Consider the following 288358-nt stretch of genomic DNA (forward strand, 5'->3'; position numbering starts at 1 on the left):
TGCCAACTTAGTCCAGAATTATGCTTATATTCATCCAAGGACTAAAGAATGCGGATCTCCAGAAAGACTTACATATGAAGAGGAGCACGACGTTGAATGAGTTGACCAAAGAGGCTCTTTACCTTGTGGACAATTGTGCGGTCTACAAAGAGGAGGAGTTCAAGGACCTTGACGACAATTCATCTTCACAACAAAGTGGAAGCAAGTCTTCTAAGACAGCACCGAAAGGAGAAGTAGCTGTAAACCAAGAGCAGCTTGTAGATGAAGTGCTAAAAAAGATTAACTTGTACGCCAAACCTCAGGCTAAACAGCCCAAGTGGTGTGCTATTGAACAAAAATGGACAAACCATGGGACCGAGGAATGTTATTATAACAAGGGATATGTGAGAGAGAGACCTTACGCTCCCCAAGCTCTGGTAGCTTCTCCTCAAGCTCCACCGATGCCTAGGTATCAAGCAAGCAACCTACAAGGACCTGTAGGTGTAGAAAGACCACAACCGGTGTTGGGGCAACAACCACCCCTACCAAGATTACGACCAGTTGGTATAAGATACGCACCAACCGTAACCGAATCAGAGGATAAGGCTTTGGTACCTATGCATGCATATTATGAAGATCCCAATGGATATGCGGCAAACCCTGTCTATTATCCACCGGATGAACCCTCGACACGAGAACCATGGAGCATGATAGGAAGTACAGGACCACCAACAGCTGCACAAGCAGCAAGAGAAGGAAGATATAGCTTAGATGAACGAACATTGTTGTTCATAGCCACAACGGAGGCATGGGCGGACAAAGACATGCATACCAACAAATAGGAGCTCAAGGAGCACCTCAACAACCCAAGGGACCCTGCTACAAGTGTGGTGGACACCATTGGCTAAGAGACTGTCCTCATGATGAAATCATTAGAGTCAACGCATATTGCACCGAGTGTGGAGTTACTCATTTGATTCCCGATAACCCTAAAAACCTGATCAAAGGAGCAAAAACCACCTTGAACATGCTAGAAATAGTACCTTCTAGTGGAGGGTCGGAAAATGAAACAATCATACCTATTCAGGCGGTAACACGAGCCCAAGCTCAAAGAATGACGAACGAACCCATAGTTGAAGAGCCAAAAACCGATGCCCAAAGTTCAGAAACAAAAAATCAGAGAAGCACTTGGAAAGCTAGAAAGGCGCGTATGAAAGCCAAGAAAGAACGAGAGCAAACTGCTCTATCCGAGTAGTTAAAACATACAAAGGATAGATTAGAGCGGTTAGAGGATCTAGCTAGCTTAAGTTCACACACCACGGCAACCATAGCACCCAAGGAAATAGTAGAGCCCAAAAGTGCAGGACCAGGAGGATCTGTACTGGCAGACAAGGTAAATGAGCAGTTGGATGCACTTCTAAAAGCCTATGAAGCCAGACTCAAAAAGAACCAAACCCAAGAGCAAAGGTAGATGACTTATCCATATGCGGAAATAGAAAAAGAAAGGTTGGAAATGTGTAAAAAGATGATTAAAACAGTTCAATCATTGATGGAAGACCCACTGGGTAAACCTGCAAATTGGCATGAGGCGCCAGCTCCAACCCCTATCCAATCAACTTTAGAGGAACAAGTAGAAACAAAGGAAAGACTCACTAATACCTATGAGTCCAGAGGAGAGCCTATCATAGTGCCAAATACAACAGATGAGGCAAGTGACGGGTTCCAGCCTAAAACATTGACAGAAATGGGTAAGGATTGTAATGGTTTAGACGATCTGTGGAAGCAAATCCATGAGGCCAACGAGGCTAACAGGATGAGTAACCACATGAATAGTACGAGAAAAGTAAAGAATGTAATCTTACCTCCTATTGAAGAATTTGAGGCAAGGACACAAATGAACTTTGAGATACAGTCACAAGGGGGAGACCAAGGATCAATTAGTTCGGGGCACAACCAACCAGACTCGCTGAGAACTTTACCCTTTTACCTAAGAGAGTATGAAGCCAAGTCTGCAGTGAGAGCAATCCCATCTCAAAGACTTTCTTGATGGATTCACAAGGATTGATTGAGTTATTGTCCACCCCGATGGCATGCACAATCACATTAGCAGAATTCCTAAGGTTACGACCGAACATGTGGACCACAGTAGGTAAATGCCTAGAAAAATTTGGAGTGAAAGACACCACCTTGAGGCTACAGGAAGGGATCAGACAGTTGGACAGGCCTCAACTAAACACTAGGCCCGTACCATTACACAAGGTTGGAGAGTATTGCGAGGGAGAAGATGGAAACACCACGCTACCAGTAGAATTCCAAGGAGTAGTTTCCAAAGCTATTCTTGACAGTGGAGCGGGAGTTGCTATTGCCACCAAGGAAATCTGGAAAAGTGGGGAAAACCAGCTTTAAGAGCTACCAAAATGAAATTGCAATTGGCAGACGGGTTCATGGAAAAGCCTCTAGGACTCTTAGAAAAAGTGATTGTCACGTCTTGCAGGATCGAGTATGAGCATACATTTGCAATAGTCGATTTCGACAAAAAGAACAATTATGAGATCATCTTGGGACGACCATTCATGCGACAATTGAAATGGTCCAAGATTGGGGTTATGACCACATATACCTCGGACATGGCGAGACAACAACTAAAATACACCTGAAAGACCATAGTTACAAAGACGTGAACCAAACACTTGTGGAAGAGTTTGATTCAGCTACAGTAGCAGGATCGAAACTCCCAGCATGGTTAGGGCAACAAAAAGATCTATGGATGTGCAGAGCTTCACATTGTGGAAGCTTAAGAAGAGAGGAATGCGTCTTAGAAAGAGCGATAGAGGACAAGGAGTATATTCCGAACCTTTCCCTGAAGATGCCTTGGAACCTCTAGAATGGGAGCACAAACTAGCAACATTGGATGTCTGTACCATTACAGATAGTCCAACAACAAAATTTTGCGATAAGGACGGCTATGATGTGCTATCCTACTACATGGTAAGCGTTATACCAGGAGAAGATAAGACGATAGAACCACCAGGACAAGAAGAGTTTTATAACTCCTCTGAACATCTTGAAGTAAATGATGATGCAGATAATGAGTGTTCAGACACCTCAAGTGAGCGTGGAAGGGAAACCGAGAATATCAAGTTTTATGATTTTGCTAATCAGCACCCTAGACGCCAAGAACGCTATAGGAGGAAACGAGCAGGAAACAAAGCAAGAAAAAACCTGATGCCCAGGATAAAAGATAAAACTCACTATTTGATGCTTGTAAAAGCAGAGGATTGTGTAAAAGATCAAATATCAGGAAGATTCTCAAAAGATCGAAGGGAAAGAACGCGAGAGGAAATAAAACAGGAACGAAAAGCTAAAACAGAAACAAAATCACAAAAATCTCAAAATTCAAAAAAAGAAACAACAAAAGACCAAGAGTGGACCAAACTGGAGCGTAAACAGAAATACCAAGAACTGAAACGGTCTTTACGTGAGATATGGACTACGGAAGAAGATAGTGATGGTAAAGGGGAGTCAGAGAAAGGAAACATGAACGTACCATCACACTATCGGAAATTTACCATCCAAGACAGAAAATTCATCATGACACCACCAGTCACGGAAAGAACCAACCAAGAATCTTATGATGGGCCAGAAAATGCAAAAAGGATAGACCTCGCAAAACCATGTGAAAAGCCTCAGGCGGTCTATATAGAAAACAATTTAGAGCCTGAAGAAGAAGAACGGCTAACACAACTTCTAAAGAGGTATAAAGATGTGTTTGCATGGTCCTATAAAGACCTCAAAGGAGTTGATCCATCGATATGCCAACATACAATTCCTTTGAACTCGAATGCAAAACCTAGCAAACAACGTCCTTATACATATAATGACACATTTGCTAAACGAATCAAAGAGGAGATTGATAAACTGATGGAAGCTGAATTCATCTATGAAATCGAACATACAGATTGGGTGTCACCCATTGTGGTAGTTCCCAAAAATAACGGAAAACTACGAGTGTGTGTAAACCTCAAAAAGGTAAATGCAACCACCATAAGGGATAATTATCTCTTGCCAATCACAGAACATGTACTTAAGCGGGTGGCTGGAAAATGGGCTTATTCTTTTCTGGATGGGTTTTCAGGACCCAATCAACTGGCAATTGCAAGGGAGGATCAACACAAAACAGCGTTTGCCACAGAATGGGGAATTTATGCGTATCGAGTTATGCCATTTGGCTTAACTAATACCCCAGCTACTTTCCAAAGGTTAATGACGCACGCGTTCAAAGAATACCTGAGAATATTCTTAGAAATATACATGGATGATCTCTGTGTACACTCTCTTTTACGAGAGGAACATATTGATCATTTGCAAAAGGTATTTGAAAAATGCAAGACATATCGAATTTGTCTTAACCCGGAAAAGTTTATCTTTATGGTTAAGTAAGGCCGCATCTTAGGACACATTGTCTCAAGAAATGGCATAACCACTGACCTAGACAAAGTCAAAGTCATAGTAGACCTACTCAGGCCTACTAATGCGAAACAAGTGCAATCCTTCATGGGACACTGCGGATATTATCGAAGATTCATATACATGTATGCAGTCATTGCACAACCTCTGTATCGTTTGCTATATAATGTTTTGCGATGATGTTTGTGATTTATTATGATTTTTGGGGATTTTCGGGGTTGAATTTGCTATTTTCCTTTTAATTTTGCTAATTTTCGGCAGAAGAACTTCAAAAATAAAAAAAGCAGGTGAAAAACGATCGTAATGAAAAACAAAAAATATGGGGATGATCAGTGACTATAGGACAACCTATGGTACAGTGGGGGTGTAATTATGAGACTGGAGCGGCAAGCGTGTTTTGGCCAGGTTTTGACCGAAATGCCAAATTTCTGGTAAACGGAGCAAATGGAGTTCAAATCAAGAAATTTTTGAGCCTGGACCGCATCTCGCAAGAAGTTAGGAGCACATGTCAAATTTTATGAAAAGTGGTTCGGGGACCTCCATTATAAGAAATTTTCACCTCATTTTTAGCTCATTTTCACTATTGACCTTGTGGAGAGAGCTTCTGCCACTTAGAACGAACGGACCTTCCAGTAGCTTCTACGACGCGCACGACTACTCGACGGGCTTCAGATATGAGAGGTAGGCTCACCACCTTGAGCTTTTCGCGCATGTTTGTCGTTTTGTCGCGAAAACTAGCGTAGGGTTCACACACAAAGCGGGCGGTAAAGACCTACAAGTAGAGGCGGCGACCTAATGGCTAACCCAAAAGCAACGAGACTTCATTGGCAACTTACCCTAGCATAGGAGACCAGTCTTGGATGTCCAAAGGCAGTAGAAAACCATCGGGAAAAACCCTAATTCCTAGAATCCCGCAAGAGGCCACCAAATGGGAAATCGACGAAAAGGCGTCCAAATGCTACCAAAATTCATGGGTAGGAGCATCTCGACATGCTCGACAAGTCTATGTGACCCACATGACCAAAAAGTGATCCGAAGCGGCACTAAACTTCAGAAACGGCATCAGACACACAAAGCATCCAATTGCTCTCGCGGCCAAACCGCATGCCCGTTTGCCACCAAACTTCATGAGCGGCTTTCCTAGACCATCAACAACCAAGTCCTATGGTGGTAGACCACCACAAATCATTGAAGACATGTAAACGCAACCACGGGTGCTTCTAGAGCGACAAATTGCCAAATGAAGCTCCGGTGAAGCCAAAGTCGACAAAAACCATATGGCAAGGATTCCCAAGGGATCGAGAAGCTATGGAGAACAACATCAAGAAATTTCATCGCCAAAAAGCACTCCAAAAGTCAAAAAATGACTCGGAGGCTCTGAAGTCCACACAGGGAGTTGCTTTCTATCCATTTGACTTTTTTGTTGAAATTAGGCTTAAAAGGGACTCATGGGGACCAAAGGCAGGCACTAGTGGCACATTCCATTAAAAAATCATCATGAGACATCCTACGCGTAGGATGTCTCAAGGGCCATTCTGGGCACAGATCCCAACATTTTCATTACACACAATTTCTGAATGACCTTTATAGCCTATCCACCAAGTTTCATCACATTTGGACCAAAATTGACCTCATATGCATGAAAAACGCAAAGTTAGGGCATAGATGCAAAAATGGGCCATGGACCTACCAAATCTTGTCCAAATCACATGAAACTTACACAACACATCACCAACCAATCTGTGTGGTCAGAAGCAAAAATTGGTGAAGTAGACATCCTACGCATAGGATATCTATTTCACATTTTTGGCCTACATAGGATGTTTGTCCATTCCAGATCCAATCACCTCATCATCAAGAGCTCATATATCAATTTTGAAGCCATTCTAATCAATTTTGATCCCCAACACCTTCAAGATACACTTTTTGAGCCCAAAAACACTACACAGGCTCTTACAAGCATCAATCCTTGTCCAAATCCAAATCCAAGAGCATAGCCATGTTCCATAGGCCAAGGACTACACACAAAACAAATCTCATGCCATTTTGATGAAAAAGACATCCTACGCGTAGGATGTCTCCAGCATAATTTAGACCTTCTGTGCAAAGAGTGACATCATGGAAGCCAATACCCCGGTGCAATGAGCCCATATACCAATTTTCAACCCATTTGGACATCAATTGCTACCTGTTATGTACTTTCTACCCAATTTGTGACCTAAAGCCTGAATCAGCCCAAAAAATCCACTTTTTGATATCCAAATCCATATCCAAGCACATAGCCATGTTCCATAAGCCATACACTACCAGCATGTCAAGTATCAACTAATTCTGATGAAAAAGACATCCTACGCGTAGGATGTCTAAATGGAAATTTTTGGTCAGATTTGCACTGTGAGCACATGCACAGTTTCACAAGTTCCTTTTAAGCTTTATTTTCAATTTTCAAGTCATTTGGATAGTTAAAACTCAGTTTCTCAGCTAATATGGAAAAAACGCTAACTTCGGACTACTAAGTGCAACAGGATCTATGGTAGCCACGAAGTCACCGGCAAAGAAGAAAAGAATGACCATTAAGGATTACCTAGAAGAAGTGGAGCCCTTCGTCATTCCAGAAGGAACACTAAAGCCCACCAGCACATGGATCCAAGAAGATCTGTTAGAGTCCAACAACCTAAAGATCTACCAAGGAGTGTTCAAAGACACTGAAGGGAATGTGATCGAGCTACCAATGCTGCCACGAGAACTCAATGAGTTCGTAAGAAGCAAGATGGCCGGGTACTTGGAGAAGATTGATCTCCACAACTATTTTGAAGCAGTGCTGGCAAGGGTTGACATAAAGAGAGTCTGGGAGTTTGTAACAACAATCAAAGAAGATGGAGTGGCCAGAGTAACCGATCTGCAAGGCAAGCCAAAAACAGAAATAGTCATCACCGAGCAAGTTTTAGCAGATGCACTAGACCTCTCCAACAAGGGAGATAGTGTAACTAAAAGAAGGGATGAGGTCAAGGTGTACACTGAGAAGAAAGGTAACTACACCTTTGAAGATATTGCCAACCCAAGAGTGGCAATCATGAGTCAGTTGTACAACCAATACTTCCATATGTGTACGAAGCGGCCACAAAAGTACAGAATGCCGCCAGGTGCAATTGCCACGACATTCACTTGGGCAATGATGAAGAGCACCCCAAAGATGCTCAATTATGCAGCATATATACATGACAACCTAGTGAAGATGGGTAACAAGAAGCCAACGTATATTGTGCTAGGAGAACTAATCACTAAGGTGATTTATGCGGCATTGCACGCAAAAGGAAGATGGCCTGACCCCCCGTCACAGAACGACTGGCTGAGGCTCAAAGAAGACAAAGAAGACGAGCCACAAAGAGCATCAAGGGTTGCCACAAGATTGAAAACACGGCTAGAGCCTGTTCAAGAAGAGCAGCCATAGCAAAAGAAGGGAAAGAAAGAATTTGCCCAAGTGCCGACAAAAGAGACAAAGTCACAAAAAGCGGCTAGACTAGAGCAGCTGATGGAGAGCTTCAGAGCAGAAAGAGCCCTTAAAGGCGATTTGAGTGAACTCTGGAAGCCATCTCTAGAAGCAATGTCAGGATCATCCCGAAGGGTGCAAAGGGATAGATTCGAAGATTACATTAAAAAAATTTAGATTCTCGATGCCGCATCAGAAAATATCCCGCATGTACCTTTTACAGAAAAGGAAGTGGAGCAGGTACGACAGAAACTGCTAGACGAGCAAGAGAGCCAAGAGAGAGAAAGAAAAACAAAGGCAGATCGAGATCTAAAGAAAAAGCCTACATCTCTACCGGCCAACCCATAGCCCTCACCACCGCCCTCACCACCTCCTAGCAGCCCTCCGCAACAAGATAAAGAGGTTGAAGACAAACCAGAAGAACGAGAAGAGGCCAAGCAAGAGAAAAGCCAGGAGCCGGAACCAAAGGAAGAGGCTAAGCCTCGAAGTGGGCAACAAGATCCAAATGAATCATTAACACATTTTTGGACCTGCTAGAGGCAGGATACACGAAAGAAGAGGCTGCCATAGTTGCATTCGACTTGGCCATCAAAGGGCCTAAGGAACAAATGCAAAGCATCAGGTTAGTAGAACTAAAAGAAATGGCCACAGATACAGTGGATCTGCACCCGCCCTCCAACGATTGGGATGTGGTGATGACGAAGTTAACTCGGTTAAGAGCGCAGTCCATGGCCTCAGAAAGTGAGATGGTAGCTCTCAAGGACATTGAAGTGAAGATAAAGCTGGAAGTAGGCTCTTTACAAGGACAAAGTCAAAGGCAGAAAGAAAGAGAAGCGGAGCTACAGGCCAGTCTAGCAAGGGCATTGCAAAGATGCCAGGAAATGGAAAAGGAAAATCAGGCAGCAGCCCAAAGAATGCAAGGAGTTGAAGAGGAATGTCAGCAACTCAGGAAATCACTGATAGATGCCGAGAGGGAAAGGGATAACTTGACCCTATAGATGGCTGAGGAATCTAAAGAAGTTGAAGCCATGAGAAACGCCAAAGAAAAGGTGGAGATAGATCAAGAAGCGAGCCAGGATGAGGTCCTTGAGCTCAAGGACCAGCTCAAAGTGAAAGATCAAACCATCCACAGGCTGCGGGCATCTCCTGCTAGAGTCAGAGCTACTAGCTCCACTCACATCACTACGGAAAGTCAACTTTATGAAGAACAGATGCAAGAACTTCAGAAGGAGCTGACTCTAGAGAAAAAGCAAAGATTGATGATGGCAGAAGGGTCTATTGTTATGCAAACACTAATGGAAGAAGAACAAAAAGCCATGCAAGAGGAGTTAGAAACTATCAAAAGAAATCTCGAGGAGGCGGAGAAGATAAACGCCGAGTTGAAAGACCTCCTCGTGAATATGGGCGAAGAAGCTGAAACAGAAAAACAGAAACTCCTAAAGCAGATTGAGGAGCTGAGAGGACAGCAAGCCGGAGAGCAAGAGGGCACAGGGCCAACAAATGAAGGCATAGATTTAGAAAATATGGCAGATCCGGTGGACACACCTATGCAAGAGGAAATCCTAGAAGGATCCTCTCAAGAGCCACAAGATCTGACATAGGAGGAGGAAGAAAAGCTGCGTAAGGCAATAGAGGTGGAGACCAGCAAGACAACAAAGGAAACCTTGGAGTGGGAGCAGAGGGTTTTCAAATCCATGACTATCCAGAAGATCAACGCCAGCAACCTCAGGCGCGAATGGCTTCAACCCTCTCTCCCATATCCTTTGGTGAAATATGAAGCCGCCACCATTAATAAGAGGATTAGAGAAGAGCCTACAGTGCCACTCTACAACGCAGATATCTCCCAACCAGAAGGGGTCAGGCTAATAGTTGACTATCAGCCCAAATGGAGGAAGACTTTTCTCACAAAGTACCCACAATACCTAATCCACTCGGGGGGTTCACTATGTGTAAAACTACCATATCACGTGCGTTCAAGACATGTTTGTAAAACCCCTTATCTGTGAATTTTGTTAAAAATACAATGTACCCTTTTCTTTTAAAATCTGTAAGTTTTTTTCAAATTTAAAACAATAATGCCCTTCTGTATATATATTTCTGTAAGTTTCAAGAACTTTAAATACCTTTCTGTTGAACTCACGTGATAGGTTACATTTTTATTAGGTGACCTACCCGGGCTAATCCATTTGGTAGAGGCACCAAAAAACGTCAGAGACAACCTCAGCTTTTGTCCTCTACCAAGGATCAGGACGTGGAAGGCCCAGGAGATATTACAAAGGAGCCAACCCACTTGGCTGAATTATCCTAAGCTGTCGGGCTTGAAGGCAGGAGAATAAGTGTCCAATACATGGTGAAAACCCTAACGGGTGCCATCAAATTGTTCACTGGCTCACCTGACCTTACGTGCATCATGATGAAGAAAATCTACAAAACTCTTCTAGCAGTATTTGAGACATTCAAGCCAGGCCAGGTGACAGACAGTATCTTCTTCTTCCAAGATACTTACAGATGTGCCTATGATCTGTCTGGTCAGCCTTCCAAGGAGGTGATACATGCGTTGTATCAAAGGATAATATTTCTACCATCCTATCACCTCCAGGCCTTTGAAGAAGCGTTCTACACCGGCTTCTTCACAATAAACACTGATATTTTCGGCCCAACAATGATGAATCTACATGCAAGATACGAATCATTGATCAAGATGCGCAAAACCATTCGATGAAGAAGCAGATTAGCGGCCATGTCGGGAACGACATGAGCAAGGAGGGGGGGGAGTGTTAGAAGCTTGACACACCCCACGAAAACTAACTACTCGAAAGATTATCATTTTTTGTAATTATTCATTTATTGAGGAAACCCAATTTTTCACCTTGTAAATATTAGGGCTTACAGAAGTTTCCAGATTGTATCCCAGTTTTGATAGTTAGATTGAGTAGATGGTTGATTTTGGAACTTTAGGGTTTGAGAATTGTAAGGTATTTATACCACTTTTTGACCTTAATGAAAAAAACCTTTTGTCATTTTAAAAAAGAAGTTTTGAAGTCTGTGAGTGAGCGTACTGTGTACGAGAGAGATTGTGAGCTTCATCTTGACGCTACGTGTGCACCGGTGGTCAGAATCGAGTGCGGAGAAGTGCAGCATGTTGCCCCCGCTGAGAGCTACGCGCCGATACCTACATTGCGCACGTACGGTCTGGTTTTGCGAGCTCCTTCTACGAGCTTCATCTGGTGATTCGGTGAGCATACGTTGTCCGATTTTGCATTACAGCATATCCACGCGTTCACATTGAGTAGATCTACACATTAGGCACTTTAGATTTCGAAAACGAAGACCTGCCATTTTTGGACAGACATCCTACGTGATTTTGCACCAGGTGTTTTGGGTTGGGATTTTGGTTCATAGACCTTAGGGAGAACGACCTATTGGTGTTAGTAGGGTCTCCTACAAGTTCTATGGTGTTTCGAGATTGTTTGATGGGTGTTCGACTCTGGACAGCGTTGTAGAAAGTTTCCTCTTATGCACTCTTGAAGGCTGTGACTTAGACAATTGGTAGAGACCTCTGTAGGAATTAGTTAGGAGTCGGTCGAGTGTAGGTTGACACCTTATGCTTGCTTCCACGCGCCTGCGGGTCAAGCTTCGTCCTTAGCTGACATTATATGTTAGGTGAGTTCTCGCTGTGCTGACGTCCGTCGCGGCGTATCCGTCCAACATGGTTATAATAAAAAATTTCACCTTGACAAAAGTGTATAAGCTTCCCTAGGGCTTAGGGTTTCTATTCCTAGCGAGACCTAGAGTAGGCTTACATGTCGATGTTAGGGTACGTTTGTTCCCTCGGCAGAGCATTGAAGACTTTTCTTATAAGGGGGTAGTTGATGAGCATATTCTCATTCTAACTAAAATCTTAAACAAGTAAAGCCACAAAATATAGGTAATTACATGCAAGGTAGGGTTGCCTTCATCCTACGCACTTTGAGAAGTCTTTACACATTGTTAGAGTGCGTCGTTCTCCAAGGGAAGACTAGGAAGACGTCGGGCCTTTAACTATGAGAGATGTGAGAAAGAAGAAGAAACAAAGATAAAACAACAATTGAAACCGTCTTTAATGCTAAATCTATTGAGTTAATGAGATCAAATCAACCCAAAATAAACAAAACCATGGGTAAAGGTCTCGATGTGAGCTCTGACACCAATAAAAAAATAAAAAGCTACTACTTGGTTTCTAGATCATGAATCTGGTCCCTTCTTTATGTATGCTAAAGCCCTCATAGTGGCATACACTCGAGCCCTTTATGCTCAAAAATTGGTATTGTCCTCAAGCATTGGCATTCATCCTCTTGCACTCAAGCTCGCTCTTCCTTTCCCAAAAACACACCCAAATACTTCATCTCCAAGGGCAAGAGATCTAGAGAGAGATAGCAAATCCTTCTATTTCACCTTTCCTTCAAGAAAGAGAGAGTTGAGGTGAGAGAGATTCTCTAGACGATCAAGTCACCCCTCCTTCTTCATGTCTTTTGTCTTTTTCTCCTCCATCAAGAGAGAGAAACCCCTTTTGAAACTTTCCCCTAAACTCCATGAGAGACTCCTCCACGAATTTTTCTTCTTCCACTCCCCATTAGAATGATGTCCCTTGCCAACGAGCCATGCCTTGTTGAATCTCTTGGCTCTTCTTTTGAGGGAGAGATCACTTGAGAAAGCCACACTTGAGGGAGAGAGCACTTGAGAAAACCACCACTTTGCTTCCTATCCTCTCTCCCTTCCCTGTGTCAAACCTAGACGGTGAGAGAAGACCAATGATCTCAAGATTGCTTTCCAACTTTCAGAGGCAGTAGATAGGATGGTCTTGATGTTCATATCCAAGACTTTGAACAATATGTTGAACTCAAGTCCATTACCAAAACAAAGTAGGCATACTATTTTCCTCAAGACTCTAAAGGATGCAATCAAGTCAATGACCTAGTCCAAAGAGCCTTAAAACTAGACTTGTCAACATAGGTGGCATCCCTACAATTACACAAAGAGATAGCTCGTATTGTGGAACAACAGAGAAGATGAACAAAGAAAAATATTGAGGAGTAAATGACGGGTTCTTCAAGACACACCAATATTCCATAAAAGTTCACTAGCATGCCTAAATCCTAGATACATTTGTTCAGAGAGATGCCATTTCCAACAAGGGAGTAAGAAGGGCTCAAAGCCAATGGACACCAAGGAACCAACTGAGCCAAAGGGGAGGAATGCTCAATGCGACGTAGAATTCTCCCAAGGCTAACAACAACAACAATAAAGAAAAGGCAAAGGAAAAAGGCCACAAAGGTTTAAAAATCCTTTCATCTAAAGAGGTTGAACATTATCCCAAAGATAACAAATGTTTCAAGTGTGGAGAGCAAGGTCATGTCTCCCGTGCATGTCCGAAAAGAATTGAATGTAATGACCCTCCTACAACCACCATGGTGGAAGATCTAAAAGAGGAAGACCATTGCAAAGGAACACCACTCTCTTATGCTTGGGATGAAGTAAGAGAGCATGATGATTTCTTATTGTTTGATCTTGGCTCTACCCACAAATTTATTTCTGTTGATCTAGCTACCAAGCTAGAAATACATGACTTTGAGATGGGAGATGTGGTACAAGCAGATGGAGGTTTCAAAGGGCAAGAGGCCTCAGTCACTTGGTTGATCAGGAAGCTAAGGCTCCATGTGTAGAGTCATGTCAACAAAGAAGATTTCTTCATCTCTCCACTCAAGCATGAAGATGTTATCCTAGGGGCCATTGATTGCATGGTTGCCACCACTATGAAGTTTTATGAGAGAAAAGTCCTCTTTTTCTATCAAGCATGTTGCACGTGATGTAAATAGCACAGGCAATATTGTACCCCTTGTACAGACTCAAACTTTAGACAAAGTAATGAAAATCTCTCTTTCTTTTTACATGGTTTTTGTCAAGGAGTCTAAGAAAGATGCATGCATTCCTAATGAAGTAAAAAATGAAACTAAAGAGGAGTTAGGATACTCTAGTTTCCTAAATGAGTTTCAAGATGTGTTTACGGATGACATTCCCAGAGAGATACCTCCCAAAAGTGGACAAGATGATCATACCATAGAACTTCTACCTGGTAGTTCACCTTCTAATAAGCCTCCTTATCGAGTCTCACCATCTCAACAAGAGAAGATTATGAGGCAAGAAAATCAGCTTGTGGAAAAAGGGATGGCTAGGCCTAGTTCATCTTCATTTTTTTCACCCCTTTCTACTAGTAAAAAAGAGAGATGGTACTTATAGAATGTGTGTGGATTGTTGGGCGTTTAATTGGATAACCATAGAGAATAGATTTCCCATTCTCACGATAGAAGATCTATTTGATAATCTACAAGGGTCTACTTACTTTAGTAGAATAGATCTCAAAAGTGGATTTCACCTAATAAGGATAGTGCCTAAAGACATTCATAAGACGGCCTTTTGAACAAACTTTGGCCTATATAAATTCTTGGTACTCCCTTTTGGGCTTACCAATGCGCCAATGATGCAGAGAATTTTTAGACCTCATCAAAGCTTCACGGGAGTGTTCTTTGTTGGAATTAGGGTTGCAGAAAAACACACACAACTTGGAGAAGACGAATGAAGCTCAAGGCACACAACAGAGAGTATATTACTTAGTGTGCAATGAAAAGATAGATAGCCCTAGAGTGATGACCGTATATACAATGCACGGGGGGAAAAACCTCCTAAAGAGAGAAAAAATGCCCCGACGGTCCTAGTGTGATCACACACATCACTACCACATGTATATGGTAACAAATCCCCTCTGGAGTGATGCGGTGAACGAGATGGCACATGAGTAAAGGGAAGCGCCATGCCTTGAGGACATGATCAGTCCACAAAGGGGAGTAAGACCGAAGCTTTGTGAAAAGCTTCGAGCTTCTCACAAGACAATGCCTTTGTAAAAAGATCTGCAAGGTTGTCCTGTGTTGGCAATAAGCCAAGCTGATCTCTCCTGCTGAGAGCCTCTCCCTAACGTAGTGGTAATGCACCTCAATGTGTGTGCGAGCATGGAAAACTGGGTTCCTCGCAATTGCCAATGCGCTCTGACTGTCAATGTAGATAGTGTTGGCAGTGTCCTGTCCAACACCCAAATCAGCCATAAGGCGTTTGAGCCATATACCCTCAACCGTAGCTGTGAAGACTACCTTGTACTCGGCCTCACAACTAGAAGTGGCCACAGTAGGTTGCTTCTTGCTCAACCATGATATACATGAACTGCCAAGCATGAAACACAAACCACTTGTGGACACTCGCGTGTCAAAACAACCAGCCCAATCTGAGTCCGAAAAAGCATGTAATTCTGGCGACAATGATCCCCCCTTGGGATAAAACAAGCCAAGATGTAAAGTGCCACTAAGGTAGCAAAAAATCCTCTTGACAGCCTGCCAATTCTTAGACCCTTGGCTATGCATAAATTTGCTGACTTGTGAGACTGCAAATCGAATATCTGGCCTCGTGTTGCATACATAAATGAGGCATCCAACAGCAGTTTGGTAAAGAGTGACATCTGCAAGATCATCAACACATGAAGACTCAATTTCAAACCTGTTTCCATGGGAGTGGCAATAGGTTTGCAATCCTCAAGTCGAAACTTACATAGCAATGTTTCTATGTACCTTTTTTGACACAAGGCAATACCACCATCACACTGCTTAAATTGTATACCCAAGTAATGATGCAACAACCCCAAATCTTTCATCTTGAAAGTAGCATTCAAATCAGCCTTAAATTCAGCAATATGTCTCTCATTTGGTCCAGTGATCAGCAAATCATCTACATAAAGAACCACAATGAGAAGTACATCACCCTCACGCTTTACATACAATGTGCTTTTTGTTGGACTGTTATGAAAGCCTTATTTGACCAAATGAGTGTCAGCTTTCTCATACCAAGCACGAGGAGATTGCTTCAACCCATACAAAGCCTTCTTACATCTGCACACTTTGTCCTCTTGTCCTTTCTTGACAAAACCGCGAGGTTGCGTTATATAAACTTCCTCAAATATGTCACCATTCAAGAAAGCAGTAACAATGTCTAATTGATGTACATCCCAACCAAAATGAGCTGCCAATGCACATAGAAAACGCACCGTAGTCATACGACAAGTGGGAGAAAAAGTCTCTTCATAATCTATGCCTTTTTGCTATGCATAACCCTTTGCAACAAGTCGAGCCTTATGGCGATCGATCTCACCATCCGGCTTGCGTTTCAACTTGTAAACCCACTTCGTACCAATGGCCCTTTTTCTAGGAGGCAATCACATAAAGTCCATGTGTCATTCTTATAAGTGCATCATATGGCAACCATGTAATTTTTTGAATTCTGTGCTTCACCAAAAGACAGAGGTTCCTCAACATCATGTAAGCTAGACACAGCCAAAGAATAACAATCTGATGCATAAGATGCATGGAAAGAGCCTGAATGAGTAGGACTAGACAAAGGTGCATCCTATGTCAGCACCGAATGCCACTGAAACCGGATGCTAGGCCAGTACGACTGCAAAGATACCGGATGAACCCCAACTATGCAAAGAAGGTCAAGGAGGAGATTGATAATCTTCTCAAGGCTGGGTTCATTACAAAAGTGGCAAGCAATGATTGGCTATTTCCCATAGTCGTCGTCCCCAAGAAGAATGGAAAATTGAGAGTTTGTGTCGACTATAGGAAACTAAACGCCCAAACTATTAAGGATCCATTTCCCTTGCCTTTTACTGATATGTTGCTTGATGAGATCGCAGGATATGAAATGTATAGCTTCATGGATGGTTATAGCGGCTATAACCAGTTACAGATCGCTCTTGAAGATAGAGCTAAGACCACTTTCATCACAGAGTGGGAATCTTTCATGTATCTGGTGATGCCTTTTGGCCTGTGCAACGCACCAGCTACCTTTCAGCGGTGTATGATGGAGATGTTTAATGAATTCCTTCATCGGCTCCTCGCCATTTTCATGGATGACTTCACTATCTATTCAGATGAGGAACAACACCTTCTATTCCTAGAAATGGTTTTCAAACACTGTCAGGAGAAGAAGATTTGTTTGACTCCAGTCAAATCTGCTTTTCTAGTCTGGAAGGGATAGCTACTGGGACATGTGGTTTCCCGAAATGGAATAGAGATGGCCAACGACAAAATTCAGTGTGTTCAGCAAGCTAAAGCACCCAGAACTGCTTCAGAGTTGAGTTCTTTCTTGGGTTATGTGAATTTTTATAGAAGATTTGTACACAAGTTTGCTTCTCAAGCAGTATCACTATATGAGCTTACAAAGAAGACTAGTAAGTTCAACTGGACTGCTGAATGCGAGGAGAGCTTCCAGAATCTGAAAAACGCCATTACCAGTAAACCAGTCCTTAGGCAGCCAAACTGGGATATTATTTTCCACGTACATGTTGATGCTTCGGGATTGGCAATGGGGGCAATATTAGCTCAGCCAGACGGAAGAACTGATTATCCGGTTTATTTTGCTAGCCGTAGATTCAGTCAGGCTGAACAAGGCTATACAACTACTGAGAGAGAAGCCCTTGGCATGGTTTTCAGCGCTACAAAGTTCAGGCATTACCTGTTGGGAAAGTTATTATGTGGACCATCAAGCTCTTCTGTATCTGATCAATAAAGTCATTATTCAAGGCAGGCTGATAAGATGGATGATGTTCCTAATGGAATTTGAATTCAGAATTTTTCATAAGCCTGACCGAAACCATTGTGGAGCTGATTTTCTTTCAAGAAGTACGGAAGGATATTTAGAATCACCCTTGAGAGATGAACCAGTGGATGCTGATTTATTTCAGTTAGAGGCAGAAGACTCAGTGGATCCTGAATGGTATGATATTTATCAATTTCTTTCCCAAGGTGCCTTTCCAGAGGATTGGAAGCAGAATCAGAAGAAAGCTCTGAACATAAAAAGCCTGAAATTTACTATCATAGGAGGGTTACTTTATCGACTGGGTATTGATGGTATACTTCGACGATGTGTCCCTATGGAAGGAAGAATACAAGTAATTACATAAGCGCACAATGGTGAATCTGGTGGACACTTTTCCAACGAAGTAACCTACAAGAAGATTATGCAAGATGGTATGTGGTGGCAAACAATGATTGCTGATGTCAGAAGTTTTTGTAAAACTTGTGACATATGCCAAAAGATGGGTCGACCAACAACTGCAGATATGACTCCCTTGATGCCAGTGCAACCACTGGGACTATTCATGAAATGGGGACTAGATTTTATGGGACCTTTTAAGAAGGTAAATCCCATGAAGAACAAGTACATAGTAATGGCTACTTGTTATGTAACCAAGTGGGTTGAAGCTAAGGCTCTTCCTGACAACACAGCCAAGTCAACTGCAAGGTTTCTATTTGAGAATATTGTCTGCCGATATGGATGTCCAGTAGAGAACAAGGTACTAAAGAACTGGAACTTGCTGATCAAGAGATACCGGAATCAGACATTTTTGGACTTTTTCATGTGCAACCAGTTCCAATTTCAGAACCAGTACCAGAAGAACCAGATCAGGTTGACCTTAGAATCAGTACCAATATGGTCGAGCCAAACTGGAAATCATTCCAGTATCAGTGGGGACACACTTTCCAATTTTTAAGCGCCCAACGGTCAGATGGCACGCCAGTAGTAATTATTTCAAGGATGGGTCGCAGTCTTGTCCAATGCATGTCTGCCACGACAACAGAGACGCACACAAGTCTAGGAACGGCGAGTGGTGGAGCTTTTATGGTGCGAACACGTATAACAGTCAGGAGAGTTAGCATTTTTCCTCATAAATCCCCTGTGCGACGCTTTCCTCCTATTAACCATTCGCCATCGCCAAGCTCCGAGGTTTCTTCATTACAGCCGCAAACCTCGACCTCTGAAGAGACAGTTGACTGTCAGCTAGCCTTGCCAGCGACACCAGGAAACGGCTTTGAGACGACAAGTAAGTCGTCTTCTCCTTCGCATGTTTCATCGTCATCGTCTTCACAGTGTATGGGTAGAAGGAAACGCTCAGAGAAGATGCACAAGTCTCTTGAGGAAACCCAGGCCATAGTTGCTGCTGCAAAGGCCAGCCTTCCCATTATACCGTACAGTAAAATCCAATGTTATGTATTCACAGACCAAGCAATGACTCTGCTACAACTCTGGGATCTCTGAGTTGTGTTGCAAGCTACAGGAATTGCTTTTGATGCAGACATCATCAAGCAAGTTCTTGATTCTTTCGACGCTGAAGATGGCAGTGCCATGGTAAATGGTAGGAAGGTGTCAGTGACATTAGAAACCATAGCTTTTGCATTCAGAATGCCCAACGAGCACAAACCTTGTGTGGCAACTGCACAGCAGATAAGTATAGCTCTGAAGGAGGATGAAGCGGCTAAACGTAAGCACAAGGCAAGTGGTCAAGGAGTTCCAGTATAGCAGGACTGGAAGCTTCCACTGCTTAATTACAGGTTTATAGCCGAAGCAGTAAGCCTTAAAAACAACCCAACGTATGTATCCGAAAAATTGTTTGCTATGCTGTTAGCCAAGATATTGGATCCACAGGTTTCTATTAATCTTTGTCAAATTCTCTCGCACAATGTACTCCAGCAAACTGCCAAGCTAAAATCTCAAAATGTTTTCAAAGCTTGGTATGTTTGGCAATTCCTATATTGGGCTACTGCTGCAGATGTTAATGAGTAGGTAAAGAAGGCTTGGAGTGAGAAGCCAATTTCTGAGCCGAAGAACATTGAGCTGTCCTCAGACGACGAAGAAACGGACAGTCAAACTATTTCAACAGACCTGAAAAGGAAAGCAACTGTAGAACAAGCTGGCAGTTCAAAGAAGCCAAAGACTACACTGACAAAGAGCAGTGAGTTTTTGAAGCAGATAGAAAGCCAGGTCAGGACAGTGAATACTGAGAAAGCTGTAGTGAGCCAGACAGAGCAGCAATCTGCTTAGAAGACTGTGCCTAGCCAGTCCGTAGCACAAAGGGGCAAGAAGCTTCAGTCACTCCCTTAATCGGGAAATTGAGGCTTCATGTCCAAGGCTATGTGGACAAAGAGGACTTCTTTATCTCTCCTCTCAAGCATGAGGATGTAATCCTAGGGGCACCATGGTTTGACCGCCTGGCTGCCGATGTTAAATTTCCTGAAAGGAGAATCTCCTTTAAGTTCAGGGAAAAGGACATGTATATAGATGCTAAGGAGATGGGTAACACCATCCCCATTGTACATACACCAGCTTTCAACAAGTCAATAAAGAGCTCTATTTCCGTGTACATGATTTTTGTTAAAGATTCTCAAAATGAACCTAATGCTTTAACAAAAGAAAATAAAAGCAACCAAAAGGAATTAGAGTTATCTAATTTTCTCAAGGGGTTTCAAGATGTTTTTATTGACGACATCCCTTGTGAGCTACCTCCTAAACGAGGTAATGACGACCATGCAATTGAACTTCTTCCAGGAAGTTCACCGCCTAACAAACCTCCTTATAGAGTTTCTCAAGCTCAACAAGAGGAGATTATGCAGCAAGTGCATGAGTTAGTTGAGAAGGGCATGGTTAGGCCTAACTCATCTCCATTTTGCTCACCTGTGCTATTAGTGCAAAAGAAAGACGGCACATATCGTATGTGTGTCGACTATAGAGCACTAAATAGGATCACTATCAAGAATAGGTTTCCCGTTCCAAGGGTAGAAGACCTATTTGATAAGCTACAAGGATCGACCTACTTCAGTAGGATTGACCTAAAAAGTGGCTATCATCAAATAAGGATAGTTGATCAAGACATTGTAAAGACCGCATTTCGTACTACATTTGGTCTTTACGAATACATTGTCATGCCTTTTGGCTTGACCAATGCACCAGCCACATTCAACCGCTTGATGGAGAAGCTGTTCAGGCCTCATCGAACCTTCACTGGAGTGTTCTTTGATGATATTATCATCTACTCTAATTCATTGGAGGAACACAAGCAACACCTCCAGGTAATATTTCAAGTTTTAAGAGAGAATAAACTTTATGTTAATCGAAAGAAAAGTGAATTTTTCTTGCAAGAGATTCAATATTTAGGTCACATTATCTCTCAAGAGGGAATCCAAATGGATCCATCCAAGTTAGAGGTAATAAAAGGATGGCCTAAACCAAGGAATCTTCATGAACTAAGAAGCTTTATAGGTATGTGTGCATACTATAGACGCTTCATAGAAAAGTTCTCACGAATTGCAGGACCATTACATGACCTAACAAAGAAAAATATTAGGTATACGTGGTCTGCTAAGGAGAACAATGCTTTCGAAAAGCTTAAAGAAAAGCTTATCTCTCAACCTGTGCTTACACTACCGGATCTCTCAAAACATTTGAGGTCCAATGTGATGCTTGTGGTGATTGCCTTGGGGCTGTTCTGCTCCAAGAAGGGCACGCCATAGGCTATGAGAGTCGAAGGCTCGACCCTGTTGAGCAAGCTCTAGGCATATACGAAAAAGAACTCCTTGCAGTTCTACATGCCTTAGACTCATGGAAGCACTATTTATTGGGGACTCCTTTCATTCTGCGAACGGATCACCAAAGTCTTAAGTACTTCATGACGCAGACCAAGCTCTCCGACAAACAAATGAGGTGGGCAAATTTTCTTTCGCAATTTCATTTTCATATTGCTCACATTGCTGGCAAGCATAATCAAGTAGCCGATGCACTCTCAAGACGACCGAGAGTGAATGCGGTTTCCATAGCAACTCACAATGATCTATCTTCAATGATAGATGAGTATGCTATTGATCCCGATTTTAGAGATGTGATTTCAGCCCTTGCATTAGGGAAGAAAGAAGAACCATTTACTTTACAAGATGGTTATCTTCTCTATGGCAATAGACTATGCGTTACTAACTCACTACGTGAGAAAGTAATGTATGAATCTCATGCTCCCCCATATGCGGGGCATAGAGGGATTCAGTCTACCCTAAAGGGAATTGAAACATATTTCTATTGGCCTACCATGAAAGTGAACATACACGAGTATGTTTCCAAATGTGTGGTATGTCAAAAGACAAAATTTGATAGAGGGAAGCAACTTGGATTGCTTCAACCATTGCCAATCCCTAATTCACCTTGGGAGAGCATATCCATGGATTTTATCTTTGGATTGCCTAAGTCTATCCATGGGAATACGGGAATATGGACGATAGTAGACAGGTTCAGTAAACAAGCTCATTTTATACCTGTCAAAAAGACTATCAAAGCCCATCAAATGGCAACCCTCTTCATTTCACAAATTTTCAAGTACCATGGCTTGCCAATGTCCATAGTGTCGGATAGAGATCCTAGAATGACCAGTAATTTCTGGAAGGGTCTCTTTGAGAATTTAGGAACAAGGCTAAACTTCTCTTTGGCCTATCATCCATAAACTGATGGCCAAAGTGAAATAGCTAACCTAACCATTCTTGATCTACTAAAAGCCTATGTAACGGAAGTAGATCAAAGATCCCAATGGGAGAAGTACTTACCCTTAGTAGAGTATGCTTACAATAACATTGTACATACTTCCACAGGAAAAGCACCTTTCGAGGTAATTGAGGGAAGATCAAAAAGTCCCTTGCTACTTAAGGTACATGGGAAGATCTTCGCTGCAGATGAGTATAGCCGAGACCTACAAGAATCTTTCCAAAAGATTAAGGATGCTATCTCTATCTCACAGCAAAGGCAAAAGGCTGCTGCTGACAAGCACAGAAGAGCCCAAGCCTTTAAAGAAAACGATTGGGTCTTGTTAAAGTTTCCCAACGCTCGATTAAGGCACACGACGGGCAAGAATCCTACGGGCCACCAAAAGTACTATGCTAAACTAGCAAAAAGGTATTATGGTCCCTTCCAGATTCTTAGGCCAATCAATGAGATGGCCTATCAACTTAAGTTGCCCAATCATTGGCTCATACACAATGCTTTTCATGTGAGCCTATTAAAGCCTTACAAAGGAGAGCCACCTCAAGAACCAACTATTGAAGACCCACCGGAGATCGAGGACCACGAGGAGGTGCTGCAGCCCGAGTCCATTCTCCGACATGAAGACAAGGTATTAAGAGGCGGTAAGACTATCCGACGATATCTTATTAAGTTTAAGAATTATCCTTTTGAAGATGCTAGATGGATGCAAGGCATACAATTAAAGGATAACCTAAACCTTGTCAATGCTTACAATGCTTCCCAAGAGTAAGCAAATGTACAAAATGTTAAAAATGAACAAAATTTTTGTCCTATAAGACTCTCTTTTTCTTTATTTGTGCACAAAAATGAAGTAGTATGCATGCTTAGATCAAGTTTGCGAAGACAACGTCTCCCAAACACCAAGTAGAGCTTGTCACTCTATTATGGAAGACTGATAGGACTAATGTGCAGACATGCTTGCGGCAGCCTCAGGCTCTCAAGCGCCAAATGGACTAGTCATCCATTATGGAATGATGTCGTAGGGTAACATAGGGATCCTCTACCCGCTAAGAAAAGGACTCATGCATATGCTTTATCCTCTCTACACCATAGTCGAGGACGACTATGATTTCAAGAGAGAGGTAATGTCATAATAATCAATATCTAATTCTCCTAAATGATTTTCTCATATTAAACTGATCATTTAATGTGGGGAAGTGCCAAGGGAGAAAAAGCTAGAATATTGGTTAAGCTAGCAGACCGGCCACAGTAGGGATCCAAAGGAGGGAAAATAGGGATCCAAAGGGGGGGCCATCTGCAAAAGAGCCATGTGAAACAATGGGCCAAAAAGACCCTAAGGTTCAGCCCATTAAGACTTCCAAAATGCTAAGGTTCCAAAATTCAAAGGTTGTGTCCAAAGGTCAACCCTAGGAAAAATTGGATGCTTTGTGTGTGCTCTAAAAGTCTTTGCACATCCCTACATGGGAGGGGGCGAGCCCCAAAGCTAGGGGATGAGAGAGAAAGCCACACACACACACACAGGCTCCCTTTACACAAAGGGAATGAGGGACACATGTCAGCTCCCTAGGCCAGATGCCCACAAGGTGTGCCCAGTTCCTATTGGAAGACCCTTGAAGTGGACCAATGAGAATTAAGCTAGAGTAAATCTAGTTTAATTAATTTAAAAAACATTTAATAAAAGAAACCAATGAGAATTAAGTCTCCTAGAAGACTATTGGGCAGTCTCCCAAGGGGTCCAATGAGCATTCAGGAGCCCCATGGCTTGCCTGATTCCTATTGGCCAGGAGGCAAAGGGGTCCAATGAGAGTTTAGTTTAATTATTTAATTACCTAAAGCTCTCACAAAAGGGGAAAGGGGGACACATGTCAGAAGGCTATCACTTATGCTGCTTAATTCCTATTGGCTTGACCTGGGGAGGTCCAATGAGGCAAAAGCCAGACCTAATTAGCAGCTAGGGCTCGCCCAAGAGAGAGGGGGGGCTGATTTTTGCTTGGATTGACACACACACACTCTCACACTTGACCATGTGTGAAGGGAAAATACTCTATCTCCTCCCAAGCTTTAATGGAGAGCTCATCACCTACTCCAAGCTTGTGAGATAGAAGCCTACATCAACACTCTCTTGGCATGTGGATGCAAATCCAACCAAGAGCCAAGCTTCAATGCAAGCTCATCTTCTCTACCAAGCTAATTACTAAGCTAAGCTATGCTAATATGAGTGATTATGTGAGGAGATGTACATCTTTCTCGTAAGATACTTCTTTTTCTTCTCAATCTACTCTCACCCTGCTAGCTCTCACCATCTTCGAAGGTGTGTGAGGTCTTGGGTCTGAGAACGGGGATAATTCAAGTTGTGTTTGATTAAGTGTTTTGCTTGGTGTATGAAGCTTCCATCTTCATTGCACTAGCTAGTCTTGAAGGAACACAAAGAATTGTATTGTACAATGTCTCTCTTGATGGGAGAAACCATAATACAAAGCCTTTTGGAGGGGGGACCGGCTAATCCGGTCCTCAACTGTTGTCAATAGCTTAATTTCTCTCTCTTTTGAAAGTATTGTCGATGCTATCTAACTAGGTGTTATGCTTTTTGTTGCTCTCTCCACCCAAGCACTCTTGTAATTCTCATTAGGAATCTATTCTAATGAAATGCCCACTATGTTCATGCTAATTTCCTCTACACATAAGATTATAGGCCATTAAATGTTACAATGATCATCAAGAATCAACGAAATGAAGCACTCAGAGCTGCAGAGCGGGTTGAAACAATGCTCAGAATGAAGCGAGCGGAATTCAAAAACCTGTTAATGCGCCATACAGCTGTGAAGGCCTCTCTGACTGAAAGATACATCTATAACAGCTTGGCTGAAATTTTAAATCCATCAGGCAATGTTGTTTTCAATTTAGAGAATTTAAAGTCCTTGATGCAAAGTATGCAAAGTGATTTGCAGGACAAGGTGAGTGATTATAATACTGCTCTGATGAATCAAGCTATATTAGATTATATTGAGCAGCAGGCTTCTCCGGATGAGGAAGAAGAAGACCAGAAAGATGAAGCTGATCAGGAGGAGAATGATCAAGAAGCAGGGCATACAAACGATGATGACGATGCACCATGGGTGTTGCCTTTGCAATCCAAACCGTTTGGTTAGCTTCTGCAATGTCAAACCGCTTGGTTAGACTTTGCGTGAAAATTGCTTGACCTAGCAGCCAACGGTGATGAACACAGTCTACCGTGATCAAAAGTGTTTGGAATAACTAAGAAAGTTGAATTTGTCCACTACCCCTTGGTAGATTTCGGACTTCTTTCCTTGAAAGTACAATAGTGTTGAGCTCAAATCCTGACTTTCAACACCTATGGAGTGATTGTGTATTAATTAGGTCATACCCTTGAAAATACCACCCCTAGAGACATAATCAATGCTACAATTAAGCAACGAATGTTCTGCAGTTGGAATCTTATTCACAACTAATTCATGAGAGAATCTTTTTCTTCCATGAACAGAGGAGAAAGATGTGAAATACTCCCAAAGAAAATAGTCATTCTATATTTTCTTAGATGTCTACACAAGAGATTACGTGCATGGCGGCTCTCTTAATCTACTTATGTCGTGCCATGACTCAATCACTTGATAGCTAGGCCATGCCTACTTGATACCTACAAAAACCGTCATTTGGATTGACTACACATTGTGCATAGAGCTAATGATGTAAAGTGCTCACCATTGTATACATATACAACAATCGGAAGCCCATCTACCAGCCTCAATTCTTCTTGGACAGAGTAGCTAACGTTATCGGCGAAAGCGTAAACAATGATGAAGTGGACGTGATGTCATCTTATTTGCATGCCATGCATACATATCAAAAAACAATAGAATAATAAGCCCTAGGCTTCAATGACAGTCTCAACCTTGTGAGCTACTGCTATACGTGCCTTGCACGATTACATGGGCTTGGATACATCATAGTGCATCACTTCCAAACTTAAACTTCGAGCTTCTATCCACTTAGTACCAAATATGTATGTCATTATCCTTGATCTGAAGTCAATGGATAGTACCTTGGTACAAAATAGAAGCCGTGCTTTGCATGAAGGTTGGCAGAGCACTTTGTGTTGCACCATAGAGAAATCTTGTTCAAATGGAAGGTTACCCTACATGCCATCGTGGCTTGGGTCATACTGACCTCCAAGAGAAAATCAAATAGACATGGTGCCAATTTCCCGAAGTTCATATGCTGATAGCATATTCCAAACTTTGGAAAATTCTATGCAAGATGCCTTGAAGTGAAGCTTGCTTTGCATAAGTTCATAAAAAAGATGAGATAGAACATAGCATGAGTGCTCATAGCTAATAAGTGCTCTTGATGACACACATATGTCAAAGAAAAAAAAAAGAGTCAACCTTGTTGAACTTTTGTAAAGAAAATTGGCCTTGTCAAAGCGTACATCTTATTGAGAATCCTTAGATTGCCCAATCTTAAAATAGATAGCTCAAGAAGCTTAGCTATCAAATTTCATCTTACTATCAATATCTACTCGACCAAAGCAAGGTTTGCTTGTCAAGTTGGCATTATAGAAAATCTTGCAAAAGTGAATAAGTTGATTTTTTTTAAAGGTAACATACTTATCGATTTCTATAACCATTGTCCTTGGCATCGGAAGTTGGAATATCTGGTGGCATGACTGTGCTTTCAATAAGCTAGAATGCTTTCAAACAAATTGCACACTGAGCTTTCTTACTACTTTGTCATGCCATTCTTCCCCTCAAAAGCAAGAGTGCAAACAAGGAGAATCAACATTGGTGATTAAACAAGGTGAAGTCTCACGACAACTTGCTTACACAATTTAACGAGGTTAAGCATTAGAGTCAAGTATGCATATTTTTGTTTTTGTAAATGTGCTTTAGCTTTGTTGCTCCAATGTCTCTCAAATCGAGCATAAAGAAAAGCTAGCAAGAGCCATGTGAAGGTGTCGAATTTCCAATCGGTGTTCATATTTGGCTTTCAAAGACACTGTTCAGAGGCGGAAAATGTAATGGGCTTGGGCTCATTTAAGATTATATTGAGGCTGCCAAGAAGTATGAACCAAGGTATATGTTCATCAAGAATGCAATGGCCACCAAAGTTGAGAAATCACGTAAGGAGGGAGAAAAGAGTGCACAACGTCCGATTCTCAAAGATCCCTTCCAATTCACATGAGTATCCTCGCAGATTCTTTCTCATTTTATTTTTTAAAATGGGTAGAACCTCGCATGAAATTAAAATCGCTTCCTCGCGAATATCCCCTGCTGTTGTCCTCCGCCCTGCAGTGTGCACCCCGCGGTCCGCCCTGCCGTCCCCCTCTCAGGGTCGTCTCTCCTCCCTCAGCAGTATTAGTGGCTTGGGCACATTTTTACCAGCTACAAATGATCAAAAGTCTGAAAGTTTTCTAGCAGCCCTGCATGCTCTACAATTTCAAAAGCAGAGTCTGTGTTAGCACCTTTTTGCGAGTAGAGTTTAGTGAGCCAACAACAAAGGTGCACGTTCTTTCCTCTCTCTCGTTCTCTTTGTTTCTGTGGTGCATCATTAGACCCAAGCTAGCCCGCCTGTTCGATATTTAAACGCATTAACTTAATCGTGCACACACACACACAGAGAGAGAGAGAGAGAGAGAGAGAGAGAGAGAGAGAGAGAGAGAGAGAGCTTTTTAACGTCTATGGGAGGCTGAAGTCGGCCTATGAGACAAATAAAGTATACATGTGTGTATGTCCTTTGTTTATCGAAAAAGACAAAACAATTCAAACTGGTACATAACAAAAGAGAAGAACTTTTGGTGGATGATGGGATCTATGGAGGGTGGAGCTCTAGTACTAGGGATATGTGCATGTCCATATGCTCAGGGTAGTACAACCACGCAAATGCATCAATCTAGCTAGCTCCATCCTGTGCTAATGGGGGGATGTAAAATGTGGTACATGGGGGTCGGGAGCAAGGGTTGCCCTAATGAACGTAGTTGAGTGAGCCATCAGTTGGGCTCGTCTCCAAAGTTACACGGAACGGGCCCCGGAACATTTTTGGAACGAGGTGCCCCTGGGCCAGCAGCACAAGAACGGGGTCCTAGAACGGGGTTCCGAACGCTAAACCTAAAATATGCTTAAATTAAGCTGGATGTTAGTAAAGGGACACACACCCATTAGACCAAGTAGAATCCTATTTAGACATGCTTTTCAATCACGTTTAAGGCTTACATGAGGGAAGGATGCCAGATGGAGCTTAAGACACGAGAGTGAGCCTTGAGGGAGAGATGGAGCTTGAGCCTTGAGGCTTGAACTTCATTGAAGGCTTGGAGCCTTGAGGCCCGAGGGAGAGGAAGAGAGATTTTCAGGGAGAGGGAGAGGCTGAGGTTGAGAGTGATGGAGCTTGAGGCTTTTAGCATTGAGGCTTGAACTTTGAAGCCTTGAGGGAGAGGGACAGGGAGAGAGAGCCTTGAGGGAGAGGGTGAGGTTGAGAGCTTGAGAGAAAGGGTTTAAAGCCCTTCTTTATATAAAAGAGGACGGGAAGGATACCCCCCAAAAAAGTTTTCCCAAACAGCCATGTTTTCCAACTTGGCCGTTCCGGATGTTGTTGTTTTGCACTCTGCTTGCCATTCCGTGTCCTGTTCTGATTATTCCTGGGAAGGGAACGGCGTTTCGTTCGCGTTGCCATTCCGATGAGGTGCTCGACTTGGAAACGTGTTCCGGGAACAGGAGGGCCTTGTTCCGCCCGTTCCTTGTTACTTTGCTCGTCTCTCCTCAGTAGCTTGATGCTCTTGGGTCCGGATCTCCTTGATCTGTCCGTGGTGGAGTCATGGGGCTTGGCATCTGGTAAAATGTGGGCGTCGTGTGGTCCGACTCGTCTCAGTTTGTTGGAGAGTCACTTCCTTCAGTGGATCTGGGAGTGGAGGGGGTGTAGTTCTTTGGAAGAATCTGTAAGCTGTGACTGTCTCCCCCTCACCTGGGCCTCTGTGGGTGGCTGTAGAGGTGTATCCTTGTGCCTCTGTATCTCTAGCAAGTAGCGCCCCAGCTGTCTCTGATCTCGAGAGTGCATGATCTTGCAGAGGGTAGGCTGCCCCCTCTGAATAGTGACTCATATGTACCTTTGATGTCAGTGTAAGCTCTGCATGTGCAAACAAAATGCTCCTCACTCTCCATCTCCTCTTTGCATACTCGACATACTCTCTCCTCCCTGGGAATGTCTTGAGCTCGCCCCACCTCGATCTCTAGTCTGTGTGATGATACTCTGAGCTGTCCAATTGCCACCCGTGAGCTGTGCGGTATGTAGGTGGCCATATAGTGTGGTCGTTGTATGATCTTGTCCTCGTGTATGGTAAGAAAATGGTCTCTGTAGTGTGACATCTTTCGTTGAAGGGGAGATGTGATCCAAGTCTGTCTGATATAAAGCTGCCAGACGTCTTTTCGGATCACTATGTTTCTCTCACTATGTGAGAGATGAAGCTGAGGTGAGTTGGGGTCGTATTGGAAAGGTGGCAAGCTTTCAAGATCAAGACCATGTGCTTCGAACCATGCCTAACCTGTGTGTACCTACTACCATGCTTTGTCATACCCAGATTTTGCTATCTGTATTGCTGACTCAAATGCTCGTCGTGTGATTCTGTAAGCCGGGAGCTCTCTCACTCTCTGGATAAAGCAAACCGTCTGAAAGAGTGCATCCACTACCTTGGGGGAGGTAGCAAGCTGTGCCCTGATGATGTCCTATGGTACTGTGTGCTTGCCTCGAAAGAGGCGATAAATCATATAAATCTGTGGTCTCTATCTGCCAGACCGGGTGCTCACACTTTTGCTGCATACATCAGGGCTGCAGTGACTAGTGTATCAAATAGCCACCCCTTCGTACGGGGCTCCTGAAAGTGTGCCTGATGACATCTCCCCTCTAGCATAGCCAATGCTGCATATCCTCGGGTGAGTCTGTCCGTGGCCGCCTGTGCCATAGAGAAGGGTCCCTGTCTACTAGTGAATGTGACTCCCAGGTAGACGTAGGAGGTGACCACCTCTATTGATCCTCCTGCTGCTGTAAATGTGGTTACTCGTCGAACTGATATGGAGGTGTGGAAGATCATGACCTTGGTCTTCCCAAGGTTCACTGTCAGTCCCCTGTCTGTACAAAACTCATCCAGGGCGTGCAAATGGTTCTGTAGGCCCTCTGGTGACTCTGAAATCAATACAAGGTCATTAGCATACAACATAATGTGAATTGGAGTATCTGCTAGGTTAGCTCCTGCTTGTCCTGCTCGTAGGTTGTAGTCAAAGATCTCGTCAATGTAGAATGCAAAGAGGATCGAGGAGAGGGGGCATCCTTGCTTAACACCAATGGTGCTAGCAATAGTCTTTGACAGGCCACGTAAACAACAAACTCTCCCAATCACGCTCTCATAGAGATCATAAATGGCCCATATAACCTATGATGGTATCTGCAGACTTTGGAGTCGTCAAAAGAGCCTCTCCCGTGGGACCGTGTCAGATGCATTTGCGGAAATCCACAAAGCAGCAGTAAAACTTCTTCTTCCGGACCTTTGCACCATCAATGAGGGAGCACAAAACAAAGATGTGGTCGATGGTGGAGAAGGTTCGCCTTAACCCTGCCAGCCAGGAGCCTGTAGGCCCTCAATCTCCCCGTATGAACTAAGCTCAGCCTCAAGTACTGTTCCATATAGTTTGGCCATTGTATGGCCAATCATTATATTCTTGTAATTCCCTGGATCCAAGATGTCTCCAGATTTGTGGGTCGGCACACTAGTGTGCCTGGTCCACTCTTTTGGGAAGCCCTCCCCTATAGCCCGATATGTGCAATCAATGGGGCTATGGTGGCGGTTGCGTAAATGAGGTGCTCACTCTGTAATCCTGTGTGATCTGATGACCGGCGGTGCTGTAGGCGGTGAATGTGTGAAGAACACGCTTATTGTGTGTTTATTCATACTTAAATATAGATGAAAACTGAACTCTGAACAAAACTTGAGAACAAGAGACTCAGAGACTGAATGTGTTTTATTGATTGAAATGTGTTATAAGGGCGTTCTTATATAGAATTTGAAGAGACACGACCATAGGTCAAACGACATGACCATAGGCCAATAGTCGTGTCCCTCTGCTGTAGAGTCGTGACTATTCGGCGTAGAGGTGCAGCCATTCACCGAAGAGGCACATCCTTTTGAGAACAGGGGTCTCTGATCTGGTACGTCTTCGTATCTGCAAGAGAACCAATCGAGAAAGGTAATACAATCATGAAGAACAAGTCACAATCGTGACATTCCCTCCCATTTAAAATAAGACCCTATGTATTAAATTATAGACATTCATTTATCAAAGAACTCTTGTAGAAGCCGAGGGTATTGTTGCATTTCTTCATCTGTTTGCCATGTAGAATCTGATTCATCAAGATCCATCCACTTGACTAGGAATTCCGTAGTAATCTTCCGTCTTGTCTCTTTCTGACAAACATCAAGAATAAGTTCTGGAACTAGAATCAGGTGTTCTTCCTCTATTTCTGGAACATAGGATGAGACATCTGGAATAACTGAATTTCCTAGAATATATTTCTTAAGCCAAGAAATATGAAATGTTGGATGAATCTTTCCCCATGCTGGTGGAAGTTCAAGTGTCACGTGACACATCCAACTTTATGTGTCCGTGGACAAGCTACTTCATGACAAGGGTTCCGTCAGCCCAATCAATCTAGATTAGCAAGTGTTCAAGCACTTTTGTGAGTCTGTTCGCAGACCGTGCATGCCCAGGCACTTAGTGTAGATGCATATCCTCTGGTTGCACACAGCATGATCATAAGCATTCCCATCAGAATCCATCAGAATCCTTCAGGGGAATTTTCCAGTGCATTTAACCTATTTTCCCTATTTTTGACAATTTTCACTTATTATTTTAAGTGATTTTTGTTGGGAACTGAGTAGGGCAAATTGGGTAAGATAATATATAAGCAAACTTAGGCTAGCACTAATTGGCAGGAGAGCAAGGAGAACACAAGCCAAAGGCAGCAGGTTCCCCCTCTCTCTCTCAAGCAAGACTTCCCCCCTTGGTAGCGTTTTTCCTCCAAGCAAGCGACCACCCCTCTGCTGGCGTTTTTCAGCAATAGCATCATCGCCAAGACCTCCCATACTGTGGCGTTTTTCAAGCATGCCATTATCGCCAGAGGTCCAACACCTTAGCGTTTTTCAGAATTGGCCTCATCGCCCCCTTTTCTTGGCGTTTTCAGTAGCACCATAGCATCAGCAAATTCAGCGATTAAGCATCAGAAATTCAGCGTTTAAAGACCAGCCAAATCAGCATTTTTGGAGGACTTCAAAGGCCCGCAAATCTGCGTTTTTTAGGGCAGCCAAAGGCATGGAAAATCTGCAGCAAACCAGCGTTTTACTGGCTCTCGCACTTGCATTTTTGCAGCAGCAGATTTCAGCCCATTGGCATTTTTGGACAGCAGAGCAAGTGCATCAGTTTTCAGCCACCGAGTTGGTCTCGTCATCCACTCGTCGACATCGACATAGCCTAGACTTGCATCAATTCTCATTCATCCACTTTGTACCAATTTGTGCAATCAATAGTAGACCACTCTCGCCGACGAGAGTGGGGCCTTCGGAGGAGGGTTTTACAACATCTCTGGTGTCGTATTCTCTTCTCTATCTATCTCTCAGTCTCATACAGTTTCACGCATAGTGTCCATTCACTTTGTTTGTGTTCATTGCACTCTCTCATTAAGAACGAAAGGCTCTCCCTTCCATAAGTAAAAGGAACCTTGAGCACAGTTCGGAGTACTCATCTTGAGCAAAGTTCATCATTCATTCCGCTGCACCTTACATTGGTATCAGAGCTTGGCAGTGTTCTGTATCACTCAAGGAAAGAACCACAAGAACCACATAATAATTTTTGCTTGTTGCGGTCGCACGAACCCAAGTTCGCTTGGGCGTGTCGATTCCTAATCGTGTTTTTGAAGAGTGAGAGGAATCCCAGGAAAGAAGGGCTTGTCCAGCCTCCCCTTGTGCCTCTTTTCACTCATTAAGAGAAGACCGTGCACTTAGCGGCCGGCCAATCGACGTGAGGTGGGAAAAAGCAACCTTGGTGTGAGCGCAAGGCCGCCAAGGGGTGCGCCCGCGGAAAAGAGCAGAACTCGAGTGAAGAGAAGATCCTTCTCTAACACAGATTGCAAGCAAAAGAAGAACCTCAAGACTCTCAAGAAAGACCCTCAAGACCCACAAGAACCCAAGTTCCTCGTGAACTTAAGAACCCACAACTTCAGTGCATGGTCATCACCCGAAGCGGAATGGATACCGGGCATGAGAGTGATGGGCAAGAAAGTAGTGGAGAAGAATTTTAGCAATAGGGAGGTTTTCCTGACCCTCCCCCTTCGTCATCTACGCCAGGAATTGCACCAAACCCCATGGAGGCTTTTGTTAAGTCGATGATGGACATGATGGCAAAGCAAGAGGCGCTCGCATTGCCGCGGAGCGTGACCTCCAAGACAAACAGGATCGCAATCGCTTGGCGGCCGAGGAATGGAAAGAAAAAAAAGCGGCAAGAAAGGCCGACTTGGAGCAAACTCGCTTGGCGGCCGAAGAAAGAAAGGCTACTTTGGAGTTAGAGGGTGAGGCCTAGAGAGAACAACGCATGAACGACTTGGTACTGCATGTCCTCACCTCGAAACCCGAACGGGCCGAAGATGTTGGTGGTTCATCAAGTGGCGTAAGCCGAGATTCAGACTCTAACAACCCCGTCATTGAGAAGTTGACGTTCAGTAAGTATGATGGTAAGATGTACGCTAGTGTTATTCATTCTTGGTTGCATCAATTTAATGCTTATTTTGCGACAACTAAGAAGACAGGAAATAGCAAGGCTTTGACGGCAGCTATGTACCTTGCCGGTGATGCCATCAATTGGTACCACGCATGGCAAGAGGCACAGCTAGCCGCGCACCTAGAGGAAGCCGACGGAGACGCGCCCCTTTCCTTCAATTGGGCCGACTTCCAAGACAAGCTCAAGGTGCGGTTTATGCCTCCTCAGTACCTAGCATGATTGAAAGAAGATTGATGCAATCTCAAGCAACATGGTATGCCGGTCATGTCTTTTTCTAACCGTGTTTTGCAGCTCGGCACTCAATTACGCAAATCGGATGATGAGCGCAAAGAGGCTTTTCTTTTTGGGTTAGACGAATATATCAAGTTTGATGTAGGAGTCTTTGACCCCGCGGATCTCAACAAGGCGGTAGCGATTGCTCTCTCCCAAGAGATGAAGCACAACAAGGGAAAGCCTAAGGAGAACAGGACTTCTCAAGGAACCTCTCAGAATTCTCAGAACATGCAGAATGGTAAGAACGGTAAGAATAGAAACTCTTCTAGTCCATCTTCCTCTAATGCTTCGGAAAAGAACTCTCCAAATGAATCTAAGGGTAAAGCTAAAGCACCTGCAAAACCTAAGCTAACCCCGGATGAAAAAGCTGCACAAGGAATTATAGGAGGATACATCACGGCTGAAGAACAAGTGATTTATGCTAAGGAAGGTAGATGTTATCAATGTCACGTCAAGGGTCACATTAAGAAGGCTTGTCCTAAGACAGCCCCACCTAAAGAACCAAAGACACCCACAGCAACCACAAGCACTTTAATGAACCAAGCTGAATCTTCTCATGTCTCTGACACACACATTGATGAGTCTCTCATGAAGTGTTATGGTCATGTAAAGGGTCAGCGTTTTGTCATATTGTTTGATCCAGGCAGTATGCATGATGTGATTAGTGCCTCTCTTGTTGAAAGAGCCCACCTAGAGGTTAGTCAGAAATCTCCTCTCGAGGTTTCTGGCTTCGCTCCTGGTATGGACTCTCTCATCACGAAAGAGTGCCTTGATGTGATGTTTACAGTTCAACAAGCTGCTTTCCGTAGGAAATTTCTTGTGTCTCCTCTTTCAGGATGTGATATGCTTTTGGGCATAAGATGGTTTCGTGAGCATAACCCTCTCATTGATTGGGAGGCTAACACTCACATTAAATGCCAAAATTGACTCCCCCCTCATCATTCGTGCTGAGGAGGGCTTGCATTCTTTGCCTCTCATCTCTCATGTGCAGGTATGGGCATCCCTTCTACCGATAAATACGTGGGCAGGGCCTCACTTCTCAGAGCACCTGGACGCAGAGTCTGAGAGTGAGCACCCACCCACTCTTTTGTACTTTGAACACAGATTATAACAAAAAGAAATACCGGAAGGGGCGTCAGTCTTTGGGGCCAATATCTCTAGGCACTGAACTACGCCGGGCCGTGTCGACTAAATTGTGAAATTGTGATTGTTTTGAAGTGAATCTCTGCCGTGTCGTGGTAGAATCTTGAGTTGGGGTGTCCAAGTTTGTTACAATTTCTTTCGCCCGACTTTGAAAGGACATTTAGAAGGAATGGGACTGGCTCGCCAAGAAGGAACATGAACAAGTCATTGCTTATGTGACAAGTATCTGTCGGTTCTTCTGAAAGTTCCGCCTTTCATGAAGATTTCCGACGAGGAAAAGATGCAAAAATTTGAAGCAGGCCTTCAACTCCGCTTCAAAAGAGCATGAAGGTGTATCCTTAGGATACCCTTCAACGCAGGATGGAGCTGGCAAACATTGGCGAGGATCTACATTCTACTGGTACCCCCAAATGGATGGAACACAACATGTACTGTGCAAGGCAAAGAGCGGTATATAATGACCGTGGCGACCAAGGTAACAAGCATCCCCCTGAGAACCTAGATTAGCCTATGAAGCCAGAGGGTACTGGCAAATGGCTCAAGTATCTCATGCCAAACCGAGTACAAACCTTCAAAGAGCAAGGAAGGTGTTTCTACTGTGGTGAGAAAGGACACATGAAGACAGATTGCCCTGTTCGGCAGCAACAACAGGATCCTCGAAGAAGCTTCACCGAGCTCGAATTCTATTCCCGATATCAAGGGAATACGGAAACGAAAAAAGGGAAGCGTCAACTTCAGAAGGGATGGGGATCTGTAAATAACTAGTAGGTATTGATCCTCTATGATCGGGGATCGACGAACGACTTTATCTCATTGGACATTGAAGAACGCTTTGGCCTCACACTGGCTCAATTTGGAACTCCGGTCACTTCCGGATCGGCATTCGAGGGGTTGACTACCAATGAAACTTCCATGCAAGGACAACTCAATCTTCGGATTGGCGAGTACAAGGACCACAAGTCATTTTTGATGGACCCATCGAGGGATGTGATATCAATTTGGGTACGCCATGGCACTACCATATTCAACGGGTCCCAATTTTTGTGGAAAAGACCCTCGCTTTTGAGCATGAGGGCAAGAACATTAAATTTTTTGTTGATGCTGGGGATTGGCTATTCTCTATTGTAAGCCATATCTCCATTAAAAAGGAAACATAGAAGTGCATTTCTGCTAACTTGATTTTTGCACAGAAAAAAGGATAAAGCTCTCTAGTTTGAAAATTACGGACATTTTTCCGGATAGGCTACCTCCGGAATGTTCGGAAGATCATCGCATTGATCTCTAAGGGTAGCTCACCCCCAAACCCACCCCCTTACAGGGTAAGTCTTGCTCAGCAAGAGGAAATTTTGAAGCAAGTTAACGAGCTTTTGGAAAATGGTCTAGTACGACCAAGTACTTCGCCCTACTGCTCTCTAGTTTTACTGGTGCAAAAGAAAGATGGCATGTTCCGAATGTGCATAGACTACCGATCTCTAAACAAGATCACTATCAAGAATCGCTTTTTATTCCTCGGATTGATGATATTCTTGACAAGTTACATGGTGTTAGCATCTTTAGTTGCATTGACTTAAAGAGCGGGTATCATCAGATACGCTTAGCCCTTGAGGATGTCCATAAGATTGCCTTTTGCACTACCTTGGGACTTCATGAATTTTTGGTAATGCCTTTCAGATTGACCAATGCTGTTGCCACATTCAATTGAATGATGGATCTAACTTTCAGCCCACACCAAGTGTTTATAGGAGTTTTCTTTGATGTCAAACTTTGTCACGTACACATCTAACCCTATGTGCATGTGGACAAGCTGTTCATACTTCTAGGGTTTAGGAAGCCTAGGAAGTGTTCTGGCACCCTTGTGAGCGTGTACGCAGGTTGTGCATGTTCAGGCACCTAGAGTAGATGCATACCCTCTGATTGCTCAACCCAAGCATGAGCATGTTCCACCGCGTGACCCAGTTTTATAGTTGCATATGAACCACCTCTTATAAGACACTTATTTATTAAGTGACCTTTCAGTTAATTATCGGAATTGTGCGGGCTGATTATAGCACTGCTCGACCCATTTTTGGAAGCTATATAAGCAGACCCAGGGCGCCAGTTGAAGAAAAAAGAGAGGTAGAAGGCACAAGGAAGTTCAACGTTTTGCAGACCTTAGGATCTTCAGCTTTTTTCTCAAGGAGAACGAGTGTTTTCAGCAAGGAGAACCAACGTTTTGAGTTTTAAGCCCTTCGCCTCGCGAGAACCCACAACATCTGATGCAGATCCTCGCCGTCTCGACCCTAGCACCTAGATCAGCCTAGCGTTTTCAGTCTTCAGCACAACCAGCCAGTGTTTTGCAGATTCAGCCCAGATCAGCCAATGTTTTCTGTTTTTAGCCATTGATAGGTAGCGTTTTTGCATTATCAGCCCTTGCAGGCCTCGGCGGTAGCAGATCAGCCCTTGCCTCGCAGCAGTAGTAGATCCACAACATTCGGATCTTAGCATTTTCAGATTTCAGCCTTGACATCGTCATCGTTGTCGACGTCGTCATCGTTATAGTTGTCGTCGACATCGTCGTCGTTAAGTACCACAACATCTAGAAGCATTGTACCAGACTTTGTGCAAAAGCAAATACCTCTCTAGCAATAGGGAGGGGGGGCCCTTGGACTCTGGAGGGGCTTTCGGACCCCATCTAGTGTCATCTCTTCTCTCTCTATCTCTCTAGCACTCTCTTGCCCTCTCACTCAAAGTTTGCATTCCACTCTTGTGTTTTGGTCATTGCACATTCTCTTGTAAGTCAAGGAAGGCTCTCCCTTTCCGTTAGTAAAAGGAACCTTGAGCACCCATTGATTACTCATCTTGAGCCATACACCATCATTCACTTCCGCTGCACGTTACATACTTGTCTTTTCGAAGACCGAGGAGGAACATCGGAAGCACTTAGACATAGTGTTTCTGTAAGGTGCAGCGGAATTGAATGTTGAAATTTGCTCAAGATGAGTGCTCCGAAATGTGCTCAAGGGTTCCTTTTACTTAGGGAAGGGAGAGCCTTCTGTCCGTCAATGAGAGAGTGCAAGTGATCACAAACAAAGTGAATAGACAGTGTGCATCAAGGTGCTGAGATTGAGAGATAGAGAGAGAAGAGAATACGACACCGGAAAGTTGTCAAACCCTCCTCCAAGGGCCCCACTCTCGATGGCGAGAGTGGTCTACTATTGATTGCACAATCTGGTACAAGATGCTGCTGACGGTGTGGACGACGATGACGAATCTAATGCTGAAAACTGAATGCTTGAACTGGTTCTTATCGGGCTGTTCTTTCTTGCTTGGAATCGCTCGATTTGCTGCCCTTTTATCTGCTGAATTTGCTGGTCTTTCTAGCCAAAAACGCTAGAGTCTATGGCTGGAAAGTGCTGGTGTCTGCAGGCCTTTGAAACACTGAATTTGGCTGTAGCAAAACGCTGAATCTGGCTGTAGCAAAACTCTGAATCTGCTGGTTGGAATCGTTGATGCTTTAGGCTGAAAAACACCAGGCTGAAGGGGCTGAAAACACTGGCTTTGGGGCTGAATTCGCTGATTCTGCTATCCTACAAAAACGCTAGAACAGGGGCTGAATTAGCGCTGTCCAAGGCTGGTCTGATGGTCTTCAATAACGCTGGAGATGCATGCTGAAAAAAATGCTAGTCTTTGTTGCTGCAAAACGCCATGTCCTTGTGTTGGTCTTGCTTGAGAATTGGCCTGTTGAACAATGCTCCTGCTGCCTCTTCTGCCAGAAAGTGCTAGCTCTGGCTTCCTTATATATTTCATTAGCAAAATTGCCCTACCTAGTTTCCAACAAAAGTCACTTAATATATAAGTGAAAAATGTCAAAAAAAAAAGGGAAAATAGGTTTAATGCACTGGAAAATTCCCCTGATGGATTCTGATGGTAATGTTGATGATCATGCTGTGTGCAACCAGAGGATATGCATCTAATTTAAGTGTCTGGACATGCACGGTCTGCGAACAGACTCACAAATGCCAGATCACTTCCTATTCTAGACTGACTTGATTGAATTGAACCCTTGTCATGCTGTAGCTTGTCCACGGACACATAGGGTTGGATGTGTCACGTGACAGTTTCAAGAATTGCACGTAAATGCAAAGAAAAGTGACTTTTTTCTCTCGGAGATACACTATCTCGGCCATATAGTCTCTCACAACCAAGTGAGAGAATAATGGAGATACACTACCAACGAATGCAAAGAAAAGTGAGTTTTTTCTCACGGAGATACACTATCTCGGCCATTTGGTCTCTCACAACCAAGTGAGTATGGATACAAGACTGCCAACTCCCACTACGGTACATGATGTACCTAGCTTTTTGGGATTGTGTTTCTATTATCGGAGGTTTATCTGAGGCTTTTCTCATGTAGCAGGACTACTTCATGACCTAACAAGGAAGAAGATTCCCTTTCGATGGGGATCGAGACAACAAGGAGCATTTGGTAGGCTCAAGTATTTATTAAGCCCCATGGCCCTATTTTGATAGTGCTAGACTTAAGGAAACCATCCTTCACTTCAGGAACCAAGAAGCCCATGTAGTGGCTTATGAAAGTAGAGGGCTTAAGGATGTAGAATTGCATGCCTCAAATCTTCAAAAAAGAACTTTTGGTTGTGTTTCACGCCTTGTCTATGTGGAAGCATTATTTTCTAGGAGCAGATTTTGTGATCAAAACGATCATCACTCCTAGATCCTTCATACAGCTGGGAGTAAGAACGTGGTTGCGGACGCATTGTCTAGATGGCCAAGGTGAAGGCAATCACTTATGTATATAATCAAGAATTGGAATCACTTCCGGATTTGTATCCGAACGACCCAAGACTTCTCCTCCATTTGGAGCAAGCTACAGAACGGAGAGAACGAATATCTCTATCCATTCAGGATTGTTACCTCTACCACCACCAAGCAATTTGCGTGGCGGTGCCATTGAGGAAGAAAATCATGGATGAAGCACATGCTTTACCTTATGCGGGTCACCGGGGTATTCTCCCTACGACTTTAGCATTGAAGAGATATTTCTTTTGGCCAAGCCTTAAAGCAGACATCGAGCTGTATGTCAAGGAATGTTTGGTTTGCCTAAAAGTCAAGTACGATCGACGTAAGACGCGTGGGTTACTCCACCCTTTGCCTGTGCCTCATCAACCTTGGGAGAGTATTGCTATGGATTTTATTATAGATCTCCCAAAGACTCGGACTGGAAATGATGCGATCTGGACTCTTGTGGATAGATTTAGCAAGCAAGCTCACTTTATTATAGTCAGGAAAACAATCAAAGCAGACCATATGGTTCGTTTTTCTAGTGAATACAGGGGGGGTAATACATGGGAGGGTAGGTGTTACAAGTCATGGCATCTCTCTGCACTTGCCTAGTCGGTCCTGGTATCTCCTGGGGATAGGTAGTAGGGAGTGAGGGCTATTTTGTGCCTCGCCCAGCTGGAGTGAGGTACTTTTCATGTCAAGATTTTCCCGTCATGTTTAGCTTTCGGGTTTTGGCTCATTCCATGGCCATATAGTCTCCTACAGGCTGGGAGTAGATTTCCCTAGCCATGCCCTATTTTTCCTCGGGCACTAGTACCCTTTGCAGCTCAGTTTCCCATTTCCTCTGATATTTCCCCTACTTATTAGGTCGTGGGATGCTTATGTTGGGTCAGACAGCTAGCTGGGGTACCTATATAGGTGCAGGGGTGTTGTACCTCTCAGATTCATCCACAGCAGGGTCCTACAGGGGGGGACCCTTATGGGGTAGCCTGAGGCGCATACTGAAACTGAACCCGCATCTTTATTTTGAGTCTGATATTTTTTTCTTTATGTAAACTTTGCAGGCATATGGCAGTGATTGAGAATGGCACTTTGAAGGGATTAGTCCCCGAGAAAGCATTATTTGCGGTGAACTATCCTGGATATCCTGCATCTATACCCAGAGCTGTGGAAACATTAGGAGGGAAGGAAGCAATATCTAAGGTAAGTTTGAATTTAAAAACACTTTTCTCTTGGCTTTTGCATTGCTTTCCTTAATACTATTGCATGATGTGTAATAAAGCTGTCTCCATATTTCTGGTGGCTTGCTTGTGGAAGATTCGCATCACAGGCACATTGCCAGTGTGTGTGCGTTTTTATCATGTTTCTATTTGGCACTTGTTGTGAATGCATGAACATTGAGGTGATAAGAAATTGACCAGATTGAGAGTTCTCAAGAGGGTGTTTTTGCTTGTATGTGAGATCTGCAGAAAAAGTCTTAACATCTCAGGAACAATTTGCATTTGTTTACTTCTGCATGGGTCTCCTAGTGTGCTTTTGCTTGTATCTGAGATGTGCAGAAAAAGTCTTAAGGTCTGAGGTGTGGGTCTGCTGGTTGTGGTCTTTTATGAGAAAGAAGACTCCTTGATATAGTGTTACAACTTACAACATAACCACAATCTTCAAATATTTCTCCCCTTGTTGCTTTATGTTGCTCATGCTCACCATTTAGCAGGCCCGATCATCAGAAACGAACTACATTGAACTGAGATTTCGACCAGAAGACCCCTATGCACATCCGGTTTTTGGAGAGTTGCATGGATTCTCAGGGCTGCTTCTGGAGCTCTCAGTTGCACAAGACAAGGACAAAGGAGATCAAATAGTGAGAGGAGAAATAACTGCAAAAGTTGACCAGTCATATGAATTTGGTGGTTAGTAGTGAGTTTACATGGCTTGTTTTAAAGTGCACACATTTGAAAGTGACTTATGAAAAGCTGAACCGTCTCATACCTTCTTATAGGTCTGCTGTATGTAACAGGTCTAGCAGATTATCAGTATATTTCACCTGTTCATGTCAAACTTGAAAAAGGGAGAAAACGCAGGCGATTGCAGGACCTTCGAAGCGGTAATTTTATTGCCTTTTTCCCTTTAACTTTCCTTTGTGAAGAGGCAGGTACATTGTTACGCTGCAGCATCTCTATTTTTTTTCAAGAGGCATATTGTGAAGGCCAGAAATTGTAGCAGAAAAGTTGTCATCAAGTATGTGTAGGCATTTTGCCCGCAATTAAACAACCTTTAGCAGTGGAGCCCTTGCACTCAGAAGCTGTGTTCTTGTAAGTTAAGGCACGCCCACTATATAAAAGTAGCTGCTGACAAAATTTGGCATAGAGACTGGATGGAGTCAGATGGGGTGGCAGGTGAGGTAGTGCATGCTTGATTGTGTCAGCCATACATGACAGGTCTTTTGTACATGTCGTATTAGCATGCAAGCAGATTTCACATAGTGCTGATTTCATTCGATTTGTGACCATTGTTATTGTGGAAATCCTTTCTATCTTTGGTAATGTTGTATCAGTTACCTTCTGGTTGTTACTGCATATTGATCATTATGTTATGCGCTTGTATTTTCATATCCTATGGATTTATCTTCGAAGTCAGAAACATCACTTTCTGAGGAATGGAGGCAGAAATTAATATGAACTAACATGCCTGTATTTACTCCATGCTTACACCTTCAAAGTAACGATTTTTCGATGTAGGACTCAGGTTTTTGGATTTGTGATAAAGGTCTTGCTTCACTTGTTAGTTTCAAACTTCAACTCTGAAAACATTACACACCTTTCTTAATCTGATAGATCAAGGAGGAACAGCAGACACTGAAGGCGAGGAGATGATGGTGCTCCCACCACCTTTGTTTTCTGTGAAGGATGTGCCTGAAGAACTTGTGTAAGTTGTGGAAGTGATTGTTAAGCTGTATTGAGCTGCATTCTCTTTCCTAAGATGCAGTTAATCATGTTGACAATACCTCAATGTATTCCGCACTCACTTTTTCATTTCAATCGATTCACTCGGTTCCCAATTAGCATAATTGAATAGTTTTTGTGTGGAGTATTGCTCACGGAGGCAAGGTGGCAAGCTCGCATATGTGAGTAGCGCTTACGACGGGGAGGGAAAATGGCTAGTAAAGGGGGGAAACATGCATGGGAGATTCCAGGAATGCCCATTTTCATGCACAAGATGTACTTTCACAACCCTTTCATGAAGATTATTTTATCGTTGTCTTTAACAAACCCATCGATAGGTCAAAGATGATGGGCAGCCAAGATCTTACAAAACAAATTTTCTTGGTTTAGGATGGGAAAGACATCACATTTATCGCGTGTTTTTGGTTATTTTGCGATGATTACCATGCTGGCGTACAATGAATGGTAAACATAAAGTCCTGGAAGTATGTGGCATGCTTGTGGTAGGAGTTGGTTTCATTTTGATTCTAGGAATGTGTTGCTCCCAGTAGAGCTTACTTTTAGCACGTATTGTCCAGATTGATTTTGAGTCTAAAAACGCGTTGCTCTTTGAAAAGCTTACTATTAGCACATATTTTTATTTCTGCAGTTTGCAGCCATCAGAACTGACACGTGCATCTCAAAGGAAGGCATTGCTTTGTCAACAACCATGGGAGGTATATCATGATTCTGTTTTCAAGCTACATGCATTTTTGTTTTTTCAAACTCTTTTAGAACTGTGGTCATAGTTCAGGAGAGTCATAGAGGGTAAGTACTTTCATGCCTGTTTTTATTCTTGGGGAATGTTATGGCTACATCTTAGAGGGGGAGGTCTAGTCTGTCGAGTGCAGATTGTCATCGACACATGGCCAATCTGGCCGGTCAACTCAATTGCATGGGTGACCACACAAGAGCTAAATGCATTCCCTAAGAGGTCGTGAGGGGGACTGTCATCGGATGTTATGAAATGCTTTGTCTCAGTTGGTGCTAGTCTATGCCTTCGAACTATGACCCGAGCTATGGAGTGCCAGATATTGGCTATGGTGTGGCCGGTTTTATCTGACTCTTGGTCCTAGAGGGTCCTAGTAGCTAGGAGATTGATCCTATTTGTCTTATGGTATTAAAGCCAATTTGTACTTCTCGCACCGATCTTCATCTTCCTTTTTAGACGGATTCACCATTATTGGGTACGCATGGCTCTCTCATTACAGACATTGCTCACGGCAACACTTAAGGTGTACCTTCTTTTATGGGAGTGGTAGAAACTCCTACTGCTCTTTACCTCATGAAGGTCAATCTCTATGTTGCATTCCCAAATTGGAGCATGCGGATATGTCTGTGAGTTTCCTTTCCAATCCTCCAAGTTCAGGAAAAAACTCTCTTGAGAATAGCTCAACCTTTTACATAGTTACTTTGTATCTTGTCCCGTGTTGTCAAGAAGAACGCAGTATGACTAGGAAAGTGTCGGGCCTCTGACTGTGAGGGTTCGCAGGAAGATCAAGCGAATCGTAAATGATTCGAAGCAAAAGACACACTTAAAATGAACAAAACTCCAGCCATGAAAGCTTCGCTCTAGAAAAAATCGAAGATCAACTCAAAACTCTTGTGTGTGGTGATTTCATGTAGCCTCAACCCCAATTACACAGATACAATGCCTGTTTGCCCTGTGATAAACCCTATCTTCCTCCAAATCTTCGTCGACACCATTTCATGGAAGCTTGGGCCCTTCCATAGACAAGCCCACACGCCTTCTTAAAGAGAGAAAACCCTAATTGGAACCCTCACACTCCAATATAAGGTAGGAAAAACACGGGACTGCACTAGCACATCATAGGAGAACCCTTTGTAACCCTTCTGAAAGAGGTTTAAAGTGCTGATATTCCTCTTCAACCAAGCTCCCCCCTTGCTAAGAGTCATGGCACCATGACTGATGTGGCTTTTGGAGCCATATTTTATCCAAAATGGGTATTTTTTGGCCATCCTATGGACTTTTTTGGCTATATTGTAGCCCACAAATGATCCATTTTGGCCGTAAAAATCCCTAACGAGCTGGGGAAAATCCCTTAAATTGCAGAAAATTCCTTTGAGCTGAATTTACATGCTGAACCTCATTTTCGACTTGTCTTGACCTTTAATCACATCATTGATGGCTAAAGATTGCCAGCTTCTATTTTTGGATGGTGCTGGTCCGCATTGAACTTTCTAGGCGAAACGAGTGTGCCACCACGATACACTTTTTTCTTCTCACGAAAAAGACTAGCCAGTGGGCTACAAACTGCCCTGACAAGAGGGGGCTACATCAGCATGAGGGAAGACTCTCCCAATGAAAAATGAGATATGTACAATGACGGCTAAAAAGGATATGGGAGGAGGAAACAACCACACAAGTGGCCCGTAGTGCCGTCTAGGAGCCTTATGGACCATGGTGTAGAAAGGCCTTGGACGCCAGAGTCGTAGGAATGCCTCACGGCGCTCCTGCATACGGTCGGAGCTGCCTTGAAGCCTCTTGAACTGTCCTCGAAGAGCATGGATGAGCTCCAGCCAGATATATCGTACAGTCTCCACCGGTGGAATGGGGCAGGCCTCGAAGATGCGGAAGCAATGGGCTCTCCAAATGCACCAAAGAGTCATGCTGCAGATAAGCTCCCAACAAAGCTTTCTATAAGTGCTCCACTCCTGAGGCATAAGCTCTGTGGCAGGTTGTAGTGTAGGCCGGCCCTCTTGTATCACATTCATCCAGTTTACTGAAGATAGCTCAAAATGAAGTGCTGGGCCCGTGAGGGTGGGCCAGGCAGCAACACCCCAAGTATACTGCTTTGCTAACGCGACCGGGCTGGTATCAGCCATAAAATCCGAAGCCAAACTTGCTGCACCATGGGGTTGTCCCATAGACAGTGCCTCTGTGACTCAAGTGGTGGTCACAAGCGGCACAACCCGCTGGATGGCCACTATAGACCAACCAACTCCCAAGTGCAGTAGCTTGGGCTCTAGCCATTGGAATGTCGTGACTGCTCGGCTGTCTGCTGTCCCACAAGCGCTCCTAGAAGTCTGTCAGGAACTCAGCTGTGAGACCCTCCTTTTGCTCGTGACCCGTTGTAGCAGGTGTCACAAACTGGTGAAGTGGCATGCCCGGTGGACACACGCACACTGGCTGGACAGGCCTGGAAAACGTGGTAGCAAGCTGACGTGGCAGATTTCGGAAATTCACGCTAAAGTGCTGACGTGGCAGTACTGTATGAAAGTCCTGCTTTTTTGTGCTGAGCTGCTGACGTGGCAGTGCGTACGGAAAAGCAGCTGGCTGAATTTGCGTGGGCTGGATTTGGCAGCTTTTGAGCTAATTGCTTTATTTTAATAAGCTTTTAAAGTGAATGCTTTTGGGGCTCTGCTTTTTGGGCATCCCTTGTAACCTATAAATTAGTGGGCAGGGCCTCACTTCTCAGAGCATCTGGATGCAGAGTCTGAGAGTGAGAACCCTCCCACTTTGTACTTTGAACACAGATTAATACAAAAAGAAATATCGAAAGGGGCGCCAGTCTTTGGGGCCAATATCTCTAGGCACAGAACTCCGCCCGGCCGTGTCGAATCAATTGTGAATTGTGAACCGTTTTGAAGTGAATCTCTGCTGTGTCGCAGTAGAATTTTGACTTGGAGTGTTCAAGTTTGTTACAGTGTATCAGAGCTCAGAAAGATTCTTCTGCTAACGGAGGATCCGATCCTTTTTGCAGCGCACACAACTTTTGAGAAAGAATCGTTGTGTCCCAACTCTGGACTTATTAGCCACTCCCACCCTTCATACATCGCGCATCGGGCGCGCTACCGTCCTCATCGCTCTGTTTGACAGGGCATAAAGCCATAAAGAATCCCAGATTACACATGGGTTCTTGTGGAGAATCTGACAGAGATGACACCTCTCAATGGGAAGGCAAAGAAAAGTTGAAGATCCAGCGCGGGAACTGAAGAAAAATGAAGATTTGAGGCAAATTTTTTTTCGGACAAGTTTGCCAGAAAGGAGCACAAACGTCAACTGTAGATTGGCATATGTGTGAACAGATTGATTCAATACTCCAGGGACTCAAGGATTGGCAAAACACCTGAAGAATTACTTGATTGATAAGATTTCCTCGAGATGGTGTGTGGCCATTGCTTCTCCTCTTAGGTAGGGAGGAAAGTCGAAAAGACAGACGAGTGCAGAAAAGCGGAGCCTGTATTCGCAGAAAGACATGGACAAGCACTCTTAAAAAGAAGCACGTCTATAGAGCCAACCAATATGACTTCCTCGAAGACAAAAACAAGAAAGTAAAAGAATTAAAAGAAGGTGGACAGTTGATTTGAATCCTTTTGTGGGTTCCGAGATGCTCGAACATGGTGGTCCACTCTTTTGCTGAGAAAGGAAGCTCCGGTTAAATGGTTGAACTTCAGAAGGCTTTTTATTTCTTCTTGGCTGACTCGAGAGTACGGACGAGACATACGAAGTTCGAACCGCTTGGAATCATCTTCGGATGACCAAGGGAGATTCTTTGGACACTGATTGCGAGAGATTTTGGAGCTCTTTTCTACCAGCTTCTTCATTTACGAATGTCTCGTTTAAAGAACAGATTGAGCGGTTTTGCTGCGGACTTCCTACAGAGATCCGAGACTACTGCTTGGAACAGAAATTCAAGAATTGATGAGTCATGTGAAACGGGGTTTTGCGATATATTATGGCAATTCGACTTACCCCACAGATGAGATCTTGACTCAGAGAACCCAAGAGACTTATAAAAATGAAAGTAGAAAGAGAAAGAGTTCCCAGGACAAAGAAAAGAAAGATACACGTCCCCGACAGACTCTTAGAGAAAGGGCTATCTATCTCAAAGAAGGGAAGTATTTTGGTTGCAGGGAAAATGAACACATCTCCGCAAAGTGCCCCAAAAAGGCACAACAGGAACATATTTGAAGACAAGCCAGAGAGTTCTAGAGCAGCAGAGGAACGTGGCAGAAAAGGCAGATGAAAGCAGAACTGGTACCACATTGCGTGGGCCCCGAACCGAATCAAATGAACGAAAGTACAAAACTTTTCCGCACTTAGGGAAAAGTGAAAGATCAGGAAGCCCTCATTTTCTTTGATGGAGGAGCCAAGGCCAACTTCTTTTCACTTGAATTGGCGGCTCGATTTGGAATTATGCCCGACAGGTTGAGGCCATAGGCAGAGGTAGTTCTAGCGGCACCCGGACGGGATGTTGCCATTACATCGATCTTGGCAAACTTTGTTTGCAATGTAAGGGGTGTTTAGGGCACGAGGACTTCTACGTAATTCCCTTGGAAGGATGTGACGCCCTGCTCGAAATCCCTTGGTACCACAAGAACACCGCTGTGGTTGACTATCGGGCTGAGAAAGCGACTTTAACAAATGAAGGGCACAGAGATTGTACTTGATAAATTTCAGCTTCTTTACTCGATTTTCTGGAGAGCTGAATAATGATTGAAGGTCGAATATGTTTTGACCTCGAAAAGAACGCCAAGATTTTCTCTTCACATGTTGATTGTTTCACTGAGGGCTTGCCAGGTGAGTTGCCACCAGATCGTTCGGAGGATCATACTATTGATATGATACTTGGAAGCACACCATTGAACCGGCCACCTTACCGTGTGAGCCGAGGCCAGAATGAAGCGATTATGAACCAAGTGAAAGACCTCTTGGAAAAAGGGTCTTATCGAGCCGAGTACTTCACCTTACTGCTCTCCGGTATTGTTGGTTTTGAAGAAAGATGGATCTTGAAGAATGTGCATTGATTACAGAGCTCTCAACAAAATCACCATCAAGAACAGATTTCCGATTCCTAGGATCGATGATATTCTAGAACGACTACAGGGATCCTCTTGTTTCAGCAAGATCGATTTGAAGAGCGGATATCATCAGATCCTAATCGCTTCGGGAGATGTCTACAAGATAGCTTTTTGGACGACCTTCGATTTATTTGAATTATTGGTGATGCCTTTTGGCCTTACCAATGCTCCAGCGACCTTCAATCGAATGATGGATAGGATCTTCAGATAGTACAGATCTTTTGTTAGTACTTTCTTTGATGACATTATTGTCTTCTCCAAGGATGAGGCAGAACATAGAGAACATCTGCGACAGGTCTTTCAGGCATTGCGAGATCACAAGTTGGTGATTAATGCAAAGAAGAGTGAATTTTTCCTATGAGACATACACTTTTTGGGACACATCGTCTCAGCAGCAGCAGCAGGAGTGCAGATGGACCCGGTCAAGATTGAAACTATACGTGATTGGCCCAATTTGAAGAATGTCCATGAAGTTAGAAGCTTCTTGGGCTTATGTTCTTACAATCGGCTGTTCATTAGAAAGTTTGCAGAGGTTGCTTCCCCTATGCATATTTTGACACAAAAGGGAGTTACTTTCTTGTGAGGACCCACAGAGGTGACTGCCTTTCAGACATTGAAAGAGAAATTGACTACAGGACCAGTTTTGACTTTGCCAGATTTGCAGAAGTCATTCAAAGTATATTGTGATGCTTGTGATCGTAGTCTGGGTCTTAATGCAAGAAGGCTTTGTCATTGCCTATGAGAGCCAATTGTTTTTAAGGTCGGAAATGATAGCACAGATTTATCAGAAAGAGCTTTTGGAGGTTATCCATGCTCTTACTCAGTGGCCACATTACCTACTCGGAGCCGATTTTACGGTCTTCACAGATCACCAGAGTTTACGCTACTTCTTGTCACAGAAGCAACTATTGGAAAAACAGATGCGGTGGGCGAACGTCTTGTCACAGTTTCACTTCCAGATTGTCCGTGTGTAGGGACAGAAGAACTTGGTGGCAAATGCTTTGTCTCGGAAGCCGTTAGTCTTGGCTTTTTCTGCGATACATCATAGAAGCTTCGAGGATATGGTCGATTAGTACGCCTCAGATCCAGATTTTGCAGATGTATTCACTCGAATACAGAATGGGGAGGTAGTAGCCGGATATTCCATTCGGGATGGCTACTTGATGAAGAAAACAATGGTGTGCGTTACACTGCCGTTGAGGGAAAAGGTTCTAACTGAATGCCACTGTCAACCATTTACGGGTCACCGCAGCATTGATACCACCTTGAAAGGTGTGGAGTGATACTTCTCTTGGCCGAGACTCAAGGAGGACGTGGACGATTTTGTACGCAGATGCTTGGTATGCCAGAAGGTCAAGTTTAATAGGCATAAAGCACAGGGATTGTTACAGCCTTTATCCATTTCCACACGCCCCTGGGAAAGTATTGCAATGGATTTCATTTTTGATCTCCCGAAGACACGGAGTGGGCGCGATGGTATCTGGACTGTTATTGACAGATTTAGCAAGCAAGCTCATTTTATTACTGAAGAAAGCAGTCAAGCCAGATCACTTAGCGAGACTGTTCATTGCCCATATTCAGATTACATGGCATGCTCGAGACAATTTTCTCCGACAGAGATCTCCAATTTACGGAAGGCTATTTGGGAGAACATTGGCATGCAGTTGCAGTTCTCGTCAACTTTCCACCCGCAGACAAATGGGCAATCTGAGATTGCAAATTCAGTCGTACTGGATTTATTGAAGTCATACATTTCGGATCAGAAGACTCAATGGGAAAAGTATTTGCCCTTGGTGGAATTTGCCTACAATAATACGATTCAGTCTTCGAGGTGGAATTTGCCTATAATAATACGATTCACTATTCGACGGGGAAGGCGCCATTTGAGATTATGGAAGGTGCTACGAAGGTTCCACCCTTCCTAAGCACGAAAGATAAGATTTTTGAAGCCGACCAGTACACGAGCGACTTGGACATTGCTTTTGTCAAGGTCCGGGAGGCTTTAGAGAAATCTCAAGAAAGACACAAAAAGGCAGCAGCTCGAGATCGTCGCGATTTGAAATTAAAGGAGAACGATTGGGTGCTCTTACGTTTTGAGAGGGCACGCCTGCGAAAGGAAAAGGGAAAGGAGCAGCTTTTTCCGAAGCTTAGCATGAGATACTATGGACCTTTCCAGATAACCGAAAAGATAAATGATGTCTCCTTTAGACTGAAGCTGCCCGATACTAGGAGAATTCACAATGCTTTTCATGTGTCTCTCTTGAAGCCTTTTAAAGGCGATGTGCCTGCTGATAGGGAGCCAGATGAGCAACCCAGAGTGGAGGAAAGCAAGGAGGTACTCGTTCCAAAACAGATGTTGGCACATAAAGAAAGAAAGATAAAAGGTAAAGTGATAAGACGGTTCTTGGTTAAATTCAAGAACTATCCCGCATTGGATGCGAAGTGGATGGAGGAGGAGGACCTGGAAGATACTCCTCAGATTGTGAACCTTTACCTTGAAGCATTCGGTTTAGCATAGTCTACTTTGATAGAACCCCGATTTCAGCTTGGGCGGAATTTGGTGTAGCGGGCTTGCACAAGAGGGGAGTCACTCCGCTCGTCCGTTAACAAATTAGCCCCGATTTTTGATAATAGAGTCACTGATGTCCCTATTGGGTTTCACGGATATTGTGGGCTGACAATATTCTGCTGTAATGACTAAGATTTGGAATTCTCGATAATATGATACTGATTTGTGCTTGACTTGTTTAAGTGCAGGAACTATTAGACAAAATGACTTTAGCATTTCGGTCTGATAAATCTCTAGAGACATGATTGCAATAAGGATTAGTGAATCGGGCATCTGTGAGGTCCTGACTGGATCTAGATGCGATTGCTAAATACGTTGCCAATTAATCATGGTCTGAGATTTGGAATGATTTTGAATGTGATTTGTCATGTGATGTCGCGTGATGTGACTGCTGATTGGTAAATGTGCTAGATGTGTTGTTCCTAGTGCGTCGGTACTAACAGTTAGTGTCTTCTAAGACAGTTTATGGCCTTTGTCTGTTTTGCATGCGTAATCGAGGGCAATTACAATGCTTTCAAGAGGGGGGTATGTCACAAATTGGTGACGTGGCATGCTCGGACACACTCACACTGGCTGGACAGGCCCAGAAAACGCGGCGGCAGGCTGACGTGGCAGATTTTCAAAATTCACGTTGAAAGTGCGAATGTGGTAGTACTGTAAGGAAATCCCGCTTTTTGCGCTGAGTTGTTGACGTGGCAGTGCGTACGGAAAAGCAGCTGGCTGAATTTGCGTGGGCTGAATTGGGCAGCTTTTGAGCTAGTTGCTTTATCTTAGTAAGCTTTTAAAGTGAATGCTTTTGGGGCTCTGCTTTTTGGGCATCCCTTGTAACCTATAAATTAGTGGGTAAGGCCTCACTTCTCAAAGCATCTGGACGCAGAGTCTGAGAGTGAGAACCCTCCCACTCTCTCGTACTTTGAACAAAGATTAATACAAAAAGAAATACCGAAAGGGGCGCGAGTCTTTGGGGCCAATATCTCTAGGCACGGAACTCCGTCGGACCGTGTCGAATCAATTGTGAATTGTGAACTGTTTTGAAGTGAATCTCTACTGTGTCGCGGTAGAATCTTGACTTGGAGTGTCCAAGTTTGTTATAGCAGGAGGGGCCTCTCTCCGAGCAGCCAATATGTGACGCCCCAGTCGTGCTGTGTACTGGAAGAAAGGGATCCCTGGGTGATCGGCTGAAGCAAAAGGATTCCGCCAAAACCACTCCCCATGGTTCGAGTCAGTTATGACAAAGGGCGACTCTCCCAAGCCCAGAGCCTCCAATGTCAAGTCTCAAGATGTGATGGGTCAAGATCATGCACATAGGTCCTCCCTCTGATGCACACAACTCGAATCTGCTGGAAACAACACTTTGCAACCTCTGGTGCCTCAATAGTAACTTTGTGGAGGCGACCCTCTTGCTGAACTTCAAAGAACCCGCAAAGGCCTGAGTTGGAGCAAGCCCTAACTTTGATGAGGACCTCAAGGTGTGAAGGTCCCCATCTAGTTGGCAGCCGCTGGCTCGAGAGGCGTGTGCCACTATGCTTGTAGAGCCTCGGCGATGTCCTGACACATGCTCCGTACCCCTCTCATGCCGTGTAGCTGGATGCTCTAAATCTCCTCAGGAAGTGCTGTAAACTCCAACCACTCTCCCCGAGGGCGGGCGTCTATGTCTCATGTTTGATGCTCTCAAGTGGTGGTTGAATTCTCAGACTCAGAGCCTTGCCAAGAATTTTATAGGCTGAGTTGAGAATGATGATGGGCCACCATTGCCAAATCTCATCTCATCTTGGGAGCCCCCCTCCTTGAGGATGAGGGAGATCAAACCCTCCCTCATGCTATCAGGTATCTCTTTAGTGTGCAAAATGTGATGGTATGCACTTGCCACATACACATTTAACCTATGTGCATGTGGACAAGCTAACTCCTATTTTTAGGGTTTAGGATAGCCTAGGAAGTGGTCTGGCACCCTTGTGAGCCTGTACGCAGGACATGCATGTCTAGGCACTTTAAATTAGTTGCACACCCTTTGATTGCACATGAGCACAACCAGGTGTAGGCATTGGGGAGTGTTCCCATACTATTGCATTAGTACCGAGCCTAGGTATATATTTGCATGTGAATCACCTCTTATATTAATGACATTTAGAAATCGTGAGATTTTGGATTGGCATTGCCTGACCCAGCTTTAATCCCTTATATAAGTGATCCCAGGCGTCACTTCTCAAGCATAAGTCGGTACTGTCAATATCAGCACCCAGTACATGGAGTACCATCCATGGCATTTTTGCATCCGCGTTTTCAGCCATGACCAGCAGACCGTCATCGTTTTCAGCCATCAGTAGCAGATTCCCATCGCCATCAGTTAAGCCCTAGTGTTTTCTAAAAGTTGCAGATTTCAGCCATAGTCCTAGCGTTTTCAGATTCAGCCCTCAAATCAGCCAGCGTTTTTCAGTTTTCAGCCCATCTCCGACATCAGCGACATCAGATCAGTCCCATAGCCTCGTCGCAATTGCAGATCCCATTCAACATCCCTAGAGTTTTACATTTTCAGCTCTTAGCCTTGCAGATCCAAGCATCTACAACAAGATCCCATTAGCATCTCCACATCTTGGACCATTGTATCGACATTTGTGCAATCTAAAGAAAATGCCTCTCGAGTGATAGAACTTGGAGGGGGTTTTGGAACCCATCTCTCTCTCTCTCTCGCTCTCTCTCTCTCTCTCTCTCTCTCTCTCTCTCTCACAGAACCTTCACTCACAATATCATTCTCTCTTCTCTCTCTAGTCTTTGCACATCTCTCATTAAGTAAAAGGAACTCTCTCATTCAGTAAAAGGAACTTTGAGTACGCACTGAGAACTCATCCTAAGCATTCACCATCAATCACTTCCGCTGCACATTACAACACTACATAGGTCCAGTCCAAGCACCTCCCTGTACTCCAAGAAAAAGATGGGAGTCAAACCAGGGCAACTACCACAAGGGAGTGCTTTGATAGACTCCTAAAGCTCCTCTGGCAGGAGAGGGCTCTCAAGCATCTGCTGCATCTCCTCAGTGACGAGGCAAGGCATCTGTGCCCACACTTGCTCTCTGCATGCATCCTTGCGCTCTGACTGCGGCTTGCAACTCACGGTAAAAGTTAGTAACTATTGCCTGTATGTCCTCAGGCTGTGTGGGAACCGACCCATCCAGTCTCCTCAACTGGTGAGCACTGGTATGCGCTTGGCGGGGACCCACCATCTCAAAAAACTCTCGAGTAACTTTGTCGCCTACTTTGGTCCGCTGAGATGCTTGACGGTGGTAGGCAAACTCATGGCGCCGCTCCTCAATGGTGATTAGCTCCAGTCGAGCCTGCTGCATGTGGTTCTCCAGCAAGGGACTACCTCGGTGTCGCTTCTGCATCCTCTGCCCCGATGTAGCCGCTTCTCCTCCTCTTGGACCGTAGCTGATCGCGCTGTCAACTCTTGGAGGAGAAAGAAGCGACTAAGCTCCTTGAGGCCATTGGACACTCTAGCAGCAACGTCCCCCTGTGTGTCTAGACTCTTGGTCCAAAGCGCAACAACATGATCTCTAAGCTCTGTATCTAGCAAAATCCTCTCATGGATGTGTAACATAACACTGCCACTCCTTTGTTGTCGGACAAAGTAAGGATCATTGGTGCGTGATCAAAAAAAGTAGTCACTGCCAAAATGCATATTGGTGACATAAGTGGTCACTAGCATAGAATCGATCTATCCTGGATAGATTCTCTAGTTTGCAGTCAGACCGAGCAAATGAGAGGCTGTTTGAGGGCCGTGCAAAGCTAGCATGCTGCCATACATCCGAGATCCTCAAAGCCATACATAGCCGTTCCCAAGCAGCCAACTCAGCCCCATGTACAGTAGTAGCATGGCTGCCCCCAATCCTGTCCAAAGGGTTCTCAAGCATGTTGAAATTCCCCCCAATGTACCATTTCTTTGCATGAGGTAAGGACTCCACCAGATGTGACCAAAACTAAGCCTGTGCACTTGCATGGTTGGGCGCATAAATGTTTAGAAAACCCACAAGGCAGCCATGGACCTGCGTAGTGACCCACTGAGCCTTGCCTGGCACATTGATGCCTTTGCCCACAATGGCCTGTTGCCATGAATCCGCAATAGCCATACATACACCTCCCTAAATGTAACCAAGGCCAAAGCAGCTGACCAAAAGGCCTCATAGCAACCACAAATGATCTATCCACATCACTTGATATGGCTCTCACACAAATGATGCTCTAGGAGCATAAGCTATCGATTGCTCCACCCACAAGTCATCTCTAGAGCTCCTGTCTAAGTCGACCCCTCTGTCGTAGAATTTTGGGTCTGCCTAGCCCCTACATATTCCATGAAACAATCCTCATGGGGTTAGTGAGAGAAAGCCGATGCTGCCATACCAACCAATCTCGCAATCTTCGAAGCAGGCTTGGATGGAGAGTAATCCGTATTTGAGCGACCTCAAGATAGGTGTGTATGGAGTGTCCGTCTGACCCACACCCAAGCGGGGTGTGCGAGCTACATCCTCTGTCCAAGAGTCCTCATGAACATATACACAGCAGAGTGCATTGTGAGTGTTTGCAAAGAAGTATACCACAATGTATCTACATCCTGCTGCATCTGGTGGTGTCACAGGGAACTTGACCAACGATCACAAAGTCTGTATCAAGTTTGTCAGAAACAGAACATGTATCCTGAAGCAAGCCACTTGAGGTAAGGAGTCGTCGCCGAGAAACTGTGTAAAGTCGTAGTCGAAGAAGTCCAAGCGGCGGCGGATTTCAAAACTGGTTAGCCCTCTCAACCGCACATGCTCCAGTCAATATGCGCACACAGCTAGAATACTTGAGATAAGCAAGCACATAGTACTCACATGTGACACATGGTAATCAATTTCTATCCACAATTAAACCTTAATTAATTTTGCATACACATCTATGATCGAAATCGCACATTCTCATGCATAGAAATAACTCATCAATATCTTCTCAAGGGATCAATTCAACAAGTCCTTGACCCCCTCTTCAATCATAGTGGAGGTGGGTGTGTATTTGAGAATGAGACTGGAATTATAGTGGATGTGTTCACTGTTTGGCTGTAGTTCTTGTGGCTCTTTGGATGGTACAATCCTTTGTGGTGGTCATGTATGTGATTTGATAGTTGTTGCATTAAGTTGTCATTAAAGTGCACTTTATAGCATAATAAACAGAATGGGAAACTTAATGTAATCTAGTCCCTAGTAAATACGTGGTGAATGTGAAGTAAGCAAAGGGGTAGGAACCAGCAGGGAAATATTTAATACGATTGTCGTCCAAATTGCAATACATCTACAATGGAACATATGTGGCAATTCAGTAAAACATAGAGCTACATAACACTCGAGCTGATGCTTGCAAAGAACTTTTCAAATAAACTTGCATCAAGTTCGAATAATCACAGAACTCGCTGTTGCTGCCGCTCACGCTCGCATTCCCCATCCGCCATCGCTAACCCCCCCACCCCCCCACCCCCCCGCCCAGCAGCTCGCGCTGCCCCCACCCCCCCTGCCCTTCGCCCTTGCTGCCCCCCCCTACCCTCGCGCTCTCGCCCTGACCCGCTTCCGCACTGCCTGATCCCGCTACCCGCTCTGTCTACCTGACCCGCCCTGCTTGCTTGCCCATCCCCACATAGTCTGCCTGACCCGCTCCCGCACAGCCTGCCCGCCCGTGCAGCCAGCCCGTCCTCCCCCCCCCCCCCCCCCCCCCCCCCCTCTTTTTAGCATCTTCTTTGGCGCTCTCTTTCACTTCGTCCTCGCTCGTCTTCACAACAACAGACACTAATGGAGGACTCTACTGCAGCCCCCTCGCCCGATCCCGCAGAACCCACCATCCGACTTACTCTTTCACCAACAGAGCAAGCGAGTTTAGAGGCAGAGGTGGTGCGCCTCCAGGCCACCTTTGTTATTTGCAAGATTCTCGGTGAAGTGCGCGATCTGCTTCAGGCCGCCTTCTCACAGAGGTGGGCAAGATTCTCTGATGTTCAGCTTCTCGGACGTGGCTACTACTAGATAGAGTTTGAGACTCCCGAGATGGCGTCCAAGGTCATTGCGATGAGCCCCCTGGCCATCCGTGATGTTCAAGCACATTTTTGACAGTGGCGCCACGGTTTCGACCCAGCTTCGGACGTTCTTGTCGAGGAGGCAGACTTGCCCATTTCAGTCTGCTTCCCCGGCCTAAGGAGGGAGTACCTTCCGCTCCTTTCCAGGATAGGCTCAGCGATTGGGACTGTCCTGGAGACACTATGCACGGCAGCCTCTGTAGCTGCCAAGGCGGCCGGCATCCCCACAGTACGTGTACTTGTTCGGGACACCCACACCCTCCCGAAGGTCATCCTGCTGCCTCGGGTGAGTGGTTGTTGGTTTAGACAGAGCGTGGAGTATTCGGGCCTCCCGAATCAGTGTTTCATTTGTCGACAGATGGGCCATCTTGCGAAGGTCTGTCCACGAAGGAGACCCCGACCTACACCACAGGCCCAGCCCGAGCCTCTGAAGGCTTGCTTGCAGCAGTAGGCAGGGTCACAGAGTACGCAGACAGAGCCACCTTGGAGCCTGGGGCTCAAGCAGAGGAGGGCTGGCAGCAGGTTCGTGGTCGACGTCTGCAGGGTTCTTGCGACCCCCTCTTCTGGTGCAGACGTCTCCCTTTGTAGCAGTTCCTTGTGGTCTGACGAGCTTCGACATTCGTCGTCGCCGTTGGGATTTCTTTGCCTACGACTTTACACGGTTTCTCGGCGATCCCCTCACCAGACCTTGAGGCAGCCTGCTTCAGAGTTCATGTACTGTTCCTTGCAGCTAGGGGGATAGATGCCTTGGACTTAGTGGTTGGCTTTCTTTCTCCCTATGCGGCCAGGCTGAGTGGACTATAGTCTTAGTGTTGGAGTGGCTACAGACACAGGCCCTAGAGTTCTCTCATCACATGGGAAACCTAGGGGTTACAGACTTGCTTCAGACTCTTTGGCCATTGGCCAAGTTTTTTGTGACACCTCCAGACACAGCAGGATGTAGACACATTGTGGTTCACTTTTTTGCTGACACGCAGAGCCCGCCATGCTATGTACACATACATGAGGACTCCTAGACAGAGGAGGTTGCTTTACGCACGGCTCGTTCTACTTGGGCTTGGGCTAGACACTCTTTGCAGGCACGCCTATCTCGAGGACGCTCGGATGAGGATTACTCCCCATCCAAGCCAGCCTCGAAGATAGCACAGTTAGCTGTTGCGGCAACATCAATTCTCTCTTGCTCTCTATGAGGATCGTCTCATGGAACGTACAGGGATTAGGTGGGCCCCGGTTTCAGCGTCAGAGGGGCCGATTGCGTCAGGAGCTTCAGCGATGCCTTGTGAGAGGAGAGATTGACCTACTTATGCTTTAGGAGCATCATCTGTGTGAGAGCCGCATTAGACGTTGTGGTTAGCTTTTGCGTGGACGATATGAGACTTTTTGGTCAGCTGCATTTGGACCTGGAGGCATCTAGGGCGGGGTATGTATGACTATTGCGGATTCTTTGCAGCAGGCCATTGTGGGCAGAGGGATTATTGTGCCAGGCAGGGCTTAGTGGAACACTATGCAGGTTCAGGGTTGTCTCGTGTGCTTCCTGAACATTTATGCGCCCAATGTGGCGAGTGCACGTGCAGAGTTTTGGTCTCAGATTGTTGAGTCTCTGCCGCAGGCAGAGCAATGGTGCATAGGGGGTGACTTCAACATGCTGGAGGAACCCTCTAACAGGATTGGTGCACTGGCGGCTCAAAAGAAGATCCTAGACGCCCTACCGCGCACAGCAAGAGTTAGAGATGTGCAAGCATATGCTCAATTGGGCGCCTTCTTTTATGGATGTTCTGGTGAAGACCATGGCACATGCACACATCAAAGGAATTATACACTGTGACTTGCACCCATGGAACATCATAACTGACTTCACTAAGGAGGGTGTGCGACGTGTGGGTGTCATTGATTGGGGTTGGCACTACGAGTGGTAGCCATACTACTGTGCATGGAGTTGAGCTGGCAGCTTGGGAGCGGTTTTGTATGACTACAGGGGTTTCAGATGTGTGGTAGCATTCCAGCTTTGTGAGGCCCCCAGACAGCCTGGCTTTCTCTCGTTCGGACCGCAGAGTGGGAGGCGTGAATCTATCTCGGATAGATCGCTTCTACACTAGTGACCACTTCTGTGACTTGGATAGTTGGCATTCTGGCAGGGACTTCCTTTTCGGATCATGCACCAGTGATCGTTACAGTGACTGATAGGCAGAGGAGGGGGAGCACGATGCTTCGCATCCCAGAGAGGGTCTTGCTAGACTCGGCGCTTAGAGAGCGACAGAGAGCTTAGACATGCAGGATTCTCCTGCTGATTGAGTGGCCTCAGGACTTGCTCAGCTTAGTCGACTCTTTCTTCAGGAGTCTTCGCCTCGCCTGGCTGCAGTGAGAGAGGAGGAACAGTGTCTCCGACGGGGCGTTTCTTCCTTGCAGAGGATGCAGGAGCAGCATCGAGATAGTCCTTGGTTGGAGGAGCAGTTACAGCAGGCTCGTCAGGAGCTCGTCAGCACAGAGGAGAGGCGCCATGAGTTTGCTTTCCATCAACAGGCATCTTAGTGGACCCAGGTGGGTGATAGAGTGTTAGGCGCATTCTTTGAGTTAGTGGGACCTCGGCATACGCACGCTAAGGTTAGCCAGTTGAGGAGGCTCGATGGGTCAGTTGCTTCAGAGCCAGAGGACATGCGTGCAGTTGTTACTGACTTCTCCTGTGATTTACTGTCTGCAGAGCCTCAGGATGCATGCAGAGAGCAGGTGTGGGCACATATGCCTTGTCTTGTGACTGAGGAGATGCGCCAGAGGCTTGAGCTTCCTCTTCAGCTAGAGGAGCTACACATGGCTCTTAGAGCACTCCCTCGTGGTAGCTGTCCAGGTGAGGATGGCTTGACTCCCAGCTTTTTCTAGAGAGCATTATACATGGGACACAGACAGGTTTTGTCAAGGAGCGTAGTACCCTTGACAACATCTTTACTTTATGGGAGGCTTCTGTCTCGCGCGACTCCGTGGTGAGGATCCGGTGATTCTTCTTCTCGATTTTGAGGAGGCCTACGACAGAGTTGACTGGGACTTTTTCGAGGACACTTTACGTAGGATGGGCTTCTCAGATGCTTGGATTGAAGGGTGTTAGCTTTGTACAGACGGGCACACAGTCAGGTACTTTGTCAGGAGGTAGAGGTGATTGTTTCATGCTCACACGTTCGGTTAGACAGGGCTGCCCTCTTGCCCCCTTCCTCTTTCTGTTCTATGCTGAGTGGATGAGCAAGTGTTTGGTTTCACAGCAGGTTGGTTTACGTGGCTTAGCGCTCCCTATTCGGGGAGATGAGCTACTGGACGCTGAGTTTGCAGACGACTCAGCTTTGTACTTGGATGGCCAGGAGGCCAACCTTCACAGGTGTGAGCAGGCTCTTGAGACTTTTTGTTGTGCATCAGGCTCACTGATCGATTGGAGAAAGACAATGGCTTTCTCGGTTGGTAGTGCTCCTACGCTTGATTGGATGCCAGGTGAGGGTTTCAGGTAGATTCCCCTAGGGACTGCAGGTTGGCACTTGGGCTGTCAGGTTGGTTTGGACTTGTCTCCCGAGCAGCAGATTGCTCCCCTTCTCCTGTCTATCAGGAGGAAGTTGTTACATTGGAGCTCTGTACGACTCTCTGGCAGGCAGAGTTGTAGTGGCCACCCAGGTGTTGTTGGCTACTATGTGGTACATCACTTCTTGTTGGATCTTTTCGAGTTCTTGTATCAGCCAGGTAGAGAGGCTGATCAAGAAGTTCCTTTGGTCAAGGTGCGACACTCAGATAGCCTGGGCCAAAGTGGCATGGCAGGTCATCACTCTTCCTTGTTCTCAGCGCGGATTGGGGATCATAGACCCAACACAACAGAGCAGAGCCCTTCTTGGGAAGTTTATCGTCAGAGTACTTCTTCCATGTGAGGAGCCCTGGAAGGGGTTCTTGCTTCAGCGGCTTGTGCTAGGGTGCCTCAGGCTGGAGGCCCTTGGCGACCTCGACTTGATGGATTTTCACAGAGATGCGCAGAGTTGGCTTGAGTAGGAGACCAGAGGACCACTTCGCTGTGAGTTTGCTCCGATCTTGGGAGCAACTGCGGAGAGGCCTGGAGCAGCGTCAGCCTACTTGCACAAAGGAGCGCCTGAGACAGCCCCTTGTTTGGAACCCCATGGTTAGCACTTAGAGAGGCCACTTGGTTGGTAGTCGGCCTCATGTTTCCTGGGGTCCCATGGCAGAGGGTCCAACACGCTCTTTAGGTGACTGGCTACAGTTTTCAATCTTGTCAGAGGAGCTTTAGGGCATTTAGCTACAGGGCATGAGAGGGGTGCAGAGCATGTGTCAGGACATCTCAGAGACAGTAGCAGCTGAGTGGCTCACACCTCTGGAGTGAGCAGCGCCCAGATGGATGGGAGCCTTCACGCTTGCTCAGAGACCATACCCTCCTTGTTTTTCGAGCTACAGGGTGAGGGAGGCTTACACAGAGTTGCAGTAGAGGCCCCACAGGTGGCAGAGTGCTGTTTTCAGAGGATCCGAGTGGTGGGCATCTGTGGAGGACTTGTGTCATAGATCCCGACCCAGCTGCTCTTGAGACTGGCCATTGGAGACTGTGGGCTTGGGAGAGCTGTCCACTGGCACGAGTACAGTGGGATCTTGGAGAGTGGCTTTGGAGGGACCCTTTCTCCTCAGCAGACCATCCAGGTGTCCCTTTCTTTCAGTACACTGTTCGACTGGGACGTCACATACTGGCAGCACAGAGAGAGGCTCGTTCTACTGTTGCAGCACCTCATTGGCAGGAGGAGGGTCTCACAGCTGAGTTCTTGGCAGCTTTTTTGGGAGAGGTTGTGGGACTCCAGACAGCCGAGGCGAGTCACTTTGTTCCAGTGGCTGGTTGCACACCGAGCTACAGCAGTTGGAAGTTGGCTTGTACATAGTGGTCTCTCGGCCGCATGTGCAGCTTGTGACCATCTTGTGGAGAGTCAGCGTCACTGTCTTTGGGATTGTACTTTGGCACATCAGGTGTGGCTTCGTGTTCTTCGACTGATGCCAGCTCTTTCCACAGCTCGGCAGTACACTTGGGGAGCAGCTGCTTCGTCTTCTCTCACAAGCCCGGCACTTCAGTTTGAGCTATCCTCCACCAGCAGGATGATAGTGATGCAGGGGGGTCGACCTACACTCTAGCCTGCTACAGAGATTACTCCACAGGAGTGGTGCAGTGAGAGAGGAGTGTTGGGAGCTCATCAGCGGCCTGACACTCTAGTTCATCTGGCGGGCCCGCTGCTTCCGCATCTTCGAGGCTCGCCCTGTACCACCAGCAGAGATTGTTCGGGATCTTTGGTTAGAGCTGATCCATACTCTCAGAGGACAGTTCGAGAGACTCCAGGGCAGTTCTGACCGCATGCGGGAGCGCAGAGAGGCTTTCCTTCGACTCTGGCGTCCTGGACCTTTCTTCACCATGGTCCAGGGTGTGCTCAGATGGCACTACCGTCCACCTGTGTGGCTTTTCCCTCCCCCCATCTCTTGATTTAGCCTCATTGTACATATGCTGTTTTTTCATTGGGAGAGTCTCCCCATCAGGATTGTTGTAGCCCTCTCTTGCAGAGGTGGTTGTAGCCCTATGGGCAGTTTCATTAACTAATAGAAGGATCTTTTTCTCGGAAAAAAAAAAGTTCGAATAATCAAGAGAAAAACCCCCAATGTCCATGCCCATCTTTGGTGGCCTGAATCATTTCTAACTTGAAAAGGCCAATAATCAAGAGAAAAACCCCCAATGCCTATGCCCATCTTTTGGTGGCCCGAATCATTTCTGACTTAAGAAGGCCAAAAGAAAACCAAAATTTGGAAGTTTCTTGTTAAAAAGGGATGGAGACACATGTTGTCGCTTCTATAAATACCTTCTCGCAGGAAATGTGGTTTTTCATTTCCGGTCCCCAGCATTCACACCATGCTAGCTCCTTTTCAGCATTCGTACATTCTCTCAGTGATATCTGGTATACGGAAACTTTCTAGTTGCTCAAACAGAATGAAGCACAGGGGCATTTGTATTGCTCAAGAATCGTACGAGGCGTGGGGACTCATGTGAAGGGGTTTGTGCCTTCACTTTTGTTTCTGATTATTATTATATTGGCTGAGTTGAAGACGTTTCTCTTATCGATTCATTTTATTTCAAATGATAGTCTGCTGCAGAAGTTGATACACTATGTGTTAATTTCTTCTTGCAGATGGACATTGATCCTTGCTTTTGTTTGGACTTCAAGATAAAAGATATCCAGAAAATTTGAGAAAGTCTCTTGTACTTGATTCATTTTTACATATTGATATGCTGATTGCAATCTTCAACTGTGAGAATCCTTAAAATGGACCACAGATACCTCCTAAGGTGAATTGGGAAGAGAATTTGGATAACAACTCCCCTGACTGGCCGATTCAATCAGCCCTTGCAAACTTGTTTGAAGAGAGGCCAATATGGGCAAAGCCTACTATTAATGAGCGGCTAATTGAGCAGGGTTTTTGTATCACTGATTTGCACTTAAGAAGGTATCCATTTTGTGTCTCTTACTTAACATACTGCCCTTTCCCTCATGGGAGAAGGGGGTCTTTCCGAGGTTAAACTGCTAATATGCTGGTGGTCTTACTTCTACAAGCACAAATTAACATATGTTTTGTTTCAGATTTTTATTCAGGTTATCGTACTACTTTGCCTACGGGCCCTTTCGAATGCTTTGGATAAAGAAAGGCTATGATCCTAGAAAGGATCCGGACTCTCGAAAGTAAGAGAGAGAGAGAGAGAGAGAGAGAGAGAGGGGAGAAATGAAATGTTATATTAACGTCTTCAAAAGGCCAGAATGACCTATGAGACCAAACTGATACAAAAGTGGTGAATCTGTTGGGTACCTTAGTACTAAAGTACTAAGTATGAAAAGTGTGAAAGTAAATGTGAAAAAACTAAATACAAAGTATTAAATAAACTTCTTAGGAGCATTCTGGGTGTCTGGCTAGAATGCTTCTAATCCTTTGTTGTAGTCTCCTTCGGTGAAGTGTGCTTCTGCATCTTGGTTGTGGTCATCTTGATTTCCTAAGCTCAATCGCTCTGTCAATTAGGGTGCCTTTGGTATGAATGTGGGTACTCCTTTGTGTTGGCTGTTGGCCTCTTGCTTCCCCTTCCACTCCTGCTTCTCTTGATCCGAAGAAGTCTGTGATCTGCCTCTGAGGCCGTAGTGCTCTTTGTCTTCTCATTAGATTATCCCTGTGCCGATGTAGTTCCAGTAGGTACAAGCCTAAGCATCTTTGATCTTGGTATTGCATGATTCTATCTAGAGGTCCAAAGCCTTCTTTAAAGAGGCAATGAAAACGCCCACGTATCTCATAGTATACTGTACAGTGGCATATATAGTGTAATTCTGTCTCCGGCTCCATTCGGCATAACTTGCAAATTCTGCTCTCAGGTGAGATTCCCCTAAATCTGCCAAATTCAATTTCCAATTGGTGTGAGGATGTACAAATCTGACCAATAGCACATCTCAAACCATGAGACAGGTGGGTATCCATGTAACTCAGGCGAATCACAAAACCATCTTTAGATAGTTGTAGGAAGTTTTCTTTTGTAGTCGGCCATCTTCGTGCCCAATTCTTGTGTAGGACCCATGTCCTCTTAGTATCCAACTGTATAAGATCCTGTCGAATGATTTTATTAATCTCCGTTCATGTAATTGCCAGTGATGGAGCCTCAAGAGAGTATTGGAAGGGGGGTAATCTTTCCATACTAAACCCGTGTCTCTGAAACCACGAGAACAGTTGCGCATACCAGCATGATGTATCCCCTTTCATTGCCAATTGTCGAGAGGATTCGAGGGCTAGTCTAGTATATCGGCCATTATTTGTATCCCACAAACCATGTATAAAGGACACTGATATGGTAAGAGCTTCAATTTCTATTGGAGTTTCCACTAGTTCCGCTCGGGTAATCGCGTGTGGTACGGAGGCCTTTGCTCTAATCATTTGGGAAATCATAGATACCAAAGGTCTCTCCATTGACTTCCAATTATCCTGATCCATAGATGGTCCCCAAATCTGGACCCCATAAAGCATAGCCGAAGCCACCACAGTATCAAAGAGCCAAAGTTTTGTTCGTGGTTCCTGAAACTGCACTTGTGAACACATCCTCTCCAGGGCTGCAGAGGCTCTGGATAATCTAGCATCTGCTGCTTTCTTAAGAGTAAACTTCGGTCCTGCAAGTACCACCCCAAGGTATGTGTATGCATCTGTGTACTCTATTGTATCCTGGCCATATGCAAATGTAGGTGCTGATCTCCTAACCCATTGCGGTGTGGTGTTAAACACCATAACTTTGGTTTTACCCAAGTTTACCGACAGTCCACTGTCCTCCGCGAATTTATGTAATGCATCTAGCTGCCTCTGCATTCATCTGGTGATTCTGCTATCAATACAATATCATCTGCATACAACAACAAAGGGATCCATGACCCTGCAAGTTGAGCACCTCTGTCACCTTCTCTATCAATGTAATCTGATACCTCATCTATGTACATACCAAATAAGTAGGGGACAGTGGGCATCCCTGCTTTACTCCAACGGTGGAGTGAACAATGTCGGAATCCCCTTCTAGAGTACGTACATAACCAGTTACTGACCCGTATAAGGCCATGATCCCCCAAACAATCTTTTTGGGGACCCCTAACTCTTGCATCCTGCGCATCAATCTGGCCCTTGGTACTGTATCAAAAGCTTTCCGAAAATCCACAAAGCAACAATACATCCTTCTCCCGTTTGCTTTTCCTTCCTCAATAATGGCTCTGAGCGTAAGAATATGATCTAAAGTGGAATAACCCCTTGTGAATCCAGCTTGTCCTGTTGCCCTTATGCCCTCATTCTCTGCCCATCTACTCAATTTTTTTGTTCAAGAATGGATGCGTACAGTCGGGTCAAAGTGTGACCTACCATAATGGTACGATAGTTCCCGGGTATCATAGGATCCCCTGACTTGAAAATAGGTACGATAGTAGATAATTTCCAAGATTCAAGTAATCCTTCACACATGACCCGATTAAACAGACGAGCAAGGACTTCTGAAAGTAGATCCCTGGCATGGATCAGATGTTCTGCTACTAAACCATCATGATCATATGCTCTTCTTGTCTTCATCTTATCAATGGATTTTTCCACCATTTCCGTAGTAAAGAAAGTACTAGTAGCAGGGCATGGCTCTAGCGGATCTGGTAATGGAGGCTGTCCAGATACCATATATAATGATGTTACATATTAACCCCAGATCTCATGAGAAGTAATCGTCGGAGGCGGTGAGTGCTCGTGAAATAGGCGCCAGGCCTCATGTGAGCCCTGACTCAAGAAGAGCTGATATAAATCCTTCTCCAGTTTGGCTAAAAATGCCCTTTTCTTGCGACGTACTATACGCCGAAGAGCAATCCGAGACTGCTTATATGTGATGATCCCAAGTGTAAGCTCTTTCTGGACCTGGTTCTCGTCTCTCTGCATTCCTCGTCATACCAACTGTTTTGAGGCATGTTCCCAGATCCTCTCTTCTGATCAGGTTGAGTATGTGGGTATGCCTCTTGTGCTGCTCCATGTAGTATCTCTGTTAATTGAGAAGTAATCTCCTCTACAGTATATACTGGCTCGGCTGTCCACATCCTATTATAGATCTCTTCCACATAGACTGAATCAGTTTCTGGCGTGAAAGTATATCTTGTGTGTGTCTTCTTCCTTTGTACTTGAGAGGCATTGTATTGGAAGGAGATTGATAAGGTCAATAGAGCATGATCCACTGCAATCCCAACCGGTCTGGGTCCCACCTTAAATTCCTTGATACTAGAAATAAAGCTTGGTGAAGTCATGACATAATCCACTGTACTGACCCCATGCCTGTGCGGGAAGCATGTGAATCCCCCAGATAACAGGAAATTCTCTAGACCATTAAGTATGGCCAAACCATGTATAGTTGCCATCTCCATGAGATGTCTCCCATATTCAGTGTGTTCTTTATCCTGCGAGTTTCTAGTAAGCCCCCTCTGTGATAAATCCACTTCTCTGAGCATTTTCTCAGAAGTATCATAGAATACTGCTTGAGAGTTGGCCGTTCTGGCATTAAAGTCTCCTAAGAGAACGATGTCTCCATCTCTAGAGAACTCCCATATATCATTATTCAATATGGAGAAAGGGGATTGTCCTTTAGGTGAGGAGTAGACTGAGGTACTCGGAGGGAAGTAGCATATGGCGATATATAGAAATCTACTTGTCTCGGCTCTCATTCTCACCCACATATACCTTGCTTGCTCATCTTTCCTGATAATCTGTAGTAGTGGTTTCAGCTCCTCCTTAAATAAGACTGCTACTCCTCCTGAACCACGGCTACCTTGTAGAGATCTCTTGTCTGGTCGACCAACTGTTTCCCATAAATAACCCTTCACATGTGGCATACGTTGTCCTGGTATCTGGTGTGTCTCTGAGTAGAAAACTATGTCTCTGTCCCTAAAGCTGTCTTCAAAGGCACCTCATCTAGCCTATATGATCCATTACAATTCCACGCCGCTATCCGGAGCGTCGCCCCATAGGTCTTGCACCGTCATGCTGAGCGCTTTTCCAGAACCACTACTTTCCCTCCTCTATAAAAGGCGATTTTCCCCTTTTCTCTTGCTGCCCTGATCTCTGGCATCAACTCTTGCATGTGTGTCACTTGTGCCAATGTAAGGTCATCTCCCAGGAAAATACCGGTTTTCTTAAGAGTTGGCCTCTTTTTTAGAAATTCTTTCCTTATTTCTATATTCGGGAATCGGAGAATAAGTGCCCTATCCTTTACATTTCCCCTCTCATCGATTCCTTTCTTGCCCACTCTCCATGCACTTGTGTGAGTAGGCTCTGTGATGCCCATGCGTTGTAGCAGTTCCTTCACTTCTTCATCTACATTCTCTTTGTCTTTGACTCCTCAGAGAGAGAGAGAGAGAGAGAGAGAGAGAGAGAGAGAGAGAGAGAGAGAGAGAGAGAGAGAGAGAGACCTATGAGACCAAAAAGTCACAATTGGTGAATCTGATACCATGTCTGAGTACAAAAATTACAAAGTTACAAAGAGCTAACACTAAAACACTAAGGAGAAAGGAAATGGGGGGGGGGGGGGGGGGGGGGGGGGTTCAGATGAAATCTCTCATCGGTCGCTGTCGGATCTCATCGACCTCCTCCATGGTCAGTACTCTGGTTGGGCGTCTTGCATGTCGAGCTAGAGTGATCTGTATCTTCTGTTGCAGCCTTCGTCGGTAGTGGGAGACCCCCCGAGGTCGTGGGCGTTTGGATCTGGCAAGCTCAGTGGCTCGGTCAAGCAGCGTACCTCTAGTATGAGTAGGCTCTGAGATCTGCTGTAATGACTGCTCCGTTGGCTCTCCTCTGGCTGGTGTAAAGAAATTTGTGATTCGTCTCTGAAACTGTCTTTCCCTTGATGTCCTCAGCAAGCTCTCCCTAAGTCTGCGTAGCTCTCGCAGGAATAATCCGAGACATCTCTGATCCTTGTGTCTCATGACTCTAGAAAAAGGTCCGGAACCTTCTCTCAACAGGAAGTGGAAGCGGCCGTGTATCTCATAGTATGCCGGGCAATGACATGTGTAGTGCAACTCTGTCTCTGGCTCTAAGTTACATAGGTGACATATCCTGGCCCTTGCTGACACCCCTTGAAATCGGCCAGTCTCGATCTAGAGCTGATGTGAGGATGTGCGTATCTGTCCGATAGCGCATCTTATCCCATGAGATAAGTGTGTATCCATGTATGTAGGCCTAGTCACAAAGCCGTCCTCCGTGAGTTGGAGAAGATGCTCTCTGTAGAAGGCCATCTTCGTGCCCAACTCCTGTGTCGGCTGTATCCATGTACTCTTGGTATCTAGCTGAATCAGATCCTGACGTCTGAGTCTGGTGATCTCTGTACGTGTGAGAGACAGGGAGGGTGCATCCAGGGAGTATTGAAGCGGAGGTAATCTATCCATGTTGAGACCATGCGTCTGAAACCATGCTGTCTTTTGTCCATACCAACATGCTATATCGCCTTGTAGAGCTAGTTGTCGAGATGACTCCAGGGCAAGCCGAGTGTTTCTGTCCCTGGGGAGATCCCATAGACCGTGCATAAAGGATACTGATCTAGTCAATGCCTCCACCACGAGAGGGGGGGGTGGGGGGGGGGGGGGCTCGGATAATCTCATGTGGTACTGAGGCCTTAGCCCGAATCATCCGAGCGATCATTGAGACCAGAGGCCTCTCCATACATCATCCATCTGTCTTGCCAGATCTCCCATGGTGGTCTACTGAGGGTCCTCATACCTAAACTCCATAGAGCATAGCTGGAGTCACTAGAGCGTCAAAAAGCCAGAGCTTTGTTCCCGGTTCCTGAAACTGAACCTGCGAACGCATCCTCTCTAGTCCTCCCAAAGCTGCATATGCTCTCGTCAGTCTAGTCTCTGATGCTCTCCTTAGTGAAAACACTGGTCCACCGAAGACTACCCCAAGATAAGTATATGCATCTGTGTACTCCACAGTCTCCTGGCCATACATCAATGTGGGCGCCGACCTCCTGACCCACTGCAGTGTGGTGTTGAACACCATAACCTTGATTTTCCCCAGATTGACAGACAATCCACTGTCACGAGCAAATGTATGCAGAGCATCCAAATGATGCTGCATCCCCTCTGAAGAGTCAAAAATCAACACAATATTATCAGCATATAGAAACAGCGGAATCCATGTCCTTGCTAGCTGAGCCCTCCAGTCTCCTTGACGCTCTACATATTTCGAAACTCATCCACATACATCCCAAAAAGAGTCGGGGATAGGGGGCATCCCTGCTTTACTCCAATAGTGGAGTGGACCATGTCAGACATTCCCTCAGTGGTGCGTACCCGTGCCATCACTTTCCTGTATAGAGCCAGAATACCCCATATCAGCTCTGTAGGCACACCCATGTCCTATAGTCTGCATATAAGTCTGGCTCTCTGCAGTGTGTCAAAAGCTTTGCGGAAATCCACAAAGCTACAATAGATCCTCTTGCCATGGTGTCTACCGTCCTCAATAATAGCTTTGAGTGTTAGAATCTGGTCAAGAGTGGAGAAACCTCTCCTGAAACCTGCTTGCCCTGGTGCTCTTATGCCCTCTCGCTCTGCCCATCTACTCAGCTCCTGCTCGAGAACGGGTGCATACAACCTAGCTAATGTGTGACCAACCATGATGGTGCGATAATTCGCGGGAATCATGGGATCTCTTGACTTGAAAATAGGCACAATCGTAGACACACTCCAAGTCTTCGGGAAGCCTTCATACATGGCTCGATTAAACATCATAGCAAGGAGCTCTGCAAGCATATCTCTTGCATGGATGAAGTGCTCTGCTACTAGACCATCATGATCATGTGCTCTCCTTGTCTTCATCTTGTCAATGGCTTTCCTTACCCTCTCGGCAGTAAAGAAAGAACATGTCTCCGGGCATGTCTCTAGTGGGTCCGGCAGAGGTGGTTGCCCTGATGCTGTGTTGAGAGATGTGGCATATTCCCCCCATGTCTCAATGGAGGTGACCGCTGGTGCTGGTGAACGCTCGTGGAATAGCCTCCATGCTTCGCCTGAGTCCTGACTTATAAATAACTGATACAAATCCCGCTCTAGCTAAGATAGATAAACACTTTTCTTTCGTCGCACTAGGCGGCGAAAGATAATCCGTGACTGCCTATGTGTGCTAATACCCATGAGCACTTCCCTTTGTAATTTGATCCTCGTCTCTCTACACTCCTCATCATACCAACTGTTCCGGGGCATGCTCCCAGATCGTCTCCGTGTGGGGCTGGCTATCGGGGTATGCCTCTGATGCTGCATCATGGAGCGTCTCTGTCAGTATCTGAGTGAGTTCATCTAGTGGTCGTCCCGGCTCCTGGGTGCATAGCTGCCTGTACATCTCATCCATATACACAAAATCCGTCTCCCTCATGAAGGTATACCGAGTGTGTGTGGGGACCTCTCCTAATGGAGCTACGCTGAACTGAAAGGTCAGGGTGAAAGACAAGATAGCATGGTCAACTGCTACTCCAACTGGCCTAGTACCCACCATGAAATCCTGAAAGAATGGAATGAGACCTGGCTGGGCCATAACATAATCCATTGTGTTGGCAGCATGTGGGTGTGGAAAGCAAGTAAAACCTCCAGCTGTGGAAAATCAGTGTATTCAGTGTATTCCTCATCTTGTGATAATCTGGATAGACCCATCTCTATGACGTCCAGCTCCCTAAGCATCTTTTCGGAAGGAAGAGAGAGAGAGAGAGAGAGAGAGAGAGAGAGAGAGAGAGAGAGAGAGAGAGAGAGAGAGAATGTAAATGAATATGTAATATTAACGTCTTCAAAAGGCCAAAAAGACCTATGAGACCAAAAGGTTACATGTGGTGAATCTAATACTAGGTCTGGGTACAAAAAGTACAAAGAACTGAAAAGAAAATAGTGGGTAGGGGTGGGGTGAAAGCTGATACAAAGGGAATACAAAGGGTGAGCTGATACAATGGAGCTCTCTGACAGTCGAGGCATCATACACATATACATCAATATCTAGGACGCTCCTATGTCTCGCCATTATGGTATGGATGGATCCTCTGTTGCAATCTGCGTCGATATCGAGAGGGCCCTCTCATCCGTGGGCAATGGGACCGCCCCAACTCTATTGCCCGATCAAGCAGTATGCCTCTGGTGTTGTTATGTTGTGGGGGCTGCTTGAACTCCTTTGTCTGTGACTGAAAGAAATCTGTAATCTCTTCCGCTGTAACTCGATCTCTCTCATTGTGCCCCTCTTCAAGAGGGCCTCTCTGTGTTTGCGAATCTCCAGTAAGTATAATTCGAGGCATCTCTTATCCTGGTATCTCATGACTCTAGAAAGTGGCCCAAAACCCTCTCTGAATAGATAGTGAAAGCGGCCTCGTATCTCATAGTATACTGGGAAGTGATAAATGTAATGTAGCTCTATCTTTGGCTCTATTTGGCACACCTAACAAATCCTGGACTCAGCGGATACTCCTCTAAATCTGCCTGTCTCGATCTCTAGCTGATGTGAGGATGTGCGTATTTGACCAATAGCACATCGTATCTCGTGGGATAGATGAGTATTCATGTATCCTGGTCTGATCATAAAACTATCCTCCGTGAGTTGGAGAAGATGCTCTTTATAGGAAGTCATCTTTGTACCTAGCTCATGTGTAGGTTGTATCCATGTCCTCTTCGTATCCAACTGAATCAAGTCCTGTCTAATGAGCCTGGTAATCTCTGCCCTAGTGAGGGGGATGGAGGGTGCATCCAGAGAGTACTGAAATGGGGGTAGCCGGTCCATACTAAAGCCATGTAACTGAAACCAAGATGCCATCTCTGGAGTCTGCATACCAACATGATCTATCTCCCTGCAATGCCAGCTATCGCAAAGACTCTAGTGCTAATCGAGCATATTTGTCTCTAGGGAGAGCCCAAGTGCTATGCATAAATGAAACCGATCGAGTGAGTACCTCCACTACCGGTACTGAGGCCTTGGCCCTAATCATCTGAAAAATCATAGACACCAAGGGCTTCTCCATACATCTCCATCCATCAGTAGTGCCATCTTTGCTATGATGATCAACTGAGGGGCCCCATATCTCCACTCCGTACAGCATGGCCGAAGTGACCAAAGTGTCAAAGAGCCAAAGCTTTGTCCGAGGTTCCTGGAATTGAACCTGTGAACATATCCTCTCAAGTCTTCCCAATGCTGCATAGGCTCTGGTCAATTGCGTATCTGTTGCACGCCTCAGGGAAAATACTGGACTATTGAAAAGCGCCCCAAGATAAGTGTATGTATCTTCATACTCCAGTCTCGACCATATGTAAAAGTGGGGGCGGACCTCCTTACCCACTGTGCCGTGGTGTTAAACACCATTACCTTGGTCTTACCGAGGTTCACAGACAATCCACTATCCCGTGCAAATACATGTAGTGCATTCAAATGACGCTGCATCCCTTTTGGAGAATTGGAGATCAACACAATATCATCAGCATATAATAGCAATGGAATCCATGTCCCTGCAAGCTGAGCACCTCTATCACCCTCTGTATGTACATAATCTGAAAACTCATCTACATATATCCCAAAGAGAGTCGAAGATAGGGGACTATCTTGCTTCACCCCAATGGTGGAGTGAACCGTGTTGAACATGCCCTGAGTAGTGTGTACCTGTCCTACCATTGTCTTGTATAAAGCTAAGATCCCCCATATAAGCTCTGTGGGCACCCCCATGTCTTGAAATCTGCATATGAGTGTGGCTCGTGGCAATGTATCAAAGGCTTTGCGAAAATCCACAAAACTACAATATATCCTCCTGCCATGGTGTCTACCCTCCTCAATAATGGCTCTAAGTGTCAAAATCTGGTCAAGAGTGGAGAAACCTCTCCTGAACTCTGCTGCCCGTATGCCCTCTCTCTCTGCGTATCCACTTAACTCATGCTCAAGAATTGATGCATATAGCCTAGCCAGAGTGTTACCAACCATGATGGTTCGATAGTTCCTGGGAAGCATAGGATCTCCCGACTTGAAGATAGGCACAATAGGGGACATACTCCAAGTCTCAGGGAAACCCTCATACACGGCTCTATTAAACATCATAGCAAGAGGCTCTGCAAGCATATCTCTAGCATGGATAAAGTGCTCTGCTACCAGACCATCATGATCCTGTGCTCTTCCTGTCTTCATCTTGTCAATGGATTTCCTTATCCTCTCAGCAGTAAGGAAAGTACATGTTTTCGGGGCATGCCTCTGGAGGGTCAGGCAAAGATGGCTGCCCCGATGCTGTATAGAGAGATGTAGCATATTCCCCCATGTCTCTGTGGAAGTGATGACTGGCGGTGGAGAGTGCTCATTGAAAAGCCTTCCTGCCTCGTCCCGACTCATAAACAACTGATACAGATCACACTCTAATTGAGATAGGTAAGCCCTCTTCTTTTGTTGCACTAGGCGGCGGAAGATAATACGCAACTGTCTATGTGTAGTAGTACCCATGAGCACCTTCTCTATTATCTGATCCTCGTCTCTCTACACTCCTCATCATACCAACTGTTCTGAGGCATGCTCCCAGATCGTCTGCGTGTAGGATGGCTGTGGGGATATGTGTAATGTCTCCGACCCCAATCTAAAAGAACACCATTGTACCATGAAACAATCATAATGGAAAAAGTTACTATTTTTAGCAGTTTTCCAAAATCTGTCGATGCCATGATGTTTAGAATGTCATGAAGCTTCCAAAAGTGAATTGAAATAATTTTTGTGGAAATTTTTCAAAAATAGTAAGTTTTTGGTCACCCGACCCGTCAGTTTTGACCGTCTCGAAAAACTGCACCCGTACCCCAAATTTGAAAAAAATACATTCTCGGACGTCGGGGGCTGCTAAATATGGCAGGTACCCAGGTTAATACACCTTAGTTAGAGCTTAGTATAGCAAGTTCCGGCATTAAATTCTGATTCGTATTGCCTGTCTTAGGTTAAAATTAAATTTTCCTAAAGTTGTGCGGGGAGGCACCGGGACTCGGGGGCTGTGTGGGAACTGGCTCCAGGCCACTGCAGACTGACTTTGGCAGTAAGAGGGCCTCACACACTCACAGGGCTCGTGGGCTACTTTCCATGCAAGAGAGAGAGAGACTAAGTGAGCTCTTGAGCAGGTTGGGACACTTGGTAAGTATGCAACTAGAGCTGCCATGCATGAAGTGAGTACTCCTCCAGATGCATATAGCAGGCAAATTCGAATTTTTCAGCTTGTGAGCCTATATAAGGGCATGCTCACACACACACAAGCACACATATATGCTCACACACACACTAAGTACACACACACACACTCCTACACACACACACACATACACCTTGAGGAGGTGCTGCCGGCAGACAGTCTTTGGAAGAGGAGCTAGGAGGGAAGGTGCTGCCCGTTTCTCGTCTCAAGGAGGCTCTTGCATCAGAATTTCGAGAGGAATTCAGCCGTAACCTCGGTAATTTTCGATTTAATTCATGCTTGTTGTAATTCCCTCTCTAATATCCTCTGAATTCCGCATCTAGTATGCATAATTATAGTCAAAATACTCATTAGATACTCTCTAATTCTCCGTATCCATGATCTATTGCATAAATCTTAATCTAATTAGTAATCATGCAAGCAATTAGTCACTCTTAATCATAGTTTAATGCGTGTTTAAGGAATCATCCACTAGTCACCGTTGTGATTAAAAATCAAGTCAGCTTTGAGGTGGGAATGGTCCATTGCATTCTATTACTCCATAATGTGTAAATAATTAAATTAGAATCAATTGCTCATGGATTATGATTTAATTAGGGGAAATTAATCCATCATTAATCATTAGGAAGGGAGAAATCCTCTCATCTATCCATACAGTAAATCTGCAATTCTCTATTTGCATTAAGAAGTGATTAAGCACGTCTATTTCATCTCTAGTAGAACTGATTAAGTAAAAATATGAATTTCATAATTATCTAGGTCAAGTAATTAACCTTAGGGCCTATTCCCATAGAACAAGTATGGTGCTATCGGGATTCTCTATGTGTAACAGGGAATGGCCGTTTTCAGGTCTCCGTTTCCCGTTCCCATTCCAAGGTCCCGTTCCGAATCCCCGTTCCGTGTTTCAAACGTGAGTACTCGTAATAGGAAATGGCATTTTGTTCCGCGTTCCCGTTCCGTGTTTCCGTTCCTGGTAACTATGCTTGAAGTAAGTCTAACGTCTCGTACAAGGGGATTTGCTTATTGAAACTAATCCGTCATTATGGTTGTATGTTACTCTCGAATGTTAGCTCTCTTTTTCCAAGTTGTCAATTAAGTACTGAGTATAAAATGGCCCCGGTAAAGAGAACTCGTTTCGGTGGTTCCCACGACCGCGAGGCGGGGACAAGCAACACTAATGGAAAGGGAAAAGCTCCTATGGTCGACCAAGTACCGGCTATCTCACAGAGCAATGACGAGGAAATTGTGGAGGTAGGTCAAGTTTTAATTCAAGTTGTTAAAGCAACATTGCATTCGATAAGGTAGGATGAAAAACACATTTCCCAACATGTTGGAAATCAACGGAAACCACGGCATTTAAATTAATTGTATTTTATATTCAAGTAGGAAAGAATGCTTTCGGAATATACTGTCTGAAGTAGGAAAGATTGGTTGCTAGGGAAAATTTAGCTCAGCTAGTTCATTTTCAATACCAACGTTGATCTAGTCCGAACCCCCTCTTGATCACAGGGGGCAGTTCGCGAAGTTATTCGTAGGAGCTAGAGTTCCTGGTTAAGGGCTCTTGAATCCACGACTGCTAGTTAAGCGGTGGATATTCACGACTGCTGGTTAAGCGGTGGAAGTCCACGACTGCTGGTTAAGCGATGGACAACCTAGTTGTATGGGCAACTAGGCGACAACGGGTGGAGTAAACACTCGGTGGGGGATTTCGTGCTTCCAGAGCATTGGAACTTTAAATGAATGAGTTTTTGAGTGAATTTTTACTAGAATTACTGTCTTGGTGCCGCTTTGCAATACTGGTTGAAGGGCTGTATTAAAGAACTTGTGAATCGGAAAAAAAAAAACAACAAAGAACTTATATGTTGAACAATCATCGTGGTTGTAATTAGGTAACAAAGGAAGTTTGAGTATGGGGTGGAAAGTGGGGGCTTGGCTCGGGTTGCCAATGCCTATGAGAAGGGTGGTCCCGATTGGTCGGGAACTCTCCGTACCCATAGTATTATAAATTGACGCTAGTATTACTCATTGCCCAAGAGCGGCGAAGTCTCAAGTGTACGTGCCTCTGAAAGCTATGGAAAAAAGGCACTCGAGACTTCTCTCCTCTTGGAAGGTGGGTTTTAGGACCGATAATTGATTAGATACGCTTCCACTGCGAGGTGGAACTAGATCTTGATGCTAGTAGGCTCGAACTCGATTCACTTGGTGATGAGAGATCGTCCGCTAGTTGAACCCAAAACCACGTTGTTTGTTTCCGGCTATAGATCTAGTGGCCATCAGGTTTACCATCAGATCCGTCGTCTCAGTCGTTTGAGACGACGGGGTGGGGACCTCACAATATGCCTCTGATTTTGCATCATGTAGTGTCTCTGTCAGAATCTGGGTGAGCTCATCTAGTGGTCGTCCTGGCTCCTAAGTGGCATAACTGCTTGTATATCTCATCAATGTACACGTCATCCGTCTCCCTTGTGAAGGTATACCGAGTATGTGTGGAGGCCTCTCCCAATGGAGCTGTGTTGAACTGGAACGATAGAGTGAAAGACGATAGCATGATCGATTGCTACCCCAACCGGCCTAGTTCACACCACGAAATCTTGAAAGAAAGGAACGAGTCTTGGCGGAGCCATAACATAATCCACTGTACTAGCGCCATGCCGATGTGGAAAGCATGTAAAACCACCAGCTGCAGGGAATCTTTATAGGCCATTCAAAATGGTCAACCCATGTGCAGTCCCCATATCAATCAAGTATCTGCCATACTCAGTGTGCTCCGCATCATGTGATAATCTAGACAGGCCCATTTCTGTAATATCAAGCTCCCGCATCAACTCCTCTGAGGTATCATAGAATACTGTCTTGTGATGGGCAGTCCTAGCATTGAAATCCCCGAAGATAATAATGTCGTCGTCTTTGGAAAACTCCCATATATCATCATCTAAAATAGAGAAGGGGGACTGCCCTCTGGTGACACATATACTCACGTTCTAGGAGGAAAATAGCAAATAGCGATGTAGAGATATCTGCCTGTCTTTGCCTTCAGTCTCACCCACATGTACCTAGCATGCTCATCCCTCCGAGCTATATGTATCAGAGACTGTAGCTCCTCCCTGAATAAGACTGCCACTCCTCCTGAACCTCGTCCTCTGCGCTCTGATCGAGTCTCCCGTCTGCAAGTTGTCTCCCATATGTATCCGCTCACATGGGGCATGGACTGCCCCGAGGCTTGATGTGTCTCATAGTAGAAAATGATGTCTCTCCCTGTGAAACTATCCTCAAAGGCCCCTACATCAAGGCGCAAAGATCCATTACAATTCCATGTAACCACTTTGAGTGTGGTCCCACAGGTCTCGTGCCGTCATGCGGGGCGCTTCTCCAGAATAACCACTCGTCCATCCCAGTAGAAGGCTACTTTCCCCTTCTCTTGAGCTGTCATTATCTCGGGCTTAACTTCTTTCATATGAGCAAGCTGTGTGAGTGTGAGGTCATCTCCAAGGAATATGCCCGTTTTCTTTAGTGTAGGACGCTTCTTCAAGAAGTCCTTCTTTGCCTCCATGGATGGGAAGCGCATGATTAGAGCTTTTTCTTTTGAAGTCTCCCCATTTCCTTGTGTCTTCTTCCCTATATATATATATATATATATATATATATATATATATATATATATATAGAGAGAGAGAGAGAGAGAGAGAGAGAGAGAGAGAGAGAGAGAGAGAGAGAGAGAGAGAGAGAGAGAGAGAAATGAAATGAATTGTAATATTAATGTCTTCAAAAGACCAAAATGAACTATGAGACCAAAAGGTTAATTGTGGTGAATCTAATACCAGGTCTGGGTACAAAAAGTACAAAGAACTGAAAAGAAAATAGTGGGTAGGGGTGGGGTAAAACTTGATACAAAGGGTGAGCTGATACAATGGAGCTCTCTGATAGTAGAGGCATCAGATACATATACATCAGTCTCCAAAAGGCTGTAGAGGTTCAATATCCTCCAAGGTAAGCACTCTGTCGGGACAGCTCCTATGTCACGCCATTATGGTATGGATTTTCTGTCGCAGTTTGCGTCGATGTCAAGAGGGCCTCCTCATCCGTGGGCTATTGGACCGCCCCAACTCTATCTCCCGATCAAGCAGTATGCCTCTGGTGCCTCTGGTGCTGCTATGCTGTGGGGGCTGCTCGAACTCCTTTGTGTGTGACTGAAAGAAATCTGTAATTTGCCGTTGTCGCTGGATCTCTCTCATTGTGCTGCTCTTCAAGAGGTCCTCTCTATGTTTGCGAATCCCCAGTAAGTATAATCCGAGACATCTCTGATCCTGGTATCTCATGAATCTAGAAAGTGGTCCAAAACCCTCTCTGAATAGACAGTGAAATCGGCCTCGTATCTCATAGTATTTTGGGCAGTGACATATGTTATGTAGCTCTTATCATAGTTACAGGGGACGGACCCTAGGGACAGGGGATGCCCATTTCCGGGACGGGGATGGGGACGGGTGGGGACGGACGGAAAAAGGGCTGCTAGGTGGGAATGTAGGCAAAACGTCCAGGGGACGGCAGGGGATGGGAGGGGACTTTTTTGAAAATTTGAAAACTTGATCATTTCTAGAGGCTAGTTTCTCTCCAATAGCCATATGTTTGAACTTTGAAGCACCCTAATGGCTATAAAAGCCACCCTTTGGGTCCTCATTTCTTGATCTTTCATTAGCACATTTGCGTCTATATGACTCATGTTCTTTGGTCTATTTAGTGTAAATTTGTGGTCAAAGTGATGCTCTATGTGTGTGGCATGTGTATAGGTCAAAAAATGCCAAAAAAACTCTTTCTTTTTTTGCCATTCCGACCTCCATCCCCGTTTCTGACTTTTGCCGTCCTGTCCCTGTCCCCGCCCCCGTTCCTGACCCCGACCCGCCGTCCCATGTAAGTATGAGCTCTATCTCGGGCTCTATCTGGCACACCTGACAAATCCTAGACTTAGTGGGTACTCCTCAAAATTTTCCTCTCTAGCTGATGTGAGGATGTACGTATCAAACCAATAGCACATCGTATCTCGTGAGATAGATGAGTATCCATGTAGCTTGGTCTGATCACAAAATCATCCTCCGTAAGCTGGAGAAGATGCTCTCTATAGAAAGCCATCTTCATACCCAACTCATGCGTAGGCTGTATCCATGTCCTCTTCGTATCCAACTGAATCAAGTCCTGTTTGATGAGCGTGGTAATCTCTGCCCAGTGAGGGAGATGGAGGGTGCATCGAGAGTAATGAAATGGGGGTAGCCGATCCATACTAAAGCCATGTAACTGAAACCAAGATGCCATCTCTGCATACCAACATGATCTATCTCCCTGCAATGCCAGCTGTCGCAAAGACTCTAGTGCTAATCGAGCATATCTGTCTCTAGGGAGAGCCCATGTGCTATGCATAAATGAAACTGATCGAGTGAGTGCCTCCACTACCAATGGAGGGGAAGCGAGCTCCGCCCTAAGAATGTCATGTGGTACTGAGGCCTTGGCCCTAATCATCCAAGAAATCATAGACACCAAGGGTCTCTCCATACATCTCCATCCATGAGTACTGCCAGCTTTGCTATGATATCTCCACTCCGTATAGCATGGCCGAAGTGACCAAAGTGTCGGAGAGCCAAAGTTTTGTATGAGGTTCCTGGAACTGAACCTGCGAACATATATCCTCTCAAGTCTCCCCAATGCTGCATAGGCTTTGGTCAATCTCGTATCTACTGCATGCCTCATAGAAAATACTGGACCATTGAAAACCGCCCCAAGATAAGTATATGCATCTGCATACTCCATAGTCTCTCGACCATACCACTTCGCCGTAGTGTTAAACACCATTACCTCGGTCTTACTAAGGTTCACAGACCATCCACTGTCTTGTTTAAAACACATGCAATGCATCCAAATGACGTTGCATCCCGTCTAGAGAATCTGAGATCAACACAATATCATCAACATATAATAGCAACGGAATCCATGTCCCTGCAAGCTGAGCACCTCTATCACCCTCTGTCTGTACATAATCTGAAAACTCATCTACATATATCCCAAAGAGAGTCGGAGATAGGGGACAACCCTGCTTCACCCCAATGGTGGAGTGAACCATGTCGGACATGCCCTGAGTAGTGCGTCCCCGCCCTTCCTCTGTCTTGTATAAGGCTAAGATCCCCCAAATCAGCTCTGTGGGCACCCCCATGTCCTACAATCTGCGTATGAGTCTGGCTCGTGGCACTATATCAAAGGCTTTGCAGAAATCCACAAAGCTACAATAAATCCTTTTGCCATGGTGTCCACCCTCCCCAATAATGGCTCTTGAGTGTCAAAATATGGTCAAGAGTGGAGAGATGAAGTGAAATCAGATTACACATGGGTTTTCGCGGAGAATCTGACAAAGCTTACATCTCTCGGTAAGCAGGCGAAGAAAAGTTGAAATCCTGCACAGGAACCAAAGAAAAGAATGAAGATTTGGACAAATTCTTGGCGGAAAACATTGTCAGAGCGGAGTACAAACGTCAATTGCAGGTTGATACATGTGAAAAGATTGATCAAGTACTCCAAAGACCCGAGATTTGGGAAATACTTGAAGAATTACCCGATTGATGAGATTTACTAGAGATGGCCTACTGAAAGAATAGACGAGTGCTAGAAAAAAAAAACTTGAACCTGTACTCCTAGCAAGAGCTTGACAGAACTCTTGAAAAGAATATGAACCTGAGGACCACCAGAAGATAAACCAGAGAGTTACAGAGCAGCAGCCGAGTGCGGAAGAAAAGGAAAGACGAAAGTAAGACTGGTACCAGATTTTGTGGGGACCGCCAACCCTGACCAGATGAACGAAAGTATTGAACTTTGCAAAGCATGGGGCAAAGTGCCAGACCAAGAAGCCCTTATCTTCTTTCATGGAGAAGCCAAGGCCAACTTCATTTCAACCGAATTGGCGGCTTGACTTGGAATTACGCCCGAGGAAATGGGGCCATCGGCTGAGGCCGTTCTAGAGGCACCCGGACGGGATGTGGCCATTACACCTGTCGGCAAACTACGCTTGCATTGTCAGGGGTATTTAGTGCACGAGGACTTTTACATCATGCCTTTGGAAGGGTGTGACGTCCTCGGAGGAATCACTTGGTTCCCCAAGAACAGTGCCGTGGTCGATCTTGAAGAATGAGAAGGTCAAAGAGATTGTACTTGATGTAAAATTGAAAGGCGAGTCGATCCCACTCGATGAAATCCAATCTTTTTGTTTATTCAATTTCCTTGAAAGAACTCAATGATGATTGAAGGTCGAATATGTTAGACCTCGAAAAAAGAACGACAAGATTTTTTGCAAGCTCAAGCTGACTGTTTCTCTGAGGTCTTACCAGGCAATTTGCCTCCTTCACGTCCTGAAGATCACACGATTGATTTGATTCCCGGTAGTACATCACCGAACTGGCCACCTTACAGAGTTATCTAAGCCCAAATGAAGAATTAATGAACCAAAACAGATTCCCCATTCTGAGGATAGACTTTAGGGTTCTACTTGTTCTAGCTGAATTGATATGAAGAGTGGTTATCATTAGATCTGAATTGCTCCTGGAGACGTCTAGAAGACAACTTTTAGGATGACTTTTGTTTTGTATGAATACTTGGTGATGCCATTTGGCCTTACAAATGCTCCAGCGACATTCAACGGTATGATGGATAGGATTTTCAGAGAGTACCAAGCATAAATTGATTATAAATGCGAAAACAGCGACTTTTTCTTGTTTGAGATAAATTTCTTGGGACACATCATCTCAACAGAAGGGTTAAAGATGGGCCTGGCCAAAGCTGAGACTATTTGTGATTTGCCTGATTTGAAGAATGTTCATGAAGCTTGAAGCTTTTTGGACTTGTACTCATATTATCGGCAATTCATCCAAAAATTTGCACAGATAGCTTCCCCTTTGCATGTACTGACTCAACAAGAGGTTCCTTTTACTTGGGGCCCGACAGAGATTGCAACCTTTCAGACTCTCAAGGAAAAGTTGACTACGGGACCAGTGTTGGCCTTGCCCGACTTGCAAAAGGCATTCAAAGTTTATTGTGATGCTTGTGGTTGTAGCCGGGGAGCAGTCTCGATACAAGAAGGCCATGTCATAGCCTACGAGAGTAGGATGTTTTCATGTCTTGAATGGGTTGCACAAATTTATGAGAAAGAGCGTTTGGCAATTATCCATGCTCTTACGTAGTGGGGACACGATCTACTCGGAGTTGACTTTATCGTCTTTATAGACCGTCAAAGTTTACGCTACTTCTTGTCACAGAAGCAACTTTCGGAAAAGTAGACGCGGTGGGCTACATCTTGTCATAGTTCCATTTCTAGATAGTCCATGTTGAGGGACATAAGAACTTAGTGGTAGATGCATTGTCTCGAAAGCCCTTGCTTCTGGCTATTTCCGCATACATGATCGAAGCTCCGAGGATATGGTAGATCAGTATGCCACAGATCCTGACTTTGCAGACATCTTTCACCGGATACAGAGTGGAGAGACAGTTGCAGGCTATTCCATACGGGATGGCTATTTGATACAGAAAATGATGTTGTGTTACACAACCTTTGAGGGAAAAGGTCTTGACAGAGTGCCATTGTCCACTTTTTTTGGGCCACCGCGGCATAGCTACCTACCTTGAAGGGTGTTGAGTGTTACTTTTGCTAGCCGAGGCTTAAAAAAGGATGTGGACGAGTTTGTTCGCACTTGTTTAGTATGCCAAAAGGTCAAGTTTGACAGGCATAAGGCACCAGGTTTTCTACAGCCTTGACCATACCCTCCCGTCCTTGGGAAAGCATTGCCATGGATTTTATTTTTGATCTTCGCGAGACTCAAAGTGGGCATGATGGCATTTGGACAGTCATCAGATTCAGTAAACAAGCCTCCTTTATTCCTGTAAAGAAGACAATTAAGCCCGATCATTTGGTGAAACTTTTTCTCGCATAGATTTTCCGATTACATGGCATGCCTAAGTCCATTGCTTCGGATGGAGATCCTTAGTTTACTCGTTTGTTTTGGAGGGCAATCTAGGAAACATTGGCACAGAGTTGTAGTTCTTGTCCTCGTTCCACCCGCAAACAGATGGGCAATTTGAGATAGCCAATTCACTGGTTTTGTATTTGTTGAAGTCTTATATTTCAGAGAGGATAATGTAGAAAGAGGATCTCCAGATCAGGACAAACGTCCTTCCAAGAGCAAGGACCAGGAAAGAGATCTCTCTGCTTAAGGAAAGCAAGGATGTTTCTATCTCTTCTCCATCATACTCTCCTAACTATACTACTACATCTACTTCTCATACAATATCTAAATCTTCTCCAAAGAAGAAAACTCCTACTACTTCCCTACGTAATACTAAAGAAAAGCCCAAGTTCAAGAAGGATAATTGCAGGCATCACTGTAAGATGCAGGTTTTCAAATCCGGTGACAAGGATGTAAAGTTTGACAACTACACTGGATAGAGAGATATCTCTAAGGCATTGTCTTTCATCAAGCAATTTGAAGTTGCTTTTGCCAATAGGAACTTCACCAAAAAATCCAAGTTGCGTCATGTTGAGATGCATCTCAAGGAGACAAGCAATTGGTGGTTAGCCAAGATTCTAGAAGGTACACAAGCTAGAACTTAGACTCAATTCAAAGCTGAATTATATGAGCAATTTCTTCCGCCGAACTTCGAGAAGGACAATCGAAAGGAACGGGGAAAGGAATGGGACTGGCTCGCCTAGAAGGAACATGAGAAAGTCATAGCTTACGCTGACAAGTATCGGTCGATTCTTCTGAAAGTTACGCCTTTCATGAAGATTTTCGACGAGGAAAAGATGTGAAAGTTCGAAGCATGCCTTCAACCTCCGCTTCGGAAGAGCATGAAGGTGTACCCACACGACACCCTTCAACGGATGATGGAGTCGGCAATCATTGCCAAGGATCTACATTCCACTGGTACCCCCAGACGGATGGAACACAACACGTATCATGCAAGGCAAAGAGCAGTTTATGATGACCATGGTGACCAAGTCAAAAAGCATCCCCCAGACGACCCGGATCAGCCTAAGGAGCCAGAGGGTACCAACAAACGGCTCTAGTATCTCACGCAGAATCAAGTACAAACCTTCAAAGAGAAAGGGAGGTGCTTCTACTGTGGTGACAAAGGACACATGAAGACTGACTGTCTGGTTCAGTAGCAACGACAAGAACAAGCATCTTCAAAGAAGGAATCATTGAAGAAGGAACCCGCTCCATCGAGCTTGAATACCATTCTTGATGTGCAAGGGAATACAGAAACTGAAAAAGGGAAGCGTCAACTCCTTAAAGGCTGGGGATCCGTGAATAACCAGCGGGTGTTCATCCTTCACGACCCTGGATCGACAGACAACTTCATCTCAGTGGAAACTGTTGAACGCTTGGGCCTCACACCGGCTCAGCTTGGAGCTTTGGTCACTTCTGGATCGACATTCGAGGACAAGGACCGCGAATGCTTTTTGATGGCACCCGTCGAGGGATGTGATATCATCTTGGGTATGCCATGGCACTACCATATGCAACCGGTCCCATATTATGTAGAAAAGACCCTCGCTTTTGAGCATGAGGGCAAGAACATTAAGATTTTTGTTGATGTAGGGGATTGGCTATTCCCTATTGTAAGCCATATCTCCATTAAAAAGGAAATATAGAAGTGCATTTTTGCTTACTTGATTCTCGCACAGAAAAAAGATAAAAGTAACAAGGGCTCGCTCTCTAGTTGAAAATTAAACGTTTTCAATTTATTGAAAGATATAAGGGCTGTTTCACGAACATTCTTGTAGATAGCCTACCTCCAGAACGTGCGGAAGATCATCGCATTGATCTCTAAGGGTACGCAAGGGAAGGAATTGACCATCGAGTCTGAAGAATTAGAATGGAGGGGTCACTCCGGTTCTTGTGCTTGTAAAAAGATTCTCCCTAATAAAGATTCTGTTTGGGGTGGGGGGGGTGGGGGGTAAAAGCCATCTTCCAGTCCCAGATACTGTGTTGATCTTCTCCTTCATTGCTCTTTGACTAGAAAGATTTTTTACTTTCAGTTTGTTGATTATTCGTGTGCGCTCCCGTTTGTGACATTCTAGTTTGTCTCTTGGAGTAGAGATGTTTTATCTCTAGGATTGTTGATGTATAGTAGTTTGTCTTGTGGAGTCGTCTCTTGGATTTGGGAGATTACCTTATTTTCTCTTGGATTGGAGCAAGTAAGTTATTTTGTCACTTGTCATAGCTCAAACCCCAAGGTGAGGGTTGTTGGGTTTCGTGGACTTTGGCCTATGATTCATGCTTCTTCGTGTGTACCTTTTCTAGTCTACTAGGATGCCTATGTGCCATAGAGCATGTGACATATGATGTGATAGCATATGCTCACTTTCCACTTAGGGTGATGATGTATATAGTGAGGTTTCACCCCACGATGTACCCATGATGTTACCCTCTATGAATGTCTATATGTAATCTCTTGTTTTTAAGGCATAATCAAGAGCTCATTTAGAGTCTACCTTGTGCATCTCTCTCTCTCTCTCTCTCTCTCTCACACACACACACACACACACACACACACACACACACACACACACACACACACACACACACACGCGCGCGCGCACACACACATAAAAATAATATAAGTATCTTTGTGATTAATTTTCAAGTGGGAAACCTCAAGGTGAGGAAAACCCATAGAAAAGATCGTATACAAAAGAAAGAACACTGAAGTGTTCGGTTGTGAAAGAGGGCTAAAAGCATTCATAGGAAAGCTGATGTATTTGTGGGGATATCACCAACTTCTTGGAGAAACGTAAAGATTGCCTAAGGGAAGCTTGAAGAAGGGAAAAGGATATGCGTCAGAGCAGTGGAACATACAACCATTATGTTGGCGCCACAGGGTCCAATAAGCCCAATATCTGACCCACATAAAGAAGACCGCAAATCGCTGTAAGGAAGGTGGGAGAATGCCAAAAGCCCAAAACCATTTGTGGAAGACCATAGAGGGGAAATGGAACCGCATACAAGCTGATATGCAACGAAGAAAAACTCTAGTAATGCAGCAATCCCAAAGTAGGTGACTAACAATCTCTTCCGAAGTAGAGCAGCGGACCCAACAAGAAGAGCGAAATGAGAAAAGTGCCCACAGGGAGAACTCCAAGCAAGCATTGCCAAAGAAACAATGGCTTCTTCAAAGGCAGGTGGCTCTTCCAGAGGGCCGAGAGAGGCTTCCTCCACGAGATATCAAACTTATGCATGGACCATAGGGCATTACAATGGTCAACAAGCCAAGGCCGCGGTAAAAGAAGAACATAAACTTGACTGGGAGAAATGGCCTCAAAAGGCGTGTGCCGGAAATTCCAATCAAACATGCAGCTACCATCGGCCAAAGTCGGAATGGGTAAAGAGTCAACTAGCATGTGCTGAAGCTCTCTCCAGAGCTGACGGTAATGCATGCCCAATCCAAAATGGCAAGGGGCAGGGGAAACTGGAAAGTGTGGCCCACCTCATTAACCACATCATCAACTACGCAAAGGCCACTACAAGAGAGAAAGTATGCCTGAAGAGGTGAATGGTCAACCAAAGTAAGAGAGAATGCCTGACTGCAATGAAGACTCTCCAAACGAAGCGAATTCCTTCTGGTTGCTGTCGACGGTGCCATGATAAATGAACTGTAACATCTTTCCGAGCAGAAATCAATTTGGAAGTAAAAGGACGTCGAGGGATATGCCCTTCCATCTCTGGCCCCCCCCCCCCCCCCCCCCCCCCCCCCCCCCCCCAAAAAAAAAAAAAAAAAACACACACACACACACACACACACACACACACGATGAATGCTATACTCACTAATCCACCCTAACCCTACAGCAAGGCCCTTGCTCAATCAATATGGGTCACGTGGAGTAGCTCTGTTGTGCTTCTCTTGTGATCCATAGTGAAGATAATTATGTTGAATTTTAGACTACCAGCTGTTTCCTACAGGCAAATTTGATTTTAGATACAATTTTATTTGAAATTGACTTTAATTTTGAAATTCATGTATTAGTCACAGAGAAAGTGATAGGACAATGCTAGAAAGAAGCTTTTCCGTCGTTGTTCTTACATGATGTAATAACACGTAATTTTCTAGTATATGTTTTTATATTCATCATGTTATTGGCAGGTTTCAGATGATAGATTTCCGTGTACCAAAGACCGTGAGGAAAGCTGCACAAGCTTACTTGATAGAGAAGGGGGAAGAAGCGTATGCATTTTTCCAGCTGATTTGTTTTATTTGCAAGATTTGTTCAGCTTGAAACGAACCTCTTTTGTGTATATGGGTGCGTGCGTGTAGATGTGTGCGCGCTCGTGCAAGTGGCATGCCCACACAATTATTGTTGGTACAGAATTCTATGGCCCCTGCAATTTAAGAGTTTTGCGACGCACACTGCAATATCAACCATGAGGGCTATGTCTTAAATCCCCTAATCTGGGAAATATGGGTGCGTGCGTGTAGATGTGTGCACGCTCGTGCAAGTGGCATGCCCACACAATTATTGTTGGTACAGAATTCTATGGCCCCTGCAATTTAAGAGTTTTGCGACGCACACTGCAATATCAACCATGAGGGCTATGTCTTAAATCCCCTAATCTGGGAAATATATGGGTGGAATCTCAAACGGGAAAGAAAACAAAACCCCAGAAGTTTTATTTTGTAACCTCAGGAAATTGTTAAGCTATTTTTCTTTTTTCCGAGAAAAAGATCCTTCTATTAGTTAATGAAAACTGCCCATAGGGCTACATCCACCTCTGCAAGAGAGGGCTACAACAAACATGATGGGGAGACTCTCCCAATGAAAAAACAGCATATATACAATGGGGCTAAATCAAGAGATGGGAGGAGGGAAGAGCCACACAGGTGGACAGTAGTGCCATCTGAGCACCCCCTGGACCATGGTGTAGAAAGGCCCAGGGCTCCAGATACAACCGGCCTAAACAACGTAGAGGGCGGTACTATTTCAATTACATGTTAACTTTACACCAAGCACTGAGAAGGGAAGAGAACACAGTTGCGTCCAGCGACTAGAATTTCACTGCGCACACGAGACCGACACCCTGTAGGCCCCAAAGACTGGCTCCCCTTTCGGTATTTCTTTATTCAAATTAAAGTAGACGATCCTACCACTTCGCATAAGCTTTCACAAAGCTGTCCAAACCTGGCGAGGGCTGAAAACGCAGGTTTTCGACCTGATTTTGGCAGCATAACGGCGCAAAAACCCTTGTAGGTCAAAAACACATGTCTAGGAGGGATTCCCTCGCTATCTGAAGCTTTCTGGCGAGCTGTCACAGAATTTCAGCAGGCTGTAATTCCCTGTTTTTCACTGCCGGGTGCCCAAAAGCCTGTACACGCATCGCAAGGCTCTCACGAGACTCCCCCGATGTTCCCTTGTAGTTTAGGTGCGAAACCCTAAACCTGCAGAAAAACACAGCAGGCTGTAATTCCCTGTTTCGGATCGTTTTTAGCGGAGCGAACACGCCTACGCGTGTCCCAAGGGCTCCCGCACGCACTGGGACAGTTCCACAGTGAATTGGACGAGTTTTCACGCGAGAAAACTCTCCAAACTCGCAATCTTTCGTGATAGAACTGTGCGTATGGGGGATTAGCAATTAGCTAATCCTGTTCCTGTTCAGAAGGCTCTTGCCTTGGCAAACGCGCATAAACCCCCAGAACTGTACATGTTCAACTGAGTAGCCCATCTAGTGGGGCATAACATACTGTACGTAGGGGAGAAAGAGAGCAGTATGTAGCGTGCGGGGCATCACTCCCGTCACCATATTGTGCATAGAGGGCAAGGTAAGCATTCCATAGCTTCTGTACCTGCTACAATCCACCTGAGGCTGAAAATGGCGCCCCCTTTGTTGATATGCAGCTCGTTTTTGCCTCCCAGAGTGGCAGAATCGCTCACAGGCTGACACGTCGCCCAGTTTCCGAGTTTGGGCTTTCCCTGCTAAAAATATCTCAACTGGTGCGTCAGTTGACTTGGCAGCAGAGCAATAAAATGTTCCCCTTGTCATTCCATAGCTAATGACGTGAACACATTTTCTGGTCAAAAATAGCAGTTTCCTAAATTTTAGGAGATGCTTCCATGGCGTCTCTATCGGTCTCCTGACCATCATTGAAGACTACCATTTGACCACCATCTACAATATGGGTTAATTTACTGGCCCCTTTCAACTTATAAAGTTGCAGTGACTTGACGAGTGGCCTAGATTCCAGTTTGGCACACACGAGCTTCCATACTCATCAGAATTCAGTGCTAACTGGCCCGGGCAGTCCCTGTCCGACCGACCTAGATCCCCGATGTGAGAAACCCATTTGGCTGCAGCCGTTTCACACTGGCCATGCAATGTCCACTTGCACCTTTTCAAGGGTTTTGGGACAAACAAGTAAAAATAAAATAAATATATCTAATACTTATTTACGGAAGGCAACATGAAAAATACACCTCCTGGTGACACACCCCACCCTTGAAATACTGCAAGCGACCTCGCTTGCATGCCAATAATACATGCAGATATCTCCTGATATCGCATATATTCTATGATGGGAATCCAAGATATACATGCTTCCGGAAATGTAGCGTTGGACGATTAAAGTTTAAACAATCCCACCAACCTGGCTACGACACATATATCAAGCATAGAAGTCTTCTAGTGTACTCTTGAGCACAAACTTCTCTAGCTAAATTCTGTATGGAAAGAGTAGATACAATTGCTTAACTACTCTCTTGAGCATCATGAACCATGCTCTTGCCTTGCTCCAAAAAGGTTGCATCAAGTCACTGTGGGTTCCATTTGAAAGGCTTCAAGACACAATTGCAATAGCTGAGGTGAATCAAGCAATTCAGACTCTTCCATCCATTTGGCATCTAATGATGGATAGTTCTTGAACTTCACCAAATAGCGTCTTGCAACTTTTCCTCTAACCTTTCTTTCTTTATGTGACAATATTTGTTCAGGAACAAGGATTTCATCCAATTCTTCCACTTCGGGTTGTTCCTCATCAAGCATATTCTCTGGCACATCACCAACAAAGGGCCTTAGAAGGCTGACATGAAAAGCATTATGTATTTTCCAGCCTTCTGGTAGCTTTAACCTGTAAGCTACATCGCTGATCTTTTCTGAAATCTGAAAAGGACCATAATATCGCATACTGAGCTTAGGAAACAAGCGTTCCTTGCCTTTCCTTTTCCTTAACCTGGCCTTTTCAAAGCGCAAAAGTACCCAATCACCAAGTGAAAATACAAGTTCACGACGGTGACGATCAGGAGCTTTCTTTTGCTTAGCCTGATTCTTCTCAAGAGCAATCTTTATCTTCCTGTATGTTTCATCCATATCTTGCACATACTTGTCTGTCTCAAATATCTTGTCCTTAGTCTGCAAAATGGGCGGGACTTTCTTTCCTCCTTCCACTATCTCAAATGGTGCCTTACCTGTTGACGTATGCACAATGTTATTGTAAGCATATTCAACCAATGGGAGATGGTGTTCCCAAGTTGCCTTGTGCTCTGAGACATAACATTTGAGTAGGTCCAAGACAATAGAATTTGCCTCTTCTGAGTGTCCATCAGTTTGCGGATGAAACGAAGAAGAGAACTTGAGCGTAGTGCCCATGTTCTCAAACAATGCCTTCCAGAAAAGACTCGTCATACGTGGATCCCTGTCACTGACAATTGACTGAGGCATCCCATGATATTTAAAGATATTGCTCATGAATATCTTGACCATGTGTTCTGGCTTTATCTTCTTCCTAACATGAATGAAATGGGCCTGCTTACTGAACCTACAAATGATAGTCCAAATCCCATCATTTCTTGTTTGCGTCCTTGGAAGATCAAAGATAAAGTCCATTGCTATACTTTCCCATGGCCTATCAGGGATTGGCAATGGCTGCAGCAATCCCGGTTGCTTTTGTCTGTCAAATTTGACTTTTTGGCATACTAAGCATGATCTTACAAATGTGTCAACATCTTGACGCAAAGCTGGCCAATAGAAGAATGCCTCAACCCCTTTCACTGTCGCATCAATTCCACGATGCCCAGCATAAGGTGGAGCATGACTTTCCATCAAAATCTTTGGCCGTAACTGTTTAGTAACGCATAACTTTCCATGCATCATGAGAAAGTATTCTTAAGCATATAGTGCTCATGATGTTGCCCATCAACAAGCTGGTCATAGATCCTTGCAAAATCTGAATCTTCAGCATATTGTGTCTTCATTTCGTCTAGTTCACAATGGTACGGAATTGACACTGCTGAAATTTGGGGCTTTCGTGACAACGCATCAGCCACCACGTTCTTTTTCCCTTGCACATGCACAATCTGAAAATGGAACATTGACAAGATGTTTGCCTATCGCATGTGCTTCTCAAACAACTTCGTCTGTGTAAGAAAATATCGCAAGGTTTGATGATCCGTTTGGACAACAAAATCAGCCCCTAGCAAATAGTGTTTCCAACTAGTGAGAGCATGAATTACTGCAAGCAATTCTTTCTCATAGACTTGCAAGTTCCTTTCAGTCTTCAAAAGAATTCTGCTCTCATATGCGACTACTCGGCCATTCTGCATTAGAACTGCACCAAGACTATGGCCACACGCATCACATTGAACCACAAAAGGTTTAGAAAGATCTGGCAAAATAATTACCGGATCTGAAGTCAGCTTCTCTTTCAAGTGTTTGAACGCTAAAATTTCCCTGGTTGTCCACTTGAAAGTAACTCCTTTTCCTTGCAGTGCATGGAGTGGAGAAGCAATCTCAGCAAAATTTCAGGTGAACCTCCTGTAATAGGAACATAAGCCTAGAAAGCTTCGAATGTCATGTACGGACTTCAAGTCTGGCCATGACCTAATTGCTTCCACTTTAGCAGGATCCATGCGTACCCCATCCTTTGAAACAATGTGCCCAAGGAAGTGAATCTCTTGCAAAAAGAATTCACTTTTCTTCGCATTAATGAGTAGCCTATTCTTGCGTAGCTCATTGAAAACTGCGGTCAAGTGATCCCTATGCTCCTCTTCAGACTTTGAGTAGACAATCATGTCATCAAAGAAGGTACCCACGTTGTTGGGGCTTGACCCTGGTTCAACAATGCGGTCCACCATTGGAGCGCATTCCCTTTCAAGAAAGTGGCAGCCTTGCGTATCTTTGAAGATTCCGTGAAGTTGCCTCCAGCATAAGCTGCATCGAACTGTTGTATGAAGGTCAAAGCCTTCAATTGGCCCTCAGTTCCTCTGAAAGTTTCAAACTTCACTCCCTGTCCACCTTCCTTGTAATCCTTAGGCTGACTCAAAGGAGCCACATTATCATAAACAAGTGCCTGTAGCAGTGGTGCTCCATGAGTGTTCATTCCAGCACTCGCATCAACTGTTTTCCTTGTCATATCTGCATTTTGTACGTATGGCTGCGAAAAACCAGCCATACCAAATTGTGTTCCTGGCACTCGAAACTGGCCATAGGCACCCTGAAAACCTGGTTGGACACCCATGTTCGAGTACATAGGGTTACCCATGCCTGTTTGCATTGTCCCGAACACATTCCCTGGCATATAACCTGTGGAAGGTCCAGCCATAGCTTGAAACACTGAACCACCTCCAAAATAACCAGGATAAGTGTTAGGTAATGGAAGGGTCTTACGCATAGCCTGTTCATTGCTCCCTTGACCATTCACAAACGGTTCCTGTCCAGCTAAAGCAAGTTGCTTTGGATCATTGGACACCGCTAGTTGCTCAACCACATGGGCTTTCCCTCGAGCATCATGAGTCCTCTGCGCATTGGAAATCTTCTTTTCCTGCGACGGCTCAGTCATGCCCTGTGTAGGAGGCTGAAAACCGAGTGTCGGAGCCTGTAAGAATTCCTGCATCCTTGGGTTGTTAGCCAACTGCTGAAACATGTCCATGCAACAACGTAGTTGAGTTCTAAGCAACCTGTCCTCTTCTTGAAGAGTTGAAGGAATTTTCTCTGTGCCATGTGAGGAAGATCCCTCTTCAGGTACTTGGTCTCTCTTCTCTGCCATATCGACAAGCTCTGTGTTGCCTTCACCCACAACAATCCACGCTGCACTTTTTGAAGAAAAAGTGACTATCCCGTCGATGGAACCATATAACTGGCCCGTACAACGTAGAGGGCGGCACTATTTCAATTACCTGTTAACTTTACACAGAGCACTGAGAAGGGAAGAGAACACAGTTGCGTCCAGCGACTAGAATGTCACTGCGCACACGAGACCGACACCCTGTAGGCCCCAACGACTGGCGCCCCTTTCGGTATTTCTTTATTCAAATTAAAGTAGACGATCCGACCACTTCGCACAAGCTTTCACAAAGCTGTCCAAACCTGGCGAGGGCTGAAAACACAGGTTTTCGACCTGATTTTGGCAGCATAACGGCGCAAAAACCCCTGTAGGTCAAAAACACCTGTCTAGGACGGATTCCCTCGCTATCTGGAAGCTTTCTGGCGAGCTGTCACAGAATTTCAGCAGGCTGTAATTCCCTGTTTTTCACTGCTGGGTGCCCAAAAGCCTGTACACGCATCCCAAGGCTCTCACGAGACTCCCCCGACGTTCCCTTGCAGTTTAGGTGCGAAACCCTAAACCTGCAGAAAAACACAGCAGGCTGTAATTCCCTGTTTCGGATCGTTTTTAGTGGAGCGAACACGCCTACGCGTGTCCCAAGGGCTCCCGCACGCAATGGGACAGTTCCCCTGTGAATTGGACGAGTTTTCACGCGAGAAAACTCTCCAAACTCGCAATCTTTCGTGATGGAACTGTGCGTACCTGTGGGGGATTAGCAATTAGCTAATCCGGTTCCTGTTTAGAAGGCTCTTGCCTTGGCAAACGCGCATAAACCCCCAGAACTGTGCGTACCTGTGGGGGATTAGCAATTAGCTAATCTGGTTCCTGTTTAGAAGGCTCTTGCCTTGGCAAACGCGCATAAAACCCCAGAACTGTACATGTTCAACTGAGTAGCCCATCTAGTGGGGCATAACATACTGTACGTAGGGGAGAAAGAGAGCAGTATGTAGCGTGCGGGGCATCACTCCCATCACCATACTGTGCATAGAGGGCAAGGTAAGCATTCCATAGCTTCTGTAACGGCTACAATCCACCTGAGGTTGAAAATGGCACCCCCTTTGTTGATATGCAGCTCGTTTTTGCCTCCCAGAGTGGCAGAATCGCTCACAGGCTGACACGTCGCCCAGTTTCCGAGTTTGGGCTTTCCCTGCTAAAAATATCTCAGCTGGTGCGTCAGTTGACTTGGCAGCAGAGCAATAAAATGTTCCCCTTGTCATTCCAGAGCTAATGACGTGAACACATTTTCTGGTCAAAAATAACAGTTCCCTAAATTTTAGGAGATGCTTCCATGGCGTCCCTATCGGTCTCCTGACTATCATTGAAGACTACCATTTGACCACCATCTTCAATGTGGGTTAATTTACTAGCCCCTTTCAACTTATAAAGTTGCAGTGACTTGACGAGTGGCCCAGATTCTAGTTTGGCGCACACGAGCTTCCATACTCATCAGAATTCAGTGCTAACTGGCCCGGGCAGTCCCTGTCCGACCGACCTAGATCCCCGATGTGAGAAACCCATTTGGCTGCAGCCGTTTCACACTGGCCATGCAATGTCCACTTGCACCTTTTCAAGGGTTTTGGGACAAACAAGTAAAAATAAAATAAATATATCTAATACTTATTTACGGAAGGCAACAGGAAAAATACACCTCCTGGTGACACCAAAGTCGAAGGAAAGCCTCGCGGCGCTCCCGCATGCGGTCAGAGCTGCCCTGCAGTCCGTCAAGCTGTCCTCTGAGAGTATGGATCAGCTCTAGCCAAAAGTCACGAACTGTCTCTGCTGGTGGCACAGGGCGAGCCTCAAAGATGCGGAAACAACGGGCCCGCCAGATGAACTAGAGAGCTAGGTCGCTGATGAGCTCCGAACACTCCTCTCTCTCACTGCACCACTCCTGTGGAGTAAGGTCTGCAGCAGGCTGGAGTGTAGGTCGTGCCCCCTGTATCACTATCATCCTGCTGGTGGAAGATAGCTCAAACTGAAGTGCCAGGCCTGTGAGGGTGGACGAAGCCGCTACCCCCAAGTGTACTGTCGAGCCGTGGAGAGGGCAGGCATCAGCCGAAGAACTCGTAGCCACACCTGCTGGGCCGAGGGGCAGTCCCAAAGACAGTGTCGCTGACTCTCCACCAACTGGTCACAGGCTGTACATGCGGCCGAGAGACCACTATGCACAAGCCAGCTCCCTACTGCCGTGGCTCTGTGTGCAACCAACCATCGGAACAGAGTGACGCGCCTCGGCTGTCTGGAGTCCCATAGCCTCTGCCAAAAAGCTGCCAAGAACCCAACTGTGAGGCCCTCCTCCTGCCAATGACGTGCTGCAGCAGGGCGGGCCTCTCTCTATGCTGCAAGTATATGACGTCCAAGCCGAACAGTGTACTGAAAGAAAGGGACTCCTGGGCGGTCTGCAGAAGAGAAGGGGTCCCTCCAAAGCCACTCACCAGGATCCCACTGTACTCGTGCTAGTGGACAGCACTCCCAAGCCCATAGCCTCCAGTGTCCTGTTTGAAGAGATGCTGGGTCAGGGTCTATGACGCAAGTCCTCCCACAGATGCCCACAACTCGGATCCTCTGGAAACAACACTTTGCTACCTGCGGGGCCTCTACTGCAACTCGCTGTAATCGTCCCCCACCCTGAAGCTCGAAGAACAAGGCTGGGACAGTCTCTGAGCAAGCCCTGATTGAAATGAGAACCTCCAGTCGTGTGAAGGCTCCCATCCACCTGGGTGCTACTGGCTCGAGAGGCGTGAGCCACTCAGCTGGAACTGACTCTGAGATGTCCTGACACATGCTCTGAACCCCTCTCATGCCCTGTAGCTGGACAGCCTGCACCTCCTCTGACAAACCTGTGAACTCTAGCCAGTCACCCTGAGAGGGCGCTAGACCTGGTGCCATGGGACCCCAAGAAACATGAGGCCTACTCCTAACCAAGTGGCCTCTCTGAGTGCTAACCATGGGGTTCCAGACCAGGGGCTGCCGTAGGCGCTCCTCCGTGCACGTCGGCTGTCTCTGCTCTAGGCCACGCCGTAATAGCTCCCAAGAACGCAGCAAACTCACAGCGAATCGGTCCGCCAGTCTCCTGCTCAAACCAACTCGGCGGAACTCTGTAAAGATCCATCTGGTCGAAGGTTGCCAAGGGCCTCCTAACTGAGCCACCCTGGCACGAAGCCTCTGCAGCAAGAACTCCTTCCAGGGCTCCTCGCCTGGAAGAAGTCCTCTGACGACGAACTTCCCAAGAAGGGCTCTGCTCTGCTGTGCTGGATCAATGATCCCAAGCCCTCCCTGCGAACAAGGAAGTGTGATGACCGACCAAGCCACCTTGGCTCGGGCAATCTGAGTGTCGCGACCTGACCAAAGGAAGTTCCTGATCAGCCTCTCTACCTGGCTGATACAAGAACTGGAGAAGATCCAGCAAGAAGTGATGTACCACATAGTCGCCAACAACACCTGGTTGGCAACTACTACTCTACCAGCCAGCGAAAGTCGTGCTGAGCTCCAATGTAACAGCTTTCTCCTGATGGACAGGAGAAGAGGAGCAATCTGTTGCTCGGGAGACAAGTCCAAACCAACCTGACAACCCAAGTATCGAACTGCAGTCCCTGGAGGAATCCACCTGAAACCCTCTCCTGGCATCCAATCTGGCACAGGAGCACTACCAACCGAGAAAGCCACTGTCTTTCTCCAGTTGATCAGTGCGCCCGATGCATAGCAGAAGGTCTCCAAAGCCTGCCCACATCTGTGTAAATTGGCCTCCTGGCCCTCTAAGTACAAGGCTGAGTCGTTTGCAAACTCAGCGTCCAGAAGCTCATCTCCCCGTATAGGGAGTGCTAAGCCCCTCAAACCAACCTGTTGTGACACCAAAAATCTGCTCATCGCCTCCGCATAGAACAGAAAGAGAAAGGGGGCAAGAGGACAACCCTGTCTGACCGATCATGTGAGCATGAAGCGCTCACCTCCACCTCCTGCCAAAAGCACTTGACTATGAGCCTGTCTGTATAAAGCTGACACCCCTCTGATCCAAGCATCTGAGAAGCCCATCCTGCGAAGCGTGCCCTCTAGAAAGTCCCAGTCAACTCTGTCGTATGCCTTCTCAAAATCGAGAAGAAGAATCACAAGGTCCTCCCCACGGAGACGTGCCAGGGCAGAAGCCTCCCAGAAAGTGAAGATGTTGTCAAGGATACTGCGTTCCTTGACAAAACCTGTCTGAGTCCCATGTATAAGGCTCTCCAAAAGCGGGTGAATCCTCAAACTCAGAGCCTTGGCAAGAATTTTGTAGGCTGAGTTGAGGATGGTGATGGGGCGCCACTGTCAAATCTCATGCAAGGAGCCACCCTCCTTCGGAATGAGGTAAATCAGGCCCTCACTCATGCTATCCGGCATCACTCCTGTGTGCAGAATGTACTGAAAGGCACTACAAAGATCTGGGCCAAGCAGGTCCCAATACTCCAAGAAGAAGCTGGGAGTCAGCCCATCCTCACCTGGACAGCTACCACGAGGGAGGGCCCTAAGAGCCGTGTGTAGCTCCTCAAGCTGAAGAGGTATCTCTAGCCTCTGGCGCATCTCCTCAGTCACAAGACAAGGCATCTGCGCCCAAACGTGCTCCCTGCATGCATCCTGTCTCTCTGACTGGGGCTCAGCCGACAGTAGCTCACGGTAAAAGTCAGTAGCAAATGCACGCATATCCTCAGGCTCACAAACAACTGACCCATCGGGTCTCCTCAGCTGATTGACCTTGGCATGCGAGTGTCGAGGTCCCACTGTCTCAAAAAAAGCACCTGTCACTCTGTCACCCCCCTGAGTCCATTGAGATGCCTGTCGGTGAAAGGCAAACTCATGGCGCCTCTCCTCTGTGCAAGCAAGGTCCTGTCGAGCCTGCTGTAACTGCTCCTCCAACCATGGACTGTCTGGATGCTGCTCCTGCATCCTCTGTAGTGAAGCAATGCCTCGTCTGAGACGCTGCTGCTCCTCTCTCGCTGCAGCCCGTCGAGCCAAAGAGTCCTGGAGAAAAAAGTGGCTAAGCTGAGCTAGGCCTAAGGCCACTCTGTCTGCAGGTAGAGCCTGGCTGTCCATGCCCTCTGTCCAGAGAGCCTCTACCCTCTCTCTGAGTGCTGAGTCCAACAAGACCCGCTCTGGGATGCGAAGCATCGTGCTCCCACTCCTCTGCCTGTCTGCCACTGTGAGGATCACTGGTGCATGGTCCGAGAAGGATGTCCCTGCCAGGATGCCCACTGATCCCCCCAAGTCACTGAAGTGGTCACTAGTGTAGAAGCGATCGATGTATCCGCGATAGATTCACTCCTCCCACTCTGCGGTCCGATCTAGAGAAGGCAAGACTCTCTGGAGGCCTCACAAAGCTAGAATGCTGCCATGTATCCGAGACCCTCAAAGTCATACACAACCTCTCCCAAGCTGCTAACTCGACTCCATGTACAGTAGCATGGCTGCCTCCGATCCTGTCAGAGGGGTCCTCCAACATGTTGAAGTCCCCTCCTACACACCAATGGTCAACCTGTGGCAAAGACTCAACAATCTGTGACCAAAACTCTGCACGAGCACTCGCCACATTGGGCGCATAGATGTTCAGGAAGCCCACAAGGCCACCCTGAACCTGCAAAGTAATCCACTGAGCCCTGCCTGGCACAATAATCCCTCTGCCCACAATGGCCTGCTGCAAGGAGTCCGCAATAGTCATACATACCCCACCCTGGATGCCTCCAGGTCCAAAAGCAGCTGACCAAAAGGTATCATAACGTCCCCGCAAAATCTGACCACATCGCCGAATGCGGCTCTCAGACAAATGGTGCTCCTGAAGCATAAGGAGATCAATCTCTCCTCCCACAAGGCAACGCTGAAGCTCCTGACGCAATCGGCCCCGCTGTTGCTGAAACTGGGGCCCACCTAATCCCTGCACGTTCCACGAGACGATCCTCATGGGGAGCGAGAGAGAACAGATGTTGCCGCAGCAGCAAGACGGGCTATCTTCGAGGCTGGCTTGGATGGGGAGTAATCCGCATCCGAGCGTCCTCTAGATAGGCGAGCCTGTAGTGAGTGCCTGGCCCAAGCCCAAGCAGAGCGAGCCGTGCGCAAAGCAACCTCCTCTGTCCAGGAGTCCTCATGATGTATACATAGCAAGGTAAACACTGCGTATTAGCAAAAAAGTACACCACAATGTGCCTACATCCTGCTGAGTTTGGGGGTGTCACCGCAAACTTGGCCAGTGGCCACAAAGTCTGCAGCAAATCTGTAACTCCAAGTTCTCCCATGTGGTGAGAAAACTCGAGAACTTGTGTATGCAACCATCCCACCACTGAGTCTAGGGACCACTCTGTCTCGGTCCGACCACAGAGGGGAAAGGAGAAACCAACCGCTAAGTCCAAGGCCTCTGTCCCCCTAGCGGCGAGGAACAGAGCGTGGACCCTAAAGCAGGCTACCTCGTGGTCTGCTGCGGAATCGCCGAGAAAGCGAGTGAATCCGTAATCGAAGAAATCCCAGCGGCGCCGGAGGTCAATGCTCGTCAGATCACGAGGGATAGCTGCAAGGGAAGATGTCTAAATCTGAAGAGGGGGCCGCAAGAAGGGTTGACCCTCTCTCGCTAGGCGACTCGTGGCAAAGGCACTACCAAGAGATCTCCTAGCCGCCGGCGAGGGACCAGTCTCCTGAGTCAACTGTGGTACTGAAGCAAGAGGAGCGGGGGAAGGAGCTGGGGGGGGGGGGGAGAAGAGAAGCGGGGTGGGGCGACAAAGACAGGGGGGTGAGGTGGGGAGTGGGCGGGAGCAGAGGACGGGGGAGGGGATGAGGAGGAAGAGGGGAAATCTGAAGGTGGGGTGGCTGGCGAGGGTGAAGCGGAAGTGGAGGCTGGCGTAGGGGGCTCCTCCTGCTCAAGAGGACCAAAGCGGTTCCCCGTGGGAACCCACTGCTGCTGAGTAGGCACCTGAGGGCCACTCTGAGTGCCAGACTGCTGCTGTGGCCCCTGGCGTCGACGGCCACGGGCCTGCTGCCATCCCTCCTCCGTTGGAGCCCCAGGCTCGGAGGGTGGCTTAGAATCTGTGCGCTGTGCCGCTGGCTGTGGCTGCGGCCCAGCCTTGGCAGGCTGGGGCTGAGGCTGAGGTGCAGGTCGTGGCCTCCTCCGTGGACAGGCCTTCGCTAAATGGCCCATCTGTCTGCAAATGAAGCACTGGTTCGGGAGACCCGAGTACTCCACACTCTGTCTAAACCAACCCCCACTCACCCGAGGCAGAAGGATGACCTTCGGGAGCGTGTGGGTATCTCTGACCAAAACTCGAACTGAAGGTATGCCAGCCGCCTTGGCAGCTACTGATGCTGCCGTATGAGGTGTCTCCAGGACAGTCCCGATGGCGGAGCCAATCCTGGAGAGAAGTGGAAGGTACTCCCTCCGTAAACCCGGAAAGCAGACTGAGATGGGGATGTCTGCCTCCTCTACTAGCACATCCGAAGACGGGTCAAAACCATGTCGCCACTGTCGAAAGTGGGCGCGTGATGCTCGGATGGCCAGTGGACTCATAGCTATGACCTTGGAGGCCATCTCGAAAGTCTCGAACTCGATCTGGTAGTACCCCCGTCCGAGGATCTGGACATCCAAAATCTTGCCCACCTCTGCGAGAAGGCGGGCCTGGAGAAGGTCTCGCAGCTCTCCTCTGCTAGGACGGGTGCCGAGAACCTTGCAGATGACAGAAGTCGCCTGCAAGCGCTCTACCTCTGCGGCAAGGCTCGCTTGCTCTGTCGGCGAAAGAGCAAGTCGAATGGTGGGCTCAGCGGGGTCGGGCGAGGGGGCTTCAGGCGAGTCCCTCTGTGGCGGAGTTGGAGCCTCCATCTGTGTCTACTGCTGAGTCGAAGAAGCGGATGGTGAAGAAGAACTGCAACCGAGTACGCCGAACACTAGTCCGAAGAAAAAGCGATGCAGAGCCAGGTGCAGAAAACGTTCGGGGGCAATGCGGATAGGAGGGGGGGATGGAGGGAAGGATACAGTGGCGAGCGAAGGAACAAAAGGTTGCCGGGGGGGGGGGAGAAAACAGCCAGGGAATGGGGGGGCAGCGGGCGGGTTAAAGGGCAGCTAGGGGCGAGAGCGGCGGGCAGCTGGGGGCAGCGGTGGCGGGCTGGGCTGGGCGAGGGAGACAGTGCGAGGGCAAGAGGGGGGGGCAGGGGAGGCAGCGCGAGGGTGAGGGGGGGCAGCGCGGGGGGGGCTGGAGGCAGCGCGAGGGCAAGAGAGAGAGGGGGGGTAAGGGGCAACGATGGCGCAGGGGGGGGGGGGGGGGGGGGGGAGCGTGCAGCAGCAGCGAGCGTTCGTTCCTAACCACACTGAAATTGTTAAGCTATTAGTTGTTGGGGATGGGCTAATTGGCAGAGGTAGCCCAAGGCAATATATTAAAGGCTTTGTTACCCATGGTTTAGATTGATACATGCACAAGGTAGTTGATGAGGTATCTATTGCAGAGTTTGATCTGAGCTCTGCAGTGGAGACAGCCAGATGAGGTGAAGTGGGACAAAGTAAATTTTGTTTACACTTCCAATGCTCTGAGAGATGAGGGATAATCAGCTTAGATGTGAGCATACTCCTGAGCGGTGGCTCGTTGTAACATTTTTACATAGTCTCGTTGATTTATGGTACTAGTTCTGTGCTTTCTGAATGGAATAAAGTATTTTCTTGCTCCATGACACTTGTGGTTTTTTCTAAGACATAGATCTGGATTTCCTCCAGCTTGTCCTCTACTTTGGACACAAGGATTACAGGTTTTCAGGATACAGGTACAGGGCTTTTACAAGCACTTTTGGCAGTAGTTTCATTGTAGGATGTTATGCATCGACAATGCGTTTTTTTTTGTGAGGACTTAAAAGTGCCATTGAGCTCTTTTGAGCGCGAGATTCCTGTAACAAACTGTTGACATGTCAAAGCCTAAAGAATGGAGCCAACTTATAGATGACGTGGTTGCCCGAGAGCAAAAACCCTAATTTTTGCCAGAAACCCTAACTGCGGAAACCCTAACCCTAAAACCTGCAAACCCTAATTCTGGAAACCCTAACCCTAAAACCTGCAAACCCTAATTCTAGAAACCCTAAGAAGAACAAGTAACAGAAGAAGTCCTACCAACTTATGGGAACCCCGTTTGATGGGGTCCCAAGTGACAAAGGCATTAAAAACAAAGCAGAACACGCTCAAAAGACTTTGCACATCAAAATATGATGATGTGGCACCTGTACGGACGTTCCGGAATTCGCGGCGGATTTTTAGGGAAATCCCGAAATTTTAGGAACGTGATTTTTTGGGGTCAGCTTTTCATATTTGATGCTTTTAGGCTTTGGGCCTTTAAATATGAGCCTTGGGGGCCCTCTTTGGCACTCTTTAGCGCACAGATTGCAGAGCAGGTGCTCCCTGACTGTTGTACTTTGCGAATCAGCAGTAAAATAAAGAAATACCGAAAGGGGCGCCAAGGTTTGGGGCCAATACTCTTTGGGGTGGAATTCTGCCACTCCGTGTCGCGTGTCGTCTCTCTCTCTCTCTCTCTCTCTCAGGTCAGTTGTTATTGAAGTGCTAAAAGTCTGTTCAGTCTGTTTTTTTCTATTGTCACCTGGTGCCCGCCTTGTGACAGTGGTATCAGAGCATCAGGCGTGTGCTTTTTTGAAAGCATACCGGTCCTACAAAAGAGCAGACAAAGCTATTGGAATTATTATTTGAGGTATCTTCGCCCTCCAACCCGGACTTATTAGCCCGGGCTTATTAGCCACTCCCACCCTTACTTCATTGCGCATCGGGCACGCTCCCGTGTTCAGCGCTCATGTCTTATAGGGCATAAGCCAATTAAGATCACTTGCAAGAGAAGGATCCAAATTTGTTTCAAGTCACTGTCTTTCTCAGAAGCAGTGCCATGCAGATGTTGATGTCTACAACTACCAAGCAGCATACTCCAAGTACTTGGCAAGGTTTCAAGAAAAAAATAATAATAATTTTTGCCTAAGGTTATATGGTTTTTGACATCTTCCTTCGGAGTGCAACTTCTGGCAGAGTGGGTATCCTGAAATGCTTGCCATGGAAACCCTAGCAGATTATAACTTGAAATTTCTCGACATCTCTCAATAGATGTCTCTTCATGAGCAGCTGACCTTGGAGGTCCAGTGCGATTGCTATCTTGGGACTACCATCGCCGTCAAAGAAATACTGTTTGTCCAAGAGCTGATGGACCATGCTGTGCTCGGCTACAACTTCATGGAAGGAACCTAACCCTAATTTTTTGTGCAGGTTTGAGGATGGAAAGTCAGTCGACTTTTCGAGCTCTATTGATGTCGAGATTGCTTTTTAAGTTTGAGTTCTGTTTGATCTTGTTTGGCGATCCTGTTTGGAATTTGTTTGAAATGGATGGTATCTGTTTTGAACTTGTTTTGGTGCCGATTTGAATTGTTTGACTCTGGTTTGATACTGGTTTTAATGATTGGTGATTTTACTCCCGGGTGGAGAAGTGAGAAATACTGTTTTGGTATTGTTTGAACCTCGGAACGACGCAGGCTGATGCCTGGGGAGCGTTCCGTTGTATGTTTGAAAACCTCGGAACGACGCAGGCCAATGCCTGTGGAGCGTTTCGTTGTATGCTAGAAAACCTCTAAACGACGCAAGCCGATGCCTGGGGAGCGTTTGGTTATATGCTTGTAAAATAATTGTTGTTATGACTCTCGGCCCGGACCTGGATGGTTATGCGGGAGGAGTATTAAGAAGTCTGAGCAGTGGTTACTCTCAGCACCTCCAAACGACGCAGGCTGCGGTCTGGGGGGCGTTTGGTTGTAAAAGGCCTCTATATCTCCTGGCCCGGACCTTTTTAGGTTATGCGGGAGGAGTGATGAGGGAGTCGTTGAATATCTCCCGGCCCGGACCTTGTTAGGTTATGCGGGAGGAGTGTTCATCGGCAGCTTTATGTTTCTATGTCTTGTAACATGCATATGTAAGCATTTGTGTTGCATTGTGATGTGCCAACCATTGAATATTCCTAATCGGATGAGATTGCCTGGGTATGTAATTTTAGTGCATCAAGACACCTGTGGAAGATCAGTACGGTCTGGGTGTGATGGCTAATATACTACGCCGGAATATCAAGAGTTCCGATTTGGACGAAAGGAGAAGCTAACTCCTTGATCAAAACAACCGAAAGGAGAAGCTAACTCCTTGATCAAAAGAGCAGAAGGGAGAAGCTAACTCCTTAATAAAAAGAGCAAAGTGATTGTCCCTCGAAATGTTCCTCGAAACGATCCTCGTTATTTTTTGAGCTAACTTGAGTTGTTTTGCACATATGCTGTAATCGCAGCCGATTACTCTCTTTCAAGAAGGGGAGATGTAACAAACTGCTGACGTGTCAAAGCCTAAAGAATGGAGCCAACTTACAGATGACGTGGTTGCTCGAGAGCAGAAACCCTAACTATTGAAACCCTAATTTTGGAAACTCTAACCCTAAAACCTGCAAACCCTAATTCCGGAAACCCTAAACCAAAACTTGCAAACCCTAATTCTAGAAACCCTAAGAAGAACAAGTAACAGAAGAAGTCCTACCAACTTATGGGAACCCCGTCCGATGGGGCCCCAAGTGACAAAGGCATTAAAAACAAAGCAGAACACGCTCAAAAGACATTGCACATCAAAATATGATGATGTGGCACTTGTATACGGACGTTCAGAATTCGTGGCGGATTTTTAGGGAAATCAGGAAATTTTAGGAAAGTGATTTTTTGGGGTCAGCTTTTCATATTTGATGCTTTTAGGCTTTGGGCCTTTAAATATGAGCCTTGGGGGCCCTCTCTGGCACTTTTTAGCGCACAGATTGCACAGCAGGTGCTCCCCGGCTGTTGTACTTTGCGATCAGCAGTAAAATAAAGAAATACCGAAAGGGGAGCCAATACTCTCTGGGGTGGAATTTCGCCACTCCGTGTCGCGTGTCGTCTCTCTCTCTCTCTCTCTCTCTCTCTCTCAGTTCAGCTGTTATTGAAGTGCTAAAAGTCTGTTCAGTCTGTTCTTTTCTATTGGCACATGGTGCCCGCCTTGTGACAATTCCCACAAGAATGTAGTTTTTAGCTTGTATCAGCTTTTGGTGCATGGTTGTGCGCGGTTTTACTCATGTACGTTGAGTTGCAGACACTAACTAGTGTACGTCGTGTAGAGCCATTTTTTTGGGAGGCCTGGCTGTTTCTGAAACTCGTCTCTGAAACTCTGTTTTTGAAACTGGGCTATAGTTGTGTCTACTTACCCTTTTTGAGGGTTGTTGGTGAGGTTTTCTTTGAGTTGGGATATTCTCGAATGTTGAGATGCCTTTGGTGATATAGGTTGCTAGAGTTTTCCTATTTAGGTATCCTCGCCATAGGCTATATATATAGAGAGAGAGGTGCATTTGGCATCAAGTTGCGGTCTTTGAGTCAGTTTCTGGATTAGTTTATGCACACTCTACCTTCTTGTCAGTTTTATGCGTATTTTGGGTTGAATTTTTCCTCTCCGACAGAGTTGATGTTGCCGGAATTTCCCCACGAGTCTATCTATTCGTTTTTTTTGCACTTTGAGCACTATTTTGGTTTGAGATTTTGCTCCTATTACAAAGGAGGTATGACTAAAATTTTGTCAAGTTTCTCGTCGAAGTTTGTTCAGCTCTTTGTGTCATGATCTCATCGGTGGGGTAAGTCAGACTGCCAAAGTGGATGGCAAAAGCCCGTTTCGCATAAGTCATCAACTTCTGAATAGAAGTTGACTTCTGTTCCAAGCAGTGATCTCGGATCTCTGTAGGTAGACCCAAGGTAAACCGCTCAATCTGTTCCTTGAACAAGATCTTCTTAAATGAAGAGGCGGGTAGAAAAGAGCTCCAGAATCTCTCGCGATAAGCGTCCACTGTATCTTTCTTGGTCATCCGAAGATGGTTCCAAGCAGTTCAGATATCCCGTTCATACTCTCAAGTCAACCAAGAAGAAATAAAAAGCCTATTAAATTTCAGCCATTTAACTGGCACAGTCTTGCTTAATAGAAACGTGGACCACCAAGTTCGAGCATTCCCCTTAAAGTAAGAGGCAGCTCTCCGAATCTTAGAGTGCTCTGAGTAACGTTCTCCCGCGAAAGCGATATCAAATTGCTGTACAAAAGACAAAGCCTTAGAAGCATCTCTACATCCCAAAAGCGTCCGTCAAATTTAATTTACTGTCGACCTTCCTTAAACTCTCGGACTTTCTTGCTTTTGTCTTCCAGAAAGTCATACTGGTTGGCTGGGTAAAAATTCTTCTTCTTTGCATAAAAGTTGCTGTCGTCAGAGTCTGAACTGTCTGTAGACGAGTCCTCTGTAGAACTGTCACTCAATGGGCGAGCTTTAGACTTCTTTGCCTTTTTCTTGCCCTTTCCGAAGGGTTGTTTCTTGCTTCGCTTTTTGCCTTTTCGGTCTTCTTCGCTCGAGTCAGATGAGCTAGAAGAACTGTCAGAAGAAGAAGAAGAAGAAGAAGAAGAAGAAGAAGAAGAAGAAGAACTGGGTACTTCTTCAAATTGAACACGCTTCTTCTGTTTCTTTGCCTTTTCCAATGTCGACTGACGACCCAAATAGCCCGGGAAGTGAGTGCCTTTCTTTTGCTTTTTGCTGTGCTTTTGAGCTTTATTCTTCGCGTCAAAAAGTTGAGCAATTCGTGCATCAACCACCTCTTATTATTCCTTCTCTGTATATTTCTTGTGAGCAGAAGGTTTCTTGAGAGCGGGTTTTGGAGGTGGTGTTGTGGTTTTCTGCCACTGCTCGTGCACCTTCTGGAAAGAAGTCTGGCGCATATATTTTGCAAATTTTGGATCCTTCGCAAAATTGAGCATCATCTTTGTTGCATCGCCGATCAATTGACGACGCTCCATCTCTCGACGCTCTACCTGAGTAGGCTGAGGCGGGCCATACTCCTTGCCGGAATCTTCGTTGTGACCCCTTCCCGCATCTTCGGATGCAGAGGGAGTGGACTGATCCTTGCGTGAAGCCATAGGTGCCGCGAAAAAAAAAATGGGATCGGATTTCTCGTAGAAGAGAAATCAGCCGCGCTCTAATACCATTGTAACAGACTTGGACACTCCAAGTGAAGAATCTACTGCGACAGCATCGAATAACCACTTCAAAACAGTTCACAGTTCACAATTTATTCCACACTTGCCCGGCGGAGTTCCGTGCCTAGAGATATTGGCCCCAAAGACTGGCGCCCCTTTCGGTATTTCTTTTTGTATTAATCTGAGTTCAAAGTACAAGAGTGTGGGCAAGCGCTCACACTCAGACTCTGCGCCTAGATGCTATGAGTTGTGAGTGGCCCTGCGAGCTTATTTAAAGGTACAAGGGATGCTAAAAGCAAAGCCCCAAAAGCTGGAAACTAAAAGCCCAAAAGCGTTGTAAAAATAAAGCAAGAGTTTCGCTTTCTCTCTCTTTGCTGAATTAAAATAAAGCAAAGAGGCTTCAAAATAAAGTGCTCCCTTTCTCTCTCTTTTCAACTTGCGTTGAATAAAGCAAAAGCCAAACGTTGAACGTGAGCAGCCCTGCGTAGAGAAAAATAAAGCAAACGCTGCTTTCCTGCTGCCGCAAAACGTAGAGATCCGTACAGCAGGCCACATGTTAGCTTGTCCTACGATTTTCGTTGCAGCCAGCAGGCAGCCGCCACGTCATCATTTCCCGCGCATGTGTCCAGTGGGCAGCCACGCCAAACTGTGGGCACACCAAGGGCAGCCATGTCATCAGATTGTGACAGACTTCCCAAAGAGATCCGAGACTATTGTCTTGAGCAGAAGTCCAGGTCCATACAACAATTGATGGGACATGCTATGCGGGGATTTTCTATGCATTCGGGTAACTTGACTTACCCACCAGACAAGTCAAAACAGAAGCAGACGATAGAGAGATACACGATCTCAACTAACAGAAGAACAAGAGAAATAAGACTTTTTGTAATTTAAGTATGAAACTAATGTTTTATGGAAGATCCCGCTATTTGTGAACAGATAACAGGATTGAGATTGAGATGATTTTGGAGCAATGACAGCTTCCGATGAGCCTGATAACGAAAAGAATCATGAATTTTGAATCATGAATGATACAATGAAACTATCGTGAGCGCATCAAGAGTTCCTGCGGGATGAGATGGCCACACAGTTAGAACTGAATGATTGAAACACTTTGTTCAATATGAACTCAGTGTGTGATTGATGGATTGGGATCCCCGGAAATGATTACTTGCACACGACAGTGCTTGAGTGTCGATGGAATGATTGACGAAATGACTACAACATTTCGGTCTCGAGAAATCTATGGACATGATCGCAATATGGGATTAGTTAATTCGACATAAGTGAGATTCGGAATGGATCTAGATGCGATTACTAACTACGTTGCTAGGAATCATGGTCCTAGATTAGAACAAAATCTATGGGCATGATCGCAATATAGGATTAGTAAATCTGACATCAGTGAGGTCCGGTGCGGATCTAGATGCGATTGCTAAATACGTTGCCAAGAATCACGGTCCTAGACTCTATGTGATATGATCTGAATGTGATGTGATGTGACTCTCGTCTTTGTACAAGTGTTGGATTTGTGTCGTCTAGTGCATTGGTACTTAGAGTCAGTGTCTACTGAATTGGTTTATGTCTATTTTGCAGGCGTAATCGAGGGCGATTACAATTCTTTCAAGAGGGGGGTATGCCACAAAGTGATGACGTGGACAAACAGTACAGATCTCTTGGATTTGCGCTGACCACGGACGTGGATAGACATTACGGATTTCTTGGATATGTGCTGATTGATGACGTGGCAGCCTGTATGGATTTTCGCAAATTACGATAACTATTTTTTCTTGCAGATTTTGGAACTAGTTACTTTTGGGATTATTTTGCTTTTGAGTTAGAGGCTTTGGGGGCTCTGCTTTTGGGGCATCCCTTGTAAGAATAAATAAGCCGAAGGGGCCTCACTCTTCGGAGTATCTGGACGTAGAGTTTGAGAGCAGAGGACCCCTCGAGTGTTGTACTTGCTCAAGGATTAATATAAAAATAAATACCGAAAGAGACTCCAGCTTTTGGGGTCAATACCTCTGGGCACGGAACTACGCCAGGCCGTGTCGACTCAAATTATTAAAGTGTGATAAAGTTGTGCAGTGTTTTAAGTGATTCTCTCGTGTGTCGTGCAAGATTTCCGACTTAGGGTCCCCAAGTCGTGTGACAGGAGCAAATGTCTCATCTAAATCTAGGCCTTGGGCAACCTAAAAGTCACTTTGAACATTAATAGATGTGTGTTCACACACATTTTTCATTTTTAAGTGGACATAAAGGACTTAAATTAAAGCTATTTGACCAATTTGAGAATTTTGACAAGTGGCAAATCTAAACAGACTTACTTATTTGAGAATTTGCTAGTTTGAGCTTCTAGGACATTTTTCGGGGCTAAAAACTCTGTTTTTGCAGCATTTTCTGCACTTTGAAGCTTTCCATAGCCATATCTACTTTGGGAGAGCTTCTTTTCATCATCCTACACCACTTATCTACATATACAGAGCTGTTTTTCATCAAAACAGTCCATTATATTGCTGAATTCTCTGTTTTCAGCACTTTTCTTGCAATGTCATCCATCTCTCTTTGATGGAGATCATGTGGAAGCTCTCTCCTCAACCTATGTCGACAATGGAAGAGTTTCATCGCAAAGAATCACACCGGAATTGAAGATTGCAGCCATTCAACGACTTCCATCGCCTCGCGAAGGTTTTGTTCAATCTACACCGGTGTAGGCATTCTCTTGTCCTAGTGCTTGCAAAGATTGTGGCTTCTTGTTTGGAAGACGCTGCAAGCAAATGGAGGAGAGCATGGGTACTTGAGAGAGTAGATAGAAGGAACAAGTGGCTTGGAGAAACCACAATTACATTCACTTGTTTGTAATGCTGAATTTTTCACTTGCATCGGTATGGAAGTCTGGGATTGTATTGCCCATGATACTATGTACAATTTTCCCATAAGTAAAGAGAAGTTTTGGTGAGGGACTGGCCATTCCGGCTCATTGTGTGCCTTTGGTTCATTTTTGCTTTGTCTTTGAAGTATATAAGTGTTTGTTCTCTTAGTGTCTAACTTGGTAACAACATAGCCTTTTGCCACAAGTCTAGCCCTACATTGATCAACACTACCATCAAGCTTATGCTTGAACTTAAAACCCCACTTAGTACCAATTGCTTTTCTGTCAAGGGGCAAGTCACAGAAAACCATGTACCATTTTTCATAATAGCATCATACTTTCCAAGTGTATGACAAGTGGGAACAAAAGTCTCACTAAAATCAATGCCCTTTTCCCGAGCATAACCTTTTGCCACAAGTCTAGCCGCCTTATAACGTTCAACACTATTATCAGGCTTATTTCTTAACTTAAAACCCCACTTAATACCAGTTGTCTTTTTGTCAAGAGTCACACAAAAAACCATGTACCATTTCTCATAATAGCATCATACTCGGATTGCATTGTAGCTAACGACTTTTTTGAATTTTGTGCTTCATCAAATGACAAAGGTTCTTCCTCATCATACAAAATAGATACGACTGAAAGAGGCATGCTAATAAGCTGAAGGAGTTGATTAGACAAAGGTGCACCCAATTTATTGTCATGTAAGGTCTACACTAGCCATTTTCGCATATTTGGCCAGTGGTTTTGAGACTGCTTATGTTCTTCTGTGCTGGGTCTAAAGGCCCTTTTGGGCACCTCTCATACATATTTTTTATTCTTTTACACTTTGGGTGTGAACCACCCGGGTCCACCCCTAGGGTCACTTAAGTGACCCTCATAACATGTACCCAATATAATAAAACGTGGGAGGCATTTAAGTGTGTGCCTCAGAAAACACACGAACGTTCTCTCTCCCCCTGCTTTGTGTACAACTCTCTCTCTCTTTGCTCATAAGCCTTGTGGGTTCATCGCTAGCCCCTCCTCTACCTTCAAACTGGTATCAGAGCCTTGGTTGCCAACTCCCGCACGCAACCCCTCGCGAGGAATCAACATTTTCTCTCTCCTGCGCAGTTTTCTCTCTCCATAAACAGCAGTGCAGGTATTTTCTCTCTCCTCCTTGGAGTCGAGGACGTTGATACCTCAGCCTGTAGGTGCTTATACGCTGAAAACAGGTCATTTTGGGCTGTTTTTCTTCAAAAACAGGTGTTTTCCTGTTAATTACAACAACCACAGGTGTTATAGGTACATTTGGGACACTTTGTGCAACACCAATTCACCCATAGAATTGGTGGGTTTTGCCCTATTTGCTGAAATTTAAATTGTCGCTCTAAACTTGGGGTTTTGCACTTTTGTGCAACATTATTCAAGTTTAGTCCTTACAGGTGCAATTATAGGAGAAATTTCGGAGATTTAAGTCGGAAAATTTGGGGATTTTGCTGATTTTTCAGAAATGTCAGCAAATTGCGCAGTAAACTTTTGGGGCTTTTGCAAATGTGATGCAATTCTGGACAATTTGTAGCATGTATTGCAGTTTGTGGTCCAATTGAGCAGAGTTTGAGACCTCTCTCATGTAGGAGGTTTATGTGATAATAAACACATGTATTTACTTGCAGGTGCTTCCCATTGAGTATATGTATTGCTGAAAATACATTTTGCACCAGCTTTTACCTCAATTGCAGGTTTGAGGTTGTTGCAGATGCACTTTGGTTTTACTACTGAAGTGGGAGCATTTATGCACGGGATGTATGCTTCATGTGTGTGCTGAAATTTCAGTTTTTATTACTAACATTTACTTCTTTCCCTGCTGTACACTTGGGATAAAGTGTTTGTAACGCATTGTTACGTTTCCTTGCACTTCTACAGTGTTTTCTGAGCCTGGAAGAGGCTAAAATTGCAACTTGCAGCCTGCTGTCATAAAATTACAGCAGTGAATTTTTGGTGTATTTTTGGCTTCCAATGCATCTACCAGTAGCAGTGAATCAAAGTCTTTGATGGAAATCAAAAGATTTGATGGCACAGGCTTTGATTTGTGGAAGGAAAGAATGCAAGGCATTCTATTCCTTAAAGATTGTGAAGATGCATTGCTCACGGAAAAACCTAAAAACTTGTCAGACGTAGATTGGGCAAAGCTAAACGAAAAGGCTATTGCTTATATCAAAATGGTTGTGTCAGATGATGTGCTTACTGACATTAAGCGTCTTGACACTGTACATGCTATCTGGGAGAAGTTAACTAGTTCGTATGAGAATAAAACTCCTGTGAATCAAGTTCATCTCATGCGGAAACTTGTAAACATGAAATTAGATGAGGCAAAGCCTGCATCTGAGCATTTTGAATGCGTTTACATGTGTTTTTAGTCAGCTTCAGGATTCAGGGCTGCCCATTTGATGACAAGTTGAAAGCTATTTTTCTTTTGATGACTTTGCCTGACAGTTGGGAAGCGCTTGTTGTGTCGTTGTCAAACAATGCTGCTTTAACCTATGATGGTGTAAGAGGCTCCATTCTCAATGAGGAGATTAGGAGGAAAGCCATTGGTGAAGGCAGTGGCACAACTTATCATGTAAGGGGCAGGTCAGAGAAAAGGAATAATATGGCCAATAGGGACAAGAGCAAGAGTAAGAGCAAAGGAAATCTCAAGACATAACTTGCTATCAATGTGGACGCAAAGGGCATAAAAAGCCCGATTGCAAATTTTACAAGCAAGAGCTTGAGAGGAAGAAGCAACAGCAGGGTAAGAAGAAGAAGGATGCAAAAGATGCTAAAGGTGATGATGACACCTCTTCTTCTTCTAAGGATTTAGGCAAGGCCAATGTGGCCTCCAGTGTGGTCATAGAGGAAATTGTTGATGTGGAAGAAACACTTGTCGTAGCTTCGAGTGCTGTTGTTGATGTTGTGGCTATGACAAGTGATATGTACATCACAAAGCCATATCTTATTGACGCTTTGCTTTCAGCACATGATGGGTTGTCCTAGTCTTGGATAGTAGACATCATTTCATGTAACTCCGTCTTTGGAGTCTTTTGCCACATACACTGCAGGTAGCCCGGGTAAAGTTTACGTGGGTAATAACTATGCATGTGACATTGAGGGGGTTGACACCATTCACTTGGCTTTGGAAAATGGCCAAGAACTTGTTTTGCATGATGTTAGGTATGTGACTGGCATTAAGAAGAGTTTGCTATCAGTTGGGCAGCTGGATGTAAAGGGCTACTTCACTACTTTTGGTGGTGGTTTTTGGAAAATACAAAAAGGTTCTATGCTGATTGTGAAGGGCAGTAAAAGGGGAACTTTATACTATTTGCATTGCAAGGCCTTACTTGGCAAGTTTGTTGCTATGGCTGAAGTTCATTGTCCAATGGAACTTTGGCATAAGAGACTTGGCCATATGAGTGAGAAAGGACTACAGGTTCTCTCCTCTCTTGGGAGACTTGATGTAAAAGGTCTTGGCCTTGAATTTTGTAAAGATTGTATCTATGGTAAACAAATGAAGTTTTCTTATTCATCTGGTGTCTCTAAAAAGTTGAATGCTCTTGATTTAGTACACTTAGATGTTTGCACTATGCCTGTGTGTTCACGTGGGGGTCCACGTTATTTTGTATCTTTCATTGATAATTTCAGTAGAAAGACTTGGGTGTATGTACTTAAAAACAAGAGTGATGTTCTTGATGCTTTTAAAAGATTTCATGCTTTTGTGACGACAGAGAAGGGTCTTAAGTTAAAGGCCATAAGAACAGATAATGGGGGAGAGTATGTATCACTTGAGTTTAATGTTTTTTGTGAGATGTATGGTATTAAAAGGGAATTAACAGCCCCTTATAATCCATCATCTAATGGCGTGGCTGAGAGGTATAATCGCACAATTTGTGAGAGGATACGATGCATGTTGTCCACAGTTAATCTTCCACAAGAATTTTGGGGAGAGGCTTTGAAAACTGCAGTTCATGTATGCAACCGTTCTCCAAATCGTGCTTTGGACAATGGCATCCCTGAAGAGTTTTGGTATGGCAAACCTGCTTCATATGACCATTTGCATGTTTCTGGCTGTGAGGCATTTGTGCATGTACCTGTAGATGAGAGGACTAAGCTAGACATGAAATCCATCAGAGGCATCTTCATGGGCTATGGAGATGAGGGTGAGATGGGTTACAGGGCATGGCTACCTGATTACAGGAAAGTAGTACGCAGCGAGATGTAGTATTTAATGAGGCTAAATTGTTACAAAATGCTACACATGTAGACCATGACAAAAAGAGAGTCAAATTTCATAATGACCAGTTAGCCATAAAGCCATCTTTGGCTGAAAATATGGTGCCTATTGATGCTGAAAATGAGCAGCAACCATTCGTGCAATAGCCAGAAGAGAATGGACAGCAAATAGATGCACAAAATGGGGTAGAGCACAATGACTAGTAGGCTGAAAATGATGTACAATAGGGTATGAATGCTGAAACTCAGCTGCTAAACAATAACGGAATTGTTCCTGAGGATGTAGATCCTTTGCTTGCTAATGTAGATCATTGGGTGAGGAGGTCTACGCGTCAGAGACGTCAACCAGAGAGGTTTCAGCCATCTTTGGTATCTTGTTGACTGATGAGGGAGAGCCTCTTACATACAAAGAGGCCCAGTTTTGTGAAGACAAAAGTAAGTGGGAGCTTGCTATGAAATCTGAGATGCAATCACTGTATGCAAATAATGCATGGGAGCTTGTGCACTTGCCCATAGGTAGGAAAGCTATTCCTAATAAGTGGGTTTACAAGATCAAATGTGTTGATGACAAACCCAAATACAAAGCGCATTTAGTTGCTAAGGGTTATGCACAGAAGGAAGGCATAGGCTTCCAGGAGATCTTTTCACCTGTAGTGAAGATGTCTACTCTGTGTGTTTTTTGCTCTATGTGCTATCTTAGATTTGGAGCTGGATCAAATGGATCTGATCATTGCTTTCTTACATGGTGACTTGGATGAGGAGTTGTATATGCTGCAGCCTGAAGGCTTTGTCATTCCAGGGAAAGAGCATTTGGTATGCAAACTAAAACGCAGCATGCATGGGTTGAAACAAGCCCCTAGACAGTGGTACAAGAAGCTTGATACTTTTATGCTTAATCATGGTTTCAAACGCAATCAAGCGGATCACTGTCTTTACACTAAAATGGCTCCTGATGGTAGTCTTATTGTGCTAGTCCTATATGTGGATGACATGTTGATTGCTAGCAAGCATAAGGAGACTTTGAATGCTTTGAAAAAGGAGTTGAATTCAACTTTCTCGATGAAAGATTTGGGTGCAACTGAACATATTTTGGGTATGCCTGTTACGAGGGATAGAAAGAAGCGTCTTTTATTCCTTTCTCAAGATAAGTATATCAAGAAAGTGCTTGAGAGATTTAATATGGTTGATGCTAAGCCTCTTGGTGTGCCTTTACCACCGCACACAAAGCTTAGCAAGTTTGATTGTCCAAAAGATGATGTAGCTGCCCATGCTATGAAAAGCATTCCTTATGCTTCAGCTTGTGGTTCATTGATGTATGCCATGGTTGCTACACGCCCAGACATTGCTTATGCAGTGGGAGTTGTTAGCAGGTTTATGTCTAATCCTGGCAAACCACATTGGGAGGCAGTGAAGAGCATTTTCAGGTACTTAAAAGGTACACAGGACACATGTATATGTTATGGCAAGGGTACACTATCATTGCGGGGATTTTGTGATTCGGACATGGGAGGTGATCTTGACACTAGAAAGTCTACCAGTGGATATGTATTCACACTTGCTGGAGGTGCTATTTCATGGTGCTCAAGGTTATAGAAGATTGTGGCACTGAGCACTACAAAGGCTGAATATATTTCAGCCACAGAGGCTTCTAAGGAAGCTATTTGGCTTGGCAGGTTGGTCAGAGACTTTGGTCTTCCTTCATATGTTCCAGTGCTTGGTTGTGATAGTCAGAGTGCTGTATGCCTGGCTAAGAATGCCATGTTCCATGCTCGTACCAAACACATTGATGTGCGGTACCATTTTATACGACAAGTATTAGATGATGGCCTCGTCACATTGACAAAGGTCAAAACACAGGATAACCCTGCAGATGTTCTCACTAAGTGTCTTGCTAAGACACAACATCAACATTGCTTACACTAGTGGGAGTTGCCTAAAGGTACCACATCGGGCCTTTAAGTGGGAGGTTGGGTCTAAAGGCCCTTTTGGGCACCTCTCATACATATTTTTTATTCTTTTACACTTTGGGTGTGAACCACCCGGGTCCACCCCTAGGGACCCTCATAACATATACCCAATATAATAAAACGTGGGGGGCTTTAAGTGTGTGCCTCAGAAAAACACACGAACGTTCTCTCTCTCCCTGCTCTGTGTACAACTCTCTCTCTCTCTCTCTCTCTCTCTCTCTCTCTCTCTCTCTCTCTCTCTGTGCTCGTAAGCCTTGTGGGTTCATCGCTAGCCCCTCCTCTACCTTCATTCTGCGTGTGTAGAGTATGTTTCCTCATCCTCAAAGTGAACAGCACGTTGTCGGTGTTTCTTTCGAGAAACACGCGCTTCACCTCCAGACCCCTTTTCTAGTGGGCCAGAGAAAAAGTAGTTGGATTTATTTCCCTTGCGTGAATGCACCAAACTCTTCATGTGTGTGCTCACTTGGCGCTCTATCTCCCTCTGAATGTCTGCGGTGAGACACAGGGTTCGCCTTTTGCTTTGATCTTCATCACTGACTTTAACATAGGGTTCACCATAATTTTCCACTTCTCATAAACTTCTATTGTTGGCCGATCTTGTATATGTTTTTCATAAAGAGGATCTTTGGTAAAACCAAGAAGTCGATCATTGAATACTTGGACCTCCATCTAGTGCTTAAAATCTCTGAAATCCGGGTCTAATCCTGAAATTGGGTCCACCATTGGACCATTTTCTTTGGTTGGTTCCGTTGGCAACTCACTGGCTTTCCTTTATCTTGATTTCTTCATCATAATGGACTTCCTCTTCTTTGGCTTCTCTATCAAATGCCTTTGAATCTCACTCAGAATCTCTCTCTTCCCATTCCGTGTTGTTGTGTCGGAATCCATGGTGTGTATTGCAAAAAGTGCAAATCGGATCCTCCGTTGAAGAAGAAACGGTTGAGCTTTGATACGAGTGTAATTGACAAGTCAATGGCAAGAGAGTGAATCCACATCAAACACACGAGTGAAACTTGAAAATTGTTAATACTTGAACCTTAAAGAGAGACAATTCAGCCACCCCTTACGGTACTTCTTTTAATATTGATAAAGTCATAAAGCACAACTACGAGGGAGTCACTTAGCAGTTGTGCAACCATGTAGTGATCAGTTTAGAGTGGCCCTCTAGGCTCACTTATAAAGACACTTGTCCCAAAAGAAAAAGCTATGAAAAATTGGCACCCAAAAGTCCAGTAGCTAGAAACATGGCTCCCAAACAGTGGATGCTTTCAAAACTTTGGCCGAAAACGTCATTGTTGTTAGTCATGGCTGGTGATTGTACCTAATGCAAAAGTTGCATGTGTAGAGAAAAAACCACACAAAATCAACGTGTGATGTGTAGTGCAACCCAGAGAAGGCTACAAATTGTTGTTTTGTAGAAATTTGCACTCTCAAAAAAACTGCACAAAAGGACGAAATTGCTTGCGTAGTACTGCGAGTAGTGGAAATGGAGGTAGAAATGAGCCTGAATCAAAATTCAGATGACGTCTTGCTCTATGAACTCTTGTGAAGGGTATGTCGCCTTGCACACGCTCACCAAAAATCAACTCAATCTGAAAAAGTGAGCAACGAGGGTATTGGCAACGCTACTCAGGACACTAAAGCCCCCTCTACTACCATTTGTTGGAATTAAGGGTATAGGAATTCACGGAAAGATGGAGAAGATGAAGGAGAAGCTAAATAGCACACCACACAGGAAGTAGTATTACTAAGTGTGCTAATGCAAAGATAGGAATTCACAGAAAGATGGAGAAGATGAAGGAGAAGCTAAAGAGCACACCACACATGAAGTAGTATTACTTAGTGTGCTAATGCAAAGTTAAGACATGCTGTATAATGATGGGCGTATATGCAAACCAGGGGGAAAAAACTTCTATTGAGGGAACAAGGAGCCCGGTAGTCCTTAAGTGTGGTCACACAAATCACTGCCATAATACGGTAGGACTGGAACCTATCACTACCTTGTAAGAGAGTGAGACTATAGGATGTTTAAAAACCATGGCTGGAGGCTTGGAAGTGAAGGGTACTGTACAAAGGCTGTGGTGAATGCGGTTGGTGGCAGGCTGTTACGAAATTTCATGCGAGAGTAGTCGAGGCACAAAGTGCACCCGTGTACTCAGAACTGATGATCCTGGTTGCCCTGGTGTCCTAGGGTGAGGTAGGCTATCACAAGGTCTCAAATGTGCGTGCTTCTTTTGGTTTTCTGTAACTCTGAAAGTTAGTTTTTCCCTGCTTAATACATTGATAATGCCAGTTTCATATTACCCAATCCGCACTTCGCTCCTTGAGTATGAGCATCCAATCGCTGATATTCTCATCAATTATTTGACTCTTGCTACTGTCATCAGGAGGGGGGGCGGGTGGGATGGGAGCAATTATGGACCTTTGGATAAAGCTCGTGGATAAGTGCCACATGGAAAATTAATGATTGCAAAACTTTTTTCTTCCTTTTTTTTGTAAGAGGGGCATTAGCTAAGCATCGCCTTATGTAATGTAGGCGACTGTGAGAGATATAGTTCACATTTGTTTCCCTATTTCTATAAAGAGGCACATTTGAGTAGTGGGTCACACACTTTCTTCCTTTTTCTTGTATATGGAGCAACCAGAGGGATATGAGGGTGTGAGGGATTCCGGTAGCTAAGAAAAGCAAGCACCTAGAGCTTTGCATAGGTTCTTAGCATTGAGAAGCTCAGCATAAACTGCAATGCTTGAAAATTAATATCAGAATATACAGCATTGTTGAGTGTTATTAGTTGAAAGGGAAGGTTTCATATTGCTGGTTACTAAGGGAGATACAGTTTACCTTTCCCGCAGTCAATGCTTGCTCTCTACACATTGTATCTCTTGGTTGAGGATTTTCTTTGTAAGAAAAATCCACAACCGTCTCTTTAGCTTCTATTTTCATATAAGCAGTCCTCAAGTAATCTGTGTATTAAGTGTTTTCTTTTCTGCTTGTAGTGCATGCATTACGTGGGGTGACATCTGCTCTTTCAAGGAGGCGCCAGTTAAGAAATTTTCAGTCTTACAATTTTATGACCTTCAGGATGAATACATTCAGGAACAGATCAAAAGACCGCCAGAGCAGACTTATTGCAATGTGAGTAAAAGGAAAATTTCTCCTCTAAGCTCCCAACTGGCAATTCATGTCTTTTTAATTGTTCAACTTTGGCATGCGGCCAATTAAACTGATAAATGAGCTTAGTTTCTAAACTCTGTAAAATATGTATGAAGTGTGGGATTAGACAAGTTGACTTCTTTTCTTATTTTATGTAAATTTGAAAAGATTATATCCTTGAACTTCTATTTTGATAAAGGCATAAAATGGTTCATAGACTTCTATTTTTATAAAGGCACAAAATTTATGAAAGTGGATGTGCATTAACTTTCAAGTACTTAAAACATGCTGATGTAGCTACTGCTAGTGGAAGAGCTCAACCTGAAAAAGAGAGTGTGGGGCCTGGCACGCGCGGCGGGGGGGGGGGGGGGGGGGGGGACTGCCAAAGAATGCTCACAAGTGGGAGAGGGTCACAATTTCTATATTGTTAGAATATCTTTGCCTCAAAAGATGCTGCTTAGAAGGCATCTTGCTCCACCAGATTGTTATAAAACATTTTCTGTTTTATATTCTTACACTATGGGGTTGAAGCAAACTTGCTTCTGCATGATTGGCTGCGATCCATAAATCTCGACTTCCATGATCGCTCCACCTTTGGTTGTTGGAGCTCGCGAAACATTGTCCTCAGCTACATACCATAATAAGGCATTGTGAAACATTGTGCCCACCACCTGCTACACACGGTTGACCAAGTCTTTAAAGATACTTCACAACACAGAAGCTAGACTAGATCTTGAAATTTTATAGGATAGCTAATGGAGGCCATATTCACAAGGCACAAAAGTCATTTTGAAGACAAATGCCAGCAAAAGAAGCTGTAAGTTAGTAATCTGGTAGAGGAAAATTTGTGAGTGTTTTGTCCCAAATGCTCTCGTTTTCTCTCCTTGCTCAATCTCTTCCGGAATCTTGTTTAATGTAAAACTAGAAACAAATTGTCAAGCTAAAAAATGGCCTAAAATGAACATGTAGCGTGCATGTGATCTTTAACCTATTTGATCTTTAACCTATTTTAGAATAAGAACTTCATCCAAGAATCTCTGTATAGTTAGGGATTCCAATTTGCATGGATTTGTGCTCTTGAGGCATCTCATGGTAGGCATACTTCTGGGAAATGGATTGAATCGCAACTCTTGAAAAGCATAAGATTGTACTCTTTCAGAGTACATCCAGACAGCAGACTGAGGCTGTCTGATTACCTCTAATGTATGTTCTTTTTTTTTTTTCCCGAGAAAAAGATCCTTCTATTAGTTACTGAAACTGCCCATAGGGCTACAACCACCTCTTCAAGAGAGGGCTACAACAACCATGGTGGGGAGACTCTCCCAATGAAAAAACCAGCATATGTACAATGGGCTAAATCAAGAAATGGAGGGAGGGAAAAGCCACACAGGTGGTCGGTAGTGCCATCGGAGTACGCCCTGGACCATGGTGTAGAAAGGCCCAGGACGCTAGAGTCGAAGGAAAGCCTCTCTGCGCTCCCCCATGCGGTCGGAGCTGCCCTGTAGTCTCTCGAGCTGTCCTCTGAGAGTGTGGATCAGCTCTAGCCAAAAATCGCGAACAATCTCTGCTGGTGGCAGAGGGCGAGCCTCAAAGATGGGCCCGCCAGATGAACCAGAGTGTTAGGCCACTGATGAGCTCCTAACACTCCTCTCTCTCACTGCACCACTCCTGTGGAGTAAGCTCTGTGGCAGGCTGGAGTGTAGGTCGCCCCCCCTGCATCACTATCATCCTGCTGGTGGAAGATAGCTCAAACTGAAGTGTCGGGCCCGTGACCAAGCCGCTGCTCCCCAAGTGTACTGTCAAGCCGTGGAGAGAGCAGGCATCAGTTGAAGAACTCGAAGCCACACCTATTGTGCCGAAGGAGAGTCCCAAAGACAGTGACGCTGACTCTCCACAAGATGGTCACAAGTTGCACACGCGGCTGAGAGACCACTATGCACTAGCCAGCTCCCAATTGCTGTAGCTCTGTGTGCGACCAGCCACTGAAACAAGGTGACTTGCCTCGGCTGTCTGGGGTCCCACAACCTCTCCCAGAAGGTTGCCAAGAACTCAGCTGTGAGACCCTCCTCTTGCCAATGAGGTGCTGCAGCGGGGCGGGCCTCTCTCTGTGCTGCTAGTATATGATGTCCCAGTCGAAGAGTGTACTGAAAGAACGGGACACCTGGGTGGTCTTCATAAGAGAAAGGGTCCCTCCAAAGCCACTCACCAGGATCCCACTGTACTTGTGTCAGTGGACAGCCAGCTGAGTGGCTCACGCCTCTCGAGCCAGTAGTACCCAGGTGGATGGGAGCCTTCACACGACTGGACGTTCTCATCTCAGTCAGGGCCTGCTCAGAGACTGTTCCATCCCTTTTCTTCAAGCTTCAGGGTGGGGGACACTTACAACGAGTTGCAGTAGAGGCCCCGCAGGTGGCAGAGTGCTGTTTTCAGAGGATCCGAGTAGTGGGCATGTGTGGGAGGACTTGTGTCATCAATCGTGACCCAGCAACTCTTGAGATTGGACATTGGAGGCTGTGGGCTTGGGAGATGTCCTGGCACATGCTTTGCACCCCTCTCATGCCCTGTAGCTGGAAACCCTGCACCTCCTCTGACAAGCTTGAGAACTCTAACCAGTCACCTAAAGAGCACGCTGGACCCGCTACCATGGGACCCTAGGAAACATGAGGCCGACTACCAACCAAGTGGCCTCTCTGAGTGCTAACCATGGGGTTCCAGACAAGGGGCTGTCGTAGGCGCTCCTCCGTGCAAGTCGGCTGTCGTTGCTCCAGGCCTCGCCGCAAGAGCTCCCCAGATCGAAGCAAACTCACAGCGAAGCGGTTCTCTAGTCTCCTGCTCAAACCAACTCTGCGCACCTCTGTGAAGATCCATCTGGTCGAAAGTCGCCAGGGGCCTCCAGCCTGAGGCACCCTAGCACGAAGCCGCTGTAGCAAGAACTCCTTCCAGGGCTCCTCACTTGGAAGAAGTCCTCTGACTATGAACTTCCCAAGAAGGGCTCTGCTCTGCTGTGCTGGGTCAATGATCCCAAGCCCTCCCTGTGAACAAGGAAGAGTGATGACCTGCCAAGCCACTTTGGCTCGGGCTATTTGAGTGTCACGTCTTGACCAAAGGAAGTTCTTGATCAGCCTCTCTACCTGGCTGATACAAGAACTCGAGAAGATCCAACAAGAAGTGATGTACCACATAGTCGCCAACAACACCTGGTTGGCCACTACTACTTTGCCAGCCAAAGAAAGTTGTGCTGAGCTTCAATGTAACAACTTCCTCCTGATAGACAGGAGAAGGGGAGCAATCTGCTGCTCGGGAGACAAGTTCAAACCAACCTGACAGCCCAAGTCTTGAACTGCAGTCCCTGGGGGAATCCACCTAAAACCCTCCCCTGGCATCCAATCGGGCATAGGAGCACTACCAATCGAGAAAGCCAGTGTCTTTCTCCAGTTGATCAGTGCACCCGATGCACAACAGATTGTCTCCAGAGCCTGATCACACCTGTCAAGGTTGGCCTCCTGGCCATCTAAGTACAAGGCTGAGTCGTTGGCAAACTCAGCGTCCAGTAGCTCATCTCCCCGAATAGGGAGTGCTGAGCCCCGTAGACCAACCTGCTGCGACACCAAAAACTTGCTCATCACCTCCGCATAGAACAGAAAGAGGAAGGGGGCAAGAGGACAGCCTTGTCTGACCAAACGTGTGAACATGAAGCGATCACCTCTACCTCTTGACAAAAGTACCTGACTGTGAGCCTGTCTGTGCAAAGCTGACACCCCTTTGATCCAAGCATCTGAGAAGCCCATCCTGCTTAGAGTGCCCTCTAGAAAGTCCCAGTCAACTCTGTCGTATGCCTTCTCAAAATCGAGAAGAAGAATCACTAGGTCCTCACCACGGAGCCGTGCTAGGACAGAAGCCTCTCAAAAAGTAAAGATGTTGTCAAGGATACTGCGTTCCTTGACAAAACCTGTCTGAGTCCCATGTATAAGGCTCTCTAGAAGTGGCTGAATCCTCAAACTCAGAGCCTTGGCAAGAATTTTGTAGGCTGAGTTGAGGATGGTGATGGGGCGCCACTGTCGAATCTCATCCAAGGAGCCACCCTCCTTGGGAATGAGGTAGATCAAGCCCTCACTCATGCTGTCAGGCATCACTCCTGTGTGCAAAATGTACTGGAAAGCACTACAGAGATCTGGGCCAAGTAGGTCCAAGTACTCCAAGAAAAAACTGGGAGTCAACCCATCCTCACCTGAACAGCTACCACAGGGGGGAGGGCCCTAAGAGCCGTGTGCAGCTCCTTAAGCTGAAGTGGCAGCTCAAGCCTCTGAAGCATCTCCTCAGTCACAAGACAAAGCATCTGTGCCCAAACCTACTCCCTGCATGCATCCTGACGCTCTGACTGGGGCTCTACAGACAGTAACTCACGGTAAAAGTCAGTAGCAACTGCACGCATATTCTCGGGCTCAGACCCTTGGGCCTCCACAACTAACTGAACTTGGCATGCGAATGCCGATGTCCCACTGCCTCAGAGAAAGCACCAGTCACTCTGTCGCTCACCTGTGTCCACTGAGATGCCCGTTGGTGGAAAGCAAACTCATGTCGCCTCTCCTCTGTGCTAACAAGCTCTTGGCGAGCCTGCTGTAGTTGCTCCTCCAACCAGGGACTGTTTGGATGTTGCTCCTGCATCCTCTCTAACGAAGCAATGCCCCATCTGAGACGCTACTCCTCCTCTCTCGCTGCAGCCCCCGACGAGCCAAAGACTCCTGGAGAAAGAAACGACTACTCTAAGCTAGTCCTGAGGCCACTCTCTCAGCAGGAGAATCCTGCCTGTCCAAGCTCTCTGTCCAGAGAGCCACTACTCGCTCTCTAAGTGTAGAGTCCAGCAAGACCCTCTCTGGGATGCAAAGCATCGTGCTCCCTCTCCTCTGCCTGTCTGCCACTGTGAGGATCACTAGTGCATGGTCCGAGAAGGAAGTCCCTGCCAGAATGCCAACTGTCCCTCCCAAGTCACTGAAATGGTCACTAGTGTAGAAGCGATCTATCTGCGATAGATTCACTCCTCCCACTCTGCGGTCCGAACGAGAGAAGGCAAGGCTGTCTGGGGGCCTCACAAAACTAGAGTGTTGCCAAACATCCGAGAGCCTCAGAGTCATACAAAACCTCTCCCAAGCTGCCAGCTCAACTCCATGCACAGTAGCATGGCTACCACCAATCCTGTCAGAAGGGTCCTCCAACATGTTGAAGTCCCCCCCTATGCACCAGTGTTCTGCCTGCGGCAGAGACTCAACTATCTGTGACCAAAACTCTGCTCGAGCACTCGCCACATTGGGCGCATAGATGTTCAGGAAGCCCAGAAGGCAACCATGAACCTGCATAGTAATCCACTGAGCCCTGCCTGGCACAATAAATTATAATCCCTCTGCCCACAATGGCCTGCTGCAAAGAGTCCGCAATAGTGTCACGGGGACGTGGCAACTGTTAACTTTAGTTGTTGCTTTCTTTCCAAGAGGTTTTGTTTTATTTTTGAGACCCTCTTCTTGAAGTAGCAAACGGTCGGACATTGCATGGCCAATGTGAACGGTAGTTTCACCCGCAGATGGGTAGTGGTCGGCACTTGAATTCGTATGGTAAGAGGATGTCTAGGCTCAGAGCAAGATCATATAGGTCCCCCCGTCGTACTTAGCAAGTTGGTGGATACTAGGAAGTGAACTCAATAAAGGCCTAAAGTCAAGGTGCGAATGCCAACAGAAAGTATCCGACAGTTGGGCCACATTGCACTTTTGGATGCGGTCCCAATGAGGATAGATGGTCAGATGACCACAGGGAGCCCAACGGAATCATTTCCTAAAATTTAGGGAACTGCTATTTTGGGCCATTAAATGTGTTTGTGTCATTACCTCTGGTATGACTAGGGGAACATTTTACAACTCTGCCGCGAAGTCAACTGGGCGACCAGTTGGGAGATTTTTAAGTGGCGAACCCGAAACGGGAAAATGCTTGTAAATGCGCCAAGTGGCGCATTTTTGTGCACTTGCTTCACAAAGGAAAAGTTAGTGCTGAAATTTAAGCTGGGAGGAGGCTCTTTTTGCAAACTGTCACAGGTTAAGAGCTATGGAGTGCTTCCTTTCCCCCTTATGTACAGTATGGTGCCAGGAGTGATGCCTTGCACGCTACGCACTGCCCTCTCTCTCTACCCTACGAGCAGTATGTTATGCCAATGCCCCACGAGTGGGCTTTTCATTTGACCAATGTACAGTTATGTGGGTTCATGCGTGATTGCCGAGGCAAGAGCCTCTTGCACAGGAACTGGATTAGCTAGCGGCTAATCCCCGCCGCTATAGGTGAATTCGGAGAGGTTTCACGTTAGAAATCTCGTCCGATTCAAAGGGCAAGTAGCCCTATAGGTGCGGGAGCTCGAGATCTTGCTACATATGCGACCGGCACGCGAAACGGAGCCCAAAACAGGGAATTACAGCCTGCTGTGTATTTTTGCAGGTTTAGGGTTTCGGCCCTAAACGGACCCTAATACCCCCAGGAGGTTCGGGGACGCGAGGGGACCGCTATATAGGTGAACTGGCGCATTTTCGGGGCAGAAAACAGAGAATTCAGCGTGCTGCAGATTCTCGCCAGGTTTTGTAGTGTCTGTATGCGTCGGGAAAGTCACCTTTCGCGTGGGGATACTGACTGTGAAGCGTCCTAGTACAGTTATGTTGCCGAAATCGGGCCAGAACAGGTGTTTCTTAGCCTAGATTGTGCGGGGCAGCTTATAGGAGATCACAGATTTTATTCCCTCTATTAAAGAATAAAGAAATACCGAAAGGGGCGCCAATTTTGGGGCCTACAAGTTGTCGGCGTCTGCTCAGGGCATTCTAGCTTTCGAGCCGTGTGTGTATCCAAGTGTTAGTTCCCGTCGCAGTTTCCTTTGCAAAGTGCTCTTCTGTGTGTGTGTCTAAAGTAAAGAAGTTCGGGTGAAAGCCAACGCCTACCGCCCCACAGGCCGGTTTCAAGGTTCCTTCGCCGGGATATCAATCACTTTTTCCTCAGAGAGTGAGCCTCGGTAGTTTGGGTAAAGACACAGAGTACAAGAACGCGGGATTACACTATGGTCGACAAAGGGAAGGGCATTATGGAAGAGGGTTCCTCTTCAAAGGACAGACAGGAGATCCCTATGGTTTTCGAGATTGGTGAGAGCTCACGGCCACGTCAGTCTGTACCTCGTGTCAATGTGAATGTCTCTCCAGTAGTACAGGGCTTTATGACTTGGCAACTTGAGGATGATGCGTTCAAGACTCAGTTAGGAACCGCGGTGAATGTCTTTTCGCAGTTGGTGCAGAATCGAAGGTTTATGGAGTTCTTGCAAGCGCCACCAGTGCAACAGCAAAATAGACAACCTACGCTGCGTACGGAGCTTGTTGATGCTCAAGCCCAGGTACTTCATGCGGCTCAGGAGGAAAGGGAACACTCGCATGTTGCGGAGTCAGGGGCTCCAAAACAGGTTCCTCCCGTGCTTGAACAGGTGGCTAGAACGCCTATTCCACAGGTTATGCCAATTCAACCCGCCACCTATCATAGCCAGCATGCTGTCTTGAATCGACAGGGAACTGGATACCAGGCTATGCACTCAGTTTTTCCACCACCCACGGTACATCCTGGGTATTTCGGGGGTGGATCAGTGTTCCAAAGTATGGCTGGTTATGCGCCTGGAAGTTAGCCGTACATGCCAGGAACAGTGTTTGGGGTTATGCAAGGCATCATGCCAAACCCCATGTATGGTAGTATCGGCATGCAGCAAGGTTTTCAGTGCAACCAGGGCCAGTTTGGGGTGCCACAGGGTCATTTTGGCATGGCTGGTTTTTCTGGACAACAGCGAGATATTGCACCTCTGACGCAAAATGTGAATGGCCAAGATGTGCCGATCATGCCTACTACAATGCCCATGTTGCAGACCATTCCATATGACAACTTGGGGGTACTAGAGAAGCCGAAGGCTTACAAAGAAGGTGGTGCAGCTGTAAAGTTCAGTACCTTCAATGGTTTCGAGGATAAGACGAAGGCTCTTACCTTTTTCCAGCAGTTTGATACAACTTATGCGGGAGGGAATTTTACAGAGGCCTTGAAGGTCAGGAAAGCTGCCACTTTCTTAAAGGACAATGCGCTTACATGGTGGACGGCATTGTTAATGCAAGGACAGGCACTGCCACTTGGGTTCTACTTCAAGCAAATGTTTGCATCTGCTTGGCTGTCAAATGAATTTGAAGCCGACGTCATGACAGATTGGCACCAGCTTACTTCAGCTTCGTGCAAGAGCTTGCTGGAGTACATTAGGAGGTTTTGTAAAGCGTTACTCTCAGTGACCTCCTACAGATTTGTGCCATTGACATAGCAGATAGAGAAGTACTATTGTGGGTTGCTCAAAGGGCTTCGCGATTACTGTACAAAGAACAGAGTGGCTACCCTCACTCAGCTTATGGAAGTTGCGAACACTGGTCTTGCCTTGTTGAAGGAGAGGACAGTGGATTTCCGAGCAGCGACAAAGGAGGGCAGCAAAAGAAAAATTCAGCGAAGAAGCCCTTTGTGAAAACGGCTCCTGATGTGTCACAGGGGTCAGAAAAGGCCACCAAAGACAAGGATTTAGTCGGGACTTATGGAGCGCAGGCAAAGGAACAGAAAAGGAAGCCTTTTGTGCGCAAGTCGCTCGAGGAAAAGGTCCTAATGGCTTAGAACAAATGCTTTATATGCAAGCAGCCTGGTCACTTTTCTATCAATTGTCCACAAAGGAAAAGACCAGCTGACTCAGAGGATAAAGAAGACCAGAAAGGCAAGAAGCCTAAACCCACGACAGGTTTAGTGCCAGACATGGTGGGTGACAGGCCCAGCACAGATGCCAGTGAGTTATGCAGGGCATGGGGTAAAGTTAGGGATCACACGGCACTCATCTTCTTTGATCCAGGTGCCAAAGCCAACTTTATCTCACCAGAGTTAGCTATGAAGCTGGGCATTAGAGCTGAAGAGATGGGGTACACAGCAGAGGCAGGGTTGGCATGTCCTGGCCACTCAGAGTGTGTTACTCCCATCATTGAAAAACTGTGTCTGCATATTCAGTCGTATGTGGACACAGAAGAGTTTTACATCATGCCGCTGGAAGGTTGTGACGCCTTGTTGGGGATCTCGTGGATGTTCTGAGTGCATGGAGTCTTGGATGCCTGCAACAAAAAGATCACTGTACAACATAGGGACAAAACTCACATCTTGGATGTAAAGCTTAAAGGAGACTCAGTCCCTATTGTATCTGCTTTTGCTATCACTTCTGTAATAAAGAATCATCTTTCTGTGTACTTGATTTTTGCATGTGATGTCTCAGATAGTGATCAGTCAAATTTATCTGTGTTAGATAAAGAAAGGTCAGCATTTTTGCAAAAGTTTAGTGACTGTTTTTCTGATTCATTACCGTCGCAATTGCCGCCAGAGAGACCTGAGGACCATTGGATAGATTTGGTGCTAGGGTGTAGCCCACCAAATAGACCTCCCTACTATGGGCTAGGTTGAGGAGTTATTAGAGAAGGGGTTGATTCAGCCTAGTTCTTCACCCTTTTGCTCCCCAGTGCTCCTAGTGCAGAAGAAGGATGGCTCATGTGTATTGATTACCGTGCGTTGAATAAGAATACCATCGAGAATAGGTTTCCTATTACTAGAATTGATGATATTCTCGATCGTTTAGAGGGTGCTACAATTTTCAGCAAGATAGACCTTAAGAGTGGGTACCATCAGATTCGTATAAGGCCAGAGGATGTGCACAAGACTGTGTTTAGAACGACATTTGGTTTTTATGAGTTTCGAGTGATGCCGTTTGGGCTAACAAATGCTCTTGCCACGTTCAACAGAATGATGGACCGGATTTTTCGCTCGCATCAACAGTTTGTTGGGACGTTCTACGATGACATGATAGTGTATTCGAAGAATGAAGAGGAGCATAGGCGTCACTTGACCATTGTGTTCGAAGAGCTGCGCAGTCACAGGTTACTTGTCAATCCTCAGAAAAGTGAATTCTTCCTCGAAGAGGTCCACTTTCTTGGCCACATAGTCTCAAAGGATGGTGTTAGAATGGATCCCGCAAAGGTCGAAGCTATCAAGACATGGCCAGACTTGAAGACTCTGCACGATGTCCGAAGCTTCTTGGGATTGTGTTCCTACTATAGAAGGTTTGTCACAAAGTGATGACATGGCGGGCAGCAGAAACCCTAATTTTCGGAAATCGCGGAGGCTGGATTTTTATTATTATTATTATAATGACGAGCGACGCGAATCTTGCTTTTTCTCTACGCCATGAGGAAGAGAGAGAACTTTCTTTTAAAAAAAACAAAAAAAGAGACTCTAAGAGAGAGAGAGAGAGAGAGAGAGAGAGAGAGAGAGAGAGAGAGAGAGAGAGAGAGAGAGAGAGAGAGAGAGAGAGAGAGAGAGAACTGATGCTTTTTATTTTTAAAAGCTTTTACAGTGGTATCAGAGCACGACCGATTTCTCTTCTAAGGGAAATCCGATCCCCGAATTTTTTTTTTCCGCGGCACCTATGGCTTCAGGCAATGATCAGTCGACTCCCTCTGTATCTGGAGATGTGGGCTGGGATCACAACGAAGATTCAGACAGAGTATGGCCCGCCTCGGCCTACTCAGGCGGAGCAAAGAGAGATGGAGCGTCGTCAATTGATTGGCGATGCAACAAAGATGATGCTCAATTTTGCCAAGGACCCGAAGATGGCAAAAATATATGAACCAGACCTCTTTGGAAGAAGTACAGATGGAGTGGCAAAGAACTACAACACCACTCCCGAAACCCGCTCGCAAGAAACATTCTGCCTCCAAGAAATATACGGAGAAGGAACTGGAGAACGTGGTTGATGCACGGATTGCTCAGCTTTTCAATGTGCAAAAGAAAGGCAAAAAGCACGGCAAAAAGCAGAAGAAAGGCACTGACTTCCCGGGATATTTGGGTCGTCGGTCGACATTCGACAAGGCAAAGAAATTGAAGAAGCGCGTCAAGTTTGAAGACCTACCCAGTTCTTCTTCTTCTTCTGACAATTCTTCTAGCTCTTTAGACTCGAGCGAAGAAGACAGGAAAAGCAAAAAAAAGCGAAGCAAGAAACAACGCTGCGGAAAGGGCAAGAAAAAGGCAAGGAAGTCTAAGTCTCGCCCAGTGAGTGACACTTCTACAGAGGACTCGTCTACGGATAATTCAGACTCTGACAACGGAAACTTTTATGCGAACAAGAAGAATTCTTACAAAGCCAAGCAGTATGACTTTTTCGAAGATAAAAGCAAGAAAGTCTGAGAGTTTAAGGAAGGTGGCCACTCGATCAAGTTTGATACTTTTTCAGGATACTTAGATTGTTCGAAGGCTTTGTCTTTTATACAACAATTTGACATCGCTTTCGCGGGAGGACGCGATTCAGAGCACTCCAAGATTCGGAGAGCTACCTCTGACTTTAAGGGGAATGCTCGTATACTTGGTGGTCCGCTCTTCTTTTAAACAAGACTGTGCCAGTTAAATGGCTGAAATTTAAGAAGCTTTTTATTTCTTCTTGGTTAACGCAAGAATATGAATGAGATATACGAGCTGCTTGGAACCATCTTCGGATGACCAAGAAAGACACAATCAATGCTTATTGTGAAAGATTCTGGAGCTCTTTTCTACCTGCCTCTTCATTCAAGAAGATCTCGTTCAGAGAACAGATTGAGCGGTTTACCTTGGCTCTACCTACAGAGATCCGAGATCACTGCTTGGAACAGAAGTCAGCTTCTATTAAGGAGTTGATGAGTCATGCGAATCGGGGATTTGCCATTCACTCTGGCAGTCTGACCTACCCCACAAATGAGGCCATGACACAACGAGCTGAACAGACTTCTGGGAATGAAAGTAGAAAGAAAAGGAGCAACCCAGAGAAAAAGGATGCACGACCCAAGCTTACTCCTGAGGAGAGAGCTCGCTTCATCAGAGAGGGGAAGTGCTTTGGATGCGGGGAACATGGACATATCTCCGCGAAGTGCCCTAAAAAGGCACAGAAAGAACAGAATGATAAAGACGACGACAGGCCTGAGAGTTCGAGAGCAGCTGAGGAAGGTGGTTGAAAAGGAAGATAGAAAAGCAGAACTGGTACCACATGGCGTGGGACTTGCACCGAATCAAATGAATGGAAGTACAAACTTTGCCGCTTTTTTTTTGGGGCAAAGTGAAGGATCAAGAAGCTCTTTTGAAGGAGCCAAGGCCAACTTTTTTTCACTTGGAATTGGCGGCTCGATTTGGAATTACGCCCGACAAACTGACGCCACAGGCGGAGGTAGTTCGACTGGCACCCGGATGGGATGTTGCCATTACAGCGAGCATCGACAAACTTTGTTTGCAATGACAGGGGTGTTCAGGGCACGCGAGTGACATTCTACTCAGGATCCCTTGGTACCACAAGAACTACGCCGTGATTGACTACCGGGCCGAGAAAGCGACTTTGATAAATGAAGGGCTTAGAGATTGTACTTGATGAACTTCAGTGTCTTACTCGTTCTTTTGGGAGAGAACTGAACGATGGATAAAGGTTGAATATGTTTTGACCTGATCAAAAGAACGCCAAGATTTTTCTCCACACTCATGCCGATTGCTTTTCAGAGGGCCTGAAGATCATACCGTTGATCTGATACCTGGAAGCACGTCATCGAATCGGCCACCTTACCGTGTGAGCCGAGTACAGAATGAAAAGATTATGAACCCAGTGAAAGACCTCTTGGAAAAGGGTCTTGTCGAGCCTAGTACTTCACCGTATTGCCCTCCAGTGTTGTTGGTTTTGAAGAAAGACAGATCTTGGAGAATGTGCATCGATTATAGCACTCTCAACGAAATCACCATCAAGAACATATTTCCGATTCCTAGGATCGATGATATACTCGACAGGTTACAAGGATCCTCGTGCTTTAGCAGGATTGACTTGAAGAGTGGATATCATTAGATCAAGATTGCGCCGAGAGACGTCTACAAGACAGCTTTTTGGACGACTTTTGGGTTATTTGAGTTTTTGGTGATGCCTTTTGGCTTAACCAATGCTCCTGCGACATTTAACCGGATGATGGATAGGATTTTTCGAGAGTACAGGCTATTTGTTGGCACTTTCTTTGACGACATCATTGTTTTCTCCAAGAATGAGGCAAAACACAGAGATCATCTGCTTCAAGTCTTTCAGGCATTACGAGATCACACGTTAGTGATTAATGGAAAGAAAAGTGAATTTTTCCTACTAGAGATACACTTTTTGGGACGCATTGTGTTAGCAGCAGGAGTGCAAATGGACCCGGCCAAGATAGAGACTATCCGTGATTGGCCCGACTTGAGGAATGTCCATGAAGTTAGAAGCTTCTTGGGACTGTGTTTGTACTATAGGCGGTTCATACGAAAGTTTGCAGAGGTTGCTTCCCCTTTGCATACCTTGACACAGAAAGGAGTACCTTTTTCGTGGGGACCCACAGAGGTGACTGCCTTTCGGACATTGAAAGAGAAATTGACTACGGGACCTATTTTGACTTTGCCGGACTTGTAGAAGTCATTTGAAGTATATTGTGATGCTTGTGGTCGTAGTCTGGGTACGGTCTTGATGCAAGAAGGCCATGTCATAGCTTACGAGAGCCGTTTGTTCTCTAGGCCGGAGATGACAGCACAGATTTATGAGAAAGAGCTTTTGGCGGTTATCCATGCTCTTACTCAGTGGCGGCATTACCTACTCGGAGCGGATTTTACTGTCTTTACAGACCATCTGAGTTTGCGCTACTTGTCAGAGAAGCAGCTTTCGGAAAAGCAGATGCGGTGGGCGAACATGTTGTCACAGTTCCACTTCGAGATTGTCCATGTGAGGGACAGAAGAATGTGGTGGCAGATGCTTTGTCTCGGAAACCGTTGGTTCTGGCTATTTCCGCGATACATCATAGGAGCTTCGAGGATATGGTCGATTAGTATGCCACAGATACAGATTTTGCAGATATTTTCACACGGATACGGGATGGGGAGACAATAGCTGGATACTCCCTTTGGGAAGGCTACTTGATGAAAAAGACTATGTTGTGCGTTACACAATCGTTGAGGGAAAAGGTTATGACTGAATGCCACTGTCCACCTTTTACGCGTCACCGCGGCATTGCTACCACCATGAAGGGGATAGAGAGATACTTCTTTTGGCCCAGACTCAAAAAGGATGTGGAAGAGTTTGTGCGCAGTATGCCAGAAGGTCAAGTTTGACAGGCATAAGGCACAGGAATTGTTACAACCTTTACCCATACCCACCCGCCCTTGGGAAAATATTGAAATGGATTTCATTTTTGATCTCCCGAGAACACAGAATGATCACGATGATTTTCCGATTACATGGCGACGATTGTCTCCGACAGAGACCCCAGATTTATGAGTTTGTTTTGGAAGGCAATTTGGGAGAACATTGGCACGTAGTTGCAGTTCTCGTCATCGTTCCACTTGCAGACTGACGGGCAATTTGAGATTGCCAATTCAATGATTTTAGATTTATTGAAGTCTTGTATCTCGGATTAGAAGACTCAATGGGAAAAAGAACTTACCTTTGGTGGAATTTGCCTACAATAACACGATACACTCTTCGACGGGGAAGACGCCATGTGAGATTGTTGAAAGTGCTGCGAAGGTTCCATCCTTCCTAAGCACGAAAGATTAGATATTTGAAGCGGATGAATATTCGCGAGATTTGGATACGGCTTTTGCCAAGGTTCGCGAGACTTTGCAGGAGTCTCAAGAACGATAGAAAAAGGTAGCGGATCGCCATCGTCGCGACTTGAAATTGAAGGAGGATGATTGGGTGCTCTTACTTTTGAGAAGGCACGCCTAAGAAAGAAAAAGGGAAAGGAGAGGCTTTTTCCAAAGCTTAGTATGCGATACTACGGACCTTTCCAGATCACTGACAAGATAAATGATGTCTCCTTCCGATTGAAACTGCCAGATACTTGGAGGATTCACAACGCATTGTATGTGAGTCTCTTGAAACCTGTTAAGGGTGATGTGCCTGATGATGGGGAGCCTGATGAGCAATCCTAAGTGGAAGAAAACGAGGAGATCCTTGTTCATGAACAGATTTTGGCACATAACGATACGAAGAAAGGTAAAGTCCGAAGGCGGTTCTTGGTTAAGTTCAAGAACTTTTTTGCATTTGATGCGAAGTGGATGGAGGAGGAGGACCTAGCAGATACTCCTCGGATTGTGAAACTTTACCTCGATGTTCTAGTTTAGCATAGTCTACTCAACGGAACCCAGAATTCAGCTTGGCCGGAGATCTGGTGCAGTGGGATGCACAAGAGGGGAGTCACTCCGCTCCCTTGTCAACAGATGCCGCGATTTTGATACTAAAGTCACTGATGTCTCTTTGAGCTTCAGGGATACTGAGAGTTGACAGTATTCTGTTGGATGACTTTATGAAATGGAATTCCTGATAATGATATTGATTTGTTCTTGACTTCTTGTGAGTACAGGAACTGATAGCCGAAATGACTGCAGCATTTTGGTCTGATTGATCTCGAATAGACATGGTTGCAATAGGGGTTAGTCAATCGGACATCGATGAGGTCCCGATTGGACCTAGATGTGATTGCTAGCTACATTGCCGATAAATCATGGTCTAAGATCCGAATGAATGTTGAATGTCATGTGATGTCTGGTGATGTCTTGTGATGTGACTGTCGATTTTGTACATGTGCTAGATGTGTGTTCCTAGTACGTAGGTACTAACAGTCAGTGTCTGCTAAGATGGTTTATAGCTTTTGTCGGTTTTGCAGGTGTAATCGTGGTCGATTACAATGCTTTCAGGAGGGGGGTATGTCACAAAGTGATGACGTGGCGGACAACAAAAACCCTAATTTCTGCCAGAAACCCTAATTTCCCGAAATTGCAAAGGCTTGATTTAAAAAAAAATTAAAATGACGAGCGACGCGAATCTTGCTTTTTCTCTACTCCATGAGAAAGAGAGAGAACTTGCTTTAAAAAAAAAAAAAAAGAGACTCTCTAAGAGCGAGAGAGAGAGAACTGATGCTTTTTATTTTTAAAAGCTTTTGGGGCTCTGCTTTTGGGCATCCCTTGTAACCTTTAAATTAGTGGGGTGAGGGCCTCACTTCTCAGAGCATCTGGACGCAGAGTTTGAGAGTGAAACCCTAGCCACTCTCTTGTACTTTGATCTGATTAATATAAAAAGAAATACCGAAAGGGGCGCCAGTCTTTGGGGCCAATATCTCTAGGCACGGAACTCCGTCGGGCCAGTGTACATCTATTGTGATCTGTGACTTGTTTTGAGGTGGTTATTTGGTGCTGTCGCGGTTGATTCTTGACTTGGAGTGTCCAAGTTTGTTACAAGGTTTATCAGAAATTTTGCAGAGATAGCATCGCCTCTTCACGCTTTGCAAAAGAAAGAGGTCACTTTGAGATGGACCCAAAAAGAGATTTCAGCTTTTAGTCTCTTCAAGGAAAAGTTGACTTCAGATCCAGTTATAGTTTTGCCAGATCTCAGGAAGTCATTTGTGGTCCAGTGTGATGCGTGTGGGAGAGTATCGGAGCAGTGCTAATGCAAGATGGACGGGTAGTAGCTTATGAAAGCCGAATTTTGCAAGGGCCAAAGAGGACTATGCAAGTCTATGAGAAAGAGCACTACCTCTTAGGTGCTGATTTTGCTGTCCAAACAGATCATCAGACCTTGCGATACTTCTTGACACAGTCAAAGTTATCCGAAAAGCATATGCGATGGGCAAACATTCTTTCCATGTTCCACTTCCAGATTATGCATGTGGAAGGCAAGAAGAATGTTGTGGCTGATGCGTTATCAAGAAAGCCACAAATTTCAGCTGTGTCAATTCCTTATCATCATGAGCTAGATGACATGAAGGAACAGTATACTGCTGATCAAGATTTTGCAAGGATCTTTGAACAGTTACAAGAGGGGCAACATCACGAGCACTACCTCCTCAGAGATGGTTTTATGATGATGCATGGCAGACTTTGTGTCACTAGGCCATTGCGACATAAGGTCATGGAAGAGAGTCATGTCCCACCGTATGCAGGTCATCGTGGCATTGATGCAACAGTTAAAGCGGTAGAGACATTCTTCTATTGGCCTACCTTGAGGAGAGATATGGATGCCTTTGTGCAAGCATGCATAGTTTGCCAAAAGGTCAAGTTTGACAGGAAAAAGGCACCAGGGTTGTTACAACCACTGCCGATTCCGGATAAGCCATGGGAAAGCATTGCTATGGACTTTATCTTTGATCTTCCAAGAACGCCAACAGGGAATGATGGTATATGGACCATTATCTGCAGGTTTAGCAAGCAGGCCCATTTTATCCCTGTCAGGAAGAAGATAAAATCTGATCAAATGGTACGGTTGTTCATGTACAATGTGTTTAAGTACCATGGTATGCCACAATCGATTATCAGTGATCGTGATCCTCACATGACCAGCTTGTTCTGGAGAGGATTGTTTGAGAACATGGGCACTACGCTCAAGTTCTTGTCTTCGTTTCATACACAAATTGATGGACAATCGGAAGAGGCTAATTCTACTGTCTTAGATCTGTTGAAATGCTATGTGTCAGATAATAAGGGCAAGTGGGAACAGTATTTGCCTATGCTTGAGTATGCGTACAATAATATGGTGCATTCGTCTATGGCAAAGCACCTTTTGAGATTGTTGAAGGCGGCAAAAAGGTTCCTCCTATATTGCATACAAAGGACAAGATCTTTGAGGCAGATCGATATGTTGAGAACATGGATGAGATGTATAAGAAAATTAAAGTTGCCTTGGAGAAGACTCAGGCAAAGCAGAAAAAGGCTGCTGATTGTCACCGTCGTGAGTTGCTATTATCACCTGGTGATTGGGTTCTGTTAAGGTTCGAAAAGGCAAGGTTAAAGAAGATGAAGAGCAAGGAATGACTGTTTCCTAAGCTCAGCATGCGTGACTATGGGCCTTTTCAAGTGCTTGACAAGATCAACGATGTGGCTTACAGGCTGAAATTGCCAGATGCGTGGAAGATTCATAATGCGTTTCACGTGAGTCTTCTAAGATCCTTCGTGGGTGATGTGCAAGAAGATATGCCAGATGAGGATGAGCCAGTAGTTGAGGAACTTGATGAGATCCTGGTACCTGAGCAAGTTTTGGCACATAAGGACAGAAAAGTTAAAGGACAAGTTGCAAGACGCTATTTGGTGAAGTTCAAGAACTATCCGCCTATGGATGCAAAGTGGATGGAAGAGCATGAGCTGTCCGAGTTACCAAATGTATTGCAGCTTTACCTTGAAGCCTTTGGGTTACAACCTACCTATGCCCCAACCCAACGTGTGCAAAGGAGGGGTAATGATAGAGCTAGTACATCAAATGTACATATGAATTCAGTGTAATAGATGGAAATGACAAAAGTATGAAGGTCTCATTAAGTCATTTGTATCTATGTGTTATGACCTTTCTTGCGGATACATGCGATGATAAAAGAGTGTTGATAGCACAAGATCATTAGTGGCGTGTATTTATGGTATGCAATCGAGGACATTTGCCTGGCACAATAATCCCTCTGCCTACAATGGCCTGCTGCAAAGAGTCCGCAATAGTGTCACGGGCACGTGGCAACTGTTAACTATGTCACGAGGACGTGGCAATTGTTAACTTTAGTTGTTGCTTTCTTTCCAAGGGGTTTTGTTTTATTTTTGAGACCCTCTTCTTGAAGTAGCAAACGGTCGGACATTGCATGGCCAATGTGAACGGTAGTTTCACCCGCAGATGGGTAGTGGTCGGCACTTGAATTCGTATGGTAAGAGGATGTCTAGGCTCAGAGCAAGATCATATAGGTCCCCCCGTCGCACTTAGCAAGTTGGTGGATACTAGGAAGTGAACTCAATAAAGGCCTAAAGTCAAGGTGTGACTGCCAACAGAAAGTATCCGACAGTTGGGCCACATTGCACTTTTGGATGCGGTCCCAATGAGGATAGATGGTCAGATGACCACAGGGAGCCCAACGGAATCATTTCCTAAAATTTAGGGAACTGCTATTTTGGGCCATTAAATGTGTTCGCATCATTACCTCTGGTATGACTAGGGGAACATTTTACAACTCTGCCGCGAAGTCAACTGGGCGACCAGTTGGGAGATTTTTAAGTGGCGAACCCGAAACGGGAAAATGCTTGTAAATGCGCCAAGTGGCGCATTTCTGTGCACTTGCTACAAAGGAAAAGTTGGTGCTGAAATTTAAGCTCGAAGGAGGCTCTTTTTGCAAACTGTCACAGGTTAAGAGCTATGGAGTGCTTCCTTTCCCCCTTATGTACAGTACGGTGCCAGAAGTGATGCCTTGCATGCTACGCACTGCCCTCTCTCTCTACCCTACGAGCAGTATGTTATGCCCCACCAGTGGGCTTTTCATTTGACCAATGTACAGTTATGTGGGTTCATGCGCGATTGCCGAGGCAAGAGCCTCATGGACAAGAACTGGATTAGCTAGCGGCTAATCCCCCGTAGGTACAGGTGAATTCGGAGAGGTTTCACGTTAGAAATCTCGTCCGATTCAAAGGGCAAGTAGCCCTTCATGTGCGGGAGCTCGAGGTCTTGCTATAGATGTGACCGGCACGCGGAACGGAGCCCAAAACAGGGAATTACAGCCTGCTGTGTATTTTTGCAGGTTTAGGGTTTCAGCCCTAAACGGACCCTAATTACCCCAGGAGGTTCAGGGACGCGAGGGGACCGCTGTACAGGTGAACTGGCGCATTTTCGGGGCAGAAAACAGAGAATTCAGAGTGCTGCAGATTCTCGCCAGGTTTTGCAGAGTGTCCGTATGCGTCGGGAAAGTCACCTTTCGCGTGGGGATATTGACTGTGAAGTGTCCTAGTACAGTTATGCTGCCGTAGCCTAGATTGTGCGGGGCAGCTTATAGGAGATCACAGGTTTTATTCCCTTTGTTAAAGAATAAAGAAGTATCGAAAGGGGCGCCAATTTTCGGGCCTACAGGTTGTCGGCGTCTGCTCGGGACGTTCTAGCTTCCGAGCCGTGTGTGTATTCAAGTGTTAATTCCCGTCGTAGGTTTCCTTTGCAAAGTGCTCTGTGTGTGTGTCTAAAGTAAAGAATTTCGGGTGAAAGCCAATGGCTACCGCCCCACGGGCCGGTTTCTCATAGTCATACATACCCCACCTGGATGCCTCCGGGTCCAAAAGCAGTTGACCAAAAAGTATCATATCGTCCACGCAAGAGCTGACCACAACGTCTAATGCGGCTCTCACACAGATGGTGCTCCTGAAGCATAAGGAGATCAATCTCTCCTCCCACAAGGCAGCGCTGAAGCTCCTGACACAGTCGGCCCCGCTGACGCTGAAACTGAGGCCCACCAAGTCCCTACACGTTCCATGAGACGATCCTCATGGGGAGCAAGAGAGAACAGATGCTGCCGCAGCAACTAAACGGGCTATCTTGGAGGCTGGCTTGGATGGGGAGTAATCCGCATCCGAGCGTCTTCTAGATAGGCGTGACTGTAACGAGTGCTTGGCCCAAGCCCAAGCAGAGCGAGCCGTACGTAAAGCAACCTTCTTTGTTCAGGAGTCCTCATGAATGTGTACATAGCATGGCAAGCAGTGTGTATGAGCAAAGAAGTAAACCACAATGTGTCTACATCCTGCTGTATCTGGAGGTGTCACCGCAAACTTGGCCAATGGCCACAAAGTCTGAAGCATGTCTGTAACTCCTAGTTCTCCCATGTGGTGAGAGAACTCTAGGGCCTGTGTGTGCAACCATCCCAACACTGAGTCGAGAGTCCACTCAGTCTGGTCCCTGCCGCAAAGGGGAAAGGAGAAGCCAACTGTGAGTCCAAGGCCTCTGTCCCCCTAGCTGCAAGGAACAGAACATGGACCCTGAAGCAGGTTGCCTCATGGTCTGCTGAGAGGTCGCCGAGAAAATGAGTAAAGTCGTAGTCGAAGAAGTTCCATCGGCGCCGGATGTGGATGCTCGTCAGACCACGAGGGATAGCTGCAAGGGGAGATGTCTGTACCTGTAGAGGGGGTCGCAAGAAAGGCTGTCCCTCTCTCGCCAAGCGACTCGTGGCAAAGGCGCTGCCAAGAGATCTCCTAGCAGCTAGAGAAGGCCCTACCCCCTGGGTCGACTGTGGAACTGAAGCGGGAGGGAGGGGAGTAGGAGCAAGGGGCAGAGGTGGAGAAGAGGGGCGGGGGGAAGCGGAAGAGGTAGAGGGGTGGGGGAAAGAGGTGGCAGGAGCAGGAGGTGGGGGGGGGAGGATGATGAGGAGGGGGGGAACTCTGGGGGGAGAGGCTGTCCAGGGTGAAGCTGGGGTGGGGGTTGGAATAGGGACCTCATCCTGCTCAAGAGGACCGAACCGGTTCCCCGTGGGAACCCACTGCTGCTGGGTAGGCGCCTGAGGACCACTCTGAGTGCCAGGCTGTCGCTGTGGCCCCTGCTGTCGTCGACCACGGACCTGTTGCCATCCCTCCTCCGCTGGAGCCCCAGGCTTAGAGGGTGGCTCTGCATGTGTGCACTATGTCTCTGTTTGTGGCTGTTGGCCAGCCCTTGCAGGCTCGGGCTGAGTCTGTGGTGTAGGTCGAGGCCTCCTCCGTGGACAGGCCTTCGCAAGATGGCCCATTTGTCGACAAATGAAGCTCTGGTTCGGGAGGCCAGAATACTTCACACTCTATCTAAACCAACCCCCACTCACCCGAGGTAGAAGAATGACCTTCGGGAGCATGTGAGTGTCCCTAACCAAAACGCGAACTGGGGGAATGCTAGCCGCCTTGGCAGCTACTGAGGCTGCCGTGCGAGGTGTCTCCAGGACAGTCCCAATGGCTGAGCCTATCCTGGACAAAAGTGGTAAGTACTCCCTCCGCAAACCCGGAAAGCAGACGGAGATGGGGATGTCTGCCTCCTCTACCAGAACATCCGAAGTAGGGTCGAAACCATGTCTCCACTGTCGAAAGTGGGCTCGTGCTGCTCGGATGGTCAATGGACTCATGGCGATGACCTTGGACGCCATCTCGGAGGTCTCAAACTCGATCTGATAGTAACCTCGTCCGAGTATCTGTACGTCCAAGATCTTGCCCACCTCTGCGAGAAGCCGGGCCTGGAGAAGGTCACGCAGCTCTCTCTGCTAGGTCGGGTCTCAAGAATCTTGCAGATGACAGAAGTCGCCTGCAAGCGCTCTACCATTGTGGCTAGGCTCGCTTGCTCTGTTGATGAACGAGCAAGTCGAATGGTGGGCTCAGCGGGGTCGGGCGAGGGGGCTTCGGACGAGTCCCTCTGTGGCGGAGCTGGAGCCTCCATCTGTGTCTACTGCTGTGGCAAAGAAGCGGACGGAGAAAAAACTCTGCAACTGAGCGTGCCGAGCACTGTCCCAGAACAATGCTACCAGAGCCAATTGCAGGGAAACTTCGGGAAAGAGGAAGGCGGGGGGGGGGGGATAAGGCGGGCAGGGGGGCAGCAGCTCAAGAGGTAGCGGGCGGGGGGGGGGGGGGGGGGGAGAGGGCAGCGGGCGGGGGGGGTGGGGTGGGGTGGGGTGTTAGCAATAGCGAGCACGCTCTCACACACACACTTTAGTCACCCCTCTACTATACTTATTATGAACTTCCTCCCAAAGACTCTGCAATTACTTTTCAAGTTGGCAAAACCTAACCAGGATTGTGTGAAAGGCCCATAGCTTTGTTTTAACTATGACAATGTGAGGACTTATATTGTAATACATTCAAAATTCTTTGTGTATTTTTAATCGAGTCTTATTATGGTATGTAGGAGCATGCAGGCTGGTTCAACCGATCTACAATTGTGAGGATTCGACACTGCATCAGGGTGCGGTATCTCGGTTTGATACCTGGAGATGTTGCACGAGAACTTGAACAGATAGAGTCTAAAAAATTAGAGGCTCTTAAACGTTTTGATATAATCAGGCATAATCATCCTCAAACGGCATTGCTGAATGGTATGGCTTGTTTGTTTCCCATTTGGCTTTAGATGCTTTGCAAATATATGAACAATGTAGGTACCATTGAAATTATGATGACTGGTTTGAATTGCTACACCCAAATCTCCTGGTCTTGGTTACATTGTGACTGTGATAGCGATCTTAGATGTAGATTATTTTGAGTCCATCATTGGAACCGTGTGTGACTCACCGGAAGTAGTGCTTTCCTGTCTTTGATGGGCTCTGAGACACAGGGCTACATTGATGACATGAAAGACATTATTACCCACTGTGGATGATTAACACTCTGCACCTACCCCTTCCTAAAGCAAAAACGACTTAGTTACCCCTTCCTAAAGCAAAAGAAATAGAGCATGCATAGGGCACGAGATTTAGAGCAAATGCCTACTTTTCCATCAGTTGTTAATGTAGCAAACCTCATTGCACTATGAATTTGTGATTATTTTCTTTGGCATGAAGAAGACAAGGGCGCTGCATTGATTTTATCTCATGTAGGAGTTATTGAAGGAATTCTTGTGATTTTGCATGAAAAGTGCCTCATGCCATTAGATGCCCACAATCCTAGGGGGTAGTCTTCAGGTGTGCCCAATGACAGAAGGTAGGGTTTACGTAGTAACTAGCCACACAGATTGCCATTAGAGAAGTTACCTTGCTCCAACCCACACGGTTTGGGCCTGTACTTGCTCGAACATGGGAGGATTAATACCATTATCTTTCAGCATTTCTGTCACTAGTTGACGTAACTGAGTAGTATATTTTTATGCCTTAGTGGTCATTTTGGCTCCATTTAGATGCTGGTTTCAAAGAGACAAATATGTGAACGAGGCGTGGACGTAATTGAGTAGTGTAATTTCATGCATTAGTTGTCATTTTGGCTCCATTTAGATGCTGATTTTAAAGAGACCAAGAGATTGAATAATATATATGGAGTATACACTGCAAAACAGCATCCTTATTTTACATTTGTTAACTTCTCGCATCAAGTTAGCCTTAAAATACATGTCGGGATGGATATGAGTGACTTGGTTGTATGTTTTCCTTTTGAGCCAGACACTGCGCTGGTTGATGGTATTGTCCATCAAGGAGGAACTTCTTGTATAGAAAACTTTGATGAAGATGAAGAAGAGGAGGAAGAGGAAGAGGAAGAGGAAGAAGAAGAAGAGGAAGAGGACTATCAACCTCTTGAAGTATGCCTCAACTCTACTGTTCATGCCGGTCATTTTTTGAAGTGCAGCATTTCTTGATACCTCTTTTTTTTCTAAATTTCAGGAGTTGAATTTTGCAAATAGCTCACGAGTTGACAATTGTATCCTTTATGTCAAATTGCGTACAACCTGCTGAAGTTGTGGTCTATAAAAATTCACAATGTTAACATTGATTGCCAAAGCACTAAAAGCACTGGTATGGAAGCCTTAATTGTACTATAGATGGTGACTCTTTTGACAGCCTCCCAAAAAGCTATCTGCAAGAACTTTTGGAGAAGTTCCCAGTGACAACGAGCGACAATGCTGAAGTTGCTGGCCCTGTGGACCTCAGTGACGAGGAAGAGGAGTATGCTATTTACGGACAAGATGATGATGATGATGATGAATGATCTACTTGTCTTCTCCAATTGCACAGCTCAGCTTGGCATATGTACGCCCTGAGATTCTTTGGCAACCATCTCCTTTCGTACAAACAGAGTCTTAGGAGATCTGTGGTGAAGCGTTTTCAATGGCTTGCCTCTGATAGGGACCAGCTCCCAGTTCTATATAGTTGATAAAGTGTGCTGCAAAGTGCAGGCAGATTTTGATGGCAACTTTATTGCAAAAGAATGCAGATATTGCAATAAAATACATGCTATTGGTAGTATGCAATATGTTCTGTTTACCAAGTGCGTGTCTGTGTGTGGGGGGGCCACCATCATATCTTCAGATGGATATGTAACGGATAGCTATCAATGGAGGGGCTATGTTCCCATTAGACTGTCAGAGTGAAGAATTGCATGATTCCCATTAGAATTGAGATACTCACTGGACAAGTCTCATATAGACCAAGTCTATGGGAGTTATGTCTTAGCTTAAGATAGCTTCAAGATACATATATGCATTGATCGCCCAGATTCATATAAACACTTAGCCCTTGTTAGAGATAGTACTTGTTGCTATGCATAGTGTCAGAATGGTTGAAGTTGCAAGGATTAGCATGGATAGAGTGCTTGCATTTTGATGTGTGACCCATATCGACAGAGAGGAGATTGCACGTATTGAGGCAACCAAAAGAGGAGTGGGGGATGAAGATAGCCTTTTTTTCAAAGATCATCTTCTACAAAACATGGATGTTTGTGATAATGTAAAACTAGACGTGTGGATCTTTCCAGTGGCAAATTTAAGAGTGAGCATAGAGGGAGAGATTAAAAAAAAAGGAGTTAAGGATAGAGAGATTGTATTCAGAGCGGCCTAAAACAGTAAGCAATGGATGTGCTATATATGTCAATTGGTGTTGGGACTGAAGTGGTCGTGCCCTAACTATTTGAATGTCTTTTCTATTCTGAGATTGAAGGATGCTTCCACCTCCTCTTCAGAGAGGGCTTTGAATCATTCTCCAGAGTCATGGACTATCAAGATCAGAATTATGTAGGCTTGTATTTGTTAACATGATGGCTCAGGGAGACATGCCTACAAAATAAGGTGCTTTTACGGGAGAGCACACGAGCAAGACAATAGACTTCTTTGCCACTTATATATTTTGTCATTTTGCTTGTGTATACGAAGGACTAAGGTTATGCTGTTGACATTGATGGAGACACCTGGAGCTCTAGAGGATGCCAATAGAGTAAAGATGTCAAGTATGAAACATGCTCCACTAGAGAAACATATCCATTCCAATGCTTGGAATCTTGCTTTTGTGAGTGTACCATTATTGAGGCCTTGATTAACTCTAATCATTAAGATGCCAAAGTCAATATAAGTTTTAAAACTTATTGTTGTTGGTATGATTTAAGTCATGTTTTCATGAGAAATATGACAATTTTTACATTGCAAAGATGATTAGATTTGCAAAAGCCCCCAAAAAGATGAATATGGCAAGCATTACATACAGTGCACTCGAGGGGAAGTCAAAGATGCGAAGCATGCTTGTCAACGACTGCAATCATTGGTTGATTTGTGGCCTCTACCTAATTTTGAGATGTCGGAATCATGTGAAGCTTTTGCGTGTATTCAACGTAATGACAAGCGAAAGCTTGCTAAATGGTAGACACGTGTCCGTCAACAAGCTTTCATGGATAAAGGTTGTGCTTCAAAGCAATTCTTTAAGCGTTTGCATCATTCAAGACTCTCACAGGCAATCAAGCGGGCTATGCTTCCTCAAGTGTTTGAACTTTTTCAAAGCAAGAACTTGCGGATTGCATGGTTTTGCATTATCGATAGGTGTTTGTTGCTCCTTCTCATGCATCTTCAGTTGCTTGCCATGCACGTCAATTGATGCTTTTCTTTGTTACTCAGATTATATTCCTGTAAGATGCATGTGGCCTTGAGGACCCCTTCATTGCTTCATAATTGCATAGTGTGTTGTTTGCTTTGGGTTGTTGGTAGTCTCCCGATTGGGATGGGCTTATTGTGGAATTTTTCCTCTCCTTCTAGGAGGCTCTTGAGCATCCACTGCTTTTCATGATTAATGCGGCATGGGAGAAACAGGATTTGCCACTATCTTGGAAAGAAGGTTTACTTAAATTGTTGCCTAAGAAAGCGCTTGCTTTGTGAGCGATTCTCTCATTGGCGTTCGATTTTACTTTGATGTCGGTGGTTTATAAGATATAGGCTGAGATGTTGGTGCACCGCATTAATAACTACCTTTTGGCAGGACTCCATTAGGCTCAATATGGTTTCATTCCACGTCGCCAGATTATGGATAATCTAGCTAAAGTTATGATTGGCATGGAGTATGCTAAGTACAATTAACTAGATGTGCTGGTTATGCAAGTTAACATTGAAAAGGCCTTTGACACTGTACAGTGGGACTTCATTGTTGCCACGATGAGGTGCCTAGGGTTTGGTCCTAAATTTGTCAATGTGGCTTATTTTTTGTATGCATATAGTACGTCTTCAGGGATCTTGGAAGGTGAATTAACTAAATCTTGGCCTCTTGGTTGCTTAGTCAGGCAGGGTTGCCCCCTTAGTGCTCTGTTGTATGCTATTGCCACTCATCCGTTGTTGACTTATCTTGATCCCTGACCTCTATTGAGCGTCTTCATGGTCTGCGGTTACCTTCGGGTCGTACATTCATTGGCCAGGCTTACACTGATGATTTGTTGTTTATGCTCTGTAATCAACAGGCAGATGTCAAAGTGATTATGGAAGCCTTGGAACTTTTTGGCCTTGCGGCTGGGCTTAGAGCCAACTTTTGTAAATCGAAGCTGCTGCCTCTCCGTTCTTGTGATTGACATAGCTTGTTGTGGCCAAGTGAGATTGTATCTTCAAATGTGATCACTAGGCATTTGGGTTATCTAATTGGATGGAATGTTACTCTCAGCAAGTGAATTGGGTTATGCAACGTTTGCATGTCAAATTGTATAACTAGAAGCTATCCACTTGGCCCTTGCATGTTCGTCTGCGAATTGTTCAGAGTATCATGTTGGTATATGTTCGGTTCTTTTTGGCACTGATGCATTGGCCTCATCGATGTCTTGATTCTCTTATGTCGGACATTATGTCCCATTTGTGGCAGACTCATGCTCTGAAAAAAGGCTTACATTTGATGTCAATGGAGAAGCTTTGCACTCTTAAACGTCTTGGTGGACTTAATATCTTGGATTTGCGCAAGCAGTTCTTGCGAGGAAAGCTATGTTGTTGCCCACTCTTATGCAACAAATTCAGCCTTGGACTCTGATATTTGCATTCCTCGGTCAGCATGTTACTTCTGCTTTTGGCCATTGGCAACCATCTATCTGGGAGGTGGTTTTTGGCAAGATGGAAGGGCACATTCCTGGTTGTCCTCTTGCTTCCACTTTAGTATTTGCCTGGAAAGAGGTTCTGATGCATTTATCGTGGAATCCTTAACAGAAAGGTGGCTTGATTCGTTTGGAAAGTCACCATTGGAGCCTGGCATTCTCTCTTACTTTGGTCAACCGCTCCCCTCGTCAGGCTTACTTTCTCTCTGGTGGTGGCATTCGTGTGGTTGAGGATGTGGTTGATGAGGTTGGATATACTTTTGAGTTTCCCTTTGCTGTTCGCCGTTTTGGATTGGGCATGCATTACCATCAGTTTTGGAGAGAGCTTCAAAGCATGCAGCTCGACTTTTTGCATGTTTCAGGTGGTCGATGAGGTTGGATATACTTTTGAGTTTCCCTTTGTCGTTCGCCGTTTTGGATTGGGCATGCATTACCATCAGTTTTGGAGAGACCTTCAAAGCATGCAGCTCGACTTTTTGCATGTTTCATCTTTGCCTGATGGTGATCACATGTCTGATTGGGCCCTTCGGGAAACGCCTTTTTGAGATATTTCTGCAGGTCAAAATTATGCTCTTCTACCACAAACATGGCTTGATGGTCATTGTAATGCCCTTTGGCGCATGCACAAATCTGAACTCTGGTGGAGGAGGCTCCTCTCTGCCTTGTGGAAAAGCCATTTGCCTTTGAAAGAGCGCCTGTTTCTTTGGCGCTGCTTGCTTGGAGTGCTTCCCGTTGGCACTTTTCTTCGGGCGCGTCATATTCGTCCTTCTTCTTGCGTTCGTTGCTCGACTGCAGAAGAGGATATTTGTCACTTGTGGGATTGCTGTGTTACTAGAGACTTCCTTCACCGTGTATCGGCCTGTATGCGGCTTTGTTTTCTTGGGGTTGTCTTTCAAAAAAGGTTCTGGGTATTTGGCATTTTCTCACCGACACTGCAACGTTTTGTGGTCTTCTTTATGTGGGTCAGATACTGGGCTTATTGGACCTTGTGGAGTCAGTGTAATGCTTACATGTTCCATCGTACTCATGTAGACCCATTCCCACTCTTCAAGATTTCTCTTAGGCAATCGTTATGATTTGCTTTGGAAGTTGGTGATATTACCATAGAGATGCATCAGCTTTCATATGAATGTTTTTAGCTACTCTCTACAGCTGAGTAGTTTCGTGCTCTTCCCCTTGACCCTTTCAGTGGGTTTTCCTCGCTTTGAGGTTTCCCGCTAGTAAATTAATCAAATCGATTTACAAAAAAAAAGTGTGTGTGTGTTGTATTGAATATAATACACAAGATCACCATGTCCAAAAGACATCTGCCATGGTGTGCAAACCAATCTAATGGCATGGTGTAGTGCAATATGATGCCATCCAAGTGAACACTGAAACACAAAAAAAAAAGGATGCCATCCAAGTGAACACTGAAACACAAAAAAAAAGAGTATGGTCTTAATCCCTTAAATGATGTGAGGCATGGGGATCACTTAACCACCATCTATGAACCCTACCTTCATAGCTAGCTAAAGAGTAGTACCAATGCATGGAGGGCAATAGTTGTTGATGCAAAATTCACGGGGAGAGAGAGAGAGAGAGAGAGAGAGAGAGAGAGAGAGAGAGAGAGAGAGAGAAGCATAGCCTTTGGGATCAAAGAGACCAAGCTACCTTCGGGAGGGGAAAGGGGGGTGGGTTGTTAATGCCCCTCCCTTATTCCCATACATTACAACTGGTGGGCTTAGCAATGGACAAGTCCCACCTTGGCTTCCCTATTTCAATCAAGGAGAGTGAATTAAAAGGTAAAGAACCATTCCCACTAGAAGAAGCAATTCCTCCCGGGTTCAATTCCCGAAGAAGCAATTCCTCTCGTGCAGTGCAATATGATGCAATCCAAGTGAACACTGAAACACACAAAAAAAAGGATGCCATCCAAGTGAACACTGAAACACAAAAAAAAAGAGTATGGTCTTAATCCCTTAAATGATGTGAGGCATGGGGATCACTTAACCACCATCTATGAACCCTACCTTCATAGCTAGCTAAAGAGTAGTACCAATGCATGGAGGGCACTAGTTGTTGATGCAAAATTCACGGGGGGGGGGGGGGGGGGGGGGGGGGAGAGAGAGAGAGAGAGAGAGAGAGAGAGAGAGAGAGAGAGAGAGAGAGAGAGAGAGAAGCATAGCCTTTGGGATCAAAGAGACCAAGCTACCTTCGGGAGGGGAAAGGGGGGTGGGTAGTTAAAGCCCCTCCCTTATTCCCATACATTACAACTGGTGGGCTTAGCAATGGACAAGTCCCACCTTGGCTTCCCTATTTCAATCAAGGAGAGTGAATTAAAAGGTAAAGAACCATTCCCACTAGAAGAAGCAATTCCTCCCGGATTCAATTCCCACTAGGCAAAAAAAGTCTCAAATCATTCTAACCGCAATGATCCAACACGGGAAAGTATTTCCTAGGATAAGAGGGAGATGCAAATTTTTTTAAAGAGTATCTTTAATTCAAGTTGAATTCAAGTCAAGATTTGAGGGGAAAAACTCTCAAAGAAGCTTCTATCTAGGCAATGCAACCTTTGTAGCAAAGGTTAGGAAAAAAGTTAGGTCCAAGGTCGTGTAAGATGAAGTAAGAATTAGTTTCTAGTATATCGATAATGTGTGTGCATGCCCATCCTTACCGAGACACACTCAATGTTTTGGAACAAGTTCATACTCATAAAGTTGATGATAAAATTTTAATTGAACCTAAGACCAAGCCAATTGTTATGTTTAATAGTAGACATGATGGTTTGGCGTAGGTGATGTCTTTCAAAAGCAAAGTGATTTGTTGATTAAATAATTAATTTTCTTCATAAGTTGAAAAAATATTAGAAGAGGACCAGACAATTAGGTAAAGCGTGCCGAAACGTGGTATAAATAGCAACTTTAGCATGATGATTTTTTTTTTTGTACAAAATCTGGAAGAATAATGCTTAATTTATCCCTTTTTAGATAAATGTGAGGTGGAAATCCCCCAAAAAAAAGGATTAAGTAAAGTGATAGAAAAATTGAGAAATTAAATATAAGTTTTGATTCCAACTCTTATCTACTTAGGTTCTTCTCAGATACCAATATAAGGAGAGCAGGAAAATCCCATCAAAATCCCTTGACATTGTCTGAAACAAAGCACGAAATTGGAGAAAGAAATTTTTTGAAACCCAAGAGATAATGCCCCAAAGTTTTGTTTCACTAAAATGCTTTGGGGCGATTCTTGATTTGAGTTTTAAGTCTATCTTGGTTTTCTTACTAGTGCGATCTTAAGAGTATTTTTTGGCTTTTAAAAAAAATCAAATCCATTTTAATAATTTTAAGTAGGATATGAATGAGCTCAAATTTCTTAGCAAAAAGTATGTTTTTATAGCATTGAGTGATACCTGTCGTGAAAATATGAAAAGTTTGTTTTGAGAAATTAAGAGTAACTTTGGTAAAGTTTTAATGAGCCAAAAGAGGTTAAATTCAATCTGCAAAAAGCCTTTATAGATTTCTTTTTTTTTTTTTGCAAAAATAAGCTTAGATTATGACAGAATGAGATTAAGATAGGTCGTGACATCCTTTGTAATATTTGTGCAGATGCCATTAGAAGCATTAAAAAATCCATCTAAATGTGTCTATGGATTTTGTAAGTGGGAAAGAGAACAAGAAATTTTGAGGTATCAAGAGAATACCCAATATTGCTACAATAATTTTCAATGGTAGAGAAAATTAATGTAGAAGATAGTGTGTGACGTGGAAGGTGTGCAATTTTATTAAGAGCATTTTTTCACACATTTGAACAAGTCCAATAGGAATACACTGAACAAATTAGTTAGATAGCCAAGTAAAGTTGAAAGGGCAAGATGAGGATTTCTAAGATGAATCGGAATATGGTTCAATCCTTTAACAATCATTCTTCTTGCCTTCAAAATTTCCACAAATTTCTAGCCACAAGTGCATATATTTTCTTTGAGGCCTTCAAACAATCTACAAAACTTAATATATTTGTCACAAATGCATTCATGAATGAGATCTTTTCTAAGATAATCAGTATTATTAACCAATTTTTTGATAGGATTATGATAGTATCATCCTAGCATCATACTGTTAAGATGTTCAGAGTGGCCAAAGAGTATCAAAACATCACAGAAGATAGATTTAGGGAAAAACCAATCCAAAAGATCATTTTGATATAGAAAATGTACAAAACCATTCCCTTGTTTTGTGCTTCTTCAAATATCATTTTTCTTATACAAGGTCCCAAAAGCACCTGTAGCTAAACCAAAGTATATGTTAAGTAGAGTTGAATAAGAGCACTCCTCCCTTGTCCTCTTGTAAAACTTCTAGTTTTTATTCTATTTTTGCTAGAAGAGGAATCCACAATCAAGAAAGATGTAAAGGAATTATTGGGTGAGGTAATTGAAATCGATCTTTTTAGAGAAGGTGTAGGATCCTCATCAATACATGATCTGAATAGGTTGGTAGCCAAATTGACTCATATATGGCTTGCATAAATGGTTAAAAACAAATGTCAAACTCATCATATTTTAATTCTCTAAGGATGTTCAACATCAGGCTTCTAAAGTTATTGAAAGCTACTACGCAATCACCAAAGGCTGAGCTTGGTCACCAAACCAAAAGAAAAAGATAAGAATCGGTTGGTTTATTTGAGAATATACTCTCCAAGTGATTAAGAATGTACCAAACAACATGGTAAACCAAATGATACTAAATTCACAAGTTGTCTTTAGGTTTAGAAATTTGCAAGTACACTTTAGATATGTCTAAACACATCTTAGACAGATTCTGTGTAATCGTCTAACACACTCCATGATACCCTTGGTCCAAATGTACAAACCAGCATTGCAAGCACATTTGGAGGGATCCACAAAGTTTAGATTGGTTTTGGTGAGTTCTCCTTTGTGGAGAAAGTACACACTCTTAAAAACCTCAAGCATGCATTCTTCAACAATAGATGAGCTCATCAGAAATTTCTCTCTCGTATGCAACAACAAGCCACGTGTGTGAATACTATAACCCTACAAATAATCAACATGGTCATCAACGACGTGGTTTGAAGTTCAGTTGGCCTTATTACATGTTTGAAGCACGGGTTGGGCCATTTTTGCTTTGGCAACAAGTTTGTGGCAAGAAACTCAACTTAAATTGGCACACTTGACACTTGAAAGCATTTGGATGTTTGTGGGTGTAGCTCTTCTTGGACATGTAGCATGTCAACAAGACTCCAGTTTTGACGATGCGTATTAAAGACTCTATGCTATTCACATCATTTACTAGCAAGCATCTTCTTCGGTGTAGCACCACAAAAAATTAGACAAGCATCTAGAACTCACAAGTAAGGAGGAGAGCAGCTTCTTTGGTGAAAACACCCAAGGTTTACTGGAAATAGAAGCTAAAAAATCTTCATTTGGTAAGATCTAAAGTTGAAGGTCCACTCCAAAAGACTCAATCTCAATTTACCTAATAGAGAGGAAGGAAAGACCTTGGACACCTTTGGGACAATTTCTACTGGAGTTGTCTTACTAAGAGTACAAAGATTGTTTTGAAACTCTTTCAAAATTTTAAGGCAATTGTATCTTTGCAAAACATTCCACCGGGGGGACAATTGGACCGGAAGGGGTAGGGACAAAAGATGGATTTACTTCACATAATTCCTTTAAAATAGCTTGCAAGCTCTTCTCTTGAAGGGGATAACTTAAGAAGTTCTTGATATTTTGTTTGGTCAACACAAGAAGTTGGCTAATTATGTCAGAATTCATTTTGCAACCTTTGTAGGGCTTGTTGTCAAGAGTTGTAATGATTTTGAATCAATCATTGAAAGAGATCATATGCAAAATAGAAGACTTCTCTTCTTGAGCTAAAGAAGATCCATAGGTTAGTTAAGAAGCCTCCAAGTTGCTAATACATCTGAGAACAAGAGAGCTAACAATAGATAGGGGTTTAGAAGATAACTCCAAGCCTCAAGAGAGGGCCAAAGCCTATCATATATCCAATAATGTAACTAGAAGTCTATCATGGAAGACCTTTTAGAAGTACTATTTACTAGAAAAAAAGACATCTAATCTAGACAAGAAATATAACAAGAGGCAGTAGAATTGATAGCTTATATTTTTTGAAACTAGTCAAGTCAAGGGATAATAATGACTATGAAAAAGAACCCCAGCAAAGATCTTTGTCCAGTCCACCTAATGAACAACCTAAAAAGGAATTATCGATAGTGGGCCTGCCAAGAGACCTAAGACAAAACATAATCCAGAGCTAGTGTCGTAGACTACCCAATTGTTTACGAAAATTGTGTGTTTAGATTGTGTTATTGTTATATGAAATATAAAACCTAAAACACTATGTTTAAAATACATTCATCAAGAGAAAAATTGAGTCTATGGATGAATCAAGTCTTCATCTTCAAAGTCAAATTGAGCTAAACTAAACCTCTTTAAGCGAGGATAGAATTCTCATCTGCATCCATATAAACCAAAAACACACATTCTATTAGCCTTGGATACATTTTATAGGTATCTATGCTGTAAAAATATCACATTAGCTACTGTCTTAAAAAGTTTTGGTAGTAAAGCTAGAGTTTTTTTTCTGTTTACAAATTAACAAACTATGGAGTCTTTACGAGGCAATGACTACCTCAAAAGATCCTAGTATAATGTTCTAACAATCGTACTTTTATTTTAGACTTATGGTAAAAAAGAATTTAAAAATTCTTCGTTTCCATCAAAAGGCCATCAGCCCTTTTGATGGGCATGGCAATCAATGTCGTTTTTTTGGGAAGGATTACCAAATAGTTTTTTGTTTTTTCTTACCAAAAGCAATTTGTTGGTTTTACTTATCACTTTTTGAACCGAAATAAAAGTGTCTGACCATTTTCAAAAAGTATTCATCGCTTCTTTGAAGCTTTATCACATCAGTAAGTGATGAACATCATAAAGGTTCATAATCTGAAATTTGAAAAAGACACTTCTTTTTTATATCGAGCATGGATCAAATTTTCAACACATTCCCAATATTTAAACATTACATTAAGCCTCAAGATTTAGCCTTATTACATGCTCCAAACTAGAGAGAGCTATCATCCTAAGAAATCTTTTATTAAAAAAAAAATATTTTTTACATTGCTTCAGAAAGTACAAACTAAGTGAACCAACTTGCTCCAAACTCTCATAGTAGTATTCATAACATAGGGAAGTTTTAAAATTCTTTGTAATATTAATCGGGTGAAAGCATGTGCTGGTGGTACCACCTTTTGCACCTTTTGGTGGTTTCTTCTATAAAGGGTGCGGACTTGTAAAATTTCTGTAAAGACACTCAAAATTTGTCGAAGGATATAGTTTTAGATTCTACTTTCAAAAATCTATCCATTGATATATAACAAGGACTTAGATTTTAAACTTGAAACATGAAAACGGGGTTGTAGTGTGCTATTAAAGGACTGTCCAAGACACTACTTTTTAGTACCACCAATATATGCCTCGACCCAATCATCAAGGAGGGGAGAGTTGCAGTTGTTCAACAGTCACTTATGAGCCCCATCATTTTATATGACAAGTAAATGAGTGGTGGTAGATGCAATCCACAAGTATGTATTAGGGTAGGTTAGATGTAAAAGAAACCCATAAGATAAATATGTGTATACCAGGTCGTTCAAGAAATCTCCATTGTATTCATGATGGAAAATGTTTAGTGTCTTGATCACATTCAATTAGAGACATGTAAATCAAATCACAAAAATCAAGAAGAGGAATTATGTAGATAAAAATCAAGGCTAACTTAAGTTTACAGACATATTGCCTATAGGTCACACATACGATATATTAAGATTGATAAGTAAAGTCAATGCAGTGGGAATGTTTAGAATAGGGAAACATCTTTAAGTTTTAGACCATAATATGGAATATTAACAAGGATCAGAACCCATAAACTCTCAGATAATGGTATTGCTAAGGGTACAAGGCCAAAAATACTTAAAGAAAATAGTATGAAGTTCTCGAGTAGTTCCCTGTCACGGCAACAATAATACCAACACTAAGGCTTGACTGAAAAAAAAACTTTCCTTTAGAAAACCAACATATATATTTTCTCAAAAAGACTGGGTTTAGTTTACACTGCATGTACATTCCATAAAGTTTTGGTGTAGATATTAGCAATAAAATCGAGGTCTATATCGTACAAGAAAACTAAGTCCCAGGACAAAGTCCTGACACATAAAGAGTATGATGAAGGTATTTCGATACATGCGATGACTTGGTAGGAAGAAGAGTGGAGGATGCCATAGCTTACTTTTTGGAGTAAAAAAATATACATTAACAAAATAAGAATTACCAAAACTAATGGGCCTCTCTTTTTAAACCAATAAATTAGTATTAAAAAGAGAAAAAGAACATCGTTATGCCCTCAGGCTCCTATCAAAGGATTACTAAAAATAAAACCATCAATGCTTAACAACAGTAGTGTAAAGTTCATACCACATTTGTAAAAGAAATGCCAAATAAGGAGCACTCTTTAAAAAAAAAAACTCCATTAATCATTGTTTACAAAATCCGTATGTTCCAAACAAAAGCAAGATAATCTCAAACCAAGGTAGAACCAGATCCTCTTTTTAACACACCAACAAATGCGAGAGCAAAACCAATTGTCAAACCAAGAATACAAGAACAGAACCAGTATTGAAAAAACCAAATATCAATTAGCCATAAACATGGGAGATAGAAGCATTCTGAAAAATATACCTCCTAGACTAAGATTTGCAAGGTACCAAACTGTCAAAATTTCCCTCAAGTGCAAGTGAAACCACCACCAACACTGTCTCTTTTTAAGTGCATAAAACTGAAACAATAACTCAGAAGAAAAACTCCAAGAGTAAGTGAAGAAGATTCCCTCACCTTTATATAGATAGACAAGGAAGGAGGTTGAAAATTGCATCCACCAACTCTCCATGCCAAGCCCAACATGTCCCATTACAGATGCAAGATCTCAATTCCAATGCAATTTAGTCACAACCTAAGTGTGCAGACCAACCTCATGGCATGCTTCCATACCAATTTGAAGCCATCCAAGTGAGCAATAAAACACAAAAAAGAGTATGGTCATAATATCTTAAAGGATGTGAGGCAGGCGAGTCGCTCACCCTATCTGTGAAGCCTACCTCCATGGTCAGTGAGAGAGTAGTACCAATGCAACTCCCAAGATTAGGAAGGGACAAGTCCCCAATCGGGGAGAGTTAGTTAAAAGGTAAAGACATGGTTCCCACTAGAGGAGGCAATTCCTCCAGGGTTCAATTCCCACTAGGCACAAAAATTTCCATCTTATTAAAACCACATTGGTCCAACAAGGGAAAGTATTTCCTAGGACAAGATGGAGATGCAAAGTTTGTCAAAGAGCGTCAAGATAATTTTTATTCAAGTTGGATTCCCAGTAGGCTTAATTCAAGTCAAGATTTGAGGAAAGAAATCTCGAAGGAGCTCCCATCCAGACAATGCAACTGTTTTAGCAAAGCAATGTTAGGAAAAAAGTTAGGGTCAAGGTCCTGTACAATGAAGTAACATTTAGCTTCTAGTATATTGACAATGTGTGTGTGTGTGTGTGTGTGTGTGTGTGTGTGTGTGTGTGTGTGAGAGAGAGAGAGAGAGAGAGAGAGAGAGAGAGAGAGATTACTACCACCTTGTCTTCTTGCATCCTCTAATGTGGAAGATTGTTGTGACTGATCCATCGAGCACATGCTCCTCCTCCTGTCTTGTTGCCTCTTTCTCTCCCTTTCAAATTTTAGTCTCAAATTCTAAGACCCTAAATCCCAATGAGCCATATGTGGTTGCACTTGTTTGGGCCATGGTGAAAACGTATGTGGTCCAAATTGGGTGGCCCATGTATGCATGCCTCTACATGGCCTATGTAGTATTTCAAGATGGACTAAATTGCCACCATGGGTGCTATATCCAACAAATCCTTCCCCACCTTGGCTAGGTGTGCAGATGGCCCAACCATGACAACATGGAAACTTGTAAAATTCCGTGTATGACAACATGGCCTCCACTTGGTCTTGCCTTTGTGGTATCACCACTACGACAACACCCTTGAGATGCTACATTGTTAACTCGATGAGGCCTACTCAATTATTGCCACATTATGCCTCTTCTACCAAGGTACTTGATGAGTACATGAAATCGTGTATATTTCGACCCATCAAGTTGTTACGTTTTATCACAAGGAGGCTTGTTGAGAGAAGGAGATGGTCAAATCCTTCCCCCAAATATCGAAGGGGTTACTTCCTCTTAGCATTCATCCATTTGAGCCATTTCTTTCTAGAATAATGTACTTTTATTAGAATTGGTACACACATTAGTTGATTTTCTATTTCTTGTATTATTGTATGAATAAGTTAGATGATGTGAAATAAATTGTAACTCTATGTGCCTAGAGGAAAAATTGCACTATGGCTTTAGTCTCTGGTCTAGGACTTTAGGGAAATCCCTACAGTGATGCCAACTAAATGTATTCATTTGCCAAAATGGCTAGGACTTGGAGACATGTACTCATAGGAAAATGTGAGGTTGAATGAAGTTTTGATATTGACTTTCTTATTTTGATATGAAGGGTTTTCAACTTTTGAAGGATGAACACATTGGCGGGGACAGCCTCATCATATCATGGAGTACAGGCCTGGCCTTTACTTTATCATGTTTTGTCATTGAAGTCCTCCATTTAGCATGTACCATATTATGTCTAGATTTAGCATATATCGCTTAAGAAGATGGCACTAATGCGTAAATGCTTCTAGTTCAAAATTTTAAGTTAGCTAAAGTGTATTTTTTGTCCATGTTAGTCCATCTTGTGTCTGTTGTTTTTTTTTTTTTTTGGTTTGGGCGGGGGGGGGGGGGGGGGTAGGTGGGTGTGTTTAACTACAATAAATAAGTGTCTATCACGTGGGTTCAATAGTAGGAATTATTTAATTCTATACTTTTTCACATTTTCACGTACAAAAGGGTGTTGAAAAAATGATCTTGATAAAAAAATTACAGATGGAATAAGAAAAGGGTCCTTTTTATTAGTGACAAATAAGTGTCTATCACGTGGGTTCAACAATAAGGATTATTTAATTCTATATTTTCTCACATTTTCACGTACAAAAAGGTGTTGAAAAAATGATCTTGATAAAAAAATTACAGATGCAATAAGAAAAGGGTCCGTTTTATTAGTGACAAATTGACAACTGAGGGGTTACATAAATAGTCTTCCAATGCACATGATGTCTAGGTAATACATATAGTTGAATCCCCCCCTCCCCCCCACTAGCCCATTAGCAACAATCAACACAATTCTTTTACAAGAAATGAGAATCTTTTTTTATTTTTTGCCATACTTGCCAATGTGAGTGGTAGAAAGTAAATTAAATCCCAAAAGAATCACACCATAAGCCCTGCTCACAAACCGAGCAAGGGCATTATAGAAGCATATGGCAATAAGACACTGCTAACAAGGGAGTCACCTTGACACATAGATTTGATTGAATTGGGAGCCACCCAACCATAAGGACAGTAGAGCCGAGCGGAGTAAAGAAGACGACATGCAAGCAGGCATTGTCCACCATGCAGACACTGAGCTTTGTCAAAAAAGAGATCCATTCCACCACTTTAACCACCCAAGGCGGCCCAAAGTCAGTAAGCCATGTGGGAACACAACACTGACATGGAGAAACAACCTCCCTGCCATGTATGCAAGGCGTCCGACCATGACCCCACAACATCACTTCCCGACATTCAACACCAACCAAGCAGCTCGAACATAACTCCTACAAGAGTCGGCCACAATACCAAGAAGCCCTTCTTCAACTTTTACCAAGAAATGAGAATCTTAGTGTATGTCTTCTAGGGGCATAGGTAGGGGAAGTGAATGTACTATGTTGCAAGTGATGGGCTTAGTGGCATCACTATCAAAGTATTACATGACATTTTTCAATGTAGACATACATGCAAGATGTTATAGGCATACGTGCAAAACCTCTTGTTTTGAGGTTTAGTTGCAAATCTTTTATGTTGCTCTACCTTGGTGTTTTTGAATATTTGAGATCTAATATGATGCAAGTATGTACCCATAATGGAGCTGTTTTGATTAGAGTACTCTTCTTACATCAAAACAAATACTAACAATAGGGCATTAGAATTTCCCTTCATCACCACTCTAATTGTAGATTTAAAACTCCCAATGAGCATCACCACTCTAATTGTAGTTTTAAAAATCCCAATGAGCATCACCATTGTAATTGTAGTTTTGAAAATCCCAATGAGCATTTAGAATACAATTAAGGAAAGTTTGCACAAGGAGATTGTCAAACATAAAGATAGATTTTAAGCCTATCAAACTCATTCCTAGTTGTCACAATTCAAAAAAGGCTTAGGTAAGTCCCACAAGGGACTACCCTTTTGCTGAAACACACTTCAACTCTTTGGTCTAAGGCGTGCGAACCAAATTCAAGCACCCCCAAAAAAGGCTTTACGTGAAAAGCCTGCAATAAACGATTTTGCAGAAAAGGGAAAATAATAATGGTCAATATTTTTGCACGAGGAAAAACCATCCCTACATAGGTGTAGCATTGGCAACCATGGACATGGAAGCCACAATAAACCCAAAAATGAAAAACTCTCTCTCAAAGCCTATCCAAAGTTTATACAAACACCTATGAAATGGAATCATTATGGGACGAAATTAAGTTATTTTTGTTAGCAACAGGCTTGAAGAAACCAAAGTCTACTCTAACATCATATGTTAAATTTAGGGTGCAAAAGCATACACAACTTGTTGAGAAGCACACAAGCACACTATGTTATGTGTTAGTAACTAACAAACAAAGTCAATGACTTTTTGTAAGATCATTTAGATGTCATGAGCAAAATACACAACACCATGTTTTGAAGAAAAGTTCTTGTCAAAGTTGCAAGGTACGCCTAAACCGCTTTCGAAAATGTGAGTGTTCTCAAGATGAGATTGAGGATTTGGAAACATCCAAGAATGAGCATGGCATGGAAAGGTGGACATTAGATTTTGCCTGTCTTTGTAAAATTTGGTGAAGTTGATGCCTTTAAGTGTGTTCTATGATTAGAGGTTGGTCTTGTCATGGCAAAAGGCAATGTTTTTCGGCAAAGAAATAGGAAGAGCTCTCTCTCTCTCTCTCTCTCTCTCTCTCTCTCTCTCTCATCAAAAGGCAGTGTCTTAGTGTGAAGGGGGCATTTAAGCATATTTAAATATGAAAGTCCCATGTCTAATAGCAGACCTCATCACTTCCATGCATGAGACTCAGCTCTTTAAAGAAACAATTTATAGAATGCTACCATCAATGTGCACACACAATTTGCAGATTTTTGTGCCACCAAATCACAATCTATCTGTGCAGAATATACATACAAGAGTTGTCACATGTAAATTACATACATACAAGGGCTCCCATCACCCTGCATAGCCACACCGAGCTTGAGTGGGTAAGCTAAGAGGCATTTGCAACTGAACGAATACATCCTCCAACAGCCAGTCCACATCATCATAAGCACACTGAACATCTTCCCCTTCCTTTGTTAGCTCTGTAGAATCAATGTGCCTCACTCCCCATGACGGCGTTCCATTCTCATACTGAAGATGTGTTATGCGTTCAAGGTACGTGCCATCAAGCGAGGAAACAAAGATATCACCATACCCCTGATATTGGAAAGGTAAGCCTATGGGTTCAGAGGAGAATCCTGCATAGTCTGTGGTAAAGAGCAAATACTTGGAGTCTGGACTGAAGGACGCGTGATTTGCGCGTCCGTCCACATGAACGTCACTAAACACTTTGCGAAGGCCTGTACCATTAGGATGGATTAAATACAATGAAAAATTTCCGCTCCCAGGGTTTTCTCTATCAGAAGAGAAGACAATCCATTCCCCATCTGGAGACCAGCTACACATTGTGTCTGTCCATTTCCCTTGTGTCAAGTGCCACAAACCCCCTTCTTCACCTTGCACCGCATCCATAATATACAGATTCTTTGACCCAGAGCGGCTTGACCTGAAGACCAGATATTTCCCATCTGGAGATGGCGATGGAAAAGCATTGTTCCTTGTGCCCTGCTTTGTCAACACCTTGGACGTAAGTGACACATTTTCACCATTGACAAGCTTATGTGCATTATACATGGCAACAATATGCACAGACGCTCTGGAATGGAATATGGGGCCAGAGCTTGTATAAATCACACCTTCCCTTACTCTATCCCATACTGTCCCAAAAGAGGAGTTGGGATACACCTCCGTACTCCCCGACCCATCCGAGCGCATAGCACGAACCCCGGTCTCACCTGCCTTACTGATGTAAGCAATATAGGACCCATCTGGTGAAAATGAAGGAAACTCGCCACCTGTTCGCAGAATCGAGAGGCCAGAAGAAGGTGAAATTAATGAATCCAGGTGCGGAACTCTTAAAGATCCGCCAATCTCTTGAATGGAGCCTGACAAACCAGTCGCATCTTCTTGTATGCGAGGGTCTACCTCATTTAGACTACCTCTGCACTTATGATATCCAAGCAGGGCGGAGTCATGTGATACAAAGGGGTTGTAATGATGGGTTGTAGGGGCAGTTTGATTCGTGACCTGAAAGAAACTATTTGTCTGCAAATCAAATATTTCTACATGCCTGTAGGATGACTCTGGCCTGCGAGTGGCTATGGCAACCCAATTTGCTGCTGCAGAGGCAGCTGGCGTGAAGCAATGAACCCCTGGAGGAGTAACTCTCTTTACAGTAACCACATCATTTGCTTGAGTGTATCGGCCAAATAGCACGTCCCAAGCGACAACGCCCTTGTAAATGCTCCACCATCCATCCTCAGCCTTCCTATGAAAGAAAAAAGTCGAATCATCTGCCCATGATGGCCAACCTCCACCACTCACTAATAAAGTTCGACTTGATCCATCACTAGCATTGAAAATGTACAAATCTGTATACAATTCATGAGCATCTCCTTCCCAACTTCTTTTACCATACGAAGAAGCTACGAGCATCCATTCACCAGAGGGTGATACCGATGGGCTAAAGTCAACAACTCCTCCTGGAGTAAGACGCATCGTAGATCCATTGATAAGACTCGTGGAATAGGTTGCAGCCCAGCTCTGCCTCAGCTCTTGCGATTGTTCCTGTGAAGAGACATAGAAAACGCGGTCTTGAGCTATGGATGGTCTATCTTGGAAAAACACTGGTTGATGCACAACAAAATCCTCATCACCACCACCATCGGTACCACAATCACCAGCATTAGCACAAGTCTTTTGATTCGGGTTAGCCAATTGTAGTGCCGCAGTATGAATCTCATGTCTGCTGATAGAAGGATTCTTTTGACTGCTCCTATCCGTTGCATTTACCACACCATCGAACCTTCCAACTCCTACTTCTTCTTTAGAGCTGTACAAGTTGAAATAAACTTGAGGCCGACCTTCCTGTTGCTCTGAGACATAGGCAAGAATTTTGCCTGCAAGGGGATCTCCATAGCTAGAAGATCCACGCTCCTGTTGGCGGGGTGCACCCTTGAAGATCAGGTCCTGATCTAAGTCTCTTGCAAAAAAACCATTGTAATTAACATTCTGGCCCTCTCCATAGGTGAGCCTTGTTTCTGAAAAGTTTGAATTAGCGAAGCTTGAAGGAACTTGTACACAGTAGATGTCGAAGGCAAAGCGCAAGCGCCGGTAGGTTGAGAAGATGATGGTGCCCTCCAGGCTTGGCTTCGCTGAAGCACAAGCACAAAAGAGGAGCGCCCAACAGAGTAAAGTCGCAACCCACCTTGAGGAACCGCCTGCCATAGCTTCTATCGCACCTTTGATCGATATCTTCTATATGTTATTATGCCTCAGTATCACCACCATCGGCCGTTCTGGGCAGAGCCCACCATCACCAGCTTTGCTTCTCTGCTGTTTCCTTTGGCGAAGAGTAAGCTGCTAGGGCAATTAGCAATTCACCTGGATGCACAGAAACATAACCATGGCCCTTACACACTTGCCCTGTGCCCATTCGTCGCAATCACCACGTGCGAATGACGCCATCCGGAGGAAAAGATAGTTTGGCTTTATCCAAACTTCAAAAGCTTTTGAGTCGGAGGTTCAAGGGGGATCAAGGGCTCAGGTGAAATCGCCCGTCGATTTTTTTAAAGGGCTTTGAATCAAATTAGGGCCCCTTTGGTTTTTCTTTGCAGGGACTTTAAGCGCGCCGCCAAAACAGCCTGCTGCAACGCGCAAACCAGCCGTCTTGAGGTCGATTCTTCGGCCTGTGCAGCTTGCCCTATGTCATTTCCGTCGCGCTGAGGCTGTGCACACGAAAAGCCATTGCAGCGAGCAGGTATCTGAGTTTGCACACAGGGCCTCTGGTTTTTTTGCGCAGCTACTAAGATTACTGCGCTTAGTACAGGGTTTAGAGTTTCTAGTCGTCATTGCAATGCACTCAGCAAAGAAGTGGGTTTAGGATTATGCCCTTGCCACAGAAAAAGTTCACTGTGGCCGTTGTGATTGTGATAGTGGTGAGTAGAAATTACTTTCTGGAAGCAGAATCTACTTGCACCACTTGTGAATGTGATGGGTTTTTTGTTTAACACTTTGATTTGGTTTATGTAGAAGATACATTGTCGGTTTTCTGAGCTTCTTGACCACCTTAGTCGATAGAGAGTAGAGTGAAGTTATTTGACAAGATTATGGCGAGTAATGAGGTATGTACACAAGCGATTATGCTCATAAATTGTTGCACATTGTCATTGTGACTTGCAATGGAAATGTGGATTTGTTGGTCGGCATCCACACTTCATAAGTACGGTGTGCAATTCAATGTTTTTTTCCCTGTTTAATTGTCAGAAAATGTCTCCATTTATTGAAGTTGTGGGGAAAAATGGAAAAGTTGTTCGTGAGTGTCATGCATCACAAGTATATATTGACCAAAAGGTGTCATACGAAAGGCGATGTCTTCTCATTAGACATCTAAAGAATGTGCGCAAAACCACAAATGTTCACCTTCAGAGCACCGGACAGGGTGACCTAAAACTAGTGAACGACCACCACAACAAGTGTCTCCTAGATTTAAACGCCAATGCATAACAAGGTTTGGGGATGTTGCATATAAAGTTAGGGTGGCATGAAGAAAGTCTCACAAAGACCCACAAGTGCGGGCAACCAAAGCGTGGGAATTTGATGCAAAAGAAAAATCGCAAAGAAAGTGGGAAGAGGCATGGATTAAAGCACAGAAAGTCTGCATGGGAAGCAAACATGCCGAGTAGGGTAGCAAAGATAGAGAAAAAAATTAAGTGCGGATACAAACCTCACGCTTATGGGGTTCCACATGATGCTGACATCCCTCGAGAGGAAAATGAGAATGCCGACGAAGAAGACATTTAAGATTGCGAGGACGAGTCTTTCATTGTAAGTTTTCTACACACTCTTGTTCTCTTTATGATGGCAATTTTTTATATTAACTCCAAATTATAATTTGATTGTTATTGTAACCTGTTTCATCGACCTCTAGCTTTACGCATGTTGAGACCATTTCTTTTTGTTGAGCCATGATCGCCTTGTATGTGAAAGCCACGACTTGAACATGGATCAATTTTAGATAGGTTTGTTACTAACATAGATTTACTCTTACATGTGTAAATCTTTCAAGTGTGATTAACAAAGTAAACAATATAAATGTGTGCATTTTTTTGTAAATGTGGTAAGGGAGTTACTTTTTCCTTGCGGTCGTCTCGAGTTGGGCTTGAGTTAGGGTTAGATGCCCATGTTATTGACAATGTTTTAGATCTTGAGGTTTCAACAAAGACGATCAATCTTTTTGCATTGTGAGGAGAAAAAATTTATGCTTGAGTAACTTAATTTTTTTTTTACTTTATTCACTTGTTAAACTTGTCATAAAAGCTAATATCTAACCAACCCAAATGATTTTCTCATATTAAATTGGTCATTTAATGTGGGATAATAAACGGGAACAAGGGTTAGAATATAGACACGTGCTTACGGATCTATCTCAACACGGGGCCAATGTAAAGGGGTCCAAATGAGAGATGATATGTCAAAGAGAAAGGCTAGCTAATGGAGCTTAAAATACCTTAGGGTTAGCTTCATTAAAGACCTCCAATGGTTAGTGTTAAAAGTCCTTTGACCTTAGCCAAGCTAGGACTGAGCTTGAGGTGGGAACCCGATCTAAGCTTGAGGTGCTTGTCGTGCTTGCTGACTAAGGTGCTTGAGGTGCTTGTCATGCTTGATGAGGAAGGTGATTGAGAAGCTTCCCATGCATGGGGGGTAAGGTGCTTGAGTAAAAAAGAGACCCTACAAAGGCCCCAAAGTTAGGGGAATCTTTGACTTAACCTCCCACTCAACCAAAGGGCACCCCCTTTTCTCAAGGTGTATATGGACACATGTTAAACTCTCCCTATGCTTAGTCACATGGTGTGTTTGAATCCTATTGGCTGGGCTAAAGAGGGGTCCAATGAGCTTCTAGTTCCATTCAACAAATATCTAGATATTTTCAGGCTCTCTCTCTCAAAGGGGTAAGGAGGACACTTGTCCAAAGACTACCCATGTGCTTGAAATGCATGGGGCATGTGATTGGCTAGGGGGAGAGGGGTCCAATGAGCTTCATGCTTGAGCAAAAAGGGGGGCTCGCCCAAAGCAAGCAAGGGGTATTCTTGGGGGGGTATACACCTCTCACACACTCATTTTTTTCCAAGCATTCTCACTTAGTGAAAGTAGATGAACTCCATCTCCTTCTCCAAGCTTGTTGAGAAGTGATAGCCTACACCAACACTCTTGGCTATGGAATGCAAATCCAACCAAGAGCCATGCTTAAATTCTTAAGCTTTGTTGAGCCCACTATGTGGGATATGGTGCACACCTCGGGAGATTTCATTTTAATAATGGAGTCTTTTTAGACTTGCCTACGGCTTTACCATTATTGAGCCATAAGAAGCAACTCTGCTATGTTAGACCCACACCACTACTCTCTATAGTTAACCAATTCGAGCCGTGGGTGTAGATGCTTAAGTACTAAGTTTCAAAGGCTGAGAGGAGTACCAACTAAGGTTTTGAATTGCCAAAGAATACACTAAGTAAACACACAAATTTTGTTAACATGGCTGACAATAACCAAGAGAGTAGAATGAAAAATCATTACTTTGCTTTTGTACATGAAGGTGCTAATAATGATGCCCCCATGTTTGTTAATTATCTTGTTACTAGGTTGCAACAAGCTATGGGTAACCCCACTTTGCAAGCCAAAGTTACTCACCAACTTCATGATTATGGGATTTTCTTTCCTCCCCAAGAGGAGAGAGAGCTTAGGAGGCCTCTTGATGAGACCCTCAAAAGAAGACACCCTCCCATACGAGAGGAGGAATCCAAAGAACAAGAAAGTAATGAATCCCTAAGTTCCTCTGGAGATGTGGCTCCACGAAGACGGCAACTCCTCCCAAGAGAAAACGTTCAACCCATAGTCCTTCTCCTTGTCACTCTGAAAGGGAAGAGAGGAAACATAGAAAGAAAAGGGCAAGAAAGAGGTCACCCTCTTCTACTTTTTCTTCACCTTCCTCATATTCCGATGAAAGCTATGGCTATTCTCCTAGAGAATACAAGAGGGGAGGACATCGTAAATCTTACCCTGCATGGCGAAGGTCACAAAAGCTCAAGAAGTTCAAAGAGGGAGGAAAGAGTACCTCTTTTCTCACCTATGATGGCACCTTTGGTGCTACCGACAAAGTATTTGCCTTCATCCAAAAATTTGATGTGACCTCTGAAGACGAGGGCTTCATGGAGTCCTCCAAGCTACACCATGTAGCTATGCACTTCCAAAAATCGGCTCGTCAATGGTGGGCTAGCTTCATGGCAATGGTGAAGCCTCAAAGACATGGAAAACTCTATGAATTTCCATCATGAAGCAATTCCTTTGCAAATGATGCAAAGGACAAAGTTCTTATCAAATGGCAGAGTTTGAAGCTTTTCTCTCATGAGTCTATCCACAAATATGTGGACAAATTTTGGGATTTACATCTCAAGGCTACTGTCTTTCAAATGATAGACTTCACCAAGAAAAAGAAACAATTCTATGTGGGATTACTTGAAGAGATGGCCGAGTATGTCAACTATCAATGGCTTGGTCTATCACCGAAGTAAACCACCACACCATGGTTGCTTCACGCATCAATTTTCAACAAGGGGCTAGACGTAATGTCAAGCCCATGGAAAATAAAGACAAAAGTGATGCCAAGGGAAAAACCAATGCCTAAAATTCTTACCAAGGCCATTCCAACAACAACAACAACAATCGGTCCAAGGAGAAGGGAGTTTACAAAGGGAAAAACAAACTCTCACCTGAAGAGTTTGAATCTTTTCACAAGGACCACAAATGTTTTAAGTTGGGGAGAAAGGACATGGCTATCATTCTTGCCCCAAGAGAAATGCTCGCAATGAGACTCCTAGAGCTTCCACCATCGAAGCTCCAAAAGAAGATGCTCATTGCAAAGGTTCACCTCTCTCCTATGCTTGAGGAAAGGTAAGGGAGCATGTTGCCTTCATCTTGTTTGACCCTAGCTCTACTCACAATTTCATATCAACAGAGTTGGCCACCAAGTTGGATATTCAAGCCTCCGTTACTTCCTTAATTGGGAAATTGAGGCTACATGCCCAAAGCTACATCAATAAAGAAGAGTTTTTCATCTCTCCTTTCCAACATGAGGATGCTATCCTAGGGGCACCATGGTTCAACCGCATGGCTTCCAACATGAATTTCCCTGAAAGGAGAATCTTCTTCACCTACAGGGAATAGAGCATGTATATAGATTCTAGTGAGTTTGGTCGTACTATACCACTTGTAAATCCTCATGCTTTTGACAAATCAATGAAAAGCTCAGTTTTTGCGTACAAGATTATATCCATCTCACAACAAAAGCAAAAAGGGCTGCTACTAATAAGCACAGAAGAGCCTTAGCCTTTAAGAAAAATGATTGAGTCTTGCTAAAGTTTCTCAAAGCTCATCTAAGGCATACTACGGGCAAGAATCCTACGAGCCACCAAGAGTATTATGCTAAACTAGCAAAAAGATACTATGGTCCTTTCTTTTAAGATTCTTAAGACAATCAATGAGATGGCTTATTAGTTAAAGTTGTCCGACCATTGGCTCATTTACAATGCTAACCATGTGAGCCTACTCAAGCCTTACAAAGGAGAGCCACCAAAAGAACCAATAATGGAGGACCCGCCAGAGATCAAAGATTAAGAAGAGGTGTTGCAACCCAAATTGATTCTTCGAGAAGAGATGTTGCAGACAACGTACTAAGGAACAGTAACGTAATCCAATGATATCTTGTTAAGTTTAAGAATTATTCTTTAAAAGAATCTAGATGGATGCAAGGAACCTAGCTTAAGGATAATATGAACTTTGTCAATGCTTAGATGCTACACTAGAGTAAGAAAATGAAAATACATTTTAAATGAACAATGTTTTTGTCTTATAAGACTCATTCTCTTTCTTTTATTGTGCACAAAATTTAAGAAGTATGCATGCTTAGGATCATGTTTGTGGTGACGACGTCTCGCAAACACCAAGTAGAATTTTTCACTCTACTTTGGAATTATGATATGGACTAAAGAGCAGACATACTTGCTGCAGCTAAGTCTCCCGAGCACATAATGGATTAGTCATCCATTTTGGAATGATGTCGCAGGGTAAAAAGGGATCCTCTACACACTAAGAAACATGGATTAATGACTAGGCTTTATCTTCTCTACCTTATAGTCGAGGACGACTATGATTTCAAGAGAGAGGTAATGTCATAAAATATAATATCTAGCTTTACCAAATAATTTTCTCATATTAAATTGATCATTTAATATGGGAAGATAAAAGGGGAACAAGAGCGTTAGCTGAAGACGAGCGACCACACTCAACTGAAGACTGACGAAATGATAAAAGAAGGAAATCCTATGTAGTCATTCCCTGATTAAAAAAACCGTTGTAAATACTTGGGGCTTGCAGAAGTTTCCAATTTTGTATATTATTTTTTCCATTAGACTAAGTAGGATTTCACTTTGGAACATGAGGTTTGTATTTGGAAGGTATATATATCAAATTCTAACCTTGATGAAAAAACCCCTTTTGTTCATTCAATGAAGTGTCTGTGAGAAGCGTATGTGTATGAGAGAGAGTGAGAGCTTATCTTGACGCTACGCGCACACTAGTGGTCGGAATCGAGTACAGAGAAGTGCAGCGTGTTGCCCCCGGAGAGAGCTATGCGCCAATACCCACATTGCGCATGTACGGCCTGGCGTCGTAAGGTTGACCCGCGAGCTATTTCTAGGGATTCGGTAAGCAAACGGTGTCTGTTTTCGCATTTCAGCATATCCACGCGTTCGTATTGTAGAGCTACACATTAGGCACCTTAGTTTTCAGAAACATCGACCTGCAAAAACCTGTCAGACATCCTACGTGATTCTGCACTAGGTGTTTATGGGTAGGGTTTTGGGTCACGGACCTTAGGGAGAGTGGCCTATTGGTGTTAATAGGATATCCCTCAAGTTTTGTAGCATTTCGAGAACGCCTAATGGGTATTTGGCTCATGGAAGCATTGTAGGAAATCTCCTCCTGTGCACAATAGTAGGCTGTAACTTAGACATTGGGTAGAGACCTCTGTACGAGTAGTCAATAGTCGGTCGAGTGTAGGTTGACACCCTATGATTTCTTCCACGAGCCTGCGGGTCGAGCTTCGTCCTTAGCTGACAATTCTTGTTAAGTGAGTTCTCCCTGTGTTGACGTCCGTCGTGGAGTATCCGCCAACATTGGCACCGTTGTCGGGGACGAAAACCCTAGGTAGGTGACCGAGACTAGTCCTTGAGGATAGGGATTCTCTGGCTTGCCAGAGTCTTATTTTACATTTAGATAGGATCAAAGGGTGGTGGACTCTCTAGGTCTTAGGAGGAGTCTAGGGAGCATATGGCTGGCCTGGATCGTCCGTCTTAGGCAGTGTTAGATAGGAGTTAGGTTGTGGTGTGGAGAGTAGGAGTTGGAGTGGTAGATGTAGTGAGAAGATAGCTTGAGAGTCCGTGAGAGGCCAGGAAGAAACCGAGGCACCAAAATCACCATCTCATATGATGAGTAGGAGTAGGGTAAGTAGGATATCATGATTTATGATCTGGAGCACTTCATGCATGTTATAGTTGCTGTTAGGCTCATCGAATAAATATAAAAGATGGTAAATTGTGTTTAGAAGCTGAATTGAAGTCCAAAAGTTTCTGTGATTATTGCTGAGAGGTCTACAGAGCATAGGGAAGTCCACTGGCAAAAAGAAAATAAAATTCTAAGACAGTAGACATCCTACGCATAGGATGTCTACAGGGTGATCTGGTAGGAATTTTGGGAATCTGAGTTGACTAGAGTGTTTAGAAGGTAGGTTTTACCCTATTTTCACATGGAAAGTGGAAGATTGACCATATCTTGACAGATTGTGGCCAAAAGACAGGAATTGCTAGACATCGTACCCAAATTGTGCCAAGGCATAATTTTGAGACCAAAACCATAGGATGTCTTCATGTGCATGATCTACATGATTTATTGAGTGCATGTGAAAGGTTTCATCTCAATTGGGTGAGAAAATTGGGGTTTAAATAGACTTTAGCATTTTTGACGGAAAAAAAGCTAGAATAGCTAAGTTTGGGGTCTTTTGACATTCAAACACAAATCTAAACACACCAGGGTGATCAACACATCAAGGAAAAGTTGTGGGCCAAGTTGGGTTAAATTTTGATTCAAAAGACATCCTACACGTAGGATGTCTAATGCATGATAAAAAGGCCGAAATTATATTTGAGACATAACAGGCTCTCATATAGCCTTAGACAAACCTCCTAGTCAAGTTTGGTCCAATTTGGAGTTGATTTGACAGGTGAATTCATCAAAACAGACATTAGGCTTCTGGAACAGATTTCTGATCAGTTGACTAGCTTATAGGTGTCCAAACCAAAAAGTGAGAATAGTTGTGAGCTCAGCACATCAAGAGAAAGCTACAGTGCAAATTTTATCTGAAACAGAGCAACTAGACATCCTACACGTAGCATGTCTACAGGATCATTTTTAGGATAATATTATACTGTGGACATACAAAGAGGTTCTAGTTGACTTAAGGGTTCCAGAACTTCTTTCAGAAGTGAAATTGGACTTTGGTTTGACCTATTTACGGAACAAAGACGAGAATTAAGATGTTACCTCTAGACTGACAAACACGTAGGTGGTGTACAGTTCAAGATTAGTGGACCTAATCAAGAACATCAGAAGTGCATAGAGTACAGTAGTGGTTGGGATTAACACTCTAGTTATACCAATCACTACTAAGACCACCTCTAGCGGTTAAATTCTTTGATTCGATTGCTAAAATTAAACGCTTGTGTACATATATATTCAGCAGCAAAGCAAGAAGTTGTGCAGAAACTGATCCGTTGCCAGGTGAGTGGTTGGATTTATGATAAATTGCATTGCTAAGTTTGATGAATTTAAGATCAGGAAGACACATTCCAAGAGACCAAAAAGTGGCATGTGATCAGGATAGCTTAGTATCCACTGAGGAGAGTGTAACTCAAGCAATGCTAGATCCATTAGCCCTAATCATTGAGGAAGGCAGTGATATTGACACTTCATCAGACAAGTCCTTCTTCATGATGGCTAGTCAACAGCCAAGAGGCTTCTCCGGTGAAGGACCAACGCTAGGAGGAAGTACCTCCCAAAACCCTTTGAACAAGGCCAAGTTCACTATAATCTTCTTAGAAGGAACAAACTCTCGGGGAGCCCTAGTTTATTCTGACTATAGGGGACACAGGTGTATTTGTATAGAGGAACGGCCTTCTCAGAGACTGGAGATAATTCAAGTCTATGATGATGGAGATAGACTCTGAGATGAAAGGGGGAACCACTATTTGACAGTTAGGAACCCTGAGGATTACAACAGGTATGGAGATAATGTGGAAAAAGGAAATGGTCTCAGAAACTCAAGAGCCGCCTCCTAAAATTGATCGACCTGGAGCTCATTTTATGTATGAAAAAAACAACCAGAGTCTCTACCTATAATGAGAATGTGGGAATCTACAAGCATGAGAGCGAGGGAGTAGTCTCTTATTTTTGATGCAAAGAACCCTACCCAAATGAATTAAGCGATGACAAGGTTCTTTACTTGTTCTCTTATGAAATTGCTATTGGGAAGGATATCATTTTTGTTGACAGGTACGAGAGAGAATACAAACGAATTTTGCCAGAGGAGGTAGATAAGACAACAGTTCCAAAAACATCAACATATGCCCCTGAAGAAGTACCAAGGTCCACCTATACCCCTAGAAAGTCTACAAATCCATTTTCAGAAGAGTATGATGCAACATCACATTCCAACCGACAGCAGACTTTCAACTATCAGAACAAGCAGGCAACCCAACCATCATTGCAGGCATGGCTTCAAAAAAATGCAACATCCGAACAAGACCTAAACAGAGGTGGTTATCCAGCCGCACGAGGGCTAAGAGATTTACAAGAACCACCACTCCATTCACATTACCAAGGAGAGAGTAAGCCAAAAACTCAAGAGTCGATAGAGCCCGGAAGAAAACCCATAGAATGAGAACAAAGAGAACGAGTTCGGAGAGATGAACACCTCTTGCAAGAACCGTCAGAAATTATGGCTTAGGAGCACCTCTGGGAGAGGAACCCTCCCACTACCGAAGGTCAGAAGAGGCATATTGAGGAGGATGAGGAGAACCAATGATGAGATTTGTAGACCATCGTAGAATTAGACCTTCTCAGGTGCAAAAATGGGTAAACAAGATATACTCAGAAAAGATAGATCCTAGGGATCATGTAGAAGCCTTCCTGCGTGTAATTAGAGCTGAAGAAGTTTTGGGTTTTCCTACTCAATTTGCAGGGTTTGGACTTACCCTAGAAGAGGATGCAACCACTTGGTTTGATTCTGTGGAGTGTAGAGATTTTGAGTCTATGGAGGAGGTTTTTGACGATTTTATTAAGGAATTCTCACAAAGGGGGGTAGCTCATGATACAGTCTCACAAATCCATAAATTCAAACAGAAGGAAGAGGAATCTGTGCGAAAGGCAACCCTACAACTAAAGAGATATGTGAAGTTTTGCCCCGTGGAAGAACTACCAACCCAGTTCAGACTTATGCTTATATTTATTCAAGGACTGAGAAACGCAGATCTCCAGAAGGACTTACATATGAAGAGGAGCACAACATTGAATAAGTTAACTAAGGAAGCTCTTTACCTTGTAGACAATTGTGCGGTCTACAAGGAGGGTGAATTCAAGGATCTTGATGACGATTCATCCTCACAACAAAGTGGAAGCAAGTCCACTAAGTCAGCACAGAAAGGAGAAGTAGCTGTAAGCCAGGAGCAGCTGGTGAAATAAGTGCTAAAAAGAAATTAATATATATGCCAAGCCTCAGGCTAAGCAGCCAAAGTGGTGTGCAATTGAACAAAAATGGACAAACCATGTGATGGAGGAATGTTATTATAACAAGGGATATGTGAGAGAGCGACCTTGTGCTCCCCAAGCTCAAGTAGCATCTCCTCAAATCCCACCAATGCATAGGTATCAAGCAGGTAACCTACCAGGACCTGTAGGAGTTGAAAGACCACAACCAGTATTGGGGCAATTTGCCTACGGTGGTCCACATGTTTGGTCGTAACCTCAGGAGCTCGGCTAACGTGATTGTGCATGCCACAGGGGTGGACAGTAACTCAATCAACCCTTGTAAATCCATTACTCTGTTGGGAGAAAGTCTTTGTTGTGGGATTGCTCTCACTTTAGACTTAGCTTCATAATCCCCTAGGTAAGAGGGTAGAGTTTTTAGCGAGTCGGGTTGGCTGTGCCCCGAGCTAATTGACCCCTGGTCCCCCCCTTGTGAATGCATATCAAAGTTCATTTGTGATCTTGCCTCAAATTCTTCAATGGGAGGTAAGATCTCATTTTTCTCCTTCTCAGCAAGATTTAGTTGGTAGTTTACCCCATTAGCTTCATTTGCTTCTCGGATTTTCTTCCACAGGTCATCTAGACTGTCACACTCTTTACCCCATCCCCGCCGATGTTTTGGGTTGGAAACCATCAAATGTCCCATCTGTTGTATTTGACACTATGATAGGTTCCCGCTTAGACTCTGACGCAGTCATAAGTCCCTCCTTTGTGTCTACTTGTTTCTCTAGAGTTGGTGTGATAGGGGTTGGAGTTGGCACCTCGTGCCAACTTGCAGGTTTACTAGGTGGGTTTTCTATCAAGGATTGGGATGTTTCAATCATCTTCCGACACATTTTCAACCTCTATTTTTCTAGTTCCGCATATGGATAAGTCATCTATCTTTGCTCTTGGTTTTGGTTGTTTTTTAGTCTGGCTTCGTATGCTTTTAAAAGTACGTCAAGCTGCTCATTTACTTTTTCTACCAGTACTGATCCTCCCGATCCTGCACTTTTGGGTTCCACTATTTCCTTGGGCCCTATGGTTGCAGCAGTGTGTGAACTTAAACTAGTTAGATCCTCTAATCACTCCAATCTATCCTTTGTGTGTTTTAACTCCTCGGATAGAACCATTTGCTCTCGTTCCTTCCTGGCTTTCATACGAGCCTTTCTAGCTTTCCAAGTGCTTCATTGATTTTTCATTTTTGCACTAGGGGCATCGGTCTTTGGCTCTTCAATTATGGGTTTGTTTGTCCTTCTTTGAACTTGTGCCCGTGTGACTACCTGAATAGGTATTACTGTTTCATTTTCTGACCCCCCACTGGATGGCACTGCTTCTAGCATGTTTAAAGTAGTTTTTTCTCCTTTGCTCGGGTTCTTAGGGCAATCAGGAATCGAGTGAGTAATTCCACACTCGGTGCAATACGCATTGACTCTAATGATTTCATTGTGAGGACAGTCCCTTAGCCAATGATCTCTGCCACACTTGTAGTAGGGTCCCTTAGACTGTTGAGGTGCTCCTTGATCTCCTCTCTGTTGGTAAGCATGCCTCAGCCCGCCCATGCCTCCCTTGGCTATGAACAACAGTGTTCATTCATCCAAGCTGTATCTTCCTTCTCCTGCAGCCTGGGTAGATGTTGGTGGTCCCGTACTTCCAATCATGCTCCAAGGTTCTTGCATCTTAGGTTCTTCAGGTGGATAATAGACAGGATTTGTTGCATATCCATTAGGATCTTTGCGCTAGAAAAATTTAGAGTAAACGACCCTACCTCGAGGATTCAAGAAGGGATCAGAGAATTGGACAAGCCTCGACTAAACACTAGGCCTGTACCTTTAAACAAGGTTGGAGAATATTGTGAGGGAGAAGATGGAAATACCACACTACCAGTAGAATTCCACGGAGTAGTATCCAAGGCTATTGTCGACAGTGGAGCGGGAGTCGCTATCGCCACCAAAGAAATCTGGAAAAAATGGGGAAAACCGGCTTTGAGAGCAACCAGAATGAAATTACAGCTGACAGATGGGTTCATGGAAAAGCCTCTAGGACTTTTAGAAAAAGTAATTGTCACCTCTTGCGGAATCGAGTATGAGCATACATTTGCAATAGTTGATTTCGGCAAAAAGAACAATTACGAGATCATCTTGAGAAGACCGTTCATGAGACAATTAAAGATGGTACAGGATTGGGTTTATGACCACATATACCTCAGGCGTGGGGAGACTACAACCAAAATATACTTTAAAGACCATAGTTACAAAGATTTGAACTAGACACCAGTGGAAGAGTTTGATTCGGCTACGTTGGCAGGGTCCGAACTCCCAGCATGGTTAGGGCAGAAAAAAGATCTATGGATGTGTGGAGCTTCACATTGTGGGAGCTTGAAAAGAGAGGAATGCATCTTAGAAAGAGCTATTGAAGACAATGATTATATTCCGAAACCTTTTCCCGAAGATGCATTAGAACCTATGGAATGGGAACACATACTAGCAACGTTGGACGTCTGTGCCATTACAAATAGCCCAACGACAAATTTTTGTGATAAGGACGGCTACGATGTGCTACCCTATTACATGGTAAACCTTGTACCAGTAAGAGATGAGAATGTAGACTCACCAGAACAAGAAGAGTTTTATGACTCCTCTGAGCATCTGGAATTAAGTAACGACGCAGATAACGAGTGTTCAGACAACTCAAGCGAGAGTAGGGAAACAACCGCAGATATCAAGTTTTATGATTTTGTAAATCAACACCCTAGATGCCAGGAATGCTATAGAAAAAAATGAGCAAAAAACAAGATTAGAGAAAACCCGATGCCCAGGATAAAAGACAAAACACACTATCTAATGCTAGTCAAGGCAGAGGATTGTGTAAAAGACAAAATATTAGGGAGCTCAACAATCAAAACGTGGAAAGACAAAAGATCCAGAGTGGACCAAAATGGAGCGTAAAAAGAAATACCAAGAACTTAAACGGACGTTACGAGAGGTATGGACTACTGAGGTAGAAAGTGAAGGTAAGGAGGATTCAGAAAAAGAAAACATGGATGTACCGTCCCACTATCAAAAATTCACATAATGACACCACCAATAAGGGAAAGAATAAACCAGGAATCTTACGGTGGGCCGAAAAATGCAAAACGAATTGACCTCGCTTCGCCAAGCGAAGAGCCTCAGCCTGTCTATATAGCAATTGATTTAGGGCCTGAAGAAGAAGAAATGCTGACATAGCTTCTCAAGAAGTATAAAGATGTGTTTGCATGGTCTTACAAAGACCTCAAGGGAGTTGATCCATCGATATGCCAACATACAATTCTGTTAAAATCAGATGCCAAACCGAGCAAACAACGTCCTTACACATATAATGACACATTCGCTAAACGAATCAAAGAAGAGATTGACAAGCTGAAGGATGCTGAATTCATCTATGAAATCGAGCATACATATTGGGTGTCACCCATTGTGGTTGTCCCCAAAAAGAACGAAAAGTTGCGTGTGTGTGTGAACCTCAAAAAGGTAAACGCAGCAACAATAAGGAATAATTATCCCTTGCCAATCACAGAACATGTACTTGAGAGGGTAGCGGAAAAACATGCCTATTCATTTTTGGATGGGTTTTTGGGGTACAACCAATTGGAAATTGCAATAGAGGATCAACACAAAACCGCATTTGCTACAGAATGGGGAATATATGCGTATAGAGTTATGCCTTTTGGCCTAACCAATTCGACAACCACCTTCCAAAGGTTAATGACTCATGCATTCAAAGAATACCTAAGAATATTCTTAGAAATATCTGTGGATGATCTCTGTGTCCACTCTCTTATTCGGAAAGAACACATTGACCATTTACAAAAGGTATTTGAGAAGTGCAGAACATATCGAATGTGTCTCAACCCGGAAAAGTGCAGAACATATCGAATCTGTTTCAACCCGGAAAAGTCTGTTTTTATGGTAAGACAAGGCGCATCTTAGGACATATTGTCTCAAGAAATGGCATAACCACTGACCTAGATAAAATTAGAGTCATAGCAGACTTGCCCAGGCCTACTAATGCCAAACAAGTTCAATCTTTTATGGGACATTGCGGATATTATCGAAGATTCATATAATGTATGTGGTCATTGTACAACCACTATATCGCTTATTAGTCAGTTGAGACTGGACTGAGGAGTGTGAAACTTCATTCAAAACTCTTAAAGAAAACCTTGTATCAGCACCTGTACTTAAAGCACCAGATTGGGAAAAGATATTCCATGTTCACATTGATGCCTCTTCATACGCAATTCGGAGTATTCTGGCTCAACCTGGAGACGGAACAATGGATTTTCTAGTTTGTTAAGCGAGCTGACAGCTAAATAATGCAGAAAATAACGATACCACCACTGAAAGAGAGGGATTAGGAATGATATATGCTGTAAAGAAAATTCGGCATTATCTCCTTGCAAACAAATTTGTGTTCTTCACAGATCACCAAGCTCTTCTGTATCTAGTAAATAAACCATGCAATACTGGGAGAATTGTACGCTGGTTTATTATATTGCTAGAGTTTGACTTCACAGTGGTAGTAAATAAAGGTAAAACACATCTACGAGCGGATCATCTTTCAAGGCTACTATACAGGGAAGCTCCTGAAGGAGTCGATGATGACATACCTGATGCTTATCTTTTCAATATTGAAATGATACCCAAATGGTCACATAAAATTGTTAGCATTCTTTCCTTTGGAGGTAGATTTGATAAAAAGGAAGAGGGATCCAAACAACAAACATTTTGACAAACAAAAAACTTTCAATTAATTGCGGGACGACTATACCATCTAGGCTCGGACAAAATTCTACGATTATGTATAAATCCAAAGGAAATCGAGTGTTATCTTGAGGAAGCACACATCCAAGACTGTGCATTTCATTGTTCAACAATGAAAACATACCAAAGATTGAAACACTTAGGAGTATATTGGCCAACTATGTATGCTGACACACATACTTATGTTAAAAAATGTATTATATGTAGTGCCAAACAACTGGTGGATCACGCGACATTGCTTCAGGTAACCATTGCACCTGCATGGAGTCAATATATCATTGATTTCTTAACAACAAGGACATTTCCTGAAAACATAACAAAAGCACGACAAAGGCCTATAGAGTTGGAGGCTCGAGACTTTAATTTAATTAAAATCAACTCTACAAGCGAGGAAAGGACAATCAACTTAGAATCTGTGCATGTGAAAGTAAATACCTGCTGATTCTAGAACACGTACATGGAGGAATAAGTGGAGGCCATTTTTCAAGTGATAAGACGATAAAAATTGTCTTAACCGCAGGGATATGGTGGCCTACATTGCACATGGATGCTGAGGAATTTGTAAAGCATTGTGACGCATGTTAGCGCACTAAAGTGCCGATTAAAAGAGATGAGATTTCACTACGGCCAATGATGGGAGCATGGGCATTTGCGAAATGGGGAATTGATTTTGTGGGTCTATTTCACCCCCTGTGTATCGCACCCATACCCAATATATCATCGTGGCTACGGACTATCTCACAAAATGGGCTGAAGCCAAAGCGACATAAAAAGCAGATGCAAGGACCACTGCACAATTTTTGTATGAGAATGTCTTTGTAAGATACGGATTACCAATAGAAATTGTCAGTGATCGAGGAACACATTTCTTAATGAAGTCATTGAATACCTGCTAGAGGAATTCATGGTCATACATAAAAAATCTGCTCCATATCATCCACAAGCAAATGGACAAGCTGATGCCACAAATAAAACCCTATGCACTGTTTTGACTAAAATTGTATCAGAATCAAGGGCAGACTGGGATCAACAATTACACTCAACACTATGGGCATACAAGGTAGCTTATAAAACATCGATTGGAACAACACCGTACAACATGGTGTTTGATCTAAATGCTATATTACCCATATAGTTTTTGATTCCAACTCTACGAGTGGCGAAACACTTAGAATGGACACACCATGAACTCTCTTCAAGAATAGATGATCTTGAAAAGCTAGATGAGCTTTGACTGAGAGCTGTAGCTTCAATCTATGCTTAGAAGAGAAGACAAAAGGAGTTTTTTGACAAGCATGTGCACACAAAAGATTTTAGAGCAGGTGATTATGTACTTGTTTACACTTGAAGCAACATGCCAAAAAACTTAAAAAGCGAGGGATGGGACCCTTTGTGATTAGTGACTTATCACAAAGCGGAGCCGTCAAACTTGCGACATTCGAAGGTGAAGAAACGCCAAATTGGATTAGTGGGTGTCGGTTAAAAGAGTATCATTTACCACTAACACAGGATATGCTTCAACAAATCCATCATGAAAAACAACGGACAAAGGAGAAACATAGGGTAAGAGAAGAAGCACAAGCAGAAGCAAAAGAACGCATTGAAAAAAGAACGCTTCTACGACAACAACAACAAATTGGATCACCGTTGTGAATAAATGCTATTCGATTAACAAATTTTAATGAAGACACAGTGGATCCAATAATTGCAGTCAAAGTGGGTAGCAACCAAGTTGACTCGATGGCATTGCTTGATTCAGGAGCTCAAGCAAATCTGATTTCTTGCAAATTATATAAACATCTCAAGCTTGAAGAACAACTCCATCCTACTCAACAAGCACTGGAAAGCAGTACATCACATTCATTAAGCATGCTGGGATGGACGATATTGCATGTACAAATACATCAATATGTTTATCCCCACAAGTTTTATGTGGTTGAGGATGCGAGCACACTACATCCAATGTTGTTGGGACAACCATGGCAGAACGAGTATAATGTGCAGATAGATTGGAGTTTGAATACGGTCAAAGTTCAACAAGCACAACAACACCAGGTGGTAGCATTTGCTCAGACAACCCAGAAGAACGAGATAATGGTGCCACAATCACTTGACAAAGAGAAAAAAAGATGGGTGCCACTTAACCAGCAAAAGATACCTATGAAGGATAACCAGGAAACCGCCCACCGTATTCAATCAAAAAATGAGACACCATAGGCGACAATGAATAGATCAAGGTCAGCAATACGCAAACAACAGGTATGGGTGCGGAAGGATGGAAGTGAACGAGCCTACAAACCACAATGCAATAGCAGACGACCTCTGAAAAACAATGTTAAACAAACACTGAACATGGTCATAAAACAGATATGGATACCTAAAAACATGCTCAATCACCAAACTATATGAGACACGCATTTGGATCCCCAAAGTGACGCTACAGGAACTCCCTTCAGTACAAGCAACACCAGCAGCCAGACAATCACTAAATTCGACATCAAAAAACCGATCTATGTGGGTGCCGATCAAAAGAACAACAATAACAACCAAAAAAGAGGCCATAAACCTACAAACACCTCCAAATCAAATCTACAAATGGCAATCAAAAGAGAAAAAGATTATGGCCACATCGGACACGACACTCCCATCCACGGAGACCACAACGGTTATATCTACAGTAGCGGCAAACCAAGCCACTTTTGCAAAGAAGACGATCAAACAACGAGTGGCAGAATTACAACTTTTAATTGCAAAGAAAATATGCCAACCAAATCAGGAACAAACAGAAAACCTCGACGTCGAATGCCAATAAGCATCTTGCTTATTCCCTCCTCTCGTACCGCATTAATTTCACCATGCATTGACTGAGTATGCATCAGGTAGGGCCACATTACAAGGCCGCGCATTAGCACGATTTTAATCCATGCACTGCAATACCCCGAGGCGATACCTTGTCATCCGGAAGGACTCTGATTAGGAGAGGGGGAGTCATTCTCAATGTGAACCCGATGACCGTAAAAGCAGTAAAAACGGCATGTTTTGAGTATTTTTGAGGGGTTAACGTTTGATTGTGAAATTTTTTGGACTAGCTAAGTACATATGTCCTTATACAGCATTAATCTACAGATATATGAGGCCAAACTCCAAATTGAGACCTATAGGTGTGTGTATATATGTAAAAATAGCCATTTTTTGGCAAAATATTAGTAAAACGAAGAAATCCGGCCATAAAAATTACATGTGAGTGTACATAGTGTGTCGGGGTGAGGTTTTTGATTTATTTTGATTTTAGGGGTTTTTCCGGGTTGACTTTGCTATTTTTCTTTTAATTTTACTAATTATTGGCATAAAAACTTCAAAAATACAAAAAGTAGATGAAATGCGAATGTAATGAAAAACAAAAAAGATGGGGATGATCAGTGACTATAAGAGAGCCCAGGATACAGTGTGGGTGCACTTATGAGAATGAAGCGGGAGGCGTGTTGTGGCCATATTTTGACCGAATCGTCAAAATTCTCAGAAACTGGGCAAACGGAGTCCAAATGGGGAACTTTTTGAGTCTAAACTGCGTTTTGCAAAAAGTTAGGAGCACATGTCAAATTTCATGAAAAATGGTTTGGGGATCCCCATTATAAGATTTTTTCACTCCACTTAGAGCTCATTTATACTATTTCACTTGTGAGAGAGAGCTCTAGCCACCTAGAGGGCACAAGACTTCCAGCACAGCTGATACGCCGTGCACACGCACCCGACGGCCACCAGATATGAGAGGTAGGCTCAACACCTTATGCTCTTCGTGTATATTTGATGTTTTGTCGCCAAGACTAGAATAGAACTCCAACAGGGTTTGCAGGGTAGAGGCCTGTGAGCATAGGTAGCCACCTAACGGCTAACCCAATACCAACAAGACTTCATAGGGGGTTTACCCTAGCCTAGGAGACCAATCTTGGATGCCCAAAAGAGGCAAGAAAGCAACAGAGAAAACCCTGGCACCTCAAGCCCCGCAAGAGGCCACAAAGAGGAAAATCCGGTAAAAGTGACCCAAATGATACCAGAACTCATGGGTAGGAGCTTCTCGATGAGCTCTACAAGGCTACATCGGCCACATGGACATAAGGCGACCCAAAGCAGGCCTAAGCTTCAGAAACAACATCGGAAACGCAAAGCGTCACTTGGCTCTCACAGCCAAGCGAGACATCCATTTGCTGCCAAACTTCACGAGCGGCTTACCAAGGCCTTCAACAACCAAGTCCTATGGTGGTAGACCACTACAAATCATCAGGGGCATGCAAACACAATCATGGGCGCTTCCAGAGTGACAAATCGCCAAACGAAGCTCAGGTGAAGCCAAAGCCAACAAGAACCACATGGCAAGGTTCCCCAAGGGTTCATGAAGCTATGTTGATCATCATAAAAAATATTCATCGCGAAAAAGTGCTCCAAGAGTCAGAAATCGCCTATGAGGCTCTGAAAGCCAAGAAGGGAGTTTCTAACTAACCATTTGATTCTTTAATTGAAATAAGGCACCAAGGGGAGTTAGGGAGGTCATATAAAAATAGTAGTAGGACTTGCTCCAAAAAAATGCACAGGAAACATCCTAGGCGTAGGATGTCTCAAGGCCACTTTTGGGCACCCAGCTCATCATTCAGCCATACACATAGCCTCTACATGTCATTTACATCTTATCCCTCAAGTTTCACTCCATTTGGACCAAGTTTGACCTCTTATGCATTAAAAAACGCAAAGTCAGAGCATAGAGGCAAGAAATGGTCCTAGACCTATCAGAAATGATCCAAATCAAGTGAAACTTGAACCACACACTCTTCATAACATGTCAAAGCTAACTGTGAGGTCACATCTTCAAAATCATGAAAAAGACATCCTACGCGTAGTATGTCTCCAAGCTTGAAATGACCTCTAGGGAGATTTTTTGATCTTCATACATCTTTATCACATTCATTCAAGCCTACCCACCAAATTTCAAGCCAAACAGATCACTTTCTGGCCTCATAGCTCCACAGATGGACTTTTCAGACTCTGAAGCACCAAAAATGGTATTCCTACCCTCAAAACTTATCCAAATTCAAATCTAAGACCATGGTGATGGTCCACAGGCTATGCCCTATCACATTGAGAAGTTTCATGCAATTCTCAGCAAAAACACATCCTACGCTTAGTATGTCTCCAGGGTCATATTGACCTACTGAGCAAAGTTTGACATCATGAATGTGATCAACATGCTACAAGAAGCCTACATATTAAGTTTCAAGTCATTTGGATAACATTTGCTCATCATTACAGGACATCCTACTCATTTGTACACCAAAAGCCTAAAATAGTCCAAAATTGCACTTTTGGTGTCTAAATCAAAATCCAAGCACATAGCTGTGATGTACAAGTCATAAGCTATCATCATGTCAAGTTTCATGTCATTCTCATGAAAAAGACATCCTACGCGTAGGATGTCTTTAGGCTTATTTTGCAGCACAAATCCTACTGTTTTCTCTTGCAGGGCATCCTTAGTCCCTCTTGAGCTCATGTTTCAATTTTCAAGTCAATTGGATAGTTAAAACTCAATTTATCAGCTAATATGTCAAAACACGCTAACTTTGGGCTACTGAGTGCAACAGGATCCATGGCAGTCGCTAAGTCGCCAGCAAAGAAGAAAAGAATGACCAACAAGGATTACCTGGATGAGGTGGAGCCATTTATAATACCAACAGGAACCATAAATCCCACTACCACTTGGTTACAAAGCAACTTACTTGAAGCAAACAACCTCAGAATATACCTAGGCATGTTCAAAGACCCAGAGGGCAATGCCATAGAGCTGCCAATGATACCACAAGAACTCAATGAGTTCACGAGAAGGCCAGAGATAGTGTCTATCTTGGAAAAGTTATACTTACACAATTATTTTGAGGCTTTGCCAGCAGGAAGTGACATTCAGAGAGTCTGGGAATTCGTCACAACAATAAAGGAAAATGGGATAGCCAAGGTGACAAATCTGCAAGGAAAGAACATAATGATTGTGATCACGCTAGAGGTAGTTGCAAGTGCCTTGAACCTCTCTAATGCAGGAGACAGTGTCAACAAGAGGCGAGAAGAGGTGAAGGTATACAAGGAAACCAAGAAGAACTACACCTTTGAGGATATTGCGGATTCAATGGTGGCAACCATGTGTCAACTATACAACCAATATTTCCATATCTTCACCAAGAGGCCTCAAAAGCACATTGTGCCACCTGCAGCAATTGGAACAAGATTCACATGGGCAATGAAGACAAGCAACCCAGGAGAGATAGATTATGCGGCATACCTGCAGTACCACATTGTGAGGATGGGAACCAAGAATCCCACATATATTGCAGCAGGGGAGATGCTCACCAAGGTAATATATGAAGCTCTAAATTCTAAAGGCCAGTGGCCTCTTCCTCCATCATAGAATGAGTGGTTGAAGCTGACATAAGACAAGGCAGAGGAGCAACCTACAGCTCCCAAGGTGACCACCAGATTGAAAAGAAGGTTAAAGACAATAGAAGAAGAGCCACCTCATCCAAAGAAAGGAAAGAAAGCTACCATTCAGATGCTAGAAAAAGAGACAAAATCCCAGAAGGCCGCTCGGCTAGAGAGGCTGATGGAGAGTTTCAGAGCCAAAAGAATGCTTAAAGGAGATCTAAGAGAATTATGGAAGCCCTCACTTGAGGCCATGTTGGGATCTTCTTGAAGAACTAATAGGGATCGCTTCGAAGATTATATAAAGAATTTCGAGATCCTAGATGCGACGGTCGAGAATATTCCAATTATACCTTTTACAGAAGAAGAAGTTGATGATGTGAGGTGGCAGCTGTTAGAAGAGCATGAAAGTGTAGAGCGAGAGAGGAAAACAAAGGCTGATCGGGACTTCAAAAAGAAGCAATCAACCCCACCATCAAACCGTGAGTCGAGTCCTCCACCATCACCACCTCCTCATAGTCCTCCTCAACCTCTACAGACTGAGGAGTTGATTAAATCTGAGAAGGCGCAAGATTCCAAGAAAGAAGAGGACAAAGAGAAAGAGCAGAAGGAAGAGTTTGAACCAAAGCCTGAGAAGCAAGATCCGGAAGCAAAAAACTATAGAATATTACTGGATCTACTAGCTGCTGGATACACCCGAGAAGAGGCAGCTCATACAACTTTTCAACTGTCAACCCCTAAACCAGAAGAATACACTATGAGCCCTCATTTGGTGCAGCTAAAGGAGATTGCAATAGATACAATGGATTTGCAACCACAAGCCAAAGATTGGGAAGAAGTGATGCAGAGAATGTAAGGATTAAGAGCCAGATCAGTGGCCAAAGAGATTGAGTATGAAGGGCAGAAGTTGAGTGAAGTAAAGGTGAAAGCTGAAGTGGAAACACTTCAGAAGCAAAGTCAAGAGAAAATGTACAGCCAAGCACAGCCGCAAGCTGAACTAGAAGCAGCATTGAAGGAATGTCAAGAGTTAGAAAGTCAAAATCGAAAAACCACTCAGAAGCTAATGAACTCTGAAGAAGAGTACCAAAAAATCAGCAATGCTCTGACTGAAGCTAAAAAGGAAAGAGATGGGCTCACCCTACAGCTGGCGGAAGAGTCAAAAGAGATTGAGAGCTTGAGGGAGGCCAAAGACAAAGCTAAAATATCACATGAGGCTAGCCAAGATGAGGTGATCGAACTAAAGGATCAAATCAAAGCGAAAGATCAAACAATTCACAGGTTGAGAACGTCTCCGGGCAGAGCTGCAGCTGCAGCTGCAACTAGTACTATCCAAGATAAAGATGTGTTTGAAGAATAAATGATAGAACTTCAAAAAGAGCTGACGCTTGAAAAGAGGCAGAGAGTAATGCTAGCAGAGGGATCAATGGTGGTACAAGGCAGGTTAGAAGATGATAACAAATCATTGAAAGTGGAATTGGATAGGCTTCAGAAAAGACTAGAAGATGACACAAAGACGCTGCAGACAGAGAATGATGAGGTAAGGCAGAAGCTAGAGAAAGCTGATAGAGTCAATGCAGAACTTAATTACCTATTATTAGCTGTGACAGAACAAGCTCAGTTAGCAAAATACGACTTACAGAAGCATCTGGACAAGCTTAAGATCCAACCAAGTGAAGAACCTCAACAAAGTCATGGGCCGACTGCTATGGAAGGAATTGATATAGAGAATGTGTCAGATCTGATGGACACAACAATACAAGAGGACATTCCTGTGGGACCCTTACAAGAGCCCCGGGATCTGACACAAGAAGAAGAAGACAATCTACGGAAAGCAATAGAAGCAACCATAAAAGACACCGCCAAAGAAGCAATGCTGTGGGAGCAGAGGGTATTGAAGTCAATGACCATTCAGAGATTAGATGCAAATGTCGTTCGACATGAATGGCTACAACCCTCTCTCCCCTATCCTCTTCTAAAATACGAGGCTGCTACACTCAACAAGAGGATTAGAGGAGCCTATAGTGCCGCTGTACCATGAAGACATCACCAAACCAGAAGGTGTTAAGCTCATTGTGGACCCTCAACCAAAATGGAGGAAGGCATGGATCACTAAATACCCACAATATTTAGTACATTTGGTAGAGGTGCCTAAAATGATCAGAGATGACCTTAGCTTTTTCCCTCTACCAAGGATGCGAACATGGAAGGAACATGAACTGTTGAAGAGAAGCCACCCCACGTGGCTCAACTACCCGAAGCTGCCAGGCTTGAAGGCAGGCGAGAGAATGAGTGAGCAATACATGGTGAAAACCCTAACGGGTGCCATTAAATTGTTCACTGGCTCACCTGACCTCTCTTGCATTATGCTTAGAAAGATATGTAAAACACTTCTGGAAGTCTTTGAGGTCTTCAAACTTAGACAAGCAACAGACATCATATTCTTCTTCTAGGACACTTATAGATGTACTTATGACTTGTCTGCTCAACCTTCACATGAGGTGATACATGCCCTCTACCAAAGAATAATGTTCCTGCCCTCATACCATCTCCAAGCCTTTGAAGAAGCCTTCTACATTGGCTTCTTCACCCCATCGACACAGATATATTTGGCCCAACATTAGTGGGCCAGCATGCACGGTATGAGTCCGTTTCGAAGATGCGCGATATCCTCCACTGAAGCAGCGGTTCTACTGTCATGTCGGGGATGACATGAACTAGGAGGGGGGGAGTGTTAGCTGAAGATGGGCGGCCACACTCAACTGAAGATTGATGAAATGATAAAAGAAGGAAATCCTATGTAGTCATTCCCTGATTAAGAAAACCGTTGTAAATACTTGGGGCTTGCTAAAGTTTCCAATTTTGTATATTATTTTTGCCATTAGACTAAGTAGGATTTCACTTTGTAACATGAGGTTTTGTATTTGGAAGGTATATATACCAAATTCTAACCTTAAGAGAAAACCCCTTTTGTTCATTCTATGAAGTGTATGTGAGAAGCGTATTCTGTGTACGAGAGAGAGTGAGAGTGTATCTTGATGCTACGTGCACACTGGTGGTCGGAATCAAGTACGGAGAAGTGCAGCGTGTTGCCCCCGGAGAGAGCTACGCGTCAATACCCACACTGCACGTGTATGACCCAACATCGCGAGATTGAACCGCGAGCTATTTCTAGAGATTCGGTAAGCAAACTGTGTCTGTTTTTGCATTTCAGCATATCCACGCGTTCGTATTAAGTAGAGCTACACATTAGGCACCTTAGTTTTTAGAATCGTTGACCTGTAAACACCTGTCAGACATCCTATGTGATTCTGCACTGGGTGTTTATGGGTAGGGTTTTGGATCACGGACCTTAGGGAGAGTGGCCTATTGGTGTTAATAGGATATCCCTCAAGTTTTGTAGCGTTTCGAGAACGTCTAATGGGTATTTGGCTCATGGAAGCGTTGTAGGAAATCTCCTCCTGTGCACAATAGTACGCTGTAACTTAGACATTGGGTAGAGACCTTTGTAGGAAGTAGTCAATAGTTGGTCAAGTGTAGGTTGACACCCTATGCTTGCTTCCACGCGCCTGTGGATCGAGCTTCGTCCTTAGCTGACCATTCTTGTTAGGTGAGTTCTCGTTGTGTTGACGTCCGTCACGACGTATCTGCCAACAAAAAGTTAGGATATACATATGTGCTTCTAGACCTATCTCAATAGGGGACCAAAAGGAGAAATGATTGCATCTCAATAGGGGTCCAAAAGGAAACGGTTTACCAAAGAGTAATGTGCAATAAGTGCTTTTAGATTTACCTTAGCAAGGGACCAAGAGGAGAGATGGTTACATCTCAATAGGGGTCCAAAAGGAGGTAGTCTATCAAAGAGCAAGGTGCATATAATGGAGATTAAAAGACCTTAGGGTTAACTTCATTAAAGACCTCCAAAAGTTAGTGTTCAAAAGTCTTTTGACCTTAGGCAAGCTACGAATGACCTTGAGGTGGGAATCCTACCCAAGCATGAGGTACTTGTTGGCTTGCTAACTAAAGTGCTTAAAGTGTTTGTGGGAACCTTGCCCAAGCTTGAGGTGATTCTCATGCTTAAATGACTAAGGTTCTTGAAGTGTTTAATTCAAAGATAAACTCTTAAGAGGCATAAACGACTTCCATGCTTAATTGACTAGGTGCTTGACGTGTTCATCAATTCAAACCAAATGACTTAAGAATCATAAAAGACACATGTCAAAATCCTCCACATGTGGCCCTCATGATGTGCTTCAATCCTATTGGATAGGAATTAAAGAGGTCCAATGAGAATTTAGATGTATAAAAATAAATAATTAAGTTATTTATCTCAAAGAGGAAAAAGAGGATACATGTCCAAATGATATAATCAAATAATACGCGAGAGAGAGAGAGAGAGAGAGAGAGAGAGAGAGAGAGAGAGAGAGAGAGAGAGAGAGAGGTGGACCAAGCTTGAGAGGGGGTATACTCTCCCACACACACACGCACACACACTCACAATGTGGAGTGCAAAGTGCAAGAGCTCCATCTCCTTCTCCAAGCTTGTTGAGAAGTTGAGAGCCTACATTAACAATCTTGGCTATAAAATGCAAATTCAACCAAGAGCCATGCTTCATTGCTTAAGCTTGCCATCTTTTGCATCTTTATTACTATGCTATTATGCTATGCTAAGCAAGAAGAGTGATGATAAGTGAGGAACTATTTCTTTCTCCTATGAATGATTCATCTTCCTCTTCCCTACCCTCAGTCCCCGCTAGCTCTCTACACCTTCGAAGGTTTTTGAGGCCTTGGGACTGAGGCTTGGGATAGTTAATGCTTCTTGAAAAGTTTATGTTATTCTCGTGATGCATGAAGCTTTCCATCTTCATAGCATCAACAAGGTCACAAGGAACACAAAGATTGTATTGTAGCAAGTCTCTCTTGATGGGAGAATCTATAATACAAACGCTGCTTGGAGGGGGGACCGGCTCCAAGAAAATCCGATCCTCAACTATTGTCTTGTTCTCTTTTTGGAGCAGTTTCGAGAGGTGATTACGCCATAAGAAGCTGGTGCAAGGCTGAAGGCGGTATGCCAGGATATAAGTAAGGATTTCTCCATTTTCATTGAACAGTTTGAAGCCTGTTGGAAGCAATTACAGGTTGCTACTGGGGTGAAAAGAAATAAATATTTAAAGCTGTCAAAGCTGCTAGAGTGCTTGCATCCAAGGATTAGGGAAAAGGTTGAAGACGGTGAAGATACCTATAAATACATGGTCTATCTGGAAAAGATGAAGAGTAGAAAGGCAAAGCGGAAGCTAGAGCTGGGCGTGTGGAAGCCTGCATATTATGTGCCTTTTGTGGAGGTAGCAGAGTGTTCTTTGGTCAGACCAAAGGTGGTTCCAGTTGTTCGGAGTGCAGAGACTGTTGAGGTAAGGCCTATGGTTGGTTATGTTCCTTGGAAATTTCCGGTTTGTGATGTGCATGTGCCGAGGGTGGACGAGCTTGTCAACGAGGAGAAGCTCCATGTTGAAGTGAACCAAGAGGCAAAAGCAATAGCAAAGGTTGAGGTTCCAGTGCGGATTAACGAGGTAAAGCCTTCTTGTGGAAAGTTTGCATGAAAAGGTAGCAAAAATGCAATCGGGTTGTAGATACCGAGGGTTCAGAAGCTGATGGAGAAAGTGAGCAAAGTCTTGACGATGGGCAAGCTTTTGTGGAGCAGTAGGCAGATAAAGATGCAGATACGGAGTCGGTACATCATGCCGGTGATGATGAAGATACAAGCTAGAATTGTTGGGAGACAGCGACAAGGATAGAGCGGATGACTCCACATCCTATGGCAAGGAGACGGAGTCTGACGAACCTGAGCTGGTGAAGGGAAAGCTGCCTTATTATATGTTTGATGATATGGTAGTAGCCCATGTTCAAGGAGAGCAAGGAACAGAGCAAGACGATGTGTATGATGAAGACCAAGTGGAGCGGTCTAGGCCTACAACTGATGGTATGTAGGTAAAGGTGATGTGTGGTGCCATGCTAATGGCCATGCTGATGAAAGTGGCGATCGAATGTGCCATGGTGGTGCAACAGGTGAAAATTTTTGCAAGGAGGGATAGAGAAACCATGCCTAAGGAGGAAGATGAGGAGGATGAAAAAGAGAACAAGTTTCTCTCTCCCTTGGGGGAGCATGATGCAGTGGAAGAAGAGGTGCTTGAAGAGCAGGCAATTGAAGCTGAAGAGCAGATGGTGCTGATTGACCTTGAAGAGCCGGTTGACAAGGAAGGGCTCGATGATGCTCGAATTGAGTGTGTGGCCAAAGAGGAGGTTGTGTTGCCAAAGACAGTTGAGATTCCGATGCAGTAGACATTGGTGGAGAAAGGATATTACCAGGCAGTGGCTTTGCTTCCATTGAAGGTATGTAGTTATGGTTGATGAATATGATGGTAGATATAGCTACCTTGTGGATGATTCAACAGATGCAACGGTCTATGGTTGAGGCCTCCACTTTATTTGGTTGGGAGAGAGGGTCAAACATGTGTTGGAGCTCTTTGTCAGGTACATGTTCTTTTGAAGATATGCTTGGTGCTGCTTGGTATGGAGTAGGCATTTTTCACAGGGATGCTTGGAGTGTTGAAGCCAGGTTATGGGCGGCTTATGTGCTTGATGGTCTATGTGCTGGGGTACGACACTATCGTGCGCAGTTACAGATGGGTGGAATATACCAAAGTTAGGTGTTTGATCTAGGTGGAAGCTATGTGATGCAGGGGGTGGGGCAACGCACTTGAAGGTTTGGCAGTAGGATGCAATAAGACTATGTATATATGGTTTTTGTTTTCTCGTAGTGTGTGCAAGGTTTTACAGTTAGAAGGTGAATAAAGCTCTTTTTTGGTTGAGCATAAATGCTCAACTAGGGGGTGGGCAATGATGGTGCAGCCAAAGTGTGTCGACCATAGAAGATGGCATGGGCAGATATGTGCAAGCTAGTAGAAGTATGGCAAAGGGCTAGAGCAGCTATAAAGATCATGGGCAGACAGGTAGCAGTGGATATGTATGGCTGATGCGGTTTATAGGCCAAGAAAGGTTCCAAAAAGGGATAATTTGGTCAGTAGGTGAAGGAGGTGCAAGGTGCCGTATTTGGGTCCAAGAATGTAGAGCTTGAAGTGATGAAGGAGAATGTCCAGACGGCTCATCACACCGAGCTACGGAGCCCAAGATATTGAGGTTTGAAGGTGCGATGTATTGTAGATTCTTGCAGGACAGGGCAGTTGAGGATAGGTGGCCCAAGTGGATGTCAATGTATAGGTGCATAGTGCTCAGTCTATGGAGCCTACCTGTCTTTTCAGATTGCTGATCAGAGCTACCGATTGGAGTTTTTGGCCATTTGAAATTTTGTTGGGGGCTAGGTTGGTGCCCACCTGACCGCATGGGGAGTCGTGGCATCTGGTGTTTTTTGGATCGCGATAGAGTTTGAGGATGTGCTATGCGATGTGTGGAGCTAGCAGGAGTTGACTGCTCATCAAACGGAGCCCGGAGCAGGAAGTTACAACAGTCGTAAAGTTGGGTGCATTTGTTGGGCCATATATGATTTTCTCGGTTTGTGTGGCCTCGGTTCGGGGACTCAAAGAATCTTGAAGTGCGGCTAGAGCTGGGGGTTTTCAAGTCAACGTAATGAAAGTTTGGCCGGGCATTACAGTTTGGCAATCTGACATTGGAGCAGGACGTGGGAGCCAGGGAAAGAAGGATAAAAAAAAAAGGTTTTTATATATTCTTGGGACAAAAAATTTGTACTTCAGGGGGCACATGACCCGTAACTGCCACGTGGAAATTATCTCATATGCATTGGATGGGGGCGGACTCACGGGGTATTTAATCGAGAAGGTGAACCCATTGTAAGCATCAACAAGGGAATGAGAGCTCCCTTTGGTGTGCAGCGATGGCATCCCGTATAGGGCGCTGTTTGTGGTGGTGCGCGCCCGAGTGGTGAAACGGTGCGGTGGTTTTGGCCGGCGGCTCTGAGCGAGCGCTGGTGGTGCGAGTTGAAATGGGCGATGGTGGCGCTCTCGAACAGTGACGATGTGGTAGTCCTTAAGGGACTAGTCCTGCAGGCCAAGGCCGCCCACTTTTTTAAAGGCACCCCCCTCGCCCCCCCCCCCCCCCCCCCCCCCCCCCCCCACACACACACACAATCGATGTCGCTAGTGCTTGGGTAGGGAGGGGTCCCGTGGCAACAAGGAGGAATACACACACACACACACACACACACACACACACACACACATATATATATATATATATATATATATATAGAGAGAGAGAGAGAGAGAGAGAGAGAGAGAGAGAGAGAGAGAGAGAGAGAGAGAGAGAGAGAGAGAGAGAGAGGCAACCCAAGTGGCTTATTCCGCCAAAAGGGTCAGTGAGCCAGAGAGGGAGAGAGAGTTCGAGAGGGCCCAAGGCCAGTATCAAATGAGAGAGTGAAAGAAGGTGTTCGAAGGCCCAAGAAGGCAAGTGCAAGGGATGAGCGGGCGGACAAAGGGCCAAGAGGTGTGCAACATGCAATTGTTTCCAAAAAAATGGAGTATGCCAAGTGCTAGCAATGCAAAGATAGTTCTAAATGAATCTCAAAGAGGACTGAATGAGCTAGAGAGCTCACCTTTTTTCTTTTTTTGGGTCTCCTAGACACCCCTATAAAAGGATGTACACATTAATTTTTTTAGGATTTTTCCTTAGGTTTTTTTTGGGGAGAGCCATTGGGGGTTTTTGCCAAGGTTCGTGCCGGCAAGGTGTTGGTTGTACAAGTTGTTGTATATGCGAGAAGGCTATTATTGCTGTCTCTGGGTGTCATTCCCCCTTCCCCCTTCTCTTCTCTGCTTGTGTGTACGTGTTTCCAGGTGTGTGTCGACGTGTGTGCCTCCCAGAAGTTGGCCGTGCACCGAGAGATAGAGAGAGGTTGTGTGCATGTGGAAGGCTATGAATTGAGCAGAGTGGAGTGATCGGGTCTGTTTGGTGTATTGCAAGGTGTGTGTACGTATGGTCGTGTGCAAGCGGTGGTTGGCTTGCGGATAGTGGTGAGTTTTGAAGGTGAACTCTAGTGGATTGGGGCACTCTGTATACCCTAGGCTATAGTGAAGCATTGTGTTGTGTGCTGGGTGTGTCCCCCTTTCCCCCTCTCCACCATCTTCATGGAGCCACATCTTTATAGGAACTTAGGGATTCACTTCTTTCTTGTTATTTTGATTCCTCCTCTCTTATTGGAGAGAGTCTTCTTTTGGCAGTCTCATCAAGAGGCCTCCTAAACTCTCTCCTCTTGGAGAGGAAGGGAAATCCCATAAGCACAAAGTTGTTGGGTAACTTCAGCTTGCAAAGTAAGCACACCCCCCATAGATTGATGCAACCTAGTAACAAAATAATTGATAAACATGGGGGTAGCATCACTAGCACCTTCATGTCCAAAATCAAAGTTATCAATGTTCATTCTACTCTCTTTGTTATTGTCAACCATGCTAATTATACTTATGTGTTTACTTAGTAGTGTATCCTTTGGCGATTCAAAACCTTAGTTGCTACTCCTCTTAGCCTTTGATAATAAACACTTAAATATCTACACCCACGACTCGAATTGGTTAATTATAAAGAGTAGTGAAGTGGGTCTATCATAGCAGAATTGCCGATGGATAGCTCCTTTTAGACTTCTTATGGCTCAATAATGGTAAAGTCATAGGCAAGTCTAAAAAGACCCCATTATTGAGACCAAAGCTCCGGAAGTGTACACCATATCCCACATAGTGGGCTGAACAAAACCGATAATAGATCCCAGTCCCACTTACCCTAATATAACTAACAAAATCAACCATTAATAGGCTACTTAAGGACCTCTCTTCGTAAGCAAGAAAAGAAAAACCAAATGCTATGATACCAATGTAATGGAAATGGCATATGAACTTTGAGAATAGCGGAATTAAGAGAATTAGAGTGAGCTTTTTTGTGAGATTACTTTGAGAACATAGAGGGTGAACCTAATTGATGGTAGCAGCATGAACATAGTACTTAATTAACTTGGCATGAACAATACTTTTGCAAGAGAGAGATTATTATAGAACATGACAATAGTTGAGGACCGGATTTAGTTGGATCCGGTCCCCCCTCCAAAAGGTGTTTGTATTATAGATTCTCCCATCAAGAGAGACTTGGTACAATAAAATCTTTGTGTTCCTTGTGACCTTGGTGATGCTATGAAGATGGAAAGCTTCATGCATCACAAGCATAACATAAACTTTGCAAAAAGCATTAACTATCCCAAGCCTTAGCCCCAAGGCCTCAAACACCTTCAAAGATGGAGAGAGCTAGCAGGGATTGAGGGTAGGGAGGAGGAAGAAGAATCATTCATAGGAGAAAGAAATAGTTCTTCACTTATCATCACTCTTCTTGCTTAGCATAGCATAATAGCATAGTAATGAAGATGAAGAAGATGGCAAGCTTAAGCTTTGAAGCATCACTCTTGGTTGGATTTGCATTCCATAGCCAAGAGATTTGGTGTAGGCTCTCAACTTTTCAACAAGCTTGGAGAAGGAGATGGAGCTCTTGCACTTTGCACTCCTCACCATGAGAGAGAGAGTGTGTGTGGAAGAGTATACCCCCTCTCAAGCGTGGTCCCCACCTCTCTCTCTCTGTCTCTCTCTCTCTCCTATTATTTAATTATATCATTTGGACACGTGTCCTCTTTTTCCTCTTTGAGAGAAAGAACTTAATTATTTATTTTTATGCATCTAAATTCTCATTGGACCCCTTTAAAGCCTATCCAATAGGATTCAAGCACATCATGAGGGCCACATGTGGAGGATTTTGACATGTGTCTTTTATGCTTCTTAAGTCATTTGGTTTGAATTGAACACTTCAAGCACCTAGTCAATTAAGCATGGAAGCCGTTTATCTTTGAACTGAACACTTCAAGAACCTTAGTCATTTAAGCATGAGAATCACCTCAAGCTTGGGCAATGTTCCCACAAACACTTTAAGTACTTTAGTTAGCAAGCCGACAAGCACCTCATGCTTGGGTAGGATTTTTTGGGGTGGTAAAGCCCAATGCGCTTGAGTGTTGGGAGGCCGGAGACTACCAGGAAGTAACACTGACCATTCATTCTACATAAAAGAATAAGGACTCATAACCCTAACACTATTGTGTTTAGAGTCTATCCAAAACCTGTGTCTCATCTCTTCTCCTCTCTTCTCTATTGCTACACACACACACACACACACACACACACACACACACACACACACACACACACACACACACACACACACACACACACACTTGCACGCGCACTTCAATTGGTATCAGATCTCAGGGATTAGGAGCACCATCGGAGCTCAACGGCGGGGAGGCAGGTGGACAAGCAGCAAAAACTGCATCACGTTTTTGCAAATATGTTTTGGCCTAGCAAAACGTCTTCATTCAAGCTGATTTCCTCCTTTCCTGATTGTTTTTTGGTCCTTTTCAACTTTACAGAAGAAAGTTTTCTCAAAATCTTCACCAATTTTGAGAGACATCACTTAGATTGCCTGTAGGTCGTGAAGTCGAAGCTGTAGATTTTTATAGATCTGTTTTGACCTGTAAAATAGCTTATTTCAGGTTCATTCCCATGATGCCCAACCATTTTTGCATGGTCTACAACTTTGCAGAAGAAAGTTTCTGCAAATTTTGCACAGTTTGAGTAGTTCAGACAGCAGGGTGGTCTACCCTCGTCTATATGTAACATGGGGTCCAACTCAAGGGATCAAGGGTGGGAGTGAAAAGTTGGATCAAGATTCAATGAGGACCGTGGATTTTTGCAGCGCCGTGCAATTGTAATCTCTGCACAAAAAGTAATCTCGGCACAGCCATCACTTTCGGCGGCGGGGCCCGGCGCCTTTTATTTGTGCATTGAAGTGAAGCTTAAAGTACATTCTTCCATTTATGATTCTTGCAAGTATGCTCAGCATTCACTCAACCTACTTTAAAGAGTTTAACTCTCGACTCACATCAAAGTAATGCAGAGACCCACACTGTATGTAATCTCGGCACACTGTGTGTAATCTCGACACAGGGCAGAAAAACTGGCCTCTCTCTTTCCCTCTCCTTTGCGAGCGCGTACACACACACACACACACACACACACACACACACACACACACACACAGAGTAACATTCACGCTCACGGACGGAAAGAAGTGTGCTCTCTCATCCAATCACCCTCAATTACAACCAAGTGATGGATTGGGATCAAGCAAACATGGAAGGTGATCATATGCTTGAAGAGTTGTTTGATGAGGATTCAAGTGATGCGAGTAGTGAAAGTATTGATGGCGACTTCGAGGTACTCCATGAAGAAGGTGATGCTCTTGGAGAAAGCCGGCCTCTTGAAGATCAAATGGTTAAGGTATTTCCGGATCCAAATCTCTATGTGTCCACAACATATTTTTCCTTTCACAGAGAGGCATATAATTACATGATAAGAGTGCTTTAAAGTGACCTCTCCACAACATTGGAGACTCTTAAAACCTATGACTCTAGAGACATGTTGGATTTGAAGAAGTGGCGCAAGATGAAGGATGAGCTTCATGTTGGGCTTGATGAGGATAGAAGGCTTTGTTTATATTTGGGAGATTCGAAGCCGATGAGAGTTCCGTGTGTTGAAGATTGGGAGGATATTGTAAAAGTTGCCCATATTGTTGAAGGATCAAAACACCAAGGGTTTAATAAAACCCTAATTTCCATCAAGTCCAAATGGTGCATTGAAGTTAGGAAGCATGGTATATCTACCATATACATTAAAGAGTACATAAGTGCTTGTGGGTGTAGCAATGCAACTAACGCTTCAACTTCAAGATCATGGCGTCAAAGAATGTACCTGAATAAAGAGCCTTCAAATGTGATCACTACAAACATGTCCGATGTAGAGGGGCGCCTAAAGACCATCATGATCGAGCACAAGACAAGGCTAGTGATGGTCCGTTCTTCCAAAAAATCGGGCACATTAAAAACTGTGATTGATTATATATGTCATCGAGGTGGTGCGCCTCGACGAAGGGGAGATAAAAAGAGAACAAGGACATCAAAGAAATGTGGTTGTCCGTTCAAAATACAAGTGATAACTACCAATGGGAGTAATGATGTTCATATTTATCTAAACACTAGTCACAGTGGTCATGTTCCAGGTTCAAGAAGTGATATATATCACTTGCCCGTCCATCCATCCGTAATTGAGTGTTGCATGGAAGATCTCTTTGATGTTGGAAATGCTCGATATGTTGCTTCTATGTCTTTGTCAAAAGAAAGATTTCACATGAAGCGAGCCTCCCTTCTTGATTGTACTATCTAAAGGTTCTTTATGATACCGCATGAAATCAATATCTTGTCTTATCAAATGCGTTATCGAGGTAGCACTTTGACTTGCCTCTTTAGTAAATTGCTTTATACAGAGGATACCCTCTAAGTGATCAAGTTGATACAGGTCGCGTATCAGATGATGACTGGGTTTCTATGTATACGGAGGCTATGAAATTACGCGAAACCAACAAGGTAATGTTTTGTCATAAGTCATATAGAGTAATTCAAATTTATTTTCTTCTTACATTCAAATTATGCAGGTGGTTTATTGCCAACCATACAATCCGTCGGCAGTTAATGACAAAGATAAGCCTTTTATCTTGATCATCCAAGATGACTGGATGCTGTAAATGGCCAAGCGATTCTCTACAAATAACTCATGGGCTATTGACAACACATTTAAAACAAACATATATGGTTTACCATTATATGCTGCAGTGTTGCCAAACCAACAAGGTGTTGGCCTACCAATTTGGTTCATGCTGTGTACGACAGATCCTGGCTGTCATCATGACGTCATTGCTTTAAAGTTGACAATTGCTGTAGTCTTTGAGAGGATGGGCCACATTCGTCCGTCAGCTATTGTGATTGATAAGTCACAACAAGAACTAGAGGCTATATCGAAGGTCGTGGATGAAGACCCGCATAGTTGGAGTGTTGACGCCAATGGAAAAAAGTATCAGGTTGCATGCCGTGTTCTACTATGTTGGTTCCATACCAAGAAAGCATGGGTGGAGAATCTCTTACCTCAGGTATTATACTGCTAAGTTACTTAATTGTAACTATTTGATCTATATAAAAAAATTGATGTACAACATAAGCACGTTTGTTTTGAAATGTAGGTTCCAAAGGAGTTAAGGGACGATGTTTATAATGATTTGTCAAACTTAATGCATTGTGTGACAGAATCAGATTTTGAAGGCAGATTTCAAGAGCTTTTGGTGAGGTATTCACCGTACCCAAATATAGTTCGTTATGTTACTAATGGATGGTGTGGGCGGGATTGCATGTGGAAAACCCGATGGCCAAGGTTTGGACGAATGTTTAGACATGGAAATGTTGACACCACAAACTTGGTGGAGCGCTTATGGCAATATATTAAATATACTCTTTTGGATGCTCGGATTAATTGATCTATCTTGGAGCTCTTGCATGCGCTTGTGGGTGACTCAAAGTCTAGAAGTCGCATCGGTGGTACCCTCTTGAGGTTCTTTCAACAAAAACAAGAAATAGTTAATTTGTTCTCTTTTCTGTTTATTGCAAAGCATACGTTGAAGGTTTGGATTCATGTCTAATTCATGCTTTGCATGGTAGCTGACTCTGGGCGATATGGCGTTCGGGGGGGGGGGGACAAAGATGCAGACAACAAAAATTCTTGAAGGGGAGAGAATCTTGCAAAGGTTTCAAACCACACCATCTACCTTTCAGGTTATAAATGAAGGGTCACTTCTCTTCAAGATTCAAAGTGCCACAACTGAGAGTATATGGTATTATGTCAGCTTGCAAAGCAATTATTGTGATTGTCCGGATTGGGACAGTCAATGTAAGCATCTTAATGGTGTTCGAATGATAGTACTGACTCACTTTCCTCGTTTGAAAGAATTTCTACATGGTGCACATGAAGACGCATCCAACATCTACAAAGATGCCATGCATCGTGATTTTGAAGCACATGATAGTGACAATAATGTACAAGAGAGGGAAGATGATGTGGTGGATCTCATCAACCACCTCAAGGATGCATTGTCAACTATACGAAAAGAGGTGTATTCTAAGGATCCCAAAGAGATTGAAGTCATCAGGAAACAATTGCAAAACATGAAAGGGACACTCTCAACATTTGTGATCCCTACAAAGATTGATCTCCCTGCCAGAGGAAGTATTAAACAAATACAAGCCCACGTTACAGCAACTCGGCTCGGTCATGGCGTACCACTAGTTCGCACATGTGAAGAACAACAAAGCATAGACCTTGATGGAACGAGCCAACCTTCCAAACCATTGCATCAAACAGGCCAACTCAGATGCAAGCACCAAAGGGGGAGATCGCGTGTCCATTTTGATAAGCGGCCCCGTATTTGGTGTCCACATTGTTGCACCAAAACCTTGCTAGTGGATTCTCAAATCACACCCACGTGTCACACGTGTCATGCTCTCCTCCCAGTAAAGCCTATACACATCAAGGAAAATGTCATTCAATCTCTAGTGGGTCAAGTGATTCGCATCTGTAATGAAGCTGGGAGTTTTGGGGGGGTGATCTCTTCTTACCAATCTGGTGGTGCAGAAGATGTTGAGTATTGCTTTACACTTACCCGAGAAAATGGAGAACAACTACTAGGCATCAAAGCTTCCATCGTCAGATGCTATTGTTGTATTCCTCTAGTCGAAGCCATGTAATGACGTATTTATGACAATTATATTTCAAGCTTTTTTTTAATACAAATGGGAAATTTTGACGAGTTTTATTCAATTTTGATTTAAACCAAGCATTATTCGTGTGTTGAGATTACGTTAATGGTACACAAATCTAAAGCTCTAACTCTCTGCCATAAAAGTAATCTCTGCACAATGTGTCGAGATTACTTTTTCTCCAGAGAAATAGAAATTAACAACTCTCTGGAGAAAAAGTAATCTCGACACATTGTGCAGAGATTACTTTTTTACAGGGAGTGGCTAACAGTTCAAAATTTCTAGCTCTCTGGAAAAAAAGTAATCTCGACACATTGTGCTGAGATTACTTTTTTTCTAGAGAGTTAGGGATTCTAACTCTCTGGAAAAAAAGTAATCTCGACATGTTGTGCTGAGATTACTTTTTTTCCAGCGAGTTAGGGATTCTAGCTCTCTGGAAAAAAAGTAATCTCGACTCGTTGTGTTGAGATTACTTTTTTTCTAGAGAGTTTAGAAACTAAGAGCTCCCTACCACAAAAGTGATCTCTACACATTGTGTCGAGATTACTTTGTTTCAAGAGGGTTGTTAATTTCAACTTGTTGAGATTACTTTTTAACTTTTGAACATAGTAATGAGTTGTTACATCAGTTTTTTGCTTTGCTTTGTTAAAAATCTCTTTGCATTTTTAAGCGTTTCCCTAGCCAAGACCTTTCTCCAAATAGTGTGCTTATACTTGCAACTAGAAATCATATCCCATTATGAAAGTGTGGGTAAACCAATTCTTGAAATGTATGTTAATTCTAGTGTGCTCTGAAAGCATAAGTCGACATGTATGTTAATTCTAGTGTGCTTTGAAAGCATAAGAATCCATCTTGAAGGATGGCATCATGCAAAGGCTGAAATGGATATTCCCTCTGTAAATTCGACTTAAAGAGACTTGTTGTGTGTAAATAACCTCCGCCTAAGGATGAGGCGGCTGGATCTCATCTTCCATAGAAGATACAATGTTGACTTTTCAATGGGTCATTTTTGCTGTAGTTGTTTAATGGTCTGGTTTGCAATGAAACGCTACCACCTTTATGTAAAGTGAAACGCTACCACTTTATGAAAATTTTAGTGGAACAGTAGCATCAACACTCCTTTGTGTTGAAATTTTTGTCAATTAGGCAGTGCTTTTGGGTTTTAATTGCAGGCCATGAGCCCTCTTGTTTTCAGTGCAGGCCTTCATATATTTTCTTGAACAGTAAGGCCTCATGAATCGTAATACCTCTCCCCCTCTTTTATTGCCTTTTGATTTATGAAAGATACAGAGGCCGTGCTTCTTTTGTAAATGAATCGTTTCAGCCCCACAGTGGATGCACCCTGTAATGCAACTCGACATTCTGATGCAGATCAGGGTATGCATAGAGGAGGGGGCGTGTTATTTCCTCAAGATGTGCATGTAGAGGGTCAGCTGTCCTGCGTTCAGTGTGAGGCGGCTGTGATCTCGGAGTGCACTTTTCAGAGGACCAGAGTGCTTGCCTCACATGGACATTGGCTGCTTGATCCAAACCGAGTGGAGGATATCAATGAGGAGTCAACTCTGGTGTTTCTATGGGCTTTTGAAGCTTTGCCCTTAGCTCGGCTGCAGTGGGACCATGGCGAGTGTTTCTGGCAAGACCGTTCCTACCCACCTCAGGACAGTTTTGGCTTAGGGCAGTGACAAAAAACATCATGTCACATCATTACGACAAAAAATACCTGCAACTGTTAACGATTGCTGTCAGGCACGTCTTATTCTCAAGCCAAGTTCATGAGCACCTATCTACACAGCCCTGTACTCTAAACTTTCTGCATGTAGGCATAAGCCGAAGCATCGTCATCATCCAGATGCAAGGCATTTTTAAAGGCTTGTTTCTCAGAACTGTCACAACATGTATTGCTGCTAAGACAACATGGGCTATAATCACCGGACAAATCGAAAGCAAAAGAGAGACAGACAAATTCTGGAATAATAAACAAGCATGTATTCCTCATAAAGACCATGTATTCAGCAGGACAGTTTATCTAAACCCACGACCATATTAGATTGCTCGGATGAGCTGCTTGCTACTTCTGCATCTGAATGTTGAGTGTTGTCCACATACCCTCATTCAACATTGGTTTCAAGTACGCATGCTTCACCCTCAAATTTTGGTCTCTCTGTATCCTTGAGTGGCAGCACACCTACAGCAACTTCATCACCAGCATGTAAAGATGCTGACACTGATACACTTTCTTCCAAAATACCAAAGCAGGGCACATTGTCATTCCACCCTAAAATAGGTTGCTAAAGCCAACAACTCAATCACCTTCATTTAAACACTTGAGAAACAATGAAACAATGGGATTTCATACTCCATCTGTGGAGGACCAAAAGGCAGAAATTTACAAACCAAAACCAGATAAAATTATTTTGAACGTAATTTGTACATCAAGGACGGATTGGTAGGCTTCGACATGCAAAGCCTCACTACTCATAATCCAGCCAAGTACTATCAAAGCTTTCTTGTGTGTGTGTGGGCACCTCTTTGTGTGTATCCAGATTACATGTGCTGTGCATATGCTCCTCCATTCACCCCCCATTCTGGTGTACCTGATGGTGTACAGCTTTGCATAAAAATATCAGGAGACTGGATTCTATAAAAAAGTGTCCCATAAGCCTGAGTAGATTAATCAAGTCCAGACATGACAATATCCCATGTAAGTAAGATTCTCAGCATTGCAGCCTGCCGCAAATTACAACACACAAAAAAAAGACAAATTCGCTACACACACACAGGTTTTTATCTCCTTATTCTCTAGCACCATACATGTGCTTCCCTGATGCATAATGCCCGTACAAAGTGGAACAAAATGAAGATATAGACAAGATTTGTTAACATAATCATCGATACAAAGTAGGCCATGATGACTTCCAAAGTTTGCCATCGATAGAAAGTGGACCAAAATGTAAATATAGACAATATCTGTTAACATAATCATCGATACACGGTAGGCCATGACGACTTCCAAAGTTTGCCATTAATACAAAAAAAGGTGAACACAACATCGACCTAAACCATGGCCTATCCAAGTGTGACCTCACCCAAAGCCTTGTTCAACCAAGCATTGAGTTTCTGTCTCGTGAACACGACCTCTTCATGCGCAAACCAATTCTTTTTTAACTGAAAAGAACACAAAGCATTAGAAAGCAAAAAAGTAGTGAGAGTTCACACTATAATGAGTGCTTCAATTAAGACAAGCGATTACCAAATTTCCTTGAGGCTTTTGATCTTTAAGAGTGGTCTTTATCAATAACCTCATTGCTGTCATCACATAATAACCACAGTCGGTAGAATTTGGCTGCTGAGGACACTAAAGCCAACAAACATGTGTATAAGTCAACAACAAAAAATTCACTACACAATGCAATAGTACACAACCCTAAATTGTGTCCTAAACCTGTGCAGTGAGGAGTTCGCAAGCTTCCCGCAGATCTTCAAGTTCTTCTCTAACTTGAAGGTTTGAACAATGCTTACTAAAATGCTTTAGTACCCTTCAAACACAAGCAATCGATTAATTAAATTATGCAAACAATGTGACCATTATGTTTAAAGAAAAAACAATGCATACCTAGACACGTGTGGTAAGAGTCTCTCCATGCAGACAATCGAAAGAGAGTCAAAGAGAAGTATAGCTGAACGTCGTTGAGAAAGAGTGGGTATGTGTATGAGATGGGCATTGTAAAATGCCACAAGAACCCAATGTGATCTATGTAAAGAACACACATTCAGACTTGAAGCTTTGACAGTTTTGATACTACTAAAATACATAAAAGTAAAACATCCATACCCATCCAAAACGGGGAAGAAGGTAAACATGTGAGCTCCTAAATCAGGTGTCCCAAAGAAATTGCTAAACGTATGATCTCCTATAGCACGCTCAGAGACAAATGGGAACCATAAGCTGTCTACCCACCACACACCTGAGAGAACATCAGGCGGCAATATGCTTTCCATCCACCTATGAAGGATGAGATACACCAGTGAACAAAGCAAAAAATCTATAATGTTACTTAGGCATAAAGTTTATTTCCTTACAATGCAAAAAGGTTGATCGTTTTTGTTGAAGCTTCAAGATCTAGAACATCATCAATGACATGGGCATCTAGCCCCGACTCAAGCCCAGATCGAGGAGACCACAAAACAAAAGTGACTCCCTTACGGCACCTATGAAAAAATGCACACACTTACACTGTTTGTTTTTCTAATTACGCTTGCAAGATTTACATGCAAAAGAGTAAATCTACGTTAGTAACACACCTATCCAAGAACTGATCCATATTGCAGTGATCAATCTCACACACAAGGCGATCATGGCTCACCAAGAAAGAAATGGTCTCATGCGCAAAGCTAGCGGTCGATGATGAAACCGGCTACAATAACATTCAAATTATAGCTTGAAATAAATGTAAAAACTTGTCACTATAAAGAGAACGTGAGTGTGTAGTCAAGGAAAGTAAACTTACGATGGCAGACTCATCATCTGAAACTTTAATACCCTCTTTGTTGTCGCTCTCGTTTTCTTCTCGAGGAATGTCAGCGTCATGTGGAACTCCATAAGCGCGGGGTTTGTATCTGCGCTTAATTTTTGCCTCTAACTTTGTTATCCTACTTGGCATGTCTACTTCCCATGCAGACTTTTGGGCTTCAATCCATGCCTCTTCCCACTCTATTTGCGATTTTCCCTCTTTGTCAAAGACTCTTTCCCACTCTTTTGTTGCCCGCACTTGTAAGTCTTTGTGAAATTTTCTTCGTGCCGCCCTAACTTTATATGCAATATCTCCAAACCTTGTAACGCATTGGCTTTTAGATCTAGGAGACACTGGTCGTGGTGACCGTTCACTGGTTTTAGGACGTCCTGTTTGGTGCTCTGGAACGTGAATATTTGTGATTTTGTGCACATTCTTTAGATGCCTAATAAGAAGGCATCGCCTTTCGTAAGAAACCTTTTGGTCAATACATGTTTGCGATGCATGACACTCACGAATAACCTTCCCATTTGTTCCCATAACCTCAATGAATGGAGACAATTCCTAACAATGAGACGGAAAACAACATTCAATTTTTCCCTGCCTGATTACATGCTTCAAAAGCACCAAAAATCTCCAAAGATACGCAATTTACGTCGACATTGTGTGGCATTCTGAGAAAAGTAAGCTCGTAGACATACCTCATGATTCGCCATCAGCTTATTGTAGAAGTACTACACCCTATACTCCCCTTGAGTTGAAGCCGCAAATATTTGTAATCCCGGTGAAAGTAATCTCTACACACCTTTGAAATTACTCAGAATCGACCCTGGGCTTTGATGTAATCTCTGCACACCTATGACAGATTTCAGATGCTCAGCAAGAAAGAAGCATAAAGACGTGACCGGTGAAGAGGGACGAGCATAGACCCATAAAGATTGTTGTGCTAAGGCCAACATATGCTTTAAGAATACCAGACACAGGGCCTCTATTCCTTCAAAAATTCCTCACAACATGCACATCATTGGCAAACATATACGATAAATGCAAAACAAGGATCAGAACTCAACATTGACAGCTTAATATCTTTCTTCAATGATCGTGTGAACGATTCCAAAATTGGGTGATATGCAAGCCATGCCAGACAATCTTTTATATATACACCTCTAATTTCTGTAGAAGCATGATTCAACCCTCAACCACATTCTAACACTGTTGACCCTCATTTCATTTGCTGCTTAGAGGTATTTCTGGTTTTAATTCACTGTATTAACAATAGCTTAAAGTACTCTTTCACAATGCATGAAATGAGAGCACTCACAATGACCAACTTTCGTGCAGGTTCGGCAGAAGCAGTCAAGCAGGAATCTCGGCATACGACAGCACCTTGCCTCACATGGACAGCATATCTCTGAATGAGGACAGCATACGAGTTTCACTCAGTCGTGCAGGTTCGTCATATGCAGTCAAGCAGGTTACGCAGCATTTGACAGTCCTTCGTGCAGGTTTCACAGTAGCACCTCACGGATTTTTTTCGGCCACCCTCAGGTCGCACTATGCATGCCTGACTGTGTGTAAAACTGGCTCTGCAGTTTGAGCAGGCAGTGTTGCGCAGGCTGCATGCCCGACTGTGTGTAATGCAGGCTGTGTAATGCAGTATCGCGCAGTGTCGAGCAGGGCAGTGTCGCGCAGGTTTGGCGCAGTGTCGCGCAGGTTATGCAACCCGACTGTGTGTAATGCAAGCTCTGCAGTTCGCGCAGGTTCCCCGCAGGTCGCGCAGATGTCGTCGATAGAGCTTTTCAGCGCAGGAGGATTTGGGCGCATTCAGCTAGGCAGATTACTTTTTGCATGTCGCTTTCCTTTGCGCCCCCAAAATTCGAAAGGTCTCCTAAATCAAATTGAATGATCGATTTAACTCCCACCCTTGATCCCTTGAGTTCGACCCCGTGTTACATATAGACGAGGGTGGTCTACCTTTGTTGGTTCTTTTGCGTACAGGTTTTCATTGCAGACTCTTTCTGCAATATCTGTCACATGCATATTTGATGTAAGTTCTTGAGGGTCTGTTAAATCAAGCAAACCGCCGTAGCGGTTACAGAAAAGAATTTCTGTGGTTGATGTAAGATCTTATGCGGTTTATGTATTGTGATGGAAATATGCAAAGCCTATTGTTGAGGGTCGTGGTAAGGTTTTATTGAGCTCGGGGATTCTCAAATGTGGAGATCCTTTCGGTTATACAGGTTTTGGAGCGATCTCCAGACATCCCCATAGTTTCGACATCGACATAGGATGTATGTTTATGCGGTTAGTGCAGTATTGGTGTACATTTGCTGACCCACCATTGTTGGCATTGCTGTTATCTTTATGCATATGCATTTGACAGTGTTCAATTGGTCAGAGACACTCTTCTAGAGTTGGAGACACTGGTAGTGACAGTTCTTTGAGATTATATCTTGCCGATTTAGCCACTTTGATTAGCGTTTTAGTCATTATACACATTTGTTTTGGATTCAGAAGTCAATTTTGGAGGGGAGACTCTGAATTTTTCAGGTTTTCTATCATCTTCTTTAGTGGAGTGGATCTATCACTTCTGTTCCTTGTCGAGTGATGGCTTCATCATCGGAGAACTCTTTGTTCAACATTGAGAAGTTAGATGGCACTAACTTCCCATTTTGGAAGGAACAAATTTATAATGTCTTAGTACAAAAGAAGCAGATCCGAACGATAAAGATGAAATGGATAAAGCCTGAGGATATGGATGAGTATGATTGGCAAGAGTTGGATGAGCTTGCCAGGTCCACCATCATGATGACTTTGTCAAAGAATGTGTACTTCAATGTGAACATGGAAAAGACTAGTTATGAGCTATGGAAGAAGTTATATGACCTGTATGAGAAGCAAAGTGCAGCACCAAAGGTTTATTGGCTAAAAAAGTTAGTTGGTTATAAGATGGATGAGGGCACGCCCATGTGCAACCATCTCAATGAGTTCAACATAATTTTTAGTCAGCTTTCTGCGTAGGGAGTCAATTTTGACAATTCGGTCAAAGCAATGTTCTTGCTAGTTACATTTCCAGGAAGTTGGGATACTTTTTGCACAGCCATAAGTAACTCAACACCTCCCGATGGTTTAACATGTACTGATGTTGAGGGCAGTTTGCTTATTGAAGAGGTTAGTAGGAAGAATCTTGATACTTCTCGTGGTACTAGCAATGCTCTCGTTGTTCGTGGTTGATCACAAGAAAAGGGCAAGCAGAATCAAAGAGGAAAATCTTGTAGCAAATCACATGACCGAAAATACATTGAGTGCTATCATTGTCACAAAAAGGGTCATATGAAGAAAGACTATCATAAGTGGAAACAAGAGAAAGGTAAAGACAAGAAGCAGGAAGAAGGCAAGACTAAAGAAGTTAGTATAAAGATTGAAGAGATCAACAATGTTTTTGTTGAAGATTTTGATGGAGACATTTATCTCACATCTGCCATGGATTCAACAGTTTTGGTTGCCACTAATAACTATGCTTTACAGGATTGGGTTATTGACTCAGGTGCATCGTTTCATGTGGCATAGTTGGTGCTGGCGATGTGTAGCTGAAATTTCAAAATGGTCCTTCATTCATGCTCAAGAATGTGAGACCTGTGCCGAAGCTTTACCAAAAGCTTGATTGGTACAAGGCAATTGGATGATGGAGGATATTACTGCACATTTGGTGATAGTTTGTGGAAGATCACCAAAGGTTCTTTAGTGGTGGCACATGGTTCAAAGTCTGGGACTTTGTACATGCTACATGTATCCAATGTTAAAAAGCATGTAATTTGTGTAACCGAGTAGCCAAGTGTTTCTTTGTGGCATCGCCGGTTAGGACATATGTCTCAAAAGGGAATGAAAATATTGTCTCGTTTTGGTTATGTGCCTGGCTTCAATTTCTCAGACTTTTTAGTTTGTGAGCATTGTCTTTATGGTAAACAAACACAGTCACCACACAAAAGGGGAAGCATTAAAAAAAGTGAGCCATTAGAGTTAGTGCATAGTGATGTGTGTGGACCTATGCCTAACATATCCATGGGAGGTTCATTGTACTTTGTTACGTTCATTGATGACTTCTCAAGGAAAGTGTGGGTATATCCTCTCAGGAAGAAAAATGAAGTTCTTTCAGAATTTCAAAATTTTGTGGCATTAGTGGAGAATCAGTCTGGCAAGAAAGTCAAGTGCTTAAGGTCAGACAATGGTGGTGAGTATGTCACTAGATCTTTTCAGAATTTTTGTGATTCCAAAGGCATCAAAAGAGAGTCGACTGCTCCATATAACCCTCCACAAAATGGTGTTGCTGAGAGGATGAACCGTACCATACAAGATAAGTTACGTAGCATGTTGTCTAATGCAAAGTTGCCTAATGGATTTTGGACGGAAGCGTTAGAAACTGATGTCCATCTTATTAATATATCTCCTAACAAGGCTTTAGATGAGAAGGTACCTGAAGATATTTGGTCTAGGAAGCCACCTTCTTACAAGCATCTTAGAGTCTTTGGCTGCAAAGCATATTGCCATGTTCCAAAGGAGTTTTGAAGCAAGTCGGCTCCTAAGTCAAAGGAATGCATATTTCTTGGCTATGGCAATCCTTGTGAGTTGGGATTTTGGTTATGGAATCCTGAAGCTAAAAAGATAGTTCACAGCAATGACGTATACTTCAATGAAGAAAAGATGCATAAGAAGCCTGTGCATATAGTGGAGGTCAAGAGAGTTATCTTCCAAGAAGATGGAATTGTCCACAATAGGGCTGAAGTGCCTAATGTCAGACAACAAGTACAGAATCCTCATGTAGTACAAGATGTTGCTGAGGGACAACCGGCTCAAGCAGTTATTAGAAGGTCTAGAAGAGTTTCAAGGCCTCCTAATAGATTTAGTCCCTCATTGGACTACATTATGTTGACAGATTGTGGAGAGCCTTCCTGCTATAAGGAATCCATGTCAATGGATGGCAAGGCAAAGTGGGAGAAAGCTATGCAATAAAAAATGGACTTGTTGCGTAAGAATCAAACTTGGAAGTTGGTTGGATTTCCTAAAGGTAAAAAGGCATTGCCATGCAAATGGGTGTATAAGCAGAAAATTACAGCTCATGATAATAAACCCAAGTTTAGGGCATGACTTGTTGCTAAAGGACTAGTAGCAGGGTATTGACTTTGATGAGATCTTTTCTCCGGTTGTCAAGATGACTACTCTGCGGTGTGTACTTGTGTTGGTTGCTAAAAACGACATGGAACTTGACCAGATGGATGTGAAGACAGCATTCTTGCATGGTGATCTTCAAGAAGAAGTTTATGTGCAGCAGCTAGAAGGTTTTGTTGAGAAGGGCAATGAGGACTTGGTGTGTCAGTTAGAAAAGACTCTTTACGGTCTAAAATAGTCATCAAGGGAGTGGTATCATAAATTCTACTCATTCATGCTCTCTCAAGGCTATAAACGTAGCAATATGGACCATTGCCTCTACACTATGCGAGCTAAAGATGGTAGTTTGCTGATTTTGGTCCTTTATGTGGATGATATGCTAATTGCCGGGAAATGCATGGATGAGATTTCAACCTTGAAGTCAGAGTTACATGAAAAATTTGAAATGAAAGATATAGGTGAAGCAAGCCATATCCTTGGCATGCGCATTAAGCGAGACAGATGCAAGAAATTGGTCTATTTTTCTCAATCTGAATACATTGCTAAAGTGCTCAAGCATTTCAATATGGAGAAGGGGAAGGCACTGAGTACTCCATTGCCTCCATATGTGAAACTTTCTAAAAATGATTGCCCTAAGTCTTAAGAGGAAAATACTGAAATGGCACAAGTGCCTTATTCATCTACAGTTGGGAGTTTGATGTATGCTATGATTGCTACACATTCTGATATCGCTTTTGCGGTGGGAGTTGTCAGCAGATATATGTCAAATCTAGGCAAGAAACATTGGGAGGCAGTGAAAGGGGTTATGCGATTTTAAATGGCACAAAAGACATGTGCATTTGCTTTGGAAGAAAGCAAGCATGTGTAATGGGTTACACGGATGCAGATTATGCAAGAGCTTGGACAAGAAAGGCTATGTTTTTGAATTCATTGGAGGTGCAGTTTCATGGGGATCTCGTTTGCAAGATTGTGTTACCTTATCTACTACAGAGGCTGAATATGTTGCAGCTTCAGAAGCTTGCAAGGAAGCTATATGGCTTGGTCGGCTAGTGGGATACTTGGGAATCAATGTTGAGATGTCGGTGTTACATTGTGATAGCCAAAGTGCTATACAATTTGCAAAGAATCCAATGTTTCATGCAAAAACAAAGCATGTGGATGTGAAGTATCACTTCATTCGCGAGGTGCTTGAGGACAAGTGATTGCGGCTTGCAAAGATTCACACCACTGAGAATCCTGATGATCTTCTAACAAAGGGCTTACCTTCAGAGCGGTTTGCACATTGTTGGGCACTCATGGGCATTGGGTAGATGATTGTGGTCATTGTCTACTTGTATGGTATGTATATATACATTGTTATCCCAGCTTAAAGGCACATTGTCCTTTAAGTGGGAGGTTGTTGGGGTGGTAAAGCGCAATGTGCCGCGCCTGAGTGTTGGGCGGCCGGAGACTAACCGGGAACTAACACTGACCATTCATTCTACATAAAGAATAAGGACTCATAACCCTAACACTATTGTGTTTGGAGTCCACCCAAAACCTGTGTCTCATCTCTTCTCCTCTCTTCTCCATTGCTGCACACACACACACACACACACGCTCTCACACGCGCACTTCAGGATTCCCACCTCAAGGTCATCCCTAGCTTGCCTAAGGTCATTGCCTAAGGTCAAAGGACTTTTTAACACTATCTTTTGGAGGTCTTTAATGAAGCTAACCCTAAGGTCTTTTAAGCTCCATTAGATGCATGTTGCTCTTTGATAGACTACCTCCTTTTGGACCCCTATTGAGATGTAACCATCTCTGCTCTTGGTCCCTTTTGCTGAGGTAAATCTAGAAGCACTTATTGCACATTTCTATTTTGGTAGACCGTCTCCTTTTGGACCCCTATTGAGATGCAATCATTTCTCCTTTTGGTCCCCTATTGAGATACGTCTAGAAGCACATATCTATATCCTAACTCTTGTTCCCCTTTTATCTTCCTATTTTAAACGATCAGTTTATTATGAGAAAATCATTTGGTAAAGTTAGATATTATATTTTATGACAATTTCAGAGCACTTTTTAACCACCTGGTTACCACTTTCTTTGCACCATAAAGCATTTCAAATCACTTTATGACCACCTATTAAGCAACATTGAGCACTTCAAAGCACTTTCTTACCACCTAGTCACCACTATGTGCTCCTTGTGAGGAGTTTAAGTGCTGATTGCTTCCTTGAAAGCACTTCGAAGTACTTTCTAAGCACCATTTAGCATTGTAGAGCACGTCAAAGCAGTCTCTTTAATCAATCCTTACCACTTGGTCAAAACTTCATAACCACCTCGTAAGCAGTACAAAACTATATCAAAGAACTTCAAAGTACTTTGAAGGACCCTTTTAGCACTTTGAAGCACTTTGAAACACTTTCTTACCACCTATCAAGCATTTTCAAGCATATTGTAGGCACCATTGAGTACTTCAAAGCACTTTTAGGTGCTTTTAAGGCATTTGTAAGCACTTTTTAGGCACAAGTGAGCACTATGAAGCTTTTTCTAACCACTTGGTTAGTACTTCCTACTCCAAGTAAGCAGTTTAGATTTATCTCAAAGCACTTCATAACATGAAGCACTTCTAGTCTGAAGTCTAACCACTTGGTCAGCACATTCTACTTATCTATCGAGCAATTTGAATTTACCACAGAGCACTTCTAGGCACTTTTAGCAACAACCTGACCTACAAGGAGTCTAAGTCTTCTGTAAGCCGCCCCAAATCAGTAGTGGCACCTGCCTTGGACATCATCTTGGTGATAGCTGAATTGGGTGAGGTCTTGAGCATCTCAGCTCCTTGTTTATAGTTGGTCCAATTCCTTGTAAAAGTCCCTGTAAGCAAAAAAATGCTCTTCATTTCTAAGCCACAAGTCCCACTTTTCATGCAGCTGCACTTTCACCTCACCCAGTAGCCTTTTTTTCTCATTCTCTTGGCCACTAAGTCCCTCCACCATGCTAAACACCAGTTGAATATACATTAGCGTCTCTACTGCCTGAAATGGCTGTAGCTTGCTTGTCGACATTGTCGATATTGATGATAAGGAACCATCACAGATATGCTTCTATTTGAATGACACATGTCAAGCCATTATTGATGCAAAACTTCTTGATCTTCTACTCCAAACCCCCTTTTTGCATCTTGCAATTTTCAAGCACACTACCACCAAACCTTGCTCATGCAATCCAATGTCCAGTCGGATCACTCCTTGCTGCTGGATACCTCTCATACACAAAACCCTGTGTAAATTTTGCTAGCAGCTCACCATTGGATGGGATTGCTTGATATACCTTCTGGTACAAAAGTCGATACTCGTCAACGAACTCATCCCTCACATGGTTGAGAAATAGCTTTGTGCTTTTCTTGTGTAGGCACTCAAAGACATTCAGCCACTCCTCATCGGGTATATCTTTATCTGTGAGCTCTTTAGGCAGTTTCCCCTCTAGGCTGAGCCCGTACTCCTCATACAATTCCTTGATCAAGAAGAAAAATCTTGATAGTTGTGGGTACTCCAATGCTGCAAGCACCAGAAAACAGAGCTTGTTGAAATCCTAGCTTTGCAAACACTGAAGCAAAAACAATGCAAAACATACACATGCATACCTTTTGATGACTTTGTTGACACGTTGAGTTGGATACAATGCATTCCAGAGTGCCAGGCACATCCTTTACCTCCACTCTTGATGGACTGCTTTGCGTCATGAGCTCAATGGTTGGAGGGGTTTCATCTTGAAGTTCAAGTTCAGACATTGTACCTTCCCGACTTCATCTTGCAACCTACAGCTTGACTATATAGTAAAGAGGTTGAGATTATTAGGACATAGAGAAAGACTAATGCATACGTCTCCAAGTGCTACATTATGATGCATGCAAATCTTGATTTCGGTAAAGCAGACAGGCAAAAGGGGACATGCAGACATGTAAGCCTTAGCAGTTCAAACTGTTCATGAGCACAGTTGGCGACCTCTGTTTGCAAAAAGGATGCATTTCTTATGAGCACGAGGAGAAAGGCTAATGCATGCATACAGCTCCAAGTGCTACAGTATTCGTGATGCATACAAAGATTCACTTCAAAAGCAGCAGGAAAAATGACACATGTAGACATAGAAACCTCAGCAGTTCAAAATGGAAGTAGGGTTTACCTTCTTAGTCCGATAGAGTAGAGGCGAGAGTGAATGAGAAGCCTGCAAACCTCAATAGTTCAAAACAGAAGTAGGGTTACCTTGTCAATCCGACAGAGTAGAGGCAAGAGTGAATGAGATGAGTGTTTGAGTTTCAAAGCTCAGGGAGATCACCTGGCATGTAGGAAGAATTTGTCAAAAGTTGACGTCGTCCTATGACAAGTCACATCACGCATATCTTTAAATGATGACTGAGCCGCCTTTCCCTACAATCAGTGGCCCTTCCAACTACTAAATCCATCAACATTTCAAAATCACCCTTTTCTTTTTTGAATTTATCACAAATTCCTTCCCAAAGTAGTCTCTTGGTGGTACCCGAAAAAGCGAAATAGTGGTACCACCAATACATGCTTAGACCCATTAACTCTCTCTGAGAATAAAAGTGGTAGGGAGGCCACAACTATGCCAACAAGCTTAGGATACATGATACCATGCAAAATTGAGGGGGGAGAAACCTTCCTAGAAGAGAGGATTCATGTGTGTGTGTGTGTGTGTGTGTGTGTGACATCATGCACAAAGTGGTGGCGCAAACACATGAGAGAGAGGAAGAGTACACATAGAGATAGCAATATGTGTGATTGTAATGTTGTGCTTGTTGATTGGATTGGAGGTTAATTTATAGCCGTTTCCATGGGGATGGGTCATGTGGATGTCTATCCCATCTTGTATTTCTTAGTCTATTCACTCAATCTATTGCATATCCTCTCGCAGACTAGTACGTGCACAAAGCTTATACATGTAGATGTAAGGTTTCACTTCAGCTTTCAACAAGGTAGAGAATAGAAGAGAGTTTTCTAAAATTCCATATTTACAATGAGTACAATTGCTACTCTAAAATGTCGTGGGATAGGGTAGCCTCTAGCAGTTGGAGAATGTCCATTGACAAGGGAGTAGCTGCTTTTTCACAAGCATTCAAAGGCTTTTCCATAGCTTCCACTCTATAAGAGAAACATGCAAAGTTGCTCCATTTCAAGCATTTCGTCATGGAAATGCATATAAAATTGTACATGGGTTGACACAGAAATATAAAAGCAATTTTCAATGGCAAAAGGAAGCACACCTTTTCACCTTTGAGATTGTAGACTAGTGAGAAGAATGTCAATACAGAAAATGACAAAAGTAGTTCCACGTTCAGTAGAAAGAGCATGTTAGTTGTTTGAAGAGTGTTATTCGCATAGATCTTTGTAAAAAGCAATCCATATAGCTTGCGCTGAATTTTTCTCTTCTTGCTTCTTTATCGTAGCTGGATCTCCCAAAAAGCATAACCCAAATATTGTGATTGTGGATGTAAACACTGGTGTGCGATCTTACCCTGTTTTTTGAGTGGAGTAAGTACGTTATTTGTCGCTAAATTGTTCTGGTTCAAGTTGTCGCAAACTTTTATAATTGTTCTAGTTCAAGCTGTAGCAAACTTTTATAAGCAATTTTTGTATCCTATTTTGAAGGAATGTCAGTGTTTGGTTACTTGGGTTTTTGTGTTTGGTAGTTTAAATTTTAGGGTGTGAGCAATTCCTCATCTCACGTATGAGTATGATGGGAGTTTGAGGTTGCTTGTTTGTGTTAATTCTTGTACATTGTGGAGTTTGCTTCTTGGCATGTACGCATACCATGGATATACGATCAACAAAAGCAGTTAGTATATAGTTGAAAAAATATTATCAAATATGGTGCTTGTGATGGGTTAGTTGATGCAAAATTGTATTTCTCAATAACCAATGATTAGCATTGGGCTATGGAGGGAGAAGCCTTAGCTTAACCATGGTGTTAGGGTTAGGGTTAGAGAGATGGTGATTAGGGTTAGGCTATGCAAAGAGCAAGAGTAGGCAGAGAGAGAGAGAGAGAGAGAGTAGACACAATGATAATATTCAAAGTGCAATTAATTCATTAGAAATTAGCCTCTAATATAGCCTTGGTGCTTTACAATCATTGGCTAGAGAGGTCACATCATCTTGCTATTAATCCATGTCATCATCTATCCTTTCCTAGATGGCTAGAGGACTTTCCCATGTCTTGCCACAAGTTGCGCTTCCCCTTAAAAATACCTCCTTAAGCCAAACTTGGGGCTTTACAAAGACTTCACGTGTTTTGGTTCATGTATTCATGTCATGATATACTCCTTGGCTAACATGATTCATCTACTTGATACATCATGGCGGTTCAATTTGATTCATCACCACAGTTCAATGTCCCATGATACATCACAGTGGTTCTTAATTGGATTCATCTCACTATGGTTCACAAGTGAGACTTAATAGGTTCACTAGTAGTCCGAGAGTAGTACAAATTTTCATTCATTAATTCATTTTGTGTGAAGGGGAATTCATGTGTATCCCCTTCAAAATTGTCTTCACTTTGTTGTCAACATTGTTTGTTGTTGTGTGCTTCATCTTCATGTTGTTGGCTTTGTTTGATGTTGTTGTCTTCGTGTTGTCATTTGTTGTCTTCATCTTCATGTTGCTATCAATATTCATTGGTCTGATTCATGGGGATCTCGTTGGCTAATGGTGTAAAACACACATACATTTCGAACGTGATCCTTGTGTGTGCACTAATTATAATGGATAGTCTTACCACAAAGGTCTCCTTCATGTAGTGTCTAATACCCATGTTAATGTGTGTACTGTATTTGTACACAAATAGAACGTACATTTTGAAAATGGGCCTCTTGCAAGAGGGAGATTAAATGGTCCTCTTTACAAAACATCAAGATTTGATCTCACAAAAATTGAGAGTACCCAGCTTTATCTCTTCTTGGATCTCTCCAGGCAGTTGGAATAGATTCCTAATAGGGGTCAAAACTCTCATGGAGCTAGGCATGGTAAGCCCACCATGGGAAAGAGATCTTGCTTGGCCTTTTGTGCAACCTCTGGGAAGCTCGTCCAAGTGGGGAAGCTTTGGCTCTACAGTTGTAGCCGTGGGAAAATACTTCAGGGAAGCTCCTCATGAGTAGTGCGGGCAGACGGTCAAGGGATTGGGCATGTGAAAGCAAAGGGGCAAGGCCACCGGGCAGCAACAATCGGTAAAAAATGTAGAGCACCATAGTCCAGAATCAAGTTTATTTGGAGCAACTGGATACAGCCATTCACAAATCTGACAAGTTCCTAGAGTGCGCTTGACTGCCAGACTGGGCGGCCTTTGTGTATATTACCCCTCAAAAGAGGTTTGACTCTCTTCCTAAAAACCAAGGGTTCCCACTATGGGTGTTGCTCAAAGATAGTGTGACTTAAAGAGGAGAAATGTCAAGCATTTAATGTGCAACCCCCCCCCCCCCCCAAACACACACACAATTGTGAGCTTCTTTTTTGCAAAACTTCTAGAGAGAGAATAACACTAATGTTGTAAGGTTAGTTAGGCAATTAATTGCATATGTCATGCCCTATTAAAGCAAGTAGATAGTCAACGAATAGCTTTCAATAACAACTTTGCACACACACTAGTTGCACAAGTCAATTATGCTTATGGTGGGAGTAATAGTGCGGTGAAGCAAGCTGAAAATGAACACAAAAGCACACTAAAAAATTACACACACACACACACACACAAATATTGGATATCTTCTAATCAAAATTTCACTAATCAAGAAGGGTAGTGGCTCATTGGTATTTCCAAGAACATGCCCAAGCTTGATTAATGATGCTAGTGATTAGGGAAATGGAGAGGTTAATTAAGCCTAGGCAGGAACTGTTGGCTCTGATACCACTTGATGGGTTAATCGATGTGGAAGCGTACTCCCTAATCACCAATGATTAGCATTAGGCTATGGAGGGTGAAATTTTAGCTTTACCATGGTGTTAGGGTTAGGGTTAGAGAGATGGTGATTAGGGTTAGGGTATGCCAAATGCAAGAGCTTAGAGAGAGAGAGAGAGAGAGAGAGAGAGAGAGAGAGAATATACACAATGATAATGCTCAAAGTGCAATTGATTCATTAGAAAGTAGCCTCTAATATATTCTTGATGCTTTACAATCATTGGTTAGAGAGGTTGCACTCTCTTGCTATTGGACCATATCATCATCTATCCTTTCCTAGGTGTCTAGAGGGCTTTCCCATGTGGTGCCACATGTTGGACTTACCTTAACAGCTTGTTGGTGAGCAAACAATAGGTCACATGTAGGACTATGGCTATAGTGCTAAATATAGAGGGTGTGAGCCTTCTGTAAATGAATTCTTTGTATCCATGTCATGATCCTCAATAACAATTCTTATGTCAATGCATCATGGCTTCGAAAAATTCCTTTGCAATGCTGACTTTGATTGCAAATACATGACTCTATGTCCATTTATCATGCTTTTAATACATCTATTCTAGTCCATTGTTTCCATGCTTTTTTTTTGTCCTAACCCCTTTGATCTTTATTGTACACTTATGTAAGCCATACAATCATGGTCATTGCTAGGAAAACGTAAGGGGAGGATTACATCTTTTACAATTTTGATTAGATAAACAATAGTTACTCCATATGATATTTTCATGACATGCATTGTACATCTTGTACAATCTTGATTAGCTAAACAATAGTTACTCCATATGATATTTTCATGTACATGCATTGTATGTACTAAACATGTGTCCTACTAAAGCATTATAGTCTATCACTCCATATAAGGGTTGGTATGGCAAGAAGTCATCCATTTGTGACTTGTGTGTTTTTGGTTAGATGGCTTATGCATTGGTGCATGAGCAATAGTGTTAGGCCATTTTCAACAACCTTTTGTCGGCGCATCTCTTTGGAAACTATCACAACAAAAGTGACAAGAATTCTTTAAGCACTCTTCTCTTTTAAACTCTTTACATCAACAAAAAATTGCATTGTTTTCAGCTGACAAGAAACATGACTAGTAGCCAACAAGGCATAGCCCTCCTAGGAAACTTTCTCCCAAGCCCAAGTGGACCATCTAATCGGAAACCCTCTCAAGCCTTTGCTCATCAGCCTGGTAATAACATAGGCAGTAGTATCAATGCCACAAAAAATCCATCTTGATACCTTTGTACGTTTGGCATATTTAAAGGGTATAATTTGCAGTATCCATAGTGTATGTGATGGCAATTTTAGGCATATACTCTACAAAAAATGTAGCAGGTGGTTACTCGACTAAAGCATCAAGTGGTTGCACACACATAGAAAATTTTGGGATCAATATGAAAGCCATTTTTTGCTATATTCAGCATTGCTCACAAAAAAATTGGCATCAGTGGGGCTATCCAAAGAATCTTGGTATCCTGCTTTCGGAGTCGGTATAGAGAGACTCAATGTTTCATATTTGCTTTTAACTCTTCATAGTAAAATTGGTTCTCTACAAGATGTTGTATGCGTCTATCAGACCTCACTCTATCTTATTGTAGAGATTGAGATAATCACATACATAAATGTCAATCTATGGGATATATCTGACATGACTAGTGCATGAAGGGTACAGGAGGTTGTCAATCTTTTGGAAAACACACTCAATCCCTACCTACTCAATGCAACACACAATTGTATGTAAGACAACTGTCATTTTAGCAAGTAAATCTTTATGGTTCACCAAGAAAATGAGCTCCAAACATCAACCAACTCATAGGTTAAGTAGACAAAGTCTAAACACAAGTGCCTAGGGTCTCAAATTCACCATTAACCACTTGCAAAGAAAACATTTATTATTTACACAACTGATTTGACCTAACCCATTTTGAATTAGAATGCACACAAAAGCTCAGCATTGATGCCTCAATACCCCTCCTATAGCTAAAATGTAGTTTGTATGCCTAATTTGTGAGTTATGAGATAATTAGCAAGAGCATTAGTGATAAAAATTTTAAAGAACCGTCACGAGAAAATTATATCATTACGTAGATCTTTCGCTTGTGAATATGTAGAAGAAGAGGATAGTTCAAACACACAATCCACAAGGAAGATACGAGCATCAAAAGAAAGAGGGAGATTACATAGTGGTGCTTAGAGACAAAATGTATGATTCCTTATCCAAAAACTTCAAAAGTCTTTTACAAAATTTATCTTTTATACCTTAGCTAAGGTTTTAAAACGATAAATTTGCTCAAATTTGGGATAGAAAGAGACTGGAGATCATATATGGGTAATACTTAATTACAATATGGCTGCTTGTAGCCTTGACTACCAACTTTACAACTCCGTAAAAATAATCAAAAGTACAGGGTTTATAGATGATGGGTTTTACATTCAAAATTAAGATGAGATTACAAAATTTGAGATCAAAAGAAAGTATCTTTGATAGCCTAGTGCTAGCATTCTTACGCCTCCTAATCTAGGTCATCCATGACATAATTATCTTATGGCGAGATGGTGCTTGGGCTTTCTTGCTTTATGCTGCTTTTGTAGAGCTTTAAGTGCTTTGTAATACTTTATTCATAGCTTCTTGTCACCTTCATAATACTTTATCCATAGCTTCTTGTCGCCATCGATGGATAGGAATAAGAGATCTATTGGGCTCTTTAACTCCATCGCAGAATAGTCGACAAATCTTGCACAAATATTTTCTATCATAGGGCCAAAAATTGTGGATCAAAAAGTGAAGGATCTTGTATAGAAGGATTTTTCAAAAGTTTGCAAGTAATAAGAGGGCAAGAGCATCACTTGGACATAGAAGCCATAGAGGACTTTATCCGATGGTTGATCTAACAAGTTATAGCAAAGTCATTGATTTTCCTTTGAGAAAAAACATCCAAGGTGATTGTTCTCCTTGATGAATGTCTACATGCATGTAAGAATCATCATGGAAATCATTATAAAACATTATGTATGCCAGATCTAGAATCCTTTTAAGCATGTCAATGGCACCCGTCAGTGTCTTGAACATGTATTCTTTAGTGGGTTTAATTATTGGTGGAGATAGCATGGGGTAGTTGAGCCATGCTGGATAATTCTCGGGAACTATTTGTTAGCTACCCCAAATTCAAACTCATGGTAGTGGGTAGATTATAAGGTCTTTTTTGATTGCTAGAGGGGATTGTGTATAAACAATAAGATACCTTGAGTGCCTCCTAAAGAACGAAAACTATGTGATACGCTATGGTTGATTCCACAAGCGTCACTGATGGATTGACAAAGGTATATGATACACTGGAGAGATTTCTACTTCACCCATTGTGTGTACTTGGAGGTCACTTAAATCAGCCATACAAGTACCATAACTAACTCACATACTATGACTAACTTTATATATACTAATTAATCTACTACTATATGAAGAGTGTGAATTCTCTACTATCTTAATAAAGAGGAACAAGTGAGTGTAACCATGGATTAAGCTTATTGAGTGGGTGTATGAGTGTATGGGATTTCTTATTCCAGTATTTTGCTCCCAATCATATCATAATATTCGAGTCTTTTCGGTGCAAGTCTAAGCCCTCATAGCCGCATGCACTCGAGCTCCTCAATGAATGGAGATTGGATTTTATAGCATCAAACAATGGAAACTATTCCTCTGCACCAAGATCACCTTCTTGTCCCCAAAGTCATTGTACAAGGATAAAGGGATAGAAGTATCCTTAGAGTGTAAACGGCCACCTTAAGGACTTTACCTTCCTTTATAGCGGAACACGAGACAAAATCCAAGGTGAGGGTTGTGCCATCTCAATGGAATCCAATCCCATAGATGACAAAGACAAAAAGTCTACACAATCTGATATCGTCCCCTACAAGATGCACCATTACTCTTGTAGAAATTTTGAGTCTTATATCACATTTATGGAGACAAATGAGAGAAAAATTGGAAAATATGGGGTTGAAAATCCCACCACAAGAAAAAATTGCAGAGGAGATCATGGAAACAACTCAGCTAAAGAAATCTAACTATTATCAAGGATAATCTTTTGTTAGATCTCATCCAGTATGGTGCATACAATTGGCCATTCTCTCGAGCAAGGAGCACCTTGCTTACCTATTCTATGTGCTTCATAAACCATGGAAACATAAGAAGGTGTCTCTAACTTCTCTTTGGGAATTTCACGCATAACAATGTTCTTAGAATGTTGCTTCCGATTCTTCAACTCCTCTACATCCACATTCTCAACATTCTTTTTTTGGGCCATAGCTTGCACGAGAGACAAATTAGGAACCACATTGCTACCACATAAATCATCCCAAGACTTGTTTGTGCACATATTTTTTATGCCGCATACATCTTGGGTCATGGTGTCAAATTTATCCTCTTTCAATACATGGTCATACTCCACTTTGCTCATGTGCAAGCTGCAACATGCATGTGGCCCCAACTGAACCATCCTTTGGAAACTTTGAATGCTGTATCTTACCCAAAATATAGCCTTCACAAACATGTTTGACAGGTGCTTCAAGAGGCAGAAAAGAAGCAACCATATTAGATTTTTGCAAACACAGCAAACTGACAAAAGTCAGATGCCCAAAATGTGTATGCCAAAGTTTGCATCTGAAATAGCCTTAGAATCCACAACTCCATTTGCAAAATTCTACCCACACTTGTCTTACAAAGTGAGCTTATACAGCCCATGTCATAAAATACCAGATGCAACATTTTCATTCATTGAAACTAAGGTCATATACTGTACATCTATCATTCACAAATTTGACTACAAGTCCAAGTCTAGCAAGTGGAGATACAGACAATAGATTCTTCTGGATCCCAGACACATACAATGCATTAACAAGAGTGAAAGAACTACCAATTTCAGTAGTTTGCACAATCTTTGCAACTCCGTAAATCGGACAAGAGGCATTGTTGGCACAAGTGATAGTATTCCCATGAGGGACAGACTCAAGAGAGGTGAACAAATCAAGATGTGAGGTAATGTGATCTGTAGCACCACTGTCAAAAAACCATAGATGTGAATCCGCAACAACTGACATGCATGCATCATGGACAACAGGATCAAAAGTACACTCTGCACTAAAAGCCCACTCTCCATCTACATCAGCATCACAATCTCCTTTCACAGAAGGCTCTACAATAGCTACACTTGTATTGGACCCTGTAGTTGATCCAGCCTCTTTGTTCTTAGCCTCTTTTGCCTTCAATTTTGGACACTGCTTAATCAAGTGATCATTAGCTTTACAATAATGGCAACAAATCTTCTTTTTCTCCTTATCATCAAAATTCCCAAACAAAGTGTTGCCAATAGAAGCATTAGGAACAAAATATTTTCCAATCATAGAAGAACCATGAGAAGTGGTTACATTGCTATTATCACCTTTTCTTTGAGCAACAATAAAAGCCTGCTCAACTGCACACTATTTAACCCTGTTTGTTTTAGAAAGTGAGTCTTGCAATAGCAATGTGCATAATGTATCAAACTTAACAACTTCAGGATTTCCTTGGGTCATAAGTCTCCAAGTACTAGCAAAAGCTGGTACGTACCTGGCAAAGCATCAAGAACAGTCTGGACAAGGGAACTGTCAAAAATGACTTTGCTTGTAGAAATAAATTTCTCATTGATATCCTTAACACCAGTAAGAAAAGTTTCCATCTAATCTTCCTCATGCATAATCTTTGACTCCATCTCTTTATGCAGCAATGCAAATTTTGCCTCATTGGGACTTTGTGCGCGTCTGTCGCACATGTCAATGCAAGGGACTTGCCGATACACTATGTGCTTGGAGCCACAAATGGCTCCAAGCACACAACCAGACTAATCTAGCAAGCTCAAGAGAGCAAGGGTGTGTCACTCACTGCCCTACGCTCGCCTTTGTGGAGGATTCCTCGCCGCGAAGAAGAAGGAGCTACCGCCGTACCGCGCTCAACCGCCTTGCCACCGCCGTGCCGTTGTCACAATTCTCGATCACACACACACACACACACACACACACACACACACACACACACACACACACACACACTCTCTCTCTCTCTCTCTCTCTCTCTCACGCATACACACACACACACAAGAAGATGAAGAAGAAGAAGATGGAGATGGAGCAAGAGCACTCTTCAATTGCACAAATGAAAGAATGAATGAAGTTAAGGTTTATGTGACTTTTATATGAGCTCGCTCCATTCACACTTAGGCACCCATACTTAGCCAACTAACCCTTGAGTGTTCCTATTAGAGTGCACCTCTCATTGGCGATCACTCTTACTCTTTTCCTATTGGATCGACAAGCCCCGACCCATGACTACTAGAAGTGGATGCTAGTGGTTAACATGCCCCCCTTCCTGATGTAAATTCCGTCCTCGAAATATAACAGTGCAGCATCGGGATCCACAATAGAAGTACCTGTGTCAGAAGAAAAATAACATTGTGAAAGCTCAAAGGCAGCATGTACAGGTGTACAATAAGTGAGATGCATACATGATATTCTAGGAAATGCAAAAACAAATTCATGAATTGTAACATTGCCAACTAGAACAAGCGTAGTACCTGAAGAAAATGAAATTGAGTTAAGGTCTATTAGGTTGACTCTAAGAGAAGTACGCAAGATCTAGGGCGTAAAATGTCGGCTAAAGAGTAGTTAACCCTAGGAATGCTCGTCGAGGTCTAAGGACTAGTGGTCTTTCACTTATACCACTTAAGTGTGATCCACATAAAATACAAGGAAGTTTATGCTATTTGCTTTCTCTTTTTTTCTTTTTTTTGTTGTCATAGTTGCTACAAGTAGCTGGGGGACTCGAGGTCTCAAATACCAGCAACTGGGAGACTCAAGGTCTCAAATACCAGCTTGAGCATAAACTAGCCGGGAGACTCGAGGTCTCAAATAGCAATTTAACACATGGGCTTCCATAACACAAGTCACACTTAGGTGGAATAAACTAGAGAGAACTATATCCTCATAGCCTAAAACATTACTAAAGTTACTACAATTAATAGACTATTTAGGAATTAAAGTCAACAATTAAGTGGCCTAGTTTAGCCTAAGGTCCTGATACCTACTTAAAGACAACTAATAGACCAAAATCAAAGAGAAGAAAAAGGTACTAGAAGTTTGAAAAAATTATAGCATCTAAATTGGCAATGTCACAATTTCATAAATTTTATGCAGTGTTAGAATTCAAATGACAAGATGCAAACATGTAAATGTAAAAGTATAGATAAAAAGAAGCATCACACCTGATATAATGGAGAACATCCATTGTAACATGTAAACATCCATTGTCGTTGTCCTTCAAAGGCATCCTTATGTAGTCACAAACTACACAATAGTCACCACCAAACATCCATCTTCCAGAGGCACATCAGTGGAAAAAGGTACCAACATTTCTTGAACACAATTAAAAAACATAAGGAACCCTAAGCTATTTATTTGCACTCCCCCTAGAGAGTCAAGGGAATATGATATTGTAGAGATTGGGGGGGAACCCTAAGGCTAAACCCCTATCCTCGTCTCGTCGAGAAAAACAAAGTCATCCTCCCTGAGACCATATGTGCCATTCGTGTAATCATGTAAATCTTCTTCATCATCAGAGGAACCAATGTTTACTAAGAAGGTCACTAGACTCTTATAGTCATCTTGGTCAAAAGGATAGGCTTGTGCAATGGGAGAGACACTCTCTACTATGTATGGATCAGTCGTGGTCAAGAGACGTATCAACCATTCTAACTCCTCAAAATTCCTTTCACATGCTAGCGTACCTACCAAATCCCATTCATAGGCAAGCATTAGAAAGACCATGTGAAACACTTGTGGAAAGTAACGAGGGTACCTCTCACCCAAGGCAGGAGTGGATGACTCTAGCGTACTAGCCATATCTGTACACACAGATAGATGATGGTTAGAGTGCAAATATTACAAGGGTTGTGTTCTTGTGCATAATGTGTTTTTATGATTTTGTGTTATGTATAGAACTTGTAAGTTTCCACATTATTGTTTGGTGGCTCTTGCTCTTTTACTTTTTTATCTTGTTTTTGTGAGTATAAGGGTTTATATATGCATTCCCTAGGATTGGAGATTGAGAGGTCAGGGAGAAAGATTGAGAGGGAAGCACGTGAATGATGGATGTCAACAAACACTCCCCCCTTCCTTGGGTAGATCATACCTTTTCAAATGATATCGTCACCTTTTGAAACCAATCGTTCCAAGTTTTTATGGGTAATTAAAGGCTTTAACCAATAGTTTTCAACCGCCCTATGTGTTTCATCTAGTTGCAAGGGTGGTAAGGTACTCTCCCATGATTTTATTTGGAACGTTGTTGTAAGTGGTGAACTTACAACGGGAGGTGCAAACTCTTCCTTGTTTGTATGGATATTGACAATGGTATGTGGAGGTTGTGTCAAAGCTTCTATTTCCGTATAGGAACTACATGAAAAGCAAGAAGCTTGATTTGACTTCCTTGTTCCTGAGCTAGGTGGAACAAATCGTTCTTTCTTCGGTACCCAAACTAGCTCTGGAGTGGGTGTGTAGCATTCCATCATTTTTTCCTTTCCGCGATCTTCAATTTGTTTTGGATCCACAGGATTGGGCTCACATGGGTCAGGTAATAGGTAAAAGCACAATTTACATTTTGGCACCCAGATTTGATCATCTCCTTCATAGTAGCCTTGGGCTTCCAATAGTTTTTTGGGAATCCACCGCCAGGTTTCCTTACATTTCTTGGGGCGAGTGGGACGTTTCTTACAAGGCTTCTGTTTTTTAGCACTAGCTATGGTCGCTAAAGAAGCTTTAGGGACCCATTTGTATGTTTTCTTCGTTATATTAGGATGAGTCTATATGGTCCCGTGGAAATAAGAACTTGGGTGTTGTGGTTGTGGAGCATAGGTTGTTGAAACAATGGGAGGGGTAGGGGCTACATGAGTGCGATGACTCATAGGTGCACTTGATTGGTACACACTTGTAGGGATCGTTGTCGGCATTGAGCTACCATGTAGTGGTGCTTTACTAACAAATGAGGTCCATGGCGTGTTTCTTGGCATGCCCATCATTGGGGTAGGTATGGTAGTTGTGGTGTCATCAAGGGAAAGATAAGCTAGGCTTGGAAAAGTAAAGTTATCACTTGTAGGCTCAGATTGCACTGAGACCCCTGGCAAAACAACATATGGGGGATCCATCGTACTTACCGAGGGAGTTTTCATTTGCAATATGGTTGGTTGTTTAGCCTTCCCTATATCCCCAAGAATATCATGAGACCCGTTGAAGGCATATGGATCCCCTTGTTATGTCTCTCTAGCTCAATAACCCTATGGATGACCTCACAAACTCTTTGTTATTGATCCTCCATGATAGTAGCACCTGTTGTGGATTGTAGGACATCTAACCAACCCATGTGATAGGTGTGACCTGTGTATAGGTTGGTTAGAGTTTCTGTTTGTAGTTCGTACTCTCGGTTCTCATTTAAGAACGCTCCATCTAGGCTTGAGGTGCTAGGGTGTCCTTTGAACTAGATGGAATGTGGCTCTCTATGGGTTGACCCTTAGTGGTCCCTAATTCAAGAGGACTCAATTGATCTCCTAGCAAAGATATTGACATAGGGGATTTCTCTTTTAAATCTCTTAGTTGCTCCACATCGTGTAAGCTCTCAATTTCCTTTGCGATGATATACCGCTCAACCTCTTGCACTTTGGCAAGGTTTCTACCATTAGGTAATATGACCTCGGAGGGGAATAGCTCTGAAGAGCCAGGGAGTGCGGTGAATGGAGTATTCACGTGCACACTCTTTAAGAGCATGGGGTCTACGTTGGTCATGAATGGCGAATTTACTTCCCCACCCCCCGCATGTACATCATTAGCTCCATGTTCGGAGCGAGTGGCTCTACTAAAGGTTTGCTTCAAGCGGTTAAGCATGCTCGGCCCGGACCGTGGGCCCATGGCATGCATGTCTTGGATTGAGCTATCAGGATTAGGCATTGGGTAACCCTCCATGACGTCGTAGTCAGAGGAAGAGTCACTAGCCGCTATGTTTTGGTCTTGGTTTGTACTACCTTGGGTCCCCGTTGAGGGTCTGGAACCTAAAGTAGGTGGGTATTGAGAACTCGCGTAAGTCGAAATGCTCTCTAGCTGCTCGGCCTCTAGCACACAACCAGAGCGCAGATGCATGTGCCTTTCGCACCCTACAAGTGTCGACAAATAATCTCGAAGATTAACCGCTTACTTTTTTAGGCGTCCGTTTTCACTCGTTTTTTGATGTTTTTTAATGATCGATTTTTGGATTAGAGTGTGTGGTAGCTCAAAACAAGCGTATCGCTCAGGGGGCCATGGTGTGCTTTATAGCACAATGTTCGATTACCCAAAGCTCCGTTGGCTCTCAAAAAGGTCAATTTTTACCTACACGTGAGACTAAAATACATAATTTTAAAGGGAGATTGAGGCCTGAGCCTGAGCATGAGCTTGTGCTTGGGTCTAGGGGATATTTCCGATCCGAGTCCTACCTTTAAAATTTTTTGATTTTTTAATTTTTTAATTTTTTGGGATAAGGTCGCCCTAGGCGTGCTGTGCGCGCGAGCACACACACACCTAACCTACCTACTTACAACTAATACAGCTACTATTACACACTAACACACTACTATAGTAACTCATTAGCTAACAGATCTACTGACTGTACTTTACATAGAACTAACATTATGCATCTACTACCTTAATTCTAACACCTTATCACAGAGAAAACACAGTACCTTTCATCACCTTATTAACAAAACAATACACTGCAGCAAAACAAACTCCTTCTCAACACACACACCTTCCTTCTCTACCTTTCCTACATTTCAAAATGAACCACAAAGCAGCATAGAGTGCTACTCAAGCTTAGTGCAGGGCATTTTCCCGGCAGCGGTGCCAAAAATGTGCACGTCTGTCGCACGTGTCAATGAAAGGGACTTGCCGATACACTCTGTGCAAGCCACAAATGGCTGCAAGCACACAACCAGACTAATCTAGCAAGCTCAAGAGAGCAAGGGTGTGTCACTCACCACCCTACGCTCTCCTTTGTGGAGGATTCCTCGCCATGAAGAAGGAGCTACCACCGTGCCGTGCTCAACCGCCTCGCCGTTGCCGTGCCGTCGTTGCAATTCTCGATCACACACACACATACTCTCTCTCTCTCTCTCTCTCTCACACATACACACACACAAGGAGATGAAGAAGAAGAAGATGAGATGGAGCAAGAGCACTCTTCAATTACACAAATGAAAGAATGAATGAATTTTAGATTTAGGTGACTTTTATATGAGCTTGCCCCATTCAGACTTGGGTGCCCCTACTTAGCCAACTAACCCTTGAATGTTCTTGTTAGAGTGCACCTCTCATCGGTGATCACTCTTACTCTTTTCCTATTGAACCGACAAGCCTTCCCATGACTACTAGAAGTGGACGCCAGGGTTAACAGACTCGCATAAAGATCAACTAGAATATCCCAACCCGTTTTGCAGATTTTGTTGAACGAATGTGAAGAGTAATAATGCACTTCAGAGTAAATGCGATCATGCATGAGCCTCTACATCTCTTACATCCCAACGAGCTTGCTCAGATGTAGCCAAAATAGTTGTAACAACAACTATCATTGAAACAAAACCTGCAGCATCCCCAACATCGTTTGTATCCACAGAACGAGGATGTATATCAATGCCCTACACAATGTTCCAAATTTCCTTTGACACAAGGGCACGTTGCATCATGTAAGCCCACATAGGGTAATTTTCCCTATCCAATATGTCCTCAACAACAAACATCTTGAACACATCTGTGCTTTTGTCAGCCATGGTGAATGCCTGCACCACCTGATGTGAAAAATTCCCGAAAAAGGAGAAACAAAGTGAGAACAACATGTGTTGTTTTGCATTTGATCACAAGTATCTCTATGGACAAGTTGCAATTTTCAAGTAGGACTCACATGACCATCATTAGGAAACCTAGAACATTGCATTTTATCTAAAAAACAACCTTTATATACATGTTTCAATGGTGCCTCAAGGAGGGGAAACAAAGAAACCATGTAGGATCTCTGCAAACACAACAAACTCGCAAATTGGAGACAACCATAACATGCATGTCAAAGTTTTGCATTTGAAATAGCCTTAAAATGAGAAACTGTACATGCTGAATCTACCACACATTTATTGTCAGCATTGAACTTATACAACTCATGAAACAAAGTGCTAGATGCCAAAATAGTATCACCAAAATTGAGATGCACAATAAATTTGCTATCCACAAATGACCATAAGACCAAATTTTGCAAGTGCAGATACAAAAAAATTGTTCTTCTTGATGCCATGTACATACCAAGAATCCAAAAGGATGAAAGAGTTGCAATGTGCAAGTGGCCTTATCAATGGTTCTCTTATAGGCCTCATCAAACTAGAGAGAATGGTCCATTCCCAATCTTTTACTCTGAAAGCAAGTGGCTTATTCTCTGTCAACTTGAGTTTCACTTTCTTCTCAAAGTGGTGATGCATTAGGATGCCTACCAAACTAGCTTGATTGGAGCCCTCCACTTGTACAATGTAATCAAATTCATGCAATCTTAGAAGCCACTTGAAGATCCTAGAAGATACATCCATGTGTTGCAAGACATAAAGTAAAGCTTCTTCCATAGTTAGAATTACAATTTTTTGAGGTAGCAATTAGATCCAAACACCATATTAGAGAGTTTGAGACCTTATAGCCAATTTGGAAATCACCAATGTCATGAAAATTTGGCCATATGCACAACTCTTAAACTAATTTTTAAGACCAAAGCCTTTGCGGAAAGGTAGTACTCGAAAAGTTTTATTGAGACATGCTCTCAAACTTTGGCTAAGATTTGACCATGTGGTCAAACCTTAAGCTCTTTTCAAGAGTAAGAATTCTCAAATTCTCAAATTTACTAATATAATCTTAAGACCAAAATTGGTAACAACAAACATGAGTGTTGGAACCGTGTGCTTTGTAGTAGTGTAACCCTTTTCAAGGCCAATCATGATCTTGCTAGAAAACTAAATAGACCACATACAAAACTTTTTTGATGATTTTGCTTAAAACATTCCTAAGCATATCATTGCCTACCTTGGGTTAGCCTAAAAAGTTTAATCCCACTTTGAAGGTGCAATAGTGAAGAGAGAGTTTAATATTCCCTTCACCTCTTTGAGCTACTCCTTATTCTCCTCACTCCAAGGGAAGGCATCATTATTAGTAAGCTATAATAGTAGGAGGGTAGAGAACACAAGGCATGGATTTTACATGAGCTCTACGTGAGTTAACAACTTCAATTTCTTGTGCTAAGACAACATGCCCAAGTAGAGCCACCTTGCTCTCAAAAATGTGTCACTTATTCACATTTAACTACTCACCTAGTGATTGCAGTCTATAGCTATCCCTTCACAAACATTCCATGTGCAAAAATTGAAAGCTATAAATGCCAGAATCATATGTGAACACCATTTATGGTTTTACCAAATAAAATTTGATGGTTACAAAATTTTGAAATGTTGCAAGTACATTTCTTAGTCCAAAAGGAATCACCTTATAAAAAACACATCGGCATGGTGTTATGAAAGTGGTGTTGTGTTGATCTTAATTTGAGAGTTCCTTGAACAACCATCACACTATATAGCATTGGTATCATGCCACCTCATTCAAGATATTGTCTTAGAAGGGAAGGGGAAAGTGGGCTCTTTTAGTGGATGTATTAAAGGGGTTTTATTCCATGCACGGCCACCACCATGCTTCTTGGGTGTTACTAGTATTGGAGATACCCACTGTGAATCTTCCATAGGGAATAAGAAACTTGCATCAAGTACCCTTCTTGCAAGGCTTCTTGTTGAACTACACCAAGTCACCTAGTCTTTGCATCACCTAGTCTTTGCATCACTAGCTTCCTTCCTTGAGGTTGATATGGTGATCTAGTTATCTATTCATATCCGTTATGAGAAACATTGGGGAAATCCCTGAAACTAGGCAAGTATTTTGTGCATTCATCATCACACAATTTTGTCAACAACCTTTGCTGTAACTTACTCTCATCGTCTAGTGCACGGGGGATTCACTAGTCTATTCCATATGGTACCACATGAGTGTACAATAGGTTTTTTTTACAAGTGTGCATAAGCATATACAATAGTGGTAGCCCTCCAAACTTGCATACACATACTGTACATTTAGGGGGGGGGGGGGGGGGGGGGGGGGGGGGGGGGGGGGGGGGGGGGGGGGGGGGGGGGGTGGGTGGGTGGGGGGGAGGAAGGAGAGAGGTAGAGGACATGTTAGGGTATACAAGTGCTATCCTTTTTTATTCTAAAAAGTGATTATCATTCTCTTTTTGCAATATTCATTACAAGTGTCCCATTTGTCTTTTATTCCTAAATAAGAGGAACAAAACGTAGATTCCTTGGGGTAGGATTTGACGACCATCCACCAATCCAGAGGAACCCACTCAAGAAGGTGTCTAGATAGCATTGAAGAGAAGCAAGTAGTGACCTAATACGTATCTCGACTTGAAGAGGGATATTGTGAAGTTGATTACTTTGTGGGCAATAATAAATGAGAGGTGGTGTGAGCAAAGGCATGCGGTAAAAGACGAGTTGGTGAGGTCTCTTGGAAAAGAAGAGAGGCTGACATGGTCCCCAGAGGCACCTACTCAAGAAGGTGTTTGAACAACATTGAAGAGAATCAGTTAGTGACCTCATACATTATCTCGACTTGAAGAGGGATATTGTGAAGCTGATAACTTTGTGGGAAATAAGAAACGAGAGGTGGTGTGAGCAAAGGAATGCAATAAAGGACGAGTTGGTGAGGTCTCCTTGAAGAAGAAGTGTGCACTAGTAACTTGTGTGTAGCGGAAATTGATAACATAGTGAGCATTTCATTAAGAACAAGTTCCTAATGAACATAGAGAGAGTACTTAATTTGAGAAAGCAACATAGAAATTTACACCTAGCTAATTTGGCATTGACAATACTTGAAAAGAGAGAGAAATAGAACAATTGACAAAAGTTGAGAACCGGATTTACATGGAGCCGGTCCCCCCTCCATAAAGGCTTTGTATTATAGCTTCTCCCATCAAAGGAGACTTTTGTACAATACAATCTTTGTGTTCCTTGACAAAACTAGTTGGTACAATGAAGATGGAAGCTTCATGCACCAAATTGTTCTTGAAAAACACACCTAGTGTCCCTAGCCTCAGTCCCAAGACCTCACACACCTTCAAAAATGGTGAGAGCTAGCAGGAAATGAGGATAGATTGAGAGAAAGAAGATGTATCTTACGAGAAAGAAGTATTATCCTCAAATAATCACTCTAATAGCATATCTTAGCTTAGTAATTAGCATGGTAGAGGAGATGAGCATGCCATTTAAGCTTGGCTCTTGGTTGGATTTGCATTCCATAGCCAAGAGTTGTTGGTGTAGGTCTCTACTTCTCAATGCTTGGAGAAGGAGATGGATTTCTTCTTGCATACATGAGTTGTGTGTGTGTGTGTGTGTGTAGCATCGTGTTAGAGTAAAATGCAGCCCCCTCTCTCATCTTGGTCGACCCCTCTTGCTATTTGCTCATGCTGGCCTCCCATTGGCTCCTGTAAAGCTTAGCCAATCACAAAATAGAAGCATAATTGATAGCCTTTTGACAAGTGTTTCCCTTTCCCCTGTTGTGAGATCTTTAGGTAATTAAATAATTCATCTAAACTCTCATTGGACCTTTTTGTCTTCTAGCCATAGGAATTAGGCAAGCCATTGGGCTGCTGATGCTCATTGGACCCCTTGGTAGATTGTCCAATAGTCTTCTAGGGAGCTTAATTTTGATTGGTTCTTTTATCAAGCATTTTTTTAATTGATTAGTCTAACTTTAATCAAGCCTAATTACTATATAGAGATCGTGTATAGCACGTGCATTCAAGAGGTATTTCTAAAACTCCCTATTCTACATTTTTTGAGGTATATAGAGATCCTTTATGTACCACTTTTCTTGATAAAATGACCCCTTATCTACCACAATTTTTACTTTTTCAATTTAAAACACCCTTGTGTATGTATATTTTCTATAAGTTCATAAGCAAAATTAAGCCAGTAGGAAGAGAATGGGATCTAGGAGGGCCTCTTTATCTGGCAATTTAAGGAAGTCAAACCTTTAGTATTAAGAAAGTAATCAAAGAACAACTTTTGAATTTAAAGAGGAAAAACGGCTAGTTTATTTGAATTCAAAGTTTCCCCCCCAAAATGGAATTTAAAATCTAGTGGGTAAAACCATATCATGTAGCATATCTATGGAAAGAGCTCAACGCGGAGATTGCAGATCTATGATCTCCGATCAAATTGGAGATCATATGTGGGAGGTATGGAAGACCAAAAATCATAAAATTTTCCACCTCCTTTTTGGGGGAAAAAGTGCATCCTTTGACCACTTACACATCTCTTATACACCCCCATTCTTGCACCCATGGCGTACACCTATTTGTCAAAATGTTAATCACCTCCATAAGCTCATGGCAAATAAAGAGGCCCTCCTACACCCCATCCTCTTCCTAATGCCCTTCTATTGATCGCACGTGCTTTTCTACATTTTTTAGTGAAGTCCTCGAGGCTGCACATAACATTACATACCTAAAAATGGTAGAATGTCCTTTATGTGAAATACTAGCATCATCCAAAATAGACTGAACATCCCGTGCAGGAAGCTAATTCTCTTTCAAAATATTGTCAAGTTGTTTGGCAATGATCTTACCATACCACTTGTCATCCAACAACCCATAAATTTTTTTACGATTCAATATGAGGCTGCATGGAGCAAATGAAGTGGATGTGTTACGCTTGCATGTGAAATACTAGCATCATTCAAAATAGACTGAACATCCCGTGCAGGAAGCTAATTCTCTTTCAAAATATTGTCAAGTTGTTTGGCAATGATCTTACCATACCACTTGTCATCCAACAATTTTTTTACGATTCAATATGAGGCTGCATGGAGCAAATGAAGTGGATGTGTTACGCTTGACATCCTGGTCGGGGTGAAGCAACAATCTAGGCAAGAAAGGCAAGAGTAAGATACAAGACAAAGAGACTATGGAATTACATAACTTACTTGATGGCCCCGAATCTTTTCTTAAGTCCCCCAGAGCCAACCTTTAGCTACTTGATGTCTCGTAGTCTTATTTCTCTTTGTCATGGACCCAACGCAATTTCTTTTTCTCTAAGCTTCTACGTAAGCTTTGTGATGATGTCGTTGTTGCCTTTGAGTTGTTGAGTACAGTGCTCCACAGTTTCGTTCAAGTGCATAATTTATTTGTATGCAATGTGTCTCTCAAGCTGCAAAATATCATTCCATGCACATCAAGGTGTTCACTATGTAGAGTTCTTTATAGCACGTGGATTCAAGAGGTACCTATAAAACCCCCTATTCTACATTTATGAGGTATATAGAGACCCCTTATGTACCACTTTTCTCAATGAAAAGACCCCTTAAGTACCAAAATTTTCACTTTTTCAATTTAAAACACCCTTTTGTATGTATATTTTTGGTGAGTTCATTACAGAAATTAACCCTCTATTGAACTCACGTGCTATTATACATATTTTTTAGTGAACCCCCCGAGCATGCAGCCAAGTGCTTAGTATAGCCATACAGACTGTTATGGCCATCTCCCACATAGTGCACCAATGAGGTTATTGCTTGGAAGGCAGAGTTGAGTTTGTGATGGGACGCTTAGGATACATTCTACCATTGACCCAAAGGTCCACACTTTTCTTGCCTTGTGCCTTAAAATTCTTCTTTAAAGCTTCAAAAATAGTGTGTTGCTTGTTTTTCTTGCTGAGGGGCTCATATTCTTGTGGGAGCTCTATATGCAAATGATACATGTCCCTCCAATTCCTAATAAAGCTTCTCTGTGGATACAATGGCATCATCAAAATGACTGGCAGAACGAGGAGAAGCCAAAGCATGTGAGAGCACGAATGAGGGAGACTTGAAAGCGATGGAGAAAAGACATTCGTTGCAGGACGGTCAATGACAACTCTTACTTTTGAAAAAAGCAAAAGATTGAGATATTGAGTATTCAATTCTGATCCATTGTAGGTTATCATTACTTCAACACTTTTTGAGGTTTTTATTAAACGTACACTGCAATATGGGGCGTTTTAGATGTAAGATCCCCAATTTTTGGGTCTCTTTTAAAAATAATAAAAATAACTTTCAATATCTATTTCGTCGAATTTTGATTGACAGCATTGGAAAGTCATAATTATGTCGGGATGTTAAGGTGTGGCGTAGTTTGGCTACGGTTTTTATTGGTTGGTTAGATACTGTTTGGATGGTCAAATTTAATGTAGAAATTGAATGGTAAGTGGGAGAGTTGACCACCAAAAAAGCAAAGGCTTGCTTTTAGGAAAGAAAGAGTCTTTTGTAAAAAGAGAGGAGGAGCTTAGTTTAGAACTCTTTTCTTGGAAGCCAATCTTCTTCTTAGAGTCTCTAAATCGCGCGTCGAAATCCATGTCCTCAGAATTTTTTTATTTTTTTATTTTTTTATTTTTGGAAAACCTACGAACGTGCGCGAACTTGTCGCTCCTTGCTTACTCTATTCTTAGCTAGTGCTTTCGGCCTTGAGAGCCTATATAAAGACCTCTCTTCTTTTACTTTGGGAGATAGATACACTCTCGGACGCGGAAGCTCTCTTGCCTTGACGTCATAATTACTTATCTATTGTACAGAGTGGTTCAAGCTCTTCATCACCATCTCCATAAACTCTTCTCTCTCGTGAAGAAGAAGAAGAAGGATACTCTCTCTCTATTTGCTTATTATCTTCTCTCTCGTTTCACGGTGTACGTGCTCTCCGGAAGTCTTCGTGGCGGATACCTCTAACTAGCTCTCATCACCGCTCTCTTGCGGCAAAGCAAGAAGCCTTTTGACAACCCCTAATCAATTCTAAAGCACGGTGAGAAACCATAAACTCCATAGTCATCATCTCTCTCTCTCTCTCTCTATGTCGTTTTTCTGCGTAGTCACCCTCTCGGTGATTGTTTTTTCGCATACGAGTGCATGTATGGATTAACCAAGTATATATGAAGTTGCCTCATGATTGTTTCATCATGTTTTATGCGTTGATTTATGCACATGATGCGTTATGATCACGCACGTGCATAAAGAAGCGCTTTTCGTTTCACGTCATAGAAGCGGTAGGAATAATGTTTTGGTCATAAATCACAAACTGTTATGAATCTACCGAAACCCTTTATACCATAGATAAAACACATCATTCAGAATGTTTTATCTCTTATGTGTCATGTGAAAAACACGCACGAGCTAAGAGATATGGTCAAAAAATAAATTGCTGTCCACTACACAACCGAAATTTTTTGACTCCTAGAGAACTACTGTATAGATTCATTGGATGTGCAAACCCACTTAACCAATTGAAACGCTTGATTAAACTTGATGATAAATGAATTTAGGTCTCCGCTATCACTTCGAGAATGCGAGTTATTAATCATTTTATTATCAGTTTTACCTACACGTGTATGAGTGCTATCAAAGGGGGATACAATATGACGTCGTGAGTTAACCGAGCCGTTTTGATATGTTTTATGGTTTGTTTTGGTGAGTTGATTTCAATTATTAGATGGACCTAAACTTGCATGAGAGTATATGGTTAAACATTCCGAACCACATAAGCAGATATGAATAAAGTGACTTTCTTTTGGGGTTACCGTTTGTTGTGTGAGTATCATATGGTCAAAGTGACGTGATGAAGTGATAGTCTATATTATAGAGCTGAACTTGATGCATTGGTTTGAGGTCAAAATACTTTCATTTGCATGTTTTACATGCTCCCAAAAATGTCAAAAAGTTGTTTTTTGCACATGTGTGAAGTTATGGTTTATGATTGACCTAAAGGTCGAAGTTGTTTTGCATCATGTTTATGGTGTTGGAATGTTATCATAGATGTATGTGAACTCATGGATTGATATGGATGCCTCATATGCATGGTTATGATTGCTTTCCACCTTTCTAGGTCAAGAACTAGCTCTAAGTGCTAGAGTGGTGAAGTGTAGATGTGATGCATCAACTTTGCATGATTGAATATTTTCAAAAATTGGATTTTTATATCATGATTAGTCACTGGTAGGACTCTTTTTATGCATGGAAGAATCAAATCTTAAGGGTCACATGTGTGTAGATTCCGATTGATTGCAGAGGATATATCAAACTCCAAGTGTGGGAGTTGATTCAGTGTGATTATGATTTATGGTTAAGGGCTGAGATTCCCTCATGGATTATGGTTGATATTTTATGGTGGAAGCCGGTGTGGCTTATGTTTTTTTTTTCTAGATTGGGTTATGCTGCTGAAATGTTGCCGAAATTTTTGCAGCCATGTTATGTTCTAAAGTGGTTATGCAGGATTGGTCGTGCCTCACCCAAGTAGGATGGAGAGCTCACCCGTGTGATGTGATTGGATTATGGTTTTTGGATTGGATCATGAAGTGATCAAGATGGTTTATGGTATACGTGTAAGGGTAGAGACCCTGTACAGTTTAACTGTTTGGAAAAGGATTGTTTCTGCATCCGAGAAGTGCTATTGTGATTGGACTCATGTGTTATGTTTCTCATGGCAGCGTTGCTACAAGACTAAAAATCGAAGGATGTGGAGTAGCCTTGTACTTCCGATGGAACAGCTCGGACTTGAGTATCCCAGATTTTGGCATCATGTCCATTCATCATTGCTACCTTGTAGTGGTGGGTACTCAGAGTTTGAGGCAACTTGAGTTTTTTCACCAATCCATAATTGATAAAGTTGTGAATAACACCATCATCTACCAAGATGCGCACCTTGTGCCCTTGCAAAGATCTGTGCATACGTACTAACTCATGTGGTCCGAAGGTCTGTTGCCACACGAAAGCTATGAGACAGCATTCATGCACCACCTCGGTGTGTGTTACTTCCACTGTAGAGAATCATGAGGAAGACTGAAGAGGTAGCAGTTGCACTGTGTGCACTGCTTTCTCCTTGCCATGAGCAACAGATTTTCCCTTGGGACAATCATTTTTGCCATGTCCGCTTCCCAAGCATTGGAAACATAATTTCTCTTTCTTACCTTTATCAAAGTCCTCAGGAGAGAGAGGACCTCTGGACCCCTTGGGTTTTTTAGATGCTTCTGAATTGCCTACTATAAATTTCCTTTTATTGTGCCCGTACTGTGTGCGTGTATTACCATGTGCATTAGCAGGCACGTGATTATGATGTGATTTCTTTTCATCTGGATCATCGTGAATATGTGCTTTCACTATGGCTTCCTCAAGTGTTTTAGGGTCTTGAGTCTTGACGTGCTTCTTAAGCTCTAGTGTCAGACCACAGATAAACCCACGTACTTGCTGAAAGGTGTCTAGGCCTTCCAACTTGAGGATAACATCTCGATAGTGAGATATATATTCAAGTAATGATGGGTATTGGTGCATGGTACACGTGTCCCAAGCCGTCCAATTCCGATCTGCCTCATTTGTAGGCAAGAATTCTTTGCGAAACATAGTTTCAAAAGCTGCCCAACTCTATAGTATGATATTCTTCTCCTTGAGAGACATCCACCATTTGTAGGCCTTGCCTTCCAGAGTTAAACTTGTTTGCAGTGCTCTCACTGCGTCCGGAGTACGCTGTAAGGCGTGAATTCCATCCCACTTGCTGAGAAAGATATTCAATGCATCCTTATTGTGATCTCGGTCTTCTCCCTTAAAACTCGGTGGTTTGGTGTTTTTCAACAACTCATCCACCTCTTTTGCAGTGAGAGGGTGCAAAGCATCGGCAGATGGACCTTGTCCTTGATAAAAAAGGCCTTGCCCCTGTGTAGCAACGTGCTCATGCATGTGCATATCAGCAGGACCCTTGGACTGCTGTTGCATTAATTTATCACTAACGTGGATAATTTAGTGACATTTTCATTTAAAGATGCAAAATTTCCTTCCATGACTGATATGCGTGTCTGAAGTGTACGAAATTCTTGAATATCAAGTAGTTCATAAGTGTTGTCACTCGCCATAGCTTCAGGAACTCTCCGTGAGAGCATCTAACCGCGAGCCATCATGGGCAAGATCCAGTGTATTATGCTCGAAATCAAAAATCATATTGATATTTGAATCCATGGCGACACAGTGCAGTGGAAGGAATAGCAAGAAAAATACATGATGTTGATAAGATGTTCCGTAGGTGTAGGATGTACCGCAACCGATAATTATCGATAAAGAATCCCGTAGACACCGGTAATTAGCCTTGCTAATTTTGTTTGTGCTCCAAGCTTGAAGCAACCGGCAATTTCGTTGGTAGTCCAAGTTGCTTGAAAGCACCCGCCCACAAATATTGTTGGTAGTCTGATCTTTAGGAGACCGTAAAGTTACCCATTGAATAGCACCAAGTCGATTTGACGCAGTCGGCAACAAATTTCAAAGCCCCTATTTGCAGTTTTTCAGCATCATGTCATTAACACGAGCTTACGGTGCCTCGGAAACAATCCCGTTATTTCACGAGCAAAAGGGGGAATCCTTTCTCTGGGTACCGATCCCTAAACCTTCAAAAAAATCGATTTCGGCCACCAACCCTAAGGTTTGGGCACCTGTGTGTGTGGAGAAAAGCCTGTACAGTGATGGTTTTCTTCGCAGGCAGCGCGAGAGAGCTTGGGAAAGATGAGGGGGTCGGTGTGATACGAGGTGGCTTGTGTCAAAGATTGACCAGCAGCCCGGACACACTTTTGTTAAGCCTGCGCGGGCTCAGTTTGGTGCCCATTCACCAGACGTCTCTCCTTGCCAAGCCCGCTTGCACACGGTGGTTCCACTTCGTCATCTCCCTTAGAAAGAGATGAGCTCCACGGTGCTCCACGGCAGGCAACTCATGCAAGGGCTTTGTGTGGCTAAAAAGCACCACGCCTTCCTTTTTCCCAAAAATAAGAACTTGACTCTTGATACCAGTGTAAGACTAGGGGAACTAGTTCCTTGGAGTCCACCTCCCAACCTCCCACTATATAGCATGGCTCCTAGCCTTTGCCCTAGTTGGACTCCCTTTCCACACTGCCTAGCCCGGCCTTGCCCTTGTCTAGTCGGCCTTGCCCTTGCCCTGACACATCCTATTACAGAAAGTTCACAATTCAAGTTCAAAAATAGTGCTCACACAGCCCATAAGAGAGCAATGAGAGAAAGAGTCTTATGATGGGCTAGAAGATGCAAAGAAAGTAGACTTAGCACAACCTGGAGAGACACCACAACCTATATACATAGCAATAGACCTAAGCCAAGATGAGGAAGAGGAACTTCTCAGCCTTCTTTAGAAATATAAGGATGTGTTTGCATTGTCTTACAAGGACTTAAAGGGAGTGGATCCGACACTATGTCAACATACTATCCCATTAAAACCTGATGTGAAACCAAGCAGGCAATGGCCTTACACGTACAATGATACTTTTGCTAAGCGTATCAAGGAAGAGAATGATAAACTAAAGGACGTGGATTTTATCTATTAGCTAGAACACACTGATTGGGTATCCCCAATCGTTGTTGAACCCAAAAAGAATGGCAAACTCCGAGTGTGCGTCAACCTCAAAAAAGTCAATGCAGCCACAATAAGGGCTAACTATTCCTTGCCAATTACGGACCACGTCCTTGAACAAGTGGTAGGAAAGCGTGCATATTCCTTCTTGGATGGGTTCTCTGGTTACAATCAGCTTGCAATTGCACCTGAGGACCAATATAAACTGGCAGTTTCCATAGAATGGGGCATATTTGCACATCGGGTCATACCATTTTGGTTAACAAATGCACCTGTCACATTTCAAAGATTGATGGCACATGCCTTCAAGGAGTATTTGAGGAATTTCTTGAAAATCTATATGGATTATCTATGTGTACACTCTCATCAAAGAGAGGAACATGTGGAACACCTCAAAAAGGTATTCGAGAAATGCAAGACATATAGGATTTGCATTAATCCAGAAAAATGTGTTTTCATGGTAAGACAAGGACAAATCTTAGGACATATTGTTTCAGAACATGGAATTTCCACATATTTGGATAAGATTAAGGTGATTATCTAAATGCCTAAGCTGATCAATGCAAAGTAGGTCCGGTGCTTCATGGGACATTGTGGTTATTAAGGAGATTCATACACATGTATCAATTATTGCACAACCACTGTATAGACTTATCATGATCTTTGAATGGATAGATAAGTGCAAGGAATCCTTAAAGAAATTAAAAGATTCCCTTGTATCTGCTCCAGTGCTACGAGCACCTGATTGGGGAAAAATATTTCACGTCCATATAGATGCATCTGCATTTTCTATCGGATGTATTCTAGCTCACAACCAAGAGAAGGAACCATGGATTTCTCAGTCAGTTATTCTAGTCAACAACTAAATAATGCCAAATGGAATTACACAAACACTAAGAGAGAGGGGCTTGGAATGTTTTGTGCCATTAAGAAATTTCGGCATTACCTCCTCGCAAATAAGTTTGTATTTTTCATAGACCATCAAGCCCTTTTATACCTTTTCAACAAACCATGCAATACTGGACAAATCGTAAGATGGTTCACCATATTGTTGGAGTTTGACTTTATTGTAGAGGTTAAGAAGGGAAAGACACATCTTCAAGCAAACCATCTCTCTTGATTACCTAATGGAGACGATCTAGAGGGACTGGATAAGGATCTACCAGATGCATATCTCTTCAATATAAAAATGGTGCATAAGTGGTCCCAGGAGATCTTCAAGCTACTATCATAGGGTGGGGAATTCGATAAGACATGCCTAGACCTTAAACAAAGAACGATTCGCCAAGCTAAGGACTTTCAGTTGGTTGGGAGACGTTTATATAATTTAGGCTCCGACGGCATTCTAAGAGTATGCATAAACCCTGAGGAATATCAAACATATTTGTTGGAAGCGCATATCTAAGCCTTGGAAGCGTATATCAAACATATTTGTTGGAAGCGCATATCTAGGCATTAATGTTTCATTGTTCAGCCACAAAAACTTTCCAACGACTGCGACAATTGGGAGTGTATTGGCCGACTATGCGCATTGATGTTCCTGAATATGTCACCAGTTGCATCAAATGCAGATCAAGCCCACCCATTGAACATGCCGCATTGTTTTAGATAACACTTACACCAGAATGGAGTCAATACATTGTTGACTATTTGGAAAGACAGACGTTTCCTAAAAATATCACCAAAGCACGACAAAAAATGATAGAAATAGAACCTCGCAATTTCACTCTTATTGAAAATAAGCTTTATAAAAGGGGAAAGGATAACCAGCTTAGGTTCTGTGCAACAAAAAATATGTACGTTTCGATCCTGGAACAAGCACATGGAGGGATTAGTGGGGGCCATTTCTCAGGGGAAAAGACAACACAAATTGTATTAACATCGGGAATATGGTGGCCAACATTACATATGGATTCAAATGAGTATACAAAATGATGTGAGTCTTGTCAATGAACCAGTGTACCAATAAAACGGGATGAGATGCCCTTACGGCCAATGATGGGAGCCAGAGCCTTTGCCAAGTGGGGAATAGACTCCGTAGGACCAATATCACCCCCTGCGTACAAAAGACATGCCCAGTATATCATTGTAACCACAGATTATCTCACGAAATGGGTAGAAGCTAAAGCTACACAGAAGGTTGATGCCAGGACTACTACACAATTTCTATACGAAAATGTCTTTGTTAGATATGGTCTACCTATAGAAATTGTCAGTGATTGAGGCACACATTTCATAAATGAGATAACTGAAAATCTTCTTGAAGACTTCATGGTAGTTCATAAGAGGTTAGCTCCCTACCACCCATAAGCTAATGGCCAAGCCGAAGATACAAAATAAGATTCTATGCACAATCTTAACTAAGATAGTATCAGTGTAACATTTAATGGCTTGGTAACTTGTGTATAGCGGAAAATAGCATGAACATAGTGAGCATTTCATTAGAATAGATTCCTAATGAGAATAACAAGAGTGCTTGGGTGGAGAGAGCAACAAAAAGCATAACACCTAGTTAGATAGCATGAACAATACTTCAAAAGAGAGAGAAATTAAGCAATTGACAACATTTGAGGAGGAGATTTGCATGGAGCCGGTCCCCCCTCCAAAAGGCTTTGTATTATGGTTTCTCCCATCAAGAGAGACATTTTACAATACAATTCTTTTGTGTTCCTTCAATACTATCTAGTGCTATGAAGATGGAAACTTCAAGCACTAAACACAGCACTGTCTCAGACCCAAGACCTCACACACCTTCGAAGATGGTGAGAGCTAGCAAGGTATAGGAGTAGATTGAGAGGAAGAGAGAGTATTCTTACGAGAAACATATACATCTCCTCACATAATCACTCTTATTAGCATAGATTAGCTTAGTAATTAGCATGGTAGAGGAGATGAGCATGCATTGAATCTTGGCTCTTGGTTGGATTTGCATCACAGAGCCAAGAGTTGTTGGTGTAGGCCTCCCTTCTCACAAGCTTGGACTAGGTGGTAAGCTTTCCATTAAAGCTTGAGAAGGAGAGAGAGAGTCTTCTTGATTTACACATAGATTGTGTGAGTGTGTAAGTGAATAATCCCTTGAGAAAATCACCCCCCTCTCTCTCTTGGTCGACCCCCCTTGCTAATTGCTCATGCTACAGCCTTATCGGACCTCCCCAGGCCTAGCCAATGGAAATTAAGCAGCATAAGTGATAGTCTTTTGACATGTTTCCCCCTTTCCCTTTTGTGAGAGATTTTTCTAATTAATTAATTCAACTAAACTCTCATTGGACCCCTTTGTCTCATGGCCAATAGGAAAGCCATTGGGCTGCTGAATGCTCATTGGACCCCTTGGGAGACTGTCCAATAGTCTTCTAGAGAGCTTAATTCCTATTGGTTCTTTTATTAAGTGTTTTTAAATTAATTAAATAGACTTAGTCTAGCCTAATTCTCATTGGTCCACCTCCAAGGCCATCCAATAGGATTTGAGTACACCTTGTGGGCATCTGGGCTAGGGAGTTAGCATGTGTCCCTCTTTCCCCTTGTGTACAAAGGAAGCTTGTGTGTGTGTGTGTGTGTGTGGGTTTCTCTCTCATCCTCTACTTCTTGGGCTCGCTCCCTCCTTTGTAGGGCTTGAGAAAAACTTTTGGGAGACACACAAAGCATCCAATTTTCCTAGGCTTTAACAACCTTTGAATTTTGGAATCTTAGCATTTTGGAAGTCTTAATGGGCTGAACCTTGGGTCTTTTAAGCCCATTGTTGCACATTGCTCTTTTGCAGATGGCTCCCCCCTTTGGATCCCTATTTTCTCTCCTTTGGATCCCTACTGTGGCCGGTCTGCTAGCTTAACCAATATTCTAGCTTTTTCTCCCCTGGCACTTCCCCATATTAAATTGAGAAAATCATTTAGGAGAATTAGATATTGATTATGACATTACCTCTCTCTTGAAATCATAGTCGTCCTTGCCTATGGGGTAGAGCAGATAAAGCATATTTATTAGTCCTTTTTCCTAGCGGGTAGAGAATCCCTATGTTACCCTACGACATCGTTCCAGAATGGGTGACTAGTCCATTTGGTGCTTGAGAGCCTAAGCTGCCCGCAAGCATGTCTGCACATTAGTCCTATCAATCTTCCATAGTAGAGTGACAAGCTCTACTTGGTGTTCGGGAGACGTCGTCTTCGCAAACTTGATCTAAGCATGCATGCGTAGAGTCTTATAAGACAAAAAAACTGTGTTCATTTTTAACATTTGTACATTTGCTTACTCTTGGGAAGCATTGTAAGCATTGACAAGGTTTAGGTTATCCTTTAATTGTATGCCTTACATCCATCTAGCATCTTCAAAAGGATAATTCTAAAACTTAATAAGATATCATTGGATAGTGTTACCGCCTCTTAGTACCTTGTCTCCATGTCGGAGGATAGTCTTCCTATCTCTTAGTACCTTGCTTCTTAGTACCTTGTCTTCATCGGATAGTCTTACCGCCTCTTAGTACCTTGCCTCTTAATACCTTGTCTTACTAAGAGGCGGTAAGACTATCATCGGATAGTCTTAACTATCTCTTAGTACCTTGCCTCTTAGTACCTTGTCTTCATGTTGGAGGATGGACTCAGGCTGCAACACCTCTTCTTGGTCCTCGATCTCCGGTGGGTCTACAATAGTAGGTTCTTGAGGTGGCTCTTCTTTGTAAGTCTCTAATAGGCTCACATGAAAAGCATTTTGTATGAGCCAATGGCTGGGCAACTTGAGTTGATAGGCCATCTCATTGATTGGCTTAAGAATCTAGAAGGGACCATAGTATCTTTCAGCTAACTTAGCATAGTACTTTTGGTGTCCCGTGAAGGGGATCGGGGAGCACCACAGACGGAGAGTGAGAGAGAGAAGAAGACACACACACGATATGGGTGGGGAGACTGTGAAGTGGCAACTCCCCCTATACAGTATACTCACTATAAGTATAGGGTAACAGTGGGCGGGCGCCCATGACCTGGGCGACCGGTCAAGGCACATAGGCCTTAACCCCAACAACCTCCCACTTAAAGGTCAATGTGTCTTTAAGCAAGATCTACTAGTGTACAACTAATAGAAGGTGAGAGATTCTCTCAACCTATGCCCACTGACTCTAGATGAGCTAGTGCATCCGACTCTACTGATAGACAAACATCCCGCTGTGGAAGACACACAGAGCTAGCTCCAAGCTCTACAAAGAGTCTACAAGAGCTCATGCACTCCTACAAGTATCGGTCCAATACCTGCAAACCTCCCCTATGCTCTATGCCGAGATCAGTCATCGAACAACTAATCAACCCTGCTGCAAATGCTCCCACTGCAGCTACTATGTCGGGCCTCGAGATCAGCATCTCGTACATGAGGACACCGAACTTTGATGCAACCTTGGCAACCTCTGCCACCTCCAACTCAGAACTCAACTCATGGCCCAATCCTATCCCCTATCATAGAGACCGTGGCACTCTGACTCCGAGTTGTGGAGTGACTCCTCGTACCCACCGCATATCACATGTGTACCAAGGGTATCCATCTGTTCTGAATCTACATCAAGCTCTGGCATAAGCATATCAAGAAATGACTCCACAATAGCCGACATCTCAGCATCCATGTGAGTCATCTCTATCATCACCTCTGATGACTCATCCTGTTGTGACTCACTAGAGTTGTCCCGCTCTACCTGTGCATCTGTAGAAGCAACTTGCACAACAAGGTCACTGCTCTGCACTCCATGCAAAGCATCCTGCAACCCACAAGCAAAAGAGACTTGCCTGCTTTCTCGCTATCTACCTGGCTGCATGATCACAGAGACAACACCGTGTCTCGCGTGATCCACATGCAATGGGTAACCCGGGCCACTCCTGGCACCTCTCGCAATCACTAGCGAACCCAAATGCATCACAAAATCTCGCTCTCAAAGCGAAATATGACATCCACAATCTCTAAGCTGACCAATCGAGATCAAACTCACTATCAAATCTGGTACATAGCGCACATGTCATAACGAGTAAGATGCACCACTCGATAATGAGAGTCTCACATCTCCTGCACCTGTTATCGCATGCACCAATCCATCGGTCAAATGTACACTGCCAAGCATCCCGCTAGAATAGCTACAAAACCATTCACGATGCGACGTGACATGAAACATAGCATCTGCGTCTAGCAACCACTGCAAAGGGAGTGCACTATCCACATGTATGGCATCTCGTGCATAGCTCAAGATAAAAGTGACATCCCCATCACTAGTATACTCTGATACTACATCTGCCTCAACTGTCAAAGCAACTGAGTCCATGGCATCACTACATACATCTCTGAGACTGCCACATCTCCTACGATGTCGCATACGACGAAAACAGCGTCGTCTAACGTGTCCAGAATGACCACAATAACAACATGCCACCTGTCAGTGTACTCGTGAATGTACATGTCTCACACGAGTCCTTGATGACTCTGATCTATCATACATATCATGTAATCTGCGCCAAAGTGCTCTCGAAGTAGTCTCATACATAACAAGAGCATATACAGATTCCACAAGGTGCAAAGAGAGCGTAGCTAGTGCCATCTCCTCTAGCTCCTACCACTGATCGTCAGACATGTTTAAGGTCTACCTGCATCACCACTCAATGGTCGATGCAACCCTCGATGTGCCAGTGCATCAAGCATACAATCTCTCCATGCCGCAAAGTCTGACCCATCAAACACGCACATCTATGAGAGATCACAATCTCATCTCTCATAGATCACAATATGATCGATCACCTGTCTCTACCATGAGCACAAGTAGCAAGCTAGATAGCAAAACCACCTCACCAACAACACCTGGAAACTGTCTACAAATATGGCTAGAAACACAATGTAAAACCTGTGAGACACACTCCAAAATAGAGCTCCCGCAATGTCAATACAAGCCTCGCCTGCTCTAGTATCACACTGCAATCAAATGCACTACTTACAAGACGCATTCATGACGACCATAACCATGTGCATAATCTTCACCGAATCAGCCCTGAAATTCAGCCCAAAATTACAAAATTCTCAGCCCTCTTGCATGGCCAAAACAGTCCGTAATTCAACCCCACACTACCCACCGTAGCGCATCAAGAATCGACCCAAAACTTCTCCAAGAAGTTATGACTTGTTCGGTCTGAAGATCACCTACACACACGCTGTCATAGAGCATACATCTGTGAGCTAATCACCAAGCCCACACTGTACAATATCGATGCATACACACGTACAAATCTCCCACCTGCAGAGAACACCGCACATAATCACTGAGTGCAATCGCAATCACAACCTGGATCACATCAACTTATGCGCATAAAACTCCTGGGAAAATTTCACCAGGGTTTCGACGCACAATGACTATCAACACAAAATAACAATTGTCCTACAAGCTCAATACAATGAGCAACGCGCATCAAACTACACTCACTGCATGCCTAAGCTCTGCAAACCTGTGTCCAGCAAATGCTCACAAAGAGTACCACAGATGACCATACATATCATCCACCACCAACCTTTGCACTTGCTCACAAGATCTACTGCTCACCACATAAGCATCATAGAGCATTACTGGCTCAAAGACCATGTATGCAAGCCACAACACTGCAGAAGAACCACTCAACTGCTGCAACTGGCAACACCTGTGGGAGTACTAAACTCAACCTATACCTGGGAGTCAAACCCGATCTTGTAACACCTGCAAATGCTCACAATCGAGAAAATCAAACCAATCCACCTCATATGTGCCTGCTACCTGCAGTGTGCACGGGTAAGCTGTCTGCAGCAAAGAAAACATAGCCCAAAACGGTCTTGAAAAATAGTCTCTGTGTTTTTAATTTCAGACCCACCTGCACTCCGAATCAGAAAACAATTCCTTCTACAAAGTCGTAGAGTTTGAAGCCAGCTCCGTTTTGAACCAAAAAGTTTTGGAATCAGAGCTTTGTAGCTCAAGTTATGATTAAAACAGTAGTCTGTTGTCAAACTGCCAAAAATTGAACGACTTTCTTCAGTGCTTCTTTGAGCTCATAGAAAGGCTCAAACTCACTTCCCACCTTGATGCGTGAGCTGAATGTATCAATCTCACAATGCTTCCATGTCTATGGAAGCCCAAGATCCAATCTGTCGCCGATGTAGCCGTTGCAAAGCTTGCCGAGAAGAGGGAAGATGCTGTACATAGTGGGCTGATCTGTAGAGGAACTGTGGAGTGATCTGTGAGCACTAGGAAGGTCCTGAGAGCTCTCTTGCAAGCCTCTGTATGGATGTCCACAAGCCTCCTCTATTTCTTTGCTCATATCTGTGACCTCTCCGCCATAGCCGACGAGTTCATCGCGAAGCCGTCCATCTACCCTCTCACACTTGTCGCTCTGATACCAATTGAAGGGGATCGGGGAGCACCACAGACGGAGAGTGAGAGAGAGAAGAAGACACACACACGATATGGGTGGGGAGACTGTGAAGTGGCAGCTCCCCCTATACAGTATACTCACTATAAGTATAGGGTAACATTGGGCGGGCATGACCTGGGTGATCGGTAAAGGCACATAGGCCTTAACCCCAATATCCCATAGGATTCTTGCCCGTCGTATGCCTTAATTGAGCCTTGGGAAATTTGAGTAAGACCCAATAATTTTCTTTAAAGGCTTGGCCTCTTTTGTGCTTGTCAGCAACAACCTTTTGCCTTTGCTGTGAGATAGAGATAGCATCCTTAATCTTTTGGAAAGATTCTTGTAAGTCTCAGCTATACTCATCTTGAGCAAAGATCTTCCCGTGTACCTTAAGTAGCAGAGGAGTTTTTAATGTTCCCTCAATTACCTCAAAAGGTGCTTTTCCCGTGGAAGTATGTACATTGTTATTGTAGACATACTCCACTAAGGGCAAGTACTTCTCCCATTGGTATCTTTAATCTACTTCCGTTACATAGGAATTTAGTAGGTCGAGAATTGTTAGGTTAGATATTTCACTTTAGCCATCCGTTTGTGGGTGATAGGCCGAAGAGAAATTCAGCCTTGTTCCTAAATTCTCAAAGAGACCCTTCCAAAAATTACTGGTCATTCTAGGATCTCTATCCGACACTATAGACATTGGCAAGCCATGGTATTTGAAGATTTGTGAAATGAAGAGGGTTGCCCTTTGATGGGCTTTGATAGTCTTTTTGACAGGTATAAAATGAGCTTGTTTACTGAAAGTGTCTACTATTGTTCACATTCCCGTATTCCCATGGATAGACTTAGGAAATCCAAAGAGAAAATCCATGGCAAAGGTTGAAGAAATCTAGGTTTCTTCCCTCTATCAAACTTTGTCTTTTGGCATACCACACATTTAGAAACATACTCTTGTATGTTTGCTTTCATGGTAGGCCAATAGAAATATGTTTCAATCCCCTTTAGGGTAGACTGAATCCCTCTATGCCCCGCATAAGGAGGAGCATGAGATTCATACATTACTTTCTCATAGAGTGAGTTAGTAAGGCATAGTATATTGCCATAGAGAAGATAACCATCTTGTAAAATAAATGGTTCCACTTTCTTCACTAGTGCAAGGGCTGAAATCACATCTCTAAAATCGGGATCAATAGCATACTCATGTATCATAGAAGATAGATCATTGTGAGTTGCTATGGAAACCGCATTCACTCTCAGCCGTCTTGAGAGTGCATCGGCTACTTGATTATGCTTGCCAGCAATGTGAGCAATATGAAAATGAAATTGTGAAAGGAAATTTGCCCACCTCATTTGTTTGTTGGAGAGATTGGTTTGCGTCATGAAGTACTTAAGACTTTGGTGATCCATTTGCAGAATGAAAGGAGTCCCCAATAAATAGTGCTTCCATGAGTATAAGGAATGTAGAACTGTGAGGAGTTTCTTTTCATATGTGCCTAGAGATTGCTCAACAGGGTCGAGCCTTCGACTTTCATAGCCTATGGCGTGCCCTTCTTGGAGCAAAACGGCTCCAAGGCAATCACCACAAGCATCACATTGGACCTCAAATGTCTTTGAGAGATCCGGTAGTGTAAGCACAGGTTGAGAGATAAGCTTTTCTTTAAGCTTTTTGAAAGCATTGTTCTCCTTGGCAAACCATGTATACCTAACCTTTTTCTTTGCTAGGTCATGTAATGGTCCTGCTATTAGTTAGAACTTTTCTATGAAGCATCTAGAGTATGCACACATACATATAAAGCTCCTTAGTTCATGAAAATTCCTTGGTTTAGGCCATCCTTTATTACCTCTAATTTTGGTGGATCCATTTGGATGCCATCTTGAGAGATAATGTGACCTAAATATTGAATCTCTTGTAAGAAAAATTCACTTTTCTTTCGATTAACATAAAGTTTATTCTCTCTTAGAACTTGAAATATTACCTAGAGGTGTTGCTTGTGTTTGTCTAATGAATTAGAGTAGATGATGATATCATCAAAAGAACACTCCAGTAAAGGTTTGGTGAGGCTTGAATAGATTCTCCATCAAGCGGTTGAATGTGGTTGGTGCATTGGTCAAGCCAAAAGGCATGAAAATGTATTCGCAAAGACCAAACGTAGTGTGAAATGCGGTCTTTACAATGTCTTGATCAACTATCCTTATTTGATGATAGCCACTTTTTAGGTCAATCCTACTGAAGTAGGTGGACCCTTGTAGCTTATCAAATAGGTCCTCTACGTGTGAAACGGGAAACCTATTCTTGATAGTGATCCTATTTAGTTCTCTATAGTCGACACACATGCGATATGTGCCGTCTTTCTTTTGCACTAATAGCATAGGAGAACAAAATGGAGATGAGCTAGGCCTAACCATGCCCTTCTCAACTAACTCATACACTTGCCACATAATCTCCTCTTGGTGAGCTTCTATAAGGAGGTTTGTCAGGCGGTGAACTTCCTAGAAGAAGTTCAATTGCATGGTCATCATTGCCTCGTTTAGGAGGTAGCTCATAAGGGATGTCGTCAATAAAGACATCTTGAAATCCCTTGAGAAAATTGGATAGCTCTAATTCCTTTTGATTGTGTATATTTTCTTTTGCTAAAACATTAGGTTCATTTTGAGAGTCTTTAACAAAAATCATGTACATGGAAATATAGCTCTTTATTGAGTTATTGAAATCTTGCGTATGTACAATGGGTATGGTGTTACCCATTTGCTTGGCATCTATGTACATTTTTTCTTGAACTTAAAGGAGATTCTCCTTTTAGGGAATTTAACATTGGCAGCCATGCGTTCAAACCATGGTGCCCCTAGGATTATATCCTCATGCTTGAGAGGAGAGATAAAGAAGTCCTCTTTGTCCACATAGCTTTGGACATGGAGCCTCAATTTCCCGATTAAGGGAGTGATTGAAGCTTCTTGTCCCTTGAAAGCACCGTCTGCAGGTAGGACATCTCCAATCTCGTAGGCTTGTATGGCTAGCTTGGTGGCCAACTCTATAGATATAAAATTGTGAGTATAAGCAGGTCAACGAGAATAAAAGCATCATGTTCTCTTACCTTTCCCCAAGCATGGCATAGAGGAGATCCTTTGTGGTGAATTTCCTCCTCTTGGATTTTGACCAAGGTAGCTCTAGGAGGTTCATGGCGGGTGTTCTTTTGGGGACAAGCGCGGTACGCATGCCCTTGCTCGCGGCACTTGAAACAGCGGTTATCCTTGCGATAACGCTCAAGCTCTTCAGGAGAGAGTTTTTTTTTGCCTTTATAAACTCCCTTCTCTTTAGCTTTGTTGGAGTTTCCCTTAGGAGACTTTTGGACATTGTCCTTCCCCTTAGGCTCATTGGAACCCTTGTTTTCCGTGGGCTTAAAATTTCTTTTAGCCCCCGTTTGGAAATTAATTCAAGAAGCCACCATAGTATGGTGTATAACCGCCAATATGGTACGTGGACTTTGGGAGTTGACATACTCCACCATTTCTTCATTTAAGCCTGCACAAAATTATTGCTTTTGCTCTCCAAAATCCAGCTTCTTGAACACATTGGATTTGAGTTGTAAGTCCCAAAAATTGTCTACATATTTGTAAATGGATTCGTAGGGAGAGAGCTTCAAGCTTCGCAATTCGGTGAGTACTTTGTCTTTGGCATCGGTGGCCAAATACTGCTTCATAATGGAAGCTCTTAAAGCTTTCCATGTTTGTGGAGCTTCACTATTGGCCCGTAGGCTAGACCATCATTGTCTGGCCGACTTTTGAAGGTGCATAGCGACATGGCGTAGCCTAGAGGACTCCGTGAAGCCCTCATCTACAAATGCCACATTGAACTATTGGATAAAGGCCAAGACTTTTTCCGTAGCACCAAAGGTGCCATCGTAGGTAAGGGAAGAGATGCTCTTCCCTCCCTCTTTGAACTTATTGAGTTTGCACGACTTCTTCCATGCAGCATAGGATTTCCTATGGCCTCTCCTTTTTGATGGTTCAAAGGTTGCACCATCACTTTCTTCAGAAGGTGAAGAATTTGAGGAAGATGGAGAAGAGGGTGACCTCTTTCTTGCCTTTTTCTTGCCTTGATCTTCTTTGTCTTCACCATCACTTTCATAAGAGGAAGAGGATGGAGAAGATGGAGAAGAGGGTGTCCGCTTTCTTGCCTTTTTCTTCTCTTGGTTTTTGTCATCCCTCTTTGAAGTAGGGTGTGGAGAAGTATGCGATGGTCTTCTTCGTTTTGGAGGTGATGGAGAGCGTTTAGCCTGTCGTCTTCGTGGAGCCATATCCACTGAGGTGGCAGGAGACTTCTTTCTCGTTCCTTCGGGGGGGGCTCTTGAATTCTCCTTTGAGAAGGAAATGTGTCATCAAGGAGAAAACTTTTGAGCCCTTCATATGGGTCCTCTTCTTCTTCCCGAACCGGAGAGAGGCCTCTTTTGGATTGGGATCAGAAACTATATTCAACTTTATGGGTGTACAGGAGGATTTCTTACAAAACCTCAATAGGCACAACACCGTGCAACATGGTGTTTGGACTTAATGCTATAGAGTGGACAGATCATGAGATGTCCTCACGTATAGATGACCTTGAAAAGGTAGATGAGCTTTGCTTGAATGCAGTAGCTTTTATCTACGCTCAAAAATGTCGGCAAAAAGAATTTTTTGATAAGCATGTACGCTCCCAAAAATTCAAAACAAGACATTATGTCTTGGTTTAAACGTTAAAACAACATGCAAAGAAACTTAAAAAGCGAGGGGCAAGACCCTTTGTGATTTAATAATTATCACCAAGTGGGTCTGTCAAGCTTGCTACATTGGATAGGGAGGAAATGCCTAACTGGATAAGTGGTTGTCACCTAACAAGATTTCATCTACCACTAACCCCAAACATGCTCCAACAAATTCATCAAGCAAAGAAACAAATGCAAGCAAAATAGAACATAGTTGCAGAAGCTCAAGTCGAGGCTAAAGAAAGGATAGCAAAAAAGAAGCTTCTTCGATGGCAACAACAACATCGACCACCTCTGAAAATAAGTGCAATCTAGGTCACAAAATTTGACAATGAGACCATACAGGAGCCTAAAATTGATGTCAAAATTGGAAACAATCAAGTGAAGACAACAATGGTACTTGATTCGGGAGCTCAAGGCAACGTGATCTCCTACAACCTTTACAAGCAACGTCAACTTAACAACCAATTACAGGAGGCGAAGAATGAGCTCCAAAGTTATTCAGAACATTTGATCAAGGTCCTAGGATGGAGAGTGCTTAGCGTACAGGTAAACCAGCATGTATATCTGCATAAGTTTTATGTGATAGAAGATACGAGCACACAATATGCAGTATTGCTAGGGCAACCTTGGCAGAGAAAGTATAAGGTACAACTTGACTGGAGTCAAAACACTGTGAGCATACAATCTGATTCGGTAAAACAACAAGTTCCTTTTGCTACAAGAGCAGAAAACAAACAATCAAATGTGCAACTAGAGGACAAAGAAGAGAAGCCCTTACAAGCACCCATTGACCCACAAGGGATTCCAAAAATCACATCAAGTCAGTAAGATCAAGTCCATAAGGCAAAAACTCCAGTATACAATGGGTGCATGATATATCATAATACAAAGCACATAAGTCACAATAGCACACCCCAACAAAAAAAGCATGGTCTATACAACAAAGCTATCAAGAAAATTTGGGTCAGAAAGGATTAATTGACCAAGAAGGAGCCAACCAAAATTGCAGTTCACCCTCCAACAACATCTAATACAAACAGGAAGCCAAAGCCACACTCTTGCCAAAGACAGATATGGGTACCAAAGAAGATACTTAGAATTAACAATCGCCATACCAAAATCTGGATTCAAAAGCAACAACCTCAAGAACTACCAGTCCACAATTTCTACACACAAAAAATGGCAAGTTCTAATCAGCTAGCAACGAAGTTTCAATGGTGGAGATCTAAGAAAAGAACAATCACAAATACCAAAAGACTGAGCAGCCCAGCTTCACAAACTCTATTGACCATCAAAGAAAGAGCCAACATACTCGAGAGATTATTGTTCAGACGACTTCCCCATGAGCATACTTCCATGCAAAGCTTCAACATTGACATCGTTGTCTAGGAGGACTTCGACTAGGAAGGGGGGAGGAACCGACACGCTACAAGTGTAAAAAAGGGCACTCTTTTTCTTGATTTTATGGATTTTTATGTTTGATTGAGATTATTTTGATAAAACTCAAAAGATATGCCCTAAAATATTGTGTAATAACAGATGACGGAGGACAAACACCAAGATGAGCCTCTAGGTGTGTGTATAGATCTAAAATAGACGTTTTTAGATAGAAAAAGCGAGAAAAGAGAGCAATCCAACCAAAAATACTATGGATTGATGTATATAGTGGGTTGTTATGATAGTACCTAATTATCTCAATTTTTTGATAATTTATGGGTCAAGTTAGATATTTTTCTTTATTTTTTATTATTTTTTAGCCAAAAACAAAGAAAAATAGAAAAAGCAGGTGAAATGACAACTTGGTCACAAAAGAAAAATATAGGAGTGATTAGTAAGCAATTGACAACTTATGGTGAAGACGGGGTGCAAATATGTAAAAAAGTTGTTGAAAGCCAAATTGACAAATCTTTGGCCAATTGACAAATCTTTCAAAAACAGAGCGACCAGAGTCCAAACGAAGAAATTTTTGAGTGTAAAGTACATTTCACAACAAGATAGCAACACATATCAAATTTGGTGAAAAGTGGTCTAGGAACCCCGATATAAGTTCTTTTGGGCCCACTTAATAGCTCATTTTCACTATTCACAAGTAAGAGAGAGCTTGAGAGACGTAGAGCGGATCTTCTGCGACTCCGTACGACACACACGACACACCAACCGATGCCAGATATGAGAGGTACACTCGTTACCATGAGATTTTCTTGTTCTACACTCTCTTTGTCGCGAGAAACTTCAAGAATCGGGAAAGAAACTGAAAAGAGCCCATAATGCATCAACCACCCAACTGGTTGCTACGAGACTTGATGGGGGGTTAATCCTAAACTAAAAGAACACCTCTACAACCTCCAATTGCAAGTTTAGGTCAATCGGAAAAACCCTAACCTCTTCGGGCACGACAAAGACTGATCGAAAAAGAATCGCCGAAATGATACGAAAATTCAAGAGAAGATACATCTCAAGCATGTCTATAAGCCAAGTAAGTCTTCGTAAGAATCAACCATCAAAACGTGGGTCAAAACATTGGGCAAGGCTTCAGGGCTGCAAAGTGTCATTTGGGCCTCACTGTCGAGATAGGTGTCCGTTTGCCACCAAACTTCACAGGCTTCATCAACATATCATCAACAACCAACATGTAAGGTCAAACGTCAAGAAAAACTATCGCCGACAGTCTCCTCAACAAAAGATGCTATTTGAGCGACAAAACTCCAAAAGGGGCATCTCTAAGTCCAAAGGATTCATCATAGCCACAGGAGGATGCCTAGAGACATCCACATGCAGGGGAATTAAAGATCAAGAAGAATCTCTAAGTTAACACGGCCACAATGGAGAAATCCCTTCTGGAGACTGAAATACCAAGCAGGGAGTTTCAAAACTGATCACTTGACTTTTTAAAGTGAAAAACAGCTAGTAGGGCTTAAGGCACAATCACCAAACACCTCAAAGCATCAATATGATTTTTTATCACTGAAGACTACATATGCATATGAAGTCTCACAGACAGTTTTTGCACAAGAAACACTCACATGAATTCACAACATCATTATGCATACCCTCTAGATGGAACATACAAAATTTCATTCAATTTGGAGCTATTACAAGCACCCAAGAACCAAAAAACGCAAAGTCTCAGCCTAATTCCAATATTTGGCTTTAGACTTATCAAAATGGCTCCAAATCATGTGAAATTTGTACACATCATAAACCTAGCCCAAATATCATATCACTATGCTCAAAAATGAATTCTGTAAAAATAGACTTCATACGCGTATTAGTCTAACTCTGCAATAAAGAAGTGTTGCAAACAAACTAATCATCCAAACTTGTAAAGTATATCACACCAAGCCTCTACACCAAATTTGGACCATATTGGGAATGTATTGGTCATTACTCACTTCATTTTAAAAAACAAAGTGTCATAACTTGATTTATGGCCTTAAGCTCAACAACACTTACCCAATTTCATGTGTGCACCTATCAAACCCTTATAAACATCATGGACTATGTCTGTAACAAGTCTGGGTCAAGAATTCTAAAGAAGACTTTATACGTGTATAAAGTCTACAAGTCTTAATATGGCAAGCTAGCTGGGATTTAAAGCCTTTAGCTCTTGGAACACATCATCATGAGCCCTCTAACACACATCAATCACAATTGAAGGTGATATGACCTTCATTCATTCAGAAAGCTAAACATGTGTAATGAAATCCTTTGAAGCCTTTTAACACAATTCACAAGCCCAAATTCATATATAAATTCATGGACACTTTACACAAGCCATAGAGCACCAACCTATGGAATTTCTAATTGTTTTGCATCAGGGGTCTTTATACACGTATAGAGTCTAAACTATGATGTATTGCATCGGGAGTCTTTATACGCGTATAGAGTCTAAACTATGATGTAGAAGCCAAACCAGCAGTTTCTCAGCACTGGCTTGTGCACGATGTTGCATACAATGCATACCTTCAATTTGGACAAGTTTGGGCTAGATAATGACCACTTGAAGTACACAAGCAAAAAGTTCCTCCTATGGAGTATTCTAGACCCCATCCAATTAACCCACATCCAAATGAGAATCAGAGTTAATAATGGGAGTCTCAACCACCAAAGGAATCTACAGAAGAAGCCTAAGCCGGAAAACTCAATGAAGACTTCATATGCATATGAAGTCTCCTAATGATCAAATGACAGTCTAAGGCAAAACTCTCAACTCTAGGGCTTTTAGCCCAACAATAATAACCCAAAGCTCAAGTCCCATCAAATTCTGTGACCATTTATCCATCTTAACCCCTATATTGGAATCCCAAGCTCCATAAGTGAAATCTGGCTCTAGGCTTAGGAGGAGAATCCAAAATCCAATTCCACTATCACAGATGGGTATCACACGCTAATGACTACTTACACTGAGGTCTCAGTCATTTGTAACACAGTAGACTTCATACGCATATAAAGTCTCACTGCTTGAAGATGAACCTGGATATTAACCTTGACCAATCTAAGCCTCCACAATAGGATTATGAGTGCATCGACCCAATTTCATCACATTTAAGCTTCATATACTCAAAACTAAGCCAAAATCTAGTTTCAAGCCCGCAAGGAGTTCTAGTGGTCACAGCTTGTCCAAACAACATCCAAATTGCAATCCAGACATATATTCATGAAGTACATGATGACTGTTGTGCTTATGTGGAATATCACTCTATTTTGAGCACTTAGACATTATACGCGTATAATGTCTCACAGCATCATTCAACACCATAAAGAAATCATCATCATATGCACTGCACCCTTAGGCCCTAGTTAGCTTGCTTTTCAATTTAAGAGTCATTTGGACAGATAGAAGTTGAGAAAATGCAAGATTAGCTAACTTAATCCTTTGAAGTGTCTACAGGATCTATGGAGTCCAGTAAATCACCAACAAGGAAGAAGAGGATATTTGTAAAAGACATTATTGCAACCAATGGACACTATACACTGACAGAGGAGACACTCAAGCCAGCCAAGGCCTGGGTAGACGAGGCCACATTAGAGAAAGAAGGAATTGCAATATATCAAGGCATTTTTAGAGACCCACAAGGCAACATAGTGGATATCCCAATGAATCCACGGGAGATGTTAGAAATGGCAAACAGAGAAGAACCCCTCCACCAGCTAGAAAGAGGGGACCTCCATAACTTCTACATGGAACCACCAGAAGGTGTGTATGTTCAAAGAGTATATGGGCTAGTCAGCTCTATTCAAAAAGATGACAAGGCGGTGATAACAGCTTTGGATGGCTAGAAGACAAAAACTCTGATCACGCCTCAAACCATAGCAAATACACCTAGGCTCCACAACAGGGGAATCTCAGTTTGAGAAAGAAGAGACAAGGTAAAGGTCTATGCGCAAAAGAAGTTTAATCAGACATTCAAAGACCTGGTGGACCCAAGGGCTGCAAAGTATGCAAACTCTACAACCATACTTCCATGTGTGCAGCAAGAGGCCACAAAAATACACAACTCCTCCCCACGTAGTGGCAACAACTATAACCTAGGCTTTGAAAATCAGCATACCCAAAGAAGTGAACTACACCCAATACGTGCATGAGCAAGCGGTTGGCATGGGCATGGAAAAGCCCAAGTACATTGGAGGAGGGGAAACCTTGACAAAGATTTCATATGAGGCAATCAGAGCCAGAGGACATTGACCAAAGTCACCAACACAGAATGAGTGGCTAAAAATGAAACCTGATCAAAGATGAGCCAATAAAAGAAACAACTCCACCCATCACCAAAAGGCTAAGAAGAAAGTTGGAAACCGTGCATGAAGACAATCTTGTGGAGCCACCAAGGAAGAAAGGAAAAGTAGCATCGGCCAGGGAAGCTAGACTCAAGGAAACACACAGTCAAAAAGCGGCTCGCATTGAAAGACTGATAGAACAGTTCAGAGCAGAAAGATCCTTAAAAGGAGATTTTGATTTTGAAGAATACTAGGTGCCAGACCCGACCAAAGTTGGAGGAAGATCCTCTAAACCACTAGAGGACTAGTTTGACCATTACATCCAGGCATGAAGAGACGAAAAGGGTAATTGATCAGCAAAACTTAGAGCCTTTCACGATGGAAGAAGTGCAAGACATCAAAAAGAACTTGAAGGAAACTTCGGAAACACCTTTGAAGAAGGATCATGGGAGGAAGAGAAAATGAAAGAGGAAACACCACCTTCACCAAACCAAGTTCTACCACATCTCCTTCGAGTCCAAAACCATCAACACTTGAACCCCAATCATCACCAAAAGCAACAGAAGAGGCCACGTCTACACACGAAGATCAGGAAAAAGATGAGAGGAATACATATGAGGATCTCATTCAAGCGGGATATACAATGGCAGAGGCTTCCACAATGGTTTATGGTACTCCTAACCCACCATGGGATGCAAAGGAAGAAGGAGAAATACAAGAGCTCCCCAGAAATGAGGAAAGAGATGATGAAGCGGAAAAAGGTAGACCACGAGTCTCACCAAAGAGCTCCAGAGAGATATTCACCATAGCCCGGAGTGCCAAGGATGATTCATGTCCCTCCACTGCCTCAATGGAGAACTTTGGCTAACCCATGCCGAGCACCACGTGCAGGAGTATTGACCAATACAGGTTATCAGGTTCTAGTGACTGGTCCAATCAATAGACCCACAGCTAGAAACCTGGTAACAACAACTGAATATGACATAAGAGCCACCTATCAAGTACTGGACAGGTTCAGGACGCGGTCTCTTACCATTGCTGAAGAGAACAGCATGCTACGTACCAAGGATGACAACTTGCAAATGGAACATGAGAACCTCTCAAATCTGGTACAAGATACCCACCTGAAGGCCAAAGAAGTAGAGAAGGAGCTCGACACTCTTATTGCAACACTAAGGGAATCTGAGAGCGAAAGACACTCTCATGCTAGAGATGACTGAAGCCTTGAGAGTAATCAAGACTCTCCAAGAGAAAAAAGATCAGGTCTTGGATGAATTACAAGCGGGAAAAGACAAAGTCCTAAAGCTGAAGGAAAAATTAGATCTTGAGGACCTGACAATCAAAAGACTAAGGGATACACCCAAGGTGGTGAGGGCAAGTGTAGGGGCAGATGCCCAAGTTATACAAGCCTTGGAAGCACAAATCACCACCCTACAGAAGGAGCAGAAGGAATTGCAACTAGACCAAATACAATAGATGCATATGGCAGAAGGGTCTCTAGCTGAAGAAATAATGAGAGCCGAACACCAAGCTCGCCAAAAAGAACATGAAGAAGTTCAAAAGAATCTAGAAACACTGCAAGAAAAAATGGTTGGCATGGCAGAGGAGGCTACTCAATGAGAAACATTTGCGCAAAGACAAACACGAACTTGCAAAAGGAAATAGCAATTTTAAGGACACATGAATTAGAACCATGGCACAATGAAATGGAAACAAATTCTAGAGATGAGCCAATGGAAATTCTTGAAGGTGTCGAAGAAATACAGCACAAGGAAGAACAGGAGGAGACAGTGGTAGAACAAACAAAACCACTAACCGCAGAGGAGGAGACACGCCTCCAGCTTCTGATAGAGAAGAAAACAGCAGAAGACCACAAGGAAGACTTGGAATGGGAATCAAGAATGCTCCATTCTGTAGGAGTCCAAGGGTTGGCCGCAAATGTACTTAGGGAGGAATGGATGCAACCCACACTCCCATATCCTCTCCTAAAGTATGAAGTAATACTAATAAGGAAAAGAATCAAAGAAAAAGCCACAGAGCCGATCTATGAAGGACATGTCAAGAATACATAGGCTGCAGGTAGAGTGGTGGACTCACAACCAAGATGGAGAAAAGCTTGGCTCCTAAAGTACCCAAGATTTTTGAAATACTTGGTGGAGACCCAAAGATTATCAGAGATGAGCTCCTATTTTGCCTAGTCCCTCGTGTTTGCACTTGGGCAAATCATTTCAGAATCTTCAAGGCTCATTCAAAATGGCTTAACTACCCGTCTATGCTTGCACCCACGGAAGGAGAGAGAATGTGTGTCTCTTATATGGTGAAAACCCTAAAGGGCACCATTAAGATCTTTACAGGATCTCTAGACTTGGCATGCATCATGATCAGGAAAATCTGCAAAACCTTGTTGGCTTGCTTTGAAGTGTTCGCACCTTCTAAAGCAACAGGTTCATTAGGAAATTTTGGAGGTCATTTGGAGGGCCTTATTGAAGAGAGAGAAAAGAAGGCGCAACCAATGAGCAGCAACCTTACGTAACGTAGAAATGCATGGAAAATATCACAAAAATGAAAGAAATCATTTTAAAATATTGAGTTTTGTCCCATTTTTGTAAGGTAACTTCCTTGTCTCACAAAGTAGGGCCCACTACCAATAGCCATCAAGTTGCTGAGACCTGACTACTGATTGATAGCTAACTCTCTCCCTTCATTAAAAGATATCCACTCCCTTTATGAAAGGCTTTCAAAACTCATTCTCCCTCCATTATAGATATGGCTTTGTCTTCTTCCCACCCAAGAAGTTCTAGAGGTTACTCTACACTGTCCCCAACTAACCTCACCATTAGTGTGCCAAGAAGACCATGTAGTAGCATAAGCATTATCTCAATATCAAATTATCTCACTACAAATAACATGTGGCAAGAGCAGAGGATAAGCAAAGGTTCTTGGGTTCTTATGCAGCCAAGAAAGAGAAAAAGCTTAAAGGCAACAAATATGTTTTGTTCTACATGGAAAGCAAGAGTTATGGATTTCAAAGTCGAGGTTGGTAAGAAGACTGTGAAAGAGGTCTTTGTTCAACATGTTTTCACTCACTCTGATGTAATTGCTAAGCGGTGATGTCCCCATGGTGCATAATCCACGGTGCAACTGTGAGCTAATTATTTAACACTCCTCTATAAATGTTATCTTACATTTCAAATGTGAATTTTGTCTTTTCTTCTCTTGTTACAGATATTTAATTAGGTTATATAGATGTTTGTATTTATTTCTATTCTTTTACATTCACAGATGTTTATCCTTCCTCATATGAGGAATGGGAGCCTCTGGAGTGCATTATAGGTCTCATCTCTGTGATCCATGCTCATATTGGGATCTTGCAATATGCGGGTAGAACTAGCAAAAGCCTTGCAGATGAGGGTATTTTCTTCTTTGACCATTCTACCAACTCAATCAAAGGAATCAGAGAGGAGTGTTGGTGAAGGTTTCACTACCAACCAACTGGAACTCCGTGGATTGGCACGTTCTCGACACATATGTTGCGAGATTGCTCTTGACACTTTCATTGTCAAGTATATGCTTGCAACATTGACATTAATAATCTCCTTTTGGTACAAGCGTTCTCACATTGTTGAAGGTTGTTATGTGCCTATGGATCAAGAGGTAGCAAGTTTGGCAAACAATGTTGTCATAGATGTGGAAGTGGTGGACAAAGACCTAAATTTATGACAGTAATGACATAGTGAGTTTTCTACATTGACTCCGTAAACTTTTATTTCTTGTTGGACGGACTAAGAGTAATGCAACAAAGGGAGAAGCATTTTCTGTGTGGAGATCTTTTTGGCCGTATTCCAATCATGCCCATGTAATCTATCCTGAATGGCTTCAACGAAATTTAACTTTTTTGACTAGTTTAATCTTAATATCAAGTGTTTGCTCACATCTCTCTCTCTCTCTCTCTCTCTCTCTCTCTCTCTCTCTCTCTCTCTCTCTCTCTCTCTCTCTCTCTCTCTCTCTCTCTCTCTCTCTCTCTCCAGCCACAACAGCTCCTACCTCGTCGACCTCCCCCTAGGCGAGGGGCTGCCTTGTGGGGGGGTCCAGCCTCAGGCAGTGTCACCCTGCACCAGCCAGTGCCAGCTCCCCACTCTGTGGGTTCTCACCACGCTCAACAGCCACTCTTGCCATAAGCTTCGCTCTCTTCAACAGCTTGCACACCCGTCCTCGCGAGTCTGCACACTCGTTCTTGCCATGAGCCCGATTCCCTTCCTGTCCTTGTCACTTACTGGTTTTGCCCCCCTTTTGAGGTAAATTTTCCCTACCTCTAACCTTACCCACACACAGTCCAACTACAAGCGGCCTTTCCCACACAGAGATGACTGGTAGCAGCCCATCCTTGGGTCTTCTGAGCAGCAGCCATGGCCACTCAGGCTTCATCCGTGGCAAGTTCACCTTTGCAGGGGTTGTAGCAACACCCCCAAAATAGGACAGCATCGCCGGTCTTCAAATTGAAGTCAAAAAACTTCGCAAGGAGAATGTTGAGCTAAATCAAAGACTCGCTGCCATGAAGGTCCGACTTGTTGCAATGGAAAACTGTAAGAAAGAAGAGATGAAAGAGATGGAGGTCAAGCTCAATAAAACAGAAGTGGAAGTGGAGACCATCCTCACAAAGGAGGTCAAATCTCAAGTGCAGGAGATAATCTTTCGCAAAGTCGAAGACCGTGTGGCATCCACACTATGCGAACGACAACGACAAGAGGAGATTGCCCTCAATGTTTGCATTGGTGGATTCCCAAGCGACTAGAAAAGAGAGGGGGATTTCAAGTTTCATGTGTGTTTTTCCCGTATCCAAGCAATAACCCCCTTGGTACAATGGGATCCGGAAACAAGTACCTCTCTTACACATGAGCATCGCACCAACCATGCAATCTTTACTTTCAAGACCAAGGCGGATTGAATCAAACTCCTCGAGCAATCAAAGCTTCTCAAGGATACTAAAATTTGGTTTGCAGAAGATCTCACACCCCCCCAACTCAAACAAAAGAAGACGGAACTCCAGAAGATGCGAGAAGCACACACATCAGGGAAATGGGCAGTCTATTGAGGAGGTAAATCCATTATTCAAGAGTTTTGAACTCCCAAGTCGGCTCCCTCCTCACCTTCCCCTTCTTAGTTTTGTTCATTTTAGCTTTTCTTTCTTTTTGACACCTCTTTGGATCCTCAATCCTTAATTGAGATGTATCTCATGATCCTCTCGTCTAGAAGAACCCCTTTGTTGTTTTGATTTCTGTCCCATGGGTCATATCTGACCTCCACGAACGATAATCCAATCTCTCTCTCTCTCTCTCTCTCTCTCTCTCTCTCTCTCTCTCTCTCTAAGTATTCAAAACACATAGATAGGTAGACAGTATCAATTTAATGTATAAACAATGAATTAGTAAGTACATTTGTAAGTACAAATTTCGATGTGCTCAATGGGCTTAAGTACATTCCTTGCAGGTATGGGACCAAAATGTCCTCTAGGTAAAAATTGTGAAGATGCCCTTCAAATGAAGGTGGGGAAATAGTAGTGCCGTGTGGATTAAGTAAACCCTTATGTGGTGTGTCATCACTCAACAAAGTATTGAGAGTATCATAAAGCACATTGATCTGTTCAAAGGGCTTGTAGAAAAGTGGTACCTGAGCTTTAGTTGGATGGAAATGTCCCGCAATGGTATTACAATTTCTTTGACTATACACAAAATAAAAATCCGATCTCCAAATTTTAGCCAAATTGCAAACTATGGCAACAAGGGGATTCAAGCTTTGGGGCTCTAGTGAAGACCAAATAGCAACCCTAAACCATAGAATCAAAAAATTCAAAAATTCCTTTGTGCGTGGTCGAATTACTACTCTGAGATTTCCCAAGAAAAAACTACGTAAATCGTAGATCTCTGTAGGTACACTGTACGGATGTCGTAGCAGCAACAATCCATTGAGATCCAAAATAATTAGTCTTTGCAATCATTGTGTGCATACATATAAGTAGTTAGAAACACAACAGAGTATATTATTTAAGTACAATGGATATTATCTACTTGAAACAAGAGTCCATACTGGTCATGTTTAATGTTGACATTCTGTTGTTTAGTGTCGATGTTCCCTTCTTATTTCCAAAGGTATCCACCTCTTGTGGTTGTGCAGTACAGGACTCTTATGTTTCCATGGACGAATGGTTAACTTGTTATGTTGTCTATTCCTGGCTTTGATTTGCAACGTTGGCCTCCTCCTCTACATAATGTTAAGGCGGTTACGCCGCTAGCGGAAGCTAAATAGCGAGAACTCAACCAACAACAGAATTTGTCAGACGAGGACGGAGCTTGACCCGCAGGCGCATGGAAACAACTAGGTGGGTGTCAAATCACCTACTCGACCTTCTAATGACAATCACTACTAAGGAAATCAAATCTAAGTTCTAAAATACGCAAGTGACTGAAATCCGTACTACGAACGAATGCTATACGAAACAGGATCTAGAATCATTGAATCGATCTCAAACTCAAGGGGAAGTCTATACACTAGGTAAGAACAACACCCTAAAGACTTGAACTGCAAAATCAACCTATAACCACTCCGTGCGGCAAACGCGTATGAAGACAGGCCGAAAAATACAGGTGACCGAAACTTGACCCCGATGGTACTAATGCGTAGCTCTACTCGTTGTGGTTCTATAGATATGTTGCACGCTCTATTCTGACACACGAGTTGGAAGAAAACTCACACCGAAGCTCGTAGGAACTTACCACACATAGAAGCCGATAGCGCGCACTCTTGGTATCTGTGCGTAGCTCTCACCGTTGCTAACACAATGGCGGTGTCGCTTCTCCAATGGCGGCCTCGTAGCTCGCGTAGCAAGAAGATAAGACTCTCTCTCTCTCTCTCTCTCTCTCTCTCTCTCTCTCTCTCTCTCTCTCTCTCTCTCTCTCTCTCTCTCTCTCAGACACAGTCACGGCGCTCAAAAACTCACTTTGATTAATAATTGAATCCCCTTAGGTTACAAAACTTTGGCTTATATACCTCAGCCCTCTTGGATACTTCTTGCTGTTCTTTCTCTTCATCGGCTTCTCTAAGCCACTCATTCTGGGAGGGAACCCGTGGCCCTTGATCCCTAGCTCCAATAGCTTCATAAGCTATTCTTGTTAGGATTTCTCCTCCTCCTATGTACTTTGGCTTCTGGTTGTGCATGGCGATTACTTGCTCGTGGATGTATTGAGCATAATTCACCTCTTTTGGCATGTTGCTCTTCAGTGCCCATGTGATGGTTGTCGCAATGGCATGGGGTGGTGTAGTATACTTCTGCGGTCTTTTACTGCACACATGGAGAAACTGGTTGTATAATCGGCAAAGGGTTGCCGCTCGTTGATCTGCCATATCTCCGTAGGTTGTATTTTGTTTCTTTGATCCATAGACCTCTATGGCCTCCCTTCTTTCTCTGACAGAACTCCCTTTGTTGTGCAGCTTCAATGCATCTGCAATGAGCTGTGGAGTGATCTGTACTTCAATTGTTTCTCCATCCATGGCTGTCAACGTGGCTTTCCCATCCTTATGAATGGATGTTGCCAACTCATACACTCTTCTTGTGTCTACACCTGATGGTCTCGAGGTGAAGAACCTGTGTAAGTCAGCCTTTTCCAGGTATCTGCTGATGTTCTCTGATCTGCTATAATCCACTAATTCTCGTGGGATCATAGGTACATCGACCGATTGCCCTTGAGGATCTCTGAAAGTCCCCTGGTAGATCTTTATTCCCTCTTTTTCTAGTACTGCTTCCTCCACCCAAGTCTTGGTTGGCTTGAGGGTTTCTGTTGGAATATCAAAAGGTTCTGCTTCTGCAAGAGCATCCTTGATGGTTGGTCTTTTTCTCTTAGTTGCCGATGACTTAGCGGAATCCATGGATCCTGTAACTCCAATCACAGAAGTTAGCGTCTTTTTAGTACTGAAAGCCGAAATGAAGCTTTTAACTATTCAAATGACTTGAAAATTGAAACATGAGCTATTCAGGGCCTAAGGATGCAATGTAGGTGAAAAAATATGCAAACTGGGCTCAAAAACATGCTTGAGACATCATACGCGTATGATGTCTTTTGTGTCAGAATGACTTCATATTGGTTGTGCTTGTAGCTGATAGTGTATACATGAGTATCATATGCTTGGATTTGAGTTTGGATCCCATTTGGTCAAGTTTTGGCCAGTTCAGTCCAGTTCAAGCTCTTGGCAAAATTTTGAAAGGGAAATGGATTTTATGATCCAAATTGGATAAAACTTGGTGGTTCACCTTCAAATGGCATGTAGATCACTTCTGTTTGGTGGTTGAAGCCCTGAGGTGCCAAAATCACATAGTGAGACATCATACGCGGATGATGTCTTTTAGTGCATTTTTGGACCAATTTTCTCTATAAGCTTGGTTTTGGCTTTAGATAGGCTTATTCAGTGGATTTATCAAGTTTGGATAGAATTTGGACTAAAAATGGCTTTGGAGACATCATACGCGTATGATGTCTTTTTCATCAATTTTTCATGGGATTGGTTCTGTGGACTCTCCATGTGCTAGTGAAGGACTGTTTATACTCAAATCTTGGTTTGGACTTGAATATGTTGGATTTGGGACAAAAATAGGCTTTGTATGAAGGATTTTCTCTTAATTGGGCTAATGGGGTGATCCACCTGACCAAATGGTTCCAAACTTCATATGTAGCATGTATTAGATATATATAATGGATGTATGATGACAAATGAGCATTTTTTGCTCTGTAAGTGCAAATAGACATCATACGCGTATGATGTCTTTTGTGTCAAAATGGTGCTTTTTGGTTCCAGATAGCTTGTAGATGTGTTAATCAACAATCCTACAAAGTTTCAATGAGTTTGGAGTTATTTTGACAAAATTAGGACCAAAAATCAATTTTATGGCCTACTTTGCGTCTTTTTGGTTTTCCTTGGGTTTTCTAACTCCAATTCTCATGATACTTGGTTCATAGGATGTGATTAACATGTGGAATGAGGCTATGCACTCAAATGTCGAAATGGATGTGAAAATCATGCTGTGAGACATCATACGCGTATGATGTCTTTTCTTGAAATGTTGGTCTTTTTGTGCAAAGAATGCTTTGTGCTAGTGCCCTAAGCCCTGCTAACTAGTTTTCAACTTAAAAAGTCATCAGTTTAGCTAAAAAGCCCCCTTATAGGCATTTCAGTCTCCGAAGTCGTCTTTTTGTCTTGGAGTTGAATTTCTTCAACTTTTCTTCTCGAGAGTTGCATTTCCAGCTCATTGGATATGTTGTGAAGCCACCTATTTGGTTGAACTTGACTTTGGCTCCCCGTTCTCCATCTTTCTCCATTTGGTTGCCCGAAAGCGTCTTTTTCACCATCGGTAAGTGAATCAGCTTTCTTTTGGGTTTTGCTTGCAAACATAAGTCATCCATGTATATTTGAAGCTGCTTGTGAAGTTTCATGTCATTTGGTCGTCAATTTTAGCCGTTATGCCAAAATGACGCTTTGTGTGTCCGCCGCCGAATCGGTTGTTCCGACCTACTTTTGGTGATCCAAACCCGGAGATACTCCATGGTTGCATTGCCCTCGATGTTGTTAAGCTTCCTGAGAAGTTTTGTGTCGTTCCGACAACTTTTTTCTGTTTGCCTCTTGCAGGCTCTGTTGACCTAGGGTTTTTCCAGTCGTTCTTTCTCGAGCTTTGAGTGCTAGAAACTCATCTCCTATACTAGGGTAACCCACCTCTAAGTTCTTGAAAGGTTTGGTTAGGCGGTTGTGCCCCTACCTAGCGTTCCTCCCCATTCCCCGTCTGCTCTTGTTTCATGGTTTTGGTGAGTTTTCGCGACAAAAGTTAACGATAAGCATCAAAAGCTTATGGCAACGAGTCTACCTCTCATGTCTGGTGTCCTCTGAGCTCTCGTAGCAGTCGTAGAAGGCGGTAGAAGGTCGGATGCTCCTGTGTGCTCTTTGCTCTCTCCAAGAAGGTAATAGTGGAAATGAGCTTGATAGTGAAGTGAAAAATACTTAACTTCGGGCTTCCCGGATCACTTGTTACCAAATTTGACATGTGCTCCTATCTCGTCGTGAAATGCACTTTAGGATTTGAAATTTCTCAATTTGGACTCCATTTGACCTGTTTCTGAGAAATCTGTCCACTTTGCCAAAATTCTGTCATTTCGGGCTTTCCGCAACTTTTTCAGAATTGTACCCCATTTTTACCCTGGGTTGCCCTTGTCATTAGGACCATCACCGTCTATTCTTTTCTTTTTTCCGATCTCCTTTCACCTGCTTTTTTATTTTTCTTTTATTTTTATTAAGAAAATCATAAAAAATAAAGGAAAATAGCAAATTGAAGCCAAAAAATTCCAAACATACACAATAAATAGCTGGTAACCCTGTGTATATGAATATACACTTCTTTGTGATTTTTGGACTTGGATTACCACTTTTTTCCACTTTTTAGCTCCAAAAACACTCTTATTTAGTGATATTTACACATCTAGAGACCCAAATTCATCATTTGATCTCTTCTTGTTGCAAAACAAGGTATATAAGGGCATAAATATTATCAATATCCGCAATCAAACATAAAAAATTGCAAAATCATGTAAGACACTGCCCTTGTAATATAATTTTTGTTTTTCTTTGTTTTTTCCGCTTGTAGCTGCTTTGTAGCTCCTGTGGGTGAAGCATTGTAGTTGTTTTGGTCATAAGTTCCCAATGCAATTGTAGAGCGACGATACAACATTCTTTCCAATAAAGCTGCTCTTTGTTTGATTGAAAGATTGGTGGTCGGGTTTTGGGTTGGTTTTGGCACTTCGGTAGTAGAATCAGTAGATGGATTCTTCGTTACCTTGTTGTCTTTTTTCACAATCCAAATCTGCTTCCGCTTTGCTTGTGCTTGCCACAAACTCTTTGCGACCCAAACCTGCTTTGTTCTGTGTGTTGATTTCCTCGCCTTGAAATACCTAGGAGTTTCCGTTGATTGTATTGAAGGGAGTTCCTGTTTACAAATCTTTGGGATCCAAATTTTCTTGCTATAGCTTTGTGCCGTCATGAACTTCTTTGGAATCCAGATCTGTTTCACTGTCCTTGATTGTCGGGGATCACTCTATTGTCTGGTATTGAAGACTCTGTTTGTGTTTTCTGGCACCACCTTTTTTGGTCTCCATACCAACGTTGACTCCGTTTTATCCCAAGGTTGAGCTGTTATATTATTGCTTGTCTTCCTTATCCAATGTTGAGAGTTCCTCGTCGACGAGCAATCCAGTTGTGTAGAAACTTTTGGTTGCCATTGCTTCTTCTTTTTCTCTGTTTGTTGTTTGCCCTTGTCCGTGGATTCTTCCTTTGGAGTTGGCTCTGCTCCTTTGGTGAACTTAACTGATTGACTTTCACCTTCGTATTTGATAAGCACTGATTTAGAACTCCAGTCAATCATTGCATTGTATTGCTTCTACCATGGTTGTCCTAGCAATAATGGATGTTGTGTAGCTTGGTCTTCAACCACGTAAAACATATGAGGATACACATACTGGTTAATCTGTATATGTAAAACTGTGCATCCGACAGTTTTGATTGAGTTCTCAGAGTAACTTTTTAACTCTTGCTTGGCAGTTTGTAATTTCGTGTCATTTGTCAATTGTCTATACAAACTGAGTAAAAGTAGGTTAGCTTGAGCTCCTGAATCCAATAGTGCTCTGGCTTTAATTTGGTTGGTCCCTACTTTGCATTCAATGATGGGTTCTTCTTTGTCATTCCCCATTTCTGTTATACTAACTGCGTTTATTCGTATTGCTCCTTCATTGCGCTGTTTCTGACGCAGTAGTCTTCTTTTCTCCATTCTTTCCTTCGCCTCAGCTTGCGCTTCCTCTACAATCTTTTTCTTTTTTTGGACACGCAGCTTTTCTTGATGTATTTTGAGAAGCATGTCTTGTGTTAGCGGCAACAGATACTTTTTCACTCTGCATCCACTAATCCAATTGGGCATTTCTTCTCCGTCTAATGTAGCAAGCTTGACGGCTCCACTTGGTGATAGATCTTTAATCACCAGAGGTCCCATCCCTCGCTTTTTAAGCTTCTTAGCATGCTGTTTCAGAGTGTAAACTAGGACATAGTCCCCAACTTTAAACTCTTTAGTCCGCACATGCTTATCAAAAAATTCCTTTTGTCGCCTTTTTTGAGCGTAGATGGAAGCTACTGCTTTTAGGCGAAGCTCATCTAGCTTTTCCAGGTCATCTATTCTATCAAAGAGCTCGTGCCCTGTCCACTCTAGATCCTTAGCCACCCTTAAGGTTGAAATAAAGAATTCTATTGGTAAGATAGCATTTAGCCCAAAAACCATGTTATATGGGGTCGTTCCTATTGATGTTTTATATGCTACCCTATATGCCCATAATGTTGAATGCAACTTCTGGTCCCAGTCTCTAGCTTCTGTCTCTACAGATTTCTGACGAGCTTTTGACGTTCCTTCTGGGAAAGTTCTATTTGTGAGATATTCAACAATATACTGACTCCATTCTGGAGCGATCATTATCTGATATAATGTCGAATACTCGGCTGGCGGTTTTGATGAACATACAATACATACAGTGACATATTCATGTACGCTTTCTTTCATTCCTGGCCAATAGACTCCCAATTGTAACAAATTCCTATATGTGTTCCTTCTTGAACAATGAAATGCACATTCCTGAACATGTGCTTCGCGCAGATATATACTATATTCCTCAGGATTGATGCATAGTCGTAAAACATGATCATTTCCCAATTGATACAACCTTCCTGCAATCAATTGAAGATTCTTGGATTGCTGAATAGCAATATGTTTCAGGTTGTATTCTCTTCTATCGAACTCTCCTCCATAGGTTAATAGGTTAACGACATTTTGAGACCACTTAGGTATCATTTCTATGTTGAACAAGTACGCGTCTGGCATGTCGTCATCTACTCCTATAGGGGCTTCTCCATTCGTCAATCGCGAAAGATGATCAGCTCTAAGATGTGTTTTTCCTTTCTTTACTACTACCGTGAAGTCGAATTCCAGTAAGATAATGAACCATCTCACTATTCTCCCGGTATTGCATGGTTTATTCACTAGATAGAGCAAGGCTTGGTGATCCGTAAAAAACACAAACTTGTTGGCTAGAAGATAATGCCGAAATTTCTTCACAGCATAGATCATTCCTAATCCTTCTCGCTCTGTTGTGGTGTAATTCTGCTCTGCATTGTTGAGCTGTCGACTGGCGTAACAAATAGGAAAATCCATGTTTCCTTCTTCTGGCTGAGCCAGAATGCATCCTATTGCATATGCCGAAGCATCTATGTGCACATGGAATATCTTCTCCCAATCTGGTGATTTCAAGACTGGAGCAGTAATGAGTGCCTCTTTCAATTTCTTGAACGATTCCTCACACTCCTCTGTCCATTCAAAGTTCACTATTAGCCTGTAAAGTGGTTGGCCTATTATAGCGTACATGTAAATGAATCGTCTATAATATCCACAATGTCCCATAAAGCTCTGTACTTGTTTCGCATTGGTTGGTCTAGGCATATCCACTATAACTTTTATCTTCTCTAAATCCGTGGATATTCCGTTTTGTGAGACAATATGTCCCAGAATTCTGCCCTATCGGACCATAAACACACATTTCTCAGGATTGAGACAAATGCGATATGTCCTACATTTCTCAAATACTTTTCTTAGGTGTTCTAGATGCTCATCTCTCAGTAGAGAATGTACACATAAGTCATCCATGTATATTTCGAGAAACAACCTTAAGTATTCTTTGAAAGCATGCGTCATCAGCCTCTGGAAGGTTGCGGGAGCATTGGTTAGACCAAAAGGCATAACCCGATAAGCATAAATTCCCCACTCCGTTGCAAAAGCTGTTTTCTGTTGATCTTCTGGTGCTATGGCTAGCTGGTTATATCCTGAAAAACCATCAAGAAAGGAGTATGTTGTTTTCCCTGATACACGCTCTAGAACATGATTAGTTATCGGCAGGGGATAATTGTCCCTGATTGTTGCAGCATTCACTTTCTTTAAGTTGACACACACTCGAAGTTTTCCGTTCTTCTTAGGTACTACCACAATCGGAGATACCCAATCAGTGTGTTCAATCTCGTATATGAATTCAGCTTCCATTAGCTTATCTATCTCTTCCTTGATTCGCTTAGCAAAAGTATCATTATATGTGTATGGTCTCTGTCTGCTAGGCTTTGCGTCTTGTTTCAGTGGGATTGAGTGTTGGCATATCGATGGGTCAACTCCCTTTAAGTCCTTATAAGACCATGCAAACACATCCCTGTACTCTCTGAGAAGACTCAAAAGTCTCTCTTCCTCGCTTGGAGACAAATATGTGGCTATGTACACCGGTCTAGGCGTCTCACCTGGAGCTGCTAAATCAACTTTTTTTGCATCCTCCGGTCCGTCATAAGATTCGTTCTCCTTCCTCTCTCGAATAGGTGGGGTTAATATCACCTTCCTATCCTCTATTGTGAATTTCCTATAGTGAGAGGGAACATCCATGTTTTCCTTGATTTTGACGTTTTCGTCCTCTCCACTCTCAATTTCTGTCGTCCAAACTTCCTTCAGAGTTTTCTTGAGCTCTCTGTACTTGTTTCTACGTTCTAACTTGGACTCCGTGTATTCTCTGTTGCGCTTGTTCTTTTCTGATTTTTCTGTTTCAGTTTTCGTTCCATTCTTTTGATCTTGATTTCTTGAGCCTCTTTTGTCTTTTCGTAAGCTCTTTTGATCACTGCCTCTCATTCTTCCAGAAATCTTATCCTTAACACAATCTTCAACCTTTACTAGCATTAGGAATTGATTTTTTCCTCTTATTCTAGGCATCGGATTGGTTCTAACCCCTTTTGTTTTTTTCTTTGCTCTATAGTGTTTCTGGTGTTGTTTAGTTTGGTTCGGAAAATCATAAAATCGGACATCCGTTATAGTTTCTTCGTTTCCGCTTGAATTGTCCGTTGACTCGTTGTCTGCTTCATTTCCCCACTCTGGATGATTGGGAATGTCGTGAAACACCTCTTCTTCATCTTCCTTTTCCAGTGTATCGTTCTTTTCAGTTTCTTTTTCGAGTACAGTTCTCAACATGAAATACGGAACCACGTCGTACCCGTCCTTGTCGCAAAATTTCGTTGTGGGACCATCCGGAATTGCACAAACATCTAGGGTTGCTAGAATGTGTGTCCATTCTAATGGTTCAAACGTGTCCTCTGGAAAGGGTTCTCCTACATAAGTTTCGTCTTCGATAGCCCTTTCTAAAACACATTCTTCTCGTTTCAGACTTTCACATTTCGAAGCTCCACACATCCATAACTCCTTGGGTTTACCTAACCAAGCTGGAAATTCGGATCCCGCCAAAGTAGCTGAATCAAACTCCTCTACCGGTGTTCGGTTCACATCTTTGTAGCTATGGTCTTTCAGGTTCACACGTGTAGTGGTTTCCATATTTCTCAAGTATATGTGATCGTAGCCCCAATCTTGGACCATTTTCAACTGTCTCATGAATGGTCTTCCCAATATGATATCATAGTTATTCTCCTTGGCAAAATCGACAATAGCAAAAGTATGTTCGTATTCAATGCCGCAAGAAGTCACTACAACTTTCTCTAATAACCCCATAGGTTTCTCCATGTGTCCATCTGCTAATTGGAGTTTCAACCTAGTCTTCCTTATTGCTGGTTTCCCCCATTTTTTCCAGATTTCTTTTGTAGCAATGGCTACCCCAGCTCCGCTGTCTAGTATTGCCATTGTGTTCACTCCTTGGAATTCAACTGGTAAGGTTGTATTCCCCTCTTCACCTTCGCAATACTCTCCGACCTTGTTTAAGGGTACAGGCTTAGCGTTCTTTTGTGGCTTGCTCAGCTCCTCTATGCTCTCTTGCAATCTCGATGTTGGATCTTTTATCCCGAATTTCTCCAAGCATTTTCCTACAGTGGTCCACATATGTGGTCTTAGCCTCAAAAGCTCAGCTAAGTGATAGTGCATGTCACTGGTGTTGACAAAATCTCTATCAATCCTTGCGAGTCCATGCCTTTTTCTGATGAGATTTTTCGTGAGGGAAGTGCTCTAATCTCGGATTTTGCTTCATACTCTCCTAAGTATGAAGGTAAGGTTTTCAGTGAATGAGGTTTGCTCTCCATTGTTCTAACAGAGCCCCCATCTCCCCAGTAAGATTGCAGATCCAAGTCCACTTGAGATCCTGCCTCAAATTCCACTATGGGAGGATTCCTGATGTCCTTTTCCCAATTTGTCTGATTAGCTTGGCAACTTAGCTCGTTTGCAAAGTTTGCCTCTCTCACTTGTTTCCAAAATTCATTGTAATCCTCATCTTTTCCGTAAATCCTCTGTATGACTGGATGAAAACTCTCTATCTCCTGATCGGTTGTGTTCAATACTATGTGGTCATCCTTTTGTGTATTTTCAGGATTTTGTGCACTGGGAGTCTTTTCAGCTACCCGTGAAACGATAGTCTCTTGCTGAATTGGGTTTTCCTTCCCACAATTCATTGTTTCTTTTGGTGGTTCTAATAAGGCTTGTGCAGTCTCGATCATTCTCTGGCACATTTCAAGTCTCTGCTTTTCCAATTCCGCGTTTGGGTATGTCATCCACCTCTGTTCTTGTGTTTGGTTGTTCTTTAACCTAGCTTCGTAAGCTCTCATCAGTGCGTCCAATGGTTCGTGTACTTTGTCAACTAGCACTGATCCCCCTGAGCTTAAGCTCGTTGTTTCTTTGGTACTCTTTTGTTTCGTTCTTTCCGGGCTCATCTCTCTTTTCCCGTTTTGACTCTCAAGTTTTTCTAATCTATCTTTCGTTTGCTTTAGTTCTTCAGCTAGAATAGCGTCTTCACGTTCTTTTCTCAATCTCATGCGTGCTTTTCTAGCTTTCCATGTGTTTCTTTGACTCCGCGGTCCTTGACTAACCACTTCAGTCGCTAACTTTCCATTCTCAGGTTCTCTAGTGGTTTTCTTAGCTTGAGCTCTAGTAACAACTTGCGTTGGTATCAGAGTTTCATTTTCAGACCCACTGCTGGTAGGAATAGTTTCATACATATTCAATGTCGTCTTTTGCACTTTGTTTGGATTCTTTGAACAATCCTCAATGAAGTGAGTAACCCCACACTCAGTGCAATAATCGTTTATTCTAATGATTTCCGTATGTGGGCAAACATTCATCAGATGGTCACCTCCACACTTGTAACAGGGTCCTAGTGCTGGTCTTGGTCCTACCTGATTCGTCCTTTGTGGATAGGATGGTCTCTGTCCTGCTAACCCTCCATGAGCTATGAACATCAATGTTCTTGCGTCCAAATTGTATCTCTCTTCATCAGAAGCACTTGTAATGTTGGTATTCCAACATTCCCAATCATGCCCCATGGTTCTGGTTGTTTTGGTTCTTCTGGTGGGTAATACACTGTCGGAGACATGTGTGCACCCGATTCTTCATAATAGGCTTGAACAGGCACTAAGGCTTGTTCTTCCTGATTCTCTAAGGTTGGTGCATATCTAATGCCCACTGGTCTTGCTCCTGGTAAAGGTGGTTGTTGTCCCAATACCGGTTGCGGTCTTTCTATCCCCATAGGTCCTGGTACATTTCCCGTTGGGTATCGAGGTACTGGATGTATCTGAGGTGGTGCTAATTGAGCAGGAGGTGCATACTGGCGCTCCCTTACATACCCTTTGTTGTAATAGCACTCCTCTGTTGGATGATTTGTCCATTTTTGTTCAATAGCACACCATTTCAGTGGTTTTGGCAATGGTTTTTGGTATGGTGCCATCCTTTTTAGAGCATCTTCTATCATTTGCTCTACATTTGGCATGGTTGTTGTTTGAACATTCTTTTTAGTGGTAGTCTCGCTCGCTACGGAGGAGGAGCTACTGGATGCAAAATCTGTATCCGCTGACACCTCTCCATAAACCGTACAGTTATCCACTAAGTACAATGCTTCTCTCGTTACTTGCTCGAAACTTGTACAAGCTTTCAAGTGCAAGTCCTTCTTGAGAGTGTCGTTTCTCAATCCTTCAATAAAGAGAACAGATAGTCTGTCATCTTGTGGTCGTTCACGTACTGGACATCTCTCAATGTATTGTTTGAAGCGAAGTGAAGCTTCCTTCACTTTTTCGTGTTCTCTCTGTTTAAAAGCATATATTTGTGAGACCGTATTGTGCTTAATCCCTCGTTTTGAGAATTCCTCAGCAAACTCTCTTAGCAAATGGTCAATGTCATGGAATCCCCCTATGTTCATTGGTTGAAACCATGTCAATGCAGTACCTTCTAGAGTAAGACCAAATCCCTCGTATTGTGTATGGAAATCTGTTATCTGCTCAGCTCTTAAGACTTGCTTAAAGAGTGACACATGTGCATACGGATCTCCTGAACCACCATACTTCTTTGGCATACACTTGGCTACTTGAGATGGTCTCATACGTCTATGGTCTGCTACCAATCTCATTGCTCCTGTGTCTCGGCTAAAGCTTTCTCTAGCATCATGGACTTCATGGGTTACCCTTGTCGGTTCCCTGCCCTGAATCTACTACTGGGAGGTAAATGTGATGGTTCCGCTTCAAACCTTGGACCTGGAGTGGTATAGGTGGGGATTGGAACTGCACTACCTCGATTCGTCTCCATTGACTCTCTGGAATGTAATGATCCCATTGGTCCGAGCTTCGAGTCCCAAGGTTGACTGAAAGAGTCAGCAACCTGAGTTCTTTGTCCTCCTGTTGTCATTGAGTTTTGCACTCCAGTTGTTGGTGCTGGTCTATGTGAGCTAGAAGTAACATAATACTGATGTAGTGGTCCCCCAAAGTATGTATATCCTTCTAATTCTTTCTTGCCCATTGTTGAGTATTGCCTCCCATACTTGTCGTAAGCGGCAATTTTCACTTCCGATCCCTCTGTGTAGGTAAAGACATAAAGTCTTTTTTTGTCTGTCAACTCTCCGGTGTAGGGTTCTTCACATCTATAATAGAGATCTTGCTCCCCATTATTATATTTGTATAGCCCCACATAGATGTTATCAGTGTTGATCCTTGTAGTTTCATTCTCTCTTCTTAACCTCGCATTAGGGAAGTTCATTATTGGTGCTTTCTCCTCGAGTTCTTCATCTATTTTGGCTTTGGTGCCCATCAATCCCCACTTGTCCACAATGTTAGGGTTTAGGACTACCAAGTACATGGTACCCTCGTCATCTAGATATCTATCTCCGCTATAGCTCACAGGCACTAAGTCCTTGAACTCACTAGGTCTTCTTCTATCTTTACACAATAGCGGTCCATTCCATCTTTGTAGATCTTGGCACCTTGCTCATTGTCGTACTGGTATTTTATGAACAATAGCTTCATTGTGGCGGAAGGGTTTGATGATCCTGCTGCCATATTTTCTCTGTTGTTCAGGTTCAAGTGTTCCAAGTGTTCGGTGAAAATCTCGTAAGATCTCTCCGAAGAAGTATCAGAAACACTTCCTTCAAAGATCGGCTCTAATGGTTGCACCCAACTTTGGTTTACACTTCCCTCGGTTGATATGACACTTGCTGGTTTCCCTTGTTTTGGTTGGTTATTCTGGAGATTCCTGCCCGATCTCAAATTCATCAATTCCCCTAAAGGACTTTAACTTTTCCGTCTCGGCAATTTGTTTTCCCCAAGTTTTTGTGGTCAGAATTGATCCAAACTGATTGATACTTGGTCAATTGTTTAATCTTGTCAGTTGGACAACTTCTGTTTCATCAAGTGAGAATTTTGTTGCAGTTATGCTGAAAAAGACATTATACGCGTATGATGTCTTTTTTCACAGATTTAGACTATTTTGGTTATGCTCACTCTCAGTAGCCCCTTATGCTCTGTTCACTCACAAAATTCAGTTTGAACTCTGTTTGAGCAAGTTATGGCTAATTTAGGCTTTTCTTGGCAATTTTCCGCTTTTGACTTGTTTTTGGGTCAATTGTGATCCAAATGGGATGAAACTTGAAATATAACCTCTAGACAGCTATTACAATGGATCTGTGTTAGCAAAGTATCAAAATATGTCCAAAATTAGGTCAAAGACATCATACGCGTATGATGTCTTTTTCATCAATTTGGGTCAAACTTGATATTTATGCTTTCTACAGTGTTTGTAACAATCTTGTCAGGTCAGATATAAAAATAAGCAGTGGATGTGCCAAAAGACATTATACGCGTATGATGTCTTTTGTCCCAGATTTTGACTATTTTTGGTTTTAAGCCTTCTCCAATGTTTATAATTGAGTTTCAAGTGTTTTTGTCAGGTTTGAATGTAAAAACAAGATTTGAATCCAAAATTTCCTATTCTTTGCGTTTCTTGGACTCCGACTTGTCTTTTTGGGTTTCTTTGAGTGTTAATGCTCTTGTTTTAAGTTGATCTTAGGGTAAAACCCCCCTTCTAAACACTCTGGCAATGTCAAATTTTCAATTTTAGTCTCTGTTTAGGTCCTAAGACATCATACGCGTATGATGTCTAAAGTTGCAGATTTCCAGTTTTTCAGCACAGAACTTTCCAATAGCTCTTTTAAGTGCTCAGCAACAATCAGTTACACAAAAATTTTTCTGAACTTTGTTTATTGCATATTTCACTACCAAAGCGACTTTTTCAGTGATCTAACATGCAATCAAACACATCAAGCAAATAGAACACCAATTGATAGCTCTAGATCAGGATCAAATCAGGCCCTACCTAAGCTACTTCTAATCATAAAATGGATTTTTTGCAATTGAAAATATAAAGAGATTTACTACCACACAAGGAGTAGCAAATGCTTTTTATGTCAACAACTTAAACACTTAAAAAACAATCTAATCTAAGCTAACTAAAAACAATCTAATCTAAGCTAAACTAAAAATACTGTCAACACGGAAGACCCAGGAATACCCCACTTCCTAGTATCTCTCGAGACCTTCGGAGTCCACCACTCCTAGATCTTTTCTAACTAAAGTATACAAAGTAGTTTATACGACTCACCTCGTAGGATTAGTCTAAGGTCACCTACTTAGGGCTCTCGTCCCCGGCAGCGGCGCCAAATGTTAAGGCGGTTACGCCGCTAGCGGAAGCTAAATAGCGAGAACTCAACCAACAACAGAATTTGTCAGACGAGGACGAAGCTTGACCCGCAGGCGCATGGAAACAACTAGGTGGGTGTCAAATCACCTACTCGACCTTCTAATGACAATCACTACTAAGGAAATCAAATCTAAGTTCTAAAATACGCAAGTGACTGAAATCCGTACTACGAACGAATGCTATACGAAACAGGATCTAGAATCATTGAATCGATCTCAAACTCAAGGGAAGTCTATACACTAGGTAAGAACAACACCCTAAAGACTTGAACTGCAAAATCAACCTATAACCACTCCGTGCGGTAAACGCGTATGAAGACAGGCCGAAAAATACAGGTGACCGAAACTTGACCCCGATGGTACTAATGCGTAGCTCTACTCATTGTGGTTCTATAGATATGCTGCACGCTCTATTCCGACACACGAGTTGGAAGAAAACTCACACCGAATCTCGTAGGAACTTACCACACATAGAAGCCGATAGCGCGCACTCTTGGTATCTGTGCGTAGCTCTCACCGTTGCTAACACAATGGCGATGTCGCTTCTCCAATGGCGGCCCCGTAGCTCGCGTAGCAAGAAGATAAGACTCTCTCTCTCTCTCTCTCAGACACAGTCACGGCGCTCAAAAACTCACTTTGATTAATAATTGAATCCCCTTAGGTTACAAAACTTTGGCTTATATACCTCAGCCTTGGAGGTGAGAACATCTCTAATTATTTACATCAACAGGTGAAATTACTTCGGGATTACAAGCTGGAAACTCAATTGAATCCCGTTACTTAATGAATGGCTCAAATCAAAATTAATGTCGGAAAGACATTTAGTACAATCAATGGTTACAAAATGATGGGTGTGAGCAAAAATGTGGGTGTGATCCTCTGCTGGCTCAACACCTAGACACTCTGTATCTTCTCTCGGCTCTGAAGAGCTCTTCACATGATCAATTATTGGAGCTTGGACTCCCTCACATTGATCATGTGCCTCATCCTGTGCCACAATAATAGGCACTCCCTTATCCTCCTCTACTTGCCGTAGACCCTCTGTTGCATTCCTCGGCTCTGAAGAGCATTTTACAGCAACATTTTCAAGAACTTGGTGTACTTCACATTGATCAACTCCAACATCCATTTCAGCTGCTCCAACTGCAAAGCAAACCGGTGTCTGTTTCTCTAATATTGGGTCAGTTTTAGGGATTTGGTTTCCAGTGGTGGAAACTGGCATGACTTCCTCATCACCGGTCATTGCTAAAGTTATTATATGGACGTCGACAAAACTATCTTCTACATTTAAAACTCTTGGAGTTGAAATAGATAGTAGACGTTGAATAATTGATGCGTGATACCTTTGTAAATATTCCAAGGTACAATTTTCCACAACATTCTGCAAAATCAGGTTAACTTGTGGTCAATACTTCAATTAATAATAGCACCAAGTTGGTCCAAACCATAGCATGGAAATACCTTATACATAGATGGATTCAAAGCAAAAAAACTCTGTAGTATGTACTCTGCGTGGAGAAGACATCTCCAACCACATGAATTTAGGTCTGTTTGATTAGGCACTTTGACAACTTTAAAGGTTTCCCTGTAGAGTTCATGATTTTCACAAAGCCTTCCATAGACGTGAAATAATCTTTTTACACATCTATGAACAATGAAAGTTATTTGTAATTAACAATATTGAGGTCATCATCCATAGCCCAAATAAACACTCAAGGTTATATCAACACTCACACTCTTATCTCTGAATGTGTTCCTCATATGGAGTTGATAGTCCATACCACTTGTTTGTCCAGTCCAATGCATACAAGTCTCCAATGATTATTTGATTCGTATGGAAACACCAGAGTTGTGACTTGAAGCATTGGACATTGGAAAACCATCTCTCCAATGTGCCATGAGGGGTGTTTTTTATTATGAGTGGCATAGTCAACTGTGGATGTAAAACATCAATTTCAGTATAGGTTTGTTGAGGGAGTTGGCTCTTTATTAAGCTACAATCAATAAAAAGTATTTAATTAGAGACCAAATACAAAATTAAAGGATCTTAAAGGTAGAGAAGGGAACTTACTTTAGGCATAAATAAACAATAGAGTCTGTAACTTGTGCATTGGGATCTTTCAAAATCCCAATATCAACAGAATCCAGAGCTAATTACCGAGTACCATCAGCAAGAGGAATGTACGATCAGCAAGGGGAATGGTTGCTAACAGTCCTTCTTTCACGGAATGTAAAATATCATTGTTTCTTTCATTTAAGTCTGTGGTAACTAGCCCATAATTTCTCCTCTTTGCCTCTTCATCATCATCAGCAGTTTGTACTCTCTTTAATTTCTCTGCTTCTATGTAACATCTTTCTTCTTGCTCAACTTTAGCTCTGGTGTTCACATCATGAGTAACCTCATGAATCTTAACCCCATGCTCCCATCAGCCTGGTGGTATTAGCATTATATCCTTCATTTTAGGGTTAACAAACTCATTAGGGATGAAGAGCTTATCGTATCTCCAACATACTCTCTTGAGTGTCTCACTATCCTTGTCCATTATTGTGACCCGGTGACCATGAGCAGTAATAATGGTGATATCATTAAAGTACTCTAGTAAAAAATCTTCTGCTGCTTCTTGAAGGTAGAGCAGGGCAACAATCTTCCATCTCATTGTACCAGCACATGCTTCTTGAAAATTTTCCTTACTGCTCTTTGGAAAGAAAGTTTAGGGACACAAAGCTCAATACATTTTTGAGCTTTTCTTATCTCTCTGAATAAACGCATGTTTATCTAAATATTCTTCATTCTTGGACCCTTCAATATCTTCATTGGTTTGCCTGGTCTTTTCTTCTTACTAGCAGACCTTCCACATGCTTTATTTGCAAGCCCTGGTCCTTTCCCTACCTTCCTTGCTGTTGCCTTTGTTCTTGCCATTCCACTGTAAGAGAAAAATGCAAGGGATCTCTCTCTCTCTCTCTCTCTCTCTCTCTCTTCTCTCTCTCTCTCTCTCTCTCATGGTATAACCTTTCTATCACCCAAGTGTGGTAGATTTGTTATGCCATTTCCCTCTTGAATAACAGGTCTTGAGTTCAACTCTCCTCGTCGGCTAGATCTTTAAGGTCTCTTGGGATAGTTTCCTACGACGTTAAAACTCTCTTCTTCTTGGGTGTGTGTGTGGATGTGAGTGTGTGTGCTAATAAAAAGAGGAAAATGGTATAACCTTTCTATCACCCAAGTGTGGTAGATTGGTTATGCCATTTCCTTCTTGAACAACAGGTCTTGAGTTCAACTCTCCTCGTCGGCTAGATCTTTAAGGTCTCTTGGGATAGTTTCCTACGACGTTAAAACTCTCTTCTTCTTGGGTGTGTGTGTGGGTGTGAGTGTGTGCTAATAAAAATAGGAAAATGGTATAACCTTTCTATCACCCAAGTGTGGTAGATTGGTTATGACATTTCCCTCTTGAATAACAGGTCTTGAGTTCAACTCTCCTCGTCGGCTAGATCTTTAAGGTCTCTTGGGATAGTTTCCTACGACGTTAAAACTCTCTTCTTCTTGGGTGTGTGTGTGGGTGTGAGTGTGTGTGCTAATAAAAAGAGAAAAATGGTATAACCTTTCTATCACCCAAGTGTGGTAGATTGGTTATGCCATTTCCCTCTTGAATAACAGGTCTTGAGTTCAACTCTCCTCGTCGTCTAGATCTTTAAGGTCTCTTGGGATAGTTTCCTATGAAGTTAAAACTCTCTTCTTCTTCTTCTTCTCTCTCTCTCTCTCTCTCTCTCTCTCTCTCTCTCTCTCTCTCTCTCTCTCTCTCTGGGTCACGGTGCGTGGGCTCAAAATTGAGGAAGGGAACATAGCCTATTGTGCGTCGTGCTCCAATTCTTGTATTCCCTCTCTCTCTCTCTCTCTCTCTCTCCATCTCTCCACTCTCTCGTCTCTCTCTCTCACTCTCCTCTCTCTCTCTCTCTCTCTATCTCTCTCTCTCTCTCTTTATGTGGATCACGGTGCGTGGACTCAAAATTGCAAGGGAACATAGCCTATCACCCGTCGTGCTCCAATTCTTGTATTCTCTTCTCTCTCTCTCTCTCTCTCTCTCTCTCTCTCTCCTCTCTCTCTCCTCTCCTCTCTTGTGTGGGATCACGGCACGCGGGCTCAAAATTGAGAAGGGAACATAGCCTATCGTGTCCCGTGCTCCAATTCTTGTATTCTCTCTCTCTTTCTCTCTCATCTCTCTCTCTCTTTGTGTGTGTGTGTGTGTGTCTCCTCTTTCAAACATAAACCAACACTCAAAAACACTATCTCTGTCTCTCTCTCATCTCTCTCTCTCTCTCTCATCTCATCGTCTCTCTCTCTCTCCTCTCTCTCTCTCTCTCTCACATCAACAAACACTCTGGAAATACCTCTGTTGGTGGATAGAAGCGGTTTGAAATGAGTAAATGAGGCGGATTCCCCTAAGTGCGGCTTTCAATTGGTTGAAAACGCTTGAAGGAGATTGTTTGCTCTCCACTTTGTGTCTTCGGCAATATCAGTTGTGCGCCTTGGGTTGCAGAGGTCACCTTGGATGATGAAAATCTCTTTGATTAGGTCTCTCTCTCTCTCTCTCTCTCTCTCTCTCTCTCCCTCTCTCACTCTCTCTCTCTCTATTTCTCTCTATCTCTCTCTCTTATCATGAGTTTGTTTGCTCTCCACTTTGTGTCTTCGGCAATATCAGTTGTGCGCCTTGGTTGCAGAGGTCACCTTGGATGATGAAAATCTCTTTGATTAGGTCTCTCTCTCTCTCTCTCTCTCTCTCTCTCTCTCTCTCTCTATCTCTCTCTCTCTATTTCTCT

The 288358-nt window shown here is 43.4% G+C and overlaps 3 protein-coding genes and 1 pseudogene across 7 annotated transcripts; 2 read left to right on the top strand and 2 right to left on the bottom strand.

Moving 5' to 3' along the window:
• Positions 1 to 27618: 27618 nt before the first annotated feature.
• Positions 27619 to 145827, top strand: LOC147465535 (uncharacterized). 5 transcript variants are annotated; one of them, XM_086520515.1, is made up of 16 exons: positions 27619 to 27888; positions 41460 to 41598; positions 42110 to 42305; positions 42395 to 42499; positions 43230 to 43320; positions 43728 to 43802; positions 43987 to 44053; positions 64050 to 64092; positions 64194 to 64365; positions 64500 to 64598; positions 88778 to 88858; positions 120837 to 120975; positions 143765 to 143951; positions 145005 to 145141; positions 145224 to 145260; positions 145382 to 145827. In XM_086520515.1, the coding sequence occupies exons 2-16, from the start codon at positions 41464 to 41466 to the stop codon at positions 145546 to 145548; spliced, it is 1731 nt and encodes a 576-aa protein (XP_086376641.1). In that variant the 5' UTR covers positions 27619 to 27888; positions 41460 to 41463; the 3' UTR covers positions 145549 to 145827. The 5 variants fall into 5 exon arrangements, with proteins under 5 accessions (XP_086376641.1, XP_086376643.1, XP_086376652.1 ...); XM_086520517.1 differs by having other exon boundaries at positions 42413 to 42499; XM_086520526.1 differs by lacking the exon at positions 88778 to 88858.
• A 16423-nt stretch (positions 145828 to 162250) lies between these two features.
• Positions 162251 to 164941, bottom strand: LOC147465536 (uncharacterized). The gene has a single exon (XM_086520532.1). It carries the CDS (start codon positions 164712 to 164714, stop codon positions 162339 to 162341), a length of 2376 nt encoding a protein of 791 aa, XP_086376658.1. The 5' UTR covers positions 164715 to 164941; the 3' UTR covers positions 162251 to 162338.
• Positions 164942 to 198856: 33915 nt separating this feature from the next.
• On the top strand, positions 198857 to 200324 carry LOC147465537 (uncharacterized; annotated as a pseudogene).
• A 5125-nt stretch (positions 200325 to 205449) lies between these two features.
• Positions 205450 to 207434, bottom strand: LOC147465538 (uncharacterized). The gene is made up of 8 exons (XM_086511824.1): positions 206892 to 207434; positions 206686 to 206798; positions 206464 to 206592; positions 206216 to 206386; positions 205997 to 206134; positions 205826 to 205919; positions 205634 to 205738; positions 205450 to 205548 (listed from the first exon to the last, which is right to left on the bottom strand). The coding sequence occupies exons 1-8, from the start codon at positions 207432 to 207434 to the stop codon at positions 205450 to 205452; spliced, it is 1392 nt and encodes a 463-aa protein (XP_086367950.1).
• Between the last annotated feature and the right edge of the window lie 80924 nt (positions 207435 to 288358).

The sequence above is a fragment of the Adiantum capillus-veneris genome, chromosome 1, assembly GCF_014529385.1.
Source record: "Adiantum capillus-veneris isolate H3 chromosome 1, ASM1452938v2, whole genome shotgun sequence".
Lineage (NCBI taxonomy): Eukaryota > Viridiplantae > Streptophyta > Polypodiopsida > Polypodiales > Pteridaceae > Adiantum > Adiantum capillus-veneris.

Excerpts from the sequence above, each read along its gene's own strand:
- LOC147465535 (XM_086520515.1), top strand. The coding sequence starts at position 41,464 with ATGGCAGTGATTGAGAATGGCACTTTGAAGGGATTAGTCCCCGAGAAA. Across the intron at positions 44,054-64,049 it reads TTTGTCAACAACCATGGGAG|ATGGACATTGATCCTTGCTT; the intron begins GTATATCATGAT and ends TTCTTCTTGCAG. Across the intron at positions 88,859-120,836 it reads ATAGAGAAGGGGGAAGAAGC|TGCATGCATTACGTGGGGTG; the intron begins GTATGCATTTTT and ends TTCTGCTTGTAG.
- LOC147465536 (XM_086520532.1), bottom strand. The coding sequence starts at position 164,714 with ATGGCAGGCGGTTCCTCAAGGTGGGTTGCGACTTTACTCTGTTGGGCG.
- LOC147465538 (XM_086511824.1), bottom strand. The coding sequence starts at position 207,434 with ATGGGAACAAATGGGAAGGTTATTCGTGAGTGTCATGCATCGCAAACA. Across the intron at positions 205,920-205,996 it reads CTCTTACCACACGTGTCTAG|GGTACTAAAGCATTTTAGTA; the intron begins GTATGCATTGTT and ends TTGTGTTTGAAG. Across the intron at positions 205,739-205,825 it reads GCGAACTCCTCACTGCACAG|TGTCCTCAGCAGCCAAATTC; the intron begins GTTTAGGACACA and ends TGTTGGCTTTAG.